A 288358-nucleotide genomic window follows, 5' to 3' on the forward strand; every position below is an offset into this window, starting at 1 on the left:
TACTGTGATTAATCTTAGGCAGACAGTTTTTACAATTCTCATTTAGGGGTAAATATCTATATTTCTTCAAAGCAAATAAATAAGTCCTTGCACCACCTCACTTGTGACACAAATGAAAAATGGTTAGCCCGTGAATTTATAACATTTAGATTTGTTTCACTCCAGATCAGACATTTCAGAAGTCCCATGCCAGGTGAGCTGACCATTCCCACTTTGTATTTTGTTTGTGGTTAAAGCTCATGCACAGGTTAGTTTTCAATGTCTTTTGATCACATTTTAAGCACTAGGCCTAAAGCTGTTTCTGGACATATAGGTCTTGATGTCCAAGGTGTTTGGTTGGTTGGTTTAGTTGTTTGTTTGTTTTTAATAAATATTTTCCTCCAATTAGCTTGTCATTCTCATCTACAAGTACCCTAGAGTAGAAAGCATGAAACTTGACAGAGTCCTACACACTTGCGTATTTTCAATCCTCTCACATGAAATGTCAGGTAAAACAGGGGACTGGAAGGGCACTGCCTAGAGAGAAACTCACTCAGGCCATTGCTTTTTGGCATTCAGAGAACTGCACTGGACAGATCTAGGGACAATGGTTAATGCTGTTGTCTTGTGCCTTACTTCTAACCATGGTCTCTTTCTTCAGAAAGCTGAAATAAAAAATGTCTTTAAACTTCTGGTCCTCTTACTTATCTATTACAATGCATTAATGAAGCATAATATTGCATAGTATTACTCCAGGAGTAAGCCTCACATCTCTCTCTTACCCTAGCTCATGTCACAGCTACGCTGCCTTTCCAAATGAATGTGCCAGATCTATGGGATTCTGTCTGCTGTCTGTAACTCCTGTTCTATTAAGTTGACCTCAGAGCCAAGCAATATGTGTAAGTATCCTGACACCCACTTAAAACAAGCACTTCCAAAGGAGCTCTTTAAGCCACTGACAAAATTACTATCATCAGCATGCCAGCTTCAGGGAACGAATGCAACTTCAGGTCAGGACCATAAGTGAAGCCTGAGATGAAACAGTGAAGAGCAGTAACTGAGAAGCGTGTGTGATGATATGCAGGCACCAAGGTGAAAGAGAGGAGGAACCTCCCCTGAAGTCACTCTTAGGAGTGCAGCACATCCTCTGGAGGGAGGTCTAAGAGGCTCTCCTGCATCTCCTAGCTGTCTCAAACAGTGGTACACAGGAATAATGCTACTGATCCAGCTTCAACCCTACTGGGGAGCAATTAGGATATGTTCTGATGTTTGTATGGTGGCACAACATAGGAGACCACATGAGAGTTGTTTCCTTGCCATCTTCAAATTTATGGTGCAAAATGTGGTGTGGAGTCTTCCTGGGAAAATTCAAAGAGGAAGAGAAATGAAGTTGGGAGCTTCTACCCTCTGTCCTTTCCCCTTCCTCTCCTTATCCTGAGAAAGCCCTCTCTGAGCTGAGAATGAGGCATCCTCAGAGCTATCAAAAAAGTTTTCATAATGAAGGACCTTAATGAAGGAGTTTGTCAGCTTATCACACCAGGTGCAATATTTCCTTTAGTAATATCTATAGACATGCCAGCTGGAAACGCCATCAAAACTGCACAACAGTTGGGCAACTTGCCCATGCAAAGGACCAGCCTGAGGCTCTCCTCTGAGCCTTTGTTCTAGCTGACAGGTTTGGGCTTGGGTGTTTTGAAAGACTCTGCTGATACTACCCAAAAAAACCCCAAGAAACAATTGGTGTTCTAGCATGATTTCTGCCTGATGCTAGGTAAGGCACTATCCATAGTACTGTACAGCCTATGAAAATGTTTTCTCTGCGCCACGGTTTCATGTATCTTTTATTAATTTTTTCCAGAAGAGAAGAATAAAGTTATTATTTGCAATGAAAAAATATGAGTAAGAAATGCATCTTGGGGGTTGTTTTCTTATTTCACATTATTATTTTTTCTTTTCTTTTTAACAGCCAGGAGGAACAGTAGCCATGTGAGTTCTGCTCCTCTGCTCTCCTTTGATGTAACTAACCAGCAAAACCATATTTCTAATCAAATATAGACTCCCATCCTTAATCAAGTCAGCTTTAAAATGTAGATCAATGAGATAAGAAAGAGCTGATTTAATTAGCCAAACCTCAGCATTACTACAGCATATTCTCATTTACAGAAATAATGGGGAGCAAGAGGAAAGAGATTCATCATCATGAAAAGACTGAGGAAGGCAGAGGAAAGCAGGGCATTTCCTGCATTAGCAAAGGGTGATTTTCACTCTGGCTAAAGAGTCAGCACATGTTTTATGAGACGTTTAAATAACACTTAGGCCTTGTGCTTTGTCCTTTAGCCTAAGGATGAATTTCTTTCACTAAGTAACAACACCTCTGGAAATCGTCACTCTTGGGTTTAATTGATGAACCAGAGACAGCTCCCACCACCTGGTGAATAAAGAAGAGGAAATATGGCAGGCAAGAGCACAGAAATAATGGACATTTATATAGCTGCCTGGGAAAACTCATCCACATGCACTTTACACATCATAGGTCTGGTCAGACACTCTAAATGGAGAGGTGGTGTGCTTAAAGGAAACACCACAGTCTGTGCTTCCTCACCCTGCTACTGCCTTACCATCTGTCTACAGGAAAGTCACTACTTCCCTTGCATTTTTGACATGGAGGTGATGTTTTATTTTCCATTGCTTTGTTTCTCCATCTCATTAGAATCTGGAATTTTCTGCAGGGTGCAAGTACCCTCCAGACTGAGGGCCCTAGCACAGATGAAACTGAGGTGTTGCTTCACAGCTACTCAAAGAGAAAAAAAACAGTGCAAGTTCTCAGCTTGCACTTCCTCCTTTGTGGCTTCAAAGCAGCAGACCTTACCTTCACCAGACTTACATAATTTGGCTTCTTGTGCTCCTCCTTGGCCCTGTAGCATGGGACTCAGTGGATCGGATTAGCCCAGGTTTGGTCACTGAGAGTGGAGAAATGACACCGCCTCCCTACAGATCACCCAGAATACCTCTGTGGCCACATGAATCTTGTAAATGCCTCCACAAGAGGAATATCAGACCTGTAAATGTCCAACAGGGGTTTTAGACAAGTTCCAGCAGTGGATTTGGGATCAGAGCCTGAGTCTTTGATGTGGCAGGTCTCAACATTTGCACTACTCCAAAATCAGGCCAAATCTACAAAGATAAGTTTATGTCAGATCCTAATTCAAGTGCTAATTCTAGGGATGAAATTCAGCCTCATGCTCATCCATCATTCGGAATGGAGCTAGCTTGTGACATCCACATTTGGCAGTCACTGCCTGGGAGATAATTGCTCATCACTGAGGGGGAACTAGTATCAACTGAGATAACCCCCAGGCCCTTTCTCCTCAGGGGTAGGAGTACCAGAGGCAAAGCAATTAACAGAGTAATTAAGGCACAAGCCAATCATCTCTTTATCTTTGCCTTTTTGTTGTTGCCATTTTGTTTTTTTATTCTTGAGGTTTTTTCCTGTTTTGGTATTCTCACTTTTGCACTTTCCAATGACTCTAAAAACAGTAAGGAGAAGTCTTGCTCTGTGTGCTGTCTAGACATATATTCCTGCAGGTGTTCAGGGCTGAAATCAGGCTCTAACTCCCCTTCCTCTACTTCACAGGGGAGTCCAGGGGTGAATCCCTATGCTGCATGTTACCTTGGGGAGACTTGTTTCTTCTCTTGCTGGGCATCATGATCTTTGTGTCAGAGGTAGTCTTCAAGGTTGTAGACAAGCACCTTCTTGGGGCTGGACATGAGGAAGGGATAAATGCCTGCAACAGCCCCAGGTGGGGAGATGGACTCTAGCACCTTTCCTGCCTGATAAAATGCTTATGTGATCCTTCCCTGGCATGCTTCACTAGCAGTGAAGTAGGTTAGAAAAAGGCCTACTGTTTGGACTGATGGAGTTGGGCAAAGAGCCCAAAATTCACCATCAGCCTGGGCTCAGTGGACATGGCTTGGCTACATTAAGCAGAACCAGTGCCATTTCAGTTCCTGAGAGCCAACAGAAAACAGTGGTAGCTTAGAGCTGTTCTCTTGCCTGCAGTCTTCTCCTCACCTTCACCAAATTTGCCTCCCAGGTAGTAAATAAAACTTCATGCAGGTTAGAACAGCTATCCCAATTCTGTGGTTTCAGAGATCACAGAGAATCACAGACTCATTTGGGCTGGAGGGGACCTTAAAGATCACCTAGTTCCAATCCCCCTGCCTTAGGCAGAGACACCATCCACTAGACCAGGTAGTTCAAGGGCCCATCCAACCTGGCTTTGAACACCCCGAGGCCTACACCCTTCACAACATCTTTGGGCAACCTGTTCCAGTGCCTCACCATCACCATGGGAAATAATCTTCCTAAAGTCTAATTGAAAACCAGCTTCATTGCCCCTCATTCTGTCACTCCATGCATTTGTAAAGCATCCCTCCCCAGCTCTCCCGTAGTCCACTTGAAACATTAGAAGGCTTCTTTAAGGTCTCTGTGGAGCCTTCTCTTCTCCAGGTTGAACAACCCCAGCTCTTTCAGCCTGACTTCCTTTATTTTCTTGTCTCTTCCCTGATGTCTGGGTACTGCAGTAGCCCAGTATTTGGCTGGGAATGTCCCCAGCTTGTTAAGTTTGAAATGCCTCTGCTCTGATTTAAGTAGCTCTGGCTATTTAGAATTAACCCAGTGGAGCACACGGAATCACAGGGGCCCACTCTGATTCCTGCACCTCCCACTGCCCCGCAGCATGATTGGTCTGGGTCCATAGCTGATGGAGTTCATCAACAGGGGATCCCTGCTCCAGGCCTACAGCATCTCCTGCTCTCCTCCTCAAAAAGGGGATAAAATATATCCCAGAGACAGTGGGGAAAACCACTCCAGCAGCCAGGGAAATGGCATAGAGCTTCATGGGGAAACTGGGCTGTGGAACTTGAAGATCTTCAGCAATGCAAAAGGACAAGGCACCTTGCAACTGTGGAGTTTTGCAATAGCACAGACATAAGGTGGTTCCCCCCCTCCTCCCATGTAGCATCTTCATCATGCATTATACAAGCCCAAAGTACATGGGGCCAGCTTGCAAACCTTGCCAGGAGACTCTGCATTTGTTCATCCAGATAGTTTTGCTGCCAGATCTTACATTCAAGACAGCAAATAACATCTTGGACACCTGAAGAAAAATCAGCTTCTCCTTTCAAAGCCTTAAAATGGAGCTCTCCATCAGTGGCACCTCATCATCAAGAATCTACAGAATAACACTTACCCTTATCCTTAGCCCCTGAAGCCTGCACATCCTATTTAGAGGATGCACAATGCTTTTGTTAATTAGAGCCTTAGTTTAATATGAGCTGTCAAAGTTCACTTAACTTCAATTAATTGTTTCTCCTGAGCTTAATTTCTTTAGTTAAGTATTGATTAATCATTGCTTAATTATGCTGGAGTCTCACTGGGTGATACTTCAACTGCACACTGCAGCAATGCATTGCTTTCTAAAAATACTCTGGGAATCTTCAGGTATCTTCTGCATTGCTATTATTTGGATGACTTTTAATATTTATCTTTTCATTCCTTATGTTCCAAAATGGATATTTAACATGTCGTGTTTAATTCCACTGGTTTGCAACTCATTTTTCTCTATGAGGGTAGGTTTCAGACCAGAGTTTTCCGTTGCATAGTATGAGGAAAAATGGCTTAGTGTCTGAGGTCCAGCACCTTGTGCCAGGAGGAGGGAGTTAGGGAACACAAGAGAATGTTCTCTACTATGGCAGAACACTAACACACTTAAAATATCAAAATATTGATGGTATGGTTTGCCTGTTCCACATTGTTCCTTTTAGTTGGCATGCAACAAAGTTGACTCAAAAACTATGTGTATTTCCTCAAAACTACAATGTTAGACCTTGTCTTATGAAAATAAGTTGGCAAGGGATCTCCAGTCTGAAATCTCAGTCTATTCTGAAATATCAGGAAGAGAAGACTGTGAAGTTTTCCACCTCTGCAGCATCTCAATAGCTCTGTAATGTCAGGTTGGATTGCAAGGATCTTGATTTTCACAGATGAGTAAAATAACTATTAATTTTTACCAAGGTATTTCCTGAATGCAGATATTTACACAGAGCAGATATTGAGTTTGATCTGTAGTGAGAAATTAAACAATTACTTTTTCCCCCAGCAATAATTTCCCTGGAATCCATTTAGACATATAATTTTACCTACTCACAGAAACATTTTTAAATCATTTTTCTGAGCAAGAAAGAGTCACTCCCCAGAGGATGATTCCTGGCTTGCCATAGTTTTATCAGAGTCAGGGGTTAAATTTCTCCCTTTGGTACACATTCACTGTTTCAGAGACCTCTAAACCTACTACTACTACTAAAATTTCATTTTGAACATGTACTGTGGTATAGGAGTACTAAGCATTATTTACTACTGTCATCCCAGATGCTCAAATGAGCAACTGGAAGGAATATACCATAAAGACACTCATCAAAATGACATCCTTTTCTACTACATTTCACCTACCTGGGGGTGCAAACATCTGGCACTTTGGGAGTACACATCTTGGCTGTGTGAAAGACAAGATAAACTGGTTAAAACACTGATTATTTTCTAGATCATGAAAAAAACACTGCTGTTCTCTGATGCCAAATGACACAATACAATTAATTTTCCAGAAAGGTATGGATGAATTAGTCCAGGTAACAAAAGTACTGGCAGAAGTATTGGTCAGGACTGGAACAAGTTCCGGTGAAAACAGTTCCAGACTTCATTTAACCTCTTCTTTTTTTATTCACTTCTTATTGTGACTCTGCGTTTTAAAAATTTTGATCTATAGCAGAAACCAGAAGCACATCTTCCACAACACAGATTGCTTCTATTAAATTTATAGCAACACACAACCAAGAAGTTGAAAAGTAAATCTGTTGTTGTGACTTTCATTACAACTTTGTCTAAGCACTGTGTACGAGTCCAGCTCTTTAGCATTATAGGTACAGAACAAACACAGTCCTGCCCAGACATGCTTACTGGAGAAGAATCATAGAATTGTTAGGGTTGGAAGGGACCTCGAGGATCATCTAGTTCCAAACCCCCCGCCATGGACAGGGACACCTCACATTAGGTCACATTACTCAGAGCCACATCCAGCCTGGCCTTAAAAACCTCCAGGGATGAGACTTCCACCACGTTCCTGGGTGTTGTAGTTTGAGCTGGGTGCCCCCCTGGTGCATTCACTTCCTGTGTCCAGAAGTCCAGCCCAGAGGGATGGACACAGGAAATTGTGTATTTCCTACCATAATTCTTTGCACCACTATAAGATCCAGTGCGGAGTCTGGCACTTCCTCTTTCCTTCCCTCTCCGAGACTTGGTAACTGGGGGAGAGATCTCCCGGCCATGGCCTGATTAGGCCCAAGGCCACAGGGGGATGGGCAGTCTCAGGCCTGGCCAGCTGAGACTAGCCCAGCAGAGGGAGGGGGAAGAAGGAGCCCTGGGGGTTTTGCATGCACCCTCAGGTGGGGATGGGATCTTTCTTTGTCACTGCGCTTTGGGTTTTCTGTAACATTCACCGCTTTCTATTTAAACTTTCATCACTTTTGCAATCCGTTTGCCTGAGTCGTTATTTCTGCCTGTGGTGGGGAGGGGATCTGCCCCAACCCATTACACTGGGCAACCTGTTCCAGCATCTCACCACCCTCATGGTGAAGAAGAAGAAACACAAAAATGGAAAAAGGAAGTTTTACTCTCCCTGCATTCTGTAAAGGAAACTGAACCACTGAGACACAAAGTGCAAAATTTATCAGTGTGATTTGGGGCCATATTTATTAAAATGATCAGGCAGTGATCTTAATTCCCAGGATTCTGCCACGTGGAACCTAAGCTCTGTTTCTGTAAATCTTGTACAGTAACTGGATGCACATCCCCAACTTTCTCATCCTAATGTCTAAATACAAAACCCTTCCAATTTCATCAGCTTTCTTGGCTTCAGCCACATCCTCATTGCTCACCGTTATTTACTTATATTGTAACAGGCTTAGCAGACACAGTCATCAACCACTGCTAAATCCAAGCATGAAGTTGGAAGTATGAGTTTATTAGGGCAATCGGTCAGGCCAGAAGGGATCAGAACTCTTTCAGTTCCCTCCTGTAGACTAAGCCTACCCTGATAAAGGTAAGGAAAGATATCTCTTAGTATGCAAATCATACACTCAAGGTTCACAGTAGCTTTTCTATCTGTCACATCCATATTACAAAATGGAGGACAGTACTATGCACTGGACTGTACCAAATTGCCTGCTGGAGTTTAGAAGTTTTATCTCCCGTTGTGTTAATACTGTCACATGTCCCCATTTAAACAATACCTTTAAATATATAACTACAATAACTTTAAATAAATAAAAATGAGGAGAGCTATGACTTTCTGCATATCTTCAAGAGACTAGAATCACATGACTCTCCAAATTGAGTTGTCTTGTCTTCTTTCTGCTCAGGTGTCTGGACCACTTTTTTCACCTTTTCAGCTCACCTGAGAAAAGGGCAAAAAGGTAAAAATTCCCTGCGATTGTCTGTGAACACATACACCAAGAGTGGCACATGGGAAGTCTGCAGCTCTGCTAGGGATTTCTGGTCTCTTGAGACCTGAGGTCTGCAAGGCTGGCTGAATTCAGGATATGACATCTTGCAGAGGAAGTACTGTGATTTGTTGGAGAAAAATGTTCAGGCATGAGAACAGAGAAAGAAGTTGTGAAAGTCAAAGAAAGGTCCTTGAAGGACATCAGCAGTGCCAATATATACTGGAACAATATGTAGCCTCCTTTATCAGCACGTTTGCTTTGGACAAAGCCATAATAGCAGCTTCTCAGATTAGACAGGCAAATGTATCTATTTGAATATTTATCCTAAGATGCTTTTGTTATTAATAAAGAATCCAATAGAAGACTCAGGTCACCATAACTTCGTTACACTTCCCACCCCAACATTTTTTTCCTTTATGAACGACATTGTGGAAATGACTACAGGACAATTTGCTTCCTTGCTTTTCAACAAAATAATTGCTTCACATGGATTTTGCAGATTGTTGATAACTAAATTAGTGGCTCTTTTGTAATTGTTTCCCTTTCTATTTCTCTGTCTTTTACTTTAGATAGGATACAGTTTTGGATCCCACTTTCCTGGTAACAGCAACATTTTTCTGTGGGCTGAAGCAGAGTGCTGGTTTATGGATGTTCTAATAAAGCTTTGTCAAGCAGACTAAAAGAAGAAAAAAATGCAGATAAATTCTGAGGGATTGAATTCTGCCTAACTCAAACATATTATGTAAGTCTTCATCCTTTGTGTAGTCTTGTTGATATTAGTGGAAGTTGTTATTGCAGACTGTGAATAAGATGTCAGGATTTTGCCCTAAATATTTCACTTAGCAAAGAAAGCAATGCTGCAAAAGATAGCAGACCCCTGAGCTGCAGCAGGATGCAAAATTTGCAGTGACAATAAGAACAGGGCAGCCTTTTGCTTCTTTGTGATGGTGCCATCTTATTGAAAGCATTTAATAAACAGCAGTAGCTGTGTATGAATTAAATGAAAGACCCTGTTGTACAAACTGGGAGCCTTCTAATCCTTACAGCACCACAAATATTTCAAAGAAGTCTTGAAGTACCATGATAATGGCACAAGATGATGTATTATTTGTGTTGTGTACCTCAAAGAATGCTCTAAAGGAAAAAATAATGTTGCATTAAAAAACAAAACCACATTTCTTTCAAAAAAAGGAGACAATTTAAATTATCCAGAAGTTGAGGAAAATATGAGTTTAAGACATTTTGCAGTGTTTGCCTTTGAAAGCCTACACTGCCCTTAAAAGAATTTTATGGTATATATTGTGGGCTCTAGATTAACATAAGTGAATCAATCAAAAAATCTGAAAACCTTTATAAGGATGTTAAGATTAAGGACACAGCTCTTAAGTTCTACAAACGCAAAACCGATTTCAAAGGAATAAAGTGATGAGAAAGGATGTCCATGAAATGAAAAATAATATATTCATAAAGCCCTTTTTCAACAGTCAAGACAAAGTGGCAATCACTGAACTTGTCATCTGGGTTTAAAATTGTTTAAATTAAAGATTATGGGGAAAACTGAATAAAGAAAGAAAGAACTACAAGTCAGCTGTACCTTTGGTGTCATTACACTCTCTTCAGTACAGACAAGGAACTGGTTGGTTGACTTTTAGGATGTAATTTTGGATGTACGTGAAGTAAAGGGAATGAACAACTGGAAAGTGTACAGGGGAAAATCTGATTTGGTAGCAGCAAATCTTGGGGAAGAATAAAAGGGAAGGAGAACATGTTATTCTGTATCATTTTATAGAAGAAATAATCAAAAATGGACATTTTCCAAACCAGTGGAAGCACAAAACAGTGGGCACAACTATCCTCTGATACTCTCATGTATCCCAGAATAATTTTATACCTTTCCTAGGCATAAAAATTCAAGCTCCTGACAAGACAGGGCCTTCTGATGCTTTGCATGGTCCCAGAAGCACTCAGAATGGAGGTGTGGTGGGACTGCTTGGCACGCATTTCTCCAACAACCAAACTGCTGGAGACAGCATGGGCAATATCCAAATGTTTTGTGCTGCCTTTGATTCAGGCATAGAGCTGTCTGTTTGCCTTTGTCCCTTACACTCATGGAGACATACCCCTATATACATACTAGGGCAGAAACATCAGCTACAAAGTATGATGTGCTTTACTCCACATAGGCAGTGAAGTATAGCACCCATTTATTTGCTGTCATACCTTTAAATCAAGGCTAAACGAGGTGAAAAGCAAATAGATTTTAAGCCCTTGTAAACTCATAGGGCAAGCTGAATGGATAAACTAAGATGATTCACCATCGTATATTATCCTGGTGTGTTAGAGTTAGCTATATAACAAGTTCATGGCCATCTTGAAATGAGTGGAAAGGTGAATGCTTCCATTGTGATTACTTGGCTAAAAAGTGATCTCTCTTCTTCCCTTCCTCACCATTTAATTGCAATATTTTAAGGTTAACAATGAGGAAAAGGCTATGTACTTTTCAGGGAAAGCTGACCAGTTTTGGTTTTTTGTTTTTTTTTTTTTCAGAGATAAATTACTTAGAGTGAAAACAGTATTCTTACTGAAAGTGACTCTCTAATGTAGATGTCCCTGTTGGGCCAGGTTGAAGGATGGGTAGGCACACTTGCACATTAAGATGCAGTTCCTGCAATCCTGAGACTGGAGGAGAATCTCAGCCTCCCTCTGTCAAGCTGAAAGATCCAGTAGGAAATTTCAGTTCACCTGCTTGGTTGGGAAGAAAAGTTTCAGGAATATAACCTGAGTGTACCTCCTAATGTACTTGAATGGATAGCCAAATTGAGGTAGCAGCTCTGGTGAGTGCCTCCTGGCATATTAATTTCTATGTGGCCCTTATTATAGATGCAGCTGTCCTGAAGGGCCTTTAAAGACCTAATTGTTATCTTTCCTAACAAATGACTGCACAACAGGAGTAAGGAGGAGAAAGGACGAGGGAAACAATTCTTTTGATTCTGAGAATTTCTTAGCTGCAACTTCTCTGTTCTCTGAAGTATAAAAAGTCTCTCCTATCCCATCTTTGTGGTGAGTGTGAAGAGCAGGACCACTTCAGAAAGAAAGCATAGCAAGCACCCAAAAAGAAGGTGCTGGCTTCAAAGTCTAGATCAAAAGCACTGTTTGGGAGTGGGTTGAACTACTTATGAAGCTATATCCAAGTCACACCTTGCTGGCCAGCTTTGTTATTTGGTTTCTGGAGCACCTTTTGCACTCATCTCTTGGTGATCCAGACGGTGTTTCTGGGTGGGAAATCACAGATGTAGCCTGAGCATTACAGTATATGCAGGGAAGAAATGTGCTTTGTGGCTAGACAGCATTGCTCACTTACCTTGCCTTTTGACTGATCTGGGCTACCTCTTGATCTATTGTATGGTCATAAGCAGTCCAGTCTTGAGCTTGGTTACAGAAAGAGGGTGCTGATGGGCATCTATCACCCCTTATACCCATGATTTGGTGGGCTGAATGGAGTTGTACACTGTAAGAGCACAGCAGAGAGAAATTGTCAAAAAGTATCTGAAAGCACTTGTATGCACAGCAGAGTCAGCAGAATTGTAGGGACTGCTAATGAGGCTGAAGTTTGTAGCTGAGGAGCTTAGTGTCCATGGAAGAGGAGCTGGGCAGTGGTCCACCCATTCCCAGTTTGACTATGCAGCTGAACGAACTGCTGCGGTATACCCAAGGAACATTTTCCACTGTTAATGGATCTAGAATAGCAACCATAGATTCATTATAAAAGTTACCATTTCATTCCTGGTTGTCACAGATTAAAACAAAACAAAGCAAAACAAAACAAAAAACCCCAAACAAACAAGAGAAGAAATGTCAAAGCACTTTGGAAGACAATCTGTTTCTATGTTATTTCTATGGTTTAGGAGAATCAGAAAAACCTTCTGCCTTTTCCATTCTCCTCTAGTACCAAATTACAATGTGTGGGGCTTTTTCTTTTTGCCTGTCACATTTTGACCAGCCTGAGACAGATTAAAATTGTTTCACTTATTTACAGCAGTTGCAGTAAATTTTTTGAGTAAATCAGGGGGCTATTGGACAAGGGTATGCTGTTTCTTTCCCTCCTTGAGTTAGGGCTGTGGAACATGGGAAGATGATATCAGGTTCTGGCAATTTAAATCTGTTTAGCAAGGTTCTTAATAATCTTTGCATGTATATCACAGAGAACCTTTCGCATATTGCTTTAAATAATTCAGAACTGCTCCAATATTGTATTAAATAATTCAAGAATAGGACAGGCTTTGTGATTAATGATGTGTACCTGAAATTTCTGCAAATACAGCAAGGAGTCAAAGTATGCTCTAGATACAAGTGTCCTGGCACCATATCCCATTTGCACTTTGCCAAGGCAAGAGTGTGTATTAGAAACTTGGAAAAGCGCCTGCTTCTCAATGGAAAACTGACTTAGGCCAGTGGTTAATGTGGTGACTGCTGAAAGAGTCTGTTCTTTCTGATAGACAATACTAACTTGGCTCAGAACCTTTATTGTCTTCTGATTCCTATTTTTAATCTTTGTTGATAACATTTGTGCCTTATATGAAAATTAAATCGAGGTATAAATATTTCTGCAGAAGCTGGGAGGTTGTCCTGGTATTTTACCAGCCCTGATCTGAGAGCATGAAAATTGTGTGCTTTGTAAAGCAAAGCACATAAGCTTATTTTGCATGTTAACTTAATCCTAAAGGGCTCAGAGGTTGCTGTTCTTCCCAGCTGTGCTTAGGTCTGTGATCATGAAAAGCACCTGGAGAGCCTGTTGACTTTGCATTTGTTTTTGTAGGAAGATGGGAGTGGTGCAGCATTATTAAGGCAAAAACCTAAATACTAGTATTTCTGCATTTTCACCCTATTAACACAGCAACCATTTTTACATCTTAGTAAAGCTGAAATGATCCCTGGTTTAGAGAGTAGTATCAACAATTTTTGTCTCTGAAGTGAACAAAATTGTGTAAGCTCTTTTTTATGTTTTGTTTGGGGTTTTTTGGTTCGGTTTTGTTTTTTTGTTCAGGTATTTAAGAGACAAGGTGAATCAATGCTGCATTGAAGTAGGAATAGAGAGAACAAACCATCCTAACTATTGCTTCTTTTTTTTTAAAAAAAAAAAGAAAGGAGTGCTGATTTTGGCTAGGATAGCGTTAATGATCTTCATGGTAGCTAGTGTGGGCTGTATTTTGGATTTGTGCTGCAAACAATATGGCTAGGTATGTAAACGTGGATGTTCTGTCTACTGCTGAGCAGTGCTTACACAGTGTCAAGGCCTTTTGTCCTCCTTGCATCAACCCATCAGCACGTGAGCTGTGGGTGCACAAGAAGGTGGCAGAGGACACAGCCAGGACCCCAACTGACCAGAGAGACATCCCAGATCATATGACATCATGTTCAGCATATAAAGCTGCAGGGAAAAGAAGGAAGAGGGGATGTTGGGAAAGGTGATTTCTTGCTTTCCCAAGTAACTGTTATATGTGATGGAGCCCTGGTGAATGAGTTCCTTGGTTAACTATGCCTGCATGCATATCTTTTACTTCACCTATTAAACTGTCTTTATTTCAACCCACAAGTTTTCTTACTTTTACTCTTCCAGTTCTCTCTCCCATCCCACCCAGGGGAAGAGAGTGAGGGCTCTTTGATGCCTAGATGCTGGCTGCAGTTAAACATGAAAACAGCATATGCTAGTAAGCAAAATCGAACAGCTAGCAAGGAGATTCAAGATATCAGCACTATTGGAAATGCTCTGTAGATATCTTTATAAGAGTCTGATATTAGACTCACAGACCAGTTGCCTCAGTGAGCAGCCACTTTACAAACATCAAAAAGACCAGCTAATTTTATTGGATTTTGGATGTTTTCAATAGAAAGGCTCCACAGGGGATGCACTGAGAAGTGTCCAGCTTTAATATTTAAACACATTCAAGATTCCTAGAGGAAGAAGGAATAAAAGAGGCCTGCTGCTGTGGCAACTGTATTTGGTATGCAATGACCAGCACATTTCACTACACACACCTCTCTTTCCCAGCACTAGATGGTAGCCTCAGGGCCATATGGGTAAGGTGAGGGATTAGCCTGGGTAAAATACGTTTTTACAGATGCTGATGTGCACAGGTGATCTTGACCTTAGATGTACAAGCTAGGGTTTGGGTTTTTTTGTATGTTTCTTGGTGGGGGGTGGTGTCTGTGGTTTCTTTTAAAGGAAGGTACATCTTAGAAGGAATGTCAGGCATTTAAAGTCAGGGAAAAAAAGCCAGAACATATTAATGACTGGCATCTAAAACAGTATCTATATACACATTTGCATTTAAATAGAAGCAGCCATTGAAAATCACCTGCACAATCTTCATTTCAGTGATTTGGAGATCCAGGCTACAATAAACTTCAGCATCTTTTTGCTTAGGCTGAATGCAAGATGCTTCTCACCGTTTCTTATTAAAATCAAAGCTCTGAAAGATGACCAATTAGTGTCTCTGGGAATGTCTCAGGGGTGAAGCATCTTTCTTAAAAAGAAGAGGAAAATGTTAATTTCCCATTCCTGCAGATTAGCTGAAGGACCCATACCACTCTTTCAATGTTGCAGGGCACCAAAGGTGGGAATGTCAGCCACTCTGGGGTTTTTATGGAGAATTTGCCTTCTGTAAAGAGCTAATAATTCAGCCACCCACTGCCCATAACTATTTAAATTATAATCTTCCTGTTATTATAAAGTGATCTCTCAAAGGAATAAATAAAATTGACAAAAACAGTCAGGGTTGACACTGATTACACTAGATTGAACTCCCTCATGCATGGGGCTCGTCCACCTTTAAATGTCATCATGAGATGACACCTGTCTATCCTGCTGTCATTCCCAAAACAGAGTAAGTCTCTGTTCCCAGTGGCTTCTTTTCCTAGCAAAATGAATTCTAAGTCATAAAGCACAGGATGACAAGTCTTAAGCCAGTGAAAACTGAATAGATTCTTGTTATTCACTCTGTCTCATAGCAGGAGCGGGAGGAAAACCACTGAAGAGGGGAAGTGAGGGCAAATATCATGGGATTCATGGCAGATAAATTTAACACAAATAAAATGCTGGATACTGGTTCTGTAAAATTTATTTCTGCAAAGGCCTGTGTAGAACAATGATGTGACAGAAAGCATTGTCACCAGTAATGACATAGATTAATCAGCAGTGGTAATTCACTAGCCAGAGATTTCTGCTGCGTATCAAGGACAACTGACCATGTGGTTCTGTGCTTCACAAGACTGATCTGCTGGCACATATTGTCTCATTCTTATTGATTGTCCATCTTTCAGAGTATCAGGCTCAGAATACAGTAGGTATTGCCATATTGAGCGAAATCAAAGGCCTAACTAGCCCTGAAGCCACTGTGGTAAGTATAAAAAAGTCTGTGAAAAGGAATCAGCCTATTGAGAAACAAATTGTGGCTGGCCTGTGACATGGCTCATCTGAAACAGAGATAAGAATGATATTCAGATTTTCTGAACTAGCTATAATCCTTCCTCCTTAATCACAAAATAATTTATTATTTCCTGATGACTTCCAGTCATTTTATTAAATTTCCCCTGCTGGAAAACTATATTCCAAAATGTGATTGTTTACTGAAACAGATTTAGTTTGCCTTTTTTCCCCCTTATTTTTGCTGTGGTTCATATTTCATTGCATTACAATAAATTGATATAGTGCCCTCATGCCTCTTTCTATTAGTGAGTGCCTCGGATATTAACAGTTCATCTGCCACAGAGCAGCTTAACTGGCCTCCCCTGCCCAACAGCACAAAAGTGAATGGTTATGGATACTCTGTGATACAAACTGACATACCCTCAGGGCAGCATATACATTTATAATTTCATTCCCTGTGAGTTATTTCATAGCACTAGAATGGTTTTCTGAGCTGGCAAGAAATCCTATTTCTGCTTCCAGATGGATAGCTCAGATAAAGTGCCTGCCTGCCTATATACCTTTTGTCCTGTGCACAGCAAGTTGTGTAGGACAACCTTCTGCCACTGCACAGGATCGCTACTTTGGACAAGAAGCTGAGAGGTAAAGAAACACACTTCAAGGGTCTCACTTTATAGATGCTGCCAGGCACACTTCTGGTGGATAGTGCAGTCCTGATGCAGTAAACAACCATATGTGCATACACGTTTATACACGTACACATGGAATATTGCACTCATTAGCTCACAGGAGACTTCAGAGGTATATGATTGCAGATTTTTGCCATTCTCTCATTCCCTTTTCTGTCTGCCATTTTACTTCGAAGCATTGAAAGTGTACTGCAATTCAGACTGGCCTATTCACATAACTGTATAAACAAAAGAAAGAACTAGTTCCTTTGAGCTATCTCCAAATGCAAATTAAGCTGCGCTTACTGAAGAACATGTTCAGCAGCAGCAGGAGTACCTTGTTCATATTTTGCATTTTGTTCTAATACCCTGCTAGTCAAGAACTTCAGGCAAGGTCTACAATGGATTAAAATGGTTTTACAGCTCTCTCAGCTACTCAAACAGCAGAGCTGTTCTGTAGCTGTACATATTACTCAACGAAGGTATAGCAGCAGGTAACACTGCAATTACTGGACAATGGCATACTACAGTACTCAGCTGGTTTGCTTTTTAGAGGAGAAGCTAAGTCCTTCACAGCAACAAGAAACAAAAAAACCCCAACCCCCTATTTTAATAAACAAACACATTTGTCAATAGGATTATCTGAGTTTTCTGGGTTAGTGTCATGCCTTTCTCAGAAAGACACTAAGCATACCTCTGACACCTAATTAACACTAAAAAAACCTAAACATATTGGTGTGGTACTAAGATTCTGTTTGCTGGCTGCATTGTCATGACTAAATAAAAAGAACAGATGTCTGCCTTTAAAAAAGGAGGAGGGTGAGCAGGTATGGTGAGAGAAAGGAATTACCTGCTGATTTATTCTTTTAGTTAACAGCAAAGGGGAACAAGCAATTTAAGGTCAGCAGCATGTTGCTCTGCTGGCCTCAGATCCTGCAAAATTACCAGCATTGTGTGTTGCAATAAATTGCCTACTTCTGTCATCCTTGTTTGTTTGAAATATGTGTGAAATGAAGAGGGAAATAGCTAAGACCAGCACTAAGGACTGCACTGATCTGCTTAGGAGGTGAACAGGAGACAAAACAGTCTGTTTTGTTGTACCTGATGATACGAGTGCCCTTGCAGCACAGAAACAGTTCCACTGCTGTTGTAACTGCTTCCTTGCAGTGACCCTGCAGCCCCAGTACAGGCTACATACACAGCCAGGTTGGTCAAGCACGGGTGTTGGCAATCCCAGCAAAGCTACTCACCCCAATTCTCTTCCTCTGTAACCCACTGGCTCACCCAAAATCTGCACAGAGTTTCCATATTGTCATGGTACACATTGGTCCTGCAGCCTGCTCAGTCATCATGCTTACAGATGCATTTAAGATAACATACCCTAAAAATCTCATCCTATGCAAAGGTATAAATTATGCACTGAGGTGTGGCTCAGCCAAAGCACTGCCTCACACAGTAAGCAGGTTACTGACAGTTCAAGTAACTTTTCAGACTAATGACTCTCTCATCAGTCCAGGAAAACAGATCTTGCTGCTCCAGAAGGTCAAACTGGCCTTTATTTTGCTCCTGGCAATGCAAGTGCTGATTATAGTGCAGTATCCAAGACAGGTAATTCATGTCAAAAGGTGGAGAAAGTGGCTTTGCTTATTGATGTGTTGTCATCGCAACATTCAGCCTTTCTGTTCATAGCTATTCATGTGAGTTACAGCAAACAATGCCCGCTCCTGGCATTAACTTGCTCCCCAAGCAGCTATTACTCAAAATGCACAATGGCCTACGGGACACCAAAAGATTTGCTATTGGTCTATTGACCAGAGGCAGCCTTGTATTGCACTGTATAATGAAGTAGCATCAAAAGACATTTTTTCCAGAGAAAGTTACCAGGCTGGTGGCCCACAAGTATAAAATTCTTCTCTTTACTCACCAGTAAGGCTGCTTTTGACATCCTCCAGTGCTGAAATGACCCCAGGAACGAGGAAGCAAGCAGGTATAGTCAACATCAAAGGCATTGTGGCAGAAGCATTCAGTGGAGCATCTCATCAAAGAAAGAAGGGCTGTTTCACCATGTCTCCATTTTCATCAAGCATTGTCACAAAGAATAACATAATAGGTTGCTAAAGCATCTCTACAAAACACAAGGCAAATAGCATCCTGGTCACCTGAACACCAGCTGAGAGAAAGAGCTGCTAGAGATTTGCTGTGTGTTACTACGAACCCTGCAGTTCTGAAATGTTTCCTGAAATCCCAGCCCAGGAAAGACTGAGATTAAGTCCCTGTCTGGCTTGATAAAAGTGATCCACTTGAGGTGATTAATTAAATCCTCAGTAAAATCTCCAATAGTCACTCATATTGATCTTATCTCAGGCTGTGGATTTCAATGATCCTGATCCTAGATTTGAACCCATCTGACTACTAACTCTGAATGTGGAAGGTAATAATGAATTTCTTTGCAGACATCTAAAGGCTTGAGTTGGCAAGGCAAGCAGCTCAAGTGTCAGCATGATCAGCAACAGAGCACTCTAGTGTCATGCATGGGGAGGTTTCTTGAACCAGGAAACCTCAGGTAAGCAGAGAGGCCCTCCAGCAGCTCACACAAAAGCAGTTGAGGAGACCTGAGTGAGGCTAAGAGCAACAATGGCCAAGCCCTCACATCTACAAAAAAAAGTCCCTTGGAAGCACTGGTGACCAAGGTGGCCAAACAGGTCATGGCATAGCAGTTTGCACAGAAGGGCACACAGTAAGGGCATGTAAATCTGCCAGCTCAACCAGGGAGCTATGGTATCTACACAGACAAAGGCCCTGTCCTCTCAAACTCTGCAACTGTCACAACTGATGCATCTGCCCAGACAGGGCTTGTGTTGGGTGATAGGTTGGACATGATGATCTTGAAGATCTTTTCCAATGGTTAATTCTATTCTGTTCTTGCAGCCACCCAGGTGGAGGGTGCAGGATGTGCTTTATTCTTACACCAGTACCAGATGGCAGCAGTGAGCACATCTGTGGGAGCTGTGTCCTCTTCCACTAGTGACAGAGCTCCAGGAGGTGGTAAGTAGGTTGAAGAATGTTAGGGAGTCTGAGAAGTAGATGGGACAGCTGGAACCGCACTTATCTTCTCCAGGACAGGCTTGTCAGGCAAACAAGACATGATATAGAGAACTCTTTATCCTCTCTCTACCTGGCAGAATGCAGTGACTTAAGGAACAGGGGCCAATAATCACAAGTTCCTGCACAGTGCAGCAAGTACTTCTCCACTGTGACTCTCTCACCTTCCTTGGTGCTCTTCTAAAATAGATATGAGGCTCTGCAGGGGGAACCGAACAATGAAGACAACGGTTTTAGATTGGCAGGAGGTGTTACCAAGGTTAAGTCAGTCTATGCCTTGTATGACTTCCTACCCTAGTACAGCACTTGGTTTATTACCCATTACTGCTTTTTCACGTAAGAAGTGAAGTTGCAATAAGAAGTCCCAGGGTAGTTAAGAGACACTTCAAGGCCTTGGGACAACTGGTTAACGGGTCAAGAGCACAAGCAGAGCTTTCATTTACTCTTTCAGTTGCAGGAAATGATGAAGAAAGAAACAAGATGACCTAGCAGATTAATACGTGATTCCGAGCCTAGCGTCACCGGCAAAATTTTGATTTTCTTGATCATGGATCAGTCTACACAGCAGGCCTGAGGACAGCAGATGGCACACACCTTTCTTGAAGGAGAAAAAAGATATTGGCACAGTATAACTCCTGCAAGTTATGGATTAGTTGTGTCAGGCCTTGCACTTAGGTCACAACAACCCTATGCAATGCTACAGGTTTAGGGCTGAGTAGCTGGAAAATTGCCTGGTAGAAAAAAATCCGGGGGTGTTGTAAATAGCTGGTTGAATATCATCCAATAGTGTGTCCAGGTAGCCAAGAAGGCCAACAGCATGCTTGTGTGTATCAGAAATAGTGTAACCAAGAAATAGTGTGGGAAGAAATTGTCCCCCTGTGCTTTACACTGGTGAGGCTGCCTCTCAAGTACTGCAGTCAGTTTTGAGCCTCTCACTACAAGGAAGACAACGAGGCACTGGAGATTCCAAAGAAGGATAATAATGCTGGTGAAGAGTGTAGAGCACATGTCTTATGAGGAGTGGATGAAGGAACTGGGAATATTTAGCTTGGAAAAAAGGAGACTGGGGGAAGACCTTATTGCTCGAGTACTGTGTCCAGTTCTGGGCCCCTCAGTTTAGGAAGATGATGAGTTGCTGGAACGTGTCCAGAGAAGGGCAACAAAGCTTGTGAGGAGTTTGGAGCATAAGCCCTATGAGGAGAGGCTGAGAGAGTTGGGGTTGCTTAGCCTGGAGAGGAGGAGGCTCAGAGGAGACCTTATTGCTGTCTACAACTACCTGAAGGGAGGTTGTAGCCGGGTGGGGGTTGTTCTCTTCTCCCAGGCAACCGTCACTGGAGCAAGAGAACACAGTCTCAAGCTGTGCAAGGGGAGGTTTAGGCTGGATGTTAGGAAGAAGTTCTTCATAGAAAGAGTGATTTGCCATTGGAATGGGCTGCCCAGGGAGGTGGTGGAGTCACCATCACTGGAGGTGTTTGGGAAGAGACCAAATGAGGTGCTTGGTGCCATGGTTTAGTTGATTAGATGGTGTTGCATGATAGGTTGGACTCGATGATCTTGAAGTCTTTTCCAACCTGGGCTATGCTATGCTATGCTATGCTATGCTATGCTATGCTATGCTATGCTATTCTAACTACCTGAAAGGAGATTGCAGCAAGATGGGTGTTGGTCTCTTCTCCAAAGTAACAGGAAATAGAATAAGACAAAATTGCCTCAAGTTGAATCAGAGGAGATTTAGATTGATATTAGGGAAAATATCTTCATGGAAAGGGTTGTCAGACATTGGAACAGGCTGCTCAGGGAAGTGGTTGAGCCACCATCTTTTGGAGATATTTAAAAGACCAGTAGATGCAGTGCTTAACAACATGTTTTAGTGGTGGATATGGCTGTACTATGTTAACTGTTGGACTCAATGATCTTAAAAGTCTTTTCCAACCTAAACAATCCTATGATTCTAAGATTCTATGAATATGTCTGTCATATATGATAACTACACATGCAAATACATGGTGCTTCAGGGAAGCTTCGTGTAAAAACTTGCTCCCCGGCATCACCCACAATTTTTATTTTTAAGGTCTGGAGGGAGCTCTTCTACTGCTACACAAAATATTTAGTACAGCCTCATACACCCAAAATGCCTCTTGTGTAACTGATAGACCTCTGGAAGCAGCATTTAATTTATTGCAACAACACAATTTTTCAAAGTCTCCAAGATTTCTGTACATTTTATTGTGAAAGGACATTTATTGCAACTTTTATGTGTAAGCTGCCTACAGCTCCATAGTACTTGGGGTATAAAGCAGATGAGCAAAAGGCCTTTAAACTAGCATTGTTGCACCTCTGATCTTGATTGATGTTGACACCAATTAGCAGAAAAGGAATCTTCCAGATAAAGGAAAAGAAGATTTTATTAAGCCCTAAATGCCAAGAGTCAGAATTCAATGCAAAATTCATTAGTGTTTATGGCAGGAATCCTACCAGCTATTGCCAAAGGGTTAAAGGGAAATAAAAATTACATAAATAAGATTTTCTAGACTTTTAAATCCTAGCTTGGACAGTAAATGCATTTGGGTGATTTTAACTTGCTGTTCTATACTCCTGCTTTTAAAGGCTGTTCTGTTACACTCGTCATTTTAACTTCTACTGACATCAGTTGCATTCCTTTGAGTAGCAAAGAGAAAAACAGAGGTGATATTTTTTAATTCAGTTCTAAAACCAGCTTTGTAAATATAACATCATGAGGTAGAGGAAGAAGTCTCCACCTGGTACAAATATCAATGTTAATGTTTAAATGTAAAACCATATATACTTCCATATATACACAAGATCAAAATCGGATTTTAAATTTCTGGCTCATGTACAGGCAGTGACATGAAAACAATGACATGTCTTTGAAGACCTTTATCCATAAACAACAACTGCTCAGAAAAATAAAGGAGCTTTGCAAATTTCCTTCTGTTGTGTCACTAATAAATCCCAGTTTAACAAAGCTCTGAAACGGTATCTGAAAGCTTTGCAAAAATAAAGATTAAATATGTTTTTTATGAACCAGAAATGAGATTGTGACAGTTAGCAGTCTGGAGAACTTTGAGCACCTGCTGTGTAAGAGAAGTGCCACAGCTGCCTGTTATTCTAATATAATTCACAGCTCTTAGAGGAACTATGCTTTGGGTATGGCACAAATATATGGGCAAGTTGAGGCAGTTTCTTCCTATGGCTTGTGCTTACAGCACTCAGGGACCTTGCATATGCATGTCTCTCCATGTTCACTAGAATGTGTTTTGCTTTCTAATCCTAAGCGCTCCAGTTTTGTAAGGAATATTACAGGTCCCAGTTCCCCAAAACCAAGACTTGCCTGCCCAGAAATACACACACAGATTTTCATTCCTCACAGGGTGTCTGCTCTTTCAGTTCAAAGGACTGCACACATGAATGTTAATTTCTTGTAACTTAATTTATTTAATGATAATTTAATTTCAACGTGTCCTAGGACATGTTCTTCCAATGGCAGAGGATCCTGATGACCAGCAGTGTACATCTACTTGTCAGAAGACCTGGGGCAAATGTTGACTCTGAATTTACCTTCCAATCTCATTTACTGCATCAAATGTCATCAGAGGTTTTGACAGCAGCACCATAGACATGTAGCCAGAAATTTATTTCCTCTTCTTGCTTGCTGTGAATGTCAGGGATTTGGTTTATACATCCCTCATCTTCCAGGGCTAAGCACTTCAGTTCACTGTTTCACTTTACTGGTGTAGTACTATTCTCCTGAAAAGACTTAATTCTAGATTTATTTTCAAAATTAAAGCATCCTGTTGCCATCTTTGCACTGTTTGTTCCTCCCCTCCAACCAACCATTCTCTCTAATACATCTCTCTTGTCTCTCTGCTGCTTATAGCACCAGTTTGTTTTCTTGCTATAGATTTGCACAACCCACCACAGAGTGAGAGCTTTGCTTTCTGACTGGAGCTAAACACTGGGTTTACTTTTTTAAAAATCCTTGTAGATTGCTTATAAAAGAACTTGAAATCACTGTGTTCTGTTGTTAAATCACACATTCTGAAAACTGGTGAGCCTGGAAAGTCTAACTGGAGAAAGAACAGTTCTAGAAATGGAGATGAGGGATTTCAAGGAATATGTTATATAGACTCCTTCTCCTCTCTTGTCTATCTTGTTTCTCCCCAGTCTGTTCCAGCCATGTTATGCTCTCACAGTGTTTCTGTGTTCTGTAAATGAAGATGAATGTCTGCTCATTGATGTTGATTGTCTAAGCTGCTTTTTATTTTTGATCTTGATCATACCTCCTAACATAACATTTCATAATAGCAAACATTTTTCAACTAAGCATTTGAATGTGTAAAGAAGGTTTCTGTTCTGAGTGCAAAATTTGTTCAGCAAAATCTCAGCACTGGCACTAGAATCCCATGCCATGGGTCTTCATCGCTCTTTCAGCAGCAAGAACCTGTTCTCTTCTCTAAAGGACCTTAGCAACAAAGTATTGAGGCATTTCTGACCAAGAGTTATGTTACATATGTACAAAAACATTGAAAAACCCCCAACATCTATCCAGAGAAATATTATGCATGTTTTCAACCTTTGCATCTCTATAAGGATCTCTCCTTCAGTGTTCATAGAATAGAATAGAATAGAATAGAATAGAATAGAATAGAATAGAATAGAATAGACTAGACCAGGTTGGAAGAGACCTTCAAGATCATTGTGTCCAACCCATCATCCAACACCACCTAATCAACTAAACCATGCAACCAAGCACCCCATCAAGTCTCCTCCTAAACACCTCCAATGATGGTGACTCCACCACCTCCCCAGGCAGCCCATTCCAATGGCAAATCACTCTGTCTATGAAGAATTTCTTCCTAACCTCCAGCTTAAACCTCCCCTGGTGCAGCTTGAGACTGTGTCCTCTTGTTCTGGTGCTGGTTGCTTGGGAGAAAAGACCAGCCCCCGCCTGTCTACAACCATCCTTCAGATAGTTGTAGACAGCAATAAGGTCTCCCCTGAGCCTCCTCTTCTCCAGGCTAAGCAACCCCAGCTCCCTCACAGCCTCTCCTCATAGGCTGTGGAGGAATGTTTGGGAAACCAGCAGATGACATGTATTTTTGTTTTCTTTCTCTGGCTTCTTGATGAGGAAAAAATACAAAAAAACCCTTGCAGTGGAATTAGAGCTTGTGAATCTGTCTCTTCTAACTATGCTGAAAAACTCCTCAGAGAACCAGAGTGGGACATTTACAATACTGAACTAACAGGGCATTGAGACAATCACGCAAAAGATACATTCTCAGTTGGTTACAAAATAAGAAAGAATTCTTGGTTAAATATCTGCTTGCAGGGAATCAGATCTATTTCAATGTTATGTGCAGATTCTGTTAGTTCTTCCCTCATTACAAACAAAGAAGAGAAGACTTTATGGGATTTGAAATTTACAGTATATCAACAAGAATATTTTAGAACTTTCTGTTGCAGAGACATTCAAAATTTATAATCCTGACCCTTTTCTCACTCTGGATTTACCTGTGAGCATTCAAGCGGAGAATAGAAAATTAAAATTGAGTGTTTCGTAATAGAAATTCATATGTAACAGGACCCCAGCAGAAATGTTTGTATTGCCATTCCTTTAAGATCATCAAATCCTGCTAAATACCTAATATCACCACTAAAGATGTGCTTAGTTGAGCAAGCTGTCAGTTATTCATAAAAGGCCTCTTATCAGGACCAGCACTGACAATAATATCTGCAAATATTGAAAGGCCCTCAATTGTCAAATAAGAAATCATCCTCCAGCTGTGTGACAAGTGTAACTGCCAAGTACTAAGTCTACAAGCAAAACATAAGGGGATAAACAACAGCTACCACCAGGACACCAAGAAAGAACCTGGCTAGAGGCAGAAACATGAGCAAGAGAGCAGGGTTATTGTTGAGCCTGATCCTGTTATCATTGCAGCTCCCACTGTTGAAAGAGAACATCAGGAGTCTACCTAGAGGTGTTAGAGGCAGTTCTGTTACTTCTTTCTATACATCATCAGACAGAATGGTCAGGTTTAACAGTGGGAAAATGTTGAGTCATTGTTAGTAATATTAGCAGCTACCATTTCAATTGATGCTCAGCACAAGTCATGATGGATGGAAAGAGCAGAAGCAGGGCTGTGCATATTTTTAATCTAGTTCATGATCCAAACTGTCTTCAGTCATGACTGGCAAAAATAAATACAACAATCTATATCAGGCATCTGTCATCAGCACCATTGTTTAGACAGAGAGAAGACATTATGATAGGTTCCATTAACTTGTATAATGTCTCTTAAAACCATATAAACTTTTAGTATCCACATTATCTTGTGGCAGGGAGCTCCACAGTTTAGCTGAAAGTTGTGAATTATCACATGCGGGAAATAAACCCAGGATTTTCTTGACCTCTGAAGTAACTTACTGAGGATTTTTTATTAATTTTTTTTCTGAACTGATAGAAGATAGAACTCATGCTTCAGAGAAGATGCAGACATAATCCATGACAGCAGAAAATGATCAACAATTAGTCAGAATCCCTCTATTGACTGACAAAAGGTCATATATTATCAGTGCAGGCCAATCTCTTGAGTACCCAAAGTGTGTAAATTAGACACAATGTGTAAATTACACAGTAAGTGACAAGAATTCCAGAACATTGATCATTTTGAGTTAGTTATTTGGGGAATGGATTCTTTCAAGGATGATAAAACTTCTGGTTTTGATGATATCTGACAGCTGAGTAGATAAAATACCTTGGTTGTATTACAAGTATCTGAATACTCCAGCCATTTATTGTGCATTATTGTCAGTGTGTTAGTGTGTGTATGTCATGGCACTCCAAAACCAGAGAAGGATGCTTCAGAGCCAAAGAACATTAGGCCTGAGTCCATACGGCATCATCCTCACAAATGGCATTAACATCTGATCTTAATTAAATTAGTTATCACCATTTGCTAAATGGCTCCTAATATCAGAGCAAGCTGGACTGCTCCCAGAAAGTCCCTGCTGTTTAAATGCTTAACACCACCAAGCAGTTCCAAGAGAGCCTTGGGAGGGCAAGGACAGAGACTGTGCCTGTAGATCCACCAGCAGCTGCTCATGACACTGGAAAAATCTGTAGTATGTAATTATTTGTAATTATTAAATTACACAAATTGATCATCACTCCAGAGGGATCCATAGGATGAAAAGTTTACATAAAACCACGTGAGAAGTAGAACCAATGGTGCAGACAGCAATATGAAGTAGCAGAAAAAGGTATTTACACCAAACTTTTTAGCATCTGTCAAAATAATCAATCAACCTATGATCATAGGGAAACTTATTTCTTGCAGTACAAAATTAGGACTTAATTTGTAAGGACTTCTTGTAAAATCAAAGCCATGTTGACCTGAGCAACTTTCCTGGATATCTGATTTGCACATCCAAAGCCAACTGCATATATATTCAGATGAAGCATAGAAGCCTCCTTTAGGATCAATAACCTACCAAACTATTTTGCATATCCAAGAATGAGGGTGTTTCACCCACAACTAGCACCTGGTCTGTTTGGGTATTATGCCAATTTGCACACTTTTCTCAAGGCCAGAGAAATCAAAATGCAAAGTTAGTGCCTGTAAAAGACCAGTTTCCAAATGGAGGTGAGGGGGAGACTAAGAGATTGATGGCAACCAGATAATGCTGTGAATTGCTGAACTTTCACAATACTACTCAGCACCTGTACATGTGCTCTGTATGGGGAAAATCAGGTTCTGCAGAGTTAGATAGGCTGAAATGAATCAGAACTGCATTGTCTTGCTGGATACCTCAAGTAAGCCAGAATCAGTATGTCTTTCTGGAGATCATCCTCTCTAATATCTTAAAAGCACTAGCTATTACCAGAGAATGCACACTGCATATTTATGGTGCCAAAAAGTTTTCTCGCTACAGTAGAAATACAAAAGCTGGGGTAACTTAAAAAAACAATAATAATAATTAAAAAATTACCTTACCTCATAACCTGAGAATGGATTGGATGACTTGGAGATCTTCTCACACGAATCAGCTGGAAGAACAAGAATATGCAGAAATGTGATTACTATAAATGCACAGAAATGTGTGAGCACACAGACTAGTTGAAGAGTATAGCAACACTGTGGTGGCAGCATCATGAAAGAGTTGAAAGATACTAAGGATTTAGCCCATGCAACTCATTGGTCCATCTCTTGTGTACACTTTATGAAACTATCAGAAAGCAAGAAAAGAACATATAATAGGAAAAAGGAAGCACAGAAGTAGATGTGCAGACATGGAAGGATAAAAGACTTCTTTCTCCCCTTTCTGCAAATCAGAACAAAGGCAAAAGACTGAAAAGCCTTTTTCAAACCCTAACAGTCCTTGAGAGGAAAGGGGAAATAATGCTCTAATTGCCAAAAATGGCAAGGAGAGGAAAGAGGGCAGAATGTCATGGTTACAATTTGTTTCCAATTCATTCTCTTTCTTCAAGGTTCCTTCTGCCCTTTAAGAAATCTGTACTTAAAAAATAATGGACTAGACAATTTCCAAACCAGAGGCCTGGTATAATTCATTTTAATGCCACTCCAGTTGGCTGGGCAATACAATAGATCATCACATTGCAAGAGAACCCTTTGGTCCAGACTATGTATCAGAGTGAACTTCTAGATGTATAGCTTATTTATCATGACTACGCTGTCACATAAGGTTATCATGCTGGTATGCAATATTTCTCCATCTCTCCCTTAGTGAACTTGATTCTTCTAGCCAAAATTGAGCTGATCAACATTAAAAAGCAAAACAAAAACAACTACACCGACTTTTTCAGAGTAAAATGCCTACCGTGACACACTCAGAAAAGGTATCAGCAGACAGCATGGCTTTGCATAATCTTCAAGACTATTTTTCTTAATATGAGCTAATGTCTAATCTAGGTGCTGTTTTATACTTAGTTTCAGCTATACCAGATATTCCTCACTGATTTTTCTGTTTAGAATGAGCTTTAAGAATAAACAGAGGAATTTTTTATTATTATTATTAGCCCAGAAAAAAAACATTCTCTATAGTACTGGGCCACTTTTTTCCAGGTGTAGTGACAAATCACTTGGAACACTCCAGGTTTAGGGTCACTTATTCATGCTTTGCTAAGAAGCCAAGCTGAAAGGTCCAAGACATCACAGGGAACAGAAAAAAGTATCACAATAATTAAAACTTTGTTTTGGAAGACACTCAGTTAGTGCTCTGAACTTCTGACAAACCCATTCATTTATTCAAACTCCTTACTGTGAATGAAGGACTCTGAACTTAGCTCTGACTGCTACTGTGAACTTTGATGCTGGAGGTTTAAAATACACTTGAGTAACAACCACAAAAAAAATAAAATCCACTTTTGCTCAAAGGTCATTGTCAATAATGTTTACTTTTTTCTGGTCTTGTTTTCTCTTTCAGCATACATACATTTTTGTCTGTAAGTGACAAGTTTGACCAGACCAGAATTGATTAAACCAAACTCACAGACTCACTCAATATTTCAGTGACTGAGGCTTGCTGGAGGAAAAGAAATATCTATTTTTTGTTTCACCTTCTATTTCCAGATAGGAGTGAAGCCAGCAGCGGGAAACATCTGCTGTGTGAAGGCCTTCCTATGCTATTTCCATTCAGAAAGCCTCATGAATCCCCCAAGAAAGTCTGCTCTCAGGAGCATCCCACCTTGTTCCAATGAGTTTACGAGATCTGAAGAACTGAGTGGAAGTCCCTTCTGGCTAATTCTCTGCACCTACTTTCCTTCTCAGCATACACAGCACTGCAGGTAAAATCCTTATTCATTACCATTCAGACTGTGTATCTATATTTTGACAGTCCTTAACCCTTTTCACTATATCTCTAATTCTATCCTTAAGGTCTTCTGTTGCTCTTTCTTGCCCATATTTAATGCTCTTGTATTTATCATTTCCCTCTTGTTCTGCCCTCACATGGCTTTCTTCAAGCCCATTCTTTCTTCTGTTCCATCAGGGCTCTATCACAAGGGTTCTTGATCAGTCTCTCTCATTTTCTGTCTTCTGAACAGATTTCTCTCTCTACTCTTTGCAAGAACCAGAGATACAGTCTTGGAGTGGAGTCCTGCAGGCCACTTCCCCCGAGTTATATTTGGGTAGGGCTTCACAGCACATCAGCCACATTGTGATAACTGATCATTTTCACACTCCCACCTCCTAACAGCTGTGAGGTGGAGTATACTTCCGAGAGGGAGCTGTTACTCTAGTTTAAGATTCTAATGAATCTCTAAGAAGAAGAGAACAAAGCTTAGATGGAGTAAAGGAAAAACAGGAAAGAGGCAAGGATAAAGGCAAGCTGTGTGGCTGGAATAACCCATGATTTGTTGCTGCTACTAAGAAGCAACAGCAACAGCAGCAACAATACTGCGCTCTTATTACTTTTTCATAAGCAAATAGATGTTTTCAGCACAGAGGAAAAAATTAAACTCTGGCCACCAACATGTGATAAGAATCTCTCCAGTGGGCTACAGCTTCTTCAGTGCTGCTGCTGGGCCGTAGTGAAATGGCATCAAGATGTTCTGCCCTGGCATGGAGTTACTGCAAGTGTTACCCTACAAATGCCTCATGGCTGCTGCCATAAAAGGAAAGACTTTGGGACAGAGAATGAGAGGCAAAGGTGAGATTTAGCAGCACCTTCACCTGTACATAACCAAGGAGCAAGTCTCTTTCATGGTGATCCAGCCTCCCAGACCAGCCTCAAACCCACCCAAAAAGTGGCTTGATTTCACCTAAGCCTTTTCCCTGGAATACCAGCTTGAAGAATACAAGTCTGGAAAGAGCAAAACCAGAGGTGACAGGACACTCAACTACTATATTCTTCATCACAGCAAGTTTAGTTATTTAGTTCAGGGAAAGCAGACTTTGGCCTAAATCAAGCAAAGCCCTGTTTCTTGGGTCGCATTGCTATGCACAGGATGGAAAGCCTAACCAGATAAATTTCATATGATATTGGCATTAGAAAGGTGATCCTAAGGCAGTGTTTCTCAAATGGAGGTTCTTTTAAGAAGCAGTGGTCCCTGCCTGACTTCTGACTCTTGGCTATACCACACCCAGGAAGCCATGGACCAAGTAAATAGGCTGAAGTTTTTTGAAATTATTTGACTACTGCATGTCACCATGTGAGGTGCAGCAATGAGGGACAATGCAGGTCAGATGGTCTCAGCAGACCACTGGGATCCAAGAGTTCTTGTATTGGTACATTATCCTCAAACACTGGCATAAGGCAATTGGCATTTCTGTGCTTTGCTCAACATGAATGTAGTAAGCATTACTTAAAATAATAAACAGCACATCATCTGAGAAAAGCTTTAAAGTTGTGAAAATGTTAGGTATCACAGAACAGCAGAAGAGGATCCCCAGTCTGTTTGTATTGATATGAAAATCAGGGCTCCTGCTGTCTCACATATTCAGGGTAATTGCTAAAAGAGAAAATTATCTATTTGTCAAGTTAACTCATTAAACAAATTGAGACTTTGAACTACTTGATTTGGGTGCAAATTTAATTAGAGAGTGAAGGGGTGAATTGACACATAACACACTTCCTATCTTCTGCCCTAGGGCCATTTTAGATATCTCAGTAACACAATATTCTTATTGTTATTTTATAAGCTAGCTGAAAATCAGCATTACTTCTTTTCCACAATGAACAGAGGAAGTGTTTATTCATGCTTCTGTAGTTAAGATGCATTTAAAAAAGTAAACAGAGTTGGGGGGTGAGGGGGTGGGGGCTTAAATGTCTCTTACCTATACTAATTCGAGTGGCAGGAGGACCAGGAGTGTGGTGCAGACATACTGATATAGCCACTTTGGAGATCAGTACCCTTTTGTTGTTCAGGATTTTAACATAAGCGGGTAGAAGTGCAAAGTACCCATACCTCTCTGGCTTCCTCATGTTTTGCTGCTGGTAGTGCTTGTGATCCTGCACATCATAAAGTGCTCCCTGGTTCCATAAGTGCACATCAACAAACTTTCATCAGGCCTCCCAGCTGAAGCTTGAACTTTTCCAAAGATTCATTTCCATATTTGAACAAAATCAATCCTACTCATTCCAATTAGGCAGCCAGTAAACAAACCTTTGGGTCTGTCATTGCAGGTTTTTCTGTTGTGTTGCAGACTGCTTAGAAATTTTCCCAGAGCACCTGCACTGTTCCAATTGTTTCTTTTCAACAGTTACAACTTTTTACTTTGGTGTAACCACCGAGTGTTTGCTCAAGGCACGCTTGTGTGCTGAGCAGAATCTGTGCTGTATTTACAAAGTAAAAGCCAATACTGAGAGCGCTCGCTGTAATGAACAGTGTTTGGAACGAAAAGTCTAATGAGTATAGATGCTATCAAAGCTGTTCTCTTGCTCAGAACTGAATGTTAATGCCAATTACTCATGTTTCTTGATTAAACTCTCTCCGAACGTTAAGTACTGCAGAAAGGAAAATCCTCCATCACAAAATATGCACATTCGAGTTGAGTCAGAAGCTGGAACCAAGATTCCAGGGACAAAACGTACTGTGTTGTAGTCCTTTAAAGGAATACTGCCATGAACGTGCCTTGGATGTGATTTATGCACGATGTCTGTGTTGGGTACTTCACTGGATCACAGTCAAATAAGTGGACAGCAGACAACGTACTTCCAGGGCAAGGGAAGCACTTGTATGAGTAAATGAATGACATGGACAAATAGGAGGTTCCACTAAAGATGTGTCAGTTTTCAAGATCTACAGCTGAGAATCATAAACCCTGAGAGTCAGCTAGTGATCTCTGAGAGTTGTGGCTAAATCCTCTGTATGACTGGATCCATGTCCATTACTGTATTTAATAAACTGTCTGTGGCAATTTTTTCTGTTAATACTTTGATGTGATACCAAAGGGGAAGGTACCTTGCTATGGATCCACACACTTGAGCTTTGAAATACAGGGAAATACATACATACATAGAATAAACCAGGTTGGAAGAGACCTTCAAGATCATCGTGTCCAACCCATCAACCAATCCAACACCACCCAAACAACTAACCCATGGCACCAAGCACCCCATCAAGTCTTCTCCTGAAAACCTCCAATGATGGCGACTCCACCACCTCCCCAGGCAGCCCATTCCAATGTGCAATCACTCTCTCTGTATAGAACTTTTTCCTAACATCCAGCCTGAACCTCCCCTGGTGCAGCCTGAGACTGTGATGCACCAACCAAGAAGAAAAGTCAACATCAAGTTTCTTTTAAAAGGTGAATAGGCTTCTTGTCAAAGCAACAGGAATGCGTGTCTGTTTTCTATTTGTCAGATCAGAGTTTAAAAGCAAAAGGAATGCTTAAATAGTCTATTCCCAGTCATCTTCTCTGTCTCAAGCCATTACATTACCACTTTGCAGCTATCACTGCCTTGAAACAGAAGTTTCCCAGAGCTGTGACACAGTGACACCCTAAAACAGCCCTGGCATACAAAGCTACAGAGATATAAGATGGGGAGCAGACAATAACAGGAAAGCTTAGTGCTGAAATAAAACTGAAGGTATCTAGTGGTAGAGATGATTTTCCTTTTCATCCTTGGATTCAGATGGGGATGAAATCTTCTATCCAAAGCCTTAAAGGCTTCATGAGCATCCAGGATGTACTGTATCTGCCTTGCACCCAGCACCTATCAAATTGCTGCTCACCAGAAGAGTTTACAGCTAAACAGATGCACTACATAGAAATTGTGGGGGAGAGGAGTGGCAGGAATGGAGAAGTGTCTTGTCCAAGGACAGACAGGAAGCCATTAGCAGTGCTGGAAAAGGCCACAGATGTCCCAATTCCAAAGACTTTGCTTTAAATATTTAACGACCCAAGGTTTATCCCATTTGTTATTGACAGATCACAGCATCTGGCATAAATAATGCTTTACACTTTGAAAATATCACTTCATAAATCTTCATGACAGGCACTTGTGGTGGCTGGGTAACCAGCATTATCCTCACTTTACCAAACTGGGATGCTCATGCATCACAGCAGGTAGAGAGAACACTGCTGAAAGATGGACCTGCATGGATCAGGTTAACAAGAGCCTGAAGGCCAAAAGTGCCCACGGAAATTTTTCCATGAACCTCACAAATAGCAGAACATTGTGACTTAAATCTAAATCTACTGTGGCTACTTGAGGATAATTTGCAAGAAATACAAGAGTGACTCCGGCTGAGCAGACAATTTGCTAAGCACAGTTTAGCTAAACAACCTCCAACAGGAGAAGGTGATCAGCAAGGCATCTGGGCTGTGCTAAGACTGGGGAGCAATGTCCCAGCACGTTGGGGAGGCCTGGATGTCATCCCTGCCCATGCTGCGCCTCCAACCAGCACAATTGTTTCTGGCAGCACTGCAATTCTCACACAAATTCAAGTTAGCCAGAGAAAAAGGAAGAGATTTGAAGTAATGGAGGACACATGAATTACATCTGCAAGTCCTCATGTAACTTAGTTTTGAAATTTAAGATTTGAACTAATGTATTCCTTGCCCCAAAGTTATTCTAGCTTCTCTAGGCAGGTAGTAATAGAAAGAAATGTGATCTTTTTGATTAAGCCAGAACATTTACTGCCACTGGGAAGTACCGCACATAATGTACCATGGGGACATGGTGCTTTCTGCAATTTCTGCTACAACTGCAATATCTTACAGTAAACCCTCAGAAGTACAGTACATAGGAAGTCTCAAATCATCCTCATTAACTGCATTTATACAACAGAGCACCTATCTATTAAGGTGTTAGAGGCGCTTTCAGTAAAATAAATTAAGTATCAGTTCTGCTTCCTAATACTGAGTATAAATCTAGACAATTTGCCCTACTTCTGTAGCATTATTCCAGATTTAAATCTACTCAACCAGGTGCTTAAATATATGCCTTACTTGACCACTTGAGTGTATCTACCATCAGGGCCATCAGGGCTGTTCTCATAAGCTTTAAATTCTCCAGTTTCTTTGAAATATGGGACTTAAAACTGACCACCAAGTCTAAAAACAACAGATTGGCAGAAAGCTGAAAGCTAATATAAAACCATGAATGAAAATCAAAAGGCAGAAGAGCTTTAGGAAAAAGAAAAATACAAGAGAATTTACACAATGTTTAGCAAAAGAATGAAGTCCTGGAAGGAAAAAGGAGAGCTGAAGCCTGTGAACATGCACCTTCATCTCAATTACTCCAGTGTTAATTCCTTCCTCGGGATCCCTTCCTCTGTAGCTACATCCTATATATTCCACGAATATCTGCAATCAACTATTAGGGAAAGTAAGGTGCAGAAAAGATAAATACCTAAGACAATATGACACACTCAAACACTAGGAAATGAGACCTGGCTATCCATTTATTGTACTGCCATGAATGAGGAAAAATCTAGGTATGTTTGGCAGTAAGATTTTTGAGTTTTGCTTGCCATTCAGGGTCATGCAGGAGATGGAAATTTCCTGCTCTTGTCAACCACAAATACCTCTGAGGTCGCAACTGCTTGGCTGGAAGACAGTAAATACCGCAGTCTCATTTTTTTAATGCACACAAGAAAGAGATAAACTCAGTCTAACCTTACAAGTTTACTTTGGGATCATTTTTATGGTCCAGGTAACTCCCAGCTCTGGCAATGCACAATGTCAAAGTGATATTGTAACATGAATAATAAATCTTTACTTAAGACCAAGTGGAAAGCTATTGAATGCTGACAAATGGTGCTGTAAAAAGTCACTTCAGAGATCTGTGCAAGCACAGGGGAAACATCTACATGGCTGTGGGTATGTTAGGTTGCCCAGAGAGGGTACATGGATACTTACCTTGCTGTCTGCGGGCAGGCCTTTGTCCACCTTCTCCTACATTACACTTTGGACCGCATACCTAATATACACATTGATTTCTTCCCTGAAAAACCATCTCCCTGATTAAGCTGAATGCTGCTTAACTCAGTCAGCTTGTAAACACCAAGTTCATTATTCAGAGTTCTCCAGATCTGAGGGAACTGAAGTGAAACAAAACCAAAGCTCCTCATAGGATTAAATACCAGCCCCTCTGGTCTGCAAATTCCCAATCTGAGGTGCAGTATGGCTACCCCTCAACATTCTTTGTCACATGCACACAGATGTGGGAAGATACAGTTGCCAATTACCTGCCAGGAGGACCAGTCTTTTTTCCCATCTTTTGACTGGCCAGAGACAAGCAACATGGGGACAATGCTTAAATAGGCGCAGGGGAAGAAAAATAGACACACCCCTTCCAAGTGGTTAGTGCTGATTCTCTCACCTCTTTTTCTGAATCACAGCAGATGCTTCCTGTGGAGAAGTTGCCAGCCCCCAGCTGTTGTGCTGTTGAGTTCCAGCATGCCTATGGTGCTCGTATGCTGGAGCACAAGGCTTCGGCTTCATTGTCTTCCAGCTGCCCACTGGCTTGGAGAATTGGAAGCAAATATACTCTCTCTCCTACCTGCTTGTGCATTTGTCACAAGCCAGAGCAGCATCCAAGCCTTTTGTTTGCATTGTCTCACCCCCTAGGGAAGGAAGGGATCCGGTTGAGGCTCACAAGAAAATAGCAAGCCAGCCATTTGGCTAGGCTACACACAAAAATCCCTGCCTTGGCAATGGATTAGAGTGGGCAACTTGACAGGGCTCCATTTTTGTTTTCTTTTCTTTTGGAGATTGCTGAAAAAATACTAACAGGTCAGTTCAAGAATAGAACATGGAAACAGGCAAACAACTATAGAATGGAGTGAGATGGAGGAAAATAGAAGTTTGCAGCTGGACATGCATTTCCAGAGACACTTCCAATTTGATGCAAAAGCATTCAGAAATTCAAATTGAATACAGTGAATCAGAACAAGCCAAAAGCTGAGCTAGTTTCACCTGGAACGGTGATATTTTGCTTCAGTTTTCCTGAGTGTTTTGATTCTTTCCACACTGGACCATGCTAAATAAAAGGAAGTTACTGTGGAGACTTTACAATCTCACCTTCCCTTTGGTTGACCTCTCTACTTCACACACAACAGAGCTCTGCACCTGATTAGCCATTGGAATGGGCTGCACAGGGAGGTGGTGGAGTCACCATCACTGGAGGTATTTAAGAGGGGACTGGATGAGGCACTAGGTGCCATGGTTGAGTTGATTAGATGGTGTTGGGCGATGAGTTGGACTTGATAATCTTGACGGTCTTTTCCAACCTGGTTAATTCTATTCTGTTATATTTTCCTCCTCCAGAGGAATTTCTTACACCCAACTGTGGGTTCTTCAGTGCAGCTCTCTGCATCTTGGCACTCTGCTTCTCAGCTCTTAACAGAGTACTTGCTGGAAGAAAGCCAATAGGAAAACTTTCACCCAGTGATGAGGCCACTTACCAAAGTGAACTGACTTGCATCATTTCCTCTGTAACCTACACTTTAAGCTGATTTTAAATTTCTTTGATCTTGTACAGAAAAGATCTGAAGGCAGCTGCCTCAGATCACCTCAAGCTTCATATGTTTCTACCTCTTGGCTTTTGTGGATCTAGGTTTCCTCTTTTTTATTTTTTTTTTACCTCCAAGCAAAATGATCTGCTTCAGATCGAGCAGTTGAACAAAACACACATTAAAACATAAATGAAAGGTTTGAACATGCATTAAAAAAGAAAACAGCTTATTTTAGGTAGACCCCCCCAAAAAAAATATTGCTCTATCCTAATCAGGTCAATGTAAAGGCCCTGTCAAGATTTTTCACTGGAGTACCTAAGCACTGTAAACAGACAGCAAAATTTCTGATTGTACAAACATGACTTCCCTGTGCCTTCCCAAATTTTCACTCAATCACTTTTTTCTCTCCATAGACATTCATTAATGGGATTTTTAGCAGTATCTTTCACTGTTTTTTTTTTTTTTAATAAGTGTGACTATGTGCAGAAATTTTCACATGCTCAACATATGCTCTCTTACAGTCATCCATGCACTTGTTTTTTAAAAGAACTTACTAAATGGTTCTAGACAAAATCCCAAATTCAGAGCTGTTTTGAAACAGCTCATATTTGTTTTATCCATGATGGAGCTATTCAACACTGTTCTCTGTGATTTGACTGTAGCAGTGTCTTCTTTTCATATGGAGACATAACAAATATTAAATACCCCAAAACTCAGGTACCACTATTCAGCCAGTTAACTATTCATGTGGACTAAGTGGAGGTCTGATTTTCATGAATAACTCACAGTAGTCTTTGCATTTGCAAGCCCTATAATAAGATCCCATAAATACTACTAAATACAATTTACACTTCAGAATCTGAAATTCATGTTAGGCTTTCCAACAGCATGACTCTCTCCTCAGCAGTTTGGCTTCAGTTGCTGATAGTTATGTTGTATAGGAGACAGAGTATCAGCAGTGTGATCATCAGGCATACCATTTACACTATTCACATGTGTAAAAATCCACTTTCCTTTATATGAGATTTGTCAAACTGAACATTATGTCTATAGATCAGCTTCATTCATCTCTTGAAGAGTATTGCAAAATGATGGCAGATCTTAGCAAACCCCCAGTTACAAAGATCATGAAATTTCCAGATGGTTTCCTGTATTAGAGGAATAGAGGTAGGTTGACGCTGCAGACAGAGCGTGTTGCAAAGATGGTACAAACAGATGAGCAACTTAAAGCAATATGAGGGCATCTGAGTATAATGTGTATTTACATGGAGGGAAGTAAACTGATAGAAAAGATAGTGCAGCTCTCAGCACAGAGAGATAAACTCAGAGGGATACCAAAGCCAGACAGACACAGTAAAGCAAGGAAAACTAACAGCAAGTGTGAAGAAACAGAGTCCTTCAGGCTACACAATGAACTGTGAAAAAACATACCAAGTTCCCATTTTGGAAGCACATAAGCTACTTAGTCTGTGTCCTTTGCAAAAGTAAGAGAAGCAGTTGGACAGGTTTGTGAAGGTGCAAAAAAATATAGGAAAGGACTGAAACAGGGCACAGTAATGGAGGTACCTATATCCCCAAGACATGATGCACCAGCATTGATCATATGCAACATTAGTGACAAATGCTGTTTCTTTTTTCAATAGCATCGAGGAATCAAATTTATAGGAACATTAGGTTTATCTTTTTCACCCTTAAGTTCCAGAACTAGAAGCACTGCGGTTTTCACAGTGAAACACTCAAATGTTTTAGCAGGGACACTAGACGGACAGTACTGGGGACATCTCTCTCCACAGTAAGTGGCAGGAGTTAATCATCTCCCTTCACTCAGTCTTTGTGTTTGCAAAAGGCTCCTACCTCACAGTGCTATTAGGAAGAGACAAGTAGTACAAGGAGGAGACACAACTGTTTTCTTTACCGTGGGGCAGCAGAATATGCTTTCTGTCCCAGCTGCCAAAGGACTTCTGCACATTCTACTGTGCATAAAGAAAAACATCTCTAGTATGTGATCAGGATCTCCTGGATTTTCCTACAAATTATGCTCCTGTATTAATATCCAAATTAAAAAACAAAACAAAACAAAACTACTTACAGAATGCAAGCATTCAGCTGCAAACATGCAAACAGCAGAATTTTTATCTTTTTCCCCCCTGTTCCTAAGCAGGTCACTAAGCACAGAATGTATTACAAACTGGTCTCCACTTTACCCATGGCCCTCCAGGTCTCTTTTCATGAAGGCAGAGTATAACACAAATAACATGGCTCTGCCACGGCTGTCTTCAGCCCCTCAGGGGACTTAACAGCCCTAAGTGCTGTGTCACGTGTAGTGAATCAAATTGTTTCTAGGGGAAAATTGTTTCAAGGATGCCTAAATACAACTTGTCTGTTAGACTGCAAATTCTTTGGGGGTGGGGGGTGGGGGGTGGAAGGAGGAGGGGCAGCGAATAAAAAGAGTCATACTGTTGAAGGGCTTGGAAGACATCTTGTATATACAGATGCTCCTGTGAATACATGACAGGCTCCTTCAGCCTGAGTGACTTGCAGATTCCTCCTGCCCAGGTGGCACCTGAGCTAATGATGTTGAGCTAGAGGCCTGTGTACCCCATTACCCATCTGCAGAGCCAGCTGCTCCCCACATCTGAAAAATATGGGCAGAAAACAGTTCCCTTACAGATTTCATCTCTGACTGGGATGACTCCTGCTTCTTTTGCCCTAAAGGAAACTATACTTGACAGGAACAGAACCTTTGAATCAAGTAGGATTTCCAGCACTGTGAAATGGCTTTTTTTTTTTACCTCAAAAGTTAAACTTTGCACAGTTTGAAAACAGCTCTTGGAGAAGATGGCAGCAGTTGAAGAAGTCTGGCTAGAAATTGTGTTACCTCTTGATCCATCACCACTGCACAGCAGCTCTGTGTGCAGACTCTCAGGTCGTTTGAAGGTGGTTGGGATGGCTTCAGGCTTTTGGCTTTTTATACAAGCTGATTTTCATGCTTTGATATCTTCTCTGACATGACTTTTGATCCAGCAGAGGGGATGCTGACACTTTTTTCACTGGGAATATTTTATTTGTGTATAGTACTGCTAGAGCATGGCAGCTGCCTGAGTTATTTTTTGGAGGAGTTCTTTCACAAAGGTACAGCTAATAAATGTGAAGAAAAGTGAGAGCTCCACTAACTGCAGTTAGGGCACCTGCCCTGGTCCAGACCAAGGCATTGTGGGTTGGAAGCACAAAGGGACCATCAGATGTGATCCAGAAGAGGTAGGAGAGAAGGGGGAGTACAGCACAGACTCTTTTGGGGGTCTGTGCAGTGAGAAGGACACTTTGGAGTAGCCAGATTATTCCCTCCAGAAAAGGCAATGATGTTTAAAGCTGGCACACTGGTAAATTTGGGGAAAAGGAAAGAAACCCTGATGGAAATACGCACTTTGCTATCTCTGGCAGAGTAAAATGGTGCAGCAAAGAAGGGTCACCAGCCAAAGAATACTATGTGCCTCAGGGAACCCCATGCTGAAGGACTTTCTGCTAACTGAGAAAGTCAAAACATCCATATTCCTGCTTAACACAAAAGAAAGAAAGAAAGAAAGAAAAGGGCTGCATTACCTTCATCAAGCATTTTAGCTACAAAGGGAATTGTTCATAAAGGCAGAAGGAATTAAAGGATGTACTATTTAATGGGCCAGATTGATGTGCACACTGATGAGGTATGCTTCAAATTGACTAAATGTCTGTTTTGGCTGAAATAGTCTGTCTTTGGGTTTTTTTTTTCCTTCACTTAGCCCACGTTATCTGTGATTTTTGTTGTTTGTAAGCCATGTCCTTTGCTGTGACCCCAGCCAGAACTGACACTAGCCAAATATAAGGTGTTAAAAAAAAAAAAAAGGTAAAAAAAAAGTCAAAAGACTGTATGCCCTAATTTATAACATTCTAAGGCCCACTGAAGCAAATTAATTTTGTGTTAATGTAAGTCTCATCCCACCTAAAATAAATCCCAGCCCAATTGCAGCCTGCCTGCCTACAGTATAAGGACTCACTAGGGCACAATGCAAATTATACCAACTACTTACCAACACAGCTGACCTCTGCACTAACTCAAGGAGAGAGATGAGACTGCACACTATCATTTCCTCTTTCCTTTCCTAAACTGATGAGGCAGTCTCTGTTTTGTGTTTGTGCAATGGTATGAAAGTGCAGTAGCTTGGAGCTAGTAGATGTTACAAAGAGCTAAACTAGCCTGGATTTATATTCATGCAACTTTTCTAGCAGATATAGTTAACTAAGTGCAAGCCTGTGTAGTGTGACTTCCACCAGAGTAAGTCTTGCACATATTTACTTCATGAGAGAAATCTATCCAAGCAAGCTAAATCGTTTCAGTGTGGAGTACTGAAAACCTAGTGTAAAATCTATGTGTACAATGCAGCATAAAAGCTTGTTTACATGAAGCTGCTCAGAAAGGTTGATCTGAATTTTTAACTGGATTGGTAAAGTGCAATAATTAAGGCCCTTTGTGGGAACTGTCAGTATTTAAGTGTCTTTGATTTGATTTGGTTTACTTCTCTCTTCCAAAGCTAAGTCATATTGAGATGACTTTTATTGTGAAACAGGAGGTTTAATGCAGTTTAGCTAAATTCACTTTAAAATCCTGCCTTTAGTTAATTTAAATCATTTTTTTCTGATTGTCCCTGCATAGATGTGACCAAAGAAAAGCAAAGACCACTTTAAACAGAAACACCTAAAAGTAAAGTTGAAAAAAATCACTAGCACTTCCAGGATGTTACTATTTTTGTCACCAACAAGCTTTGAAAATTGCAGGTAACAATGCCAAGGTCCAAGGAGACACCAAGAAACAGTGCTGAACTACAGCTACTCATCAGGGATAGGACGGTCAGTCCTGCACAAAATCTTAACTCAAAGTTAAGAAAATTCCTACGAGAGCTCAGAAAAAGAGGTCTTGGGCCATGAGCTGTGGAGGGGGAAGAAGAAAGCTGCCTGAATATGTGAAAGAAAAAAAAATATTCAAAGCTCTGGTGAGAATTTCTACATCCTTTCTCCTAATTCAGAAGGCATAAAAAATATCAGTGAAATACAATGGAAGAGACCTGGTCTTCTCTGCCCTGCAAGCATCATGCAGACTTGTTTCAGAAACTAGTAATAGGCCATGCACCCACGCAGAAGCCTGAACTCGGTGATTTGAATGTTGTAGTGTGTCCGAAAGGGGCAAGGAAGCTGGTGAAGGATGTAGACAATAAGTCTTATGAAGAGCAGCTGAGGAAACTGAGATTGTTTAGTTTGGAGAAAAGAAGGCTGAAAGCAGACCTTATTGCTCTCCACAACTACTTGAAAGGAGATTGCAATGAGGTGGGTGTTGGTCTCTTCTCCCAAGTAACAAGCAATAGGACAAGAGGAAAAAACTTTGTGTTGCTTTAAAACCATAGAATCATCCAGGCCAGACAGGACCTCTGAGATCATCAAGTCCAGCTCCACTCCAGCGAGTCTGTCTAGTTGGATATTAGGAAAAATGTCTTCAGAGAAACGGTGGTCAAGCATTAGAACAGGCTGGCCAGGGAAGTGGTCGGGTCACCATCCCTGGAGGTATTTAAAAGGCGGATAGATGTGATGCCGAAGGATGCAGTTTAGTGGTAGACTTGGCAGGGCTGGGTTAATGGGTGGACTTGATGATCCTAAAAGTCTTTCTCAATCTAAATGATTCTATGATTCTGTGATTTGGGATGTGGTGGTGTACAGGTGGTTTTGCATAGTGTCAGTCCCAGCACTGCAGGACCAACAGAGAGAGTTGATCTACCAGCCCATTCCAAATTTAAGAATTAAAGGTGAATCTTTGACAACTGTTTATTTCTAAAGGTGCAGGTTGCTTTCATAAGACCATTCAATGTCTATGAAAATCTACATATTTTTTGCATCATATTTTTAAAGACTGGCCTTATGCAACAGCACAGCAGTCACTGCTGTAGTAAAGCAGTCTTTGTAATGACTGGGTTATTGCACCAGACAAATTATTAGAGTAAGGAGCTGCCACATTAAATGAGAGGGAGTATAAGACAGGCTTCTTGTGTTGCCAATATCCATTGTAATATAGAATCATATTCCAAATGGCAGCCTAAGTGAGAGCAGAGGTGGTGATTAGTAGGACTGTGTCTATTTGGAGATGGCTGTATGCATGACTGAGCGTGAATGGCCTGATTATGAGTGGGTGTAACTCCACTCAGGGGGACTGAGCAGGCAGAGCTGAGGTAGCAATGATTAGCTGCCATGCAAGGTAAGTTACTGTCTCCTGGGATGCCAAAGATATACTGCACTTAATAGTTCACTGGCTAAATGCATCCAAGTGGTTGATATTGCCACAGCCGGAAACAGTCATTCAGGTAATTAGTTTACCTTCCTAGTTTAAGCCAAATAGAAAATCCCTCTGTAAAGCACTCTTAAGCTGGCTGTTGCACTGGTTTTGATCAGCGCAGTCCCTTTGACTTTGCAAAGGTACCCAGTTTTCCCCAGGAGCATGAGAGGTCCTTTAATCCCTTACTTTATCACAGCCATTGTAGGGCTGCTCTGGAATCTTCTCTGGATAATCTGGCCCCAAGATTTGTAATGGCAGCTGCTGAAATCAATGGAAAACGAGCTGTTGTGTGACAGGGTTGTTACCTGTCAGCGATCTTAATTCCAGGTGTGTGACAGGGAGGACAGGAGATGACTCATTCCTTGTCAGAAATCCTCTGTGTCACAGATGTGAAGCTATACTTTTTTCCAGAGGAATCTCAGCTACTTGCCTGTAATAAATGATCTTCAGGTGACTTTTCCCTTCTCTGGGAGTCATGAATATTTGACTTAACAAATTAATCTTTTCACTCCCTTTGTAGGAAGACAGAAGCTTTTATACACAGAGTACATGAGACACAGATATTCAAAATTAGCCTGGATGCGGTCCTGTGTAATCTGGTGTAGGTGATCCTGCTCTGGCAGGGGAGTTGGAGTAGATGATCTTTCAAGGTCCCTTCCAGCCCCTGAAATTCTGTGATTGTGTGGTTCTGTGAAGAAAAATGCTTCTCAACTTGACTGAAGGGCTTATTTCACATCTTTGGAATTAAAGGCATGTCTGGTGCCAAACCCTGAAAACTCAGGTGGCTGACAGTGCTGAGCATGGTTCAGCATGAACTGCAAGACTCACAATTCTCTTTCTCTGGAGCAAACCAAAGATTTTGCTGTGAACTGTCCTGTGCTACATACTTCAGTTGGACACCAGAATGAAATACATGAATTAGCTTCCATCTGCTTGTTTCACTGCAGGCTATTACATACAAGCTCTTTAACTGTCAGGACCACAGGCAATGGGCACAAAGTCAAACACAGGAGGTTTGCTCTGAACACTTTTTACTGTGAGGGTACTGAAGCACTGGCACAGGTTATCGAGGGAAGTTGTGGAGTTTCCATCCCCAGAGATATTCCAAAGCCACTGGACATGGTCCTGGGCAACTGGCTCTAAATGGCTCTGCCTGAGCAGGGAACTTGGACAAGATGACCTCCAGAGGTCCTGTCCAACCTCAACCATTCTGTGATTGTGTGATTCAGGCACATTGAGACTTTCTGCAAATCAACTGACACACAGTAACTGGTTCAGGTCCATTAACCTTCTTTCAAGTTTGGCCCAGTAACTGACTGATACAATCCATTTGAGTGATGCCACATCTTAGTGGGCTCACGATGAACAGTCACGAACCACAACCTCTGTGTGCAAACTGTGACCAACAAAATGGCAGGTAATATAAATTATCAGATTGTCAGTTCATAATTTTCTGGGAAGCAGACCTGTTAGCTGTGTAGTCTTCAGATGGGAAAACTTAAAATCCCCAAAGGCTCACTAGTCCTATATATTTTTCACTTAAAACAAAAAAGTTGTCTAAGGTTGCTCATCTGTTACCTGCAGTAGCCATACTGCCCTTGAGGGAAGCAAGTGCTTTCAATTTCTGCAGAGGTAAATGGTTACATGGGGTGCAAAGCAGTGACAACTCAAGCCTGCAGTGTTTTCAGATGAGATGAGCAACACCAGCACCTGAGAGACCTCATGAGAGTTCCTGTTTTGCAGGCACTAGGAGGACACACACTTTAGCTAAGCTGGACTTTGTGATGCTCTTCTGAATCCAGCAGAATTCTGATCCGTTTACAGCTTTTGTTCACTCATCGTTTCTCATTTTCTTTTTTTAAACCTAGAAATCTTAATCCTATTGAGAAGATAACTGTTCAAAATATCTCAGCATCTAAACACATACCACGTAAGTAAAGGAGTAAGTGCACCTTGGACAGGTTTACAAGCTGCAGGAGGTGCTGCTGCATAGAGATGACAGCATAAGTCAATAGTAAATAAATCCTGATGGAATGTTTTCTGCTCACCTGTTTCTCTTGCAATGGATCTTTTGGAAATCTGGCATAGCTGGGACTTGAGTAAGGGGCTCTTTGGCTCTGAGTTTAGCTGCTCCATCACAAAATGTAGTGATAGTCAGAAAAGTAACTGCATAAAAATGGCACCTAGATGCTGTAAATATGTGTTCTCTGTGGGTCTCCTGAGACATATGTGCGGAGTTTAAGAACCATTTGAGTTTTTTACCTCTCTCTCTTTCCTGTAGCTAGGGATGTGCTAGCCATGCCATGCTCAGCAATCCTGCCTCTCCTACAGTACTGCCAGTTAATGTCTGATTCCAGAAGCTTTGCAGTTGGCAATGTTTTAATAAGCAGAAAGAACACAGCTTGATTCTCAGGTAACAGGCTGAGCTGGCTGTGCTGGCAGTCAGAGAAAAAAACATGGTATTGACTTGAAGACTGAGTGAATTTGGAATAGAAATTGTGGAGGAGGAATAAATATGGCATACCAGGATGTCACTTACATTTTCCAGATGATAACTGCACTTTAAAGTGGAGAATCTCTGACAGTGACATCCTCTTTCAAGCATCCAATGTCTATACCCGTACGTGGTCCTCCTGCAAACCCCCAGCTTTTCCAGCTCTCTCTGACTCACGTTGTGTATTCTTCACAGAATGCACTGCACAGGCTCTGTTTATGAGAGTTACTCAAGTTTGTTTCCAAGTTAGAATTACTGTTTTATGAGGAGGTGGCTGGGTTAAGAGGAGAAGTTTGCATTTGTGGAGAAGACTGTTCAAAATCACTCACTGGGAATAAAAGTTGCAAGCTAAATAGCACACACATCTGACTGTGCTGCATAAAAAAAAGGGCCTAGAAATTCTTCTCTTGCCCCTCACTGCAAAGCACCCATGAAATAAGCATCCAAGAGAAGTTTATTTTATCACCTTCTGCTACACCATTTACCAGGGAATTTACCTTATCCCTAGGAATTTAGTAGATCAGCTAGCATCTGTCAGTTGCCTGAGATAGCCGGGATGCCACCAGGATGGAACAGATGCCTTTTGCAGGGCAAGGCTACACCTGAGTGTGTGACATCAGCATGTCCACAGTGCCCACACTGCCCTGGAACAGAAGGAAAGGGGAGCTGTGGCAAAAGGGTAAGCTGAAAGCTTTGAGTAGCTAGTGTTCTTTTGAGTGGCAGGATCAGTCCTTGCTGGCAGACCTTGAGGCACTGAAATATCTAATTTATTTTCAGGAAAGGGTGAAAAAAGGATTAAAAGCAAGAAATCAGGCTTTTTATTTTTCTGGAAGACAGAGGCAGTCTGATAATAAGCTGCTTTCCCATCAGCAGCTCAGGGCGATGCACTTCCAAGAGCCACATCCCTCAGGACAGCACTCGGTGAGCATGGTTGACCCTCCAGAAATCTTGTTAGAGCGTGAAAGCAAATGTCTGTGTGCGAAGGATGCTAAAGCATCTTCCAGAGGGTGAGAAGCTGACCCTGCAGGGCGGGATGTTTCACAAACTGACCTGCACCAGGTTGCCTCTACCCCACCCCCAGGAGACAAACACACTCCTTTCAGTCCACTGCATCTGCTCCCAGAGACAACTCCTCTCTTCCAGGACTCCAAAGGCATTTTAAAACAAGTCTCTCTAAAAGACATTACAGCACGAGTTTGTCAGGACCAATTTGGTACCAAAGATCAAAATCAAGCCTACATAAAAATCATTAGCAATATGTGATTCAGGGACAAGTCAAAAGCACAGTGAAAACAGTGGGTTTGCTTTGTTTGCTTGCCTCTAATAAGTATGTTTGCAGCCTGACTATAATAGTCCTGCAGAACCAGAATATGAAAACAGCTGGAAAGAAAGCTCTGAATATCACAGTCCTCTACCTAGACCTTGCATAAAGTAAATAGTTAAGAAATGTTCCTAATGGGAGAAAAAAAAAATTAAAAAAAGGTAAACCAGTTATTTTTAAATTTTATTTTAATGGTGACTGTGTTAATAATATATTTAGAGAATTATTTTTAGCTATGTCCCTAGATCCAGTGAAATTATTTCATGCTCTAGGACAGCAGTAAAAAGATGAGGAACTGCATGTATCTTAGTGACCAGTTCCATAAATATGTCTCAAGAGAGACTTGTTAACTAATTATAGATTAAGATGTGCATTAAAATTAAAGCCATGTGCAAGATATAACAGCAAATTTAATGCTCCCAAGAGATCATAGAGGGACAATCTTGGAACCTCAAGTGGCTGTGCAGTCTCTGTAACCTCATCACCACAAAACCAAGTTTTCATAAATTATGCCCCTGTCATACCTCAAAACAGACTAGATAGAAATGCTGGTAGGACAGGTCATTACTTGGCCAAAGAGTTTGTGCCCTCTCATCACCAGCTGAGGTGAACATGTGTCTGGCAAGGTCTGGTCTGAGATCACACCATGCCCTGCAGCAACCACCAGGACATTTTTCACATTTTAACAGCCCTGGACTAGCTGCCAGATTGAAAAAGCTCTAGGCATCTTTTTCAGCCAGTCCTGTTTGGGGCCTTGCTCAAGAGTAACCCATTCAATTTCTTGATCCGAAGACCCTGTAGAAGATGTACTAACTACAACACAAATTGTACAGTATTTTGATATTGTAAGACTTTGGCCATGACTGCCTGGTGTTTTGTTTCACAGTACTTCACGTGATGGAATCTTGGTCCATGATTAGCTGCTTGCCATAATATGCACCACACAGAATAATACAGAGGCACTATGCTTCTCAAAGCTGTATTTCAAGGACATGAAGTCTATTTCCTGATTTAATGCTGCTACAGTCAAGCAGATTTGGTGCATTACATGGGCCTAATAATAAGACTTCATAAGTATTTAAAAATTATGAATAACTTGAGAAGGAGAAGAAAGTGTACTGGCAAGTAAATAATACCTCCTTGTAAATCATACACAGAATCCTGGAAAAAAGCCTGGAGCTGAGTGGCTGACAAAGGCTAAACCCCAGTGAGCACACACAGGGAAACTTCATAGAATAATAGAGTCATAGAATCACAGACTGATAGAGGTTGCAAGGGCCCTCTGGAGGTCATCTAGTCCAACACTCCTGCTAACACAGGTACACCTAGATCAAGTTGCACAGGAACTTGTCCAGGCACTTCTGGAAAGTCTTCAGAGAAGGAGACTCCACAACATCTTGAGGCAGCCTGCTCCATCACCCTCAAAGTAGAGAATCTTGTGCCTCTGTTCAAAGTGAAACCTCCTGTGTTCTAGTTTGTACCTATTGCCACTGACCACCACTAAGAAAAGACCACTCCCATCCTCATGACCTCCACCCTTTAGATATTTATAAATATTTATATATATTTATAAGATCTCCTCTCAGTCTCCACTTTTCCAGGCTAAACAGTCCCAGGTCTCTCAGCCTCTTCTTGTAAAAGAGTTGCTCTAGTCCCCTAATCATCCCCATGGCACTCCATTGGAGTCTCTCTAGTAGTTCGCTGTCCCTTTTGATCTAGGAAGCCCAGAACTGGAAACAATACTCCAGCTGTATCCTCATCAGGGCAGAGCAGATGGAGAGGAGAACCTTGCTTGACCTGCTGGCCACACTCTTCTTAATGCACCACAGAATATCATTGGCCATGCGGGCATATTGCTGTTTCATGGTGAACTTGGTGTCCACCAGCACTCCCAGGTCATTCTCTGTAGACCTTTCTATTTTAGTGTATCACCTGCTGCATACTTTTCTGGAGAAACCCCTCTAAGAACAAATCCCATGCAATACCAAGGTAAACAAGAGACAACACTGTGAAAAAAAGTGAGAAAATTATGGACTCAAGCCAAGTCTTTTTTTTTTCTTTTTTTAAATTGGGATTAAACTTTCCATTTGTCTCTAGAGAATAGAGCATCCAGTTGCAAAGAAGCTGGTAGGTGGACTGCAACATTCAATTACAAGTAATCCGTATCACTAGGTATTTTTAATGTGCCTGAAAACTATTTTGACCCCACGCTAATTGGTTTACTGAGTGCATTTACAGCGACATGAAGAAAATAAAAATTGTGACTGAGCTAAAATTCAGCTCATTATTTGCTATTGTGGCATTAATTATTGACCAGATTCTCATGTTACTGCGCAACTGAAATCTGCCACTAGCAGTAGTCATTCTTCTGAACACCACGTTGGAAGCTGGTAGGAGAAATGAAACCCTAAAATGTAGAGTAATAGCACAACCCAGTGGCTTTGCAAAGAATAAACCATCACTTAAGAGATCCAGGGATTTGGGCAATTTCATGTACTTTATTAAAAAGTCTGGAAAATGTAAAGATGGAAAATTATCCTAGAGACAGCAAGGGATCTTTATTCGAAGTCCTTTTCTTTACCCTAAATCAGTCTGAAAAACTGCTTTCAGCTATGCTGGCTGTCAAGCCCAGCTGTGATTCTCATGCCATTTTGTGTTTTAAAATGATATTTTGAATATTATTTTTATTTACAACTATTTATGTCCTGTATTATGTTATTATAATTGTAGTGTTATAAAATATTATTCTATACCTCATTATTCCTTGATATACTTGCTTGGATGTGCTTTTACTCTGTTTTACAATTTGCATATACCCCAGCAGTCATCTGAAATCTATCTATACTGGCTTATGTACACCTATTTATTCCAGAAAACAGGTGGTATCTGACAAAAAACATATATTCTACCACCCCCCCCCCACACACACACCTAAATTCATCCTGGGTGTCTTACATCTGGGGGTGTTATAGCAACAGGTTAGAGGAACAGGAGTGGCTTGTTGTGCATAGGCACCAGCTTCTGTGCTGGGAGCTTCAAAAATACCCACAGACTGATACAGGGTACATAGTGAGGAAGTATCTTGTAGCACCAGTTGCAGCTCTGGTCCTCAACTGTGCAACCTGAGGGTCTTCTTGGTGCCTTTCTGGCCCACCCATGTAGGTTTTCTTCCATAAGCAGGCAGGGTGGTGGGGTGGGAGGTTGTTGTCTCATCCCATTAGGAAAACAGGATGCATTTGACAGTGTTCTGGGACACAGGCCAAGGAAGGCCTCTTCATTTCCTCACAAACAGTCCCTGTCTGGGTATGGAACCATTCTTCATGGGAGAAGAGTCCGAACAGGGCTGCTGGACACCTGAAAATGGAGCCTGTTGCATTTTAGCACACAGGGAAGGCAAATACCTGGTCACGTCTCCAGGAAATACAGTGGAAAGTGTTGTGCCTTAGGTCTTGCTCCCCTTAAGCAAACACAACTACTTTAATTTAAGAACCACTGCTCTTTCTCCTGAAGTGCCGACCCCATCACTTCACAAGTGACACAGCTTGTTGCAAAACCTGCACAGAATCTTGAGCTGGAGTATGGAGTATGCCAACTGGGAGGAAGGGGATGGGAAATCCTATTGGTAGTGAAAACATCAGAAAGCAAAAATAAAAAATTGTATAGTGATCAAACAAGATTAAAACCCCTGCCAGAGAAGTGGGAAATGAAAAATGATGGAAAGAAAGAGCCTATGAGGTATTGCCTCTTGAACCAGAAGTCAGGTCGAAGAGCCTGTATTGGTAGTATAGCAAACACAGGTCCCCAGAATCTAGATAGGCATAGACTTCCCTCTATTGACTAGAGGACACAATGCACCTGTCCCAGGTAATTCCCTAAATGAATTGTACCAGAAGATGCTACAGATAAGAGGTGACCTTGGGCACTGAGTCAGTTTATTAGGCAAGCTACAGCTGACAGAGCTAAGTTCTGCAAACCACAATCCTGTGAATCTGAATTTTGGCATTGTGTGTGGTTTAGACACCTAAATTCAAGATTGCAAAGAATGGATTCAAAATAATAGGAGTTACTAATAAAGAAAGGAAGAAAAAAAAGAGTCAGACCCTGAGCTGTATTTAGTGTTTTCAGATTTCTATGCAGACTCTAAGAAATGTAATTTGCTGCCATCTTGTTCAGAAAAAAAACCCAAAACATAACAAAACCCAAAAAGGTAGATGTTGCTATTAAGAAAGTCCCTGAGGATTTAAGGAAGCTTGAAGAGACTCAAAGGAAAAGCTTGGCAGCCCTCTGGGCTCTAAGTACTGACAATTGCAAACAGTACTGATTTCACAAGATGTAACCTAAAGGCCACATGACACCATAACCATGAGAGTGAGATCATCTCTAAGCTGTGATATGGTGTTAACAAAGAGAGTCCTCAGCTGGCCATTATGTATGAAAGAGTCACAGGCAGTGACTTTGCAGCTGTAGAAATGAGTACATCAGAAACTATAACATCTCTGATGAGAGAGAGCTTCAGAGAGAGGGAAATATCAGAGATCAGTTGGATGGTTTCCAGCTCATAAGAAGGATGCGGCGTCCTGTTTTGAAGGTGTGTGTGGTTGTTTTTCTATATTAGTGCTGCCATGACACTTGCCTTCAGGACCAAGTATGGTCTCTGAATGGTTTTAGTTGTTAGGATAAAGGTAGCAGACAGCCATGAAGCAGTAACTCAGTGTTGTAGTTTGAGCCCACCCAAATGGTGACAAAGCACCATGCAGCTGCTCCTTCAGTCCTACTCCTCTTTGGTGGGATAGGGAGGAGAAAATACATAAAAGGGCTTGAAAGTTGAGACAAGGGACGAGGAGGGGTCACTTCCCCAGACCCAGGGTGACTTATGAGAGCACCCTTCCAATCTATTAGGTGCTGACAGAGGATCTCTTGCATGCATGCTCCCTGGACGACAGAGAAGAGACCTCAAAAATGGGGGAAAGTCCACAACTGTGGAGCCTAGCTCCATCAAGATGCTTCCCAGCTCATCCTCATGTGGCACTGTCTGCGGTGATGGAGGATGTGCCCTATCCTAAATATTCTCCTGTTGATCAGTTGTGGGCAAAAGCACACTGAGTAAAATATTTTTTTCTGGCTCCCTGTTCAGCACTTCTCTTTTTTCTTCTGTACCCCTCCTCTAAGTCTCAATCTCTGATTAGGGTTGATGCTGTCCCTTCTCTTTTGGCAGGGCAGTGTTCTTTCCTGATGTTCAGGTTTTATCCTTCAACCTTTCAGGCAAAAAGTGTTTGTCTATCCAAGTCTTCCTCTTTGACTGAACTTTACATTCATGTAGTCAGTCCTCCAGAGTAGCTCTGTCCTCAGCCCTGCCTCTGCTGTTCAGCAGGAGTCTGCAAATTATGAGTTGTCTGTACAGCCTTCCCTCATTCTTGAATCCATCTCTGGACCCTGTGTTTTTTCCACTTGCTTCTGTGTCATGTTTTCCATGAGTTCTCTCAATCCTCCTTAGCAAAGAAAACCTCCACGAGGAACTTCACCAAAAATCATGTCCACAATTTGAGCACCCGGAAACTGATCACAATCAAAGCGTAAATCCACCAAACCAGTCACCAGATGACAAGAAAAACAGTATTTCACTTCCCTTTCCTGGAGTTACGGATGTCCTTTCATCAACACCACAAACTACCCTGTATATTTTTTTCCTGTTGAGTGGCTATGGGATGTGAGGATCTTTTTGATCCAAGATCTAAAGGGATTAACTTAAGCATTCACATTACAGCTTATAAATTAATTGTTCTTGATGAAACATAGGATAAAGCACCAGTATTTTTACGTGTAAATTTGGAACTATTATAATACCATCCCTTCTCAGAGACTTCAAGAATATGCAGAATATTTTTGCTTATTGTTGGTGCTTTATTATGTTATTGTAGACTATTTCCATTCTCTTTTTTATGATTAACTCAGTCTAAGTTGTCACTACAGGACTGCCAGATTTTGTCCTCTGTCTTGAGAGGACTGTTACCTGAAGGTCTTATTTTAAAAAGTAATATAATATTTGTGATTCTCCTGGTTAATTTTAGCATTTGATTTATTTTCTTGAAGAATGTCATGATTTCTAATGGTAAGCACATGGTTCTGAAAGCTGCAGAGCCTAGAAACCTTTTTTTACCTAGGAAAAACAGCAGGATGCCCTTCAAAATACAGTTCAGCTTCTCAGAGATCTAATCCCAGGACTTGGGTTCTGTTCCTTTTCCCTTTGCCCAATCACATTGAGCAGGAAGGAGGATTGTTTCATTCTATTCCTTGCCTCAATCCTCATGAACTTTGCCTTTTCCATGCATATATTATGTTTGGTTTTTGCCTTCTTCTCCTAGAATTTATACAATTTATGGCTTGCAATGGTTTCAGATGGATAAAATCTATCACTCAGGAATGGCTTGGACTGTGCTTGATGTGTTTCCGTTCCTCATTCAGAAGGTGAAGTGTTTCAATAAAACAATGTCCTTTTTGTCTAATTTTCTGCTTTGACTTGATCTTTTCACTCTCCTTGAAAGCAAAGTGAGTAAGTACTTGGGGACTATGTAATTCACTTATAATTGAAACAATAGACCATAAAGGCTCCTCGAGAGCAATTACATCTATCGAGCCAATGAGTCAGTTGTGCATTTGCACCAAGTCCAAGTAGTAAGATTACTTTTTTTTTTTAATGAAAATTCCTGCTCACTCAGTCTTTAGAGACAGCACAATGCAATGTGAGACAGGGAGGCTTAAATGTGAATCTACATGAGCAGTGTGCGTGACTTGTCATGAAAAAAGGGCACAATATGCTTTGTCTGGGCATGCTGCATCTAACCAAAGAGTTAGCATGTGTGTGATTAGAATCAGCCTGAGACATAATGGTTAACCTATAAAAATCAAAGTGAATTTGAGAGTGTGTTGCTCAAGATTAGATAGTGAGAAGGGAATAAACTGCATATTACTAAAATTAGAAGTGCCTCAGTTCTTTTGTTTGCTTTTATCCTCAACTACATCATAGGCTGACTCTGCTGACAAGCTTAGTTGAGGAGAGAAAAAAGCAATTAGACTGTATTAAGCCATCCGTCCAAGAGGGATTCTGGACAAATCACATCCTGTGCAAGGCACCGGACTACAAATGAAGGAGACAGGGATCAGGTACTAACTGAGTCAGAAACATGGTTGTCTGTTTGATCTGTGCCACATAATCCTCTGTGACTCTGGGCAAGCCACTTAGTAGGTACCAATATCCAAATGATAGTCTCCATAAAAGGGGACAGCACAGTTCTCTTTTATTTGCCCTCTGTCTTTTTGAGGCTACCAATAAGATATATGTGCCTTCATGAGGCAGTACAGACACTGTAAACTCCATGGGGGTTTTGGGCAGGTGTAGCAGACCAACACAACTCAACAGCAATATGCAGGCATTAACCCTTAGGCTGAAGGAGTACATCCTCCATGTGCAAGACAGAGACAAGTCAAAAACATTCAGGGCCTCACTCAGTTGAGGCTTAGCAGCTGTATGGTCTCACCAGCTCAGAAGTCTACCCAAGGTAGCTGCAGATTAGTGCAGTAAGAGTTCTGCACTAAAATAGCTGTGCTGCTTCCAGCATCAGAACCAATACTCTGTGTCTACAGAACCATGTAAACACAGCAACACATCTGCAGGCTGCTCAGATAGCTCTGTTACACCTTTCAGTGTGATTTGCACGAAATATGTGCTTATTATGCTTTGTGCGACGAGGCTTGTTCTCTACTCCACAAACATGCTCTTTTCCACGGTGAGTGTGTCAGCTCCCATATAAAAGTAAGTGTGCATTAAAGTGCTGTTCACAAAGGAGATAATTGAGTACGTCCCTGGAGGCTTTTAAGGCTAGGCTGGATGTGGCTCTGAGCAACCTGATCCAGTGTGAGGTGTCCCTGCCCATGGCAGGGGGGTTGGAACTACATGATCCTTGAGGTCCCTTCCAACCCTAACAATTCTATGATTCTGTGTACAACATCTATCACAGTAAAAGCCAAATCTCAAATACTAGGGCACTATGTATAAAGAAAACAAACAAACAAACAACAACCACCATAAAAAACCAACCAAACAAAAAAACCCCACCCAAACAAAAAAAACCAACAAACCCAAACCATAAGATTTTCATCCCAATGCTTTGTCAGCACTAAATCCATTTAAAAAAAGAAACCAAGTGGCTATACAACACCTAATTCTATAGAGTATGTGGGCACTAGTGCAATACAAATAAAACTTATAGCTATTGCTACTAAAATAATTAACAGTGTTGTCTTTTGTAGATTCTTACAAGACTTTCTTTTTTTGCTTTCTAAAACCTTTCATATTGTTCTGTTTTAAAAATTGTTAAATCATTAAATAGAAAATTGAATGTTTTTATAACAAATGCCAAGTAACTGCAAATGTGCACATCCAGGTTATAAAGATGAGGTTTATAATAGCAATGCTGACAGATCATTCCTGTTACCACATTAGCAGGGCACCACCAGAACATAGTGCTCTACAAAAGTGACATACTGAGCAATAGTGAAAATAAAAACAAATTTCTCAGTAGGTCTGATTATTTATTTTTTTTTCTTTACTGTTACATCAATGAACCAGCAACTCTGGTTTTCTTAGTTTGCTTTCTTGGGGATTTTTCAGAGATAGTGAGGTCATTACAAGAAAATGCAGGTGCTTTTATCTGCCCTGTTTTAATTTTTACATTCCCCCTGAATTTTCAGGGAGAAAATGCTATTTAAATACCACTTTTACAACACTGGCAACAAAGAGTGGCTATAGCTTTCCTTTTATGAGGTCAGAGATTCTTCAGGAAAAATAGGCTTTTCCAGCTTTTTACAGTTTCTTTCTGCTTCTTCACAGAATAATAGCAAATTTCTGAAAGGACAGACCACCTGCAACTGCAGCTTCATTGAAAAAGGGGTGGAGGTATTTAGTAATTCCTCAAATTCAGTCCAGATTCTGTATCTACTTTGACACTTATTTAAAACTGATTAATGAGTTTGTGCTGACAGAGCTAATGCTCAGAAAGAAAACCACCTGTCACTAAGCTAGGTACCTCATCCAAGCTTGTGTGCCAGGTGGTCAGCCTCATTGACCATCAGTTTCTGAATCCTCTAAGCCATTACTTCTATGAATATCCCTGGCATGAGCACATCTAGCTCCTCCAAGCTTCAGCACCCCTTCCTGGCTGATGCTTTGCAGGCATTCCCAGAAAGTTTATGCACTTTTTCCTAAGACACAGATCTGTTGAATTTTTAAAATAGTAATAAGCCCCCTCAGAACTCAAAATTTCCTAATTTGGAGTGTGCACAAGGGCTCCCTCTTAGCTTCTGAATTATGCAAAGCTTAAGGTATCTCATGTAGTTTTAGGATAATTGTCTCAAAGACATGCAAAGGTCTCCCCCTTTGCTTCTGAAGAGCACATTCATTAATAAGCTAAAGTGTACAAAGCATCCTGGCTGCAAAAACAGAGTGCAGCACAATACAATACCTCATCCAGTGTGGAAAGGAAAACACGGGTAAAATAATTTTCCTCAGCCTTTAAAATGAGACCAATCTGGGGTGCATTGCAATGAGCAAGAGTCTTGTATAGCTTGAGTTTATGTTGACTTGCTTTTCAATCCATACCGTAACAAAAAGGCACAAGTGAAATTTGCTAGTGTAATACATCTGTCACATACCACTTACACACATGCACAGACTGCACAATGTGCTATGACTGAACAACAGTTGAGACTAGGGCAACTGATGCAAAGTTTAAAGCCAACTGCAAGATGCCACAAATGACTTGCAAAGGTCACATTCCCTTCTCTTCAGGCTTACAGAAAGCTCAGGTTGGGAAGGTCAGTGTTGGTTGACCCCACAGCCTCACCTGTAGTCTCCTTCAGGGCACAGAGGACAAAAAACCCATACAGGTACAATTTGAGACAGCTCAGAAAACAGCATAAATTTGGCATAAGTTGGTAGGATTTACCTTTTTTTTTTATTTAAACCCATAATTTCAAAACATACCATGCCCAAAATGGCTGTGCCAACAAATTTGAGACGTGAAGGAGAAAAATAACCAAAGTAGGAGGGTGGAGGAGCTGAGAGATCTTTAAGAAAAATATCCCAAAGGAATACATTGCTGCCCTTTCTTCTGGATACTGCTGTGATTGCTTTCTTGTTGCTTAACACTGCTTTGATGAAAGATGTCAAAACAGGCAAATCCTGAAAATACCATGTAGAATTAGGGAGAGAGAGGCTATGCATTCACTTCTTATTGCCTTTCCTTTAGGATAGGGAAATGACGTAAGCTGCATCTGTCCTTCAGGCCTTCTCCTGATTCTCCAGCCATCCATATCTTCCTCATCAAACTGCTTTGTGTTTATAAGCCCTCAGAGAAACTGTTGCTGACTAGGCAGCTCCTACCTGAGAGTGCAACACTGTAGAGAAAACATTGTTTTTGTGTTCCTTCACCCTATCTGGAAGCTGGCCAGATCCACATCTGAAGGCCAAGGGCAACAAATGTGGTGATAAGGCAAGGCAGAAATTATTTGGAAGGCAAGGGTATAGTGTTACACTGGGCACCAGCAGGAAAGTAATGTTATTACTGTGATGCTGGCATGTGATACAACAGGCCAACATAGCAGGACCTCAAGCATACAGTCACAATTTAACCCAGCTCTTAGAAATTATTGTGTTAAATATTCAGGGGTAAAAAAAGGAAAAAGAAAAAAAAAAGTTTAATAATGTCCTAAGGGATAGGAACAGAGAACAGACATCAAAAGAACAAAGCTAACTTCTGTCTGATGCCATTGGAAATGTCTTCTGCCCTGCTGTTGCGGCTGACAGAGGGGAAATGGACAGGCTCCTTCCTTGAGAACCACAGTGCAAGAGTGGAACTCAAACCACACCAACTCCTCACTCCAAAGTGTGATGAAAGGTACCTACACCCTCTAGAGACGCCTGCCAACCCCGTTGTTGACTTTCACAACCTTCCCAGCAACATGTCCCAGTATGCAATTATCCTCCTAATTCCTAAGTATTTCCTAATACTTCATCAAGATTGCTCTTAGTGTTTAACACTTCTTTAGTCCTGTTCTGGAGCTGGGGAACAAACAGTGCTCCTCTTTGGAGCACTGCTCTCTCTTTGAAACCAGTTTCCACATTCATATTTGATGCTTTTTAAAATTAAACAGCCTCGCTCTGGTCACCTTTTCTTGATTGGTCATGCTGTCTAAATCTCTAAGCACTTCTGTGGCTCTTGCTGAGCTCTCCCCTATATACAGAGATGTATGCAATGCACATGCACACACACTAATTCTGAAAGTATTTGTGCCCTGCTAAATAGAGTGGAATAACAGCCTTTCATCTCTTACATGTGGCATACAGAGAATGGTTCAACAGCTTCTTATCTGATAGTTTATATTCTGGTCTAATATAGCCCTGTACTCTTTTTTTCACTATGCAGGAGTACAAACCAATCTTCATCATTTTGTTGGTTGGCTGGGTTTGGTTTTTTTGCATTTCATTTTTCTTTCAAAGGTGAAACACTTTACAGTCACTGTTATTGAATTTTACTTTACCATTTGTAGGCTGTTTCTCAAAGTTTTCACAATTATTTAAATTCTAACAGTCTTCCAAAACACTTGCATCTCTTCCCAGAATGTTATCTTCTGCAAATAGTGTAAGAGTATGCTCTTTATCACCAGGAAACTTGGCAACAAGAACATCCAACCATTTCAGAAGTGTGGCAGACCTGTAAGTCCCAAATTACTTCTGCGGTGGAAAGTGAGTAATTTATTAAGTTCTCTTCGAGCATGACTTTTTCAGGCAGTTGTCCTCACCACCTGGTAGCAATTTTCTCTGAACAAGGATGTTCCTTCTTCTCAAACATTTTTATCATGCCTTCCTCTAGCCACTGGAGGCTTCTTCATGCCTTGTCATAGACATTAGCTTCAGAGACTTCATGTGCTGGTCTTTGTCTGCTGCTGTGGGGTATCACTTGGGTTAAGCAATGCACATCTAGAAGAATTTTCTTGATCTGTCAGTGAGGACATTTCACAGAGTTATGCCAAGAGTTTTACTACAGCCAAGACAAAACTGGTTTGTCTTTATGCACTGGGTTAAAGAACTAAAGCAAAGTCATGTGTTATGCTTTATTTTTAATAGATCTATGTTGGCTGCATCTCATAGGCATCTAATTCTCTAGGGATGAGCAAATAATTTGTTTCTGTATCTTTCCATGTATCAGAGCTGCAAAGTTTGATTTACAGTAGTGGGTCCTCCTTACCCCTGTTTTGCAAAGATATAATTTACTTTAACATAAATCAGTAGAGCTGCCATGCAGGTTACACCCATATAAATGAATGGAACATTCAGGGAAACTTACTGGGCACTGGGACTGGAATCTTCCCTATCTTACACTGAGAGAAGAGTGATAGTTTTAGCTTAGCCAGCTAGTGTTTTCCCAAACAATTCTGCATAGCATGCAAGGGCTGGTACAGTCTGGATGAGGCCATCCCGTTTTGGATAGTAAAAGTTTAAACATACAGCTGTAGTCAACCATAGCAATCAGCTCTGAGAAAGATAATGGCCCCAGTAATGTTTCTTTTGTAGATTTTGTTTCACTGATCACTGTAGGGAAGAAAAAAAAAACCAAAACACAATAACAACACCACCACCACCCCCCAAACAAAACAAAACAAAAAGGCAAAATCCACAAAACACCAAAACAACAACAAAAAAAACCTCACCACAAACCCAAAAGAACAGTTTTAGCTATCTGAAATAATTAAGCACATAGGTAAATGAAGGAGTATGATTCACTTTCTACAAAAGAAAGAGACTCTGGGGAAATGGCTGACACCATTTGTGTGACCATTTGTGTATTTGATACATGCCCATCAGCAGAGTCTGCCACAATGAAACAGCATCACGCATCAACCTTCAGGACTGCAGCTCAGTTGCTGGGGCTGGATCACTCCCTCTGCTCTCCATCTAATCTGGTCCATCAACTGAGGTTTTTCAGAACAAACTTTAGATAGGGAAGAGTTAGACATAATAATTAATTCACAGCCTGTCTCTGGAGTGACATTAAGCAATGCTTCTAATAATGTTTCCAATTAATTTGTAGGTAATAGCGGTGTATGGCATTCTGTAAGGGATGCTGAAGGTTGGAAGAGGTCTATTCATTAAAAAGTGATGGGAACCATGGCCTCCGTGGTGTACACAGATGTTGTTCTGATCTAAAGAAACATTAGAGAGAAAAGCTAACACAGCAAGACAAAAGATATACACAGTAAAATATTTCTAGCCTTATAATTAAAAAGATAAGCTAGAACCATATCTATTCAGCATAGAGAATAATAACTAGAGATAATCTAATTATGGTCTAAAACCAGAAACATGTATCTGTTTATTTTAAGTTTCTGGTGAGACAGATGACTCTGTATTGTGGATGGGACTCAGAAGTGAGCAAAGACTATAATGATTTCCAGTAAAAGCCTTCTTGCATGTGTTGTCAGAAAACAGAGGTGTTGCAGGGGTCAGATGTGATGGCAGGTCTGATGCTCTGTGATGGGACCAGAGCAGCACTAAAGCTTTAGTGCAAATCCTCTTGCAAATTGTTCTCAAAATGAGCAAACTAAATCACAAAAAAAAAAAAAAAAGGAAAAAAAAAAAAAAGAGTTGACTATGAAGAGCTTGTTTTCAGTAGGTTGGAACAATCCATTTTTAAAATAGAGAAATTTGTTAAGTTCAAGGTGAGAGACTTCAGTGCTGAAGATTTTCTAAGCTACCCTCCATGTGCTCTCCATTATGGTGGACTGACTTCATCTCAGCCTACAATTTCCTCGAGGGGTGCAGTGGAAGGATAGGTGCTGGTCTATCTTTGGAAAATGCCAACAGGACACAAGGAAATGGAATGAATGGGAAGTTCAGATTGGATGCTAGAAAAAGGTTCTTCACTGACAGGGTGGTTGGTCACTGAACAATCTCCCCAGGAAAATGGTCAGAGTTCAAGTTGGTCAGAGTTCAAGTTTGTCAGAGTTCAAGTTTGGCAGAGTTCAAGTTGCACCTGGATGATGCTTACTCATATGGTTTAGGTATTCCTGCACTCACCTAGGAGCTGAGAAAGCCAAAGCTCAACAGACAGAAAGAAACTGAGCTGGAGAACTGCTCAGGTCTCTTACATGACTCCAACCAATGCCTGAATATCTGGCTGCAAGCTGGCAAGGAAGGAGTACACTCTTGGTCAACACAGGGCTCAAAACAAACTCATGCCTTCTCTGCCTGCCACTGCCACATCAAGAAGGATGCTGAGGAACCAAGGAGGGTCCAGGCCTGGGCTTCAAGGGGGTTGAGACCTCAAGGCTAAGGGAGAAGGGCCTGTTCTCTCAGGGGGCAGGGGAAGACCAGGGACCATCTAAGAACTGCCTACCTCTACCAAGTTGGGAACACTAAAGACAGTTGAGACAAACTCTGTCAGCACTAGCAGACAGGATAAGAAGGAGCAACAGCCACAAAAGTCAGCATGGAAAATTCAGGTTGGACATGATGATAAAAATCTTTTCTGTTTGAGAGTGGTAAAGCTTACAATAGGCTTCCCAGAGTGGATTCTCTGTCCTTTGAGATCTTCATGGCTTACAAGGACAAAGCAATGGCTGATCCCAGCAAGTACTAGATAGAGCCCTGCTTTGAGCAAGTGGTTGGACCAAGGACCTCTAACAGTCTCTTCTGATGAGTACTTCAGTGATTCTATGATTAAAGTGTAAAACAAAAATGTGGTAGGCTAGTTTTGAAAAGGGAAGTAATTTAAGTGAAGAAGAATATTTGCAGTCGCTGCAAAAGAGCTGCTATGCTTGGAATAAAGAGTTTGAAGGTTAAGTCCTCCTGAGGAAAAATTGCAATAAAGTTAGCATGCAGAAAGTTGGTGAGATTAAAAAGACAGATAACCCGGAGGACCACGTGTTCTTTAACATTTATTTTGTTTTGCTCTCCTTCTTAGAAATAAAAGTGCTGGTAGTTTTTCAAGGGAAGCATATCAAGGAATGTTTCTTGCAGTAGGGGAATAGCTGAGCAAACACTGCTATGGTCCTGCAATTGCTGGAGAGCTGGTGGGCCTGGGATCTCTCTCAGAGCCCTGACAGCTCTGCTCAGCTATGTGACAGCATCTTTTCCTTGTGCACTCCAAGTGTTTGGGGCTTGGACACAGATGGAAGATCCAAAACTAAGGAGGAGCTGAAAGCTATCTTAAATATAGGTATGAATCCAACTCAGCTTGTGCAAAGGGTTTCTGCACTTCTAGCAGAGAGGAGTCAAGAAGGCAAAGTGTCACCACCCAAAGGATGTGCAGGCAGGACTGTCAGGTCATGAGGTCTGTGGTAACAGGTTGGACTCGATGATCCTTGAGGTCTCTTCCAACCTTAGTGATACTGTGATACTGTGATACTGTGATGTGTAATGACTGGCAAGGCTGAAAGCAGGTCTTGGAGACCTGTGGTGTGCAGCTATGGTCCTAAGAAAACACTGCTGTCCCTCCAGCCTTCCTGAAAAACTGTGAGCACATCTGACTGACCAATTTCAAAAAATACATTCAATGTAGACTAGGTAAAAGTTAGGGCTCTATGAAGGACCATGAGAATGGAGAGCCTATTTTACAATGTCCTGTTTCATAATGAGTCTTGTTTAGACTGGCAGAAAAGTGGCTGCAAGGGGACATGACTGCTTTCTATAAATACAGCAGGAAGGGAAACACTGGGGAGAACTATTTAAGTGAAAAGCCAGTTCTGGTGCAAAAATAAGTTGTATGAATTGGCTCAGAAAAAAAAATGAGCCCAGATTTCTAATAGGCCAACTAGGGATGTCTTAAAATTGCCTAATAGATACAGTGTGTGGAAGAGGGGCACCTAAACTATTTTTCTGACAGAGTTTGACAGGAGCTGCTCTACCTATGGCCCTACAGGGTTGGTGTGTTGTAGGGCAGAGAGGTGGCACCCCTCATGCTGTTCTGCCATCAGGATAAAATTTTTCTGCTCTTTAGACTATTTCAGTAAACACAGACTAAATGTTTTCTTTTGCCTTCACAAATATCTTGTTAAATTTGTTCCCCTGGTGTCTTGGGGAGATACTGCAGTCCAGCCAAAGAACCACCACTTTCTTCTATATCTACTTTTTCCCAGCATCATCTGACACTGCCTCTCAAGCCACATACCTACTATTCCCTGTTCTCCTTTATCTCCATGTTCTCACATCCATCTCATTCTTCCTCCTTATTCCTTTTCTTCTGATCTGTGCTACACCTGCTTGATCTTCCCTGTCATCCTGGATATCTGACTTCACCTCACCACTCTTCTTGTACTACCATTCACTGCTTGTCTCCCACATCTTCCTGAAGTGGGGTTGATAGTACTTATCTGCAAACTGTTATTACATGAGAATCTCTACCTACCAGATTCTCTGTGGAGTGTCATACAATAGAGAAAATAAATTAAACAAGAGCAGATGTACAATGATACAGAGTGTGGCTTGAGGGACTACAACTCCTTATTTCCATGAATGAACAATCAAAGATTCCAGCAAATTGCAGGACATGTTGGAGAACACAGAAGCAGCAGAGGTGGGTCAAGGGGCACTTTTTGCTTGGGAATTTGATTTGCTTTTTGAGGTGTATGCCTTCTAGCTGGAAAGAGTCCCAGGCTCCCAGTTCTTTGCTACATGGCTCTTTCTGTGTGTGACTGTTGCTAGTGTGCAGAGTGTTTAATTAGATACCAGCATGCTCACTAAAGAGTAAAATACAAGCTGCTCTGAAAAGCGTGTCATCTGAAAATCAAGCAAAAGAGCATAATGATTACACACCCTAAAGTGGCCACAATAGGGTCTAGTCAAATGGATGCTCTTTAGGTTCTGCTGTTATCTCTGTGTACTCTAGTGAGAATGTAGATGCCCACACACAGCTACTTACATTTAACCAATTGATATGCAAATGTCAAGCGTCATTGGAGATGCCAAAGGGTATCTCAGATGTTCCTACAGGACTAGTAGACACTACACAGGATCCAATGTGGACTTCAGACCTACTGAAACAGGAACTGGAGGTTAGGCAGAGGCCTCTAGGAGATTTTTAATGGCACTGAGGTTCTGTGTGCAGGCAACAGAATCACGGTCTGTGTTTTAAAAGGGAGCTGGACTATCCCTGAGAAGGCTTACAGCTCAATAAATACCTTTATGTGTGGCTGAAGAAACCAAAGAAGATGCTTTTGCAATCTCCAGAGTTCCAGTGCAACACTTGCAACTCGGTATTGATTACCCTCTAAGAACAACACATACCTAGAAAAAAAGGAAACACTCATATCTCCCAAGAGAAGCAAAAGCAAAGCCTCAGTGAAAAATGGTAAAACCAGGCAACTGTTAATTGATTTATATCACAGGATACAGTAGCTTAAGAGTTTCATACTGTAAATAAGAAAACAGTGTCAGAAATGGCCTAAACTGAAATAAGACCAACTCTGAATGAAAACAAAGTGTTCACTGTCTCAGGGATGTGAGATTAATTTAGCTGCTGATTCAATGGATCAAAAATTGCATTGATCTAATACCCTGACTTTCCACATTATGTCCAGAAAATGTAACCTAAGTACAGCTACCCTGTAAGATTGGTGCCTTACAAATGTTTTTTTAACTCTTGATGGAAAATTTCAGTGCCATTTTTTCCAGTGGTCCAAAACACCCTCTGCTTCCCACACTGTGAGATGACAAGTGTTCAGCTGTCTTTGGCCTGAATCATGGTGCCATGCCAGAAAGTATCTTAAGTTGTGAAAAGGCTTAAATCAACACATTCTACCACTGTAGAGTGAGGAAAAACAATTTCTAAACCATATGAAACATTCATGTCTAGCATCTTGTGAGATACCATCTGCTTAGATCAAACCAAAGCAGAGCCGATAGTGACACAGAAACACAATGGATGGAAAGCAGGATGATGTGACTTGAAAATTCACTGTTTCATGACCTACAAAAGACCAGTACAAAACCAGCAAGCTTTATTTCAGGAACAATTAACTTTTAAAACAAAGAAAAATCTGAAAGAGAAACATTGATACTTTGGGTCTGTTATTAAGAAAACGATAATGTACTTCAGAAAAAACCATGCCTCTTGTGAAGGCACTGACAATTTAATTGCAATCTACTATTTGCCTAAAAAATAAAGTATCTTAAAAAAAAACACCCAGACCAATCACAAAACTAACAAACAAGCAGTTCTACAGCCAGAAGAATAAACAAAGGGCAAATCCTGCTACAGTACTGTGATCTCTCACCATTTTATATTTACATTCCCAGAAATAAAAATGTCTTTTTTTCCTAAAAGCCACTGTTCACAGGGCATATTACAGAGACTTGGGAGACCTGATTTTTTCCTCCTGCCAGAGCTGCATTTCTGATATATGACCTTGAAACAAACATTTTGCTTCTGTTACTGCTTCCCCTCCCATTTCCAGTTTCTTCCAGACAGAGACGGTTTTAGTGTGCCTTATACAATGGGGCCTCTAGGTGCTATTGCAATGTAAATAGTGGCAGCACAGGTGCAATTGCCAGCGGAATATGGCTTTTATTATCCAGTTACAAGGTCATCGTTGGGTGAAAGGAATGCTGCATAAAACATTACTGAGCCATCAGCCTATGGCTGCCTCCCAATTATATAATAATGTTATTTCAAACGCAGGGAAAGTACCTGGGGCTCTCTCAAGCTTGCCAGGTTTGCGGCACTGCGGAGCATCGAGGTAAAACGGCCACATGCAGGTGAGTATGAACAGAGATGCTCAAACTGCCAGGGCCTTCCCCATGCTGTCCCCGTTGTTTGCAGTTTACCCATTCCTTTTCTCAAGGTTAAGCTTCATGACACATTGGAAGATAAGGAAATATTTCACACTGCTCTGTGGAGGGGAAAGATGAAGCAGGCAGAAATGAAATGGCTGCCTTGAAGTGGCAGAGCTGCAAACAAGACCAGAGTAATCTCCATTCCCTCACCGTGCTGTGTATCTTGTTTTAAAAACTAAAATGCTGCCACTTTAACAGCAGCCTCAATCACACAGAATGGGCTCTGCATAGGCTTGGAAAACAAGGGAAGAGAGCATCAAATGTTCCGGCCCACTTAATTTGAAATCTGCCTATACTAAACCCTTGGGAACATGTAAAACAGACAGGTCAAATTACATGGTTACACAAATATCACTGGATTTCTGGCATTTAGAAATAGAAGGCTTTGATCTGTTCAATTTAAAAGTGCCTAAAACATGCATACACTATGCTAAAATCTAACATTAACTGCTTTTCTTTTTGTGTTTTCCAAAAGCTTAGCTAGAGACAATTTTTATGCAGCATGACAAAACTTGGCCTTAATAACACAAACAGCTATGCACAAGTAATCTGGTGCAAAATATTTTATATTCAGCAAAACGATAGTTCTTATCTAGTTCTTACATACAAAACCCCTTAAAGAAACAATCTATTGCCCTTTAAAAGCTCCTCTCTATTCCTCTTTCCCATCTGTCTTATTTATAGCTCTCTCCTTTTGTAAAGCCTTTCAAGACCCATGAATGAAGAGTACTCATAAAAACTGTGTGAGACACGATTTGAAATCAGCAGCACTTATGGACGTTATGCATATGAAGGAAAGACTTTGGTGCAGTGCTCCAGTGTTCACAATCAACCCTACATCAGTGTCCTTGTCAACAGTTTTGCTTTAAACCACTCTATGTCTGTATATATTCACCAAAATATTCCTTATCCCTCCTCCCACTTATTTTAGCAGGCATTTCACTGTGTCCATGATCAGGGATCCTCTATTTTCCCTCATTGCACAACTGTCTTTCTATGGGCCTCTTCAGCAGCGCCAGCCCTTTTGGAAAGCAGAGTTTATTCCTCCTCTTTGAGCCTCCATTGAAGAGAAGGTCTGTGGCAGGGACTCCATGCCACAGAATGTCAATGTCAGAAGTGGCCTTTCTCATGGAAATCAGGCGCGGAGTCCGGCATTGTCTGTGCAAGAAGGAGAGACATTGCTCGGTTTTCCCTCTCTCTTTCTGGGAGATTATATTTGAACCAACAAGCTCTGGCTCTCACATGCCTCATGAGCGCCAGATCCTTCCTCAGGACTGATTTCTCCATCTCCTCCCTCACCTACATTGTTGCACCATCTCCTCTTCATGATGTCCCTATAGTTGTTGTCGAATTATCTTGGCATTTTTAAGATTTCATGGATAAAAATGCCAAATAAGTGGATCTGACATGAATTTACTCATGCTGAGGTCTGCATTTATCTATCTTACATAATCTGCAGCACACAAGCACTGATTACACCATTTGACCACCTGGGAGAAAAGGAAGTGCTCTCCTTGCTGAACTGAGGGACAACAGGAGCTATGAAGGAAATACCTTCCCTGCAGACATGCTACTCATGATATTGATATACCTTTGCTAGCATATTTATTTATGTCTTTCCCAAGAATTTGCTGTTCAAAGTCTCCCTGATAATATGACTTGAGGGATTTTGTGGACAGATCAATAACACAGGCATTGAAAATTTCCAGCATTACGAATATGAAGGCCCAAGTCCTGGTATCTCAATATGCTGCTCAGTGTGGCTGACAGTCACATCAGCCCCAGATACTCACCCCAGAGCTCCTGCTCTGAGTATCAGCAAACTTGTGTGTTTTGCTGACACTCGGTTACACAGCAACCCCTATCATATGAGGAAAGGCTGTGAGAGCTGGGCCTGTTTGGGTTGGAAGAGGATGATGGAGAGATCTTATTAATGCTTACAAATATCTGAGGGGTGCCAGGAAGATGGAGCCAGACTCTTCTCAGTGGTCCCCAGTGACAGGACAAGATGTAATGGACATAAACTTCGGCGTAAACTTCAACACAGGAAGTTCCATCCTCCATGAGAAGGAACTTCTATTTTGAGGGTGGCACAGCACTGGAACAGGCTGTGTGAAGTCTCTTGAGACTTTCAAGGCTCACCTGGACAGGTTCCTACATGACCTGCTTTAGGTGATCCTGCTCTGGTGGGGGGTGGATGGGGGTGGGTGGACTTGATGATTTTCAAAGGTCCCTTTCAACCCCTACCATTTTGTGATTCTGTGATAGGAAATAAGCCATGCCACAAATTCAGTGACAGATAAAAAGCGCTCTTTAATTCCTTATTAAATCTCTGCCTCAAAATGAGCAAGACCCAGCCCATATATAAATTCACACTGCCATGAAAGGATTTAAACTTGTTTGTTAATACCCAGGAAGAAAGGTATCGTGCATTTCAAAGGCAGGGAAACTGTATCCACTGCCTTTTTATCCACCTTCAAGAAGGGTTTGGTGAATATATCTCAGTAGCTACTTGTGATGAATATTGCATTGTATTTCAGAATGAGTATTTCTTATAAAAATCCTTTGAAACTATGGTTTTGGATCTCCGACAGATATGTAGCACATATAAAGTACACACAGCGTTCTGCATGTAGGGTAGATGAAAGACTGCTAATTGATAGTGTATTTAAATAGCATGCCTGCCTTCTTATCTCAGTTTAGAACATACAATTTGTAAAGTGCTGTTAACACATGCACACCTTTTATGAAACAAGGTACAAACCCAAAGAATAATACACTGACCGTGCACAAATTGTGTGCTGTGTGCACAGAACCTTTTCACAGCTCCAGCATTTACACATACACAAAAAATGTATGCACATTGTGCACTGAGGTATGCACCCTTCCATATGTCATACATATTACATATATGATATCCATGCCAAATACTTTAGAGAAAATTAATGCAACTGCCCATATGATCCCCAAACAATGCAGGCATGCTGTTAAGTTGTGGGACTGAGGAGGCAGCTTGACCTTCAGAGAGTACTGAAGCACCAGGGCATAAGAACACTGGAGGTGGAAAGGAGCAGGCAAACTGATGGCACTAGCTTGGCCTGTGTATGCATACAGAGCAAAAAGGCAGTATTTAAGGTGCTAAGCTCTCCTTTCTCCCTCTGAAGAGAAGGGAAGGACTCATACCTTTGAGTGTGTAAGAACACATCCTCCTCCTTTGCCATTCTCTTTCATCCACAGGATTAGAGGCTTTTGCTTTAACACAGCTGTTTTGCCCCAGGCTCCACTGCAGCCATGACCAGCACCTTTTCCATTCATGCTTCTTCTGTTTCTGCTCCCACTGCCAACATTTTAATTACAAGATAATAGAATGGGTTGGTTTGGAAGAGACCTCCAAGATTATCTAATTCAAACGTCCTTGTCATGGGCAGGCCACTTTCCACTAGGCCAGGCTACTCAAAGCCCCATCCAACCTGCCTATGAACACTTCCAGGGATGGGGCAGCCAAAACTTCTCTGTGGAACCTGTTTCAGTGCCTCACCACTCTCATAGTGAAGAACTTATTTCTTACATCTAATTTAAATCTATCCTTTTCCAGTTAAAGCCATTACTCCTTGTCCTATCACCACATGATCCTATCCCTGAGGTTTCACCCATTTTGCATGCCCATCTGCCTGTCCCATGCTGGTGAACAGCCGTGTCCTGCCACCCCTCAGCTGCGTTGCCGTGTCCTGGAAGCGACCTCCAAAGGGGACAGAAACAGAAGTCCAGTTTTCCCTCAGCTCTTCCACATGCTCCACCACCATCCTCCCTTCTACACTGTTCCCAAGTATCTTTCAGGGCTTGCAGAACGCAAGCGGTGACCTCCACACTGGTGGCAGCTACGGCCGGGTACAGTACTGAGTACGATGGTCCCGGTATGCGGAGCTCCCCCTGCGTACACACACCGCACCCGGCAGCCCACACAGGGCACACTCAAAGCGCACGGCGCACCACGCGCGCCCTGCGCGACCAGCGCGTGCACAGTCCAGAAGCTGCCCGGAAGCGCCCCGGAGAGCACGCTCATTGGCCACGAGAGAGACAGTCCAATCTCTCCCGGTGGCGCTGCTTGCGTGCTTGCGTACATGCATGCGTGAGGCAGGTTGGGGGGGACAGCGGGGGCCGAGGGTGGCCAGCGCGCGCGCGAGAGGGAAGGGGGCCGGGATTTGTTGCCATGGGAGTGACGTCAAAGTGTGTCGGGGACAGGGAGCCGGAGACACGGAAAAGGTCAAACTAAAGGCGAGGTGGGAGACGCGGCCGGTAGCGGCCGGGCCCGAGCCTGAGCTGGGCCGGGCCGGGGGGCTTGGTGGGACCCGCAGGTCGAGCGAGGGCGGTGGCTGCAAGCGAGGTCCGCGATCAGGCCGGGGCCGGACGAAGCAGCCCTGGTGAGGAAGCTCCTGAGGTCCCCGCAGCGGATCTAGCCGCCCCCAGTCGCCTCCCCTCACAGGTTCGGGGGAACGGCGCCCCGACGGGGCCGCCTAGCTATGCGGGCCGGCTGGGACTGGGAACAGGCCGCGGCGTCGGCTGGCGATCGCAGCGCGGGGAAGTGGACAGGGCCCTGTCCGTGGATCTAGGGCGGTAGGACGGGGGTAGGGGAGCGCCCTTCCTGTGCCGAGGGGCGGAGGGGTGCCCTGGGCATCGGGTTGTGGGATAGGTTTGCAGCTCACCGTTCCCCAGCGACGGTCAGTGAGCCTGGGGAGGGAGCCTTGCACTTTGCGGAGTGGGACGGGGCTCTTAAGGCGAGAAAGAGCAGTTCGGCACCGTTCACCGCGTTTCCCCTTCCCGTGTCCGGGGTCCGTTTCATAGCATAGAGCCCCTGGGGGCTGTGCACCGTTCGCCAGTGTGCTTTGACCTCTGTGACCTGGGAACAGAAGTTGTCCTTTTATTTTACTTTTTTTCCCCCTTCCTTCTTCTTGTGGGCTATAGGGACTTCTACCCCCGCCCCGGCCCCCAGCTTTGCATAACTTGTCTCCCGAGTTGACTGTCCCTTCATCCCTGCACTTTGCCCTTGCCCGGTGGTCTGTAACATGAGGGTGTAAAACTATTCAAGGACTTTTTTTGTTTCTCTAGTAAGAGAACTGGAGATATATATATTCCGGGTTTTGCCACAGCAGCCCAGTGCTGAAGTATCATTCCTTTATAGTATGGAACAAGGCCCTTGGGTCTGTTTTTTGGGGGTTTTGGGTTTTTTGTTTTTTTCTTTTCTTTTTCTTTAAACCCTGGAGTGAAGTTGCTATTAGCATGCAGTTTGAATACCACTGGCAGCCTGTTGTCTTTTCGTGTTTAAGGAATAATTTATAGGAGCAGCAATGACTCATTAATAGAAAGTATTAGTTGCATGAAGGCAAAACCGGGTGAAGTTTCTTACTTAACCACAGACTTATTCTGTGACCTTGGATCAGTCTTTCTGCCTCAGTCCTCAATTTGCTTGCGAATCGGGAATAACACTGCTTTCCAAATGCGTACTCTGGATAAATACACTAATGACTGTGACATGCTTACCTGCTGTGGTAATAACAGGTAGATAGCAACGTTATTTTGACTATGGAAGGGTAGAGGCTCTAGCCAGGATGCAGTTGTTTAGCTTGCAGAATTTTCCTGTAGTAGCTGCTCTTGGGTGAAAATAGGCACTGTTTAATAACCCGTGATATTTTATGATCTGAAAGGGTCATCTTACACTTCACAATTTTACAGAGAGCGTGCACTGATACACTTCGAAAAAGCTGCCATTCCACAGTGCACGTAGTTTGTAGGTGTGTTTCCTTTCTGTTTGTCTAGAGAAAAGCTGGTGTCCTCTTCCACTGCTAAGGAAACCTTGTGAATTTCTAACGTGGTTGGTTATCTCTGATAGTTACTCTGAGCTGTATGGTCTTATATTTGGTGTTTTGGTAGGGAACTGGAAGAGAGGTGTTCTAATACAGTTGATGTGACTTGCTGTGCTACCCTTCAGTTGTACTTGCTGGGGTTGGGTAGTTGCATTAACTATTTGGAAGAAAATACTAAAGGGAGTGACAGTAAAGTTCATGACATGTAACGAAAAGTAAACCAGGTTTCCTTTACTTTTCCTCAGTTTAAGGAATGGCATTTTCCCTCTCACCTTATACTCTCTATAGAAAACCAAATGTTTAAGTATGCTGTAGGCAAAAGCCCCAGGACTGGAATCCTAAAATTGTGAAGGAGTTACCTGTTGTGGTTTGTTCACTGCTCTGAAGTGGCGTGCAACCACTGCTCTAACAGGTGAAAGCAGCCAGGCACAGAGCTGAGAGCTGTTGCCACTGTGAATACTGGCCTCAGTGAATTAAGTTTTGTCTTTACAGTTTTGCTTTATACTAACTTGTGCAGCTAGATTACTTGTGTGTGTCTCTCTCTCCTTTTGTAGAAGGAGTCACCTGGAAGAAGTACGGACTGTTGTAGGGATTTTTTAAAAGTAACTTGATCTGTGCTTTCTCACTTAAGTGTACTCAAGTTAATATGAAACTTCCATATGCTGTTTTAACATGAAATAGGAAAGCTTGTATGTGTTGAGAAGGAGGTATGCACAACACAGTTGGGGCTGGGTTGGTTTGTTTGTTTTTCCCCTCAACAAAACTGAAAGCTGCTCTGGTAAAATGGCACTTCAATGTTAAGTCATAATAACTAGGTGCCCTGGAAAAACTAAATGCCCGGTTTCATACCTACCCTTGGGCACCTTTAATTTATTCAAGCAGGGCTTACTGAGTAACTAAGTCTCATTGACCTTAGTAGGTTTGCAGAGTTCATATTTTAAAACAGATAAGTTGTGCCTGAACTATTTTTTCAGTAAGTACATAATTACATGCTTTTTCCACTTCTCCATTACATTTTCTGTTTTTCTTTAGATTCTTGCTCGCAAGTACTACAGCAAATCTAAAATCTTCTTGGATTCCTTTGTAATCTCTCATCTTAATATTAGGAAAAAACTTGGGTCTTAAAAAACAAGTTATTTTTTAAGATCTCAGTAAAACAGAGCAAACTGAGGTTTTGCTAACAGCTAGAAATGCCAGTTTTAGGATCAGAGAAACTTGGCCAGTGCAGCGCAAACATACATAAGTGACATCAGTGTTTTCCTGAGCCATTTCTGCTATTCTTTTCTGTTCCCAGCAGTGCCTTGTGTCTCATGTGAGCTTGCACTGTACATCCTGTCCTGCTGTTCTCATGCATGAAAATTCATTGGCGTTATCTTACTGTAGGTTTTAAGAGCTGGATAGTTACTGGATGCTTGTTGTCTCAAATATCTACATGCAAATTTCTTACAAGCATGCCAAAGAGATCTATGCCAGGAGCATAATACTGTCCTTCTAGGAGACATCAGAGGAATAATTTGGGAGTAAGACAGAACTTGTTCTACTTCTTTTGGTAATGGGAACTGTAACTGGAGTAATGTGGCTATGGAGATGATTGTGGGAGAGGTTTTACTGGACAGAGGCTTTATCTGTATCTCTTCCATAGATGGAACACTAATGCAGTTTTGATGACTGGTGATAAAACAGCTGTAAAAAACAAAGGACTAAAGTTTCAGCAGAAGCTTCAATGACACTAAGACCAGAAAATAAAGGCTTTTATATACCATTACTCTGTACTTGTTGTTACAAGGTCTTGGAGAAGAATTGTGCCTTTAAATTCTTCTTGTAGTTAGCATTTAGTCATACATAACAAAGATACTGTCAATTGGTGGGTGAAATTGAAGTAAACCCTCCATTATAAACTCTCAAACCCAAACATTCCTTCTGTTTTTCTTGCTAAGTCTAGCTGAAACTTGCTGGCATAAAAACCTGCAGTGATACAGTGTAGTTTTATTCTAAGTAAGTTGGACACCATCTTTGAATAGTATGTAATGTTTCATTAAAAAAAAAAAAAAAAGTGATTCTTAGATGTACTCTTTTAATGCTCTAGTGGTAAGAGGGAGCCAAATTCTTGCTTGCATGTCTTGGTGAACGTAGTTGTCCTTGTCTGGCTCCATGGCTTCTTTTGAACAGCTGGAAAGTTTCCTTACACAGTCATGTACGTGACTATAGATGTATAGCTCTGCAGTGGAACCATATACAGAAGGGAAGAAGAGCTGATGTGGAGAAGTGCACCTGGAGAGGGGTGCTCCTGTGGTCTGTGGAAGTAGAGAAGTAATTTTCCCCATGACTTTCCACAAATTATCTGTTCCATACTGCAAGAAACAACTTCTCATTGTAATGGAGAAACAAGTGGAATATAAGACTTGACAAGGAGACTGGTTATCTGAAAAGGAACAGGTGCAGTGCTTTGACATGTGAAAGTTAAACAAATTCCTGTAAGTGAGCTGTTGTTGCAGAGTTAAGGAAATTTATTGGTAAAACATCTAAGAGCAGCTTGAACTTTAATTTTGAGTAAGGAATTGAATTATTATTATTGCTTTTATCACATAGATCTAGGAATGCATGTGCTTTTGTTATTTTTGGAGGATATGCAAATCTGTTTTTAAACCATATGCAGGAAAATGGACAGCAGAGCAGTTGGTTTAGAGACTTGTAACAGCTCTAAGAGTAAATCTTGCTAAAAAATTACTTCAAAGCACCTACTGGTCATACGTTTAGGATTCCATTAAGTTACATCTTACTGCTTTACAGATACGTATATGAAGGCTAATTTATGTTGTCATATAAGCCTTTCATCATCATGATCAATAGCCCTTTCATTCTGTAGATGTAAGCAAATAAAATGTAGTCTGGATGCTTAAATCTGCTAAAATATTTGTAAGAAGTTTGGCTTTTTGAAAAAGTTTCCTACATGATGCAGTTGGTATCAGGTCTAAAGGTCAGTGGCAGAAAGTGAAGTTAAGGCTGTTTTGGATTTATTTGGCTAAAAAAAACCCAAACAAAACAAACAAACAAAACATGAAATTGTTCTTAGGTAAAGAAGCATGGAATCCCTTTGTTATTTCCTAAATTTTCAAATTATAATAGGCATTTGCAGGTTCATTTGTACTTAAGTGTTTTGTTAAAAAGACCTTTTGTACTTTTTTTTCCCTTTAGCTGAGCAAAGGAAGAAAAACCAAAACAGTGCAGTTAATATATTCATGAACTCTTAGCACAGAAGTTCCTGGTGTAAATCAAAAAAGCCAGATGGAGTTTGAAGCAACTGTCATGAGCAACTTAGGAGATGAACATTCCTGATACTAATAAAAGGGCCAGATTGGAACTACATAATTAATCCTGGTGTCCTTTTCAACACATGATAAGATTTGGCTTATACCAGACTTGGAGTTAATGGAGACAACTGTCAACTTCTATGAAGCAGTGGATTGTTTGCTTAAAATAAAAATACCTGCATGTGTACTCTCGTGCTTGTCTTCTGGGGATTACTGCTCATGCTACAGTTCGAATGGGAAAATAAGTGTGGATAGTGGCTGACTTAGTCGTGAATCTGTTTCCTATGCCTGTAAATATATTCATTTACATATTTAATAATTAATCTGCATACATATATAAAAATATTTTTAAAACCAGGAAGTGAGTATATAAGTATACATTTTAAGTGTTACGTGGCAAAATCTTATCTTCATTTGAATGTAAGACTGGGGAGCCTCAGGAAGCATCTTGCAATTAAGTTTATCCACTGTGTGTATCAGTGACCTGAAAGAGCTGTGCAGGAACGTGCTAAAAAAAAAAAAAAAAAAGGCAGAGAGTCTGTGTCAGAGACAGACAGGAGGAGGAGTGGGCAGATGGCAGTCAGTACAAAACAGGTATTGGAATAATCAGATTGAGAACAAGCTGAATAGACTGCAAGTGAGTATGTGTTTGCATGCTGCTTGCATTTTTGGTTTAGTTAACACGACAGGGGATTTTTGCTGTTGTGATCTATGAAACAAAGGTAAAAATCTTGTATCTGGAAGCATGTGTGGTGAAAGTATGCTTGCCTTTGTCAGAGGGACTTTCTGGGGGTGGGTAGAAGGATCAATGCTTTCAGAACTATTTGGCCTAGAAAAGAATTAAAAATACACACACACACACAAGAAACAACAGCAAAAAAACCCTGTTCAGTTTCATGGACTTCACCTACAAGTGTATTCAGATCTATCTGGTGTGCATAACAGGGAATAATACCAAAATGATCCAAAAATGTTAGTGCCTGAGTAATGCAAATGTGCTGCATGATGATTTTATTTTTTTTAAATTATTCTGAATGATCTAGAAGGTAGCAAGACATATTTGAGATAATTCGTTTCCATACTTTATTTTATCTGGTTTGTTTGAAAACTTTTTTGGTAGGTGTTTAGTGTAACTGTCCATTGCCTGGCTTGATGATCTTTTCCAGATTGTTGCTTAGAGGCGCTGTTGGGAGTGACGAAGGTACAGAACAAAGGGATGGTTGTACTGATGAATGATTGATCCCATAACACCTAGTACAATGTGAAGGATTATTAAAAAAATAAAAATTAAAAAAAGAAAATCCAGAAATGGAAATCTCTTCCTCCCCTGATTCTTGATTCAAAAATGTCATAGTAATAATTATGCATATGGTTAGAAGAGAGTGTAAGGAAATTGTTTTGACCAGTCTGTCAGGGGGTATGTCAACACAATACAACCTCAGTCTTTCCTGTTTATATTTGTTTCAAAATTTTCCTTTTTTTTTTTTTTTTTGCAGAGAGTTTGGTGAGTTTAAACAGCAGTGAACTGGTTTAATTGGAGAATGCCCTACTACCCGTTAAAAAGGCATTGCTTTGTCTGAGCTGACACTTAATGAGAAAAAAACACAACCCACGCTGCAATTTAAAATTTGGTTAGTACAGATAAGTTTCCTATGCCTAAAGTTAACCTTTCATAACACCAATTTGCTTCTTGTATACATTTGTTTTAGGATGCCTTGGTCTGAACACCGGCAAGACTTTTAACAGCACAAGAAGGTTGAGGGAATTAGGTCTATATTTCTTCAGAAATGAAGGTTAGAAAGATAGAGGATGAAAGATTAAAATATTCACAAGAAGTGCCCTAGATAAGATTGTTTCATGTCTGAGGGCATGTTGAATCCTGGGGGAGTGAGGAAACTAAGCCACTAAAAGGCTGTTTAATTCTCATGTTTCGCACTGAATCAACACAGTGTTAGATATCAAAGTGGTATTAGTGGAATTTGTAAGAATGTGGCAGTTTACATAAAGAATATAGAACTAAAATAAGTTAATCCAAAACAAATCTTTTGCTGTGTCAGAGCAGCATGGAGAAAGAACATTGGAGGCTTAATAAATCAAATATTGGTGTAATAAATCAAAATGCCAGATGAGCCTCAGAGGACTTTCTTTGTTGACTTCATTGTTTTCTCTGCAGATACAGCACAGTTCTGTCAAATGCAGGGTCATCATTCTTCAGCAGTTCAAAGTGTTTCCAAGTGTTTTGAGGACTGAGTGCTTTTCTATGTGTTACCTTAAGCTGCTCAGTTCGGTGCACTGAGTACTTTTATATGCAGAAATCACAGTGTGAGTTCACAGTTTGGGGTGAGTGGTGAGGTATGTTGTGTATTATTGATAACCTGCACAGAAAGGTTTGAATCTGTACCTTCTAAAAAGTCCCATTTCCCAAAGCTGATGCTTGGCAACAGAAGATGCCTTGCTGACCCTCTGCAGGTTGGCAGAAGATTCTTGCTGCATGAGCTTCCTAAGCATGTATCTCAGGATACAAACTCCTTGGGGCTGCTGGCCCAGAGTAATTTTTTTTAAATTTCTTTAACCTTCACCACTGGAAACAAAAGGTTAAAAGTATAACAGGCTGGGAACTGTTCTGGTTTAAGCAGATGGTGACCTGTAGCTCTTTAGCTGCTGTTACCCAGAATTTCTGAGGCATGTCTCAGCTGTTGGACCTGGACAGCAAGTACTCTTGGCAATAGTCTTGCAGCAGTGTTACCTTTGATTAGATATTTAAGGTCAAAGCTGTGTTTTCAAGAGTGTTTTTCTTGATGATGATTCTATGAGCCTAAGTCTCAGATCTCCTTGTAGGTCAAGGACATCTGGATTTTCACATAGCCCTTTTCTGTGGGGTAACTAAGCTGTCTCCTGACAGGATCAGGCACTTTCAGGTCACTGGAACACTGGGTGTCAGGGAAGCTAGTTCTTCTGCAACCTGTCCCTCATCAGTCCTGAATATATCAAGGGATTATTTCCAGGAGATACGAATGAAAGCTAAGGTGACACTAAAGCTTTATGGCGGTTGGTGTGCTGTATCTCTGGCCTTTATTGCAGAAAACCATAACACCAAACGACTTGTCATGTTCAGAACATGGATCAGCTGTGATATAAGACAGATTCTTTAGCAAGGAATCTTGTGATATCTCTATAAAATACATACTGTCTATTGTGATTCTTCCATCCTGCTTTTTATTTCAATTAGTCTGTAACTTGAAAAATTAGTTGCCACATCTGATCCAATGCTTCTAATATTATTAATTACAAAACAAATGTAGTAGTTGGTATCCTCAGATATTATGTGATGAGACATGATTGTCTGCTTTCATATTTTTAATTTGATTTCAGCCTCTATGACTGGTTTGAGTGTAAAAGCCTAGTTGAAACTTTACAGTGCTTTTTTTTTGTTTGTTTCATTGAATATGGTGACAAAATTAGTTGTCTTCATAAACACACTAGTTGGATCAGGAACTGCTAAGCTGGTGGTTCAGTTAAAAGTCAGTTATGACAAATAGTAACTAGAAGCAGTAAAATCTCAGGGAAGTAAAATGAATCTAGGTATTTAAACATTCATTTGCTCTAACAGAATCAGAGTTTCAGTCAGTTTGTTAATATGAAGCTGTGTACTACAGCGTTGGGAAGAAGTACTGGTTGATTTGTTGCTCCTTCTTGCACAACAGAAATTTCAGTGCTATGTTCCTTATTGTTGTAGTTAATGATATCTGACCGCTTGCTTATATGTAAATTAAGAAATACGACCTTTTTTTACACAGCTTGAATTGCTGCTATGTGCAGTATTACTTTCAAATTTCTCCTAAAAATACCAGGCACCCCAGTAAAACCAAACCTCTGTTGCAGTTCTTAAAGACTGTTAATCAGTAATTGTTTTTTCTTTTTGTAAAAAGAAGAGTGTTCTCTTAAGTCACCTCATGAATGCTGTTTTTCTGTCAATTTATTAGTGCTCTGCAGACCTACCTGGTTTAGACAGTTTATAATGTGTTATTAATGTGAACTATGTGGCTATCTGCTTCAGTCACTTCTTCACCCCTTTTACCAAGAAGTTATTTTAGCTGTCTATGTAATCTTTGCACAGATAGAACTTTCAGATTATTGGAGGCTGAAGCACTGTAGTGTACAAGTTGTTGGTAACTCTGTAATGTTTCCTGCTGCTTTAAGTTGGAGAGTATAATTAGTTTGAGGCATTCTTCATTCAAATAGTGTTGTAGTTAAGTTGGAATTGCAAAAGATTTAATGTGGGATTTCATTTGAGCTTGAAAAATACTGCCAGTTATGGTACCCTCTTTCTTGCACTTAAGTAGAGTCTAAGACAGCTGACCTTTCTTGTGGCTTTGTGGAGGGGCAGTAAGTTTTGGTCTGTGATTGGTGCTTGAATTTATTTACTGCAAAGCCCTTATTTGCAACATTCCTTAGGTACACCTTTATTGGTCCCATTAACCTCTGTTTAGCTATTTTCACAGAACATGTTCTAGAAATGCTATTGTTGATGCTTATTACACTAATAGCAGTTATGTTTTAATTCTTAACATTGAAAGAAGATTACAAACTCCACATGAAATTGATTTTATTCTTTAAAAAAGAACTGATTCCTTAGAGGAATTTCCTGATGTTTTTGGAGCACTTCTGTTGAGCTAATATGGTCTTCACTGTATTTGAGATACAACAGATCCAAAAACACTCTGAGAGTTTTCAGCTGGTCACTCAGATAGACAAACAGAAGTATCACAGAGTCACAGAACAGTAGGGTTTGGAAGGGACCACAGAAGATCATCTAGTCCAACCCCATTGCTAGAGCAAGACCACTTAGAATAAATCACATAGGAGCATGTCCAGACAGAAAAAGTGATGATAGCTGTTGTGGAAAGCCAAATGAAGATACCTTTCACCAGGTGAAACAAGTCTTAAGGGTTGTAGCATACTTGCTCTTCAAACCACTTTTAGGGAACATCATGAATGTTATGAACAGACTGTGGCAGAATTCCTGTAAAGAGCCACACATTTACTTATTTTTATTTCTGTAAACACATTACACTTCATATGTAAATGTGATGACTTCAATTTTTAAACATTTTTGGTTGTTTGTTTTGGGGACATACCTGGCTTTAATGAGGTTTTTATGTGGGGCTCACTTTAAAATCCTGATAAAATCAAATTTATAATGTAGAAACTTCAGATTTAATGATTTTGTGTGGGAGCTCGACTTTTGGCCTTGGCTTGCATCTCTCCTGCAAGCTTTTTTGCGGAGCTGTACCCTTGACCTAATGAAGTAACTAATGTGATCACGTGTGAGCAGCTGGCCAGCCAGCAAAGGAGGACTGAACCACAAGCTTGGTTAGAGGTTTTCACAAATATTTTTCAGTTATATTATTATTCAGGAGAGTATTATACTGCCAAGTTCTTTAGGGGAGGTTTTGCCTAAGTTGTTTGAGATGCTTCTGACTAGTCAGAAACATTTCTGTTTATTCTTGCATTCTTTTGGTTTGTCTTTGCCTCTCCAAGGTCAAGATGCTTTGTGGACTAATCTGTACTGTCCACATACCAGCAGGTGGAGCATTAGTAACACACCAGAGACTTCTAAGTCCCTCCAGCATTTAGGAAAAGTGACTACCATGTTAAGTCTTGCTCAGTTGACTTCTGTAGAGGTGGAGTCTGATGGTGGTTTGGCACAGAAGTCTGTGGGAAGAGCTCCATGTTAACTTGCACTGTTAACAAAAAAGGTAAAGGACAGTTTTCAGATTTGCAGTTGGGATCCACTTTAATGCAGAGAGTGAAAGGCAACTTCTTGTTCCTCTGCTGTTTTTTTAAATGTCAGTTTCCTTTTGCAAGGCATGGAAATATTGAAGCTATGTCTAAATGGTTTTAAAGTTGAGAAAACCTGTAAGGGAGTGTGATTTTGCCAAATTAAATTTTTGTTGTTGTTTACTGTCTCTTTATGTACACCTCATTACTCTGAGTCAAAATGTTGGTACCAGAGGCTATCTTCTTTTTCTGGGATGGTTGTGGGAACAGGTTTCTGTTGTGGTTAAACAATTCCCTTGTATTAATTTAACACTATATTGCCACCAAAACATGCACCAAAACCTTCCTGTTGGTGCTAAGGATTGTTCTGCCATCCAGTAACTGATATGACCTACCTGGTATAGCAGAGAACTGATCTTTTTTGCTTTCCTTTTCCAGCATTGGTTTGAGGCTAATATAGTGCTTGTCCAAATAACTTGCATCATGAAATTATAACATTCCTGTAACAGCAGAGGAAGCAGAAATCCCTTAGCTGGAAGATAGAGATCAGGACTACACTTTTCCCACAGTGCTCTTACCATCTTCAATTTAAGTCATCCTGAAATAGCACCAGTAGTCAGGCGCTGCAGTGTGAGTATTCACTTCATGTTTTCAGAATGGTCATTGTGCAATAGCCTCCCTTGTTAAGATAATTATAAAGCAATACTAAATTACACCGAAAGATGTTCTTACTGTGTAGTTGTTTTCTGTTTGAGGTGTGACAAAGATCTCAGCTGCATGTATTGCTGCATTCATGCATGACTGTATATTTTGAAAGCATGCATAAAATTTAAGTGTTTTGCTTCTGTAGCTTAAAATGCAGCTAATAAAAGTGGCTTCAGGATTAACTTTGGAAAAACTGCATTATCTCCAGAATGCCTATCACTGTGGGCTGTCTTTGCTGCTGATCCTTCCAAACATGCAGATCAACTTCTTTTGGATGAAACAAAATTGAAAAGTGTACTTGTAGACTTGGCTAATGTATTTGGTTTATGGCTGTTTAGACCATAGGTAGGACTAGATCTCATTCTGCAGTGAGGTCCCCTGCGATATATGTGGTTTGAGTATTGTCTTCAGGACAAATGGTTCTGTTTTGCAGATCTCTTTTAGCAGATGTGTCTGTAGGTTGGGGTTTTGTTGGTTTTTTGTTATTTGGGTTTTTGTTCACCTTTGTTTTGTTTGTTTGTTTTTTTGTGTGTGGTGGGGATTTTGTGTACGTTTTGGTTTTGTTTTGTTGTTGTTGTTGGTTTTTTCCAGATAAATACATCTGTTAAACAGGGGGTGTGAAAAACACCAGTCAGTACAAGGAAGAGTTCATTTTTAGCTACTACACTTACTGATGAAATTGAGTACTTCTCATTTTTAGTTTGAAACTTGGTGACAGCATGAGATAATTTAAGGTTTGCTGAAACAGGAATACCCAAAAAGCAGGATTTTAATGTCAGCTAATAGTCTAGCTTCTTCCTTCATTAAGCTGTTCTGTCTATTGCACTGAATTATTGCTTCATCTGTGCAGTCCTAGGAATGACTTGTAGGAACCAGTACTCCTAAGTTGGTCCTGAACTGGTTGGTTACTGCAATTGGTTTAATTCTGATTATCATTAAAGCTCTGCATTTGTAGTATAACACAAGAACAGTTTGCTGTGTCATACTGTCTATCTTCTGTATTTAATTGTGCTTTCAAAACCAAAATGAGACTTGCTAGGGAGAAATAAGACACTTAAAATGTGTAGCCTATTCTTAACTGTAAGGCATCCTTATGTGTTGCTTAAGTGACGCTTCTAAAACTTCATGTTCATTATGTCTTCTGGGAAACATTCTACTGGCATTTTTAAATTAAAGGGATATTTTACAAGCTAAATGAAAATATCTTTCATATTGCCTTTTTTAAAGATACTGGCATAAAATTACAATCTTGAAGGTTTTTTTTTTATTTTTTTTTTCTTCTGGAATAACACTGAGTGATCTATAGAGGTGACTGTGGGATAGTACTTGGCAGCATCTTGAAATTCAGTAGGCTTGGATATGCAATTTCTATTTTCACTGTAGTTTATTTTTTAAATTATTTGGTCCAAGCTGACCAAAATAGTTTTAACATTAAGTATTTATGATTTCAGCACTGTTGGAGCTGCTAGCACTGTAGTCTATTGATAACACCTGGCTATTTATAGGAAAGTCTGTACTGATGTCATCTATGGATAATTCTTTTTCCAAAGGCATATTGACTTCATCATGTCTGAGGATAATTATATAAACAAGGCTATAATTGCTGGAAGCATATCACAGGAACTAATGAGATCATTGAGTTGCAATTACAGTAGTCAGAAGAGATGTCTGGAGGTCTTTGGTCCAACCACTTGTTCAAAGCACAGCTCTAGCTAGGATTTGGTGGAATCAGCCACTACTTTCTCCTACTAAGCTGTGAAGACCCCAAAGGACAGAGAATCCATAGCCTCTCTGGGAAGCCTGTTCCTGGGCTTCACCACTGTCTTAGTGGAAAGGTTTTATCATCATGTACAACCTGAATGCTGCCTTTTCTGGCCATTGCTGCTTCTTACCCTGTCTGAACTGTCTAGAGTTCCAAGCTTTGATGCTGTAGGCAGCTCTTAAGGGTCTCCAGCCTTTATCTGCAGAGAAAACAGGCCTATCTCCCTCAGTCTCTCCCTGTGGGTGATGCCCTTGAAGTCCCAGCCACCTTGGTAGCCAGGGCTAGACGTTCCTTTCCTACAATCCACTCTGGGGTTTGCCTTCTCTGCAGTGAGATGTTAGCTCACATTTCAGCTGGCTTTTGCCCCAGCACCTGGTCCTTTTCCAGCTGGGCTCTTACTCAGCCAGCTCTCCCAGCCTGCACATGGGGTTGTTCTCTCGGTGCACAGCTTTGAGCATTTTTCTTCTTGAACCTGGTGATTTTTCTTTTGTCCCCATCTTCAGGTTTATCCTGGCCTATCTGTGTTGGTAGAAGTGCTGCCATTCACTGTGTCATCCCTGTTTTCGTTGCCCCCCTCCACTTTCCCACTACCTGCCTGTTTGCTGAGGGTGCACTCGGTGTTATCTTTGTGGTTGCTGATGAGTTTGTTTGGAGCCCTGTGGTGACTCCAAGGGTCCTCCCTTGCCAGCTTGCAGCAGGATATTTAGGCATTGGTTGCAGCCATGTGAGGCAGAGACCTGACCGGTTTTCCAGCGCAGCTTCTTTCTATCCATTGAGCTTGGGCTTCCTGTCACGTCCCACTCGACCCAAGAGGGAGGAGGGAAAAGGGAGTGACTCAGATTTGATGATTCGCTTGGGTTGAATTAAGGAGGCTTACACCATACAGAAAGAGATTTAATTAACTGCCTGACTAAAGTTATATGTGTGTATGTATGAGTCTAAAAGAAAGGGTTACCTGATGTGTTTGTTGGGTCTTTGCTGGTGGGTGCATGTCTGCCAGTGTGTTCAAGTCCTTTATTTCCCTGTCAAGAGTGGCGGTGTTTGCTCCATGAGGTATTCCTTAATTTACTGAGAAGTACTGGAAGGCAGCATGTCCCAATGTGCATATGTGCTAAGGGGAAAGGGCAGCTTTAATTCTTTCCACCAGTTGAGTTGGGGGTTATAGAGACCCTTTATTTTCCTGCCCTTTGCACAGTGAGCAGCAAACTTCCTTACCTCAGTGGAACAAATGCTATTTTGGCAAGGAGGTAAGGCCATCCATCCTCCAATGTGTTCCAGATTCTCCTGAGCTGGCTTATTTCTTTCCTTGTCTTAACTACAAAGCACATACTTGCATTAACTGCAAGGCTATTGCCTCATGTAGTGATTGAGATACTAATTCATTTGGATAAGTCTGACTCTTCCACGGCTCCCATCTGAGACTGGTGGGAGGATGTCTCCAAAGCTCTCCTAAAGTTAAAGTGTGTTACATGATCATTCAGTTTTCATATGAGGTTGGTCTTTGCTAAATCTTTAACTGTTCATGATCATCTTCATTTCAAAAGTGAATTCCGAATTGATTTGTTCCATGTGCATTCTGGAATTTGGTGAGGATTTCTACCTCTGTTTTTGAGTGTGGTACTTTATGTGATTGTCAGGAAACTTCTGTGAATGCCATGACGTTAGTATCTTACAGCAAAAACTAAGTCTGTCTAGAATTCAGCAAAGGAAGGCTAATGCATTTGGTACTTGGCAAGCAAAACTTTTTAAGTCAATATGAAAGTCAAAGATAATTTTCAGTATTTAGAAACCATTTTTCTGCCAAAAGCCACTTCTGTCCTCTCAAAAAAACCCAAAACCTGAGTACCTCCTCTTCTTATTGTAGTTCAATAATTAACTATTAAATGTTACCTTGCTCCCAATAGGGAAACATGACTCAAATTTGTCATATTGGCATATCTGCTGACTGGAAAAGTAATTTTTGATTCTCACTGCATTACAAACTATTGAAGGAGGTGGCTTGATTCAGGAGTTTTTTTTGAGAGAGAGACTATAAAAGTAGTAATTTTCTAATTGTATTTGTCGGATCCTATCTAGGATTGATTTGACAACATGAAATGGCATTTTCAAAATAGTTAACTGTTTTGCCAGCACATTTTGTCCTTCAGTAAATCCTGAAAATTATTTTCTGGTGAGAATTTGGTGAAATCTACATGTTAAGAAGAGAGAATCATTCTTGAAGTTGAAGGGTGCTTTGTGTTACTTTTTTATGTTGTATGGTTTTTGAGATGGTTCATCCTGAAGTGGATACCATGATGATATGCAGTTTCTTTTGTGGAAGTAGGCTGTATATGTGTACTTGAAAGAATGGATCACTTGGATATTGCTGCAAAACAAATAATTAACTTTTGATTCTTTTAACTTGTGCATAAGGAAAAAGATGCTTTGTAAAACCAGGTGCTACACACTTACCTGACATTCATGACTTTTATGTTTGCTAGATTGATTTTATTTTCTTTGAAGTAAATAAAAAAATGGTATATGCTCTAGGAGCAAGGATAGGATTATACTGGTGTAGAGATCACTTCTCTGTCAGATATCCTCAGGATTTAATGGCAGTGGAGGAGTTGAGCTCATGTTTTACAGCAGGGGAAATACGTTGTTGGGATACTGTTCTCCCCAAAGGCTACTGCAGTAACAGTCTCCAGACTCTGCTTACCAAAATTAAGTGAGAATGACAAATTTTGTCATGTTTGCAGCTGTACTTGCTTGCAAGGATTGGAGTATATTCACACAGGATTACCCTTAAAATAGGAATATTTGTTTTGGTATTGCCCACAGACCTCTTGGTGCTCTGACCCTTCACAACTTTTCCAGCAATCTTGTAGTAAGGTGTAGATTTAACTGTTGGACTGCTTATGTTAGCAGACTACCCACGTGTCCTTGTTGAGCAAAGGTGAGCAAAGGGACTTTGCAGTATGAATGTCTCCTTGAAATTCTCAACTTGTTTCCATTACAGAGAACTATTGTTGGCAGCTGATATCACTAAAGAATTATACATGCAAATGTGAGTGTAAAGTCATTAAGTGACTGACTGTGTTGAATGTGTTATTGATTTGAGTCCGCTAAACCAGACTAAATTGATATCCACTCAACTCCAAAACAAAATAAAGCCACCAAACACCTAGCCTAACAAATGGTATATCCATGTAGCTTTTCTGGTCTCCATCTCTTTAGGGAAGTTTTCCATTCATGCTTGGCCATATTTGAGTTAACAGGCATGGAGGGCTTCAAGATTTTAGGAAACCTGCTACTGAAAATAGTAAAGACTGAAATGTTTAGCTGCCTTTTTTTTGGTGTGTGTGCGGGTAGAGCTCTTCTGATACTACTGATCCATTTAATATATTCTTTGTTACTCTTCCATGTCACATGTTAGGGTTTTTTTGGGCCTCTTGCTTTTATCTTCCATGCTCCTAATGAAACAGTGATCATATCAGTTAATGTAAATTCAGTAGAACTTTCTTTGTATATTTCAGATGGGAGGATCTTCTGAATCTTAAAGATGCCTTTACAAACAGAGATCATCTTCTGTGGACAGCTTTGTTGTCTTGGACCAGAAATACTGGTAACCTTGAAAGAGGAAAAGGCAGACTATGGGCCCAAATCAGGAACTGGAAGACTCTTCAGGAAAATGCGGAGACATGCCATGTAGAGGTAGCTGTGAATTATTTACAGTGATGTCTTTTACTAGTTTATAATTAAGTATATCCAAGAATGTACTTGAGTTTCAACAGCCTACTTTTAGTGTAGCTCTTCACTAGGAATGAAGCAAAAATTTCTTTCCTGTAAGAGATAAAAAGAGAAAGGTAGATACCCAGAACGATGAAATATGAACTTACGCTGTGGACAGCAGTTTTGAGTTATGGTAAATATGTTGAGTTTGTAACAATCAAAATTTCTTGGTAAATGTGAGAAAGAAATACTTCTATGAGAGCATAAGGGCTGACTCATTCTGTGAAATCTGATCAAATGCAGTCAGAGTATCCAAGTTTCTCCAAAGTTTGCAGTTCTAGTTCAGATTTCTCTTATGGTCCTTGGATTGCCAGGTGGTTGTCCTGCTAGAAAAGCTGAAAATCTAACACAAAATAGCAGTGCAAGTTGAAATATAACATAGGGCAGTATAACATCTGTGCTCCAAGGAAAGGAAGTACAAGTAAGGATAGTAGTATTTTTCTTCTTTTTTTTTTCTGTTCTTGTCTGCAGATAACCTATTTGGGATTTTTATGGGAGTCATACTTTATGACAAGTTCTTACTGTGGTAGATGGATTTAAAATTTTTTAGCTCACTTTTAAAGCAAAATGGTCTTTGACTAGCTACTTCCTGCTTCCTGTGGTGACTGCAGTGATAGCTGATTACTGCAGAACTTTTTGAGTTATGTCAAATAAAGATGTAATACAGCTGAGTAAGTGTGTTATTCCACCTAATGGAGAGCCAGGATAGCAGGATAGTATCCTGTAAATAAAAACACGGTTTCTTCAGGCTGAGCTGTGTTGCTCAGCCCAAGGAATACAAGACTTTGGTGGAGCCACAGGAGGTGTCTAATTTTTGCTGTTATTTTTGGCCATAGCAAACTAAATCTGTGATTTTGTTCTTTGCCCCACATCTGAGACTGAGCAGTTTTGAATCAGGATCTGAACTTTATTTGGGTTCACCCTGTCACGCTTTTTATGTAGTTTACCCTCCTTACATCTCTTTTTTGTTAGGTAAGAATATTATTTTACAACACAGACTTGTAATGTTTGCTTTTCTCAATTTCATGCATCCATCCCTCATTTTAATTCAGTCTCAGCTATGTTAGTAGCACTCTGATATGATGCTTTCCTATACATTTTGAAAACATCAAGACGTTGTTTTTTTCTTTCTTTTTTACAATTGGTAATACTCAGTTCAATCTTTAATCATTTTAGAATGCACAGCCCAAATTAAAAGAATCCTTCTACCTCTTGGACCAAAATTGCTAGTTGTGCTGTGTATGTATTAGCGATGAAAAGAACCAGAGTGTATGCTTCCCTGAAAATGCACAGGGAAAATGCATGCTTCCTAATTCAATAACATTCATCATGCACTGTTAACTTCTAGGGCTACAGTGAATCCACTGTGGGTGTTATAAGGACACTACAACATACAATCAATATGCAAGTCAGTTACACACGTGTCAATCCCTGTATAAGTGCTCTTGGAGATGATGTGATTTGCATTATCCATGGTTTGCAAGCTACAGTTCTTAAAATGTGATGCTGATTCAGAGGCACTATTTGACCCAGGGTAAATACCTTAATTTTTTCTTTGTGATCCCTGAAAAAATGGAATAAAAATGCTTGTGAACGATAAGGCTAGTTAAAAATGTATTTAAAATGGTGAATACTTAATAACTTAGTCACAGTTTAGGTTGGAAAGGACCTTAAACATCAGCTAGTTCCAAACCCCTGGACAGGGTGATTGGATAGGGACACCTTCCAGTAGAACAAATTGCTCAAAGCCTCATCCAACCTGGCCTTTGCATAGGGACACCTTCCAGTAGAACAAATTGCTCAAAGCCTCATCCAGCCTGGCCTTTGGATAGGGACACCTTCCAGTAGAACAAATTGCTCAAAGCCTCATCCAACCTGGCCTTTAGCACCCCCCCCAGGGGTGGGGGCAGCATTCACAGCTTCTCTGTACAGCTTGTCCCAGTGTCTCCCCCTGTACTATAGTATACTATCCAGATTTAACTAGAATTTTTAAAAAAATTTGTGTGCAGATCAAGAATCCCTTTTATATTTAGGATGTAATGTTTAATTCTCATTTCTTTTCTAGTTAATGTGCCTGACAAAAAAATTCATATCAGTAGTGAGCATTTCTCTCCCTCTGTCACTTGTAGTCACAGTTCGCTTGCATCAGTCATCTGTGGCTAAGCTGCTTTGACTGATAGACAGACTGCTTGACAAGACCTTGACTGCAGAACACACACCTAGCATGCCTACATGGACAGACTCCTTTTGACTCCTTTCACCTATTTCTGTGTCACAACTGAAGCTTCAAATTTAGTGAGTTATAGTGGTCATGCTGATTATAGAGTAAGGCTATTTTAAGATAGAGGGAGAAAAGAAGGAAGAAGCTTTCTTTAGCTGCTCCCTTCTGTGTCCTTTTTCTTTCCCTTCCTCCCGCCCTTCCGTCTCACTGAATTCTTTGCTCAAGGTGCTCATGTAAGGTGCAGTAACATTCAGTGTGACTAGTAAATTAATGCTTGTGGATTGGGAAAATTACAGTAAATTTGTAACCTGCATGTCTTTGACTTGAAAATTTTTCATGAGTGCAAACTTTAGGTAACATAATGGTTTTCCTTTTTCAGTAGTAAATATTTTTTTGTTATTCTGGACTGGTGACAGCTGAAGGAAGATCCTAGCTGTTGGAAAATGACAAGTGGTAAACTTCCTGTGTAAGAAGGACTTTTATGTAGTCTTTAAGATTTGCATCCTTCTGTGTGTTCTCTATAGGTGGAGTTAGGATGGGATTTCACATGTTAAAGAATTAAATCTTTATTGCTGTTCTTAAGAAAAACAGTTAAGGGCATCAGCAGAAGCCAGCAGTCAATATTCTTCAGTTTGTGATTACATTAGAATGAATCCTGTTTGTTTTCAGTGCTTTTGCACCTTACACAAATGAGGGGACAATGACTTTAATGAAAGCTGGAGTATGGTGTCTACTTAACTTTTAATTTTAAAAACTAAAGTGTTTGGGAGAATAGCTAGAGATGATTCTTAAACACACAACTTTCCACATTTGGAAATGAAAATTTCAACTCCTCTTATATAAATACAGTCACTGTAAGGTGCTGTAAAACATATGTTGTAAACAGTGAGTTTGATAAACAGCAAGAGATTTCACTGTCATGTATATTGGCTAGTTTGTGATGATTTACATGTCAAAACAGAGGTTTTAAGGAGTGTGTACTCTTTCAGTAGGTGACTTTGTAGTAACCTTCATTACTCCTTAAAAAATAAATGTAAAAGCAAAGCAGTATAAGAAATGGTTCACTGCAGCTTAGTACTCAGCAGCCTAATTAGTCAAATACCGTGTGCCTACCTCTGCATGAAATAGCCTATTTCTTTTCAATGTAAAATAGGAATTTTCAGTTTTGGAACAGCCTGAAGAGGCCTTTGTTGCAAATGACCACTGGCTTTTAAAGTATTTATTCTTAAAAATAATGAAGGTCAGCATGGTATCCATAGTGACTGCATGCAGCTTCCTCATTAATCTTGGCATACTGCTGTAATAATGAAATTCACTTACTACTAGCAAGTTTTCATGTTTCAGGAGGAAATCTTTGAGACCTGGGTTTAATTGGTTTCTGCAATAGAGAAATCTTGAATATTGTTGGTTTCCTTCTCTTCTGAATGCCTATTTGTGAGTTGCTATGGAGGCCTAAACAGCAAACCCCTAGAACAAGCAATCTTAAGTTGCTTAAGTCTACATATAATCGAGCCGTAGAAAACTTTTTACTGGCAAAATTACTTCTTTCTGAAGGGGAAAATACTGCTTAGTGGGAACATAGCAATCCGATTTCAACTCTGTTAGTAAAAAGAAAAGTTTGCTTTGTAAGCCGCAAAATTAACATGTGTAAGTATTATTTGAATATGATCAAGCCAAAATTAAGACTGCAAAAAAATAATCTGTTGATAGCAGTATCAGACCCTCCATGTCTATTGCAAAGATGGGGAAAACTTTTGCAATAGCAGGTGCATCACAGGAGTGATTGGGAATTTGACTTTCTGATTACTTCTGTGCACATCTGTGGAATTGGAGAAGGAGGAGAATATGCAAGAGCTAACTCAGTGCAATGCACCTAATAAATTATTTTATTTGAATAGTTTTCTTTTTAAGAGTTAGGCATTGCAAAATGATAATTTTTAATATTATGAAGGCTCTGTTAAGGGAAATTTTATTGTTGCAGAACAGAACAGTCTTGTGGAAGTTTTGATGGGAACTTGTTGAAGATGGGAAGTGAAATGGTTCAATCTCGAGGGTGTTCTTTATTAATGTCATACCTTGTCCCTCTCTATTAATGCTTGCCCAAAGATAAGTGGGTTTGGGTTGGTCTGGTTTTGTTGGGTTTTGTTGTGTTTTAAAATTAGTTGGTTGTGATAGTTTCAAACTGATCAACTGGTATTTTGATACTGAAAGTAAATCTTTTCAGAATTCTGTCAAGTTCCTGATATTTGCTTATGAAGATGATCTGTTTTGCTATTATCTTTACCTTTGTATATAGCTTTATGTAACTATTCTTTCAGAATCACTTATATTTTTACCCTCAACTTTCATAGGATGTTCAAAATGAAAGTCCATTTATTTCTGAGAGCTCCAGAAATGAGGGTGTAAGAAAGTAAAGTCAAGGGAACTTAAAAAAATGTTTTATTTGTATGTATTTCAAATGTACAAATAAAAATACATATTTATAAATGGAAAATATATAAAGACACTGGAACACAAACCCAATATTTGTATTCAAATATCTTGCATTTAGGAACTTTATTAATTTAATGTAAGTTTTGAATCTAGAGCTTTATTTTCCAATGCGAAAATAAGGATTTCTTCAGAACTAGCTGGACAGTTATAGGTTGGAATATTACAGAAGCATGTCTTAAGTATTTTTTCTTTTATTTCTTTTATTTTCTTTTTTATTTCCCTTTCTCCAAAGGTGACCTGCTGCTTGGAACTGGTGGACAGTTGCAGTGATGTTTAGTAGTAGTCTGTTGCTGTAAACATCCCCGACTGGAAGCTGTATCGGTTCTAGCTTTCAGTCAGATGTTTGCTGCACCTGGCTATTCTTGGGCAACATCAGAAGGAAAAGCTGTCATGAGTACATCTGCACTCATCTATATATTTTAACACTGTCTCAGTAGACACAGTTTGATTTGCTTCAAATGGATTAACCTGATTGTTATGAATAGTGTAGGTATGATTTCTTGAACTGCAATGTGAAATGGAGAAGGAAACCTGTTGCGGGTATATCTCAGCACAGCAGAATTCTTTGCTGCATTGTGGTATGAGTTACGTGTTCTGCTTCACTGAAACATAACAGCAAGTGGTGGTTAGTTTCATGGGCAGTTATCCGTAAGTCAGACTTGGTTTATGAATTGCCTTTTTGAGCAGCTCCTGTTGCCTAAAGCTCTTAGTAAAAATTATTCTAAATGCTGTCAAATACCTAGCAGGCATTTTATCTGATGTGCCTTACTTTTTGTTTTTTCCTGAAATTCTGTGTTCCAAGTCTCCTATGAGTGGGTGGTGTTCTTATTGTTTGTAAGCTGGATATAACCCAAGGCCAAAATAAAGGTTAGAAAAATAAAGACACGGGATGTATTTTTGCACTAACAATGCAGAGTGTATACACTTACTCACGGTATGATCATCTTGGTTTGTGCTACCCCCCACAATGGCACTACACTGATTTATTTTTCATGTAAATAACAGCTTTTGAAAGTGCTTCTTCAGAATTAACTCTTCACTAGTTCAGTGCCAGAACAAAGCATCATGACAACAGGAATAGCTATCTGCAAAACTGCTACAGCCCTTTCCACTTTTCTTGGAATGGGATCTGTACATGTTGTTTCCTGGATCTTATCTGGGATTTTTCTCCTTTGTTTCTATTTTTAAAAGAGTGGCCTATGTGAGTATTTACTGCTGCTGCTAAGAAAGAAATAGTTTTGAAGTTTTGTCTCTCTATTCTTTTTCCTCCCCAAATGTCTTTTTATTCCCTAACAGAAAAAATGTTTAATTTATCTGACTTATCTTACAGTACAGGAGTATTTGTTCAGCTTTGCTATATTGATTCTGTAGAAGATCTTTCACTTAAAGATTTTCCCTTTAATTTATCAGCATTAAAACTGCTAGGATTTCTTGGTTCTGAGAAAGTAAACATGTTAACTCATAATTAATCTAGTAGATGTTTTGGTTAGTACTGTCTTAACTTTTCCACATACCATATAACAGCAGTGCTTTTTCTGTTTATGGTGTTTTTTTATAAGCTCAGTTCATGTGCAGTTTGTTAGTCCAGTCTTGTGGCATTTTATTTGTGTATACATTTCTATTGTTCTAGTATCTAATACTTGTACTCCAATACAGCTGTCATATGTTTGCACATGAGAACAATCTGAAGTGACTTGTTACTGCAGGAAATAAATACGTTTTAAAAATACACTGCATTTGGTTTCTTTTGTTTGGTTCCCCCCCCAGTTTTTGAAATACAAGGATCTCCTTTTTTTCTATACATGAAATACAAAGTACTGAACATCTTAACCAGTCTGAAACATGGCTTGCACCTGAAGAAGTTGGCATCTCATAAATTGTCCAAATGCATATTTATGACATGACACTAGGTCAGCTCACAGTGCTGGGATATTTGGAAGGGATGATGGAAATTTGGCCTGCTAGGTGTGCAGTTCTGCTGGTGGGGAGGAGGAGCTGAGGCAACTATTACAGAATTAGGCAGCACAGAGCCACAGCTATAACAATGGATTTGGAGAATGCAGGAGGTGGATTTGACATGTCAGCCTGGTGACCAACAAGCAAGTTAACCTATTTTGTTAACATGAAGCTTGTTCCTATTGCTTTTATTTATAAAAGGTCATGGATCAGTTTCTGTTATTTTGCAGTGCATTAATTTTGAAGCAAAGGAAGAATATCTGAACGAAAGTCAGGTTGGTGGTCCAGATGTCAATAGTGGAATTTGGGTGGCTGTCACATGCTATATATGCAGGTGCAATGTACAGTTACCTTTGGAGATGGGAGCTAGGGAGGAATACAAAGGTCCTCATTTGTTGAGGAAGCAAAGTGCCTGTGAAGATTAGTGCTTGGGGTATGGATTAATTGCCTGTGGTTTTCCTCTAAGTGTTTTTTATGACTGCTTCAAAGTCCTCAGTAACTCTAGACTGGCCTCCATGAAGCACTGTCATCCCTTGCTGTGAACTCACAGCTGCATTCAGCAGAAATGCTTTTTCTTCATACAAAGAGCCACTGTTAAGCATTTGGAGGGCTTCCCTCCCTTTCTCCTCTGTGTATGAAATAATCTGTATCTGTGGTTCCTTGCCCCACTAAATCTCCACCTGTTCAGAGATGAGCTTTGAGGAGGTTGAGGCCTGGTTTCTTGGCTGATTTGGTAGTCTTTTCCTGGACTACAGAGATTTGTTTGTTTGGGGCTAGATATCACATTAAAAAACTGTAAAATATAAAATATTAAGGCTAAAGTAATAGTATTCTGCTCTCTTGCTGTTACAATGACTTCTGTTTCTCAGTAGCTAAAGCCATGTGGAGGAAAATAAGAATGAGAAAGATTTAGATGAGAGTACCTTCAGAAATTTCTGGAGGAGGACTGGTAATAAGTTTAAGAAAATACAACACATTTGAGAAGATGCACAAATGTAGTAACAAAAGCTGTAAAGTTTAGCACACTAAGGGAACTGTTAGAATGTTCAACAGTTCTATAAACAGTTTGAGCTGGACCTCTTTGAGGACCGTTGCCCAGTTGTTACCACTCTATTAATCTCCCATGTGTATTTTCATGCTGAGTTTCAGTTTTAAAAGTTACTTCAGGATTTTGTAGAAGGTATCTGTGCTGAGCATCAAGGGCCTTGGCAGGTAAGTTCAACAGAATGCTGATCTCCACAGGCTCTGTGATACTTCTGATGCAGCATCAGGGACTGTACCTGTGTATTACTGTGTCCATATACATAGATTAAATGTTTAAAAGTCTTCCATCTTCATAATGCTGGGTTAGCTTAAATGTTGCACATGCCTTATGAGTTGCACAAGTTGTAGCTCACACAGTATTTTGAATTACTTCTGTGTGGATTCATTTGTTGGATATCTTGAAAGCCAGTGCTGTATTTATATTGTTAAGCTAATTTTTAGTTCCTGTAAACATCCTACACTCAGCTATAACAAGTGGTAGGGCTGGGGGGTGGATGTTTACTTCAACTGACTTGTAAAGGCAGCTTTCCTCAATGATCAAGTGACATATTGGCAAGAACAGAATACTATGTTTTTCAGTAGTATTCAAATAAGATTGTTGTAATAATTCCTGTGGTAGTGTGTATTTCTATAAATGTCTTAATACTCAAATTATGATTTATATTGGCTGTATAAAGGTGTACATTTTTTGCAAAGCAGTCTTTAACTGATGAAATTGTAACCAATTCTAATTGCAAATAAACTGTGACATATCTTTGCTTGAAAAGTAACTTCTGATACCCTGATAACAGAAAAATAATCTACAATCCTACAGTGAATGTTCATTTCTCAACTGCAGCAGTGATTTATTGATCTACTTGTTCATTGTCAAGGGAAGGCAGTGTGGGGAAAAACACCCTACTAGTTAGTAGTCTTTTACATATAACAAAGTAAGAAACATCTAGTTTTGACAGGGGAAATCTAAATAGGAGAACAAGGAAGGAGACAAACATCTTTTACTTTCCTTGTAACTCTGAATTTTTACACTATTGTAACTCTTGGAATCCCATTCCAACTAGTGATTGATGTGTTGTAAGGCCTGTCATTTGGAGAATATTAAGTACCAAATTTAGCCATTCAGAAATGACTCAAATATTTTTATTCAAATGGAATAATGAATGACATGGGATTTGTTGTCATCATGAAGTATAACCGGATTTCTTGAGGATCATTTTTACCATTTTCTATCCCTGTTAATATTTGTAAGGCTTTCTTGCTTACAAGGCAAAGACCATAAGGTCTTATATCCTAAGATACAAGGATAATCAAGATAATAGGATCCTAAGATATCATAAGATTTTTTCTGCATTTAAATTTGCATACATTAACATCTTCTTGTTAAGCTTTTTGTCATGCTCTTTATTTTTTGCTTCCAAACTAAGAGAGGTCTTTAACTTGCAGAAGTCCACGTGGGCAGGTTATAGGCAATACTTGGTACTGCAAACAACTGCATGCAAGAAAATGCAGCAGATCCTGTATTTACACAGAATGCTGGTGTCTGAATGTTGCAGCACAATCGTGTTTCCTGTGTGCGTGTCTGCATATAAAAATCTCTAGTGGGTTTTGATTTAATGCATCTGTTTAATGTATTGACTTTTCCAGTTGGGGTGAACTAAGGCAATGTGAGGGATGCTAATTGTCCTCCTTAGGGGAGAGATCATGTAGTTAAGAAGCCTACCTCCCAAAAAGCATCAACATGTTTTGTGGATTCTGTTTCCCCAATTTAGATGCTTTATGGCATCTTGGTTTCAAATCTGAACTTCACTGGAGATTGCTGATGTATTTCTTCTCTCCATGCTCAAAATGCACCCTAAAGTTGCCATGCTCTGGGAGTATCGTATTTTGACAGGCACAGAATGCAGAGAGAGGCAAGAAGCATATACTTGTGATGCTGCAACACAGTGCAGTTCTGTGGTTGTGAATGACATGGTGATTAATGTTGATAATGCTTTTGACCTGTTTCACTAATGACTTCTACCTTTGCTCATGTAAAGGAGCAAGCAATGTATACATACCTGTGCATTTGCTGTTCTTTCTCAGGCTGGATCAGCTCCCTTGCTTGGTGTATTTTGCAGTGCCACATGCTGATGTAGCCATGGGATAGTGCATTGACAAAAAAATAAAGGCTTGTTGGCAAGATAGAATGCTCAGATTAACATTACTGCCAACCAGAAGATGTAAAGATCCATCTTTTCAGCAAGTGCCTCTACCAGGAATTAACTGGTAGCATGGAGAGTGAGCAAATTGAGCAGATGTAGAGTGTATTTGGTGTTTCAGCCGGTTTTAAATGCATTTGAGGTCTAGAATTCATAAATGTGTCTAAAACAAGAGCCTCACTGTTTTTCAGGTTTTGGTTTTGGTTATAATAGAACAGTTGTGACTGCTTTTGATGGGATACTTAAGTAGGAGTAATAAAAATGAAAAGCCTATTGAAGCTTGGAATGTAGTTGACATTTTGAAAGTAGTTTGAGTTCTAGAATGTTTTCAGATTTAGGATGTTAAGTTTTTCTCCTAAGGGACATTCACGGAGAAGTGACAGAACCAGTGTCATGAGATGAAATTCCTAAAGATAAGCCAAACAGTTGGGAGTTTGGGTGGAATGTTTTTTTTTGTGGTGTGTGATATTTGAGGTTTCCTTGGATTTTGTTGTCTCTTTTGATTGTTGTGGTTGTGGGTTTTGTTTTGGTTTTGTTGTTTGGTTTTTTTGGCTTGTTTGGTTGGTTTTGGTTGGTTGGTTTTTTTGGTTGGTTGGTTGGTTGGTTTGTTTTCTTGTGTTTGTTTTGGTTTTTTTCTTGTTTGGTTTTGTGTTGTTTAGGGTTTTTGGTTAATTGGGAGGGTTTAATTTTATTTTAGGATTTGATAAGAGCATTAGTTTTGTGTCTGTACACGTCCTTCCATGTGCTTGGCTGCACGTGCAGGCATTGTAAGAGTGTAAGCTGCTAACTTGTTTTCCTTTCTGTGAAAATCTTAATTTGAGAATTAAATACAGTAACTCTGGTACTACTGCTCACCCATATTTTTTGGTTGATGTTTGTCATTCTAGTTTGTGCTAATGTAAAAGAATTAAACCTCTAACCTACATATAATTCATTTTTTTTTTTATTCTATTTTTAAGCAGATAAGCTGTAATCCCATGGTGCCAGTGATGGCATAAAACAAAATTGGATGCATAGCTGGGAAAAGGATACAGTGAGCATGATTTATGCAGATATTGCTGCAATGGTAAGTCACTTAATGTTAGCTGAAAATGAAATTTCTATTGAAAAACACATAGGTGCAATTAATGCTGGGGGTTTAATGGCAATATTGAAAATATGCATTTACTTGTCTGGGTAATCCTTCCTGGCTTTGTCTTTATAAAATCCAAATGCATAAATAAAGGTACAATGATACCCACCTTTCTCGTCTATTGTTCTTCCTGTAATTGGAATGCACTCCTCCTTAAGCAGCTATGCCAGTTCTAACCACTTCAGGTTTTGTAGTGGTTCTGTGTCTCTGGTGAATAAGGGCGTAACTGAAAATACTTAAATCTTCAACATTTATCTATAGTAGTTGAGTATGAGTAATAAGTGTCTTAGCTCTGATGCTGAAGTCTGTTCAGACAGTCCTGGAAAGCTCTTAAGTTATTTGTTTGGTTTTTTTTCTCCTCTGTTGGGGAGCAGCAGACCCCTAATGTGCATCTTTGAAAGGAAAGCCTAACCCATGAAACCATGCTCAGGCCCTGTAATCACAGTGAGAGAGATGTAGCTTATGTCAGTCTGGATCATTTGTCATCTGATAACATCACTTTCTCTGCAGAGAAATAATTTCCTGTAAACATGACTTTATCTTAAAAATTGCTATTTTAGTAAAGTGAAATATTTATTTTTCCAAACTTTACACAAATCCTATTTTTGACATGAAAAAAGGGAGGTGACAGGAATGAAAGAAGCTCTGTGAACTGAATTCTCTTAAGAGAGAAAACATGCTGAAAACATACAAGAACATAGCTCAATGCATTTTTTTAATAAGCACATTTTCCCAGATATTAATAAATTGATCTGTCTTCCAACTAGCAGAAAACACAATCTGTCAATATTTTTTGGAGATGTTTCCAATTTAAATGAATTTATAAACTAGCAAATCTGTCCTTAACCTGGATTCCAACTAAGTGTTAATATTCAACAAAACATTACAGCTGAGTGTGATTTCATGAAAGAGGATATCTTACTAGTGCACACTGCATGTGAAGTCTGGCTGCTGTAGCTACTGTAGGTGGCTTCCTGTCTCCTGTCTGCAATGGAGACAAAATATTCCCAATATTTCCACTTCTGCAGCTGCTCTGGTTCCCCAGGAATAGGCACTGGCTTTCCAGATAGCTAAGGAAATCTTTTTCACTGCTACTTATCTCCTTAGAAGTAAAGGAAGAGTTCTTGCTCCTAAGGAAAGAGATCTGAGAAGCACATAGCACTAAGGCAGAATCGGAGATCCTGTCTTTGGTGGCTTTAGTATGAGGATACCATGACAGGCTGGAGAGGTGAGCCCATGACAACCTCATGAGGTTCAACAAGACCAAATGCAAGGTCCTGCATCTGGGTGGGGCAATCCCAAGCACCAATGTAGGCTGGGCAGCGACTGACTTGAGCGGAGCCCTGAAGACAATGACTTGGGGGTGCTGGTGGATGAGAAGCTCAATGTGAGCCAGCAGTGTGCACTTGCAGCCCAGAAAGCCAATCACATGCTGGGCTGCATCTAGAGAAGCATAGCCAGCAGGCTGAGGGAGGCAATTCTCCCCCTCTACTCTGCTGTGGGGAAACCCCACCTGGAGTACTGCAGCCAGTTCTGGAGCCCCTATTGCAGGAAGGATCTGGAAGTACTGGAATGTGTCCAAAGAAGGTCATGAGGATAATTAGAGGGCTGGAGCACCTCTCCTATGAGGACAGGCTGAGAGAGTTGGGGCTATTCAGTCTGGAGAAGAGAAGGCTCCAGGGAGACCTTACTGTGGCCTTCCAGTATCTGAAGGAGGCCTACAAGAAAGCTGGGGAGGGACTTTTTAGGGCCTCAGGTAATGATAGGACTAGGGGGAATGGTAAAAAAAATAGAAATGGGTAGATTCAGATTGCATGTAGGGAGAAGTTCTTCATCATGAGGGTGGTGAGACACTGGAACAGGTTGCCCAGGGAGGTGGTAGAAGCCACATCCCTGGAGGTTTTTAAGGCCTGGCTGGATGTGGCTCTGAGCAACCTGATCTAGTGTGAGGTGTCCCTGCCCATGGCAGGGGGGGTTGGAACTAGATGATCCTTGAGGTCCCTTTCAACCCTAACAATTCTATGATACTATGATACAGAAAAGGGAGGAATGAATCCTCAGTGATGGAGATGAGAAGCTTTCCTGACCTCTGAGGGGTCAGGAGAGGACTGAAATGTGCATTTCTGTGACAATGAGTATGTGGGAGTTTGCACTGTGCCAAGCTCTGATGTATCACTGACAGTTGAGGTATTGAAGCTCTTACAGACATGGCCTGTGTGCATGAGAATTGCATGGTATGTGAAGGTTCTGCTGGTCCTCAGATGAAATTTCTCCAGTGCATCGAGATGGGATTTTGGGACATTCAGGAGCACTGAACGTTCCTGAATTTTTGTTTCAGATGCAGTATATCTGCTAGAAAAATAGGTAAGTGAGGTCACACTAAACTAATGGCTCCCAATGCCTTGATCTCAGTCACAGCCCACACCTATTAATGAGATTTGATGGTTGTTTTTATAGCAGAATAGTAGTGCTGACATGAGAGTACTTAACTCAATCTATAGTTGCAACTGAAGGCCAGATTCCAGCTCTGTTAAATTCCATTACATCTGGATGACTTTCCTGATATTTAAGGTATTTTCTTCTGACTTTTCATTAATATGAATGAGACTATAATCAGGCTACAGTTAAGGTTTGGAATGTATCAGGAGATACTAAATCTGAGCAAAAGTAAACACTTGTGTAAAGCATGTGAAGTGTACACAATACCTAAGTGAGTTTAGCTAAACAAGTTTTGCAGAATTGACAGCTAAAATGACAGGGGTGATTAATTTATTAACGTCGTTTCCCTCTGCAAACATGAAAACCAAACTCATGAATTTTGATTAGATGTTTAAGTAATGGTGTCTGTGTTACAAAAATAAACCCCAGAACCTGTCATGTGATGTACTAATGAAAGCAGACTGAGCAGATGGTTTTTAGGGACTGTAGTTCATGTGTTATGCAACTGTGCTGTTCTCTCAGAGAAAGAGAAGTGAGATAAAAAGAAATAATAGCTAAATCTTTACAGCTTCATTTTTCAGACATTGTTAAAATAACACAGAAAATTACCTGAAGAACACTCCATTAAGAGAGGAAATATTCAGGTATGCAACCACCACAACTCATTTTATTTTACTCCCCAATTTGAGCAAATATGTTATAAGAGCATTTGAGTTGCAAATTAAAGATACTTAACACATTTTTATCATGGAGGAGCTGGGGTGGGGAATAATTCTTGGTCCAAGAAAATTCTGGTAGCAAGGCCAAGAGAACAATCCCAGACAGAGCATACAGTTGATTTGGTTTTGAGATACTGCACAATGAAACCTGAAGGTGCAAGCTTAAACTGAAGGAGTAATGTTCAAGGAAATTCAAATGGCTTATGCCAATTAAAGTGTTTAACTGGAGCCTCTGTCACCTTTAGTAGATGGAACTTAGGTAGATGAAGTCTTTTTCTCCTGCACAGACTTCCTGAAGACTAACCACTTCAGTGTTGTTACCATTGTATTTTAGTAGCTGAAGTATTCAAAAGATGAACACTATTTGTGACTTTTAGGAAAACTGTGAAACTGCAAATTTTCCTTTGAAAAATTTTGTGCTGTAATCTCTAGATGACCTTCAAAATTCATCAGAAAGAGAGATGGGAGGGTACATCGTTAGAACTTCCACAGCCACTGTGCAGTGCATGTGCTTCCTTCCTCATAAGGAGCAAAACCAAGAGGTGATAGGATGTTTTGCCAGTCAAGCAAGAGTACTGAAAAAGGACCTATTTACAGTTTTTCTCTTTTTAAGGCTATCTTTCTGTTATTGATATTTATGTCAGAGTGATTTATTGGGCTGTGATAATTGTGAAAGTTATAATATGCAAAGACTAATGGGCAATTAATACTACGTAAGTTAGATTCTTTACCTTGTTTCATACACAGGTATATGCTCCTTTTAAAGTGTTCAGATGGTCACAACAGTCCCATCAGTCTCCTTCTGCGGTTGGTGGGAAAGTCTGGATGCTTCTGAAGATCTCCAGAAGCTGTAGGCAGACAGGCTCTGAAGAACTTAGCTGCAGATTTTTTCCACATATTGTTTATTCATACAGTGCCAGGAGAGCCTGTCTCAGACACTACTGCTCCAAGCTCAGCCTTTTGATTTCAAATACTAGTGGAAGTGGCTTGAGAGTTGTCTGTGAGATGAAGATTCTGAAAGGTGTCACTTGCAATCCCTCAAAATGAGAAATTCTTTGATTATTGTCTGCTGTGAAAAATACAGTGAAGTGAATAGGGATAGTGAATGCTACTCTTGCAGGCTGCCTGAATTCTGTGGTGATGTATGAGAAGGCACTGCTGTCTTTGATTTAAAAACATTCAGTTGTATGTATCTGACGGAAAACTGTCAGAGTATAACTAGCAGTGGTTATTTTGTACTGCAGTTTGGTAACTAATAGGTATTGGTTTGGGTTTTTTTTACCAGAAAAGGAAAACTTCCAATAAGCAAGTTACCTTTTATTTGCTTATAAGGAAATCCCCATTACTTTTCCTTTCTCCTTCTCCAGGTGAAAGTCCTGGGCATATATTAATGTATGGATAATTTCTTGTAATTTTAAAACAGTTTTAGTAATGAATCAACAAGTGCTGAAAAAACTTACAGTTCCCTTATGCACTGAGCTTGATGGATGAAGGCATTTCATATTCTATTTAAGCTTATTGGAGGAGGGTGTGGTGTGGTGGGGAGGAGGTGGGGAGGAGAGAGAAAGCACTAGCAGTAAATAAAGTACAAAACATGCATTTCAGTAGCACAGTGTATGTGGACTGTATGTAAAATACAGATAGCTATATTATTTAAATGGAAGAACTAAAATTATTTAGGTAGGTAGTGGTGGTGGTTCTCACCTTCCTAGAAGAGAAGTTGAAGTACTTAATGTGCAAATCTTGCAGAAATTTGTTCAAGATTAAGAATAGAGAAGTCGTCTGAAGCCCAACGTATGATGCAATGTCTAATCAAATGAATATCATACAATTCATGTAGGAAGTGTCAGATTTGTATCATTTGCAGTTAGGGTATATCATGATTGTCAAATCCGTTCTGTAGAGGTAATAAATCAAAATCAGCATGATTGATGCTGCTTTTCTTCTCTGCTCTACTGTCCTATAAATAGCTTGCTGTTCAGTGAGAGCTGTGGCAACTTTCCCAGCAGGAATACTGTAACAAGATGGCTCTCTTCTACACCTGTCTTTGTTGCCTTTTCCAGTACCACTCTCACTTTGTGGTAGTGCCAATATGTTATTTGCACTATGAAATTACTTTTCCTGTTTGGCCCAGGCAGATTTCCTCTTTTCCTGAATTACAGTAGAGGTGAAGAGAATGAAAGCAGGGAACTGTTTGGAATAGAATAGAATTAACCATGTTGGAAGAGACCTCTGAGATCATCGAGTCCAACCTATCATCCAACACTATCATCCAACACTATCTAATCAACTAAACCATGGCAACAAGCACCCCATCCAGTCTCTTCCTAAACACCTCCAGTGATGGTGAGGTTTAGACTCTGAGCTGGGGGGTGTGGGGAGGTGGTTGGTTGTTTCTGGTTTTGGTTTTGTGTTGTGTAGTGGTTGTTTTTTCAGGCTGTTGGGGTTTTTTGTTTGGTTGGGGTTTTTTGGCAAGGGGGAGGGGTGTGTGTTTTGTTTAGAGTTTGTTGATTGGTGGGTTTTCTTTTTAATACACACATAAATAATCTATTTTGACAATGTTACATTTTGAAAAGCTTCTGGTAACATTTGTGTTCTCACATACATTTCTATCTCAATCTGGTTGCATGGTGTTGATTTTGTACTTAACTGAAGAAATTGCACACAATTCTTAATTTCCATTTTTTAAACCATATTTTTCTTGTCTCATAGCAGCCTGTGTAAGAAAGCAACCCCCAATCAAAAGTCTTTTAAGTAACAAAGAAAACCACCACTTATATCTGCACAGTGTTCCAGCTGTGCTGCTGTCTCCAGACAGCCTGACATCACCTAGCAAAGGAAAAACATGCTGTACAGTTGTAATAGGATTAAACAGTATAAACCTGCAAGCAGAAATGTGATTAATATGGGGCATTTCTAGGTTCTGCAGTGATTATATTGCTACACTGAGAAAATGAAAATCTGTATTATTAAAAGCGTTTTCAGTATGGTGGTGGTGCTTTTTTCCCCCCTGAAGTTATTTATAATTGTTGCCATTCTCCCAGGCCTGCAGGAGATAATTTTTAAATTAACTCTGCAGTGTAATCAGTATCAGTAGACTATACAATCCTGAGATGACAAGAATTATGATAAGCCTCATACTAAGCGCTGGAGAGATTTGTAAATGTGCAGTTTGCACTGCCCCATTTTTATTAGCATTTTCATTATAAAGTTGTTACTGGAAGCATAAAGTTAATGTTCTGTATCAAGAAAACAGCAATTATACAGTCCTAAACACAGAACTCCACATTAAACATTGCAGATAAAAATGACAAACAGATACAGTTACTTCTGACAGCTAGTGGGGACAAAAAAATGAGGCATTTACAGTAAAGCAATGACAACTTTTCTTTCTTAAGCATAAAATTAGTTGCAAAACAACCTCCTATAATTTCTGAGTATTCATCTTATTTGCATTTTCAAGAAAGTATTCCAAAAGTGCACATCTTCAGATGGAGCTGTTTTCCCTTTGAAATCAATGGGAAAACAAGGGTGAGGTAAAATAGATAAATGGGTTTGAAAATTCTTCTTGCACTTCTGCAGTGGTTGAATGACTTTTGCCACACAGATGGCCAAACAATGGAACAAAGATGAAGGGCAATATTATTCACACAAAGGTGAAGGTAAATTAAATACCTCATATTTTTGTTTAATTTAGTCTCTTGAGTTCTTTGAAAGAACCTCATAGATTATTTTTTTAGAGCACTGTGTTTCTTTTTCATTTGCCCTTTTTTTTTAAACTTAAATACCTTATATACCCTAAATTATATATTCAAAATACTTTGACAAGTGCTCCTTTATGTTCTCTTCCAATTATTTTGTGTCTTCTTCCAGAATCTATCTTAAACAGAGACTACTGAATACCTCCAAAGCTGTAAATAGGACTAGAGTTTTACATTAGTGAAAAACCAGTTTACAAAACCCAGGAGGAACTGCTTCATTAGCCAACACACTTTAGGTTATTTCTCTCATCTAATGAAACATTCCTTATGTGGTAATGTATGTTTGCCCAGGTCTCTGAGTTGGAGTTGAAGGTGATGGACTGTATCTACAGCATAAATTGAAAGCTGATAGTTGCACTAATTGGTTTAAAACCTCTTAAAATGACTAAAGAGGAAAAGTGGATCAAAATGGTGGTACAACTCCCATTCCCGCTCTGTCTGCTCAGTTGTCTCAGTACAAGTGTCTGTGGGCTGGTTGAGCATGCTAATTCAGGTTACAAAGAACTCTTTTTAAAGAAGTTCTGTTTGTAGATTGTTTTGCAAATTGAGCATAGAGAATTTGGCTGCACAGGTTTTAAGATGTATATAGTTAGACAGCAGTAAATTTACTGGCAAGGACTTAACAGCTCAGGGAAAAAGGAGTGGGAAGATCATTGAATTGTTTTGTCACCAGGAAACTGTAACAGCCTGTGTTGAAGAAGTTGGGCCTGGAATTAAGTATCTGTATTCTACATGACTGGGCTTGTGACTGAGGAACTGTTATGTCTAATTTCAGGATGGTTAAGTGGGCATTAATGTCAAGTGTGTTTTGAGAGCATAGTTTGAGCATTTGTTTCAGTGGCAGTGCTGCTGGTTGCTGGGCCATTTGCCGGCTAATGAGGTTTGCTGCCCGCTTCCAATGCACAGCCACTGAAACAGGTGTGGTGTAACTTCACAGGCCAAGTTTTGCCTCTGCCCAAAATTCTGTCATGTCTGCAAGGACTATTGTGGCCTCAAAATGACCCTAAGAATTGCAGCCACATGGGGACTGCAAAATAGTAAATACTAGGAAATATTCTGGTAAATATTTGTATCATTTTGTTCCAGTCATTCAGTGTTGGGGAGGAGAACACTTTTGCTCTACCAACTAACAAAATTATAAATCTGGAAGCTTTTTTGGTTGTGTGTGGTTTTGGGGTTTGGGGTGGGTTTTGTTGGTGGTGGTGGTGTTGGTTGTTTTGTTTTGTTCTGAAGTTCAGTAACAGTAAAGATACATCTCAAAGTGGGAGTATACAAAGGGGTCTCCAAGGAGTAAACAATTAGTATTAACACATTAGCTTGAAAGTCAACGATGAGTTATACTAAAACAATTTAACTGCCTGAAAGGAAAAAATAAAGAATAAAACCTTAATAAAATAATTTATCCCTGGAGAAGAATCGTCGCTCCTGATGTGCTACTCAAAAGGGGAAAAATTGTATGAAGGCAGTGCTGCTCATAGGACTGATTTATCTGACTGAGATCACAACTGTCCCATGCTGCATTGCCCTTTGCCATGAAAGAAGTGGGAAAATTTTCATGTGAGTTTGTAAAGTGATCTAACCTGTATTAAGAATGTACCTTCCATGTTTGTCTAAAACTGCTTTTTGGTTAAACTGCTCATCTTAAAAATTATGAAACTGGAGAACAATGTGAGTTCAGTGGGATTTATTTTACTTCCCCCTCCAAATTGTTTGTAGTCAAGTGAAGTAAACTCATGTGCAGTGACGTGCATTTCTACTGTAGGATTCGTTACTAATGAAGAACCCCAACCAATGTTTTTGGATTGGTTTCTTCAGTTCTGCAGCAAGCATACACAAAGCTGAAGATTATTTTTCTTATTATTACTATATTTTACAGTATTTCTTAAACATTCAGCTTGTCATACTTGAGCTGTGCGCTTCTGTTTGAATGCTTTATGCATTCTACTTCATAAAATGCTAAAGGATTTTCATCTTTCCAATAAGGTTGGAACATCAAGCACTGGAAGCTCCTTAAGTGTCAGTCATGACTGCTGGCTTCTGTTCTTACCCTCTTGCTGATATTTCTGTAGCAGATCCTTAGGTCTGTGATCAGGTAACTTACTGTTTTCTTCACTGTTGTATTTATGCAATGAAATGGCCCTGCATCCTCCCAATAGCATACTTACTTTTTTTGTGGGTGCTTATGGGGCATTTATATTGATTGGCTGCTTCAAAAGAAATTGCTTTATTCTCACAAGATACTTGTGAGGGAAAAAATGAGAAAGCAAAGCACTGAAGTAAAATGCTTCCTTAACTTTAGATGCTCAAATTATGACATCTAGGTTTTAAAGCACTTACCACACTTAAGCACAAACGCTTAAATTTTCAGCTATAGAAGTATGTGACTTTTCAAAGCACACTGCAAGATGTCATGGTAAGCAACCACAGAAGGAAGGCACAATTGATGGACATTGTTTCTATATCATAAATGAACTCTTTGACAAAAGTATTATCCTCCTGAAAAATCTATTCACAATTCCCTTTGTGAAACCTTATGTTTACTTCTCAGTATTTTGCAGCTACTGTAACAAATGAGGCAGAGCCTTGTTTTGCTGACAACCCCCTTTGCTATGTAGCCCTAATTCTTATCTTGGCCACACATGTCAGCAACACTACGTGAGTCAGAGATCCTACACAAAGGCAGTGCACGACTGCGATGTGGAGGGTTTCCAGAAATGCCTTGTGCAAAACCAAATGGCAATAAGAGCTGTACAAGGCAGAACTAATTCTCACTTTTTATTGACTAAACTTTGATTCTGTGGGACCACGCTTATGGAACAGCCAAGCAAGGTGCACTCTGCTTTCACACTCATGAATACAAACATTCAGTAAAGTGTTTTTCCTGTTGCTGGTAAATAAAGCCAAGCCATGGAGCTGTGGGGTATCAGTGCTGCTGTGCCTTCAGTTAGGCATTTCCACTCTCTTCACAGATTCTAGCTCCAGATGCAGTCTGAAGCCCTAAGCAACAGTTGCCTTGCTCGGTATGTGAAGTTTGTATTCTCTAGCACTCTGTAGGGGTTTTTGTTATTATATGACAATTGGTTTAGAAGTAAGTGGCACTGACTGGACATGGAAGCTAGAACAAGGAACTACTCAGTGGACTACAGAGAGGGAACGGGTAGCTGTGTTTGATGAACACTTGTGCATGCAGGAGCTTATCTGTAACTGGCTAAACAGAAGCTGCAGTGAGAGAGTAAGCACAGAAAGTACCTTGAAAGAGCTTTTGAGGAAATAGCCACGATATTCCTGTGAATCAAAACTGAGACTGGGAGCTGAAAGGCAGCAAAAAAGGGCAAAGAAGATGCAGGAGAAACAGAATGCATGGGTAGGGCGAAGCTTGAATTTGGTCAATATGGAAATAAGAACAGAATGAGATGATACATGGATCAGACATGGATCAGTTTTCTACTGTGAGATGGCACCTACAGTTGATGGTAGTTATCCTGTTAGCGGGATCAGCTGTTGTGTGCAGTGCATCTGAACTCATGCTGGTGGTGAGTTTATGTGGGTTTTAATATGACAGCACATGGTGGAATTTCTGGAAGAACTTGAAGGTGGTTTTGTTTAAGCTGTGGAAACTATGATTCAGAGTTCCAAAGACTTTGATTTAATATGGCTCTGTGACCTGGCCAGCCACCACAGCAGTTACAGCTTTTCTCCTTCTCTTTTGGCCTCTAACAGACAGAGCTCTGAGAACATTTTGACTGGGCCAGGCACCAAAGCTCAGAGACTCCAGCTCTGATTTTTCATCTTTGGTAAAGAACAAACCTTAATTAATGTGGCCCAGTCTCCTGATTGTGCAAAGCAGAACTGTATACAATAACTGCATAGAAGAAGTAATTAATTACATGTCATATTGGTGCTCAATCAGTGGTTCTAACTACATGAAAGATTTAGGACAAGCACTTTTCTTGGCAGGAGAATCCACCCTACTTAATGTAGCAAGGCTCAGTGACTCAAAGAACAGAGAATGTTCTTTCAATGCCAAGGTAAGGATGGGCATTATTCATGTCCTAAAAAGACCATGATCCCTTCCTTTCATGGGTGGTGAATGCCTGAGCATGAATGTTCTGTCATCTTTATTGCTCCTAGTAGAAAACATTTTCCAGAAGGTAGGTGCGGTAGTGAGCAGGGATGGGAAGAGGGGTAAAAAGAGGGAATAGGAGTCCATAAGGTGAAGAGCAGCAAGTCAAAGGAGCACACTAAAGACAAAAGCAGACTCCTAAATGTTGCTGCTCATGAGGTCAGAATATCTGTGAAAGACTCTGCTATGAAATTCCTCCATCATTCAGGCCAGCAGGCCAGAAGTAATTTAGATCACAATCATCTCCCCTGGAAAGGACTTCCCTTCTGCCTTTAGCTTGGGTCTCTGATAGAAATTCTAAAGAACACATTTCCGTATGAGCTGTCTCATGCAAGTCCTGATCAAGGATTATTGGTGGGGTGAACAGCAGTAGAGTACAGCTGCTCAGTTAAAAGTCTTTCTGCTGGGACCTAAGGCTTGGTACTCCTGCATCTCTAGCAATTAACGTAGCAAAAATAGTAGAAGACTGGTTAATGCTGCTTGTAGTTAATAGGTGACACCAGCTAGGAGAAGTGACTTAGTTTTACACACAAGTGGTTTTACTTCCTTGGGCTTGCCTTTTCCTAAGCACCAAAGATGCTTGTTCAGGTAGTCTGACCAGAATTATATGTGGTGACAAAGAGAACACGGGACTCAGGCCACTAAGTCCCCATTGCCATGTCTCCTGGTTGTTCCTCAATCGACAAACTTTGTACTTGGATGAGTCTTTTGTGCTATTTAGGAGCTGCCAGTAATTTTCTTCCTTAATGCATCTTGTCCCACCCTGTGAGTCACTTCTGATTTACTATCTTGAATCCTCTCCGGGTGCTGTCTGCCCTCTTTGTCTCTGGGTGTCTTGAGGCATGCTGTGGTATCAGTGACCTGCTGAGCACGTGCCCTTCTTCAGTTCTTTCTGCTTCCATTTGTACCAATAACGTTTCTGTTAGAAATCTCTGTGCTCCCACGCTTGCTAGATTTTTGAGTGCTGCTTCCCCTAGATACTGGTGAGTTAGGTATCAGGGACTTGCCTTCCTACTGGCTTACAGGGCTGTAGTTCTGATCTAAGGACATTTGGTTCATTAAACAGTATGATGGATTTTTCTGCCCAGACCAAAAGGACTCTTCCAAGAATAAAGTATGGGGTAAAACTGTGAGGCTGGATGTTAGGATAAAGATTCTATTTCAGCATGTGGCGGAGAAGGCTTGGGGGAGGGTGGGTGAGAAGAGGAAAGTTGCAAACATTATCCTCCACTGTTGTTTTGTTGTTGTTGGTTGGTTGTTTTTTGTTTGTTTTGGGTTTTGGGTTTTTTTGAGATGGGGTAGTGGTAGAGAGGCTGCTTCTGCAGGAAGATCAACAAGATTGCACTGGTAATGCTACAGTGCAATAGAGCAGAGATGGTCAGAAAATGCCCAAGTTACAGAAGAGATGGCTTAGCTCCAGAGCTCTGGTGAATCGTGTTTGGGGCTCTGACGTCAATACTGGTGCTGTAATCCATCATACAGATCTTTTCTAGATTAAAAACTGTTTTGTTGCACTAAGAAATATGTAAGTTTTCTGGTCTTCTGCCTGTGGCTGAACTTTAATTGCCACAATGAGATATAAGCAGTGATGTGTAAAAAAACTATTTTTGTAAGTTATTTCTCAGTTAATAGTATGCATTTCTCCTACACCAGGAAATTATTTAAGTTTATTACTGTAATTAATGCTGCAATGAATTCTTATTTGCACAATTTTTACTCTTTACACCTAATTGAGTACATCTGCAGTATGACAAAAAAAAAAAAACACAACTGCTATTAATGTTTAGGAAGGGTAATGAGATTCCTGTACAGTCATTTGTACTGAAATTAACTACTGTAACAGACACTATGGAATTTAACACTGAATTTGTTAATATTGAATGCATGCATATATATGATAATTTAAGAGTTTAAGTGATAAAACTAGTGTAGTGTAGAAACAAAACAGAAAACCAACAAAACAGGAAAATGAGGCAGAAGTGGGTCTTCCAGTGGCAGTCTGTTGTGGTCATGAAGTAGCTGTCTTCATGCTGCTAATAAGAAAACAAGCTTGGAGAATTCAATATCCAAATTCATAACTTAGGAAGGGAGCACTTTAAAGAATTGGGGTGATCCACTAGACCACTGCTGTTTTCTGTCTATGGCTTGCTGAGGCCAACGTGAAACTTCTGAACTGCACTCAGATAAAATTTTAACAGTTATGGTCTGAGGAATGAGGCCAAGTGTCGACCTGGACGACATCACTGATGCTTGTTTATGGACTTGTTCTAGGTAGTGGAAATTATACTTTCCTCCAAACTTGTCAAGTTATCTTGTAAACACGCAGTTGTACCAGGCTTATTAAGACGTTGGTAATCAGCGGTGGTGAATTAAAACGCCTCCAAGTCCCACCCTGAATGCTCGGGTCCAGGCGCAGAGAAGAGGCTGCTCCGGAGCCAGGCGGTGGAGCACGCAGATTTCACCCCTGCAGGCAGAGGCTCGGATCAGCCACAGCTCGGGTGGTCACAGGAGAAGCCTCCCCCTTGCCCGCCTAGCCCCCAGCCCACACTGCCCTAGCACAGGCAAGCCGCGAGGCAGCCTAGACACCGTGCCCAGGCAAGCGCCGCCCTAAGAACGCGTACCAGCCGCGGGGTGGCGCCTGAGCTGCCTCGGGGCCCGCCCCCTTCCCCGCCCTGCCCTCGCGCTCTCTGCGCGACATCGCGTAGCAGGAAGAAGTCGCCGTATCGGACGCGGCAGATTCGCCATGACCAGCCACCCGGCCACGATCAACCCTCGCCGCCCCTACCCATTAAAATATTATTTCCTTTACTGACAGGAGAAGCCCGCGGGCGCTCGGCGCGGCCTGCGGGAATCCGGCCCGCTGGCACAGAAGTTTTTTTTGTTTTGTTTTTTTTTTTCCCCCCCCTCGTTTCCTTTTCAAGCTAGGCCGCACCGCTTGGCTTTCGGTCAATTCCCCCGCAGCCCCCCGCTCCTTCCCCGCCGCGGTCATGGAGGCTGCGGCTGCAGGTGAGCGGGGTGGCGCGAGGCCGGCCACGAGCAGCAGGCCGGGGAGGGCTGGGCAGCGCGCACGGATCTTCTTATGACAAGGCCGGCGCTGAGGGAGGGGGGCGAAAGTAGTTCCGTCTGACGTCAGTCGTCATGCTTCGGCCGCACGGGAAGTAGTTCCCTGACGCGCGCGCAGGATGCTGCTGCTATCCCTACGTTAACGAGCATCGCACCTCTGCTGGGATCAGAGTGGGCGGGAGCAGCGGCCGCCGGGCACTCTGGGGGTTGTGGATCCGCTTTATCGGGGGGCCGCGGCCTAGGCTGCGATCCGCGCGTGTGTGGAGGCGCCGAGGGTACCCTAACGTGGTGTCCTCGCGGACGTGGCAGTCATGGGACAGCTTGGGTCGCTCCGCGGTTAGGTAGCTCGGGATGATGCCTGGGACAGCGCCGGTGGTCAGGGGTATCCCAAGCTCGGGAGCCCTGATGTATCCCCTCTGCGTGTCTGGTCGTTCGCGTTCGGGATCGTGTCGGGGAACACCTGGAAAAAAGCGGCTGCCAGGCTGCCTGCTGCTTGATTCAAAACACTCATGCTTTCCTTTGACAGCTTGTTCAGCTCAAGATCCTTCACGTTCAGCTCCAGAAGGGAGATAACCAGTTATAGATGCCTCCACTGCTTCGTTATGTCAGTCTTCTGTCTTGTGTTGACTTTCGTGGAGGTTGCAAGTGTAAACAAAGTCATGCAGAGGCTATAGCCATAGCCATTTTCGAGGGTGCGCTTGGCATTTCACAATCCCGATGTGTTCCTTGCAGCACACGTTTGTGAAGTGATGTTGCAACAGCTGAACACTAGTTAATCACCCTGTATACTCAAATTTGGCTTTTGGCTGTCATTCCTTGAGATGACATTTAACTTTTTATAATTCTAAATATTTACAGACAATTAGTTTACAACTCAAAGAGTATGTCAGAGAACAGCGCTATCACAAGGATCACTTGTATCTGAATAGCGGAATATTGAGCAGGTGCTGAGTTGCTTACGCAGTAATTGTGAAGGCATTCCAGCACTGCTTTATAGTCTCTCATCCAATTTTAGCTGAGAAATTAATTCTTTTATTGCTACTAATAAATGCATGTTTATTCTATCACATTCCTCTTAACAAAAAGTGTGTTGAGGGAGAGAGTCATTAGCTACTGGAATGGGCTGCCCAGGGAGGTGGTGGAGTCACCATCCCTGGAGGTGTTCAAGAGGGGACTGGACATGGCACTTGGTGCCATGGTCCAGTCATGAGGTCTGTGGTGACAGGTTGGACTTGATGATCTTTGAGGTCCCTTCCAAACTTGGTGATTCTGTGAACTGCCACGGATGTTTGATACATTCGATACTGCTACTGCTGAACTGTATCTGAATTCACATGGTGTTCTGTTATGCGTGCTTATAAAAGTCACGTTCAAAGCATTTTAGCCAGGGTATCCTGAAGTTGGTGGCAGATTACATGATTCGTGCTTGGTTTTTTTTAGACATCTGAGTTTTTTCCGAGTATCTGGTAGTGTGGCTTAAGGTACCATACTGTACGGTAGTGTATTTTGGGGGGAGCTTCAGCAGTGCTGCCTTTAGCCACATGAGGGCGATCTTAGAACATTAATAAAGAGAAAATCTTGACGTAACACATCACCTTTTTTTTTTTTTCTTGTTTTGGTTTGGGGTTTTGTTTTGTTTTTATTTGCTTGTTTAATGATGGAAAAGCTATCTTGTTTCTATGTGTGATAAATTGACTTTTGTAAACTGCTGTAAAGGATCTTTTCCTAGTTATTAGAACATCCTTTTTAAATCCAGGTCTGAATTTGCGTATTCTAGGCAACATAAATGTGTGTAGGCAGTTATCTCATTTTGAAGAACTTTATGTAACTTTTTCAAGGAGCCTTTGTAAAACTGTAAGACTGATGTGTGTAAAGGAAAACAATACCTAACACTTTTGTCATGAGTTAAGTAGTTTCACACACAAATTTCTTATGACAAATCTAGTAGCAGACTAGCTAAATGCAGTATGTTTGTTATGGTGAGTGTGTGAGGGCATACTTCAGACAAAGGAGTGAGATAAGAGCTTTGTGTCCCTATCCTGTTGGGATGGCTGTTTCATCATGCAGCATGAGGCAGGTTCTGGTTTCTGGGAATAGAATAGAATAGAATAGAATAGAATAGAATAGAATAGAATAGAATAGAATAGAATAGAATAGATTGGCCAAATCTGGAGCCAGTCAATGTAACCTGGGTACTTAGTCTTCTGATAACTCCAGTGAAGCATCTAAAATTGATCTACCAAATGGCAGAGCTCTCACCCATTTCTAGCCTATTTCTGTACCTTTGTATTAGAGGTAATGATGTTTTTATGTCAATTGTTTGGACATTTTCAGAGCTATTACGTTATGTTGATGAAATATTATAGTATGTGAATGTTTGAGTGAACTGTGCTAAAGTCTACATTGTGTAGTGCTTTTACTGCCTGGTTAAAAAAAAATGCAGGAAAGTATTAATGATCTGGATCTGAAATGTCTGACACATCATAGAATTATAGAATCATAGATTATTTGGTTGGAAAAGACCTTAAGATCATTGAGTCTAACCATAACCTAACATCTCCCTGTACACAACTTAGACTATGCGTCTAACAGTGATTGGTGATGGAGTTCTAAGTAGACAAGTGTAAGAACAGTGCAACAGTGATATTTGTCTGTAATGCTCTTGTAGTGCCTTCTTATAGCCTTGCTGAACTTCAACTAGTGTTTTTCTAAAGGTGTAAACCCAATATGGACTTCTGCAGCAATAATTCTTTTTTCTGGTTTTTAGAAAACCTACATGTTACAGGACCATCTGTTTTGTAGGACCATCTATTATAACTAAGGTTTTGTTCTTGAGTAGTGTAGTTAGCCTTATTTTGAGACTGGCTTTAAAATGTTTGCCATAATTGAGAGATCTTTAATAGAAAACCTCACCAAACTCTTCTGGAGTGGCAACAAATTACAAAGCCTGTTTTGCTACAGGCTCAGTCCTTTAAGAGTCATGTCATACACAAATTATTTTCTGCTACACAGGCTCTCAGGGAGTGCTGGTACTGTTGAGATACTTACAAAAAATGCTGCATTCTGCTTTTTATTTTTCAGGTTGATAAAATTATCCTTATTGACCTGCCTTATTGTGGTTTTACATTTAATTTGACACAACAATTTTTTTTGTGTGTGTGTTCCTTGTTTGGCAGAACTAACTTTCACTGCTGTTTAGCTCTGCTAGATTATTTCCTTCTCCTTTCTAAAATCTTCTTTGATGATTAGCATCAAATATGATGCTTTTAAATAGCCTTCCTGGTGCTTTTAAGGATTTAGCTGTTCTTGGAAGCTTTTTAGTCCTTTTTGTGATTTGTTTTTGCTTTGTTGAAGGTGCTTTTTATCTTCCATAGTTCACATTGTAGAGGTTAAACACAAATATTTGCCTCTTTATCACTCTTTTAAAGGATTTTTTTGAGTACTACTTTAATCACAGTTACGGAGTCATTTTCAGGTAGCATCACTTCAAAACGGGTCTTGTGTTTTATTTCTGACAAAGATCAGAACTGTTCTTCCTGAGTGCCTGCTGGGTGAAACATTCGTTAATGGTGTATAAACATTTAATCTTGGTATCCTGCCCCTGAGCTGACATTTAACCAATCTGCATAAGTGTAATTGAAGCCTGCAATATATTGTTGATTCTGTCTTTGTAACCTCTTTTACCCATTCAGTGTATCACAGTCATTCTTACCATTGTGGTCAGACTGTTGCTCATGCAGTGGTAACACTGCTTTTCTGTATCATGCCAGCATTTCCTTCCTCAGGGATTCTGTTAGTTGTTAAGATAGCCTGTTAATCAGATTGGACCCTAAGCTGCATCTAACAGATGGCACTGCTTCACAAACAATACATCTTACTTTCTGTCCTCAGTATTTCCATGTAGCCATTACTTACATTTTATTGAAACTGTGAAATAGTACTCATTACTTGTAGGCATTACACTCACATAATCATGCATTTCACAGTATTTAAAAAAAAAAAAATATTTTTTTTTTTAAGAACAGATTAAAATAGATTTCAAGTAGAAGACTCAACAGCAACAGTGTCCCTCCAGTGAAGCAGTAAAAGTCAGAGATACATTATAACATATTTCTGAAATGTTGTGTGTTTGAAATAAATTTAAACCAAATCTTAACAAGCACAGATGAGCAAGATCTGATATCTAAGAAAACTATTTTAATGTGTTTGACATTAAAATACCATAATTCATTCATAATTCATTGTACTGCATGTGCCTGTTCTTTTATGTTCACTTCAAGCCATTTTTTTAACTGAGAAATCATGTTGCTTTTATTAAACACTAATTATTACAAGCTTTTTTTTTTTTTTAACATTTTGCTTTTATGTTAACTGTTAGCTCACAATTTCAGTACTTCTTCCTAGAGAAACCATCAAGGAAAAGTCTTGCTCGTTGTTACTCGACACCTTAACATCTTACATACTCAGCATTTGTGTTTGAGGAGTTCTTTAATAAAAACAATAGTTTTCTTGGAAGAATTGTGCCCAGTTTTCATTAAACTTGAGATTTGAACAGAAAGCCTTGTATTTTCTCAGTAATTCTTCCACTAGTGTATTAGTATCAGGTTTGTTATTATGATAGGAGATTTAACGTCTTTGAATAAAGACAGCTTGTAGTTAATAGAGCTGTGATTGAATAATGCAGATTTCAGGATAACAGTGCAGGGGGAGAGCAATGGCAAGGCAGTGAGGAAGGCAGGAACTGAAATAACATAAAATACCTCTTCTGTGGTAAGCTTGTTCAACAGCAGTACAGTGCTGTGCTTTCCTTGTGGATGAACTCTGTAGAGTAGGGTTATTGGTTGGACTTGCTGATCCTGAGAGTCTTTTCCAACCTGAATGTTTCTGTGATTCTGTGAAACAATAATTTATTTCAGACTGCATTGTAAACATTTGTGTTAGCCAGTTGTAGACATTGTTAAGGTGTTAGATACTGGGAGGTTCCGTAAGAATCAATAATTAGTTTAGGAATATTTGAAATTAGTGCTGGATTTTAGGTGGTTATCTTTGACTATAGTCCTGTGCTGAGAGATACTTAGGTGAGACTGTAGAGTTTGCTTTTGCTTGTTTCACAAACACAGCTGTTTTTGTAGGTATGGGCTTGAAGATTTGACAATATCACACCTGAAGGAAAGCAAACTTGTTGGGAGAAGAATCAGAAACAACATTGTGGGGGCATCCTGGGGGAGTCCCTGTTGCAGGCTGATGGACTGATGTGGCTGCTGCTTTGCTGTTTGCGTGTTCCTTCCATGGCAGAGCTGTGCATCCCAAAGACATGCCCTACACACACAAGACATTGATGTGCTGCCTTCAACACCACCTACATACAGGACTTGCATAAAATATAGTCCTCCTCTTCAGCTGATAGAGACTGAAGTTCACTAATGAGAGCACACACACAGCACTCTGGATTCATAAGCACATGCATGTTTGCAGATCTCCCAGGTACCTCTCAGGTACTGGCATGGCTCCTCTGTCCATCCAGTTATGACACCACACGCACCAGCTTTGGGAAAAATCCAATCACTTGCCCCCTCCACCCAGCAGTTGACACCAGTCATGCAGACTATGACCATTGATTCCACTTCAGCTACTGCTGCTGAGCCCCTTAGTCACTTTCCCAGTTCCCCCACTAGCTGTGCCTGGGACATGCAATAGTTCCATGCCAGTGGCTGGAGGTGGGGACAATGAATGGGAGTTGTGGTCATACCACGTGGTCGCTGCTACTCCTTCCTCCTCACTCTTTTCCATTGCTTCAGCATGAGATCCCCCCTGTTCTTTACAAACTGTTCCAAGTGTGGGTCCTTCCTACAGCAGTCCTTCAGGACTGGACTGCTCCAGTATAGGTTCCCCACAGGTCTTGCCAGAAAACTTGCTCCAGTGTGGGCTCCCTTCCATAGGTTGTGGCTTCTGCTAGGAGCCTGCTCCTTCATGGGCTCCTCTCCAGATGTTGAGGCTTCCTTCAGGGCACATCCACTCACTCCAATGTGAAGTCAGGTACCTCCATGGGCTGCGGGTGGATGTCTGTTCCACCACTAACCTCCATGGGCTACTGGGCATCAAGAAGCTTTACCATGGTCTCCAAGGGGATCTCTGCTCCAGTGTCTGGAGCATCTCACAGAATGGTAGGAAGAGACCTCTGGAGATTGAGTCCAACCCCCCGACAATGACAGTTTATCTAGAGAAGGTCACATAGGAGCACATCCACATGGGTTTTTAATAGAATAGAATAGCATTAGAATAGAATAGCATAGAATAGCATAGAGTAGCGTAGCATAGCATAGCATAGCATAGAATAGAATGGAATAGAATAGAATAAACCAGGTTGGAAGAGACCTTTAAGATCATCGAGTCCAACCTATCATCCAACACTATCTAATCAACTAAACCATGGCATGGCACCAAGCACCCAATCAAGTCTCTAAATGTCTCCAGAGATAGAGACTCCACCATCTCTCTGGGCAGTTCCAGAGAAAAAAATATGCTGAGGTTTTTGCAAGAGTTAAAAAAAAATAAATATTGAAATGGCTTCACTGACATAGCTTAATTTTCCACTTCACCATTTAAGAAGAAAATAACTGGTATTGTTTATGTCAGTGTACACATAGCACAGTTTATATGGGCAAAGTGAAGATAATGAATTAATACAAAGCACATTTAGTGAAGAGAATGTTCCAAATTGGTTTTGGCTGAAATTCCTGTTGTTTGTTTACCTGCATATTTGATTACTCTTCCTTTCTGTCTCTGCATATTTAATTGCTAATTAATTGCTCTGTTAATTTCCTGTGTAATTAATTATTCGCTAATTAATCATTGATTCCCTGCATAGTTCATTAACTTATTGCTTATTTGATTTGTACACTTAATTGACTATAATTTATTGCTCTATTGCTATACCACCTAATTAACAACTGGTTAATCAATTATTGTTTGCTTACTCATAATCTTGTTGGTTAGGCGTATGATCAGCACAGTTTATCCTCTGCTGTCTGACCTCCTTTTCCAGTCATTCTTACTAAAATAATTTTTACTCAGCTGTTTCCATTTCATCTCTGGGCAAAGCACATAAATATTTTGCATGTCCTAATGCGTTTTGGACCTTCACTAGCACTGTTCTCTGTTCACTTCTAGTTTTGTTACAGTTTTACTTCTGTTTGATGTTGTGTGTAATTGGGCACTTTAAACAACCCAGAGACTTTGCAGGATTCTTTTTGCTCTTGTACCTATCTCAAAGTCCTCCATGGGAGGAGTGAGAGGTAAAATGTTATGTGAGTACTGGTTACAGCTACTGAAGAAAGAGACAGCACTTTATCCTGAGCTTTCAGGGAAAACAACTAGCAGGTTGGGAAGCAGAAACAGTGGTTAATAAAACCTCAAAATAGAGATGTCACCTAAATGTTGGTGTTCTCTGTTAGTTAAACCCTCAGGTAAATAAATGCTCATAGGTTTTGTGGTATGCAACTTAAATCTGCATTTACACTTACATTTCATAAAAATGAATAATGCTAACTAGAGCAGCATTGGTTCAAAGCAACCAATTCAAAGGAACATTTCCATTATAAACATACTTCAATCAAAATAGAAGTGTGTGTGCCTGTGTGTGCTCAAGACATCTGAATACCTAAGAAGGAATCCTGCCGAGATCTTAAGACCACGTTGAGAGTATTACACAGTTTACACAGCTACTTGTGTATGTAATACATAGTTCAGAAAACAGAAACAGTATTGGAGTTACCTTTGAGAGATGTCCGCCTTATACTTTTGAGGGAGTTGTATTATTTCTGAAGTAAGAATGTTTTTTCTTTTCAGCTGCAAATAACTGTAAAAGAGAGCCAACTCTGCTGTTGTTAACACTCAGGAAACCTTAAACATGGATTTTTCTGGAGTGAGGTGAACTGTATACTTAGTGTGCCATGAAGGGAGAGGAATAATTTGGAATAGACATAGTGATCTTTGCTTGGGATTGTTTCAAAAACAGCCTCCAAAACACAGCTTCCTTATTCTCTTCCCCTGAAATTCATTGCAGAGTTCAAAAAACAAACAAAACAACCACCAAATAAACAAAAAAATCCCCAAACGACACTAGTTCTGTACTTAGCCAGTTTAATTTGTGGTTTGATTTGTACCTCAAATAGCACTGGGTGTTCCACTTTGATTTCAGTGAGCTTATGTCCCTGATTTTCTTTAGGGAGACAGGGAGAGAGAAGCAATTGAAACCTGTTTCTGGGCCAGGAGTTTCTATGTGTAGCTGAAAAACGAGTGTGCTGTTAAAATCGGCTCCCAGTTGCTGGGTTTCATTGTACACTGAAGAGAGCAGGGACTCTGAAAAATCAAGCTATTAAAGCAAATGATAGTGATTGTAGAAAACAAAAGTTCTCTGAATTCACTGTCAAAAGTTAGTGTGCTCTTTTTTCAGATGGGGTTTTCCAAATTGTTAACTTTATATTAGCCCTTCTTTATTTTTATTTGCTGTCTTGTGGCTTTGCATTCACTTCATAAGCCAATGGCTTAATGTCTTCTATAATTTTACCATACATTAAAAAAAAGCAAAATTGCGACGTCAGAGTCCTGGGAAGCTCAGAGGCTCTGTTAGAGAATTTCCAAGATTTGAGCCAGGCAAATTTTTTGTTGTCCTGTGATGATCTGGGTAGAAGTTTGGCTATTTCTTAATTAATTTGGCGATTTGTTATGAAAATCTTAATTTAACAGTGTAACACTTAATTTCATCTTGTTACTGTCTGTTAACTGTGTTAAGTGAACTGACAATTACTGTGTTAGCTGAACTGAAATCTTAGTACTAATAGTAACATAAATAAACAAATTTGGAAATATTAACACCTTGTTTTCAAATGTGTTTTTCAGGGATCAATGCCATCTTCATGTGTAAACTTTGTAATTTATTTTCACCTAATGAGTCCGAATTATTGTCTCATGTCTCCGAGAAGCATACAGAAGAAGGGAGTAATGTGGATGACATCATTATTCCGCTCCAGCCTCTAACAGTACCCAGAAGTATAAACAAAGATGGAGAAGGTACATTCATAAATTGGGAGGAATGTGATTTTCAAAGTTTCCATAGTTTTTATAATGGTCACTGTACAGCTGCCATCCTGGATTTCATTCAGTGCAGAATAGATTGGAAGACATATATGGATAAACTTAGCATGTGTCAAGTATAGCAAAATCTGTTTTCTGCAGCTCTGAGCTGTGTAACAGCAGTGGAAAACAACCAGGACACCCTGGATGGGGGTGTGTGCTTTTAGGCTTAGGAGTGGTGATGTGCTTTTTGAGTAGTCTAACTTGTTTGTTGTGATTCAGATAATATTAATAGTTCTGTTCCAAAATGGAAGCAGCATGATTCATAATTGATGACTGTCTTTTGATCTGGTCACTGGTAAATAAAGCAATCTGATAGTCAAAGGTTGAATTAGTTATACAGAACAATTTTACTCTGCAGTGGAAGAAATTGTATTCATTCCATTTTAGGCTGATTATAATTGCAATCCCTGGTAATATTAGCAATGGGTTGAAAATAATGCAGACTTTGTAATTGTTTCTTCTTTTAGACCCATACTGAGCAATGGATTCCTGTTCTTGGCAGACCTCTTGCTTAACCCAACTACTTAAATTTTCCAGTTGTTATGATTTCTGTTTTAAAGACTCTGTGCTTATGAATAAAAAACACTCTAATATCATACTTAAAAATTATTAACATATGCATGTGATACTTCTTTTATTTACCATCAGTAATTCAGTAGTTATATTCATTCTATCAACATAAGGAAATATTTTTAATAATGGTCATATAGTGTTCCACTATAGCTGCTATATCCTCAGATGGTTGGTGAGGAAAAATTGCACCAGACTATTATTTCAATGCTTAGAATTAAGAGTGTGTCAGAAGATGACAAATAAATATTAGATCTACATCAAGATTCAAAATACCATTCTGATTTTATTTTAATCATATAGAACTAATTTCTCAGATGTGTGGAATGCATCTTCCTGTTTTAAAACCTTGTTTCCTGTTAATAGCTTCACTAAACTGTATTTCTGAGCACAGTGAGACTGGTACTTTGCAACACAGTCCTTTTAGTAAAAAGGTTCTTTTGTAAACCTTGCGTTTGTGTCAGGGACTATCTTGCACTTTCTGTGTTGTATGGTGTTAATCATACATTGCACGTTTATGAGATTAGTATGGAAGTACCATTCTGATCTGAAACAACAGAAATTAGACCTATACAGCATTTAAGAAAATAACTTTGCAATTCTAATGATGTAAAATATAGCATTCATATGTTAAGCTACATATTCATAAGTTTCCTTTTTCATATTCATAAGTTACATTTCTCATTATTCTCGGTGAATGCTTTTCATCATCTGAAATGATCATACGGTGCCACCATTTTCAGATTATGTGGCCCAACTCTTTGCCATCTGCTGTCAGTAAGAATGTCAAGGTAAATTATTTTCACACAGATTTCAGCTCTTATTCTAGACATACATTAATATTTCTTCTTTCTCACCACAGAGACTGATCAGGGAATTCCGTTCTAAAGGCTCTGTTTTAAAAAACAGAGTATTTCACAGATGAATACAGGAATTTGGAGAGTTCTTGTTTCAAAGCATCAATTTTATTCTTCCCATTATGGAATCTATGATAGATAAAACTTTACATAATCTACAATTCTTTCTCAGGAGACCCTATTTTGTAGGAATGCAATATTGTCACTAAAAGGTGAATTGAATCCTGAATGACAGTCTTACAAATTACATTTTCCTTTTAGCACTCTTTGACTGATAGGTGAAGATCTTTTTGTTCTTTGAAAGCCTGGTTTCCCTTCAGGTATTGGTAAACATTGTAGCGACTCCAGAGCTGGTATAGATGAGTCAATGCTGAGCTGTTAATGGAGCTGTTTGTTCTGCCTGGGTAATAAATTAATGATTTTATAAGTGCTGTGAACAAGCAAAATGCTAGGCAAGTAATGTGTGTTTATTACCCTAATATCATGTTATTGGGAGCGCTATCTACTAAATTTTATTTAGTTAGGCTGCATTCCCATAGTTAGGTTGTGATCTGTTTAGACTTGATTTGTCCTGACCATTTTAGTTGGATGATGTTAAAGCTTTTTTTTTTTTTTTTTTTCTATCAAGTGGAACCAAAGGCAGCAGGCAGTCAATGCTGCTACACAGATTTTGCATAACTCACATTTTGTCTAGCACAGGAGTGTGACAGCTGGAATTACAGCCATATGCATCATTAAACATTTAATTCTGGCATTGTTAATTCAAAGTAGTTTAAGATATGTTTTGTCATGGAAAGAGGGAAACAAGGAGTAAAGAAGCAGGCCTCAGAAGTTCTGGTGAGGTATCAGTTGCCCCTGAGTCCTCCTGTTCTGGTGCACATTGCTGCCCAGCCCTTGCACTAAGCATTTTTAACTCTCAAATGAGAAGTGCTCTAAATTCTCTCACCGGTAGAGTCACTTACAAATATTTGTAGAAGTTACAGATTCTTTATGTGTTTGCCACACCCTTCATACTGACAGTGGTAAGAACTACAGTTTTGTAGACCATGGAAGAGAATCTACCATCAACCTTCTAAATCAGCAGTTTTCACATTTCCACTTGCATACAAGATTCTGTTTCAATTTTTGTCTTAATGTGAAACTGCTGTTTGTTTCTTATTAAGTTTACATTAAAACAGTCAAGAAGAAGCATACTTCTTTTACCTGATACTGCTTCATTTCTTTCTGCTGGGTACTCTGACGAGTGCATTTTAAAAGCTTGAAAAGAGCATCATACACAGAGAATGTGGTGGTTGCATACACTCTTCAAATCCTGGGATTTAATTATCTTAAAGTAAGCTGAGCAGTATCCACATGTCTATTCATTATGTAATGTTTGACACATTGACAAACTGTGACCTTTATACAGGTTGACATGAAGATAAATAATGTTTGCTTGTTTTAATTGCATGTTTAAATTGCACCAAATACTGATTGCTGCAATTGATAAATATGAAAAAGAACATGAATGGTAGCAAAAAGAAGTTTTGAGAGCACTGAACTTACCCCTCACTTTTTTGGCTGATAATTGACAAAACTACTTTCACTAGATTGCAGTAGCACAGAAATTCTGAACACTGCTGATGGAGGTTCCAAAAATGTGAGAGGGTTGCTGTTTTCCTATGCATAATGAGACTTTTAGTGTTCTATATTAAGCAGACAGGTACTCTGTCACTCCTGTGATAAGACAGAATGCTTTATTTTTTAGCCCAATGTCAATTACATGATTAATTCAAAGCTATGGTCTCTGTGTGTGGGTTTTTGTTTGTCTGGTATACTTGCAGGAAATGTGGAACTTATTTTGAATGAGACTCTGCCACCACCTTCTGTTCTCACCTCTTAAAATTCCTTGAGGTCATTTGTTTTTATGTATACTCTAAGCCAACAAGTTTAGTAAGGTCTTTTGACATAAGTATGTGAAAATTATTCAAGATATGTTTGGTTTTATTAATAGTCTTTCCTTTCATGATTTTTCAGACTTGTACATTGTCAGTCTCAATTTATTATCCAGGAAGTATGCTATTGATAATTGATAAAAAGCTTTAGAGAACTTTTTACTCTTTGTTCTTGACATATTTACTGGTTTTGGTGAAAATTTCTGGAAAAGGACCAAGAGAAATGTTTCTCAAAAGAAGCATAATTTATGTATGGTACTGTCAAACTCTTGTAGCTTGAATAATCCCAAGGTACTTTCAAACCTTTGGAACCACAACATTTGCTTAATTACTGGGCATTTCAATTATAACACAGAAGATGTATTTCATACTTCTCCCACCTGTGTTGTCTAAACAACCCAATAACAATAATAAATCCAATCCACGTTAAAAAGCCCCTTGAACTAACAATAAAAGTATGAAATTCTGAGGAGAAAGGAGTTTGTTGGGTTTTTTAAAAATATTTTATTTTGCTGTAACTACTGTAAGCTGAAATTGAAGAATGTTTTATGTTTGCCTGGATTTTTTTTTTCTGGGCGTTTAAAAACAGAGCTCTTGGCAAAGTTTTAGTATGTGCTATTCATTTGTCCGTCTCTGATATTGCAAAGAAGGTGGCTGACAAGCACTTCATACCTGTTCTATTTCACTTAGCACATTTTAGTGCACATTATACTCTGGGGTTTTTTTGCAATTATGACCATATTGAGCTCTTTTACCATTTAATTCTCAGAGCTGGAATTCACGGAACATAAATGAAGGTTCTTAAACTGAGATCTTAGTCACCCTGGGATCTAGAGATGATTCGGGCATTATATCATCTGAACTGCACTCTGAAGAGCAGTTTCTCTGTTCCTTCAATATAGAAGACAAATATTAACTAACTTGAGAGCTCAAGTGTCTAACATTAGATAAAATGAATCCTAAAAGCCTGGAAGAAGCCTGATGCTGCCCTGTTTATCCATACACCATCAGCCAAGCTCTTTTCAATGTGCACTTCTTTTTCTTTTATGCAAAGAAGATATGGCACTTTACTAGATATCTTCTCACACTCAAAAAAATAATTCAAATCTATGCTTTTGCTATTTGTGAGCTGACAGTTTCTTGCAGAAAAGCAAGTTCAAAGTAAATAACTAAAATCTATACAACAGCAATCAGATAATTCCTCAGGAAGCACAGTATAAAGGAGTAAAAAAACCAAGCAAGCAACCTCTGAGATTAACAAGGACAGACTGATCGAGAGTGATTCTTTTCATCACGTTAGATGGAAGTAATTTAGAGCTAGGATGAAATCTCCATAATAACTTAATCACTGTCCAGAATTTCCCCCCACTCCTCAACCTCCAACTTACTGTGTATCTGCTTTTGTTGATGAGGTTTTCTTCAGATCCAATTGGTTTGGTCACTGAAGTGAAGTTACGTCTATGAGCAGAGGATAGCAAGTTGCCTTTTGAAGTATCTCCAGTAGTGATGAGGGAAATACTAAGCAGGAAATACAAGTATAGAGTTTTCTATGTTGTCATCCATTTCTATGTTTGCTACATCTTGCTCATTTTATCAGTTTTCCCTACAGAAATATGGAAATATAAAAGTATGTTGTTATTATTGTGGATGACTGCTGATTTTAATTATTTGAAATACTTGTTAAGGAAACTTTTTTCCTCCTCCAAGACTCCTGTAATTTATTTGTTGCCAACAATTTCATATACCAACTTTTGGCTAGAAAGTGCTAGCAACAAGAAACCACAGGAAATAATTATATCATTACATTTTTAAAAAGAACAATGAACTTCTGGTTTTAAAAAGAGAAACTATTTTCTTCTGAATACATCTCAATCCTTATGCAGTTTCTCTGAGAGTGATTTAAAAAGGCTTTCTTTGGAATGTCAGAACACAGCAGTGCAGCTTGGTAGAATGTGCATGCTGGTAAAGTTCTACAGCAATCAAAAAGAGGGCTTGCAGTGTAATTCCTGTAAAACTGGTACTTTGACATCTGCTGATCTCAGTAACACAAATGTGACTTCTTTGCAGCCACAAGGAATGCCAGCAAATAACACTGGTTAAAAATAAATCTCTATGAAGCTAACTCATTTTTTTAAGCTGTGGGGATAAAGACTGTCAAAGTTCATGTAATATTCCTGTTTTTCAAAGATTAGAATGATATTAGCTAATCAGCTGGTGAATTTAATTACAGCTTTTTCTCATCTTTGTTTTCTAGAGCTTCTTGTAGTGAAGAGGAAAAGGGGCAGACCTAAAGGGTCTACTAAGAAGTTTTGTGTGGATGAAGATGTGGCAGAAAACAACCCTGTTCCAAGTGAAGAAATTCCACCTGGGACTGAAGAAGGACCAGAACTGTCTGAAGTCTCACCAGGCAACTTGGAATGTAGGAAATGCAATCGGAAGTTCTCTAACACACGTCAGCTGAGGAAACATATCTGCATTATTGTTTTAAATGAAGGAGAGGAAGAAGGAGATGGAGGTAAGAAAATATCCAATAAAAATACCTGAAGCATGTTGTGAAACAGTGTGTATCCGTCCTACGATGTGATTGATACCAACTCATAATAACCTCGGTGTAAATTTTAAGTGGAATGAAATTGTCTGTTTGTTTAACACAGAAAGAATGTTGAAGCAAAGCTGAGTATAAAGTCAGACAAGATATTCTAATTATTTTTTAAAAGTCAAAAATGCTTCTTTTCATAAGCAACTGTTTTGAGTCTTTATGCGAGTTTTGTATTTGCATTAAAATTAGGTTTCTGCCTTTGCTATAGTTGATTAGCATGATATCCTGTTGTTTCTTCTTGTAAACAAAATTTGCCATTGATTTTTCTCCAGTTTTCTATTACCCTTTTGTGTCCAGTCTGTCATTATGATACACAACTAGCACGGTTATTTTACTCTTAGTGAGATGTAGAGCTTAACTTCTGCAGGAGAGACTAATTAAAATGAGCTTAGAATATATTAGCAGAGCACAGAAACTCTTGCTTTAATAAAGTACCTAGTTATTTTTTTAGCATCATCAGTTGTATTTTTCAACTGCACATAGTGACCTTTCCTCCAGCTGTCTCACATCTGGCATCACAAATGTTCATGTCTTTTGCTGTTTGTATGTGCTGGGTACTATGTCATTATTTGCAGTATTGCAGCAATGTTGCCTTTTCTAATGTACTTGTAAAAATAATCTCAGATCAGTATAAACTCCAAGTAGCTCTTCTTGACCTGTGAGCTCATTAGAGCTTCTGAATCTTGCCTTCATCTGTTTTGCTACAAAACACACTGGCAGATTTTTCAAAGTAAATTGATTATCCTTTCCCTTCTTCAACAAGAAAAGAAAAGCCTCAATTTTGGGCAGATTAAACTTTTTTTATTTATTCACTGTCAAAAGCAAACCACTCAAACGAAGTGATTCTTGAGCAGCAAATAACAGAGGCTTCCAGTTTTTGGTGACTAGTGCAGCTAGTATGTCTCCAGCCTGAAGCTTCATATCTTGATTACAAACTGTGAAAGTACTGGGGGCTGGGTATTTCAGTCTTCAGACCAGTCTTCAATTACAGGAAAACTTACCACTTCAGGCTTTACCATATTAATGACTATGAATACATAGATGAAAGTAGCATGTACATTAATATTATATTTTAAGAAAATGTGATTACACTATCTCAAAACATTCTGAACCGTGCACAAGAATAGCATGTTCTAGGCATAAAACTGTTTGTTATACTTGAGTTGTTTTACTGAGTCTTTAACATTTGAGCTCTTAAGAATGGAATTGTTGTCAGACTCAGTTTTCATTATGAAGAAAGTTTTGAGAACTATGGGTTAACCTTCTAAATCTGAAGAAAAAAGTTCTTAAGAAAGGTTTCTGAAGAAAATACTTCACATAGCCCTAATTTTCATATTCAGTGCTTAACATCCACGTCCAAGGTTGAAATAGCAATGTTATTTCTGTGGTAATAGTTGTTCACTTCTTGGGTTCACTAACAAATGCATTGTGGTTTGTTCTTTTTTATTTTTCATTAGAATTCCAATATTCAAAAGTTAATAGTGTTACAGGTTAACATGAAGTAGTTTCCCCCTAATTCTTTCTTATAGTGTTGGTGACTGTTTTAACATAATTTCTTTTGTACATAGTTACATTTTTTTTGATGTTTGCTCTTTAGGTAATGATTCTGACGTTGACCTTGACAGGAAGGAAGATGAGCGAGAAAAAACTCCAAAGAGGCCTCGAGTTCAGAAAATAGAGAAGACTCCATCAACTAAGGAGAGTGAACAGATCTCGGGAGCTAAAAATCCTATTATAAGTGTGGTTTTGACAGCTCATGAAGCTATTCCAGGTAATCAGAATCACTGACTATATAACCAAACCTAACTTTATCCATGCAGTCACTTTGGTCTAAGACTTAGGATATTTATTATTTAAAAAATATTTACTATGGTTTCATTATCTCAATACAAAATCTCTGCATCTAGCAGTTACATAACTTTAGAACTACCATCACATTTTTTCATAGGTATGGAAAATGCTGGGTCTAAGCATAGTTGTATGCATTAACATCAAATCATAGAATCATAGAATCAATAAGGTTGGAAAAGATCTCAAAGATCATCAAGTCCAACCTGTCACCCAACATCTCATGACTACTAAACTATGGCTTCAAGTGCCACATCCAGTCCCTTTTTGAACACCTCCAGGGACGGTGACTCCACCACCTCCCTGGGCAGCACATTCCAATGGCCAACAACTCTTTCTGTGAAGAACTTTCTCCTCACCTTGAGCCTAAACATGTAACAAAGAACAGGAAAGTATTTTCCCCCTGAAATATGTTTATTACAACACTTGATTGGTGTGTATATTCATGATAAATATAAATTCACATATAAACCCACAAACAGCTTATAAATATATATACATACACATATATAGATTATATATGTATGTATACACACATATTTATATATATACACTAAGCAAGTGTATATATAGAAATCTTAATATTTATGTATACAAATTGTTTGACAGAAAATATGTATATATAACTGGAAGTCAAGTAACATCCCTATATAATGATTAAATTATTCTTCCTCAGTAAATTTCTATAGTGCCTTTTCAGCAAAGTATTTTGGAATTATTTCGATTTATTTTAAAACTAGACTTGCATTTACCTGTTTATATAAACCATTCCCTCACCTGACAGAATCCGTTTTTCATAGATTTGTGCATATTTTCATCTCTGTGGCTTTATTGTTTTCCTTTTCGTTATTGCCAACATCTCTGACTATTTGTTTTGCTTATAGCTCTCAGAACAAGAGGAACGCATTTATTTATGTTATTGTTGTGGGTTGGAAGCTAGCTGGTTTTTCTATGTTGTTTTTTAATAGCCTTTGATATTGAGATCTGTGATTTTCTTAGACTTTGTTTGCTAAAAGGCGTTTCTAATTGTGATGGTAGAAGAACCGGGATGAGCTTATCTATGAATATTCGGAATATCTTCCTATAGGAAAAAAAAACACAATACTTACTATGTAAAGCCTTCCAGACTTTGACATTCAGGGAGCTGGGGATTGTATATGGATTGTCTTATTTAATACATATCTACATATTTCTCTAAATCCCTTTCTTAATACATTTATATTTTCAGTTTCTGTAACATTACACAGTAATCGTTCTGTAAGATAATTACACAGAGGGTGAAAGTGTACATTCTTTTGTTTTAAGCCTACTGATTGCTTAGTTCTTCAAACTCTTCTTTGTTCATCATTTATGAAATAGAGAATGCTTATGCACACTTTTTTCACAGCATTGCTAATTTTAGAGGTCTCTCCTATATTCCTCTTTCAATCCTCTTTCTTCCCAGCTGGAAGTCTCTGAGATATGTATCCCTTTTCGAACAAAATACTTTGGATTTTGTCTGTGTTGCTGTTCTCTAGTTCTTCTAGACCCTTTTTGTTGTCCATACTTGAAGTTGTAGGAAGGTCACAGAATTTACTTGGATTTTAATACAAATTTGTTTGATAATGTTTCCTGTTGTTTCTAATCTATTTCTAATAATTCCTTCCATTGTGATTATCTTTTTGATTGTTGATAAGTACTGGAGAGCTTTATAGTGAAAGGCAAGCTACTTTCTAAGGGATGGACTGTAAGAGATTAGAGGCCATCACCGAGTTTGAGCCAGAGATAGGGCACACTGAGTAATGCTTGTCTATAGAAGTTGCTGTCAGAATGTTGTGAGGAACTCAAACCTTATTAGTCTTAAAGCTGATTGACTTAGAACAGATGGTATTAACTGAAAAGAGGAAAATGAAAGGCATAAATAAACTAGTAAACTAAAGTCCATTCTGCATTTAAAATAGAGATACAATAGTTCTGAAGGAAGGATTTTTGTGAAGGAAATTATCGGTACAGTTAACTTCTTTTTTTCCTCCTGGTATTTGTGTATTCTGTGTTCTTGAAATGATTGCCCAGGGAAAACAGTTAGGAAAACTTTTATCTTCATTATTGAACATAAAATATTCTTAATGGAAAACGAGTCCTTGTATGTATTTGTCTTGTTTCACATTTTCCCTTGGCCTATGTCTCCTTTTAAAGACACAAATACTGAGGACATTCTTTTGGGGTGTGGGACAGGGTTCACTAACTGCTAAGTTGGGTGCAGCCAAAAAAACATGTTTCTCACTGTAATCATTAGTTCATGATACAGCAGTGATTGCTGTGGCTACTGTCAGTTAGTAGGTCATACTTAGTATCCCAAGTGATCCCAAGATCCCAACATTTAATGTTTCTTAATGCTTCTGTGTCTTCTAAGAGTAGCAAGTGAATACCTAACATGAGGGAATGTGATTACTTCTAGCAAGTACTCTATCAGTATGTTTGAAGAACTGCATCACTCTAGGTTTTTAGAGGTACTTGTCTTTCTGTAGGCTATAGTGCTAGGATTACCTGGAGCATTCTGTCCACTCTAGTATGCAAAATACTACTTACCTAGTCCATCTAATTTAGGTGTTTAAAATTTAATACTGATAACATAAAAGCCTATTAAACAGTTTAACAATCTTTTCAGGAAATGCTTAAAACATCCTGAAAGGCAGAAGGGCAACAGAGGAGGTTCAGTGCAGAGCATTTAATGAGGATCTTTGTCTCACATTCAGGAAATGGGAGGCCCAAAAGAGGTAACCATGCATGTAGAGCAGTTCAAGATCTATTTTCTTTTACCTGGTCATTCAAAATAAAGGGGATCTTGCTTCTATTTTTAAAATATTTGATTATGGGAGCACTGGTCTGGTGTCTAATGTCTGTTGTATCATCTTTACACTGAACCCACTGATTGAACCACATCTCCTGTTCTGTAGTGACAAGCTCCTGTCTCCCTGGAATACTGCAAGGCAATTTTGGGCATGCAGTCCTGCTAAGAACCTGGCAGTTGTGGGAGAGTGAGTGACAGGAAGAATAGAAATTACAGCACTCTGTTAACATTTAGGTTGAAAACGTGGAAGATCAATTCTGATCAGCTAAAAGTAGTATTAAAAAGCAGTAGTCAAAACGTGCCATATTTAATCCAGCCAGTTAAGCGAACAACAGAGCTATTACAATCTGTTTATTTACAGAGTTGGCTAATGTCCCATCTGACAATAAAAAAAAAAGGCTTTAATAGCCTTACATACTTGTCAATGGCCTCTTCTCAAAATATCTCTATTTGCTACTTTAAATCACTCTGAAGAGGCAAATGGATCTCCCATCTTTCTCCCTTGTCTCCAGCACTGCTTTCCTCAGCTTAATGTTCTGAAGTCTTTCACACATGTCACTGGGTAACTGTTGCTTATCACTGATTTGTCCCAAATACTCCACCTGCCTTTTCCATGATGCTTTTGACAGTCTGCAGGCTAAAAGAGTTTAGGGAAGCTAGTCAGTAATTTGCTAACCAGTGAGTTTTCTTTGGACTGTGTAACTCTTTGTGATTTAGTTTTGTTGTACTTAGAATTGTTGTTTCAGAGACTTCATGTTAATACTGCATATATTTTGTAAATAATACCTTCAGGAATGTGCTCTTTGAGTAGAACAAGAATTAATTTCATCCTGTTGTTAAAGGAATAGCTCATACATAATGCTTTGAACTTCTTTCTATTCAGGCGTTTCTTTTTATATGTACTTATATATGAATAACTATGAGAATCTATTAAAAATATTGACTGTCTCTTACTTTCCAGGCCCTTTATAGGCTCTTATGTCTCAGATTTTTTATATTCTTATTGTAAATTCCCATTGAACATGTGAGTAGGTGAGTTGCAAGTTAAAAAGGAGAGGATCAATTGATAACGGGTTCTTGGTTTGATACACATGAGGTTTGAGGTTTGTTTTTTTCAGGGCAAATTAATATTTAAATGGATTCTCATTACCATCAGTGATAATTATTGGTGCCCAGCATTAAACTTTTCCTTCCATTGTTTAGAAAATAAAGAACACACAGCTAAGTTATCTCAATTGAATCACATCTTATTTATGCTTATTTATGCTTCAACCACTCATAGAGCTCTGCAGGATATGATCTGATCCTGTTGCATTCAGAAGTGCCCTTTTACTCCTGCTTCTAATGGAGACTGAGAAGTGCATATGGAACACACTCTTTTATTCTGAGGGGTGGCAGCATGCCCCAATATGTAAGCAGTTAGAGATCTGTTTAAAGTAAAGAAGTGACAACTTCTAAATGTAGACTAAACAGTGTCGCTTCCTCAGCCTTATTTGTGGAGCTGATTAAGCAGCTTGGATGAAGTTTTCAAAGGATATAGTATTAGGCAGAAACAGAAAAAGATAAAAAGGTTGAAGTATTTGGTTATAGGATCTCATAAAAGTAGCATCAAGCACCAGTAATAAACCTCAGAACCAGCAGCCCTGGCATGTTACTGAAGCACATCTGTGGTATAAGTACTGACATTTTCTGGAAGTATAGCCATTGTTTTATGCACATGAATTTAACAACAGAAACTAAAATAGTTGAACTGATGATTACAGAGTTGTTTCTATTTGTATATTATAGACAGTGAGCATTTTAATATGAAATTTTTAACAGGCATTTTTTGTTCTTACTTTTAGGAGCCACAAAAATTGTTCCTGTTGAGGCTGCTCCACAGGAAAGTGAACCCACAACTCTAGAGGCAACAGTTCAAGACCCATCACATCGGAGAGGATATCAAGAATATGCCATTCAGCAAACCCCATATGAACAGGCAATGAAATCAAGCAGGTGATTTTCAAGTACTTATATTTGTGCTCATACAAAATATGAACAAAATATATTCTGAGCCTTTTGAATATAGAAATGGCTGAAAACAATCGGTACATGAGCTGTAGCATTTAAAAAGCCTTTGGAGAATATCTTACTTTAAAATAAACATTTCTGTCTGTTATGAGTACCTGGGAAAATGTTGCCACTTCGTGTCAACAAGCTTCAGTGTTGTTAATATAACTGGTTTGGTTTCGTTTTAGGTTGGGTCCGACTCAGCTGAAGATTTTTACATGTGAATACTGTAACAAGGTGTTCAAATTTAAACACTCCCTCCAAGCACATTTGAGGATTCATACCAATGAAAAACCTTACAAGTGTTCTTACTGCAGCTACGCCAGTGCAATCAAAGCCAACCTTAATGTTCACATGCGGAAACACACAGGGGAGAAGTTTAGCTGTGATTATTGCACGTTCACTTGTCTCAGCAAAGGCCATCTCAAAGTCCATATTGAAAGAGTTCATAAGAAAATTAAACAGCATTGTCGCTTCTGTAAAAAGAAGTACTCTGATGTTAAAAACTTGATCAAACACATCAAGGAAACACATGACCTTCAAGATAAAAAGGTGAAAGATGTTTTTGATGAGCTTCGCTTGATGACACGAGAAGGCAAAAGACAACTTCTTTATGACTGCCACATTTGTGAACGCAAATTCAAAAATGAGCTCGATCGAGACCGTCACATGCTCGTACATGGTGATGAAAGGCCTTTTGCATGTGAGCTCTGTGGTCATGGAGCCACTAAATACCAAGCCCTTGAGCTTCACGTTCGAAAGCACCCATTTGTATACGTGTGTTCTGTGTGCCTGAAGAAATTTGTCAGTTCTATAAGACTCCGTGCGCACATCAAAGATGCACATGCAGATTTACAGGAGACTTCTGTTTTTAACAGTTCCATCAATCAGAGTTTCTGCCTTCTTGAACCAGGAGGTGATATCCAGCCAGAAGCCCTTGGTGAACAGCTAACACAAAGTGCAGCTGAGCTGACTGTCATGAATACTGATGCTATTAACATAACACAATCATCTGATAATAAAGGTGGATCAACAGCTGTAGATGTAAATGGTCAACATAATGGTGACTTGAAAAGCGTTACTGTCTCTTCCTCAGAATTTGAAAATCCTCTGGTGGGCAATGCAGCAGAGACACTGTGCAGGACAGCAGATGTAGCAGTCCCAAACATTCAGTCCAGTGTGGCATCAGACTGCTTTCTGCTGAAGAACAGTATGTCTGCTCCTAATGAGTTAAAAGTTTCTCCGGCAAATGAAGAGGAAGATAATCACTGCAGTCCTGTAAATGGGCAGGGTGAAGAAATTCGGCTTTTGCTGTCTGAGGTCAAAAGTTTAAATCCGAGTCAGAACAATACAATGACTGAGAACCTTTCAGTCTGTGAGGAGAGAAATCAATCTGTTCCATCTAGTGACTCAGAAACAAGCAATCTGCCAATTCAAAATTCAGCAGAAACCACAAACCCTTTGCCAGCACCAGAAGTTAATGCAGCCACCAGTCCACAGGCAGCCTCTTCTAATACGTCAGATAGTGGGACTGGAACTCTTGCCTTTACGCAGATCTTGAATAGCTTACAGAAGAGGCAGATGAACACAGAGTTGTGTGAAAAAATAAGGAAGGTTTATGGAGACTTAGAATGCGAATATTGTGGTAAGGAGCAGTAGAATTATGTTTGTTTGGGCTTTTAAAAATGTTTTATTGTGGGTCATCTTTTTCCTTCTCCTCTGGTTTACAGAATTTGATGTATCTGTGTATCTTTGTAACAGTATTAATGTTGTGCTTCTGTATGCATTCTGGAATTCAATGAGGTTTACTTTTTGCCTTCTCCAAAGAACACTAGTGGGATAATAGCAAAGCAATGCTTTGCTAGACTCAATTTTTTGTTGCTGTGAAACTGGATAGAATTAGATTATTTCTGTCTGTGTGCCTCTCCCCACCTCATAAGTTTCACTGGGGCCAAGCACAGCAGATTTAGGCATGTGATCAGAATTTGTCAGTCCATGCTTTAATGCTTAAGCTTTGTTACTAGCTTAGTATAAAATTCAGAGGTTTTTCCATATACTGTGAGAGGATTATAGTAATACACATCTTATACAAGAGATATAGATATACACTTGCATAGTTTTTACCTTTTTTAATCTTTTTTCCAGTATCAGATCAAGACTGTTCTGATTATAGTTTTTATTTTTTAACCTTATGAAAGTGGGAGTTATGCACCATTCCCATTTGAAAATTTTCATTTACACAAGTGGAAAGGGAACAAGTTGGAATTTAAGTTGTACTCTTCACTCTTGAGAACAGAAAAGAAAATGTGAGGAAATCAGGTGTTTAGAACACCATAACATTGTACATTAAATGAATTGCTATGCACTTTTTAATGTCAATGTGGAAGAAAGGCTTTTTAGGAAGGAACAACATGAAAGGAAGTAACAAAAAAGATTTTTACTATTTCTTTCAGTGTACAGTTGCATTCAGATTCTTTGTGTAGAAGAACAGATTTAAAGGATATTCTCATTAGGAAAAAGACCATTGATTTGTATTAAAGCTGCCTTTGTTAGGCAGTTTCAAGACATACAATACAATCTTTTTAGACAAAAATGTGTTTTAAGTAGTGGAGAGTCTTTAGGACAAGTTTTTGTTGACGTCAAAAGGGACAGGGTTCAAACAGTGTGCTTTGCCCTGAGAGAAGATGGGTATGCATTGGAATTTTCCCTAAAATTTGTTTAGAGGTTTCTTTCCTCACGTTTGATTTTTATTTTCAGGCAAGTTGTTTTGGTACCAAGTGCATTATGACATGCATGTCCGTACTCATACTCGAGAACATTTATATTACTGCTCCCAGTGCAATTATTCTTCCATCACCAAAAACTGTCTGAAGCGTCACGTCATTCAGAAGCACAGCAATATTCTGCTGAAATGTCCCACGGAACATTGTGATTACTCTACTCCAGATAAATACAAGCTCCAGGCGCATCTTAAAGTTCACACAGAACTGGTAAGTAGCAAACCAAATAGTGTATTTATCTGAATTCAGTGTTATCATCATAGTGTTTCAAATCACCTGGCAATATTTGAAGACATAGATAAGAGTACTTACCCAAGTGCTCTCTAGATGCTTCTATGCAGGGAGATACATGAGCTACAGCAATTAGAAACTTGGTTCATCTTGTAGTAATTTCAAGTAGAGTATGTTGGTATCCATTTTTGCCCTTTGATTTTCCCATTATTCTCAGATTCTTTGGGTTTAAATAAAGCGAGGTCTGTTACTATTGTTACTTAACTACATTCCATGGACTTTGTAAATAGATGACTGGTGTAAAACGCAAGTATATTCCCCTCTTAATTACTATAGATGGAAGTCATTGAGAGTCATGTGTCCAGTTCTGGGCCCCTCAGTTTAAGAAGGACATTGAGACACTTGGACGTGTCCAGAGAAGGGCAATGAGGCTGGGGAGAGGCCTTGAGCACAGCCCTGTGAGGAGAGGCTGAGGGAGCTGGGATTGTTTAGCCTGGAGAAGAAGAGGCTTAGAGGAGACCTTATTGCTCTCTACAACTACCTGAAGGGTGGTTGTAGCCAGGAGGGGGTTGGTCTCTTCTCCCAGGCAACCAGCACCAGAACAAGAGGACACAGTCTTATGCTCCGCCAGGGGAAGTTTAGGCTGGAGGTAAGGAGAAAGTTCTTCACCAAGAGAGTTGTTAGCCATTGGAATGTGCTGCCCAGGAAGGTGGTGGAGTCACCTTCCCTGGAGGTGTTCAAGAGGGGATTGGACGTGGCACTTGGTGCCATGGTCTAGTCATGAGGTCTGTGGTAACAGGTTGGACTTGATCTTTGAGGTCTCTTCCAATCTTGGTGATTCTGTGATTCTGTGGAAAGATATATTTATTGGGTTTTTTTAAACTAATGGCTTGACCTAGTTGCGACCAATCTCTTTGAAGATCTATAATTTTATGTTGTGGGTATGAAGATGAGGAGATGACATATTAAAGGCTCCTGTTGTATTCAGTAAGCCATCCAGCCATGAATGCCACTGTGTTACCAAGAAGTCTACCCTACTTCTCCAATGTGCCTTTTAACACGTTTTCTTTGAGAAAAGAAATGCAAACGGTGCATGCCTCACTAGAGGACCTCCATGCAAGACACTGCTTTGTGATCTTTCTCTGATCCAACAGTCTTTTGAGGAAAACCACATTGTTTGGATTTGGTTTTAAAATTTAAATATATATATATATATATTGTTATATTCAGAATAAGAACTGTCTTAGAACGAAGGAGTGAAATTTGTATTCTTCATTGTTGATTAAAATAGTTTTTTTAAGAAGTGGGATTATTTACATACTTTTCCTGGAAGATTAAGAAAAGTAATTATTTTCTTTGTATCAGTGTTGCCCAGCTTTTTCTTCTTCTTGCGTTATTGTTTTGCATGAGTGCCCCAGATAGATTAAGCTATTGTCAGAAAAAGTCTGCATTACCATCAGTGACTTTTCCCACCACATGGCAAGATCATTTCTGCTTGCAAGGTGTAAGCGATCTAGGACATTCTAGATTTGTGCATACCCAGAGAGAGTATGGTATGCATACACTGACAAAGTGTGTGAGCACAGGGGAATTCTTTCCCATTCCAGACTGACCTCCTAGAAAGGCATGTTTGGCAAGTGCTTGCTCTCTGAGCATAATAAATTTAGTCCAGTTTTGATTGGAATCTTTCTTGAAGACCTTCTGCAGTGCTGAGGTGGAACATCATACCATTATATGTGAAGGTACTGGTATTGAACAAAATAAAATTTGGAATTTCAAAAAACATTTGACAAGCATGTTATTTGTAATTAAACTTGCTTGACTGATACTGCCAGGAAAAGGGCATGAACTACATTTTTGGGTGTTAAAAATTTATGCAGTACAGTACTTCCAAAAGACAATCCTTCTATCTCCTGAATTTGAGTCTTACTTCACCAGAGGAGAAAATACCAGTTGTTTAATTTCAAGGCTCACTCTTCTATCCTTTAAGACTGATGACATAGTCACACAGATGGGCGTCTCCTCATTCTTTAGACAACATTATGGTTTTTGATGGCATTGTTTTGTAAAGAGTCTTACACATCCTTGATAGAATGCACCACATATAGCAAATTCATCTCAAGCACATGAGAGAGCTATATCACAACTGTTTACATACTGTGATAAATGATGTTACATTTTTATAGTGAAATGTGATGCCTGAGTTAAGGATTCATGCTAGTTTTCCCCAGACATGAGCAATTTCTGTGTAGCAACTTAATAAATTTGTTAACTTACAGTGCCTAGTGGTTTCAGGTCATCTGTAGTCAGCAGGTAGGCTCTTAGACAGTATTTCCAAAACTGGTAAGAGTCCAGGACCTTTGTTATGTTGCCTCCAAATGCCTCTTTCGTAACGAACGAGTCTGTTTCTTTTTGATACAGTAATCTTTCTTTCATGTTCTTAAAATTTTCTGTCCTGAAATAACTAGTGAAATGTCTGTTCTATCACATTTTACAGTGATTTCTTGGTGGTCTGACAGGTATGCATCTCCACCAGGTGATGTGTTATCTGGTTGTCTGCCTAGTTGTCAGGACTAACTAGACTTCACTCTATCTGTTGTTTTGATAACCCATTCAAATGTTATCTGGTCAGTGCAGAGGTGATTAGATGCCCCAATCCTTTGGTTGAGTGTCCAGTGTGGTGTCAGCAGGTGCTTCTGGAAAGAACATCCTCTTCAATTTATGTAATAACTGGCAAAGATTATTTTGAGTACTTTTCCAATTAATGGACAAAAGTCCTACATTTTAATGTGGAACTAGATCCATTTGTTAAAAACATTAAAAATACACTTACAGTAAAATTACATATAGGACAAAATTGCATCAAAACTCTCCAGTTCAGCTTCTGTGATAGTGTTATGTCTATTATCATATTAGTGACACTGATAAAAGCCAGAGTAATCTGTAAATTTTTAAATCAAAATAGTAGAATAATACTGTATTGGTAATACATAAAGTGCTGCATATTTATAAAGTAGATAGAAATGTAGACACTGAATAAATAAGGGCATCTGTTCCTGTTACCTCTTCTGTTCCATTTCAGGCCACGAAGCAGTGCTATAAATACTCATAGTGGTGGATGTCTTTAGAATAATGAGATCTGATTCTTTGGTTTCAGAAGGGTGAACTTGTGGGAAAAAAATGGAAAAAAAAAAGTGAATATTATTGCTTATATGAAATACATTTTCTTCTATTATGTGATTTGATCTTTCGACTTGATTCTGTAAAGAGTCAGTCAGAAGATAATACTTACATTTATTGTGTATTTTCTCATTCTGTAAGTTGGAGCCCCTCATTCATGAGGATTAATGATGTGCTTAGAATACTTTAATATTTCTCCTTCACTTATTTCACTATAAATGTCTTCATTTTTTTCCTTAAAAGCTCAGCCTTCAATTATAACTTTGTGGAGGACCATGTATTACTGCATAATGACTATAGTGATTATACCAGTGGACTGATAATGCAGTCTTTTTCTTCTCTTTCTTGTTTAAGGATAAAAAGACTTATTCCTGTCCAGTGTGTGAGAAGTCATTTTCTGAAGATCGACTTATAAAATCTCACATCAAGACAAATCACCCTGGTAAGAAAAAAAGCAAGAAAAATTTCTCAGTATATTGCAATAAATGGATAAAGGTTTAGAATGAGCAGTGCACTGTGATTTCATTCCAAAGAAATAGTCTGTGTCTAATTTAACTGGTTTAGAGTAAGAATTTTATTGAGTTTGCAGATGTTAGAATTTAGGATCTGAAAAGTTACTCGTGTGTTGTGGAGTACATTAAGTAGCTGTGCTAAGAAATCTGTCTTCATTTGGTAAAGGACTAATTTCTAGCAGAGGACCTAGGTGAACTCAGATTAAGCATTTGGAGGTTTCAATTAGGCATATAGACATCCTGTAACAACCCATGAGATATAAAATTCCCATTGGCTGTACATAAACTGACATAAATGTGTTAATTGCACCTTATTTTGTCTGTGGGTAATTACTATGAATGCAGAGGCCCTGGAGCTGGCTATACATATCCGCAGTTAGTGTGTGGCAGGGCTTTGCCTTCAGGGCCAGCTGAGCTCTGCAGCAGTGCTCTTGCTAGAATCAGCTGTGATGTAGCATGTATTAAGCTGGATCTAGCAGGCCTCGCTGGATCTAATCTAGCCAGTGCAGTCCATTCAAACTGTGTTTATACCTTGTGTTGTAGTGACCTGATTTTATAGAATCAATAAGGTTGTAAAAGACCTCAGAGATCATCAAGTCCAACCTATCACCCAACACCTCATGACTAAGTAAACCATGGCTTCAAGCGCTGCGTCCAATCCTTTTTTGAACACTTCCAGGGATGGTGACTCCACTACGTCCCTGGGCAATCCATTCCAATAGCTAGTAACTCTTTCTGTGAAGAACTTTCTCCTCACCTTGAGCCTAAACTTCCCCTGGTGTAGCTTGAGACTGCACAGCATAAAATGAATGTGATAAGTCAGTGTGCTGTGCCTGATTGAACAGCCCTTTCTCAGGTCTTGGGAATTTAGTGCCAGAGTGCTCAAGTGACTGGTGCAGGGACTAATTTAAATCTGACTGATACACACTGATGTATCCGTGCTTTCCTCCTCAGTATCTGTGTTGCATTGGATAGAAAAGCTCACTGCTATTGAAGATAGAGGAGAGTTGACTTCATTGGCTCATATACATCAGCTCATCTATTGTGTTACTTACTATCTGATATAATTTGATGTTAAAAAATAAAATACTGTCCATGCTCAAACTGAGTTTGGGGAAAAAATACAATGTAATAGCTAAAGCAGCAGCTTATTTTCCTGTTGTCACTAGATAGTGCTAGACCCGTGCTTTAAACTATTTCCTTCACTTCAATTTTAGACTTAGCTCCCACTTTAGCCCTTTAGTTACCAAACATCTTTACTTGCAGACCACTCCACAACAATGTGGTTGAAGGGCTTGTTACACATCAGGGGACATGTCTGATGCAGCAAATTGAGATGAGGAAAGGCTTCTGTGCTATACTGTAGTCAGGAAGTATGTCACCCAGAAGGCATAGGGAGTTGAATCTTAAGAGCTGTTTTGTAGAGCCTTTGGGCTGTCTCAGCTAGGCAGTATTGGAGGCCTCCTATAATTGTGATCTGTGAAGTAGTAGTGAGTAACATGCTGTGCTCTTACAGGCTGCCATTGGTTTACACTGGTCCATTGACAGCTGAATTACTCGTTTATGCTGTGTCTGGGGTTCCAGAAATACCAATTAACTCTGGAGCCCTGGCATGCTAAATTCATGCATTTAAATACTTTACAACAATTCATTTGGTATCTGAATCCCTCTAAATGTATGGTGTAAATTTTTTGATCCAGGAAAATGGATTCTGTTAAACTCTGGGTTCTAATAGAGGTAAGGTTAGAAGGAAAATCCGCACAGCCTATTATTTTTGTGTCTTCATTTTTACTTCATCTATCACAGGGGAATAGAACTTAGATGTGAAATACCAGATATATTAAATATATCTCCGTGGTACTAAAGAAATACTACATTGAAGTTAGGCCTATGCTGTAGTTATGCAATAGCACTGTTTTAATATATGGAGAATTAATGCACAAATCTTTTTCCTGTGCATGTTGTCCTTGTAATCAGGAGGAAATCCTTTATTTGTACAACATACTTAATTACAGGCCAAATAAATGTGAGGAGTCTGATGATTTAAGCTATCGAGTACTGCAGTGCAATTGTTTTTTAGAATTTAAATGGAAAAGAATAAGGATTTAGGAAAAATGGATACTGTTAAAAAGAATTGAATTTTAAAATGACATATCAAAAATTAATTTAAGCTGAATCCCTTTCATATTTATCATTAAATTACTATTTCTGGAGCTCCTCTTTCCTTCCTTTTTTAATATCATTCAGCATGACCCCTCTCTTGTATCTTCTATTACATCAAGTAGAAAGTATAAAGTAAGACAGTATTCCTTTTGCATCTAGGTTTGCAGAGAATAGGAGTTGAATTCCAGTCCCATTAAGGGACAGAAATCCCTGTAGGTAGAGCAGTATTTCAAACCCAACAGATAAGATCTTGAATTTATTGCCAAATGATTGGGTTACTCAGCAGTGAGTCTTGGATTCTGGTCTCAACACTCGGAATTATCTACCTTTTCATCCAGTGTCTGATTTAATACAATATTTATTAATAGTCCTGGGACATGAGAGGCATCAGCTTTCGTAGATCCCTACTGAGCAGAAATACTAGCCTTAAGTCATGAATGAAGGATCTAAGCCATAGAAGGCAGATGAGGGTTTAGACTTGTGTCTGTATTTTTCTTTTCTGGGGTACTTTAGAACATAGCTCTGCTCAGCTCATAAGCTTTTATACCTCCCCTTTGAGGTTGTTTTCCTTGTGTATATGATTTCAAGCAGGATTTTTGATTCCATTCTGATACCAGTCATGAGGGCACTAGCTATGACAGTTCATATTCAGTAAAAATCTAAGTTTAAACAGTAAATTTCAAATGTTATCAGATTTTGGACATAACAAGTCATCAACTTTCATGTCTAAATATCTAGGCTGTATGAGTCCTGTACTTTCACAGTCAAGACGTTTAGCATTTTATTCATCTGAAATATATTAAGTAGTAGAATTTATTGTTAAAAATTATTAAACAAGTTTTTTTCTTTAGGCTTCTTTGGGATGTTCAAACTTCATTATTTAGACCTTTTTCACTGTATCAATCTAAACATTAGATCATATGAAAGAAAAAAGAGAGTTCAGTCTGCTTAGCATGAATAAGTGAAGACTGGGGGAGAAATCTTGTTTCCTTCAGCAATCTAATACAAGATTAAAAAAAATACAGCACTAGTGTCTTCTTGAAACTGTACAGTGAAGGGACATGAGTTGGAGCAAGGAGATTCTGATTAGAACTAAGGAAAATAATTTTGTCTGTAAAAGGTGGTTATTTACCCATGGATATGTTCAGAACAGGACTGGATATGGCCCTGAGAAACTACTGAAAATATTGAAGAAAAAGAAAGTGCCAGGTTAGCTTATTTGGATAGTTCTTAGTTGGAAAATTATTTGGTTTTTCTGCTGACTTAGAAGACTGTTTTATTTAAAGTTTTTGGGTTTTTAACCAGGCAGTGGGGGCACTGAGTACACAGATCAGGAGGGAAAGGTCAGAACATGCTAGAAGCCCTAAATGAAAAAAGGTCCTTACATTCTTTGCTCAGGTCTTATCTGAATGGCAATAGGGGAAGTAGAGCGTAAATCAGGATCTAGCTCTTCAATATTACTTACAGAATAAATCCCCTCATGTCCTTCTGGGTTTTATTACCTTTTATATTTCTCTCAGAGGTTTCAATGACTACTATTTCTGAGATTCTTGGCAGAAGAGTTCAGCTGAAAGGCCTTATTGGAAAACGAGCTGTGAAATGTCCCTATTGTGATTTTTACTTTATGAAGAATGGATCAGACCTTCAACGTCACATTTGGGCTCATGAAGGTAAAATTCTGATTTCAAGCTTTTGGGCATGTAATCGTTCTCCTAGCCTACACAAGCTTTGCTGACATAAAAAACAATTCAAATATATTGCTATACCTGGATCAAACACTTTGAGCTGCAGCAGAGGTTCAATAATTAGTTTAATAGATTCTGGATCACGTGTGGAACTGTATGTCACAACATGAATAGACAGCTTAAATGTATTCTAAAATTAGCAAGTTTGTGATTCAATTCTTTTTCCAACAGTCAATCTATAAAGTATTCTATAATAACTGTGAATAAGAAGAAAATAATTAAATACATGTTCAATTTCTAAAACCAAGTAATAAACTGTGTCGTCTCATGATTAACTGCTACTGCCTTCACGTTTGTCCAAAAATGCTTGGTCTGGAGGTGTATTACTAAAACAACTGAAATCCATTTGCTTTGATGTATATATATAAATTCTGTGTGTATTTCAATTAAATCATGCCGAGCATGGCAGCTAGCTGACACAGGCATAGGCAGTGATGAAAACCCATAAGTTAATGCTGATCATATCTATGCAATGTGAGGGAGAAATTCCGGTACCTTGAACTTAAAATCTATGCCAAATAAAATCTCGTGTCTACCCAGTCTGCCTGTTTTTACAACAAGTGGAAGACCAATCACCTATTCTTCAGTCAGTTAATAACCTATGCAATTGATTGCCTATTGGAAGACATTTTTTGACAATGAGGGTGGTGAAACGCTGTTAGTAGGTTGTCCAGAGAGGTGGTAGATGCCTCATCCCTGGAGACATTAAAGGTCAGGTTGGGCAGGGCTCTGAGCATCTTGGTCTAATGAAGATGTCCCTGCTCACTTCAGAGGGGTTGGACTACATGACCTTTAAAGATCCTTTCCAACCCATACCATTCTATGATTCTATGCTGTTTGAGCATTATTTTGGATTCTTTAGCCATGCCTCTGTGTAAAGGGGATAATGGAATTCTGTACTCAGGAACTGGCATTTTAGTTCCAAAGTGTTTGTGCCCATGCAGATAATTTGGACATTTAATCCTAGTGTTGCATATTTGTTTGAATGCTTTAACTATGAGCTTACCTACTTGTGTACTACATTAGCACTAGGTCCTCTCCAGCAGCCTTTACTCCGTTAAGAAGTTCAGGTAATGCAAAATTGTAGGCATAAAGCAATTACTTCTGCATTCCATAGATACAGTTTTTTATTCTGCTAAGAAAGCTTGGAACCCATCTTATGTAACCAGCATGAGAAAGAGGTGAATAGATATGTATTCCCAAATAAAAGTTTTCAATCAAATCTGATTACAGTAGGCTATAGTTCCCTATGCTTGTAAATCTGGTTTTAAGGTCATGAATATCAATATAAAACTGCCAGAGCCTCATGAAACAGTTCAAATTTATTCAACATTTCTTTGAAGGATTCAATTTGTCCTTGTAGACCTTCTGCTAGATGTCATACTGTGCGTCTCTCTGCAGGTTTGAGACACTGTAAGTGCTTGCATCTTACCAAGGTGGAAAAATAAATAAAAGTACTGCTGTGTAAACCGTTGGCAAAACTGATACTAATTAACAATAAAACACAGTTCTTTGCACATTTAAGTCCTGCTTACATATTAAGTACCTAATGCACCAGACCTCCTTAAAACAGACATTTTCATTCTTTATTGTCGTAAATAGGCCATTTATAGTTATCTGAAGACTTCTAAAGGGATATTTGGTATGTACACCAGGTAGGCATCCACTTAGACAGTCTGGATTCTACTTTTAAATGAAGGATGGACACACCAAGACCAAAGTATTAGTATTTTCTTGATTAAACACAATACCTGACTTCAGTGGCTTAGTAAGATGCTGTCAGCAGCTTGGTATGATTTGCCTGGATCCTAGAGATGAAATTTCTTAAATATAGATATTAATATTTTTAAGTGTTGACTTTGTTGTCCATATTGCTCACATGACCTGATTTTTTTTTTCCTAGTAAATGTCCACCCTCTCATCAAAAGTTACAGTTTGCTTGTTACATCTTTTTAGGTGTCAAACCCTTCAAATGTTCTCTCTGCGAGTATGCCACTCGGAGCAAGAGTAACTTGAAAGCCCACATGAATCGTCACAGCACTGAGAAGACACACCTTTGTGATATGTGTGGGAAGAAGTTCAAATCAAAAGGCACATTGAAGAGCCATAAAGTCCTTCATACTGCTGATGGTAAGTGCATATTCATTAAATCCATGTTTATTTTAGGGCAATAAATGCTGGCTGTGCTATAGAATCTTATTAACAACAACTTTTCCGTTGAACACTTAAGTGCTCCTTACAAATATCGTTTATCCCCAGGAGGCACAGTTTGTGACATACTAAAAAACTTTGCAAAATAAATTTCTGTGGAAGACAGCTGTGTCTGGAATACCTGATTATTCTGAAATTTTGTGTTGCTTTATATCCCTTTCTATTGTTACGGAGAATTTTTTTATCTCAATAGGAATTTGAAGCTAGAAATAGTTCCATGGTTAAGGCTCTTGTGCATATTCAGTAGCATTCACAGAGAGCTAACATTACTCTATACCATCCTAAGAATATCTGTGCAGGTTGTGTCAGATGAATATATTTATATCTGCTCATATCTGTATGGATGAGTGAAGAAGATTAAAATTTTTAGAGTGAGAATTAACCAGGTTGGAAAAGACCTTTGAGATCATCGACTCCAACCTATCATCCAACATCATATAATCAACTAAACCATGGCACCAAGCACCCCATCCAGTCTCTAAAAACACCTCCAGTGATGGTGACTCCACCACCTCCCTGGGCAGCCCACGCCAATGGCCAATCACTCTTTCTATGAAGAACTTCTTCCTAACATCCAGCCTGAACCTCCTCTGGCGCAGCTTGAAATTGTGTCCTCTTGTTCTGGTGCTGGTTGCCTGGGAGAAGAGACCAACCCCCACCTGGCTACAGCCTCCCTTCAGGTAGTTGTAGACGGCAATAAGGTCTCCCCTGAGTCAACATCTTTCCTAAACTGAGGGGCCCAGAACTGGATGCAGTCCTCAAGGTGCGGCCTAACCAGTGCTGAGTACAGGGGCACAATGACCTCCCTGCTCCTGCTGGCCACACTGTTCCTGATACAGCCCAGGATGCCATTGTCTTTCTTGGCTGCCTGGGCACACTGCTGGCTCATGTTCAGCCTACTATCAACCAGTACCCCCAGGTCCCTTTTTGCCTGGCAGCTCTCCAGCCACTGACCCCAGCCTGTAGCACTGCATGGGGTTGTTGAGGCCAGTGTGTAGAATCCAGCACTTAGATGTGTTAAATCTCATGCCCTTGGACTCTGCCTATCTGTCCAGCCTGTCAAGGTCCCTCTGCAGAGCTCTCGTACCCTCTAACAGCGCAACATCTGGCCCCAGCTTGGTGTTGTCTGCAAACTTACTGCTGATGGACTCACTGCCCTCATTGATAAAGATATTAAGGAGCATGGGACCCAGCACTGATCCCTGGGGGACACCACTAGTGACTGGCTGCCAGCTGGATGTGGCACCATTCACCACCACTCTCTGGGCTCGGCCCTCCTGCCAGTTCCTAACTCAGTGCAGAGTGCTGCTGTCCAAGCCATGGGCTGACAGCTTGGTGAGCCCATCATTGATATGATACATGTTATAGGAAACATATTACTGAGTGTTGCTGATGTTGCTCTAGTATTGCCAAGACCTAGTCAATCACTTATTACTTTCCAATATTCTGAAATAACTTGGTCAGTAACAGTCAAGTGCTGCACATACATCTAAACTTCATATGCAAAAATCAAGATTTTATTTATCAAATGCAATCCTCATCTGATTCCTGGCTGGGAGGAAAAAGCAGGTTCCATTTGAATTAGAAGGAAATTTGGGGCATGATCAGAATATAAAGAAGAAAGGTCCCTTTCTTTGGTGCCATAAAAAAGTCCCTGCATGATGTTTCATTTCACAGCCTTTCTCTTTTGTTTTCACCATCTGGAATATCCTAATGTCTTTACCTGTGAGTTCTATTTTTTTAACAAAATGTGCATGTGTGTACATAATTACTGCTATTCACCTGAGGCTGCTTTGAAATTTGGCACTGTTAAGAATACCACTATAGTCATTCAGGAGCTAGCCTTGTCTGGATCTGGTTTAAAGATGTGAAGTTAAATTTAAACATTTAATTGCATGCAAGGAACTGTATTCTTTTACTGCTGGGTCAGGCTGAAACCTTGACTCTAGAAGCAATCATATTACCAGCAGCAACCTTTTTCATCTGACTTCAGACTGCCTTCATCTCCTGCAGTAACTGAGGTGACTGCTTGCTCCTTTTTCATGCACATCTCTTTTTAATGGACACAAATAAATCCAAAGCATGCTCTTTTGCCTTGTTTTTTACACCTCCAGAAGTGTTCCAGGAAGTTCCCCGTACCTTGTCATTGGCTCTAGTGGAAACAAAATTTCACTGTCTGTGGAATCTTATGTAATTTCCCTCACTAAGGCTACCCAACTAAACTCTTCATGAATTTCAAAAACTTGTGAAAAATGAGATAACATTGTCACAAGGAAGGTAGTGTATGATTTGTCAAAGGAATTTGAGCCTCTGGAATGCTGACAATTTATCTTTGCCTGGAGACTTTCTATAGCGCAGCACTTCAGCAGTTCTTATCAGTGCACATCTAGTGTTCTTCAGTTCTTTCCCAAATAAATGAATTTGAAAGATGTTTTGCTCTTTATGAATCTTATCTTCTTGACTTATGAGTCCAGGCAATTTTTGTTCAAATATCAGCCCTGCAAGGTCAATAAATATAAAGTATCTTTCTGTCTGTTTTATTCTCTTGGTGACAGACTTCTCAAGAATGCCATGACAGAAAACAATTATGTAGTCCAGCCTTGTTGATGTTTGTGATTAGAAGTAAGCTAGAAAAAAACTGGTTTGTTATTTTAATTAGATATCAAAAATTGTCTTAAGGGTTTTCTTACCTGTGTTTTATGGAAACTTTCACACTCAGTATAAAATGCTTTTAATTTTTTATTAGGATCCAGAATTTAAAGAAAACTTATTTCTTCAGGATAATGCAGAAAATTCTGTGTTGTACTCCTCCATCCTCCCTTTTAGTTCTTTCACTTTTGGAGTAGTCTTCAGTACACACTTAGTCTGTGTCAGTCAAATACAGTTTGCTAGCCAAACACATTTAATACAAGAATTAAAACTTTTTATAATTAATATACCTTGTAATTTGACTGAATGTAGCAGGACTTAACTTAAAGGAGAGATATAGAGAAAGGGAGTGTGAAACCCAGAGAATTGGAGGAAGGAAACCATGTTATTTTAAATAATGAAAGATAAGATTTGGAGAGAGAATACCTTGAAGAGTAAGTAAGAGAAACCTACAGATCGTTAATATGTTTGGGAACTTATCTCTTTGCAGAGCTGCAAACATCAAGAAGTGTTTCTCAAAAATGTCAGAGAGAATTCATTCCTGTTAGAGAATCCTAGAAATGTATCATGACATAATCTGACCATTTTGCCTTAAGAAGGACTCAGATTAATGATTTCAGGGCCCAAAGCATCACAAAGTATCACATAGTCTGATCTTTTGCAGAGAACAAGCCATAACTTAATCTAATAATTTTGCATCACACTACACTGCATTGTAGTATATCATTTTAGGAAGGGCTAAACAGACTTGATTTATAGACATCATATGACAGGGCATCCATCTGATTTCTAAGTAAATTGTCATAGTCATTAATCATACTGTCTGTTAGAAATATTGCCTGTATTTTAGACTGAATGTTTTGAGTGTCAGCTTTCTTTAATTGAAAATCCAGTTCTTGTTCTTAATTTCTTTTGGTGCTATTTCAGATTGGAGGGCTAATACCTTCAGTACTGATGCCTGACTAGAAAGCTCACAGGCATGTAAAGAAGTTTCATGTCTGTGGAACTCAAAGTAACGCTTTGATTTGTGTTATGCTTCTGAAGTAATTTCTATTTATATATATAAATACATAAACAAATAAATTGTCTCTATTTAATTGCATTATGTTCCATATAAGACCTACTTAACAACACAGACTTACAGTCTGACAAGTAATCAAGTGCTAGACTTTCTCAAATATTTCAATGATTGGTATCTGAAGGAGCAATGTTTGTGCAAACATGCACTCAGTATCTTTGCTCCTCTTCTGGTCTACTCTGAGATTTTTGTAACAATGTATGTAGACAAATAGTTGGATTATCTCCATACATTAAGAGTTAATTTGTGCCCAAATAAACAAATACAAATCAACACTCTCCAAGAACAAGTCACAGAACCTACCCATGATCCCCAGTGTTTGATAGCCACCAGTGTGTAAGTTACCACGTATAAAATGTGAACTAGTCACGGTATATGCTTTCTCTTGCCTTCTGTAACTGTATGTGAAACTTAGGGTTACTAGATGAAACTAGATGTTACTAAGGTATCTAGGTAAGAAAGGACTAACTCACGCTGTGTTTATAGCAGGGAAGCAGGCGTCACTCAATATGATTGATGAAGCAACTTGTGCCCATTGTTTTAGAACTGTAAACAGAAGTGAAAGGTCAGAACACAAAACCTCTGTATTTACCATTCTAAGCTTATCTTTGTCTGTAGCATATTTTATTTCTCCCTGTATCTAGGGTTAAGGCAGTGTAGAAGACCCTTTTACAATGGTTTGAATCATCGTTTAGCATTTACACTAAACACATAGCCAAATCTTGTGGTAAAAAGAATAGGTCATGTCATACCCTACCAGAAACACATCAAGAAGATTTACACTGGAAAGCCCAATAAAATTTAAATGTCTTTGAATCATAATAATTCAGTGCTTGGGACAGAGGTAGGTAAAAACATGTGAACATGACCAGATGTCTGTGTTCTAAGGATTTCACATCTGCTTTACAAATAGCAAAGTAACCGTGCCTGCATTTGTAAATAATTTATTTTCTTGTTTCAGTTAGGCTGCACTATAGTGATTCTTTTTATTCATTCCCAAGTGACTCTCCCAGGAGCATCTGGACTATTTATAGTGTCTATAATTTAAAGATGACACTTGAGCCAGTCCTCTTACTTATTCGACTCTTACCTCTAACCAAAACTTTCATGAAGCGAGTGCTACACTTTTAGTATTGTTCATTGTTCATTCTTAGCTTTTTGGAAATCATCTCTATAAGGAACTACAATCAAGAGTTTTCTGAAGTTGAATAGAAAAAAGTTACTCCATTTTCTGTTCTCATTTCAGGAAAGCAGTTTAAATGTACAGTGTGTGACTATACAGCTGCCCAAAAACCACAACTCCTAAGGCATATGGAACAACACGTCTCTTTCAAAGTAAGAAAATATATAAATCATGCTTCTAAATGATTTAAGTAATTTAAAAATATATGGTACTCCATGCAAGAATTTCAAAAGTGGCACGTTTTCCTATTTGGAGACAATTATAGCATCTCAACATTTTAGTATTTTGGGAATTTTGATTTTATATTCAGAATTTTGAGATAGAGTTATTCTGTTCATGAACAACTTGTAATTAGTGTCTTTACTTGCCAAAAGTATATGTATGTTGAAATATAAAACAAACATTCTTGGGTTATTTGCCTGTCAGTCCTTGAGAGAACTGATACAATATGTACCTTAAAATATCCCAGGGAAGTAGAAAAGTGAATCCCATACATTAGTGTTCATTGCCTACCTTAATTTTCTCTGAAAGTTTGCCAGTCTAATGTACTGTAGATGAGTTTCTATGCTTGAAGAAGATTGAAGGGAATTAATTCTAAAACACCTCATTTATCTGAAACATGTCTTGGAAAGGGTTTTGAAGACTGTTAATGTTTCTATGAAGTGTTTAGATTAGAGATATGGTTTATGTTAATAAACTTGAGTATCATTTTATGCCTAAATCTCACATTGCTTCTCAGCATGATCGGTCTTGATGTAATGAATTGTGAAGTGTTATATTCAGGAAATAGAAATGATGCTAGTTTCTTTTCTGGAAAAATCCGGTATTTTGTATGTATGAAAAAATTCCTCTTAATGTAACACTTTATCTTGGCAATGAGCATTATGTCTTATTGTCATACTTTTTTCATTTGCAACATTTTTCATTACCTAACAAATCATTTTGCTTCCATGAAAAGTATGCTTCAACCATTCTTAATAAGTACCAATGCTGTGTAACTCCATGAAGCAGAAAGGAGTGCAACCTTTTGATTAATGATTTAATCTGAACATCAGGACATGAAAGAAAATGAAGCACGTCATCTAAAGAGGCAATGCATTTTGAGGAAATAACTTTTCTTTCTTAACCATGTTAGTTTTGCTGTGAACTTATGTTTTCAAAGAGGATTTTTTTGTACATTTGTAATTTTATCTTTTTTTTTTTTTTAACATCTAACAGGATGAATGTACTAGAAATAGAGCAGTTCCAGAAATATAGCTGGTTCTGACCTTGGGATCGGCTTCAGAACTGTTGACTCAGCACCACTTTTCAGTCGTATGTCAGCCTGCATATAATGGTGGCTGTTCAATGCATTATCAAGAGAACTGCAAAGCACTGAAATAGGTCAATCCAGGAGTATTTGTCAAAAGGATTGTGACAAAAATCTCCTGTCTGTTAGTAGCGCACAGCCTCTGTCTGGGACAGTTTGCATGCATGTCAAACTCAGAGGACTGTCACTAGTTATGTGACTTAGTGATAATTTAATCTATCATATTTCCAAGATCCATGAATTTGCAGTGTTGCTATCTGATAGCAGATAACATGCAAGACATGCAAGAGAGTAGTAGGTGGCAGGACGTGTATAGAGTGGTACGCAATAGTTTATTTTCTTAGGGGAAAAAATAGCTTCAGCAGTTAAAAAGGAGAGTGACACATTCTGACAAGCTGAATAGTTGAATGTTACAGTACCCTCTGAATTGTAAGGTTAATGGAATCTGAACTTCACTTTGCTTCCTTATTTTTGCTGTTTGGAGCCTGAAGAAACAGTAAGAGCAACAAACTTAGGGTAATGTTCTGGTCAATGGATCCTGGGTGCAGGCACCTTCAATCATTTTAGCTCTCTTACTTCCCCTATTCAGTGCAAAACTCATGACAAGTCATTTCCTTGTAGTGGAAAGTCTCCATGTGGTTAAACCTGTGATCATTAATTATGAGAACACACAGTTTACTGAGTTATGGAAAGTAGATAGTAATCTTACAATGCTGAGAATATTTGGTGTCTTGCACATAAGAAGTGCTAAACTTTAGTTAATGTAGTTACAACTTCTATTTGTATTGAATTTAGGAAGTCTCCTTAGAAGATGCCTAAACCAGGAATGAGCATGGTTTCTCAGGATCAAAACACTGCAGCATAGACCTGTGTCCTGGCAAGGACAGGAATTATGTTCTAACATTCTCCTTTTTCCTGCCAGCCTTTCCGTTGTGCACACTGCCACTATTCTTGCAACATATCAGGTTCCCTGAAGAGGCATTACAACAGAAAGCATCCTCATGAGGAGTATGTAAATGTAGGGTCTGGAGAGCCTGCAGCAGAGGCCCTTATCCAACAAGGTACATCTCTACCAAATTGTTATTTTGTTTTTCTGAAGTAAACTTGGTGTAAAAATACATTTTTCTGCCAAAGGCACATTTATGATGCATTCCTCTCTTTATTGGATGTTGTATGATAAATCCTTACTGCTTTCTAGTAATTCTGAAATGGCCACCTTTTACCCTTCATTGTGTCATTTGTTCTTGGGTTCTAATGGTAGATGAGCCAAGGTTTTGATTGACCTTCCCTGTACTATTCATCGTTACATACATTTCATTTGTTTGGTTTGGTAAGTGAAGCATCACTTCTGTTGAAATGAATGATAAATTTCTATCATTCTACTGATAAATTTTGATGACAATTTTGCAAGGTTGAACTCAAGGTAATACTGAGCAAATACAAAGGAAGAGGCTGAAAAGCCAGTGGCAGCAAATTATTCCTACACTAGAAAAAAATGGGGAGAAAAAGAGTACAAGTGAAACAAGTTACAAATTGTTATGTTCAGAATCTTGTTTATGGGCAAAGAAAGCACACCTCATCTGTGTAAGACAAGAATTTCCCATTAGTATAGTGGAAATCTTAACAGTCTAATTCTAGAATCACCATTAATCTAGATAATTTTTTATAAACAAAATAAACCAAAAATTATAGTTAGAATACTTATATACAGGAGAAGCCTGTATACCAATTAAAATGGCAGCATACACTTAATTTTTACTCTTTCTTGGTGTTGTATTCACCTTTCCCTTTTGCTGAAATGGGTGGTTTTCCTGTGGTGTTTTTTTATTGGGGTAGGGGCTTCATTAACTTGTGAGCATCTGAAGTGGGAGGAGTATGATATTCATCTTGATGGTTTCATCTTCCTTTCCTCTTCTGCTGGGTGCCCTTGTTACACATTTGCTTACATGCATTTAGGCTTTTCTTTTTCATTAGTCTGTAGCTCCAGATTAAATCCAAAGTTCCTGCATACGCTGCCCTTCATGAGTATGAATTACTTTGTTGTGTTGTCCCTAAACCCGGATCTATCCAGCTACAAATTTGCATATTTTTAACTGATCATTTCTGAGACATTTGTAGCTGTGGGTCTTCAGTGCCAAGCTTGTGCCTTCCTTCTTACTGCTCCATGCCTGCCCACCTCTGTGACACATCCTGTGTCTTTACTTTTCAGGGCCATCATACCAGACCTGCATTACTCTACATCACACCTCAGTGTTAGTCATAAATATTTTATCCTGCCTAGAACAACTGCTTGTTACTGCTGTCTGTGTGAAACTAGAGTTGTACCACGCAAAGACAAATAAAGCTAATTAGAGCTAGACACCTACTCAGAGAAATAACTGTCAGAGATAAACCAAGTAAAGGCAACAAAGATGTGGGGGAGAATTAAAAATTCAAGGTATGTTATAAGATGTAATGAAATAGAAACATAGGATCATTTAGGTTGGAAAAAAACCTAAGATCATCAAGTCCAACTGTAAACCTAGGACTACCATGTCCACTGGAGAAAAGAGGAAGAGAAAATCAGATTGAAGTAGTTTGTGCCACATTTACATAGTGGCATAAAAAGTTAAATCCCTGGCTGTTACTGGTTTTATTTATAAATTTCATTCCAGCTGAAGTCTTTCATCTTTCAGAGAAGACAATAGGTGCCACTAGTTGCTTTATTTCTGCAAAATGTAACTCCTTGCACTGTCTGGGTGCTAGCAAAAGAAATGTATTTGAGTTGCATCATACTTACTGTCCCATAATAGTTTTGTTATTGAACACTGAGCAGGTGAGCCCAAGCAAACAATTGACCTTGTAGTCAGGTGCCTTTTTGGATGTAAAGCCTCTTCAGTTCTACTGCCTGGTGTGGGGGAAAGTGTTGAAGGAGTAAGACAAACTAAATACTAATTAGTGTTGAAAATAATTTAATGCTTGGTAGGCTGAGTTTCTGAGTTCATTTCTGATCATTTTAGAAAGTGTATTTCCTGTTAGTTTAACAGAAACTCCTTGCCTTTTTAAAATACCTTCTTGTTTTTTTTCAAACAAACTTCCTAGAGAGTGTGGTCAATGCTCCAAGCCTATCAGTGCCTAAGACAATGCCCCTAACAATATGCTTTAAGTTTCAGTCAGCACTAAAGTGCTCAGGTAGTTGGCCTAGATGATCATTACAAGTCCCTTCCAACTGAAATACATTATTCCCTTCACCTCTGACTGCATCCTTTTTTCTCTTCCCTTCCTCACACAGCATTTGTATTTCTTGTGCTACCTCTACTGCTGTGCCTGTTTTCCACATATTCACCTCCTGTGTGGAATTTTGAGCAGTAGAGTCGTAGCTATGAAGTCAGTGCATCTTGTCAGGACTCTGCCATGAAGAGAGCTGCATTAACAGGTGCACTTTTCTCACATGCAACCTCCTTTGCCAGCTTTGTTTCCTGCTGTATGCCACATCACCTGGATCTTGCATGTGGGCTCAAAGTAAAACCAGGAGATCTGCAGGTTTCTTTTTACACTGTAGCAATACCAGTTTTTCTCAGTGCTGTGCTATCTATCCTTGTGGGAGACTTTAGTAAATTAGGATTTACATTTGGCATTGATGAACATGAGTCCTACTGGCCTTAATTAATTTTTTCCTTATTTTGGAATCAGAAGACCTTTATCTGGGTTACACAGCACAAACAGATTATTGTGAACATACTATGCAGTATGACAAGATATGTGTGTGTGAGCTGCTTGGGCCAGTGGTTGCAACTTGCTGTCTGACTAGCCTCCATCAAGTTTCAATTTACCATATTCATAAATCTGAAAAGCTATTTTGGAAAATTATTCATATATTCATATAAGGGAAGAAGCCCCTTCAGTCCTAATATTAAACAAGTCCTTTGTGATAACAGGACTGTAGATGAAAAGGAAAAGGCAGGAGAAACCAGCAAGCAAAAGGGTTTGGAAAAAAAGTAAGAAGGGCAACTAACAAAGATTAATAAAAGCTATACTATAATACTATTTGTATTGTGTTCTGCTTGTTCCAAGTTACCCACTGAGCCCAGAGTGAATTGCCTCATACTTGCTCATCTTTTCTTCTCTACTCTCAATTGTTTTTTGACTGCATTGCAGACATTGCAAATAATCTTAATTGGAAATATTTACATGAATGTAGACTGTTGGACTCTGCTCAAGATTCCTAGAATGAGTTTATAAATAAATGAATGATTCATACAATAGAAGAGGGAACATTTTCATTTGAGCAACTGCATTGCCAGGGATAGACAGCACTATTTAATTTCTGAGTTTGTATTGGAAATAAGGATCAGCCAGGATCAGAGAAATGCTTGCAAGTTTGGATTGGTTTTTTTATCATTTGGTTGTTTTGTTGTCATTTAAATAGAAGTCTGTGATCTGACATTTATTTTAGTACTTTAAAATAATAAGGGGAAATAAATACTGTAAGAATTTGATGTATTCTGCATAGGAGATAAAAGTATTACATATGTACTAACCACTAGATTTTTTGTGAGACCCTGCCTACTTGCTCGTTTGATAGCTTTCTTTTTTAGTTTCCTTTGCTTTATGCTGGGCAGGTCACATAAAATTTCTCCTGAAACTTTCTTTTCTCTTCATTGATACTCCCTACCATCAGTTATTTTGTTTACATATCTTTGCACTCTCTGGGAGACAGGTAGTCTATTCATATTCATGCAGTAACTTGTGCAATATATGCATTGTGGTCTCTGTGTTCTCTTGTATTGCTATCATCACATACTTTCTTTTAGCATCAAACAACAATTGTCCAATTGAGATTTTAGACCAATAAACAGTTTGGAAAGCACGTATCAATGCTATGATGGAAAAAAGTTGTGGAACTGGGTAAGATGAGTATGCATTATTTTGTTGCAAACACCAGTTTTGGTATTAAAAGCAGTATAATTTGTGTGTAATTTGCTGACTTTCTCTGTAGGTTACCCATTACTTTAAATAATTGGCTAGAAATCAATTTCCCTGACATATCAAGTCACTGACATGGAGTTAGGATAGAATAGAAATGGAATGGAATGGAATGGAATGGAATGGAATGGAATGGAATGGAATGGAATGGAATGGAATGGAATGGAATGGAATAGAATAGAATAGACCAGGTTTGGAAGAGACCCTCAAGATCATTGCGTCCAACCTATCATCCAACACCACCTAATCAACTAAACCGTGCAACCAAGAACCCTATCAAGTCTCCCTAAACACTTCCAATGATGGTGGCTCCACCACCTCCCTGGGCAGCCCATTCCAATGGGCAATCACTCTCTGTGAAGAATTTCTTCTTAACATCCAGCATACAGCTTCCCTGGTTTGAGATACCACCTCTAATAGGTACCAGCTCTCTCTGCCTTGAGCATAACAAGCAACAAATGGTTTTGCAGCTTGTGTCTTACAGTTCTATGCATCCATTATTTGTTCTTAACTAAAGTCATAATGACAGAAGTTACAATTTAAATTTATCTGGTGTACTAATAGTTTCAATATCAAAGTAGTGCAGAAAAGTGTGCTCTCTTTCACAACAGCAAGTTCTTTCCTAATGCTCGAGATTAGTGTGAAATTAATAGTTAATTTAATTTTCTGTAACTCATAATCTTTGTCCTAATCTGCAAAAAAGTTGTTTCACTTATGTGAACTTCTGAGTTTCCCTTAGTAGGGAAAATATTTCAGTTTGGTCAAGAGATGCAGCGTTGAGCATCTGCTTTAAACAGTGAAGTTTGGTGGAAAATTATCAGAATAAAAAATGTATTTCTTTTCAACCTGGTAGAATACCATATGGTAGGTTTCCCTTACCGTAAGACCAAATGCTTTTTCTAATGACCGTAGTCATAAAAGACTACGTGTAATGAGGACTTGGCTTATAACCACCTTATGAGAGTATATTTGAAGCATTTGGACATGATGGGCAAGAGTCATCATTTGCCGTGATAATGTGGAGTCAGCCATCTGGTGGTATATTTCCTAAAGTGGCATAACACACTTCCCCAGCCATTAGATTTCTCAGAGCAAGTTCTGGTCACCTGCTGCAACAATTTTTCACATGCAGATTATTTTTGTTCTGCTTTAGCCAAAATGGGGGGGAAAAAAGAGAAATACTCATTTGCATAATTGCAAGCAGCTGAGTTCTGACATTTGACCAAATTACTTCCATAAGAAAAAGAAGTAAAAACTGTTCAATCCACTGCAGAAAATTGGATGCTTACAATTTCACCATGCTCAGTTTTTCACCTGTAATGCTACATTCTGAGACAGTAAACATTGTGCTAAATGCATGCTATGCATCACTTTGTAGATAGACAGAAAGCTTAGCTTTACAGTTTTCTGCATTAGCATAAACAGTAGAAACTTGAAAAGCAAAGACACTATTACATTGTTAACTCTTCCTAGTTTGCTTTGATAGCGTGCCAAAAAACTTAATGATTGCTTGAAACCTGTGAAAACTAGAACTGCTGTCTTAGCAAAGATACATTTTAAAGAAAATATTTCAGTATGCTACTACCACATATGTTAAATATTAAGACCTCAGTGTTATGTATAAGCACTTAAAAATATCAACCCTTACCAAATGAGTACAATGCATTATGATTTTGTGGTTTGTCATGGAGGTCAGCACACCAGAGCTTCGCAAGACAACAATATTTAAAGCTGAAGGCCCCAGTCTGGTAGATTTTTGGACAATATACAAAATTTACATTTGAACCTGCAATGATATGTAATGGAGTAAGCATTAAAAACTGTCTCTAAGAAACTCTGTTATTTGAAATAAAAATATTTAAAGAACAGTAGCTTTGGTTCAGAAGCTTTTTGGTGGGCCTAAAGCAGAACATAAATCACAGATACCCTCAGATTTGAAAGAAATTTCACTAGGACCAGTTTCCATTGGTGCTGCTAAACTCAAATTTCAACCAGACACATGCTGTGAAAACAATTTTGCAGATCCAAGCATCCCCTGGGCTTGCAGTATTTTGCGGGGGGGAGCAAAAAAATGGGGTGAGGTTGATCAAAATTACTATGTTGTCATTCCTTGAAACCATTTCTAATGCGTGTGCCTCTTCTAGAGTGGCTTTTCTTAGCCAAGAAAGCAGAAGTTTTCTCCCAGTAGATAAGTTATTGTTTACTTTGTGAGTTGTGTTCTCTGTGTTACAGTTTGGCCATCTCCCTTACCATCTATCTTCTGAGAGATTAAACCAGTGCCTCTTACATGCACCTAATTATGGAAATGATGCTGTGCCTGAGACTAATGCAAACAGTTCTGTTCTTGCTTTTTCTTTCTAATTGATCTGTGGTAGGAGTTCTCCAGTGAGAGAGATGGAGGTGCAGGGGGACAGATGGGAACAGCCTTCTTGCAGTTTGACATCCACTGAAGGAGAGAGGCATGCAGGCAGGGAAGCAGAATTGTTGTGGTTTCCCAGATACGCCGTTACCCAAAATTGCCCTTTAAGCATTATAAGAGTTCAACTACTTTTTCCCCCCATTTTTTTCATGTTGGACAAGGGCTAAAGGAAACCCTTTTACATTATAGTTACATGGCTCAATTGAGATGGAGTCAAATTAAATAAGAACGTACATGAAAATAACTCATGGAATTTGTGTTTGCTTGCAGGTGGTATTAAGTGTCCTGTTTGCAGCTTTGTGTATGGTACAAAATGGGAGTTCAACAGGCATCTTAAAAACAAGCATGGAATGAAGCTAGTGGAACATGATGGGGAGACCAAGTGGGAGGTAAAGCAAAGTTGCCATGGCTTTGTCCCTAAGGTTTTAAGGGTAAGAGTAAGAAGTATTAAAACATATCTTCCTGCCTTTTTAAAGGATCAGGAAGTGATATGATCTCATTTCCATTTTGAATGTTAAGCTTGACTGCTTTAATACCTGGTGGGATTAACAACCTCGTAAGTGCTTATTTCTGCAGTTTAGGGCTTTAGTCTTCTGCTTCCAGCAAAAGGGGTGAGAGTTTTAGAAAAAAACCCCATGACATTGAAAAACTAACTGCTTTTGTTACATGCCAAATATTTGCTGGTGTTAACTGCAAGGTGCACAAAGCTGCAGACTTACGTTGAAAAAAGCTTTTGTCTTTCTACAGAAAAGTTTATAATCAGAAAACTGACTTCATAAATTGATCACCTAAAAAGATGGTACACAGAGTATACCAATGGTTATACAGAGTATGTCATCTATCACGTGTTTCTGAGGAAATCACAGTATAACTGAGGCTGGCCCTTAAAAAAAATGAAATTAGACCTAAGAAGCTGGGTGAGAAAAAAACAAACACCAAACCAACAATCTGAATTTTCTCACGGTGGGGTGGAGTTGGGTCAGGCACATGCCATGAGAGAGTTTACCCTTGAAAGGTTTTTTCTGCTGTTACTTGTATAGTGATGTGTTCTATAATGAAAACTCTTACTCTTTCAGGGCAGAGTTGACTGTAAATGCAAAAGCTATGCGAAGACCACAGAATTATGGAGACACTTTTATTTAAATCATTACAGTTGGCAAGCTAAATCTTTTCCACTGCCTGTGTATGCTATTGTTAGTGTCCACTGAGAGGAAAGAGCCAAAAGTCAACTGCAGTTGGATGACCTGCACAGTTTAAAATCGGTTGGGCTACCTTTCAGGCAGTCTAACCTCTGTCATAAATCTAAAGTCTCATTTGGAAGAATTGTGCAGCTCTTGTTTAAAAAAATATTGAAGTAGGTCCTATATGGATAAGGGCAAGCATTTTAAAATGTAGTCCTTCAAAGTTTCATAAACAATTCTCTCTATGCTCACCTGAAAAAATATGAGGACATCCAGGATTGAAAGATGTCTTTCCTCCTGATAAGGCTATAAATAAAGTCCTATCAGAGCACAAATGCATATTTACAGCTTGTCTTGAAAAAATATAGTTATGAAAGGGATAATTTTTCTGAAATAAACAGTCATTTTCAGACTTGAGAGCCATTTCACTAGATCTGCCAGAGCATCCATTATAAACTAATTTTGTCCAAAAGGTCTTTACTAGACCCTTACACAATAAAAGTCTGTTGTTAGTTTTAAAAGAAATGTGCAACAAAAACAAAGTCAAGATAATTTAGCATGCTTAAAGCAACTTCTTAAGTAGCATCTAGAAAAAAACTATGGGCTGATATCCTGACTTCATGTAATATTTTTATTGAGTTCTTTTTCACCCACTATTTCTGTAACTCTTGCTACAATATTTGTGGTCCAAAATTCATTCCTTCAGGCTTAGAACTGTCACTGTTCTCTAAATTGCTAAAATGAGAGACATTACTCATATCTTGGTTTTGATTTTGTTTTCAAGTTAACTGCTGAAGTTTCTGAAGAAGCATCCACTCAGTATCTTCATATCACAGAGGCTGGAGAAGATGTTCAAGGCACTCAAGCTGCTGTGGCTGCATTACAGAACCTTCGCTATACTTCTGAGAATGGTAAACTACCTTTTAGAGCCCGGAACACAAAATATATCTGTTTTTCTCAAAAATATCTAATTCTTTTGAGTATATTGGGCAATGTATGATCTCCTGTGAAACTATTAAAAATTATGAAATTTGTCACCCAGAAGTTACTTCTTGGGGGTTATATATTTCTTTGCAGGTAAATAATGAGAAATGACCATTCCTTATGAATCTCTGTATTCTTAAGTCATTAATGCTTCCCACACTCCATTTTGTGCTTTGTTATTAGGTGTGTGGAATTTCCTGCCTCTGTTATTAAATGCACTGTGAAATCAGCTCTCTTGGCAGAGTAGATGGTGTGTATCTAATAACAATTCTCTAGCTATTATTTTTCTTCCTGCTTAACTCAGCCAGACTACAGAAGTAACATGGTGGAATAGCTCATTTACCATGTTCCCAAGATGGTTCTAACAAAATTAATTCTGATGATACACAAAACTGTGTAAACTGTTCTCTGTCAGATTGAAGAAGAACAAGAGTGAGATTAGGTAATGATTTCTAAGTGGGAAATAACAACAAAAAATGGAAGAAAGGAAGAAATGTCCAGGTTTCTGAGTGTGTTAAAGTATCAGAGACTAGATTCATGTGTTTTGTTTGTATATATAAGTAGATGTGCTGGTTATCAGAAGACAGCACTTTGTAGTTGTTTACTATCAAGGGTTTTATAGTTCATATTCTAAATACATTTCAAAACCTCCCACTTTTAATGGATTTTCAAGGCATGTTGCAAGTAGGTTATGTTTCTGACAATTTCTATATCTTACTTTAGTGACTTTGAATTCTGAAAAATATCTTGAACTTTCCTTAAGCTTTTATAAAGGTATTTAAAATAAATATAATGGAACATCCTGTATATAACAATTTTGATTTTAAGCATGATGCTGTAGTTTTCAGAATGGAATGACATCCTTTTTTAGAGTGCCTGACTTCAGGTACTCTTCCAAATTATTCCCTCTACATATGAAAAGCAGAAGTAAAGAGTCCAAAGAAAGTTGTGCAGAAAAAGAAGTTAATCAAATTTTTTTTTTAGTACTCAGATAAACTTGTTTCATAGATAATAAAATATAACTATTTTCTTTTGACATTAAATTATCAGACCTAGATCCCCATCACAGCATCAGCCCCACTTTGAAAGGGTTTGGGACTAAGAGATAGTTTTTATTCTATTTGCTGTCTCTTTCTTAGTTCCAACAGTCATTACAGCCCATGTGAGGCAGATTTAACATGACCCAGAACATTTCTTTCCCTTTCTGACATAGATCTCTTTCTGCCACTGGACATGTAGGAATGGTGAGCCACAGGAGGAGGGAATTCATACTCCTGCATAGAAAGGAAAAAAAAAAAGAAAAAGAAAAATCAAAACTCACCAAACAACCAAAAAACAAACACCCTTTTCCAGCATCGAAATCTTTCCTTTCCACCCTTTGGTAAAAGTGAAAGTACAATTGTGTAAGGGTTTTTTTGGTAAATTTGCCTTTCTTTGGCAGGGCTACACACATCAAAAGGATATTTTTTATTTTTTTTTTTCCAAAAAGGACAAATGTTCTGATCCCATGCTTATAAAATGATAAGCATATGATAAGTTTTCTCAAGGCATTAACTTTTCATCACATTAATGACAGCAATACTTCTTTTAGGTTGAGGGTATTGCAGATGGCCGGACAGCTGGTAAACACAAGTTTGTAATATACCAGATAGCTGGTTTGAGTATAGGTTTATTGGGTTCAGGTTCTGTTTAAGGTGAATGTCTAGAAAATACACATTTGGATTTGTAGTGTTGCAGCTTCCTAATTTACAGTTACTGCTGTGACTTGTACCTGTTGTTTGTTTATCTAATGTATTCTTTTAGCTCTCTTTCAGATAGGCATAAAAATGATCAGTGTGTCTTTGCTTACTGATTCGTGCATTCCTCAGGCAAATGTGTTTCGTGGATACTTTTCTGCCATAGATCTATTATTAAACTGTCATGTTATTGAGCTATTGGAGATTTATAAACAGTGCTGTGAGTCAGGGTTAGGGCAGGAGGGGAAAGAGTGCCCGTAACACTTAGATTTACATGCCCTGTGAGCTATTTTACTGTAATGGTCTTACGGTTTCTGTCTTTCTGATAAGGTGAAAGGCTTGATCCAGCAGCTGTGAACATCCTGCAGCAAATCATTGAGTTGGGTTCAGAAACCCATGATGCCACTGCAGTTGCTTCTGTAGTTACCATGGCCCCAGGCACTGTGACAGTGGTAAAGCAGGTAAGAAGTCTTTCTTTCTTACTTTGAAACAGCTGTATTAAATTTTCACATACTAATTTATTTATTGTAAAATGAGTATGATTTTGCAGGGGCTAAACTTTGAATGCAAGGCACACAGAGAATTTTTCAGAAACAAGTTTTTGCTGTATGTTGTGTGTATGTGTGTTTCCATACCCACACACACGTTTGGAATCATGGAATTGTTACAGTTGGAAAAGACCTCTAAGATCATCAAATCACAGAATCACCAAGGTTGGAAGAGACCTCAAAGTTCATCAAGTCCATGTCACCCATGACTAAACCATGGCACCAAGTGCCATGTCCAGTCCCCTCTTGAACACCTCCAGGGATGGTGACTCCACCACCTCCCTGGAAAGCCCATTCCAATGGTGAATGACTCTCTCAGTGAAGAACTTTCTCCTCACCTGCAGCCTAAACTTCTCCTTGCGCAGCTTGAGACTGTGTCCTCCCTTCCTGGCTACGACCACCCTTCAGGTTTTTGTAGACAGCAGTAAGGTCTCCCCTCTGGCTACCAAATCTGGTGCTAAACCATGGCCCTTATTTTTCTGAATGCTAGAACTAACTTTTGAGTTCAGTATTATTTGTAGAGTTGTGAATGTTTAATGCATGAGAGCTCCACAGAAGTGGGAAGTCCCTAGCCTGTGTAGGCAGCATGTGGATAATTCCTAAACTGACTGCCTTAATGTCAGGCAGAAAAGACAGAATTTCAAGGCAGAGCATTTTGAGGTACATTTTGACCAGAAGCCATGTAAGAGTTCTTGGGCATTTAAAGGATGACATCCAAATTTGAGAACCAAATTCAGCAATTAAAGAGGAGACATTTTAGTTCTAATATATGCAAGTTTCAAACCAATTTTAATAGTAGAGTAACTGCCACATGCACATTGTGTTACACATCACCTGTTTAAGGGTTGAATGCAGTATTAGCCACTGGCATTTGTCTGTGCTGTCTGTCAATATTACTGAAACCTGTTCTTCTATTAAAAATACATCTTTTGAGGCCCTTCTACTAAAAGTGTAAGAAAAATGACTGTTGAAATAGAAGCTACCAAGAAGAAAAAACATTGCAATACTTGAATTTTAAAACTGAAAATACATAATTTAAAAAAATCAGCAATTCTTCCTCCTCCCAAATATTAGATCTGATCAGTGTCTCATTCATCTTAAAATCTCTCATCTTCCTTGTTAGACAATCTGAATTTGCTGATAGTTTTGCATAAGTAAAAGTTTATATTATAAATTAATTCCCCCCCCTCATTTTTAAATCCATATTTCTAGCCTTTTGAATTTACAATCTGCTAAGCATTGATCACTTTTTTTCCCTTGCCTTGTACATCAATACCTCTCACTAGTCTGATGTTAAACTGTTACAAGCTTCACTCCTATATCAAATCAAATATTGAATTCACGGAGCACAGAATTTCTTTGCTGCTTTTCTCTCTTTTTTCTTCCTCTCTCCCTGCCACCTTTAGAGTCTTGTTAATTTAAAACACTGTTATTTTCTCCTAATTTCAAGATGCACAGAAGAAAAATTGGTGAAGAATTTAAATTGCATCTCCATCCAAGTGATGTGCTACATCTGTTTATGCTGGATTTTACTAATGCCTTACTTGGATACTCAAAGCACAGTTCCGATGTTAACATGTTTCTTGCATGCACTGGAATGCTTATTCACTCCCTTCTCTGGTGGCCTCAGTGTCTTTTCACATTGTGTGTGCAGAATTGTACAGATCTCTGCTTCCCCAGAGAGGATCAGGTGATAGTGCACCTACTGGAAGTTGTGTGCCTGCTTGGCTACCTTTAGTGGGCTTTATGGAAGTAGAGTAAGGACCAGGGGAGGTCTGCAGATAATGATCAAGTTTTCTCTGTAAAATTTTTCTCTTTTAATTTTCTATATAGGTCAATGTTTTATCAAACTTTGTTTGATCTGTTATCCAGCTTTACCTAGTTTCCAGGCCTTTTCTTCTCACCAGAAGATAGCTTCAGAATTACAGCCACAACCATTTTTAATTTGAGGGAAATCAGTGTTTGAATGTTATTAACATGATTGTAATCCTCTCCTATTCATAACTGTCATCTTTTCTTTTGACTTTAGTACCGAGTTGTTTTCTGTGGGATATCATTCCTTTGCACCTGTGACTTTTGCCAGGTTCTAATTATGCTGAGTTCCTAATTGTTAACCTTGAAGTGATCTTAAGATGTTAGTATTTCACCTCCCTACTGGAAAAATTTATTCCACACTTCCTTCTGTGACCTTCAGATTGTGAGACAAAAAACTCATTCAGGATGTCAGCAATATATCAGCATCATCTGTCACTGAATTTCCACTCTTGTTCTTTAATGGCCTCCCTGAGTCCACGCTTAGCAGCTTGGTTCTATTTTTCTTCTTTAACAACATTTATTGTAGCTGGTTTGATTTTTTTATGCTGTTATGTTGTTTTTTTCTCTTTCTCTAAGGACACACATTTTTTTCATCAGTTCTTACCTTCATATCTTATTTTTAGCTAGTCCTGTCAAGTTACTTTCATATATCTGTATTTACACCTGGAAATTTCTTCTAAACCCTAACTTAGTAAAAAGTTTTATTTTTTTAAAAAGTTTATTTTATTTTTCCCTTTAAAGGTTATACTATATATGGTCAATATCTTTGTCTCCTGTTTCCTCCCTTGACTTTTATCCTACAGCTGCCCTCTTCCTTAATTTTCTACTATAAAAATGCCGTTTATACTTGATCCTTAAAATCCAGAGGTATCTCCTAGTAATTCAGCCATCTTCATATTTTAGCATTTCCTTTAAGATCAGATTGTCTGTTCATAGCCCCCAACTCCTGAACTGGGTGTTGAGAAGAGAAAAAGAACATTTCCCTCAGAAGTGAGCACTAGATGAGAACATCAGAAGAGCTATCCCTTCTTGGTCTGTGTCCATCAGATACAGTTTTTGTAATTGCTGTTACTTTTCCATTTCCAGTGCTTGCTAGCAGGAATGTGTAATGATAGCAAGATACTTTCTGGTGTAATTAATCTATTTTTTCCATAAATGCAGTGTATTACTTGTACCAAACAAAGGTGGTTCTTTGTCCATATTTGGATTTTTAGTTTTGTTTCAAATTGCTTAGCTAAAGAAGTACACTTTTTGGATTCTAAACAGAGTTTAAAATCAGTGTACTACAGTAACCAGTCACCTTCAGTTGCATGTTACCTGTTTTTCAAGTGTTTTTCATTTAGATTCTGATAGACAAATGTGATGCTAGTTTGTTTAGGCCTGTAATATATTTTATGTCTCAGAGTAGACATCATTGGTTGTGGTGTGAGAAACTCCTTGGCAGGTTTTATGCTTTAAATCTTTCTATGATATGTTTTTTCATGTCTGAACAAGCCACTGAGTTTCCTTTTCATTCAGAGCAAATCCTGACTGCCTCATATACAGAGAACTGATAGAGAGGAGATCAGTAGGCTTTATTCTATCAAAACAACATCCAAAAAACCCCAACTAACCTATGCCCATGGTCTTGTTCACTGCGTGAACTCCCTGTTCTTTTCTTTAATTTCTAGTTATTCTGAACAATATATCTGGATGAGCACTATAAACATATTTTTATGCCATTTACTTGCAGCACACCACCATGTAAAGCTTTTGTCAAAAATCTAGATCTTCACATGCTAAGTGATACACACCTGCACTGTCTTTGTTTGCAAAGTTACATTGCCACTCTAGACAATATTTTTCTGCCCCAAGTAAAGATTGCATTTATCCTCTGGAGTTTTCCTCCTGTTGATCTGGAGCCATCACTACAAGCTCACTCTGAAGCTGGCTAAGAAGATTGTATTAATGACTAATCATTGTTACTACTAATAACTAAGTTGTGGTTATATCAATCTTTCTGCATAACTGTTCATCAGCAGTTTTGTTTCTTTTCCAACCCTGTGGGATGTCTTTCCTGTTATTCAAGACAGAAAGCTGTTTTCTTCTTCAGGTAGGATTCCTTGGGCCTTGCATGCAGGTGATTAGCTAAACAGTGCTTGTTTCTTCTGCATGATGGCTTTTATATGATCTCTTATTTCAGCCACTTAGCTAGAATGGTTGTCCAAACCATCATTATTTTATGCTACAGTTAACTCTGATAGGCTTTTTTCTCACACACAGAGATTGTTTTGCTCCTTCTGTATTCTTCCAGAAAAATTGAAAGATTACTTTTCTCTGCTTCTCTTGACTTCACCCTCTCTTACTCTGTTCACTCAGTGTTCCTTTTTCACACAACAAACAAAATCTTGTTTTAATTTCCAAGGCTTTTTTCTCCTTTCTAACTTAGTGTCCCATTTCTCATTAGCTGTACAGATTTCAACTCATGCCTTTGCTCAGTCTAAGAAGATTTAATTGCTAATTACTTTCTTCAAACAAGTTATTTAATGCCTTCTTCCATATTTTTTTTTAGTTATGTGGATTTTTAATGAAGAGCAATTTGTACCTTGCTGTCTTCTCTCAACTACTCTTCAAAAATATGACAGTAATTATCTGTGGTTAAGCTATTGGTACACTAATGCATGCCACACAAAACTACCACTGTCTGATTTACATTGTATTCCCTCACCTTTCTTTTTCTGTGTGTCCTTACTGTCTTTTGGTTTATATTGAAATTGAAAAGACTTTGGGATGTGAAATACTTTTTGCATGTCCAGATCCTGGCCCAAATAGCTACAGTAATATTAACAGCAAAGAGAGTAATTGGGCTTCTGAGTTTTCTCCCCCTTCTGTTCAGAAATAAGAGACAGGACTAAAGTAGCTTGGAGTGTAGGGTTAACTGTTCCTGAAGGGCAGAGTAACCAATTTTCAACCTAGAGTTCTACATAATTTGCTCTGTTGAGTAAGTGTAGCAACCATTTCATTAACTAAGCAGATCTTAATAAAGCTTAAGAAAACACTGGGTTTCCATGCATTTCACCTTTTATTTTAACTCATTTTATCCTTTTATTCTGTGATCTCTCCAGCCCAGTAAAATCCTACCATGGTAACAGTCACTTTCTTTAAAGTGACAACAACAGCACAGCAAAGAGTATACATCAGCTTGAAGGTGATCATAGAACAGAATTTTACAGTGTAAAACATCTAAAAAAAATGTATACTAGTATTTGCATGGCTGTCCTCTCAAAGGCACATTGTACTTCAGCAACACAACTTCTTTCAGTCTGGTTCTGATTTGTACCTACATGATGCTTGGTGCTGGCATTCATTTAGAAAATTTGGCAATATGTGGGGTTATATAATAGGTTGATGGTTATGTTTGCAGTTCCTTTAGGACATGAAGCAGTTTGATGCTTAACATGACAGTGCCAGCACAGGAAAGTTTTAACTAGGGCAGATGGGCCTGTTTTCTCAGGAGTCATCAACTCTTGGAGTACCTGTCATCTCTGTAATGTACAAATAAAATCTCCTATCAAGGTTACTGTCCTGTTAGAGCTCTTGAAATGATGGCAGTGCATACTCCTCCAAAGGAGACCTAGTTTTGGCAGATGAGTGAAGTTGCCTGTCACAATCTCTCTCTCAGGATATATTCAACCAGCCAATTACTAAATTGTTGAAAAATCTCCATCACAAGTGTGAAGGTTTGTTTGCCACCTTGTAGTTTTTTTCACTTCATGCTTCCATTTGCAAGTATCTTATTATTCTGAAAGTATTTTGCACCAGATTGCCTTTCTTTTCTAGCTTATTATAGAGGCTGATATGATCAAATTGCAGTTTTACAAGTGTGTCTGTGTGTTGCACGCAGTGTATCTGTGTAAACTATAAAACTGAGAGAGAGTTCAAATTATTCAAGCACTAAACAAAATGGTAGAGGCAATCCTGTAGGCATCAACATAAGCTGGCACATCTCATGTCCAGGTGTTTTCTGTGATCTAAGGTGATCATATTCACTTTTCCTTTCAATCCTTTTGTAGGTATTTTGTATATTTCCTTTCTGTGGTCTCTTATGTTAATTCTATTCTATTCTATTCTATTCTATTCTATTCTATTCTATTCTATTCTATTCTATTCTAAATAGGAGTATCAGTAACTTAGTGTAAGGTTTTGACATCCTGCAAGATTACTGTGATTAATAGCTTTTCTTCATGGTAAACTGAAAGGCAACATTCAATCTCAAATTGAGGGAGAAGCTCTGTAGGGGATTTTGAGTCAAGCCTAGAAAATACTTTCAAAACACTGTGGACTATGCAACTCCTGGTGACTTCAAATAAAATTGAAGAGATTCATTATTTCTCAGGATGAGCTCCAGAATAAGAAAGCAACTGTAGCATCTTAGTGCAGATAGACTTACTCCCTTTCATGAAAGGGACAAAGTCTATTTTCCTTATTGGCTTGAATTATTTTTCTGAAATTTAAAAGGACTTGTTTGATTTGAGAGGAAGAGATTCCTCTAAGAGATACCCATTTTTAATGTCACTTACATGTGTTTGAATAGTCCTTGGATACTTAAACTGAAAACTTTCATAATTTAGAAATGTTAAGCTTCCTATGAAGACACAGGGGTGAAAATCCTATTGACTTGTGCAAGAGACATCTAGCTAGTAAAGAATGGGGGCATCCAGAGCAGGAGCAGCCTGCCAGCATCTGCAGATCCTGGAATACCAAACGGCCACATGGAAACAGCACTGCTGGGGAGTGCTTTCGTTACAGGAAAGCACACCCAGAGCAGGGCTCATATCTGAGAAGAACCCAAGGTGCTTGTGTCCCTGGAAGTGGTCAAGACCAGGCTGGATGAGGCCTTGAGAAACCTGGGCTAGTGGAAGGTGTCCCTTCCCACAGCAGGGATGTTGGAACTGAATGATGGTTGAGGTCCCTTCCAACCCAAACTATTCTGATTCAGTGAATATTTATGGAGATACTGAATGGATTTAATATGCCAGCTGTACATGGCTTCAGCTTCTTGCTGTCATTCTTTAGCAAAGGGTAAGCAGTCAGATGGTTTTCAGCTGGCTCTCAAACAGAAAAGAGGTCTTGGATGCTACTTTTCAAAAGATTTCAGATGGCTATAAAAAGAATTGAGTGTAGTGAGTTCATTCATTGTGATGGCAGCTGTCCCACTGTTTCATCAATATGAGGGATGTAAATTAATGTTGTGAGATTATTCCCTGTGGAACAATCTAATAGGAACCAAACAGAAGCATGTAAACATTCAACTGATTTGAAATGTAAATATCCAAAATAATGTGGTGATTTGTTAAAGTAAAAGGATTACAGATAGCTGTCCAAAAAGGATAGGGGAAGCTAGAAACTCCAGAAATAAGGGCATTAGTCTTTACCTTGCATGACAAGGGTAATAAAATCACATTGATAAGGTCAGATAGGGAGGTTAAATTAACTTTTCTTTATTGGCCATTCTCATTTCAAAAGCATATAAAACTGAACAAGTATTAGATTGCTGCTACCAAATTGAATGAGATCCTGGTTTCATTTCATTTTCATGTCAACTGTGTTTTATTTATTTTCTTTCCTTCATTATTTATGTACACTCACAAAACTATATTTAAAATTATTTATGGATTTTGATTTAAAATGACTAAAGTGTGACTGTAGAAGATCCTTCACAGACTGAGTTGTGCATTCTTGCAGCTTTTAGCAAATGTGTAATTTTTCTAGCCTGAGACATGTCAGAGGACAATGTATAGTGCACTAGCATAGAAGTTAGTTTATATCACATAATTAAAGGGCCAAATTTTAAACACCCCTTACATATTTCTTTGAGGAGCTCCAACATCAAGGACTGCAGTTGTGGGCTGATTCATAACAAGCTGTGAGATTTTAATTATCTCCCATTTTTAGCTGCAGCTTCCTATCTGAATTCACTAGTGATTAGACTTTTGTCTGCCTATTATGATCTTCATTAGTAGATCTTCCATATGTCCTTTTCTTTCTCATGGGTGGTGACAGGTAGCCTCAGGAAAGGAGAGGAGAGAGATGAAAGTGTATCCTGTGCATGAATTCATTAAATTGCTATTGCTTTAAGTAGGATTTAGGGTTTCTCTCTCTTTTTTGTTTTTAAGGGGTGCATGGGGGAGAAGAAGAGAAGAAACTTGACAGTGTTTCTTTTCATGATTTAGCTCCTTGTTTTCAAAGAAAGGCTCAAGTTTCCATTAGTAAAGAGTGCTTTGGTTATCCCCATATTTTGTGACAACATAAATTAGCTTTTCTGAAAATGGTTGCAGATTTTATTGTGCCAAGACACGTACATTTGTAGGGTGTTGAGCCTAAACTTCAGCGGGACCTATTTAAAATAACTTTCAATTAAAACGTTCAGATATGCTTGGTAAAAGAAACAGAATGGGGAAAGGACTTCAGCCCATTCATGAAGTTTCATCCCTGCAATGTGTGCAGCAAAGCCAGAGTCAGCATCAGTAGGTAGGATTGTGCCATTGCATTAAGGTCAATGAAAATGGCAAGGTTCTCTTCAGACGTTAAGTCTTTTACCATACAAAATCCACATGCATTTCATCACTGTATTACAGGCATACTGACTCTGGGACCTCTGAATAATTTAACACCTGAGCATACTTGTTTAAGGAAAAGCTTTGTATGGCTTGATGAATTGAGTGAAAGTTTGAACTGATATAAAGGCCTAAGGGGTTAACCATCTCTGAAACCTTCTTCATCCAACTGATATTTTAAACACAGATTAAAAATGTTATAAGTCAGTGTACAATAATGGTACTTAGGGGAAAAAAATTTAAGAGCTTCAGGAAACAAACACAGAACTTCTTTTCCTCCTTGCTGGTTTCTAAGGAGACAAACACATGTTTGGAATCTTGACTGTAGTTTTTCCCTTCTGCTCCCACTCCTCTCTTAAGCAACAATAGTGACCTTATTCTGCTACTACTGTTTACAAAACCGTGTCATATAAGTGAGAATTGAAGAGCTTTTGAACTGGCTTCTAATTAAAAATCATAGCCCCTTTTTAACTTGCATAATTTAGATTCCACACTTTGTTTCTCCTATTCTTTTTAAAATCACTTGGAGGTTTGGTGATGTGATATGCTCTGAGATACAAGAGTGTGCTGAGATCCAGTAAATTGATATCTATCAATCCTTTGTTGTCTGCTTATTACTCTTTGTATGGTTGTTGGAAGTACCATGGAGTTTTGCTTTCCATCATGAGATGTAGGTGAGCCAGCAGCTCTGTCTTCGTTCCCTGCTGTGTAAGTGGACACTTTATAGATGCACTTGTTAATGTGAAAAAAGCATTTGTTGTAGAGACTGTGACTTCCTACAAATTCAATCAGCTACTTTATTACAACAAGAAGTAAACATGATTTATCTCTGGAAGCTTACTGCTAAGCCTAAATGAAAGAGAAATAGGCCTTAATAAAACCAACCCATTTTCTGAAGAGAGAAAAAAGAGAGGATTTGATTAACTGCATGTTGCATTTGCAGGTGGATTGGCATTTATAATCCAGCAATAAAACACCTCTCCTCTATGAACACAGGGAGTGGTATTGGACTGAAAATATCTAACACATGCATTTGCATACAATTAGACATTGGAATGAATTCTCAAGAGGAGCAGTGGATTCCCCTACATTGGTCAGTTTTAAGACACAGCTTGACAGGGTGCTGGGCCACTATCACCTAGAAAAGTTGGACCAGATGATCTTTGGAGTCCCTTCCAACCTGGCATTCTATGATATATCACAGAATCACCAATGTTGGAAGAGATCTCAAAGATCATCAAGTCCAACCTGTCCCACAGACCTCATGACTAAACCATATCTTGCATTTACTTCTCAAAAGTAATACTTGAGACAATATGACTTACAGTTTTTACTGGTCTGGAGTACTTTGCATAGGAGCTTTTATGGATCCAGTAAAGAATTAAGATTTGTTCTTCAGTTCCAGTAAGTACTGCATTTTAATAGTTGTCAGACAGCTGTTTGAACTCCTTGAAATTCAATACCAAGTTGTGTTGTTTGTGTTAATTTTTAACAAGAAGCAAAATATGAGGAGTAAAAATTCTTTTCTTTTCAGTTGCTCCTGTCACTATCCTTTAAATAATGTAAAAATTGCTGCCTCAAACACTGTGGGTCTTAGGATTCTATTTCAATATTTACATTTCAGTTTTCTAATAGAAGTCCATTAAGGTTTACAATGAAATGTTTACATCTGTGATCAATCAGTTGGCTAGGGAAAAAGAAGAAGATTTTAGAAGAAAGAAATGGGTACAATAGATGGGGGTTTTGTGTGGCTTTCACTGAATTCTCATTTCAGGAGTTGTTTGACTTCTGACCTATTTAAACAAGAATGGTTTTGTATGTACAACTGCTGAGAGATTAAAGTTGTCTCCAAAGACCTATGTTCCTGGAACTTTGCTCCTTTCTGTACTGTGTTGCCACTTGCAGTATTCTGTCTACCTACACACTCATTAATCAAAAGTGACCACAACATATTTCCTTGAAAACTGCCATTTCCCTTCAAAATTTCTAATGTCTCTGCTGTATTTCCATTAATTATCAGAATAGCAGGTGCTTATTGGAAAGGTGAAAATTCTGTAACCTCTTCAATTTCTTCTTAGGTAAAAGAAGAGGAGCAATCAGCCAATCACACTTTGATGATTCAAGAGACACTGCAGCAGGCTTCAGTGGAGCTGTCTGAGCAGCATCACTTGGTAGTCTCATCAGATGAAGTAGAGGGAATTGAGACAGTGACTGTCTATACACAGGGTGGAGAGGCTTCAGAATTCATAGTTTATGTTCAAGAAGCTGTGCAACCTGTGGAAGAACAAACTGTGGAACAATCAGTGCAGGAGCTCTAGAGAAATGTGTTCAAAGGAGATGACTAATTCATTTGCAAAGCTTTGGGGCTTTTTCCTAGCCAAAAGTAAGCAAGCTGACAAATTTTGAGTTAATTTGTGAAGTGAGGTCTTGTTTACTAGGTAGTGGTCTGACTGCTTGGATTGTGTCATAACTTGGACATATTATGTATGCAGCCTCCTGACTTAAAAAAACAATAATTACTTTTTGAGGAAAAAGTATTCTTCCCCTTCTTAGAAGATGTCTTGCTTGATTCCTGTGAATCTCCACAGATATTGTCTGTTCAAAATCATGTTATCTTGCAGTAATAAAACATCTATACAAGTTAGCTAGAATGTCTAGAAAAGTGCATACATCCCATTGTATACATATTTAATATGTGCTTGACTTGACTGGAAGGAGACTGGGTTTTCTTTAAGTTAGAAGGTACTCTTATTCCTGAGTACATGCTTAAGATGTGTTTGACAAGTTATGGATTTAACCCAAACAGAAGCTCAAGACTTCCATAGCTACAGGTGGGCTGTAGTTTGCACTGGTGAGATAATCCTTTGAATTCAGGAGGTATTTAAAGCCATATATGATAATTCTGGGTACCAGTAGGTTGATTGTTATTTAGATAAATGAATAGTGATAACTCTTTCTATCCCACTGGATAAATACTTGTTCAGTACCATATGTTGGAACCAAATCTGTCAAATTAATGAAATACTCTTCTGTTTGTAAGAAAAAAAAAATCTATTCAAATGATTTGTAAATACTATAAAAGATATATGTTTCTATGTTTTGAACATACGCTTGTAAATATGATTGTGTGAAAGAACTTGTACAAAAAACTTAAGTAAATATTGACAGGAATCCAGATATTCTTAATTATGCATGTATATAGGTCCAGAGTTTTCTTCATGAATCTTGAATTGTTGCTGCTTTAATATTTTTCAATTTGAGCTATAAAAGTTATTAATTAATAAAAAAGCTGTCATATTTTCTTCTGATGTTCTAATTCCTTAAGCGTTGGCTTGCCTTTCACAGCTAAGTGAAAAATGCTGGGTTACACTGACTGACAAATTATTTCTCCAGTTAGTAGTCTCTAATCAAGAAAGTAACATAAGAAGACCTTTTTATGTGATTGGACTCATTTGTGCATGTTCGGTACAGAAAAGTGGAAAAAAAGTTTCTAAGTTGATGTAATGTAGCGAGCTGGTTGTCTGCCTCTTCTAAGGCTACTGGGTTCTGTTAATGCTAGCCAAAGTCAGTGTAAACATTTAGTGGTAACTTCTGCCTTAACTCCCTATGACTTCAGCAAGGCTCCCAAACATCCTCATATGTAAGCTCAGGAAGTGTGGGTTAGATGAGTGGACAGTGAGCTGGAAAGAGAACTGGCTGAACAGCAGGACTCAGAGTATTGTGATCAGCAGTGCAAAGTCTAGTTGGAAGCCTGTAACTAGTGGTGTTCAGGGGTCAGTACTGGGTCCAACCTTGTTCACCATTAGAATTTTATTTAATGAAGGTAAGATTATGATGCATGAAGCTGACTTCACTGAAAGATCTTAAATAGGGGCGTACCTCCTGTAAGTTAAGGCTTGATTTATAATTCACAAGTTACATCTCAGTTTCTAACACTATAGCATAATGATTTTTTGTGAGTTTTCTGTCTTTTTTTTTTTTTATTTTTTAATACTTTTCAATTCAGTTCTTTCCCTAAGCTCCAGGGTTTTTTCCACCTCTAAATGGAAAGGCAATTGTTTGAAATATACAAGGTGTGGGTCAGGAAGGACTATCAGCTGTGCTGAGTACTGCACATTGATTTCTTGCCTCCATAGCTGATACATTTTCTTCTTTCTAGAATATGCAGACCTGTAATGCTATGAGGAGATTAATTACTTCCTGTCTAATGTAAGCCATTGTACTTCACAAAGTGAAGGTCCAAAGATCTCCAGTTTTTCAGAAAGAAAACACAGCTTGGTTTATAACTGACATTTATTTTCAGAGGCCGTGGCTGCTCCAATTGCCTTTCTTGATTTGGAGTGCCTAAAAGGTAGGAATTAAATCTCCTCTGCTTCTGTTACACCTACACATCACAGATTGTTTTCAGTGCAGATTCCTGTTGTCCAGTTAATCTTTCCCAAGGGTTAAGTGACCTTTCCAGTTTCAGGGGTGACAAGTTTTAGTCAAGTAGCTTCTGTTTCTGAAGATACGTTCTTCCCTCACACTGGTAATTTTCATTGGCATATACTACACTATGTGATCTGTTTTTTTCTCTCTCTTTGATACCTGAGGAGTGTCCTGGCTACAGGCTAGCACTTGGCAAATTCTTCTCTTTAAAAGCCTATGCATGCATATAAGCCAAGTTCCTGATGGGCTAACTGATCTGCACAGCTAAGAACACATCAAATGTTTCTGGGAATGAGTTGAACACAGAGAGGAGATAGGGCTTGGAATCATGCAGAGGTTTTAAAAATGGAAAAAGGAAACCACAAATAATTTTAGCGGCAGCAAGAGTCTTGAAAGGTAAGATTATGATGCTTGAAGCTGACTTCTTTGAAAGGTCCTACAAAATTTAACTAGGTACACAAGTTCTGGGAGGGACCTCATGTTACGGAGTGGTATAAGCATCTGTACACAAAGGGGGAAATTTGGACCTCACAGTGCAAAACGGCACAGGAGAGGGTATGGGAAATGGAGGTTTCAGAATTCTTTACATCCTTAAATCATTATATCCACAAAGGCTATTTTTTTCTATCTTGAGCAGAGAAGAAGATGAGATCTGCTTTTCTTTCTGGTTTCTGTGGTTGGTTATGGTTCCTCTTGATAGTAGTGGTTTTAACTGTCTTTTAACCAGTAGCATACTAACATATGCAAGGCTGCATCGGTAGAGGCTGTGTACTGATCAGTATCATCTGCAAAATCCATGGGACAAAAGGAGAAAGGAAATGCACATACACCCTTTGTTGTTTTACCTCAGCTAGAGATAAGTACTGTCTACAGCTACCTGAAGGGAGGTTGTAGCCAGGTGGGGGTTGGTCTCTTCTCCCAGGCAACCACCAACAGAACAAGAGGACACAGACTCAAACTGCACTAGGGGAGGTTTAGGTTGGATGTTAGGAAGAGGTTCTTCATAGAAAGAGTGATTGGCCATTGGAATGGGCTGCCCAGGGAGGTGGTGGAGTCACCATCTCTGGAAGTGTATAAGAAGAGACTGGATGAGGCACTTAGTGCCATGGTTTAGTTGATTAGATGGTATTGGGTGATAGGTTGGACTTGATGATCTTGAAGGTCTTTTCCAAGCTGGTTAATTCTATTCTATTCTATTCTATTCTATTCTATTCTATTCTATTCTATAGCAATGATGTTAGACCAGTTCCTGCTATGCTAAGAAATTGCACTCTTTGAGCAGATGTATTTGAAATGAATGCATTTAATGGCATGTTTTCAAACAAGATGACAGGAGTGACATTGCTGCAAGTTTGAGGTTTTCAAAATGTTTTAATAAATGTCTTCTTAAGTTACAAAGCTCTGAGTCCACACAGCATCGTCTCACTGCCATATAGAACACGGCACTTAATCTATTCAGTCTTAACCCAGGATAAGAAAAATGTTTTCGCTTTCCAATAAATTTGCTGACAGAATGGATGTGTTTTTTGCAAACTTACAAGAAGCAAACCAAAAGAAAAACACATAGAAAAACTGCTGTGTCTCAAGCATAAGCAAGTGCTGTTAATAGAGAATGGAAGAAAGCAGACATAATACTGCAGGATATTCAGGTGTTCACATAAATGTTTCAAGATGCAAGTGGACAGAGAGTTTGGCATGTGAGGGAACCTTTTGGAGCTGTGTTCAACTGCAGGATCAGGACTTGATTTTTGGCCTGAACTCTCAGTGCCTGCCTGTGGATGAGGTTTACCATTAGTGTTTCAGACTGCTAAAGCTTCAGTAAAGTCAATGAAGATGTGAAAATTCACCCAGTGAGGCAGTTTTAAGTACGAGGCCCTTCTGAAAATCAAACTCCTGGGATAAAAGCATACTGAATACTTGAGACTGACCACTTCAAGAGGGCTTTTTTCCAGAGCTGCACCAAATCCTTCATGGAGGTAAGAGAATTATCAACCTCTCTTACACCTTAAAGACTGTCTTGTCGTGCTATTATTTTTCATGTCAAAAGAATTAAAAAGTAAAAATCAATGTTATTTTCCATTCAATACAAGTTGCACTATTTCAGCTTTTGATCTAAAAATAATGACTGTTATCAGTGCACATAGCAGAGCTGAGTGAAACAGATGGTGTACAAAAAACCATAATATATTGATTGTTATAGTTGGTGTTGTGGTTTGTGAGGGATTTTTATTACACCAGATTTCAGCTTCTGCTTTTTGTAGGTGTGTTTGAGCTGTGTCTGAAACTTTGAATGGGGAGAGATGAGCTTATTTGCAGGCTGCATCATTAGCAGAAATGTGGTTTCTTTAGGTCTTGCCAATAATACAGTCTTTGTTCATATCAGGAGAAACTTGCAGATGTTAATTTCTTTCTTGCAATATAAGGACAGGTAGGTTACTGAGTTTTACTGTATGCACATGGCTTGACAGCTTCTCGACTTACATTTCCAGCCATTCCATTATTAGCAGACATCATTTCCATCTGTAGAAAGCACTACTCTGTTTGGTGGGGTTTTTTCTTTCTTAAAATGAGGACAACTTTTCACCTTGAAGTCTTTCATATCCACTCAGTCACAGAGATGTCTTTTGGCACATCCTGAGATTATAAAGCTTGATACTAGGGCACAGCATTGCAGTATCATGTTCATCTCTTCTGTAATTCCACAAGGTAGAGGTAATTGGTTACAAGATCTTTTATGTGTCCCTGTTCTCAACTTGCCTGTACTAGGCGACAAGTGAATAAAAGCAGTGCCACACACTTCAAAGGACAGTGCAAAGAGCAGAGCTCTTGCTGTATATTCCTAACAAAAAAATCTGTGCAAGTCTGTTGTGTTCTCCACTACCTGCTTTACTCTCTCTGTGCTCTAAATGAAGTTTAAAGTGCCTGAGAAATCTTTAATTTGCTCCCACACTCCCCACTTTTCTATCTGAAGGAGAACAGGGTTGGGGATTGGGGTTTCAGTCAGTCCATCACAGTCCCTTTTGCATGGATCTCTCACATTTCCCTTCTTCAGTGCTGGCCCTTCTTTGGGCTGCAGCCCTCCAGGAACATCCTGCTCCTGCCTGAGCTCTCCATGGTCACAGTTTCTTCGGGGAAGACTATATATAGCAGAATCATAGAATCAATAAGGTTGGAAAAGACCTCAAAGATCATCAAGTCCAGCCGGTCACCCCACATCTCATGACTAACCATGGCACTAAGTGCCACGTCCAATCCCCTCTTGAACACCTCCAGGGAAGGTGACTCCACCACCTCCCTGAGCAGCCCATTCCAATGGTTAACAACTCTCTCTGTGAAGAACTTTCTCCTCACCTCAAGCCTAAACTTCTCCTGGTGCAGCTTGAGACTGTGTCCTCTTGTTCTGGTGCTGGTTGCCTGGGGGAAGAGACCAACCCCCTCATGTCTACAACCTCCCTTCAGGGAGTTGTAGACAGCAATAAGGTCTCCCCTGAGCCTCCTCTTCTCCAGGCTAAGCAACCCCAGCTCCCTCAGCCTCTCCTCATAAGGCTTGTGCTTGAGGCCTCTCACCAACCTTGTTGCCCTTCTCTGGACATGTTCAAGAGTCCTTCTTAAATTGAGGGTCCCAGAACTGGACACAGTACTCAAGGTGTTGTCTAACCAGTGCAGAGTACAGGGGCAAAATGACCTCCCTGCTTCTGCTGGCCACACTATTCTTGATGCAGGCCAGGAGCCTGATGAAAACGAATTGGCCCTTTTTATTACTTTTTCCCCCTTTAATTTACTATATTCAACTTACCTGAATTCAACTGACTCCATACCAGCTTACAACTCCTCAGAAGCCAAGAAATGAAAAAGCTGAATTACTGAAAACTTAATTTTCCTCCCCTCCTTCTCTCTATACTTAGGTTTACATCAGTTGGCCAGATGATTGGCACCAAGTGGATGTATATATCCTGATTAACAATATTTTAAGGATTTCACCAGAGGTGAAAAACAAAAGCATGGAATGATGAAATTGTCATCAAGGAAAATAAATATTAGGCCAAATAACAGGATGAATGTCCTGTTGGGGAGATTAGCTTGGAAAGTAGTAACTGAAATAATAGAACCTTCCCTTTTTGAGTTGCTCTATTATTGTGCTGAATAAAATACAACCATATACTGGGGATGAGCCTAATGGGAAGAGCAGGGCAGCTGACCTCAAAGGTTTTTCTCACACCTCAGAATTCTGGGCATTTAATGACAGCAAAGGAGAACAAAAGGACATAAGGGCTTTTTTGTATTCAGATCCACACCTAACAAGGATGCTTGTCAGAGCCAGCTGTCACCGAATTGATGGGATGTTAAATAGGAGCAAAATTGTCACTTACATTTTCTTATTCTTATGTCACTTATTCTTCATGAAAAGTCCAGAGCAAAACGTGAGGTGAGTAGCAGTTGCCAGTAAAATACAAAAACCACAAAATAAATGTATCTGACAGTGCTATAAATGACCTTTTTGTGCTCTATAAAAATATTTTTTCACAGCCCTGTTTGCTAAGAGTGGTTGAACAGATGATTACAGTCCATACATTGCACAGACCTCTGGATGTTGGGGGTTTTTGTTTGTTTGTTTGTTTGTTTGTTTGTTTGTATGCTGTAAATGGTTTTTGAGAAGCTGGAAATAACTTTATCAGCCAAGGCAAATTAAATGGGGTCAAAAGGTCTCCTGTGGTTTGGAATGAAATCAAAGGATTACTGGGAATTTGTAGAACAAGTTTTGTTATGTGTTTTTCTTCAGTTCAAGAAAAGTTATCTTCTGGAAAATAAAGGACAATTTTGTGTTATGCACCCAAATGAAATACACTCTAAGTATGTTTTACAGGAGTATGTGAGATATATGAGAATGAGACAGTAGGAGCTGCCTCATCTGTAATAGTCTTTATGGGCCAGCAATGAAATAAAGGACAAAAGGTCACAGAGGATTTCAGAACTAGTCAGTGTTTTTACAATTTGTTGCAGAAATGGTTCCCTTTTTGATTAGCCTTGATAGCATTTATTTTGCTACTATTATTAGGGGTGAAAATACTTACTGGGTGCTTCTTATGTAGAATAAATTGTTTTCCATTTGCCTGAACAGAATCCTTTTTTTCCTGCAAAAGGTCTTTGCTATCATAACGGCATCCAACTGCAGGGTGAGTTGAGGTGGGAACTGGGTTATCATTTCTGCGTCTGGGGGCTCTTGCAATATATGGAATAGGAGATTAAGCTGCTGTAAAAATGGATGCAGAGGAGTTACTCAAGGCTTGTTGAAAAGCTGCACCACCAGTTTCCAAAGGTCAAGTTTTATTTGCCTAAACCAGAACATTGCCACAACTCTTCATGCAGGTAGCAGCCTGCAAAGGTCCCACCACCCTTGGGCCATGCATTTCATGACATGGTTTTCTTCTTCAGCATGTAGACCGTATTGCCATTAATTTCTGGTAGTGTTTCCTTGCTTTGGCTGACACAGCATCTCTGGGAGTATATCAACTTTTTTGCATCTGCTCCATGAGTTACATTTCTGTCTTGGCACGATGCGTTCTGTGCTGCTTAATTTGTCTTTTGGCTGAATTCATCTGCTTTATCAGCTTGATTTAATTGACCATCTAGTGAATCTGAGCTGCAAGCCATTTACTCTGACTGGGGGGCAATGTGTTATAGTGTGTAGAGCCACTTTATGGTGGTGATGCAGGAAACATTTTTATGTGGCAGAGATCCCTCTTAAAAGGTTGAAATTCCATTCTACCGTAGGGTTATATAGACCACAGAATGCAGTAAATCACTTCCTTGTGGATTTGAGATTTGGATTCTCTCATTTATTCCTTATCTCTTTTGCAAAATTCATTTCCAATTCAGAGCTCATTGAGCCAGAGCCTTTCTTCTGTGGCCATCATTAACACAATGATGATAATCACTCTTCCATGAATGTTGCAATTATCTTGCCTGGTTTTCAGAAGTGTTAAGAGAAAGCAGCAAAGACATCACTTAATGGCAAACAAATATATTTGGATGACATTCAGCTGAACTGAACAACTTGCAGAACTGTGCCTGTTTCTAGCAAGTGGCCCAGAATAACTGAAGTTATCATTACAATAGTCCTGTAGCTTTTCTTCGGTGACAGTTTATTTCAGTCATTCTACATAGCTAAACGAGAAGAAAACACACAGCTCTGTAAGAAAGGGCAATTTTACAACTTTTCAGACTTCACAGGTGATTAAGAGGTTAGTCCAACCACATTTTTTCTTATGTTACTATGTTATTTTGTATAATCCTGCTTTCTTGTTAGTCTTTCAAGTACAGGTAATTACAACTGTTTGAACTGATGTGAAATCTCAGCCATGTTGAGACTGGTGGGAATCCACCATTAGCTAAGAAAGATGAGCAAGATGGGGTTTATTGCAACTCCTGTATTTAGAAGTGTGCATATTATTAACAAACACACTGCATTTTATTATACAGAATAAAATTACAGAGCAATAATAATCATTTACTTACCATTAGTAAGTATTTCTGTGGCTGTAGCAATCAAAACCTCAGTTGGATTCCTTCACAGTTACCCAAGAAATTGCAATCCCTGACCAACCAGTCTGCAAGGTTATTGACTTGTAATGTGTTCTGCCAAACCCAGCAAAACTGTTAGTGCACTTCAAATAAAGGACCCACTTGGCAACTTGGGAAGGATGCAGAGATAATAATCCTCAGCTTTCACATCGTTTCACGCTCTCCCCATAGTTTTTGCCTTGTAAAGTAGCTGCTGCATTTCTCCTGATTTGCATTCTGATAATACAAGGTAATATCAGCTCATATTATTATCATCATGTGATGGATTCAGTACTTGCTTCAGAAGTAGCTGAGCTGTTGGTGCAGCAAGAGAAGGAACCCTTAAAGGAGGGCAGTCAGCAGCTGCTGCAGTCATCTAGGCACATCATGTCTTCACCAGTCAGAGCCCTATGGGTATGAAAATGAAAATTTGTCCCCAAGTTTACAAGGTGAAAGGAAATTTTGATCTCCTAACACTATCACCGTTGGATCAGTTCATTACTCCCTGAGCTCAAGCAGAGTTTTGTTAATAATTTCAGAGGCAAAATTCAGTTCACTTTCCCACCGTGGGACTGGAAGACAGAGCAGTATAGATGAATATGGAAAAATGTAACATAAAATCAAATTTTCAAACACTCAAGCAATAGGCTTCACCCTGTATAAAGGAGAGACCCATCTGCTCACTGCTGATGATTTAAAATGTCAAAAATTACATATTAATTGACTCTGTCCAGGAGGTGCTTATTTCCTTTCAGTAAGAGCTGTTTGCAAAATGAATTGAGCTTTGAGAAACCTGTGGAACAGCCATGAAAGTCCTCTAATGGGAAAAAATATCATGTGCAAAGGACATCAAAAGTGTGCCCCTGTTTGCTGTTCTGCCTCATTATTTCTCGCTTTCTAGGTTCTAATAGGTCCAGCCCCACTGTGCAGCATTTACATTATCTTTTCTTATCTTGTAAAAATGCTGCCCCAACCTCCTGTCACTGGATGTGTAGATTGGAAAAAATGGTTTCTAGTCACAAACATGAGAGAGAGAAGTAACAAAGGAATGAAAACAAACCAAACCAAAACAAAACAAAAACCACCCTGCTTTCTAAACCATCAAGCCCCTCTGAGTCTGATCCAAAATCCAGTGAAAGAAAGGAGATCCATTTTCCATTGGCTTCAGTAGGCTTTGGAGAGAGCACTCTGTTCAAACAAGTGCCAGCTGCTCTTCTTTAGTGATACTAATTGGAACAGTGCTGCTGTAGCTAAGGATAAAGGAAACAGCTTTCAGGGTCTCCATGGGAAAACAAATGTCCTTGTAACATCTTGTCCTGTGCTTATAATAGCAACATATAGTGAACATTTGCTGAGGGTGTGTTGGTGAATGTTGGATGTGCCCCTTCATGGCACATTCATGGCAGGCATTGCAGCCTGCTCCATGGGCATACTGGATTCAATAGACTGGTGTTGGCATCTCTGGCTATGGTAACTTAATCCTTGTTTTGTACTTGCCTGCATCCATTTACCTGGGATGATCAAAGTGCTGGAAATGAGGAAACTCACAAAGGCTTCCAGCCCCTTCCTGGAATGAGCAACACCAACAGGTGCTTAGATACTCTGAAAAGGATATTGCCCATGGTGTGACTGGAGCTATTTTGTCTGAATGCATCAGACATTGTGCCCCTCCTGTCACATGCGAGGAGGGAGGAAGTGAGCAGGACTGCAAGTTTCTGTCAGAGTGAGTCCCAGAACACTGTCAAAAACAAACCCACTACTTCCAAGCATCTGGGAAAGAAAGCCAAGTGGTTTTCTTTGCAGACCTCTGCAGAGCAGTTTATGATGGAAGGATGTGAAGGAAGCTATGTGGTGCATCCTGCATGCACTATCCTGCACAGGTTTTGGGAAGCCTCCTGCAGCACAGGGGGTTACACCATGCCCTGACAGATGAGGCTCAAAGCTCCTCAACACTGTCAGGAAATGTAAAGCTCTTCCTGTGGTCTTTTACTATCATCCCTAAACTGTATCTGGCATAGTCTCCTATCACTTTTGCTAAAGAAGAGAGCCTTTTCCCGCCTCAACTCCCTGAAGTCACCATTATCATACAGGCTTTAGCTACTCAGCCACTCTGCACTTGCAGATCTCAAAGCAGTATTTAACGTCTGCACTTTCTGAAGCACGGTCAATCCAAATATGTAATCAGAGGAGAAGCAGCCAGCAGAACCAGACTTGCACATCACCAGGCATCATTAACATACAGCTTCTTCTTTGGGGGACAAGAGTGCAGAACACCCATTGAAAAGCAGCAGATTTCTGTTATCAGAGGGTGAGGGGAATGACAGGGTATGCCAGAATTTGTCACAGCTGTGTTAGGGATTGAATGACAAAGGAAGGACAGCAATGTGTCTCTGCCAGCAGATAGTCAAAGATAGTAGCCTGGAGTCAGAGCTGCCGTTGTCACTCAGCCATTGTGAAATGCGACAAAGAGACAGTGTCTGCCCTGCATTTAGGAGCAGCATGAATTATTGATGGAGCACTTGTAAAAGTTACTGGAAAAGAGAAAAAAAAAAAAAGTCTGTATGCTGTGCTGCAAATACAGTGATAACAATTCCCTCCTCTCTTCTCTTTTTAATTGGAAGATAGAACATTCTGGATTGATTGCTTCTATTTCCGTTTAATAACCAAGCCAGGTTGAAGTGGCACAGCCCGTGTTCTGAACAGATTCTAAACAGATTTTCCTCAGTAAATGTTTCAGATCTCTTTCTCCCTCTATAGAAAACCCTGAATGCCGATGGTGAAGTTTCTCTTCCCCTTGGCACCTTGCAAACTGGTAAAAGCAGGTCTGGTCTGTTGTTAAATTTTAAGTGGAAGAACAATTTTACTCTTTGCAGAGTACAGGTGATTTTGGAGTCAAAGTTGTGAACTGGATTTTAAAGTTTAATCACTGCTGGTTTGTAACATGCCTAGAGAAATATCTCCTTGAGTGCTCGCACTGAGAGGCAGCTGTGCAGACAATCCATAAATAACAAACTTGAGATGATTTGCATTCGTTTTTTTTTTAAATAATTGAGGATTTATAACCTATTACTTTGTACTATTGCTCTTCTAGGTCACAGCTGCATAACTATTACTATTTTTTTTAATTAGTGATGTGCTTGTGCTAGCCTTTGATTTTTTTCTCAAGTGCCTTTTGGTCCCTTCCTTCTATTTCACAAGGATGCACAACTTGGGTCTGACAGCCTAAACCCATTCTTGATAGGTTAGAATTAGCCCATTTTTTCACCTCCTACCTGTCTGAGGAGCACTTGGAGTGCTGGAGATTATTTGTAACCCTGCTGCCAGCAAAGCACAGGGAAGTGGAAGTTCTGAGTCATTATTTCCATAGTGTGGTTTGTAGGACACTGTGAGGGCCCTTTGGGGGGTGAATGGTTTCCTGCTCTATAAGTTCAAGGGAAACACTCCGTGTGTCTGTCTTCCACTTCATGCTGGGTTTGTGCCAAGCATTTTTTTTTCTCCTAGCCCTCTCTAATCCTCAGTTTACAAAATAACTCACATATTCCACCTCCTCCTAACTGTCACACTGAGCAGCTGCAGAAAGGCAGCTGACCCATCCACATTGTAACAAATGCGAGAGAGCAGAAAAAGACAACGACAGCAATATCAGAGATCACAATGAATCCCTGGATATTTTGTTATGAAATTCATCCTCAGTAGTCATTCTGAGAAGTTGTTTTACTGGGCTCTGAATACTTTCCCTTAGGAGCAGCAAGAATGAGCTTCACACCAGTTAAAGGAAAGACTGTGATAAATCTGAGTGAGGTTAAACGTGATAAAAATGTCTGTGTTAACAAAAGAGCAACTGGCAGTGACTGTATCTCACAGCATGAGATAGAGATGTTGGTCTAGGGGCAGCATGGACTCTTTGTGTGGGAGATTATATCCTACATCCCATTCACCACTGGTGCCCAAGACCAGTCAGGAGGTTTAGTCCCTCGGGTATGGGGCACTGCCTGAGCTGGTTTATGGACAGATGAATAGAATAGAATGTCATTATCTGGCATCTCCCAACAGCATTATGTACAAACACATTTTAAAAGGGAAAATAAAATCCTTACCTCCCACAGGAAGTGGCTAGAACTACATCTTCTGCTAGTGCCATGCTGCCTATAACATAAATAGAGCTTCTCACTCCCCCCAAAGCTCGTTCACAGCCATTTAAATGGACGTGCTAAACTATTCTTGGTAGTGAATAATAATAAAGTTCTCTCCATGTGATTCTGGCTGACAAACAAGCAGAAATGAACGAACACTGCAGCCAGCAATGGAAAAAACTTTTTCCAGTTTTATGGTTTAGTTTCATTGCACTGAATTTTTAGACAGAATTAGTTTTTCTTCAAAATTAAATAAGTCCTCCTCAACCTGAAGAAGGTGGCCAGAAATATCATCCTCCTTTTCTTAGTCCTGCCCTGTGCCAATGTAGTCCCTGGGTCCCTTGATCATGACAGATCATGGATCTGACCTGTGTAGGACTAGAAATGCAGAGAAGACTTCAGTCCACGTGTTTCCTGAGACCTCAGTAACTGCCCTGCTTTGACAGCCTGAGGAATTGCATTTTCTCATTGTAAAGGATGCTTTATGCATGAAATACTGTGAGGAACAGAAAGCAATTTTCCTTTCAAAATGTTGGCGCTATTACATCCAGCTGAGATGTGGCTGCACAGGAATGCATGAAAATGAAAACTTACTTAGGAAGAAGGGAAACAGCCCAAATGTCCATGGTCATTCCAAAGATGCAGCATGGCTTTGGAAATACAGGTAGTTTTCCAAATACTGCCTCACTCACCTCCTCCTCTGGACCACACGCCAGGACGTTGGTGTAACTAGAGAGACCAGCTTCTTCATAGCTGGGTTTAACCATAGAGCTTTGAAACAGTGTAATAAGTAAAAGTCTCTATCTATGGTAAAGATGAAGAGCTGATTCACTTACCTTGTTTTATAGCGGTGTCTTCCAACAATAATTTCCTTACAATTTACCCTGTTGGAAAGATATTGTGCACAGGGCAGTCTTGAATCTATTTACCTCTGGCATAAAAAAAAAGAAAGCAGGGGGGAAAAATCCTCTAATAGCAAATCTTTTTCTCAAAATGACTTTCATGAGCAGCGTGCAGAGAGAGAGGTGTCTCTACAGTATAACATTGTACTTCATCAGTTTGACTTGGTGTATTGATAGCAGGACAGAAACAGACCAGCCTTGGAACTGAACAGACTGCCCTCCACCTTTGGGACTGGAAATGTTTGCTCACTTGCACTTAAATCAGAAGATGTAAATTAGATTTTTACATGAACCAGATCAAAACTTTATATTATTGAAATACTTAGCTCTCAATCTTGAATGCCATAGATTGGAAAGCTCTCCTACGTTCTGTCTCCAACTCCTCAGCCTTGATATTCAGAATATGAATAAATATATACATGGATGAATGCCATGAGTTGTTGTTTCTTTCCCTTCCCCAAGGCACTTAGTCCCTGCATGATGAATGTAGAAGAAAAATCAAATGTTAACGTTCCTGCCTGAGACAGCATCATTGAGATTCAGAGCAATGAGAAGAACTTTGTTTTCTATTACCTAGTCATGGCTGCTTCTATTTCAAATGAACCAGAAATACTTTTGAGTTTCATCCTTCTAAATTACACTTTCCCCTGCTGGGCTGAATGTGGCAAAAACTCAGTTTGTCAAAAGACTGGAGAAACCTCGACATGAAGCTTTTAAAGAGAATGCTTAAGAAGATGTCGATCATGAATATACACATCAGAGGCACCCAAGGCTGCCTCCTTCTTGGCTTTATTCCTGAAGGTGATTTATCTGTGATTTCTGAACAAGTTTCCAGTCTTTCTTTCGTGAAGTGACTGGGATATTCTGATTTTATGCCTGAGTAAAGACCAGTAGTTTTAGTGTGAGGGTACTTGGTGCTTTCTGAAAAACAGCACAAGCCAGCTGTTAGAACTGGACACTAAATTGGGCTCTTGCAATAACCCACTATTTTGGAAAAACAAGTGGATGAATATCACTTTCCTGGTGCTGCCAAGTGTATTTCTGTGTGAAATCACACAGCTTCTCAGCCTTAAAAAGTTATTTTTCTGAAATTCAAATTACATTCTTGTAACATAAGGAAATGTGTTTATCAGGTCGAATTTTCCACTCAAGCTTCCCTGAAGTTCTGCCTGCTTTTGCCAGCAGTGTATTTGACCCCTTGCCCTTAGTTTAAAGAAGATGTTTTGCTTATAGAGACATTTATCTAACAGGAACCTGTAAGGTAAGAAAAAATTTGGTTTACAGATGACTTGATTCCCTCAAGGTATGTGAATCAATCACATAAATTGCAGAGTTTTCTGCACTTTAGCTTCAATCAATAGGGGATTAAAATTCTAGTTTCAGTGTAAGGAAAATAAATGCCCATACTGATGCTATTAATAACACTTGGGATTACAAAAAGTGTACTGATGTTTTAAAAGTCTCACCTCTTAGCACTTGTGTGTCATGTTTGGTGTTTCCACTGTTCCTCTCTGCTGTGAGAGTGAGAACAGAGGGGGAACTTTGACTTATCCTAACTTGTTCCCAGGCACTGCTAAAAAGCCTTGTTTCCTGAAACTTGGTACCTGTGTGTTGTGTCTGGCTTTGCCTGGCTGCAGCAGAAAATTAGCATGAAAGTAACTCGTGTGCAAAATTAAGGACATAGTTTAACACAAATTTTAAGGAGTGTCTCTACCCTGGCACAACTTGAGAGCATTTCCTCTTGTCCTATCACTTACTAACGTAGAAGCAGAAACTGGAAACCGTCTCACTAACTTTCAGATAGAGTGATAAGGTCTCCCCTCAGCCTCCTTTTCTTCAGGCTAAACAACCCCAGTTCCCTCAGCCACTTCTCATAAGATTTGTGCTCCTTTCATTTGCTTCATTTACTGTCAAACACAAAGTTTCTGTCAATTGTTTTTATCTCTGTCTAATCTGTTCTAGGGCTTCTGTGATGAAAAATAGTAGCATTAAGAGAATTTGCATTTTCAGTCCAGTACATCTGATACACAACACAGTGCTGTGGGGCAGATATAAATCAGAAATGAAATGTTGAAGATTATCAGCATGTAGCTGTTTAGAATTTACTAAAATTGTTTCATCATTAAGGCATATCTAGTACTTCCAATAATTAAACCAAACCAAGTTGTCTGCTTACACCTATTAGGTAATGCCAAATGCAAACTGTTTTTTTGTTGTATTCCCAAAAGAAAGCACATTCTCCATAAAAAAATACTTTGTTAAACCTGGCTTTGCACTTCATCATAAGTAATAACTATGTTGGCTGTAGACCTGTGGCCAGGAAAGTAGTATCTTGTTGAAAATCTACGCTTCTTTCAAGCTTCTCTTTTGATGATCAGCACACTGGCTCCATTACTAATTCCTTAGGTTACTGGAGTGTGTGCTTTGAGAATGGAAAGAATCAACGTCCAGCTCCTAACGTGCTGTGATTTCCTGTGTAAATACATCCAACAATTTCACTTTTCTTTTTCCTTTTTATTTCTCTTTGGTAAGCTGTTTCCAACAGAAAGCCTTGATGATCCTAGTTCTACCAACATCATGGATATTTATGACTTTTAAAAGGCTAGTGCTCAGGTACTGGTCAAAGCTTCCTTCCTCTGTGTTAATAGCACAGCATTTCAACAATATGGAAATAGCACACATCTTTAAATAAGATAAATTGAAAAGCAGAGAATAACACAAAATCAATGCAACTTTGAACCAGGGTAAGCACATAGGACATGATATACTCTGACTATTTTTAAGTTTCACATTTGTCTGATATAAAACCTGTTTCTCTGTTAGTTGGAAGAAGCCTCCACTAACTTTCTGCTATAAACTCAGAAATCGATACTGCAGTATTTAAGCTATAATTTTCATCTTAAATTCAGTTTATTTTATGCTGTGTTTTGACTTTGCTTTATGATTATTCCTTTTTTTTCTATTAACAGTGCAATGTTGCATCTTGAAAATTAGTTCTTATTAATTAAATACATTACTCTGCAGTCCTTCTTAGAGCTCTAATTCAGTCCAATAGTTCAACAGATACTTAATTCCTGTGTATTTTTTAGGTCAGCCACAAAAAGAGGACAATTTCCTGAGTCATAGGTTGCTATTCTTTGGTACCTTGAAAGATCAGGCTTTGCTATTTTACTGTACATGGAATACGAGTCTAGAAGGATCATCAGACACTGCCTCCTGCTGTTATAAGTACACACAGTTTCTTATTCATGTGTACTGATGATCAGGATCTGTCTCAAAACTTTATTCCTGTTATTGGTATTTACTGAGGATATTCCAGGCTTTCAGTGCCTGAAGAGCTGGAAAATTTCTCATGCTTTCTGTCTAAATGTATTCATGCCCAAATTATTTGTCCTGCATTTGCCTAGTTCTCCCTCTTTGGAAGTGAATAAATGGAGAGAAGGGACTAATTTTTAATAAAACCTTTCCTAATTTTATCATAACAGATTGAGCGAGCCCTGGGTGCCAAATTTCCTTGTGTGGAAGTCCAGCCACATTACTGGCTTTTCCTTCACTATGCCCATTTCGGGTTTTTGAATGTAGGACCCCACACTCCTAGAGTATTGCAGGTAGGGTTTCTCCAGGAATAAGGACATCAAAGTGCTGTGAGGTAAGGAGACATTTCCCCCCTCTATTCTGCTCTTACAAGTGCTGGAATACTGTGTTCAGTGCTGAAGTCTCCAGCAGTAGAAGGAGAGACCTTATAGCAGCCTTCCAGTACTTGAAGGGGGCCTATAGGAACAGCGGGGAGTGACTCTTTACCAGGGAATATAGCAACAGGGTGAGGGCTAATGGCTTTAAACTGAAAGAGAGACGATTTAGATTAGATATAAGGAATGAATTCTTCACTGAAGGTGGTGAGGCACTGGAACAGGTAGCCTAGAGAAGCTGGAAGTCTTCAAGACCAGGTTGGGCAGGGCCTTGAGAAACATTGTCTAGTGGAAGCTGTCCCTGCGCATGTCAGGGGTATTGGAAGTAAACGCTCTTTAAGATCCTTTCCAACTCAAACCATTCTGTGATTGCATGATTCTAGGACTCTATGCACCTATGACTTATGTATCTCTGTATATACTAGAAAAATATAATCTCATAAGTCCTAGGAACACCTTTACCTTTCTCACAGATGCAGCAGTAATGGGCAAGTACAAACCAGACTTTGTCCTCAGGTACTTCAAGTTATTACTACCCTATATAAATTATTCCACCAAGTAATTGACCTGACAACTAAATGTCACTGATCACTTCCAAATAGTGTACTTAAATTTCCTCTTTTCCTGACAGTATTTTAGCACATTCTCTAAACATTGTTTATCACTGTATCTGTTAGGTAGTTGTTCTCTACACTGTATGTCATAAATTCTTTTGAAATTCTATTGTCCTTGAGGCCCTTGTCTGGCATTATTCCACTTCATCTCAGACTTTTGGATGCCAATGCAGATCCTATTTCTGAATTGTTAAAGCATTGCAAGGGCCAGCAGGAAATCCACAGAATCCTACTCTCTAGGAAGAGTATCCATTACGCAAGAGAAACAGGAGAAATTTTTACTGCTTGGCTTAACATCTCCCAAAACCCAAACCAACCAACCAACCAAAACCCAACATACCAAGAACTTCTTCATGTTCATTTGGGACATCCCATGAAAGAACCTGAATTTAACAGCACATCTAGAAACCATTGTATCATTCAAGCAAACTGTGGCTCCTCTGAATGGCTCCTAGCTAATGTGCTGTTTTTCTGAAACCCAACATTTTTATGTGTAACCATATAGCCAGGAGGGAAATGTGTACATTAATTCATGTGTACGCATAAACCAAAACCAAGCAAATAGTAAAACAGTCACAATTATGTGTTGTGTTTTTGAGGGCTATTAAGAATATACTATGAAGGTAAAATAGGTGCTGTACTCACTCATGTCTCTGTGAAATATTGTACGCTTTCAAATCAATTATCCTTTTACAGATGTGATTCTATAAAGGGATAATTAGTTCATGTCTAGAATTACATCAACAAAACCAATCTATTTTAATTGTTTCTATATCAGTGAACTGCTGCACTATTTTTTTTCCTAGCTATGAAACAAATTTAATCAAGTGTGTCAAATAAGAAGTCATTTGTCACTTGAAAGATGAAATTGTTTATCTTTACTGTCATCCAAAAGAGAAAAAAAGTGCCATATAGGTGCATGCATACGTTGTTTGCATCTATAAATGCAACTATTTCATCCTCTTGTGAAAATCCACTTGCACTGGGGGATGATGTAGGTGATTCTCCTTTTCTTCCATTACCTTTCATTGAAGCTGCTCTTGAGTATACAAGTACTGTACACAGCAGAGGCCTCAGTGACTCCTTTTTAAAGGTTTATTTAGCTGGGTAAAATTAAAAATATCTGCCTGCAAGGTCATTTTTAAAAATCACATGTGATACATGATTGATTAAACATTTCCTTTTGTTTTTCTCAGAATAAATGTATTAGCGCCAGGAGAAGTTTAAGCTCGAGGTGAGGAGAAAGTTCTTCACTGAGAGAGTCATTCGTCATTGGAATGTGCTGCCCAGGGAGGTGGTGGAGTCACCGTCCCTGGAGTTGTTCAAGAGGGGATTGGACGTGGCACTTGGTGCCATGGTTTAGTCATGAGGTCTGTGGTGACAGGTTGGACTTGATGATCTTTGTGGCCTCTTCTAACCTTGGTGATTCTGTGATTCTGTGAAATAGACTAAATTAATACCAGAGTAAGGAAGCTCAGTGGATAAATAGCACATTTTGTGTGAAGTTCAATGAAAAAAAAAGTAGATATTTCCCCATATACTTGAATACAGGAGGTGACCTCAAAGACTTTGCTCCAGCAGAGTGGGGGTCTGTGGATGTACAGACCCGTGCAGGATGCACTTTGCAAACCTCAAGCTTCAAAGGCAGTGAACTCACCTAGTGTTTTACAGCCAGCAAGCACCAAGCAGCACTCTGCAACCAGCACTGGGAGCTATGTGTCTGCCCCATTTAGTCTGGATGTGACAGCACTGAGGAAGGCACATCACCAGTCCATATTTTCTTGTGTTATCTTTCCTGTGAATTATCTATTACATGATGGACTGAGTGCTCCAATTTTGGTGTGTAGCATAGCCAATCCTATTGATGTCTTTCTTTAGCCATATCATAGAATCAATAAGATTGGAAAAGATACATAATGAGGTTTGGATGCTAACAAGCCCTCCCACAGGATTTCCCTGCCAGTGAAGTGCCAGCTCTCCACCATTTCCGTACCAGGATTGCCTCTGCTGTTACTAGCATCATCCTGGGCACAGGAATGTGGCTCCTTGTGCTGGTAAATTACTAGACTGTTCCTTGTCAAGAATTTGTCCTGTTCCAATTTGTGCACTTCCCAGCAGTTCCTGAATGCAATTCAACAGCTAGAATGGTCCGTGGATCATCCCCCAAAGTACTTCTTGTGCAGTCACCTTGTTTTGACAACTACTATAGTTTACTAGTGTGGATGCAGGCTGATGTGTTGCACTTGGCTTCAAAGTCCAAGAGCATCTATTTATCACTGCAGGCAGTCAGCATGTCCCACCACGTCCTTTTCTCTATGCCTGTTAGCTGCCCTATGGCACCTGTCGTTTCAAGACTCAGCTACTGCAATGGACCCTTATTCACTCTCAGCCCAAACCATTTTCAAAAGCCTCCTGCATGTCAAGATCGTGTCTGTGCTCAGATGTGAGCTAATCCCATCACTCAGCAGCAGGCACAGAGCTCTGTGCTCATACTGAGGCTTATTCCACGAGGCATAGTCTAATTGTAGATCAACAGCTCTTACATCTGTCAGCCTGTCATTGATGTAGCTGCCAACTGAAACATTAACTGTAACAACAAATAGTCAGAATGTTCACAAGATTATGAACAGTGGGCATCTATTTTCTGGAGTATTTCTTTCCTAGGCCTTGGAATACAATAATCTGATAAATTTTGAGTTATTATTATTAATGATTGGTCACTGTTTGATGAGACAATTGGAATAGCTGATATCTATGTATTACATTATCAACCATGTCTCATCTGATAAGACTTAGACCTCTGGAGCAGAGGGTAGAGATTTGCAGCATGACTCTCATGACTTTTTGTGCATTGATAGCTGGATGATTGGGAAAACAAAAACTCACATTGTATTTACTTGCTGTGGCTGAAGAGGTTACCAGCCTGGAAGATAAACTCTTCAAGTTGTAGCTAAATCAAAGATGATTGTGAATCTGAGATGTCAACCTGCAGTTTACAGTTTAATGTTCTAATGTAAACTGAGATTGATAGCAGTTTACATTTACTGGCAATAGCAAAATCAGCACCACACCTAATCAGTAACCTGGCAGGGGCATTTCAGGATGGCAGGATTCTTAATCACCCAGGCCCAAAGTGCCAAATCTTGTGAAAAAGGTGGCGTTAAGGGCAGGGCTGTAATATCTGACTCTGAATTCACAAGCCCATGTTCATCAGCCCTGTGGATTTCAGTGGACTAATGAAAAATAGCTGACCTGTGGTATTGTGATTAGTATGTTTCCCACACACTTTTTCTTTGCATATCTTTTGATCTCATCAGAGATCTTGTCAAATCAGATAACTGCAGTAGATTCATTGAAGTGGGTGAAAAGAACTGGATAATTAAAGCCCAATTAGTGCAATCCCAATTATATCTATGTATTTGGGGGAAACCTTCAAAGAAAATATATTGATATAAATATAAAGATATATATTGGTATGGTATCTTTAAGGAAATTAATTGATATACTGGAAGACTGTCAAAAAACAAGTCCCCCAGAATAATCTGAAGTCTTCTTTGGTATGATATAAGATTCTCTAATTTAGCCAACATTGTGAGAAATTACTGCTTAAGAGGAATAAATCAGATATCAGTGAAGAATTGTGAACTAAGTAGGGACGAAATGAAAAGAAATTGTACAGTAGAGTGTGGTGAGGAGCAAATTACTACAGGGGAATAGACATCTCTGGCTTTGGAAACTAATATTCCAAAGCACATTAACAGACTGTACAGCAAAAGTGTGGGAAAACTTAAGAAAACTGTTTATGAGAAAAATTAAGAAGCACTTTTATCTCAGAGCAGATTGGGGATATAATTTAGGAAGTTAGATGGCTAGAGGGTGAAGATGGCCTAAGGTATATCAGAGGGATGTGATCACCTGGATTTATTTTGGTTGAAGACTGTCTTGTACATTTTCTGGCCCGTGCAACCTTCTGCAGATTATCCTAGGTGTAGCTTGACTGCCAGCAGGTCCAGGAAGCCCTTGCAGTAGCAGTTTACTGACACCTCCATGACAACATGGGCAGATCAGAGAAAGACCACAGTACTCTGCCCCAGTTTGTGCAGTGTCTGCACTCTGCTGCACTCTCTGCAATGTGCTGAACTAACACTGAGTAAAATTCACAGGCTCTGGAGTCCAGACCCAGGTTTGCAAGGGAAGCTTGAAACTTTCTGTCAGAGTTTAATGTGAAAAGAAGAATTTAACTAATGGACAAACAAGCCTTGGGTTCTTCATAGATCTTGAATGACAGACTAGCATCGATATTTTTATTAAACAGATGTAACAGACATTACCTGCTTCAAAGAAGATTCATAAGATACAGCAATCAATAAATACTTGTGAAGACCTTTGATGCTTGAAATGGAAAATGCTATTTTCATTAAATCTATCCAACTACCCAATTACTGTTTTGGAGGACCAGAGGGAGAAGACCAAAAAGATTTAATCAAAACCGAGGTTCTTGGCTATGATTAAACTGAGACTCAAATATAAAAAATAACAACAGACTAAGAAAGAATGTATTCAAATAGCTATCCTCCAAACTTAAAATGATCTACAAATGTTTAAAAAAGTATTTCAGAGAAGATAGGCAAGGGCCTTTCTGTGAGATAAAACTGTTTCTGTGTCAGGACTAATGGAAGCAGTGCATCAGGTTAGGAAAGCAGTCACCAAACTAATGGAAAATACAGGGGAATGATAAATGCATTTTGATACCATCCAAAGGCCTAGGTGTCCCTGAAGAGCTTACTGCAGAGGTAAGTGTAGGACATAATTCAACTCCATGTAATTGTAGTGAAGGCAAGATTGAAGTCACCTAAATTAAGACTGAATTTGGACGAACGTTCTGCAGAATTTGAATACCAGCAGCTGAGACCACTGCTTCAAAACAACAAGGTTCTTGTTATCCTCCTGATTGTCAATTGTCTATGTGTCTGTTTGGTCAGCCCCAAACTTCCTTATCCATATAAATGTGAACACTGCACATTTCCATTGTCAACCATTAAGATAATGTTGAGGTCAATGTTTGCCTTTAAGATCCCTTGATATTCAGATTTGAGCATTGGTACCTAATTCTATCTAAGAGCCTGGAGAACTTCGGGCATATAGTGCTATGCTTGCAGGAGCACTTTGCAATGGATATATCCATGTGGCTGACAGATGTGGCAGATGTTCAAGACCATGAAGACAGTACCTAGAGAGCAGGAATTTAACCTTCCCTAATGTGAGGAGTTTCACGTCTCTTGTGTCTCATGTTGCTAGCCATCATGCTCCAAGGACATGCACTCCAACCCTCTAGATGCACAACTAGGAGTTTAAAATCTCTGAGTCCAGGATGACTCCCTCTTTAGAAAATCAGGTGAGATTTCTGTCTGAACTAATAAGCCTTGTTGAAGGAGAAAGCAAAAGTAGGTTTTGTTAGCGCTGAGCACTACTGTACTAAGAGTTCAACAGTTAGAAAGTTCTGTGCTGCACACCTATTTGTGAGAAGGACCTGCCAGACTGACCTCCCTTGTCATTAAAGTTTGCTTCCATTGTGCAGTCTTATTTAAAAAATGCCTCTCTCCATGCATTTGCTATGTGCTTTTCCATCTGTCTCCTAGAAAAGGAAAAAGAAATGTGCATTTGAATACAATGGAAAACCTACTTGCGTGATTAAAGGCAATGAAGAAATCATTGAATACAATGATTTTCTAGCAGGAGACTCACAGATCTTTAAATCAATAGAGTTGCATTTGCTTGCTGTGATGAGAAAACAGGCCACCTATGGCTGGCAGAGGCTGGATCAGCTGGCTGGCTGCAGAATTCTTGAAGCATGTATCATAAAAAAGAACAAATCTGTCTTGTCAGCTGTTTCAACAATAAATCCGGTGCTGGGCAGTAGATGGGTATTGCACCACAATCAATGTCCTACCTAACATCTCAGCCTGAAACAATGAGGAGAGATGCCGTGCTAGACCTTGTTCTCACCAACAGGGAGGGGAATGCAAAGCTCCTGCACAGCCTTGGCTGCAGTGAACATGAGATGGTGGAGACTGAGATCCTCAGGGTGTCGAAGAAGAGGGTGTTCATCAAGCTTGCAACCCTTGACTTCAGAAGAGCTGAATGGCTGGATGAGGCACTTAGTGCCTTGGTCTAGGTGATTAGATAGGGCTGGGTGATAGGTTGGACTGGATGATCTTGGAGGTCTCTTCCAACCTGGTTAATGCTATGATTCTGTGATTCTAAGGTCAACATGAGCTGGTGTGCTTATGCAGCCCAGAAGGCAAATTGTATCCTAAGCTGCACTTCTCTGAAGTTTCTCCTTGCTTTATTCAGGAAAATCCCACAAACAGCTATGAAATATCTCTGTTATGATTCTCCCCTGAAATCCCTCCCTAAAACACCTGTTTGCTGTGTGAGCAGAGCTTAGGTCCTCCCTCTGCTGAAACTGGTGGCATTATCTCTTTGACCTTGCATTTCCTTGCCTGCCTGTTGCCTCTCCTCTTACATTTACCCTGTGAGCTCTGCAAGACAGAGAGCTGCCCTTCATCCTGTTTGTGGAGCATTTAACTCCAAGAAGAGGACTAGTACAGAGGTACTGTCCAGCTAAACTAATAGCCTTCAGGCAGCCATTTCCTTGTTACTTCAGGATCCATTTTCTTCTTTTGCTACTCCTTTCTATTTTTACGTTCACCCCTGTGAGCAGAAAATGTAATACTATATGGCATGCACTTTTCCTCACACCAGCCCATAAAAGAAGTCTCCATTTTTACACCAACTCTCTTAGACTCCTGGCTCTCCAGGCTTGGCACTTCTTTTGATGTGTGTATTTTATTTTTAAGCCCCAAAAGGATCGCTGTTAGCCTCAACTTTGGTGCAACCCACACCAACATAGTAATATCACATCCTGCTACGCTGAACATCGAGGCCACTTCACAGTTGGGAAACAAAATCAGATTGGTTCAAAATGCCCAGAGAGAGAGTTATCAACTATTTCTCTTGGCTTCAGAAGAAATTTCTCAGGGGCTAAAACAAAAATAACAATAATTCCAGGCTGGATTTTTAAGTTTTAGCTCTCAGTCCTCTTATCCTAGTTATGTCTTCACCAGGTACATGAAAGAACTCCTTAGAACCCAATATATTCTCCAGTGTGGTCACTTTTCATCCACATCATGTGCCTTCATGAGTATGTTAAAGACCATAATAAAAGTAACAACTAGTAATGGTGACACAATCCAAAACACACAAAGCACAAATCATATAGAACCAAAAGTGAAGGCTTGAGCACAGCCTGAGACATTTCATAGGCTGGGACATCATTGCTCTTGATCATTTTTATCTCAGACAAGACAGATGATGAACTGCCAAGTGATTTATCATAAGCCATTTGTACATGGTTTCCCTCCCTTCCTCCTCCTATTAATGCCCTCTTCCTTTGCCTTTGGATTCTATTCTTTTGATATTTGTAAGTTTACACAGTTTGGAAAGGCCAAAAAATGCAGAGCACAAGTCTTTTACCCTCTGCAGCCAGCTATCCTCCCTACAACTTATACACTACAGTTGCACTCAGGAAACTTGGTCATCTTTGATTTTAGACAAACCCTAAAAAGATTTGCACTGACTAAATGAAACATCTAAGAGAGATAACAAGTTGGTGGGCAGGCAAAGTGCAAGCCTGGGAAGGAATTTATGTCTCAGTGATGCCTTGGTCATGGCTTTTCCCATCAGCTAGTGGTCAAAGAATATTGTGGCTAAGAAATTGAATGTTTCTCTAACCTGTCAATGGCCAGCCAGTCCATAAAGGATGACTGGGGTGGTCCAATGCAGTGTAATAATCTTTCAATGTACCTGTATATTTGCAGAGAACAACTGCAGTTTTTAAGCTGATGGTCAGATCTAGGTTTCCTGGGTTCAAAAAAGGGAGATTTCAGCATCCTTTCATTCTGCCATTTGAGTAGACCCCACTGTTTTTCTTCTATCACATCACTCAGACCTTGAGCACTGTGGATGTTGGGGCCTTGGCACACTCCACCTTTTGATCCTGATTGCTGGTTGTAGGCACCTGGAGGCAGCTTGCAATGCTATCAGCATCAGGGTGTATATTTTTCATCCTCCCTGTGATAGAAAATGAAGTGAGGAGTTCAGCACTCTCCTTTACCTCCACTGACACCAGTGCCTCATCAGCCTTAATGGTATTAGCACAATCTTTTAAAACTAGTTCATCTTATTACCATGGTGTGCATTCTCTGAAGGCCATGGACAAGTGTTAAAGTCTGGAAATGCATGTGACTTCACAGAAGAAATATAAAAACAGAAGCTAAACTGTTAGCTGCCACAAGGGCAAATTTTGGTTAATGTTTCCTATTAACTCCTAGCTCCTTGCTGTCATCTTGCTGTCGTGGAGGGGAGATGCTAAAGGAAACATCTCTTTCATCTTCTGCTCCAAATTGTCATTTGCCAGGGATTTACTAGAGGACTAATTAAAGCAGAATAAATGTATTTTGCATTTTTTTTTCACCCAAGAGAGTAGTTTAGATGATAATCACTGGAATGACTACAGCAAGTTTCTGACTGAATTTTCAGTGCTAATGAAAAGGGATACTCTGAATGATGAAGACAAATGCTCTTTAAATGAGGAATTAATACTGCTCATAACAGCACAAATATGAAAATCCATATTCTTAGAACAAATGTTTTGGTACTATTAGGCATTTATGTGTCTAAATCTCTGTAAGAATCTACAGCTGGAATACAGAAATGTTTGTATTGGTATTTAGTAGTAATGTGTAATTTATATTCACTTGTAATCATCTCAGAATGCCACTTTGTGCGCTTTGTGCTGTGCCTTTTCCACTTCTGATTTTAATGTCCCTGGAGAAGCTTTTCATGGGGAAATCCATTCTCCTAGCCAAAGAACAACTGTTCTCAAATCTCTGTGGTGTTCTCTGAAATACAAATAATAACACTAATGAGGCCCAGACACTTCTACATTGAACAATATGCAACTATCTCGTGAGAAATGTTTCCTCACATGGGACCTTATGTTCTCAGACAAGACGCATCAAATGACTTTTGTAAACAAGGGGTTATGGAAGGAAACCATAGCTAGCCAAGATATGGTTATGAAGGCTATCCATAAAATGAATTGCAAGAATCTTATTTTCACAGACAGAATCAAACAGAAAAACATTCATGACATCATGGTTCTTACTGAGCAACAGCCTCACTTGTTCCTGCTCTGGGATCACTCAGAGCTACATGTCCTGTTGCCAGCCTCTGCTGTGAGTTCACCTACTTGATAGATGCAAGCTTACATCTGCAGGGGTTCTTAATGATGGATGAGATGTTTAACCAGATTGCTCTCTCCCATACTGTTTCTTGGAGATCCCACAGATTTCCCTTTATCAAGCGCTTGGAAGCACATCCTTGACACCTTCAGCTCATTCTCTTTGCTTCTAACAGACTAAACAGGCAAGAAAAGCACATACCTCCAGCAACCCCACCTGGAGTACTGTGTCCAGTTCTGGAGCCCCTATTACAAGAGGGATATGAACATGCTGGAACGTGTCCAGAGAAGGGCCACGAGGACGATCAGAGTGCTGGAGCACCTCTCCTATGAGGACAGACTGAAGGAGTTGGGGCTGTTCAGTCTGGAGAAGAGAAGGCTTCGAGGTGACCTAATTGTGGCCTTCCAGTATCTGAAGGGGGCCTACAAGAAGGCTGGGGAGGGACTTCTTAGGATATCAGGTAGTGATAGGACTAGGGGGAATGGAATGAAGCTGGAGGTGGAGAGATTCAGACTGGACGTGAGGAAGAAGTTCTTCACCATGAGAGTGGTGAAGCCCTGGAATGGGTTGTCCAGGGAGGTGGTTGAGGCCCCATCCCTGGAGGTGTTGAAGACCAGGCTGGATGAGGCTCTGGCCAGCCCAGTCTAGTGTGGGGTGTCCCTGCCCATGGCAGGGGGGTTGGAACTAGATGATCCTTGTGATCCCTTCCAACCCTGACTGATTCTATGCGTCTATGATTCTATAACATGAAGGAGCATGTCTCATCCCCTACTGGGAAAGCATGAGTCTGGTCTCATAAAGCTTTCCCACAAAAGTAAACTGAAATCCAATTTCCAATACTTAACATATGTTCCTGAAGGCTTTGTTAGAAAAGTGGTGCAAACTGTTAAATGTGGCAGTTAGTGGAGGATTAAGACTGAGATCAGAACCACGTTGCAAAATCTAGGATATATTTTCTTGCTGGGTCTTGCACTTGCATGGTGATCTGCTGTCAATGTTTTGCAGTGAGATTTTGTGAATGGTAGATGGGCAGCTGGTTGGAGTGTAACCTGGAAGACTTCCTCTATTCAAATATTATTTTGTTGACACCACTTGAACAGGATGTAGATGTGCAGAAGTCTTTAAGTTGCCTTCTGCCTCACGGCTGCATTTGATGATAAATCACCTTGATGGACTCTATACCATAATTTGTTTTAATCACTCCAATCACTTCTTAGAAACAAAGATAACAATCAGCTTTGCAGAACCATTATGCCACCCTACAGAAGACAGTATTTTAACCACTGCTATTAATACCTTAAATGTACTACTTAGGGCTTTGGCCCACCCTTGTCTTACAAACTGTAGCTGTCTGACAAACTACCTCCATCTGCTCTCATGTAACAGTGTTGTAATAGTTTCTCCAAGTACATTTCTCCCCACAGATTTTCAATGAACCATTGCTGTTTACTCATAATAAAAGTTATTCCTTGTATCTTGATTCCTTGCAATAATGAAGAAATTGGCTTACACAGTGAATAGCTGTTCCTTTGCTATCAAGTTCATATTAACATTCACAGTATCAATTAAACAACATTTGAGGAGCAAATATGTGACAGTAACCAGAGGGGATGAAACAACTGCAAAGTTTCGGTCACAATTCTCATGCTTCCAAATGCATTTTACAGGCTGCTGATGTGAAGTCTGTAGGTAGGTTATTTCTTCTTCCTTCAGGTGTCAGAACTCATTTAGGCTTTAGACAGTGCCATAAAAGGCAATCAGATCTTCCTTTCCAATCTCCAGAATAATTTTAACACAAGTAATATCAACAGAGTCACATCATTTAAAGCCTTCTCCTACCACTGTACAGCTGCTCAGGCAGTTAATTACAATATGTTCCCAGGATGAGAAGCTGAATAGGCAGTCACATTTCTGTGGTTCATTAAAATAAGCTTAGCAAAATTAGGCTGATAGGATAATAGGGATACCTTGTGCAGTTTCCACTATTCCCAGCAGCAAGGATTGTGCCAGATGTTGTTCTCTTTGTGTGAATTATATACCTTGTATTTGTTGACTAGGAATAAGTAACGGGCACATGTTTTCATCTCACATCAAGCTGCTAAACAGAATTATTTAAAAGCCTTATAAATAAATGCAGCTACTTATGCCAAAAAATAGTGTATCTACTACCAAGCTTATGATTTAGTGCTAAGGAGAGATAGGAGCTTGATATATTTTTGTTAGGAATATACAGGAAATGAGGCACTCCACAAGAGCAGGTGCCTTACATGAAACAAGTTGGTTTTTCAGCTTCATCAGTTCAAGTAGAAATGTTCTTTCCAAGTTTGTGCAGCTCTTGGCTCTCGCCTTCAAGAGTTATTAAGACTGGAAATTCAAATTATCTAAATAGTGCTGATTTCTCCATTGCTCCTGCATTTGCAAATGGGTCAGGGTCCCAAAGATGGAAGTCATCTCATCTGTCTCCCTCTGGAAAGCTGTCATCAAGCTAGCTACATTTGGTATACAGTCATTAGGGAAACAAACTGCCCTTCAGGGAAATCCATCTTAGGAGAGGGAGCACCTTGATTACTGAAAGAGCTCCAAAACCAGCTTGACACAAGTCAGTCAAATGTGAGGCAGTTGATATCAGGGTGAATTTTTTTCAGCCTATCCAGTAATAAATTTTGTTTGCTTAACAGAAAGATGTAAGATTCAGATAGAAAAATTTGTTGCTGTTTGGGTTTGGGGGGTTTTTTTTGGGGTGGTGGTGGTTGTGTCTTGGTTTGTTTTTCAAGCTAAATCTCTTAGTTTCTGGTTTTCCTTTTCATAGTAACACATGAAGGACATTGACATTCCTTAGCATCCTCCTCTTGGCTTAGTACAGAGCAGAATTAATAGAGGAGTGCAGGTTGTGCTTTACCAAGATGCTTTACCAGATAATGAGGGGTCAGAGTGTGTGGATCTCATGGAAATGAAAAGTGATACATTCTGTTGCAGAAGCTAGTTTGGATCTTCTTCCTTGGGACATCTGCAACAGGCTAAGTAGAATCTATTTTGAAGACTCCCAGGAGCCAAACAATGAGCAAGGAAGGCTATTAAGTGTGATGTTAGGTGTCAGTAGCCCACTGGATACTGCAGATCAGGTTGCTTTGTAGAGGGAGCCTATGAGGCATATTCTGCTGGATACATCAAACATTACACCTCCAATTTTGGAGTTTCATGGTCAAATGCCAAGTCAGAAACAAGCCTTCACTATGACTTCCTTTACTAACCCCATTGCAATGAAAATGACAAATAGTGTGAAGCTATTACTTTTAAATGACCATGAGGGAGGTATGTGTCACTTTCTTTACTGTTAGCCAGAGCTGTATTCTAAAGATAAGTGAGTGAAGCAATTGTTGAGCAAAGTAAGGTGTTATTCTATATACTATCCATCACATATAGGCATATTATTTATGATATATGGATAAAAAAGGAGTTTTAATTTTTTTTAAAATCTCTATTGTTCTATATCAGTGGAGTGTTTGTTTTTATGAACAGTCATATGTGCAATTCCAGTGTGTGCAGTTTCATTATATTCAGAATTACTGAAAATAATTATCCACAACACCAATTTCCCTTCTGGAGCTTAAGCAGCACATTGAGAAAGCAATGGTGTTATTAAGAATGATTTCAGAGCAGTAAATATCGCTATCTAATCATCTGTAATAGCAGGCTAGACATCTGCATTTGACTGAAATAAGGAAATATATCACTGCACATTCTATTTCAGGGAAAATATACATACATCTAGCCTATATGCAGCAAATGGGATGTATAGAAAGAATATTTCTCAAAACTCAAAATTTCTTCTACGATCACCTCCTAACTATTGCTCTTTTCTCCAAAGTACTGAAACAAAAACACTGCTTATAATATTGCATCTGTGCTGTTATAATCTGCTAAAAAGCTGGAATATTTAAAATACATTCTGTATAGATACCAAAAGCAGTCTGGATCAAACCCTACATCCTGGGAGACAATGAGACTGTCGCTGATGGTTCCAGTTGTTAAACTGATAAGGTCCTGGAGATCTTGTTGATATTCAGTACTGGGTCCACATCAAAAATACAAGCCTTGGAGCTGCATTAGCGATGGGACATTTGTTGTGACTGAGCATTCATGCCCCCTGACAGTAAAGCATATGGTCTAATAATCATAAATGAGGGTCAGCATTTAACTCCCTGCTCTTGAGGTATTTAGTATTCACCTAATGCCCTTCTGACAGAAAGCCCTATGGAGCATACGTGGATAGCACTTCCCGTAAGTATGGCCATTGATATTCTGCTTGGCACATGCTATTTATACTTCATATGATTGTTTGTGAAGTCAGGAGCATTGAACAACTTGAGCTGCTACATTTAGAGATGAGGTCAGTAATACAGTGATGGCTCTGAGGCTGAGCTTGACAAAGATTTTGCAAATTTTGTTGTCTCAGGGGAATCTCAGGGATACAGACTATGACCATAATCTGGACTCCACTTGTTCAGTGCCGTTCACTAGCAGACATCTCATGGCGCAGGCACTGCAAGATGGAGCTGGCCTGCGTGGGAAGAGAAATGGGTGGACTGAGTCTGCAAACTACAGCTGGTTTAGCTAAAGTATTTTAATAAAGTCTTATACTTTTATAAGAAAAATCAAACTATCAATCATGTTAAACAGTTTGAGTTCTGCAGTGAACACCAGTGTTAGACAAAATGCCCCTGTGCTGGTTTCTTGTTTACAGGTGAGATCGTCTCTCTTCTTGCAATTGCTGGTTGTCTCCCACAGGTTAATTTTGACTCAGCAGGGCTTGTGGCTATTTAGTCTTTCCCAGTCTATTCCTGGGGTATGGCTTGTGTTAGATACTTCCATGTGTTTTCTCAGATGGGCCTGTTTTATTAAGTGGAGCAGGTGACTCTGTGACTGATACTGTTCATCAATATCTGGTATTTTGTTGGCATGGATATGATTTACAGACTTCATCAAGGTCATTGCAGGTGCTTTTACTGATGAACATCAGCAGGATACCAGATGGCTGAAAAAGATGTCTTCTGGGGATCAGATAGTTCAGGTAGTTCTAGAGTATGTTAATAATTTCTACTTCTTTACTTTTCTAACAGTCATATGACAGTAAGTTATAACTCAAAGGACCTTCATTACACAGGGTATCTAGTGAAAAACCTGAACAGTGAACAGCTTAGGCTTATTTCATACTTTACCCTCCCAGATGACATTTAACACTGTCTCCATTTGAAAATAGACCAAGGGTGTTAGTTCGTATCTCTATGGCTTTTCTGAGTTCAGAGAGCCTTTGTGTATTACCTTCCATCTAATAAGGAACAGAGGTGAGAAAACATTTCTCTATTCAGAAAACCAGCACCAGGAACAGCTTTTCAGTATGGTAGGGTTTTTTTTAATCATTTTTAGAACTGTAGAGATTGTATCCCCAGACATGACAAATAGTACATTTTCTTTGAGAAGGTATTTAGCAAAGAGAATATTATTATCATTGCTGCTGCTAATTTATGGGAAAAAAACCACAACAACATAGCAAAACACCCAACAAAAACCTCATCCTCCAATGATTAGAGCTATTTTCTTATGTAATTAAACCAAGCAGCTCATTAGCATTAACTATACGACACATTCTAATGACCCAATTTATTTTATGCTACATACCCAAGCAGATCTGATAAGGCCACAGTATCCTCATTTTAAAATAATTCCTAATTTAAAGCAGCCTTCTAGGCATCGGCTGCCACATCAAACCATCTCCCATTGCAATTGGGCTTACTCAGTAGACCAATCCAGTTCAACCTGAAGGAACCGAGAGTGAGAACTTTCAAGCTTTTGACACAAGATGTTTTTTATGGAAAATGGCTGAATTTATTTTAGTTTAAATGTATCTAAGGACTAAAAAGCAAAACTGTTATGGAAAATGAACTCTTTCCTTTGTGCTACAGATTCTTCTCTCTCCCAAGGGCAGCATCTGGCAGATGGTATGATATGTCATGCTGGAATGTGTTTAAGGAGCATACTGTAATTACAAAGGCAACATTTAGATGATAATTTCTTTTGACACAACATTTCAGCCCCAATCATTAACCAGATTTCTTGGCCCTCTTTGGCATTAGCACTCCAGGTAAGGAACTATAAGATGTACTCCCAGTAGTTTTAGAATGCATCCAGAAAGTGACTGTATAGGCATGACGGTGATTACATCAGAGCAATAAATTTCTTGTGTTCTGAGCCTCCAAGATTCAGCCCCGCTGCCATGTAGAAACTCTGTGAATCCAAATACTGGGCCTGGCCTTCTACTTGGTGCCGTGGTCAAGGGTTTTGGTCAGCTCAAAGCACAGGTAGAGCTTGTTCATATCTTCATGAAAGAAAAGAGGTTATCAAGAGTAGCCAGCATGCACTCACCAAGGGGTAATCTTGCTTGACTAATCTGATAGCATTCTATAAAGGCATGACCAAATGGAGCAGTTGGTATCATGTATCTTGACTTCATCAAGGTTTTTGATGCTGCCTCCCATAACATCTTGTAGGTAAACTCAAGAAAAGTGGGTTAGATGATTGGTCCATGAGGTGGATTAGTAACTGGCTCAACAACAGTTCAGACAGTTGTAATCACTGGCACATAGTCCACTTGGAAGCCTGTTACCCAGGGACCAGAACTGGGTCAAGTTTTGTTCAATATCTTTATCAATGACCTGGATGAGGAGATTGACTGTACCCTCAGAAAGCTTGTTGATGATAAGAAATTGTGGGGCTGGCTGAGAACCCATTAGGCTGTGCTGCCATCCAATGAGATCTGGACAGGCTGGAGAGGTGGGTGAAGGTGAATCTCATGAAGTTCAATAAGAACAAGTGCAGAGCCCTGCATCTTGGGGGAATATCACTGAGCACCAGTACAGACTAGGGGTTGTCCTGTTGGAAAGCAGCATCATGGCGAGAGACCTTGGAGTCCTAGTGGGTAGCAAGTTATCCATAAGACAGCCAACAGCATCTTGAGATTCATTAAGGAAAGCGTGTCCAGCAGACCTAGGGAGGTTCTCCTCCCCCTCTATTCTGCCCTGGTGAGACCACACCTGGAATGCCATGTCCAGTTTTGGCCTCCCCAGTTCAAGAGAGACATGGAGCTGTTGGAGTAGAGTCTGAGGGAGAGATGCAAGGATGATTGGGGGACTTTAACATCTCTCCTATGAAGAAAGACTGAGAGAACTGGGGCTGTTTAATCTTGAGGAAAGAAGGCTGAGAGGGGATCTTATCAACATCTAGAAATATCTGAGGAGTGGGTGTCAGGATGGAGATTCCAGTCTCTGTTTGGTGGCACCAAGTGATAGGACAAGGAACAACAGATACAAGCTAGAACACAGGAGGCTACACCTCAGCACAAGGAGACACTGATACATTGAGTGGAGTCATTGGCTGCCACACTGGAGTGTTGCCTTGCAGATAACTTCAGTGTTTATTAGTGATCCTTGTTAGAAAAGAATTTTGAGTTCAGATCCAATGAAGTTATCTTCAAAGAGGAAGGTCATTTGCTGTGATCAGATGAGATGGCAGACACTTGCTTTTCAGAAGACCTCCGCTAGATGGAAAAACAAACCTCTCATTAGTGAGGAATTTAGCTCAAAAGGTTAAAAGTCTGCATCCCAGTACTGATTCTCAACATATTTAGTAGAAAGATTAATTTAAGTGTTTACTGTATCTAATTTTTCATTACGTGCATCTTGTTGTTTCATAAAGCAATTTACCCAAGGTATGGAAAGATGCAAACTATATATAACTTTTATGCAAGAGCATCAGAACATGACATTAATCTCCTTTCCAGTTTCCTACACTCCCATTTTTGTCATACAAGGTGACATCCCTCACAGCAACAGGGTGATTTATACTGTGGAGGGTAATTATTCTTAACTATCTTTAATATTTGTACAATAGCTCATCCATCTTAAAGGAAACAATATATGTAAGATTATTTGTTCAGGACGGGCATTGAATTATTAAAACAACCAATCTCATTCCTGAATAAATGCAGCATATCAGTGTTTGTGTCTCAAGTATGAAGCAAATTGCATGTGTCCATTCCTAGAATATGCAACCTGCCCCAAGTAGAGGGATGCTGAAGTCTCACAGTGAAATACCTCTATGAAACAGGGACTGTTTCAGAGACAGAAAAAGGACTTGAAGAAGAAAAATAAAGGGAACCTATCCTCTTATTTCTGCAATGAAAAAAAAAAGATATAAGTACCATGACATGATGTCAGAATTAACAAAATAATTGTCTGAGGTCTATTCTAGACTAATAGTGTCAAGGACTTTTATGTGGACTAAATGAAGAGCAGCATATGGGTTTATCCATATCCATGTATTAACATCTTCATGGGAATAACCTCCTCAATAACATTGGGTTCCTGACAGAATCACAGAATGTTAGGGGTTGGAAGGGACGTCAAGAGATCATCCAGTCCAACCCCCTCTGCCAGAGCAGGATCACCTAGAGCAGATCACACAGGAACGCATCTGTAGACTTGAAACTTATTTCTCCCCAAAGCCATAAAGGTAGTCAGCTCTAATTAACTTTCTGCGTGCTTTTGTCTGGGAATGAATGAGGATGGACTCTTTTACTAGAATTTGATGACCAGAAGTTTTGCAGGATCTGTCTGAGTTGATCTGCTTTCCATTGAGAAAATGTGACAAATCTAATGTCCTAGGGCTCACATTATGTGTAGAGAGGGGAAATATGATGGAAGCCTCCTATTTCTTGTCTTTAATTTGCCAAATACCCTCTTTTACTAACCAGAAACACCCTGTAACACAGGAATATGAGAGGAAAATGAGGGGATTCCAATGAAAGGCATGGGATGGTGAGAACAAGACACTTTCTTGTTGAATATTGATCTACTGCTTAATGGTGATTGGGTAGCTCTTCTGAGTCCCACAATAGCAGAGATGTCTTGGGTAGCTCTTTGAGTCCCACAACAGGAGAGCTGACTCAAGACCATGCTTCCATAACTTATGAGGGTATTCTGCAAAGCAGCACAGTAAAATGCTCATATTCAAGTATCTGCCTCATATTAAAAACACATCCATTGAGAGATGGTGGTCTCTTCCTTTTTAAGTACATTTGTCTACCTCATGCTGAAATCTAAGAAACCAGAAACCAGCAATACTAGAAGCCAAGCAAGTGTCATCTTTGCCTGATCCAAAACTCATGGAAATCAATGTCCTGGTCTTTAGTTAAGTGTCAAATGTAGAAAAATTAATTACTGCAAATTTTTCTTCCATGGGAACTCCCCAGGTAACTTCTTGCTTTGAAAAGTTTGGGTTCATGCTTTGTGGAATCACTTTTCTTTCTTTCACAGGATTTACCTCAAATATAAAACTCATGTATGGAGAAGGCAAATCAATCAAAGCATAATAGCTTATTCAATGTTATAGACTGGTACTGCCAGTGAAAATTGATAAAGGAATAATCAGAGTGCATTCAACCCCATCCTTTCCTGAATTACATGGATGCAGCTCTTGATATAACAGAGGCAGTTTTGATGCTTCAGAATCTATACAAAAAGCATGGGCCCAAATCTCCTCACATATTAATTTTATGCCAGGGTAATTTCATGCATTTTAATGTGATCACTTCGCATTTACACCAGTGAGAGAGACACAAGAAAAAGCTTCTACAAATTCTTTTCTTTTCTTCTTTTTTTTTTAATATAGGTGCCAAAGCCTATAATTTGGACATAGCAATTTCCAGAAACATAATTCTTTTCCTTTGTGGTAGGATCTTCTACAATGCCAGAAATACAAATAATAGCCATTGAGAAAGGTTCATACTATCAACAAAACCCAAAGACTGAAAAAGAAAACAAACAAAACCAAAACCAACCTCTGCAAAAAACCTAATTAAAAAAAAAAAAAAGACTCTAACATGGAAATAAACCCTAATAAAACCCTAATAAAAATATTGATTCTAATATGGGGTCAAGTAAATTCACTTTTTTTTTATAACAGCAGCCATCTAAAAAGCAAAATTTCTGAAACTGATCTATTTAGCTTTGTTTTGTTGTCATTTTCTTTCAACCTTCATTCAGACTGCATCCTGAAGAACTCTCTGCTAATGAGGTTACTTGTTCAGCCTTTCTCACCTCCTGTAATTTGCCTAAATTATAGAAGGCAAATTAAGCTAGCTCAAAACAATATTAACAGGCTGGTGCTACCATTATAATTAAATCACAGCATATGCAAGAGGATGGTGGAGACTTGGTTGTGAATATATGAAATGGTTCTGATCACAGTAATGCATTTTATTAGGGAAAACGATCATCATTCTAATGATCTAATGCACATTTACCCTTTTCTTGCCCTTCAGTTACCAGGTAGGACATAAGGTAAACTGGCTTTCTGTATGTTAATGCATTTTTTCCTAGTTAACTGATATTAATATTGTATTCCATATTGTCTAGGGGTTGCTCTTGCAGCTACACTTGGTGCTGTAAATAGAGAAGAATCATTCTTTTTTTGGAGAGGGTTTAGTGTCCTGTACTGGTATCTTAACAAGAACCTCGTACAAGAGACTCATCAACAGACACATTCATCTCTGCCTGTTCTTCCTCTGAGCTGCCACAAGCCTCAGTGTCCTGAGCTGGATCCAAGAAGTAGCTGCAAAAAGACTGTGGTGGAGAAAAGACAGAACTGTGAGGAGTATAGGACAGGATTCCTCATCTAGGAGGAGGTATGATCCCAAATTTGCAGTCTCTGAAATTAATTGCTTGGTTAACAGCAGGCCCTTTTGCACCTTCAGCCATAATCTAAAAGCCTGCAATAGATTATTTGACAAAATCACTGTTGTGATTTAACCCCATCTGACAACTAAGCCCCACACAGCTGCTTGCTTACTTCTCCCAGGTGAGATGGGGGAGAGAATCAGAAGGATAGAAGATGCATAGTTGGAGCTGAAATTCAAGGAGGAAGGAATGTGTCACCTCAAAAGCTCAAATGTCATTATAGTTTCTCCTGTGCAAATGAGGTTAACAACAACAGAAAATGCATGGACCTAGATAGCTCAGATTCCCAGACCACAGAGAAATATCATCACTTGATGACTCTTAGTGCTCTCTTGTTCGGGGATTTGCTTCAAGGCACCCTCTTTTCATGCTGGTTACAGGGTAGGTGTCTCAGGATTAGAATGGGACATGAGCACTGTGGTGCTCCAAATGCTGACCAGAAGGTTTTTACACACAATATAGTTTTTATACCTGCAACATAGTACAACGTTGTCACACATAGCCCATCTCTTTGGGTATTTATCATGCCATCTGTGTGGCTAGCCTTGGAGACATTGATGCTTTTCTCCTCACAGAACTCTGGGATGTATTCAGTTCTGATATGCTTAATTCATTTTAACTTGTTGGCTTCCTGTGCGACCAGCTCTACACATCTCTGCTTTTTTATGCTTGAGAAAAAAAATCAGCTTAGGGTAAAAACCAACAACAACAAAAACCCAAAGCTCTTTTCCTTAGCTTGGAGCATCAATCAAACCAAGCAAGGGGAAATGAAGTGGAAATGGAGTGTGACATCTGGGGAAAAGCCTGCCTTTGATCTTTCTTGATATTGTTGTTTACAGCTACAGGGGAAAACACAATTCCTTCATTACTCTCTGGTATGTGAAGTAATTGCTTCGGATAAGGGTAGTGGCTTAAAATCTTCATCCTGCAGCCTGCACTGGGGAGCAATGTTGTGATGTTAACATAGTGCAAACCACAGAGGACAGCTTATCTGATGGGAAAACCTCATTAATAGACTTGTGTTCATCCAGACCTAACATTACCTAAAAATTGTTCCACAAAATGTAATTATGTCAGGGAGGCTGAAAGATAAAGGCACAACTGGAATAGTGTAGACACCTTCCACAACCCAAGTTGCCTGACTGTAGTGTGGTATGTGGTTGCTAACTTGCCTGCATATCATATTACTGAATTAAATATGAAATATCTTTTACCCTGATAATGACCCCTTTACTGCTATCCATGGAGAAAGACAGCCCTACTGTTCTCTCAGATTTAATCTGCTGAAATGAATGTCTGATGGCATGTGGCTGTAGATACATGAAGACATTCAGCTTTCCAGAATATGACAATCCGTGCTTTATATGATGGATCCCTGTATGAAAACCAGGCTCAGTTGGTAGCACGTAAGACCCTTAATGGGAACGTCATGAGTTCAAGCCTGCAGTGGGCAGTAGTGTCCTCCCTACTCTAGTCATCAGGTCTAGGTCTGTGGTGATAGCTTGGACTCTATGATCTTGGAGGTCTCTTCCAACCTTAGTAATACTGAATACTGAAACAACAGCAAAAGGCAGCTACACGTTTGGAGGAGCATATTACACCTTGCAGAGTATGTTGCACTCTGGACAATCACTGATCTTAGTTTTGATAGCATCTTAGAATCATAGAATCAGATAGGTTAGACAAGACCTTTAAGATAATCAAGTCCAACAGTTAGCCCAGCACTGCCAAGTCTATCACTAAACCATGTCCCTAAGCACCACATATATTCACTTTTCAAATACCTTCAGGAATGGTGACTCAACCACTTAAACAGGCAGCCTCTTCCAGTGCTTGACAGCCCTTTCAGTGAAGAAATTGTTCCTCCCTTGGCACATCTTGAGGCTATTTCCTTTTGTTACCTGGAAGCAGAGATCGATCCCCACCTGCCTGCAACCTCCTTCCAGGTCTCCGCTCAGCCTACAGGCTAAGCAACGCCAGTTCCCTCAGTTGCTCCTCCTGACATCTGTGCTTTAGACCCTTCACCAGCTTCACTGGCCTTGTTTGGACATTCTCCAGCACCTCAATGTCTTTCTTGTGGTGAAGAGCCCGAAACTGAACAGAGTATTCAGAGTGTGGCCACACCAGTGCTGAGTACAAACCGACAATAACTTCCCTACTCCTACTGGTCACACTATTTTAGTACAAGTCAGGATGCTGCTGACTTGTCAGCATTCTTGGTCACCTGGCTCATATTCAACTGGCTGTTGACCAATACCACTAAGCAGCAAGATGGGTGTCACATTTGCTAACCTCCAATCCACCGAGATCTCTCTGGTTCCTCAGGACCGCAAGAGATTTAAACATGCTGTAACATAAACCAAGTCATTTTCCAAGGGTAACTGCTCCAGAATGGGCCTAGTGCTCTTACTTGGGTGGCTAGAAGACTCCATTCCTTTTTAGCATAAAATGATCTGAAATCAGTCAACCCCACTTACATTACTTTTCACTTAGATGGCCACTGCCTGCTTGCTAACCTGTAGAAGTTCCTGTTAGTGCAGAACATCACAGCAGCCCCTGAGGTATGGTGGGCTACCTTGACAACCTGAGACTTGTTCTGGCTGCTCTGACTCCTTAGTCTTGGTCTTCATCATCAAAGAACACAGTAGCATGGCATAAGCATTTTTGAGTGGTGCCCTTACAGCTTTAAATCATTCCCATTCTAGAAATGTGATCAACAGCCAGGTCTCTTAACAGAGTTAGCTTCAAAGCAGCTAATTTCCCCAAGACTCAAGGGGACATTTCCAGCACTTATTTCTTCTGTTTTTTTAACTTCCTCCATTTTCATAGAAGAGAGTGTCTCTGGGACTCTCGGAGACTCTCACACTGACTTTCTCTGGAAAAAAAGAGAAAAATGAGCAATGCTGGCAAGGACTAGGCACATCAGTGCAGTGCCAAGAAGTGAGGAGATGCTTGATAGTATGGGCAGAATAAAGCACTTCTGCAGAAGAGAGCAAAATTGAAATTCCTTTAACAGCTCACTGTTACAGCTTTAATTAATTAAACCAGAAAAACTTTCACACCTAGCAGCTTGTGAGGTCCTGTTGTCCTGATTGAGCAGGCAAAGGCTGGTAACTGCACAGTCCCAGTTAGTGGGATTTTTCACAGTATCACAGTATCACCAAGGTTGGAAGAGACCTCAAAGATCATCAAGTCCAACCTGTCACCACAGACCTCATGACTAGACCATGGCACCAAGTGCCACATCCAATCCCCTCTTGAACACCTCCAGGGACGGTGACTCCACCACCTCCCTGGGCAGCCCATTCCAATGACGAATGACTCAGTGAAGAACTTTCTCCTCACCTCCAGCCTAAACTTTTCATTATACATGCAATAATATCTCCAGCAAGTTTCTTTTTCTGTGGCTTAATCATTGTAAATGAAAAGCCCAAAACATAGCAAAATGCAATGGAGTACAGTAGAGCAACAATCTCTGTTCATAGGTCTTTTCTCCTCTCAGATGAGGCTTTTTTTATTTATTACTGAATTAAAGCAAAATTCACTAGTCCCTTGAGTGCCCTGAAAAACTGAGAAGAAAATAGATTATTATGAATTTCTGTACAATAGCAAATTGCTTCTGTTTTAAATATTTCCTGGAAGAATACTTTTCCCCAGGTCCCTCCAATAAAGCCAACAATTCCAGAGAGGTTGGCAGTACTTAGATTTATAATCTAACAAATATTATATAGCAAAAGATTACATCTCTCTATATTTTTTGGCTGTTTCGTGGGAGCTGATGCCATCAGAAATGAAATAACTAACTTCTGAGAAGACTTCCTTTTGGTTTATTGTCTCATTTTGTTTTATGAATGCAGCTTCCATAGCCTGTTTTTTTTTTTTATTCTGGCTTTCCATGTTGCTGTGTCTGCTATTCTAGCTAGTTGTGTCATCACTTACACTATAAAACCAGCAGCTCTCCTGCACATAAAAATAACCTCATGAAATTTCTGTACCTCCACAATAGTGAATTTGAAATAACAACAATAATAAAAAGCTTCATGCATTTAAAAGCAAACTAGTTTGTCTTTTTTGTAACATTAAAGAAAAATCTCTAAAAGGATAAAGTCCAGCCTTTGCCTCACTTACAAGCCCACTCTGTAAACAGCCAAAAGAACCAATTCCTCCAGCAGAGAAAGTCCATACAGAGAATATAGATGGAAGCTTCTCCTCCAACTGAAAACACCTTTTTAATATAAGGAGAATACTGCAAGAGAAAAGACCTGAGGAACTGACCTTTTAAGCCAGTTCCTATTCAATATATAATCTCAAAAAAATGGGGGAATGAATGCATATGAGGTTGAAAAAAATAATCATAGAATCATGGAATCATAGAGTCATAGAATGGTCTGGGTTGGAAGGGACCTCCAAAGGTCATAAAGTCCAGCCCCCTCTGCAGTAAGCAGGGGCATCCTCAACTAGATCAGGTTGTCCAAAGCCCTATACAGCCTGGGCTGCCCAAGGAGGTGGTGGAGTCACCATCACTGGAGGTACTTAAGAGGGGACTGGATGAGGCACTTGGTGCCATGGTTTAGTTGATTAGACAGTGTTGGGTGATAGGTTAGACTTGATGATCTTGAGGTCTTTTCCAGACTGGTCTATTCTATTCTATTCTATTCTATTCTATTCTATTCTATTCTATTCTATTCTATTCTATTCTATTCTCCTTTAATATTTCCAGGGATGGGGCCTCAACCACCTCCCTGGGCAACCTGTTCCAGTGTTCCACTACCCTCATGGTAAAAAGCCTGCTCCTAAGATCTATTCTAAATCTGTTCTCTAGTTTGAAGCACTGCCCCGAGTCCTATCACTACAGGCCTTTGTAAACAATCTCTCTCTGTCCTTCTTGTAGGTCCTCTTCAGGTGCTGGAAGGTTGTTATTAGGTCTCCCTGGAGCCTTCTCTTCTCCAGGCTGAACAATCCCAATTCCCTTAGCCTGTCCTCATAGCAGAGGTGTTCCAACCCCTTGATCATTCTCGTGGCCCTCCTCTGGACCCACTCCATCAGGTCCATGTCTTTCCTATATTGAGGGCTCCAGACAGGGATGCAATATTCCAGGTAAAGTCTTACCAGAGCAAAGAGGGATGAAGGAGAAAAAAAATAAATTTCCCTTAATAAAATCCAAGTTTCCTTAATATACCTCTGCCTCTCCTCCCAAGAGCATAAATTTCTATCAGTTCTTTCCTAAACATCATTTGATTCCCAGCATCCTCCATGCATTTTCCTCTGGAGGCCTTGCATGTATGCACATATTCCAGTTTTCATTTTCAGTGTCTCTGCCTTCTATTTTTCAAAGCTAATATATGAGTCTGATATTTTCTACTGTTTTATATTCTGGAGCAGTTTTCCAGCAAAAGCCTTGTGAAAAAATTCAGCATGCAGCTTTAACTCACAGGTTAACTCATGGAAGTAAAGCCCCGAGATTTTCTTCATTTGCCCAAGCATAATACATTCCATGTAGGGCAGAGATGTCAAATGCTCTCAGAGAAAAAGGACAATTACAACTTTTAGCCATGGTCTGTAGTCTTTGTCAGCAAAGTTTCAGCCTCATATTAAACTCGATAAACAGCCTCTCATTAAATTAAATACAGACCACTTGCTCATGCAAATTGCATTATCCCAAGTGGAGCACACCATTACAGTAATTGCATTTACAAATGATGTGAGCATGGCCAAGCCTTTTGGGAAAAGTTTTTTTCAGTACCTACATTAATCTTAAGATTCAAGGCTCCATTGAAGGGCTTGTTCACACCTCAGGCTCCCTGTGACAGCCCTCCATCAATTCAGCTTGGAAAGCTGCTTTGGGAAGCAGGAGGAGGAGTGTGCATTTGCCCACAATTCTCCAGAAACTGCTCCTGGTGTAGCCATTCACATCTGAGTGGTAAGTGAATATATAAAATGCCCTCAAGTGAGATGGAAACATTTTATACCTTCTGTGTTCTGAAAGTAATTGTAGAAGAAGAATGAAAACATCAATATGAAGCTATACTTTAAAGAAAAATAAATTTACAAAAGCTTTTTTTTTGAAGGAGTTGTTATTCTTAGGAAGGAGATATGTAAGGAGGTGAACAAGGATACAAAGCAAGCTGAGATTATGGCTTTTCCCCACCACCTTTCTACTAATATTTATTTTTGAGAATTAAAACTGTCTTTGCAAATGCAAGCAGTTACATAGAAAAAAAAAATCACCTCATACACCACTTTACAGCTTTCTGGTGTGGCAACCAGTGCTCAGTTAGTAAAAGAGAAGATGAGAGCTGAGATTTAGAGAAGGAAAATACTACATCAACATGAAGGTATTTTTTGTGCCTAGGATCTAATGTGATATATGGAATTTAAGCATGGTTTCAGCACTTAGACTTCACAGCTTATTCCAGAGCTATCAAGAAGATATGATTGCCCAAAATAGGAAGATCTAGGAGGAACTGTTACATCTTAGAGCTAAAACTGCAATTCCAGTAAAAGGTGTCTTAGAAGAGAAACTCAGGAAAAAAACATTGGGAAGAAACTCAGGCAGTTGAATAACATATACCTGACTGGTTGTCAAGGATTAGGGCTGGACCAGCCACTAAGTAAGTGACAGGCACTCTATTAAGCCCTCTCCATTCCCAAAGAGGAAGTGAAAGAGAATAAGGGAGAGGCTTAAGGACTGGAAAAGAAAACTAAAACAATTTTAAGGAAAGTTGTAAAAAACCCCCACCCACCCAACCAGCCAACCAAAGTATAAAGAAATGGATACAAATATATCCAAACCAAACATTGAATCCAAACCTCCTAATGGTAATGATGTCACCCTCACCACTGCCACTGCGGGAAGGCATTGAAGTCTCAGACTGGATTCAGTGGAAGACAGGAGTTGAATTCAGGGACTGGATTCAGAAATACATGGCTCAGGATTGAACCTGGAATAGACAGAGTCCTCCTCAGACACCAGTCACTGAAAAAGAGAGCTTGAACTTTATGAGCTTTATACTGAATATAATGTATATGAAGTGGAATCCCTTGTTGGTCAGTTAAGTGTCACCTGTTTTGTCTGCTCCGTGTTGCAGGTGCACTCTTTTACTCTGTACCCCTAATGCAGTACACAAGATTTAGCAGCGATCTGCACACCAGTCCATGGTACTAACTATAAACATGGAGCAGATACCATCTGTGCAAGCATGCCCTTAACTTCAGAAAGCGCAGCCACTTAGAGGAGACTGAGATGAAAAGCAAAATCACTCAACACTGATTTAACAACATATTTCAGAGAGGGTCTACTAAGGTGTTTTCAGCAGAAATATGAGCAGTTGGATCTAATAGGAATTTCCTTGTCCCCATATGAAATGTGAAACTTCTGAAAAGGGGAACTTGACTGTATCTAAGCAGGTCTGCAGCCTCCTCTGCTACTACTGCCGAGTCAAAAGGTGCGCAGGCAGTTGCTGGGTGGAGGAAAACATCAGGAGGTACTAGGGCAAAAAACAAACTTGCAGATGTTTGAAAGGATTAAATAAAAGTGTGCCTGTGATTGCAAGGAAAGCCAAACAAGATCTTAGGCAGTCTGCAGCTTGACAGCACATTTCTTGAGTGACATGAGATACTTGTGGATCTTGCAGAAGGTTAAGGACAGAAGGAAGAGATGTTTGCAGCAAGTAAATCTCTCTGTGGGGGGCAGATGAGCAAATCAGATCTAGTGTGAAGCTCTGTGGCAACAAATGCTCACAGGTAGTGGATGGAATAGTAAGCAGGGAAGAAAACTCCCAGGTGAGTGCGATGAGCCCTTCTCTGGTCTGTCACAGCAGCATCAGTCTGGCTATGACTTCACTAGTAACTGCAAAGGATGAGAGAAGAGGTGTGTCCTCTGCCGGGTCCGTGGGGCCAGCCAGGACACCAGGGATGGGGTGTTTCTAGCCTCTGGTTGGCATTATGGATTTACAGCTCTTCTGCTTATGACAGTTAGATAAGGTGTTAGGACAGCTGCTGTAGCATCATAGCAAATCAACATCAAGAGCTGTCAAGAGGACACTGTTATTAATGTAAAGTTGCTCTTAATCATTTCATGGAAGCTGTAAAATTATCCTCCCCTAGGAGAGAAGCTGAACAAATGTGGCACAGAGAACAAAAAGGGGACTATTTGGTCAAGTCAGAATGGGAAGCTTGGGCTAGAAACCCTGTGATTTCAACACCAAAAAGGAAAGCTATAAATTCAAATATATTTCTATTTGCTTTCCACTCCTAGTCCTTGTGCTTCTGCTTCCTCGCAATCTTTTATTAGCAAGTACAACCCTGTTGTGCTCATAGCAGAGACCCTTGCCATGGTTTTCAAGGGCAGAAGGGTCAAACTATACTTCCCTGTATGCTATCCACATGGCCAGAGCCAAGAAAGGGTCCTTCTGCTTCCCAGACTGCATGGACACCAGCAAGGCACAGGGATAAAGATGCCAACAGCAGGGAGGGAAAAGGTACAGCAAAGATAAGGATGGCCATTGGGAATACTCGTTTACAAGTATCAAACAGAGATGAGGAAGAATAAGTAGGGGGTCTGCTGCTGGATGCAGTGTGATTTGCTTCCAAGGCAGAGAGAGGGAGGGATGGATTTGCTGATGTAAAGAAACATTGCAAGGACAAGTGAATTTCAACTGGATGGAGCCTTCGGGGAAAGCGTGAGTGCAGTAGCAAACATCCCACTTAGCCTCATTAAAGGAAAAGCTCCAAGCTCTGTGGCACAGGTGTGCTGTTACATTGATGTTTATAGCTCTGGGATGGCTTTTTACTGGAGTAAGATGGAAACGCTTGTCCCAGGCTAGCTCATCTCCCAGAGCAGCTGCTCAGCATGCCTCACTCCATGGCCTCTCAGGACCTGGGGACCAAGAGCACCTCACCAGATGCTCACATCAGACATCTATAAGCAGTATCCTAGGGCTGTGAGGGTGCAATGCACTTGAGAACTGGTGCCCCAGGTGGAACTCTGACCTGGTACATTGAAACACATGACTGCCCTATGTCAGACATGCTGTGAGCCCTCTGTACATTGATTTGTCTACAAAGACCCATGTATCCCAGACTGAGCCCTTTTTGTGCAGCCAGACCAGCAAAAAGAGTCTATAAAGGTACTGGTTATAAACTCAGGTCAGACTGTGCCAGTACCCAAACAGTTTCAGAGTGAGTTGTAGGTGCACAACATAGAGATTCAAACATATCACCTATTTAATTTCAAGGAACTTTCCAGGACTTAAAGCACTAAATAAAAACTGCTGTAATGCCTGGGGTATTCAGTTTCTCTAACAGTATAAAGCAGAACCAGCCTCTTAGAGATTTTTCTAATTGATGGAAGGTGATTAAATGGAGAGCAGTGAGACAGGAAGTGCCCCAGGTGTTAAATACTTAAAGCTGGTTTTTGCCATTGTGAGTAAATGGAATCAATACTCTGTGTCATTATTTAAACACTATAATTAAATTTGGAAATTCAGGTGCTTAATCTTCTCTCTGGTCCCCAGCCAGAAAAAATTACGGTCAAAGGAAAGGGGTCCAGTAAACCATCAAGACAACTCAGGGGTGTTGGAGATCAGAGAAGAAATTAGTTCCAGGGTACTAATTGAAATCAGTGGACTTAAAGTGAAGCCTAATCGATCTCAAGGAGCTGAGTGAAGTTTACTCTTATTTTGTGCTGGTTCAGAGAGCTGTTTTCTGTCACTCTGTGCATCCATATTGAGTTGCTTCTCCATCATCTCTGTTGAAGTGATTGTGGCACTACCTTGGGGAGGATTTTGCAGTGATACTTCCCTCTAAAGGCTGCTGTTCTCCATAGCATCGGCTAAAGCACAGCTATCTTTGAACTATCAGAAGCAGGAGAGGGACCACTGTTTCTAATGATGGAGCCCCAATATCCAGAAAAAGGGCTTCTCTCTGTGAACAGATTCTTGCTGCTTTTAGGTAGGCTTTGAGCAGATTGCTTCATAATGCCCAGCAGTGGATGTTGATGTTCTCTGGCACTTCTGCACTTCAGTGTTTGTGCCGCTCTGAGCAGATTAAATGTTTATGTAAGGGTCACAAAAAATGCCTGACATGATCTCAGCCCAATACTTACAAAATAAAAATGAGCAGACATGGTTTATATTAGGCTATGAGGACTGAAACAATTTTTGTTTGTTTTTAGGTGTATGTACCTGTAACAATAAGCTGAATAGGAAGCACTACCTCACCTTCTCTGTATACTAGTCTCCTAGGTAAGACATCTTCCTACACAATAGAAATGTTTGGTGCGTATTCCCATTTTTTAATGTGACAGGTGGAGGCATGATGGTAATACTTCTGCTTCCATCATCTACAGAGGGTAATTTAATTTTTGTTCCCCTCAGGTAGCCTTATAGCTGGGAAATAATGTTAAGGAAATATGCAGTGAAAATAAACTTGATTGCAAAGCTTGCTGGCCACTAGAGCAGATTGCAAAGATTTTACAGCTGCAATGTCTTCAAATTAAGAATGGGAAATTTCCTGGAAGATACAAATTTAAGCAAATTACTGAGCTCAGCAGAGAAGTAAAATACTGAAAGGTGTATGTTAGTAGGATAAGGTCAAGCTAACTAATCAGACCGTCCTATCCAGTCCTCATCTGTAACAATCTCTGAATCATCGGTGCAAAAGTTTTTGCAGCCACTAAATTTGTGCTGCAATGCTGGATTTACTTTTTAATTTTAACAGCCAAACATAATTCATTTAACAAACTCCACAAACTTAACATTGCGTGTAACCCCAGAGCAAAAAACGATCCTATCACATTTATGCTACCTGTGGCAAAACTGTGCCTCCCATTGCTTGAAAAAATAATATTGTGGAACAAGTTTTGTGAGGGAGTTTCTTATTTTCATCTAACAAATGTTAAGGTCAAGCTGAGTAGTTTGTCAGTGACAAGGCTCGTAGTCATTTTGAAGAACTGTGAGAACAGGGCAATCAGTGGTTTTCAAAGCATTGTCTCAACAATGTTACATTTAGAGACATAAGTGTCCTCATTCGAGTTGCATTTTTCTCAGCAGATTTTAACAGATATATCTGTCTCTGACAATCTGCTCTAGGGAAAAAGAAAATAAATATCAAGGAAAATTACAATGTCAATTGCAGAAAGATACCTTAGAGCCATTTCTATAAAGACAAGATTGCCTACTAGAGATTATCTTTAGAGCAGTTTCCGTGGTACGTTCAAACAACCTTAATGCAAAATTGCGCCCAAGTCTCTCTCAGACATTCCTTTATCTAAAAACAAGCAGCATAAGCAGCTCATTCACACCACCACCTCACTTTACAAACAGTGCCACTGAAATCAGCAACAAGGATGGCAAAATCAGGCCCTTGGTAATCATGCTCTCTAAAAGGGTTTCAGTTCTGCAAGATACTCCGCAGATCCTTCAAGAACAGACATGGATTTGGGCATGATTAAGATTTTGGAGAAACAAAATGATAATTATTGGCCTCTGATTGCTGTTACCTTCTGGATATGAAGCCTGTATTTCGAGTTCAGATCTCATAGGTAATTAACTTTTCTCCTTGCAGCATCTTGAAATAAAGTCATCAAATATCTTTAGCATAGAGATAGATTAATGCCTCACAGTGGAGGTGGTACTAATGCTTTTTGGGGCATATTAATTAACCCAGTGATTCTTAAACCCCCACAATTTTCAGATAAATTCTCCTATTTGACTAAAAATATGTGTATATGCAAATGCATTTCTTTACATATAAGCACAAATGCAGACATTTTTACATAGTGAGATGATAATTCTTGTGTACACCATAAGCAACCACATTCTTTAGATGTATATCTCTCAGAGATACCACTCTTAGATCTCAGTTGTGATGCTTAGACAGTAAATTCCTTGGGGCAAGCAACAGCCATACTCTTGCTATGTAGTAGAAAAACACCCTTTCGAGCCATTTTGTGCTAGTGTTTGTATGAAAGAGGAATAAAATTAGGGTTTTTTGTCTTTTAGAGTAACAATTGCATGGGTGACTGGCTAGATGAAGAGGTTAACACTTTTGATGTAGGATAAGCTGAGGTGTCTAATTCTCAAGAAATATGGTGGTTGCATGTGAATGCAGAGGCCTGGCAAGTGTCCATCGAGGACCAGTGCTTCTGGTGCTAGAGGTTTCCAGTAGTGGTGGCTGTGATGAGAGCTTCACAACCTGCTTCATGAAACAATAATGACTACAAAGCATCTGCAGTTAAAAATTTGTTGATGTGCACATTGATGTGCCAGACATTAGAGACTTCAGATGTTTTGGTCTGAAGCTTTTGGGACCACAAACCTGTGAGTTAGATCATTCATCTGGGAGGGAAGAGATCTAATTTCTTCAAAAGGAAGAAACTTTTAGGAAATAATGTGGATGGGAATTGGCAGACTTGAGAATTAGCAGACTTGTGAATTAGAAGACTCTGGACTGTTGCTGTCAGTTTTCTCCCGCATTTGCATACAAAGGCAGTAGTACATATACATGGCAGCTCAAATCATGGCTGCTCTTCTGAAAAGGGCTTTAAGATGACCAGACTTTATTTTTAGGAGAGGTTCCTAAAATGAATAAATTCTTTTTTGGCAAGGGCCATGCTGGGGGAAGGCTAAACAACTGTCCTAGCTTGGCACAGACACACATGGGGTGGTATTTGCTCTGCAAAAGGAGAGCTTCTGTCTCCAGCCCCTGCTGTCTGGCACATTTCACATGTATTAATTATACCAAAAAAACCCACAACATGAATTTTCGTGGTTTTAAAGCAGATGTCTAATTAGCTACTGGCTGCTATTTTTCTCTTAGACATGCTTTTTGGGAGATTAATGATAATGAAAAAATTGCTGAATCCCCTTCATCCCAAAGAACATTCATTCCAACACTCTAGATCCAACATCATAACCCACAACATAATGCTGGATGCTCTGCTGCTTTCAAGTCGAATCCCCACCTCTGTTCTAGGAGAGGCTTTGTTTGTTATTGTGCATCCACATCTGCTTTGATTCGTATGTAATTTATGGTGCACTTTCAACTGTTCGGTTAACTTGCCTTCTGTGAGTATTCCACAAAGCAAATGGAATCTATGAGTCAGTTATAGAAGCTTTGAAGAGTTTTACTTTTTTGAATTCTTTGATGGATTACATGCATTTATGTAATAAGATGTGGTGCACACATTGTTGCAGACCATGCTTAATGGATTCGAAGTAGGAAGCTTATAATACCACTGTGAACATAAGTATCCTCTGTGTTTGTAGGCTACTAGTCAGAAAAATCATCTGAAGCAAAAACATATCCTGCCAAAAAGGGAAGCTGTCTGCTGACAGTCAGCCCTAAGGAGAAAGGAGACACCCTCTCAGTGCGATAGAGGCAGACAGCCTAAAGATCCCTGTCTCTAGAAATTTCCTTGAGCTGAACTGCCTTCCTGCAGAGCTCCAGTTCAGTCTCTTTCTCAGTTGCTTTCATTCAGTCCTTTTCTGCCTCTGCAAGGGACCTTTTTCCTCCTGAAAACCCAGGGGTGAAAAATCACTCTTCGTTGTAACCAGACAGTTAAAGGAGACAGCCCAAGGGTGGCTTCTCACCTCCATTTCAGCTGTTTTAGCTGCAATCTTCACATCAATTTTTATCATAATTTAAAGAAAAACCATACAGCCCTGACCTCCTAGCCTTCCAGAATGTGGGTAAAAGCTCTTCATTTCACACTATATAACATTTTTATGTAATTGAAGTGTACTGTTGAAATAGAAACTCTGATGTTAATTGCACTGAGATATCTGGAAGAATATTCTTTTTCTTAGAAGTTCTGGCTATTTGATCTCTGCAAGACAAGTGATGGAACCCCACTGTCACAGTGGTGATGCTCCACCAAAAGAGCATCTCTTCAGTAGAATTATTTTTACGAACACTTTTGACTGTTGTCCCATATGTTGAGGACACCTGTGAAAGGCTTGGCTGTGCAATGGGGCTTTTCATGCCAGATGAAATGGCAGATCTCTTAGGACTGAATTATTCATGGTGATGTCATGACCTTTCATTAATATGCTCAGTTTCAAAAATAAATTTTATCCTTTTTAATAAGCCTCCCTTGCTTTTTCTGCACATCTTTTTCTTCTAACTCAGGAACAGACAGATCCTAAAAATTGAATGCATATTCTTGAGAAAAGTATCTTTTTGAAAATCATTCTTTGAACTTTTTATTAATAACCTGAAGAAATTAAGAAAAGTTCCTATTTCCCTTCCACAAAACACAGCAGTAATTTCACCTTCCATTGAAGAAAGCTGCTATAGATTTATATGATTAAAGTTCCTACCATATCCTACTAATTATATGCCACTTCCTTTAGGGAAATGATTTCCCAGTTCCTGTATCATATCACAAGAAATGTAAGGTATAATGATACTGATTTACAGATATTTTCCCTCTCATGCAACTAAGATCTATTTCATTCCCAGAATTCTCTCAGCTCCTTCATATTCAAGAGCTCTTATATTCTTATTAGTAAATAATAGATCTTTAAATTGTAGCCTCTTCTAAGAGCATTGCATTTTTCAAATATAAGGATTATCTCAGTATCATGACTTCTAATCCAAATTTAGATTACTTGCCTTGTTTAAATTTCCAAATGAGTGCAAAGCCTTGCTTACATGCCTTTCTTTTTCCTGCATTTGCATTTGCAAATGATGGGTCTGTAAATCATCTCCTCATCCCCCAGTGTGCAGAGTATCTTTTAAATGATTACCAATACATCTTGGATTTCATCTAATTAAACTATACCCAACTGATGCATGTGCTTCTGTTTTATCTTTCCTTGTACAATGATATTCTTTTCTTCAATAGTTAAAGCATGGGCAGGGGCCAAAAGAAATTTAGACTCTTTAGGTGACTGCTACAGAAGAGAGAACTTTCAGTGAGGCAAGAAAGAGGAAGAGAAAACTACATAAGTCAGAGATAAGGAATTGGAGACTGCTTCTCTCCCACTGCAAATACAACCTACGCTTTTCCATAAAACCCACACTCAAATCTTTCTTGACTTGAGAACCAACAGCTGGATTTGCTCACACCTTCTTTCTGGATATTGCTATATCATAAATCAGGTGAAACAAAGACTTTCCTACCCGCTTGAGAGGTGAATGCACACACATCCCAGCCCTCAAGACTTTTTGACACAAAGTCTGTGAGCAAGAGCAATTATTCTACCTCTTTCTTACTTTTATAAATGAAAGTAGTTAAATGTATATGGCTTTCTGCTCAACATCACAGCTTTCATTTAAATACAGATTTTGTGGCTGCCTGGGAAGAAAACAACATCATTTCTTAGGGACCTATTCCAGTCACAACAGTTATTTTATTTTATTGAAGAGAGCAGTAAAAAGGAATAGTTCTTGGCTCTGGCTAAGATGAAGGAATAGGTGACTGGGTTCAGAAAAAATAACTTGATTACCACAGTGCTGAATTTTTGAGTAACTGCCTAGAAGGCACTTTCCTTCTTAGTGTATTTCTTGGTGTTCAGGCTTCATATAAGTCTTGGGTATTGTTAGACATCCAGGAAAAGGAGTCACAGAGGTCCATGTGCTGTGTAGAAAACTCTTAGCCAAAAGGATTCTTTAAGAGAAGGCTTAAACTCTTTGCCCTTGTAGCAATCCTCCACAGAATTTCTTCCTTGAATTTATGCCTTGCAGTGCTCCCAAGTCTCTCAGTCAGAATTCATGCACAAAACTATTATTGGGGAAAAAGTGAAGCAAAAAAGCTGAACAATGGAAAGGAAAAAAGCTGCACCTCATGTTAAAGGCAAACAGTCCCTGGAGCAGGTGACAGGACCAGTGGAGTAAAAGCACTTTTCCCAGAAGTTAAGTATGCAAATTCTTCCAGACCCTAGTCTTCTTGATCCTTGGTTTGCTACTACATATAACACTTAGATGGGAGGCATAACACTGCCTCTTATAGCAATCTTCTGTGAAAACATTCTTTCACTGTTGGGTAGACATGGTCCAAGCATACTTATGGGACTACCTAAGCCTCTGGGTCTGGAGGCACTCCTTTCTGCCTGCCAGAACCTCAGTGGAGGGCAGAACTATGCCCCTAGACAATCTGTTTGTTGAAGGCCATTTTAGGCAGTGGTTCAAACAGAAACAGAACTGAGATTTTTTTCTTAGGGATCTGCAGGAGAGTTGAACATGGCAACACTAAGCAGCTTTTCCTAGTTCATACACTTGAATTTCACGGGGTATGAGGCCCATGTGATGTTCACATGTTCAGATTCTGGCTCTGGGCTTTGAGCCTCCTTCTACATAGCCCCAGAACTGAAGTCCCAGAAGCTTTTACTTGGTAGAATTGCTTTTAAGTATATTCAGTGTGTACTTTTACATCTGACTGCTTATATACCTGTGCAAAAACTCATGAGCCTTCAGTCTCCAGTTTGAAAATCCTGTAAAATTTACACGACTCAAAACCTCCCATTTCAGTGATTTAGAAAAGAAAGAGAAAGACCTCGAAAAATGCTTAAAGCAGAATTGTTCCTGGTGTTAAGATGCTGTGAAATCTAAATTTCAGCACAAGGATTTGCTTCATTTATAAGCATATTTCAACTAGACATGGAAATACTCTTGTAGGAGTCTGTGATACTTGTACCAGCTGCAGAGCCTCTGAGTTTTCATGGACTATTCTTACTGGCACTTGATCTTTTTGAATCAATATTCACTTCATTTTTTGTTTGTTTGGTTTTAGTGAATATACAACTAGTGCACTAATTTTTATTTTATCATAATTTGACTTATCAGGTAGTAATAAGCAAACCTCAGAAGTTTCATCTGCAGTCTATTCTCTATACCCCACATGCATTCCTTTTTCACTAGGGAGCTAACATAGCCAACCACATAAAACATAGGTAAAAAGAATAAACAAAAAAAATTTGCAATGCTTCATCTTCTCAGAGTTGACTCATTCAGATCTCAGTGCTACTATTTGAGCTTCTTTACTTCAGTGAAACCTAATTAACAAGCCAACTAAAAAAAACCACTTGATTAAATAAAACCACCTTGCATCCTGCTCTGAAGATAAGCAACTTCATTCACCAATGATTGCTTTATAAATGAGTATATGAATATTAATGTTCATGTGATTTGTTGATGAAGCTATTCACACCTTTCCAGAATTCTGCATTTTGAAAAATGTACTCCCTTCTGTACCTTCTTTGGAGTCTATCACCTTAATAAAGAGCAAATTTAGAGCCTGGTCCTTCAATGTGCTCTACTTAAGTCCTGAGTGGCCTTGGTTCCATGAGCTCAGGGACATTTTGTGGAGCATTTTTTTTGTGCTCAGCACAAGAACAGAACACCCAGTTTCTTTGCTCTGATCCTTTGGTGCTTCTGTTACTTAAATAGTTCATTTATTTTAGCTTAGACCACACTGCTTCAAATAATTCACCTTTCATGAATTTTATCCTCCCTCTCAAGTCTATAGAGACATGGCATCTGATGTGGAGATGTTAGAAAATTCATCCTCAGCTTAGCAGGAGTGGCCCAAACTCCCATCTGCCACAGAGCCTGTTAAGAGAAGAGTATGGCAGAATTTCCTGGAAGACATTTTTACAGTTTAATCAAAGGACAAAGTTAAGAGGCTGCATTGTTAGGAACAGTGACCGAAACACATCTCCTGTTTAATTTCCCCAAAAGACTGCAGACTTGGCAGCAAATGTGGCTTATATTTTCTCTTGGGGTCTGGCCTTGAAGTTACATGTGTGATGCCCAGAGCTACAGTAATGAATGAGAGTCTCATCTTTGGAAGTCTTGGAAACACAAAACATACTCACAGATCTCTGTCCTGAGAGGATGCAGTATGTTACAAGGTTCCTGTTACAGATTTACACCTTTAATGACAGCATTAGGATAATACAGACTCAAAGCAGTGCTGGGATGTGCATGCAAGGGTCCCTTCAGGTCCTATGGGTCAGCAGCACAGAACTTTGACTGTGGGAACCATTATCCTTTTCTACCATGCCATACCATAGTGTTTCTCAGTTATCTGCATTCTCTGGAGTACTGCAAAGAAGATGCAGTCCTTATCCTGAGGCTGTAACAGGGAAATACTTGGAAGAGGAGAACTGAAGGTTCTTGCCTCCACACAGCCTGTCCCTGAGTTCCTGACAGAAGGAATGCAGACTGTAGAAAGACTCCATAAAAATAATTGCTTGTTTTTTCTCCATCTGCAGGTTTTATCCTTGGCTGCTCTATTCCAGTTTCTAGGAGAAACTGTTATTCTCAAGCAAGAGGGTTGAACAGTGGCATCAGTTCTTCCAGATTTCTCGAGCGTTGAGTTCAAGCTCCCAAGTTTGTCCTGTTCCCTGGATCATGTCCTGTTTTCACATTTTTTTTGTCATCTTACCTTGAGCTTGCTTGAGTTTCTAATAAGAAAGAGGCTATCAGCATCTTTAATGCTTTAGTTCAAAAAAGAAAAGAAAAAAAAAAGGAAACTCAAGCCTCCACAGCTTCAGATGAGCATCCACGGGAAATACAACATTTTCCCAATTGACCAGCTGCAGTTTTAATTTAATTTTACAACTTTGGTAGCCTGTGAAATCATCTCTCAGGAAAAATTCTCAGGAAGACAAACAAACAGGACACAACACTAGCCAAATGTACAATAATGAAGAGTAATCCTGTCCTGGCAATGAGAAGAAACAGATGACCAACATGTTTGTGGTTGTGCTTTTTTTTTTCCCATCTCAGACTATGTTGGCTCAGTAATGGCACCCTGTCAATAGCTGGCTTCATCCAAAGACTGATCTCAAATTTCTGAGCAAATCCAAAGACTATGAAACAACTTCTTTGCAGGCAAAATACTGGATTACATGATTTTACCATTAAGGATGAAGACTTAACTCCAACATATCTATTCAATATTTTTATTGATGACTTGAATAAGGGGATCAAGTCTACTGTTAGCAAATTCATGGATGACACCAAGCTGGGGGGCGAGCATCGATCTATTTGAAGGTAGGAAGACAGTTCAGAGAGACCTGGACAGGCTGGGTCAGTGGTCTGAGGCCAACTGAGGAAAAGTGATGAGGAGAGGCAGAGGGACCTGTGGCTCTTTAGCCTGGAGGAGACTCAGGGGGGACCTTATCACACTCTACAACTACTTGAAGGGAAGTTCTAGTGAGGTGGGGGTTAGGCTCTTCTTCCAGGCAACTTGTGACCAGATGAGAGGGCATGGCCTGAAGCTGTGCCAGAGGAGGTTTAGGTTGGATGCTAGGAAGCACTTCCTCATGGAAAGGGTAATTAGATACCGGAATGGACTGCCCTGGAGGTGTTTAAGGAAGTTTGGATGTGGTGCTTAGTTACAGGGTGACAGGGTCTAGAGGTGTGGTGGTGTTAGGTCATAGGCTGGACTTGATCATCTCAGAGGTCTATTCCAGCTTCAATAACTCCATGATTCTGAGATCATCACTTCTCTTCTTTGGTGCAGCTTACAGATATAATTTCATATATGAAAGAAGCATGAAACATATAATTCAATATCAGAGTGCTCCACATAGATAATCAGGAGAGTTTAAGCTTTTAGCCAGCTCTAGATAGTACAACTTGAGTAAAAGGAATTCCTGGTGCAAGAGAAAGTGCATATCTTGTAGGTGGGATAACCATTAGTAGGATCTTGCATTTGTCCACACACTGTCCTGGTTTGAGTTAGAACAGAACAAATTTTGCATTCAATGATTTTACCTTTCATCTAAATCTCTTTTTACTAACTGCTTTCTGAAGTTAACAACATTTTTTTTCAGGCAGCGTCTGCTTCCAGAAGTGATAATGTTCCATGTTTATAGTTAATATCAATGATTTGTGTGCAGAAGACACTTCCCTAAAATTGCTACTATAGAAACCAAAGTCACTGCTAAATCTTGTGTGTAGAATGGTTGCACTTGCAGGGAGGAGTGGACAGCACAGGTGACCCAAACCTGACCAACAAAGTATTCCATTCCATATATGTCATACTCATTATAATGCTGAGGGATCATCAGGGTTAAGCTGCCACCTTCTGTGGCTGGTGTCTGAGAAGGACTCTGCGCATTCTTCTGCCTTTGATCCCAACCTATGACTTCCTGAATCCAGTTCCTGAATCTAGTTCCCTTTTGCCACTGACTCCAGCACGGAGTCTCTGGGAGTTCATTATTTGGTTTGCATATATTTGTATGTATTACATTAAATTTTTATTGAGTAAAACAAAGGAAAAAACATTGCTCTTTAATTAAGGCCCCCCTCCTCCCGCCAATTTTCTTTTCAAGTCCATAAGTCTTTCTCTCTTATTCCTTTTCTATTCCTCTTCTGGAAAGGTAGAGAGGTTAATAGAGAGCATCTGTCATTCATTTAGTAGCCAGCTCAGGCTTCACCCTTGACACACAGAAATAAGAGGCGTGAAGTTTCTTCTAATTTGTTCCTTGAAGCGGATAGAGTGGGTGTGAGGTGAAGTGACTGGGGAATGGGTGTAACTTGTGTCTCTTTCCTGAATGTTTACCAGTGTCTAGGTTTTGGACTGAAAAGAGGGAATGAAATATTCCACATACAAACAATCTTTTATTCATTACCAGAAGTTGGAGTGAAAAAATATCCGGGTACTAGAAAACATGTAAAAAAATGTAATTCCAACTGTCCCTGTACAGAGGTGCATGTGGCAAACATACATACATTGAAGTGTCCCTCCTTGTGCAAAACTAGGTGCAGTATTTGCAATATATGAGATTCAGAAGGTGAGAACAAATGACCATTGCTATCACAATGAAGTCCATGTTGCATGCCTGGGATATGCTCAATTTGTCTCTACCAGCAAAGGAGTCTTTCCTCTCACCTCATAGCAGGTTGCCAAAATCTCCCTACTTCTATTACTGGATTTGGTGCTCCTAATTTACCCCAGCTCTGGGAAATCATGTACCTTAGGTAGTTAATTCTGGGAACCAGGAACAAACCAAATAAAAACAGGGTGCCTTGAGATCTGAAATTGTGGCATGGTGGTCATGAGCATCACCAGGAGAAGTTTAGGCTTGAGGTGAGGAGAAAATTCTTCACAGAAAGAGTTGTTGGCCATTGGAATGGGCTGCCCAGGGAGGTGGTAGAGTCACCGTCCCTGGAGGTGTTCAAAAAGGGATGGGGCGTGGCACTTGAAATTATGAGGTATTGGGTGACAGGTTGGACTTGATGATCTCTGAGGTATTGTCCAACCTTATTGATTCTATGATTCTATGTATCTTTTCTCACACAGGTCTTTTATGCTATTAAAAGCCAAGCAGTGCCTTCATACTTCCCAAGGGGGTCCGCCAGCATTTTCCAAAGTTAGGCTAAACCAAAATGGGATAAAATCACCACACCACAGCCTGTGTCAGAAGGACACTAAGGTACACATGTCCACAACACTAGAGTTACTGTTTGCGTATAGTACAAAATCTATAGTAGCTTGGACATTTGAATCTTCAATCATTTACAGTCATGGCTCCCAGCTTCTCTATGGCCAAACACTGTCATTTGTTTACAGGGTGTTTAGAAAAACAGGAGAAACTGTAAGATTTTTTAAAAATTTATTTTGGAATAAATTCCTGAATATTATTTATTCCAAATATTCCCTCCCCTTCATCTGTGCTACCCCAAAGTTTACATACTTCTGAGCACTTGCTTTCTCAGTCTGGAATACTGACAACTGTATAAATCCAAAACTACAGATGGCACAATTAGAACACAAAGGATGTGTTGACAGGCTGATAAATGGACAAACTGAGCAAATGTGCTCTAGAAAGGCTTAGGGAAGCATCTCTTAAAGAAACAGGAGTTTTTTGGTTTTGTTTATTTGTTCGGGTTTTTTTTTTTTGCCTCCACATACATGTATTTGCTTTCTTACGGCATTAAAAAGGAGCTCTATCATGAGGAAAGGTTAACAAATTGTGTCTTCAAAGACAGGAAAAGTAGATTTCTATAAAAAAAATGAATAATATACTCAAGCGATTTTTATTTCTGAAATAATTTCAATAATTTTTGGCTATGACTTAAGATTGCAATTATGATTGAGAGAGGGTGAGTAGGCAGCAATGAGATCTTCTTATTCAGCAGGTTTTTTCCCTCTGTGTACATGCAGTCCCGTTTGCCTAATGCCAGACAACTGATCTTTTCACTCTGTTGTGCCAGCAATCATGGGAGCTGGAAATGGTTTTCATTTTGGCTTGTGTATCATTGACTGAAGTCTTAATTAATATATGAGATCTGATAACTTTAAAATATGAGTCACCAAGATAGAGAGTGATGAGTTTGAAGATGAAATTGCAAGTCAACTGATGAAAGGGAAAGGAAAAAGCAGTGTCTGAGCAATTTTGTCCCAAATCTGATGAAGAATCAAAGGAAACAGCAACTCCAAAACATAGCACACCTGCCTCAGAGACAGTCCATATATATCCAGCTGATAAACCTCCCTTGTGTGTCAAGTCCTGATTTGCAAATCTTTGCAGGAACCACTGATTTCTAAGTAAGAAAGGTGCATATATTTAGGAGGCATCCCTAGTAGAGGAGAATTAAACCTACCATGGACATAATGGACTTCAACACCTAGAAGCCAGCTCTAGCAGAAAAAATATGGCAAGTCAGGTCTTCATGAGGGAAGAAAACCTCTTTCAGCAAGTTATTCTTGGAATCCAAATGGAAAAGGTAAAAAAAAAAATATAAAGATTTCTGAAACACAAGGGATGGAGCTTTAGTGGGAGTTTTAATGAAAGCAAATTCTGACTTGCAATTTGGCAAAACTTCAGAAAAGCCTTAATTGAAGCGTCCATCAGCTGCACTAACGTTTTAAGCATAGCCCACATTTTTGTAGTGGCATGTTACTGAAGGGCAAAAGGGGCTCATGAACATCAGGTCCCATCTGTGTGAGCGGAAAGGAAACATATGCCTGGTGATTCCCCTCTTTCATTCTACATGGGAAGAATTTTATTCCTTCCAGTTTATTGGTGACATTGAAAAATCCTATTGAAAACCTGATTCTGCTCAAATGAAAGCTACATTATATATACTTTTAAAAGTTTCTATGAATTTGAATGCTCATGAAATTTTATTTGACTTTAAGTATAATTTTTCATTTTAATTTGGGATTGTAAAACCAGCTTTAGAATTTATATATGTCTCTTCCTCTCTCTTTCCTTTTGAGTGACAGTTATTTGTATACAAAGATGCTGCTCTAAACAAAATACAAAAAAAAAAGTAAATATCAGAGCTGATGGATCACACAAAACCTTCAGCACTGAGATGGGGATTTCCTTTCAGCTTATTATTTTAATAAGCCACCAGCAATGGATCTACCTATTCTGGAGATTTAGTCAATAAGTGTCAAGGGCTGGGATTTATTCACTCCTTGCTTGTGAAAACATGTTTTTCTGCAAGCCAAAGGTTTGCAGAAGACAGCACAGGAGCTGACTTTCCTCCTCTCCACATTCAAATGTTTCCCAACGAACCAGAAAGACTAGCAGCAAAGCAGTGACTTATGTAGAGCACAGTCAGGGGCAACATTAAACCTGGTTGCATCTTCCATTAAAGAAACCTGTAATCAATGGAATAGTAATTTTCAACTATGCTGATTATGTACAAAACCAGCATAAGATAAATCCTTACCTCATCTAGGTTAGAGAGAGCTAAATTGTGTTATTCTTCAATATAAACAGAGGCTGATAGAGATAAATGTGTACATTTTCCAGTGCAGTGTGTTAAACATACTCCTCCGACTTCCACAATCTCCTTGAGTGTGATGAAGCACCAGCCTCCAGGTTCTAATTAACTTGCAGTGATCTGGAGGTAAGGCTTTAGGAAACCTTATCTCAGGCCAGTAACCACTAGCCACACTCAGCCTCAGAAGGAATGGCAACCTATTCTTGCCTTATGGAGCAAAATTGATGCTATTTTCATTTGTTGTTCTCCTGATTATGTTAAACTGCATCACCACAATTTGGGACAATGACCACAAGCTATAATGGGCATATAGAGAAAATTAAACTCTGCATGGAAGCCAATTAAATTCTATTTCTAATCTCAGTTGCTTCTGTCAGAGACATAAATATTAAATATTTCCCATTCTCTGCTTAATGAAGGAATCTCTTAAAAAATACAAAACTAAGTAGGAAATCAATAATAAACTATTATTTTATTATTTGAAAGAGTATAAAGAGTTTTTCTTTAAGTTTCCCTCAGCAAGTGGAGGTGGAAAGCTTCCTTGTGCCTCTGACTAGCCTGATCCAGGCCTAGGGAAAGGCAGTGACAGGACACAGATAGGATGCCATGATATCAGGGGATGGAGAGTGGAAACACTTCAGTATCACTCACTATAAGAAAAGACCTCAAACTCTGCTGTTCTTAATTACATCAGGACTGAGTATCTCTGTGTAGCAATGCATAAAGGTTCATAGGACTGTAAAATAATCCAAGTTGGAAGGGACCTCAAGAGCTCTCTTGTCTAACCTCATCCTCAAAGTGGGGTCAGTAATAGCTTGGATCAAGTTGCCTGGATCTTTATCTGGCCCAGTCTTCAAAAACCTTCTAGGATGGACAATAATATGTGAATTAACATACATTTAAGTGCAGGACTTAAGCTGACATGGCTTTAAGACAGAATTTTTCTTATACACAGACAGATGTGTAGTAGTGTGATGTGAGCCACCCAGTTGCTAGCCTTTCTGCCAACACTTGCTTTGCTTCACAGATTTTGAGGGGTGAGCACTAATCTGGTCTGTCATTTTGTGCAGAAGTGGTCCAGAGACAAATGTTGGTAACTGCATACACACTATACAGTTTACAGATGGTACATTGGTGTAACACCTTGCTTTTTTTGGACCACTGACAGAATTACAGAGTAACACATATTCTGAGTAAAATACAAAGGTATGGAAAGTATGAAAGATGAGTAAGCGTTGCTTGTTCCTCTTTGAAGTGTCCACATCTGGCTTTCAGAGCAGCTATTCAGGTATTTATGTGTTAAAATAAAAGTCCGTCTGGTCGCACAGAGGTCTGGCCCATCTGGATGGTATATATGTGGAATAGTTTCCATGCTCCCATGGCATCATCCCTCTTTTTCATATTTTTCAGTGCCCAAGAACTTTCTGTTTGGATATTAAAATGCAGAGAAATGAAAGGGGCAGGATCACAATGCCTCAGTGCTTCAGCCATTTTCTTCTCCGATATGAAATGTGGGTATTAACTAGGAACACATCCACTTAACATTAAGGTAGCAACCAAAACAATATTGCAGTTGTTATGAATGTTAACATCAGGATTTTGTTTCTGTAAAAAGTCAAAAACGTGTTACAATTGTCCTACCACACTGTACTTTGTTGGAAGTGCTTGCACTTCAACGTGGATCATGTATTAGATGCAGATCATGTAATACCTGGCAATGAAACAAGGAAAAGGAAAATGAAGGGGAATATAAACAACTATTGAATACTGATTTAAAGAGAAACAGGATATTAAAGATCAGGCCTTATTGCTATGACTTTATTTACTGACATGGTCTTACTGACATTGATGCAACGACTAACAAATTTGTTTTAAACCAAAGTGTGATTCCTGCATCTATGAGGAAGGACCACATGAAAGCGTCACAGAAAGTGTTTCTCTAACAATTGAATCCAACAATGTAGAGCAGCTCCACATATATCCACATGCTTTGTGCACAATTAATGTCATGCCTTCCTATAAGGAATTTACAATAAACAGAAATGGGCATGGTAAAGAGGAAATAACATCTTCTGTCATTGAATAGTGACTCTCATGTCAAAAGACATGCCTGAGTTTTCATAAGATGTCTGTAGCACAGCCAAGAATTGCTCTGTGTTTATCTCAGAGACAACCCAACCTTTTCAGAGCTGAATAAATACAGACATTTGAATGAGAAACAAGTGCAGCATGTTGACTCAGTAGCTTTGGTTAGAGATTTTTCATTTCTTTGTTTGCTTTTCCTTTACTTCATTAAGACCATCCTAAGGATGGGAAAAAAAAAACATTACAGAAAGCATTTATTGCATTTCAAGGCATAAAAAACCCCATTGGTAATACTCTCATTGTCTAGATACAAAATGAGTCTCAAAGCAATTAGAGGACAATAACAATCTCAAATTAAAATGTGTACAGTGTACAAATTGATTTTGCTAAAGGCAAGTGTAATGGCAAAATGACTGCCAGTGTCAAGGTAGCTTTGAATATTTAGATTGAGTTTATTTCTTGATAAAACATCCTAGAAACGCCTCAAATTCCTGGATTCTCTGGTTTGGGGGGGGGGGGGGGGGGGTTTGTGGTTTGGTTTTTGTTTTGTTTGTTTGTGGTTTTGTTTTGGGGTGGTTTGGGGTTTTTGGGCTTTTTTTTTGTATGCTTGTTTTTTACAATTATTTCTTAGTCTGAATATCCTTAAGTGAAGATGCAACATCTTAATTTTATGCATCCATTTGTTACTTTTTCTCTTCCTCTTAAGGTTTGAAGTGGGAGGTTGAGAAGAGGAACAGTGGGGAAGATGTTATCTGATGTTTTTACACTGAGGCACATTAATCAATCTTCTGTTCCAGAAACAGTTTTTCAGCATTGACTACAGCTAATGTATGAAGCAGATCGATAGCTTTTCATGCACAGTAAGGCCCTTGGACATTGCAATTAGAAGCTTAAACACCTTCTGCTGTCTGCTGCAGGAAACTTCTAGCAAATAGGAAGAATATGCCCACAACAGCCACAGCTTTTGACCAGTTTTTCTGAGACTCCACAGGGCATAGAGCATCCACGTGGGCTCTCATACTGAAGATTGAATTATATTATTGGCTGGCAGAAGAAACCCTGGAGAGCTCCAACAAGGCAGCCTCTCTGCCAAATAACAACAGTTTAGCTACTTTGCATCACTGAGAAATGTCCTATTAGGTACTGAATTCCATGTTGGATTTAATCTCACAGTAGTTTTGGAGTTCACCTTGCTTTTCGTGCTGTTGTACTGTTATTTACCTTTCTTTTATCTCACACACCTGATTAAAAGTGTGCTGAGAACCAACAAGTTTATCAGACCATCTAGTTTTGACAGTACTTTCTTTGGTACCTGATATATCTAAGAAATCAGTATGGAGACTTGAGTGAGATGTGTTATAGGACTCCACTGTCAGACATTTAAGAATGAATAGAGCAGTCTCTAAGTACCAGTTATACACTGCTTTGTGGAGGCATGGAAAATTGAGTTAAAAGAAATCTTTTATTTTTAGCATGGTGGTGCCATGAGACCAGTCTTTGTGCAAAGAAAATCTCTGATCTCATCAAGGAAAATCCTCTTTCTTTAGAAATGCAGAACATGTGACAATCTGAAGGCAAAGAAAAGTACCAGTTCCAAATTTACTTTCCCCATACATCACTATTAAATTAATGTAACACTTAATTGTGTATCTTTTTAAGTACATTTGAACACAACAGTCCCCCAAAACCTCTACTGAAACTATACCTACAGAGACAACTCTTCACCTAAATTGCTGGGTTCTAGTGCAGGAGGTGTTTTTTTACATTCAACTAAATATATAGTGAAAATAAAAGGAGAATGGCCACATCTCCAAGGAAGGTAGGTTTGATAACCACAATTTTTCATGGCTATTGTTATCCTTTAGTCCTTATGTGAACTGCACTGTGGAAGAAGAATGAGAAAAAAGGGTTTATTTAAGCAGAGTTAGGACTTCCCTAGCTCAGGAAAACAGTGGGAACTTGCTGCATGGGTATCTATTGGGCATTATAATTCTGACAACAAGGTAAAATCTAAACAATTGCATGTTAATTTGGAGGACATGTTAATCAAGAGAAAACCCTCTGGACAAGCAGTGTTCTGGTGAAAATGTTGACTCTCCTTGATATCTCTGAGTCTGTGGATGTTGGAAGCTTTTGACAGAGAAGGCATATTTCATTTTTATATTAAAACTCATTCACTATATAGATTACAGAATCTTTCATTTCAAGGAGTAACATACATGAGCAATTATTTTTTTTCTATCAGGTGGATCAGATTTCACAGCAAATAACCATAAAATACATAAATACACATTAACAGTTAGTAATTAACTAGCTACATGTCCTGTAACTTGCAGTTTTAATCAATACCCAGCACCTGACAGCAGCTATTACACATTTTGAAAGTTTTACACTTGACATCTTACTAAAACAACAGACACACCTATACACAGATCATGATTTATTTTTTTTTTCATGATCTTTCTTCCAGAACTGTCTGTGTTTGTGTCTCTGCAGCCGTGAAGTCTCAAACTCACTGTTACGAGGTTAAACAAGGTCTCACAGCTGCCAAGTGCCAAAGTAGCAGGTAGCTCAATACCTCTCATTATCCCTTCTTGTTCTTGCTGGGGAGAAGGATGCTTTTCATCCTAGTTGCTGTGAAATACTGATTTTGTTTTGAAAGGGGATGTTTCCTCTACTGAAAAGTATATCTTTTCCTCACATTTGGCCCTTTGTTTCATGTAACGTAATACATGAAACCCTTCCCTCCCTTGCCACTGCCAGACATGCTGCTGCTGCCTGTGACAAGTTTTTCTTCTGCTTTTTTCCTTCATCCTCCACTTCTTTATTTCTTTGTTCTGCTCACAAAATTGTGGGAATAAACCGACATTTCAGAAAATTATGTGAGAGTTGGGGTTACATACTCGGTGTAAATCATGACAGCTTACTGATTCTACATCAAAAGGAAACCTCATTTTGGGGTTTCTCACACAACATTTCATGTTTCTGTACATGGATCATATATGGTAGAGTTAATCAATCTGAACCACAATGCAAACAGGGGGAAAAAATATGACACCTGTTAACATTTTTCCACCTCACATCCATGTGCACTGTGTTCAAGACTACCAGATCCAAACTCTCTGTTAATTTACCCTGATTATAGCACTTTATGTTGTCTCCATGTAGGTAAAGAAAGCCCTCAAGGGGTAAAAGAAGCCAGTTTAGAAAATGAAGTTTTTAATGCCTCCATTAGTGTAGCAGCAGTGTATTCAAACAGCAATGATTATGGGTTAATATTAAAGAGCATTCCACCCTGTGAGGACAATGCATCTTATCTTACATTTTGGAAATTAATATGAAAAATACGCTTACATTTTATAGCAAACACTTGTAACTGCATTTTAAATTTGTGACTTTTTCTGTGTAAATGGATGTTAATTGGCATTTTCTAGGACTTGATGCAGCCTGGTAAAATTGTAACTAAAAGATTATTATACTAGCAGAAAACAGGTAGATGTGTTGTAAAATTGCTCTAACCAGTTATCCCACTGTGATCAGAGCTGCAAATCACCCTTTAAAAGCTCTGGGATGTTGTAGTGTACCACTAGGAACAAGGCATAATCCTAGCAGTCTGCCACTCTGTGAACATAATTTAGTATTAATGTTCTTTTTATCTACTATGAAAGGTCCCTCCCTGAGTAGGGTTGTGAGTCCTTTTAGCAGAAATGGATACCACTACAAAACCACCCGTCCCTGAGGACATCTCTGTAGCACTGATAAAGAAATGGCACTGTTTACCCAGCTGTTTTTGAGCTGTGATGCTGAATAAAAGCAAATGTAATATGGGTGGTGCCTAGAGAGAGGTTCTCTCATGAACAGGAGAATAAATAGAAATGTTTCCCTTTAGAACACACAAATCTCGTATTTCAAATGCTCGTGTACCCCCCACAGCTCCCTAGAGTCATTGTGTCTTTATGCTCTAGCATTAAGAAATTTAGTGAGAAGACAGATGAGATTTAATCTGGAAAATGCTTGGCAGAGGGAGATGAAACAATAAGACTAAGAGTGATACTGATCTCACCCTGAGGTCATTGTATGAGCTGCTGTATACAGAGTGAATCCAGCTTTCCCTGCTGGAACATCAAACTCATCATTAAATATTTACTTTGTTATTTTTAGTAGGACAGACACTCCCTAATCACTTCAGGTTTGGTACCACTGTGTACTGCAGTAGCTCATCTGCTGTGGAGGCAGGTTTTGCCTTAGGGAAATGTAATGTACAGAGTCCTAGGACCTGTTTCAACAGTGGGTGAACAACATGGTATAGAAATCATATAGAGAAAATGAATTACTGTTCTGCCTTGCTCAGGTCTACCAACACATTATCTCTCTAAGGCTGCCCAGAGATTCTCTGCATTTTTCAGGCCATTTTCACCACAGTTAAGTAGACGAAATTACCAGTGTGCTGAGGGAAGCCCAGACACTGATCTGGGTCCAGTCAAAGATGACTTCCTTGGACGTCCTTTGTTATTTCCAGAAATGTATGCAGATCCTCACCTCAGAACCCTCATTAGTAGATGCTCACTAAATCCAACTGCTACATTTTCCCCTAGGAAAACACAGGCTAATTCTGTGCTCCCAGAGTTCATCAGTAGGCACAGAGAGGACTGATGAACCTACATTTCAAAATGCAGAAAGTGGCAGTGATCTAATTCCTGTCCAGGGCACCAGTCTTCAAAATGTGTTTAGAAAGGTGTTCCTTTTAAATAGCTGGGGAGACAAATATGAAAACACTTCTGAGGACCAGCTGCTTTTTCTCAAGCATCCAGGGAAATGAAAGATTCCTCATCTTGCAGTGCATAGGTGTCTGCAGCTGCATGCTGTGTTGAGGAATAACCTGTTAAAAGCATTTTCTTTCAACTCAAGCTGCACTTGCAAGCAATGGAGGGTGCTGAATGCAAAGACCACTGAGAGGTAAATGCATATATATCTTTCTGCAGCATGAGCTTTATGTGTCTATGCATTCATTCAACAGCAGCACTCCCCTGGTTTCAGTGGTGCGAGAACACATTCTTACACCTCTTCCCTTGAGATGTGAAAGGACAACTATGGATGTGCTTATTTTTCATGCAGGAAAGAATAGTCTTAGGTGCAAAAGGGAATAAATGAGGATGATTAAAGTTAAAAGCATAAAAGAAATACTGAAAAGACATCATAACCCATACCTGTACACACGGAATAATACTTGAGATGGCATCAAACTGTGCAGCAAATCTTGTCCTGTAGCTCATTAGTGCAACTTGGTGTCAACTTCAGAGACTTCTTTACATATGTTATTTAATGTAATATTGATTTGTCCTATGTGAGTTTCATTATTTCTGAACTCTCCTAAGATGAGGAAGTGTGATGGAGAAATTGAGTTTTTCTTTTTGCTGGCATTAACGCTTTCCTTTCCTTCACACTGCTGTGTATATAGCACAGAGCTGCGCTAAAATGTAGCCAGCACCTTACTGACAGGCGTGGTTGTGTCCCGTGCAACATTTCACGTCTCCCTGAGGCTGCACAGGTATGCCCAGCCCCAGGGAAAGAAGGAAGATCTGTGCACACTTCACAGGTTGAGGAAAGTGAATTGACACACAAAAAGCAAGATGAAATTAACTGGTGTCAGAGCTGGGTCCAAAGTACAGGGTTTTCTGACTGAGCTTTAAATACTACTTTGCTCCAAAGATATGAACTGGGCCAAGAAGGAGCAAATATTACTAAAAAACAAGAGAAAGAGTCTTTAAAATACAAGCTTGTAACATGGCATTCCTTGGACAGAGCCCAGGGCCCCATTGCTGGAAGGGGAGGGATTCACCTGTCAGTTACAGATTCTCCTTCATCTGAGTCTAGTTTTTATTCTCTGGCTTCTTACTAAGTTTAGCTGTGAGTATGCCAGGATAGGAAAGCGTAAATCTGACTTGCACTAGTGCTAGCAGGTACAAGTCTTTTCATTCTTTGACATGCCAGCTTTCTTCCATCTTCATGGTAGAAATAGTGCTAAAGATAAAGTGCTGGCAGCTCAGATATTGCATTCTTATATTATCTACACTAAACTTATATTTATTAAACCTGATCCTGGAAAAAAAAAAAGCTACCAAAAAGGATGTGGTTCTATTGAAAATAAAGGGGAGGAAAGTTCATTTAAGAAATGAAACTTAGCAGTCTTATTAGGTGTACTAGGTGTTAGCAAAGCTATCTGAGGTGTCCGCCTTGCAAAGATGTTCTTGCAGTCTTAATTTTACATGTACAACCTGCTGCAAGCAACAGCCTACTTCTTCTTCTGTAGACAATTGCCTCACAGCCATGTGGGAAAGCAGCTACGAGGTTCTTGCATGACTGACTGGATTTCCTGTGTCCCTAGACCCAACAAGGATTCAAGTGTGGGGGTGACCGCTCTGGGAACATGCTTAGACTGTTTTTCTGATCATATCTTTCACTGGCTGCTCAGGAAAGCTTCAATAGAATCTGCTGGGCAAGATGATTTTCTTTGAATTTTAATGAATTCAATGACTGTAATGTTTCTCAGTCCAACAGAAATCAGTTGTGTGGGTTTATGATTCCTTTTGTAATTTATTGTGGTTTTTTTTTTTAATCAAGTAGTGATTAAGAACATGGGATAAAAAAGGGGAATTAGGGTCAGGTGAAAGTAGTTTTCAAATTCTGAGTGAAGACAGATGTAATGCCATTACTTTTTGTGAGGAATTTCCATGGCTAGAAATTGGATGGCTTTTAATTTTGTTTTTCTGTACTTCCTTCAGTGTTAAGTTAATTAACTGGAAGGTGGCCAGGTAACTTGGAGTCCTTACAATGTTTGGGAGCTTTTGCATAAAGAGAGACAAGCCCACTACTTGGTGAAATAATTAGATTAGCCTGAATGATTTAAAGCCTTTGGAGGAGAAGGAGGAGGAGGTGTATAAACTTTAAATATATAATGCTAAAGCTTTTCTTGATTTCTTACAAAGACTTACTGAGGCCCTGGAAAAAAGACTTTGCCTTTCAGGCATTGGTCTGAGAAGTTCATGACCAAAACAAAGCAGAAAAGGAAACAAACCACTGCAAGTGGCTACCCAGAAGCAGGGTAGATCCCAGTGGTGAGCAGAACTCAGATCTCTGGGTGCCCATGCATTATGATACTCTTTTTCACCCACACAGATAAACAGACCAGCAGAGAAGAAATGAGGAACAGCCCTAGTGCTGTGTTTGAAGTTATGGTGCTGCTCAGGTCATACCTGTCATGGAAGGTACTCTCAGATGTCAACCTCCCTGGGACACATCCTGCTGAGCTCTTAATCTAGATGAACAAGAGCTGTTCAAATGTTACCTAATAGAAAGCCCAGACAATGAGGCTGGTGAGAGGTGTTGAACATAAGCCCTGTGAGGAGAGGCTGAGGGAGCTGGGATTGTTTAGCCTGGAGGAGGCTCAGGGGAGACCTTATTGCTGTCTACAACTACCTGAAAGGTGGTTGCAGCCAGGAGGAGGTTGGTCTCTTCTCCCAGGCAACCAGCACCAGAACAAGAGGACACAGTCTCAAGCTGCACCAGGGGAAGTTTAGGCTGGAGGTGAGGAGAAAGTTCTTCACAGAGAGTTGTTAGCCATTGGAATGGGCTGCCCAGGGAGATGGTGGAGTCACTGTCCCTGGAGGTGTTCAAGAGGGGATTGGACATGGCACTTGGTGCCATGGTTTAGTAGTCATGAGGTCTTGATTGACAGGTTGGACTTTGAGGTCTTTTCTAACCTTATTGATTCCATGAATCTATGATTCTATGATTCTGTGATTCTATGATTCTATGACTATGGCAGACTGACACAAGAGGTAGGGCTTTGGCACATGGATGCTTACATTCCTCATGGAAGAGTAACTCTTCAGATGGTGATTTCCTCTCAGAATAAATTGAACCTTCTCTGAAAACCCAGGGTGTGGGCCTAAATTTATGGTAGCCAACATAGGATATTAGATACCAGTGAAATATTGAATGGATCTATTCGTGTAGACAGTGTTATCAAATGCTGGCTATCAAAGGTTCTTCCAGGAAGGAGTCCCTCCATGATCTCCTTGGTAAGTGGGGCTTCCAGCTGATATCCCAAGCTATGGCCTTGTTTTACCAGAGGGACCAGTGATCAGAAGCAGGAATCTGTGCATGTAACACACCCCCTACCCCCCATATCAAGGAAATACTTGGAAAAAAGGACACTGCTGAATCTAAAAAGCTTTGGAAATAACAATGTGGAGGGTGACAAACAACCAACCCAAACACATTCTATATTGAATATCAGTGACACGCCAGCAGACTTCCTGTCAATACTGTACCTTGTCTTACATGTTATTACAAGGGTTTTAGTCAATTGGATTTGCTAATGAAACAAGCCCTAAACCATGCCTTTTGGGTTTGTTTTTTCACAATACAGCAAGATCTTCATTTTACAGGAGTGTAACCTTGATGCAATTAGCAGGATAATAAATGTAGGCAACACTACCACTGTAGCATAGCATAAGCCTAGGTCACACACTCGACCCCAACATATTGACCTGAGTATCTGGAATTTCCTTAATTCTTCTCTAAATGACTGCCTGAAATGCAGCTGAAATCAAGAGGAAAGCAGGCTCATTTTCCTTCAGAATTTCATTTAAACTCTATTCCTAATTAGTGTTTCCTGTAACTGTTAGCAGCTGAACCTGGCAGTCTGTCTCTCTTTTTGTAGACAAGATATCTCTACATAGATACCTACAAAGATAGTACTTTTCTGCAAGGATTCATTATTCTTATACTCTTCCATATTAGACACAAATTCAATCCCTCAGTCTTTTCTCAGCATATCTCATTTTCCCCCATCTGCCTTTTTAACATATAATTCTATGCATATACCGATATACCTTATTTATAACCTTCACACATTGGATTAGCTTTATTTATAAGGCTGAAGTTATTAGATTCATTAACATTCTCATGGTAACGACCAAGTACATGATACATATGACTCAGGCACTATAGAGCAATACTTATTAATTTAGCACCTTCAAAATGATCCCAAATCATGCAGGAACATAACTTTTGCTGTTTCTGTACCACCTGCATCTCATGCTCCCTTTCAATTAAAAGCCCACCCTCTGCCACTCTGTCATTTCATTACAAAGTCAAACTAGTTTGCCAGTATAGGATGTTTACAGAAGGTTGGTTCCCCAGTAGATATATTTCAAAAGTTTGACTGCCAACTTCTACTCTATGTTTTTGGTAAAGCTTCACTTGCTTTATTTAAGTGCTTTAATCTATTTTCCCTCCTCCTGGAATATTCTTGTACACCAGAGCTTAAATGACCCCTAAGAGAGCTTTCCCTGAGCATTTGTGTTCCCACTCTGAGTTTCCTGTTTCTGGGTGATTGTTCACAGTCTTGAAGAGCAAGTTTGAGTTATTTGGTCTGTGTTTATGACAGTATATGTCTGTGTAACCCCCTCCCAGGGGTTGCAGTACTTTTTTTACACCACTCTGTGAGCCCTTCGGGCACGTTCAGATCAAATGATGCCCAGTCTTTCTGAACTCTGTACACCTTTGCGATACATCTCCATCTAGCTCCTCTGACAGGCTGAGCTCTACCTCCATATCTCCTGTATGTAGATAGTCCTCCAGTCAGGGCCCTGGACAGCAGAGGTGCCGTACCTCAGGAGCAAAGAGGCAACCTTGGACACCAGACAGCTACCTGATATAGCCATGAAATCACCACACTGAAGCATAATAGCTAGAAACAAGTGGCATTTCTACCTGATGCATCAGTGTTTAAAACACAGCTGTAGATGAAAGTGCTTTCTTTAAGAATGTTTAAAAGCCTGTAAAGCTTGTATTAATGAAAGTGCTTCTCCTTCTTTAAAGTATGAATTCTCATATGTGTATTTCCATCATTACTCATATTTTACATCCCTATGATGCTTAGCTTTCACATTGATGTCATGCACATACTCCCCTGCCTTGTACTTATCAAAGGCTAAATGTCACTGAGGATTTTGAGAGGTTGTACCTAGGTGGCTTGCCTGGGTTGACTTTTTGTACTTGACATCATTTACAATCACAGTGTGCAATGATGTTATCTTTTCCAGGAAAATGCAATAAAATAAGAACCCCAGTCATTCCTGACCCCATCTCAAGCAAGAGCATAATTTTAACACAAAGCAAAAACTGTAATTTTTTTTACTTGGGGAAATGGAAAGGATCATGACATAAAATGAGAAGGTTATTGGTGGTAATTGTGAAATCACACAGGGATGATTAAGAGAATTCAGACAAGTACAATTCCTAGTTTTGGATGTCTTCTGTAATGTTCAATTGATTTATGTAGTTTGAGCAGTAAATTACAATGAAAACTAATTTGGAAAAGGAATGTTAAACATATGATTCAGGCATGGTTTTCCATTTAAGAAACATGGTGATATAAATTGGACTCAGTCAGTTGTTCCAAGGTGATTACTCACAAGGCAAACAATCAGAGAGAAGATAGACTCCAGGAAAAGTGGAAAACTCATCAATCGTAATCTCACTTCTCCCCATGTTGAGTACACTCAGTCCAACTTCATTTGATTTCTCAGCTGGAGTACAATAATGTACTGAGGAGTACAGGTTTCTCAGTTACTCCCAGTGTGGTAGATTTCATATGTGATGAGTGTAAAGTGTATGTAATTAATGGGTCTTAGGCACTTGCACATCCTAAGGATACTTTCACCTGGAAGGAGGGATCAGTGCAGGATGTTTTGATGCATCTAAATCTGACCTTTCCCCCAAGATTCATCCCCACCTACTCATCTGCCTCCCATTGTCCTCCTTCTGTGCATTTTACTTGCAATGTTCAGACTTTCAGACACAAAGAAGACATTCAGAAGAGTAAACTTCAAGTCCCAGTTTGTTTTAACTTCATCTACTCCAAGCAGGGGTTTGTAGCAGATGATATCCAGGTTCTTTTCAACTTCATTTACTCTGTGATTCTGATAGCCTCTGTAAAACCCAGAAAGGCTTTGGTAGTCCCACATGTTGGATATTCAGACTCCAAATCAGGAATATAGATGGATAATTTATATTCCTTACTCTACCACTAGAATGGGGACTTCAGTATTTTTTTCTCCCGCTATTTCCTGTTCTTCCCTTTCTCAATCTGTTGCATTAAATGTAAGTTTTTCAGGATAGAGTCAGCATTCACAAGCCACTCAAAGGTTGGGCTAATGTCTCTGCCATGCAACAAAAGGGAAAGATTTGCTATGACATTTAACCTGACAAATACACTCATAGAGAGAGATGTGTATATTGGAGTAAGTGCACTGGCTGCTTTTGTTTCCTTCACTATTTTCTGTTTTGGAAGTACCCCAAGACATTTCAGGTCTTTCTATATTTGAGATAGTAATTGGGAGAACAATTGGAAAGGATTGAGCACATAATGAAGGAAAAGCAGTGGGAGGCAAAGATTTCTTCAGAAGAAAATATAACACATTTCAGAAATTGAGTGCTCTGCGTTTAATAAGACAAGGAAATAGACAAGAGGAAACCAAAGAAAAGGCACAATGGAGACAATGTCTTATGACAAGAAACTCAGGGTTGCAAAATATGTCTGGTGATAAACTATTACAGTATTATTAATGCTGTCTCCTGAAGAATGGAAATTGAGTGACTAGAGACTTAGCCCCACACAGAGATAAAGAAAACTGCATGCAGCTGTGTTTCCAAAAGGACAAGAAGATCAGAAAAAAAATGCGAGTGGGGAGACAGGGGAGTTGATTATCATTGTAAAGTCACTAGCACCATAAAAAAACACATTAAAAAGGAACAAAATAACAAAACCTGGAGTAAAACTGACCAACATATCAAGCCTAACTTATGCTGATGTAAAGATTAGCCAGACCTCACACTACGTGTTGCTGATTTGATTTTAATTGACATTTTGTGTTCTGTTAATCAAATTTCACAAATGCAAATGGATTCAACCATCTGGGGGCCCTGAGAAATATTTGTCAGTCAGGTGGGTGTCCATAGAGGGCCTGAAAACTTGCAAAAGCAATCAACAAAAATGGAGTGAAACTGGCATGGGGCTGGGAATGATACCAATGAACTCAAATAAGTTACCTTATGTGCAATCACAGGTTGTGTACACCTTTAGGGAAGAGAACAAAGCAGTGTTTTCTTCATGTATTGTACCTTATATTCAAGTAATTTCATGGGACATCCATGCAGAGTTACAGACGTCATGGCCAGGTGTTTTTAAGAGCACACTCAAAGACAGTAGAAGGGATCCACTGTACATGGGAAGGCTGCCGTGCTCTGCCTGGGAGAGTGGAAGTGTATTTCCTGTTCTTTAAGCAATCAAGGGAGCTGCATGATGGTCACTCATTGCAATTTTAGTTTCATCATGGAGACTGTGATTTCTTGCACACCATGTTCATCTCAAACTACATTTAAGCCTTTCATATCTGGCAAAGCATTGCAGCTTCAAAGGTCTTATTTTCATTTACCACATGTAGGAAAACAAAAAGTAATCACACTTCAAGTAATTTTATGGGTGTTGTGTATATTTACTCCCACAAACACAGACTTAAAATGCAATTATTTGTGTTGCAGAAGGCCCCCATGGTTGTCAGGAGGCTTACCCCACCAGTGCCAAGAGAGATGTCAAATCCCTCCTGGGCACAGAAGCAGATTATTCACACATATTAAAAACTGCAACGACCATGTGCAGGATTGCTTTGACAGGAGCCCTGTGTAAAATGTGTCCTGTGCAAAATATGTCCCTCCCATGTGTTAACAATAACTGCAGACCCCAGCTGGAACTGCAGCTCAAAGCTGCAACACAAAGCTATACAGTCCTCGTGGTTTGGAATACTTTGTTTCACCTCTTTACACAGGTCGCACCATGATTACATTGGATTGTACTCAAAGAAATGTGCTTTTTTAGGTCTTCTTAAGTTGACTCCTTATCTAAGCAGTTCATAAATTCTTTCCTCAGGTCCCTTTTGGTCCTCCTCTTAAGAAAATGTTTGGGTTTGTTTTTAAAAGCCTGCAGCTGACCCAGAGGCTCAAGGCTTTCAGGATAATGCTGTTTTTCTAAATTTAGAGATTACTCCTGGAGAATCAGAAGAAGCAGAAATTTGATGAATTAACTTGACTGCACATAATTAGGATGAGGAGGGAAGGAGAGATCACACCTTTTGGGAATCAAGGAAATTAAACCATAGATAAGTGGATTTTCGTCTACCCACGTAACTTAATTGTATTATCTCTGCTGTTTAGTGCTCATCTGACCTTTCTTGAGACACTTCACTTTCATACCCTTTCTTTGACTAAGCCAAGCAGCTTGACATGGAATGAATTACCAGAGTCTAAAGAAAGGCTTCATCTGCCAACTCAGAAGCAATTGGATATGCCTTCTTAGGTATACCATTACCATCTTATTCACCACAGATACACAAACATACATTCTGCCTGTGTTTAATCCATTGGTGTAGCTCACTATTGTTCTGGATAATCACCTTCTGCAAACTCAGTCATATGTTTGAGAATTCTCTACACTCTGCTCACCAAGTAGCTGTGAAAAAATGCAGGTCTCTTGAGATTTTTTTTTTCCTTTCCTTAGGCACACTTCTTAAAAAGACAAGGTTGGGAAGCACGAACTGGGGTTACTGTGCTTTCCATCCTTAGCCTGCTGGTTTTAAATTAGAGGTTGTATTTCAGGAAAGCAGCTAAGTACGTGTTTAGCTTCCACTGCATTTTATGTACCCTGCCTGACATTAATACTCATAAGACTAAGCACATTTTCAGGTGTGTGATTGCACCAGGGGCTTCATAGTGCACAAAGTGAAATATTTGGACTCTTGCTGTTGTTCTGGATGGACAGAGTCATTGAAAAACAAACTCCTCCTTTATTGTCCTTGGAATATATATATGCAAGTTGCTAAGTATGTTTATCATCATACATTCCTGAGCATCCACTTATGCTCTTTCAATTTATGGAGACTGAACAAGATGGTTTATGCTCCTTTAGTGTCATAGGCTAAATGAGACAAATATAATATTAGAGACAATGAACAAAGAGGAGTTAAGGAGGGATAATAAAGCACAGAGAAATAACTTGGGTCATACTGCTCTCAGAATGAGCTCTGTTTGTAAAAACTGAAAAGAATATATTTGATTTCAAAAAAATATTTTAAATTATACCTTTACATTTATATACCTATAGGTTTTTCTCTGTGTGTATTGTATCCAATGGCAATTGTCATGACAAACATATTGCAGATGAATATTTGCAGGATTTTTCCAATGACAATCACATTTTGTAGGATTTTTTTCAATGGCAATCCTATTTTCCCACCCTTTAGAAAACATGTCAATCCAAGTTGACAGATTAACTTAAATGCTTCCAATTTTCAATAACAATGAGAAGAGGTAAACAGGTAAACAGCTGGATGGGAGTGGAGGTGCAACAATAGTCTTCAAAATATTGTTGATTTCTTTCTTTCTTTCTCTTTCTTTCTTTCTTTCTTTCTTTCTCTCTCTCTCTTTCTTTCTTTCTTTTCTTTCTTTCTTTCTTTCTTTCTTTCTTTCTTTCTTTCTTTCTTTCTTTCTTTCTCTTTCTTTCTTTCTTTCTTTCTTTCTTTCTTTCTTTCTTTCTTTCTTTCTTTCTTTCTTTCTTTCTTTCTTTCTTTCTTTCTTTCTTTCTTTCTTTCTTTCTTTCTTTCTTTCTTTCTTTCAGTAAAGACTTTTTATTCCTCTATATATTCTATTTTTCCAGAACAAAGCTGTTTCCTGAAGACCAGAATCAATTTTTATCTGAGTGAAGGCCAGGGAGAAGAGCAGTGGTTAGTGTAAGCCTGAAAATGAGGAGGTGAAGGAAGGGGTGAGGAGATGAGAGGAGACTTGAAAGAGGAGAATAGGTGTTTGAAATGATGATACTATTATAGTGCAAGGGAATGGCAAGAAAAGTGCTAGGAAAAAGAGGAAGAAAAAAAAAAAAAAAGCAGAGAAAATTGAAGGAGGAAGAGGAAAAGGAAAGACCAGAATAGAATGGTTTAGGGGGTATGGTTGAGAGATCTCATAAAAGGAGGACAGAGAGCTGAGCAAGGTACTAAAGGCACAGCCAGAACAGTGGGAAAATACTGTATTGTAGCTGCCAAAACCTGAAAGGATGAAGAAGAGACAATGAGAGTGCTGGGAGGAGGACACAGTAGCACAGACGAGACACAGCCATCATAGAAACCAATAATTTAATAGATTTTCTGCCTAAAAAAGAAGGTGGATTTTGAGGCATGCTGTTTCAGCTCACTGGGAGCAGGGAAACTCATGACTGAGGTAAAGGCTCTCTTCCATTACAATGAAGCAGAGGTGGAGCAGGGCCAGGGACATCAAGCAAGACACAGGCTGCAGCAGAAAATCCTCTGACTCTGGCTGTGCTGAAGTATGGCGCAGGAATTCCCTTTTCCTGAGCCTGATGTCAGCCTCTCCCCAGGGTGTGCTGAAGGTGTGATTTGCTGCTATGCTAAGGATGCTTGTGGCTTGCACACAGGCATAGTGTGGACAATTAAATTACTGCTAACCTTGCTCTGCAGTCTTTAGAGACCTTCTGTGGACCCAGATGAGGTAAGAAAAACTCAAAAAGAAAAAAAAAAAAAGAGCTACTGCTCACAGAATGTTCAGTCTTGCCTGGGAAGGCACTGCTAGGGCCAGTGTACCTACTCTGAATTTCTTAATGACATGTTACCAACCCAAAATTGTCTTCACTTATTTGTTTGGAGACAAGGAACAATAATTTAATCTCAGCCTCTTCATCCTATTCAGATAAATTGCTAGTTGAAGATCTGGAGAAGACAGTCAAAAGACTTCAAAATTTGAGCTGGACTGGTTCTAGTCTGTGAAGACAAACCCTTTCATGTCAAAGAAGACATATCAATTATTGAGGTATATCTGAAAGCAGACATTTTGTAGATCCTGATCTAGATTTTGCACCTCTGCTTTATTTCTTAAAGGAAATGATCTGAATGGATCAAAATATCATCATCAACAAAGAACGCAAACATTCTTAGTCATGGAGGGATTTTACACATACAGTAGTGCCATATGAAATTATGTAGGTCACAACTCCCCTGTAACCTGCAGGAGAAAGCTACTTTCCTGAGACAGGCAGAGGGTCAAAAGCAGAGTCTAAGCTCTCAGACACCAACTGACCATGTTGCACTGACAATATTCTTCCAGGTTCTTGGAACTGCCAGAAAGAAGATGGTGAACTGAAAAGAGCAGACCAAGTGCTTGAACTGGACCAGGTTCCTCTAGGGAAAACAGTAATAAAAGTCTCCATTTTATCTGAAAAATGATCTAGACTTTAGTGTCTAGAAAAATGATCTAGACTTTAGAGCAATTACTAACACAGCTTCAGCTCCAGTTCTAACATATTTTCTCAGAAACATAATATCAATCATATTTCCACATCTGGCTATGCCAGCAAGCACATAAATTTTATACTTGCTTAACAGAATGTATAATGCAGAGAGATGGCTGTGTATATTTCAAATGCTTTCACCCTGACAAGACCCAGTAAACATGTCTCCTTGCCAAAGGAAGCTGCAGATTTATCACAGCAAATTGTACTGAACACGCTGCACAGCTGAAACCCACTGAACCAAGGCATGTCAGCTCTAATCTCTGGCCACTCACAGAGCAGAGAGAAGGAATTGCTTCCTGACTACATTCCATTCACAGAAAAATGCTTTTCAGCTTTGTCCCCGAAAGACCAGTGATCCTCTCCACTGAGACTGATGCTCTCTCCCACATCCTGCATGGTGTCTCTGCTGCTCACTGGCTCCTGTCAGGAAGGTGCACAAAGAGGCTAGATTTAAGTTTTTCCAATCTAGAAGATGGCAGGAGACAAAATCTGGTGACAGCAGAGTTGTGGATAAAAGTATTTAGCAACAGGATGTTTATTTACCTCTGAGGAACCTGAAGAGGGGATTCATAAGAAAGCTTCATATGTGGGAGACGTTATTGGAGGAAGCAAGAATTTCAAAAGCATGCATGCAATTGAAAAAAATGTGGAGGTTTTTGCTTTTGATTTATCTTTCATACTTTGGCTTTATACTGGCTAGAATGAATTTTCTTCATCATAGCTAGTATGAGGCCATGTTTTGAATTTGTGCTGAAAACAGTGTTGATAACACAGAGATGTTTTAGTTACTTAGTAACCATTACTCATGATGGAGTTCTACTTTCCTGAAGATGGCTGAACATCTTCCTGCTGATGGGAAATAATGAATGAGTTCCTTGATTTGCTTTGCTTGGGTGTGCAGCTTTTGCATCACTTGTGAAATTGTCTTGATGTCAGCCCACAAGTTTTCTCACTTTTACTGTTCCAGTTCTCTCACTGAGGGCAAGTGAGTAAGCTCATGTGTGGGGCTTAGTTGCCATCTAGGCTTAAACCATGACAGGCTTACTAAAACTTCCAGCTGTTCTGAATTGCTTGTAAAACCCTGAATCAGACAAGCCAGAAGCTCTGAAAAATTTTGAAACCATCAGAAAGAGTAATCACTTGTGTTGCTACTGCCATGAGTTCTAGTGCAGCAGATTTTAAGAGCTTGTTAGAAACTGCAGACGTGCCAGGAAGAATTTTTTTTTCCCTCTTTGGTAATAAAGTATGAAAGGAAGGAAGTGAATCTGAAACACAAATGCATCAGAGATACAGTCTGAAGTGTCTATCAAAAGTCATTAAATATTTGTCTTCTAGGTCTCTTCCAACCTGGTCTATTCTATTCTATTCTATTCTATTCTATTCTATTCTATTCTATTCTATTCTATTCTATTCTATTCTATTCTATTCTATAGTGGAATAATTGTCACATTGGGACATCATGAGGAACTGAGTGAAGGCTTGTTCCTCTGGGAGGTCTGCAGGCTTTTTCACACAGTGTCCCATGATGACTTGAATCAAATGCCTGATCTTACAGCAGCAATGCAAGAACAGCTATGCACTGTGTACCTACTGTGCAAGGCAAAACAGCTGTGAAGCAACGACAAACCTTTTTGAGAATGACTCGCTAACCTTCATTTACAAACCCCAAATCCCTTGTCCCCAGACTGCCCTTTCTAAGGTGTGGAAGCACTTGAAATTTATTTCTCTCAATGGTCCATGGTTACTTTCAGCTTAACCAAGGCTTCACTGCTGCTGAGGTCCCATTCTCATCAGCTCCACTCTTTGGGTTCATGAGCCCGAGTAGACAGTTAGACTTGTGTTTTTCTAGTACCTCCCTAGCCACCTTATTTCATGGACAGAAAATGCCGATATTGGGAAAACCTAGGCATTATTCATCACATAGAAGTGGTATCTCTACAAACAGTCACACAGTAAGCTGAAGTCATCACTTCTGGAGCTGAGGTACAGGTGACACATTTCTTCTGGCTGGGTGACATGATTTTGCATTCATGAGCAATACTGACAGCAATTTTGGTAAAAAAAATATTTATAAATATATAATAGAAGATAATATAGATATGCAATGTGTACTATAGAGAGAGAAGTGTTTGTCTTTCTGCAACAGTGTACACACTAAGGCATCCTGAAGGCTTCTCTTGAGTCAGTTGGGGAAATGAGGATAGCTAGAGAAATTTTGGGGGAAATGGGAGCTATCACACAGTCCTGGGTTTTCTGAAGAGAACATCTGAATTATTTGTCACAGACAGATTCTTGAGGTCCCTCCATGTGGTTGGAATTCCTTTATAGAAATAAATCAAGATGAAGGAAAATGCACAAATATTTCTGATTATTCTATACTTTGCTTTACCGTATCAATGTTGGGTCATTTTCTTAGCTGAGTGACCTCTTTCAAATGGAACCAGACCAGGAGATAATGAGGAAAAAAGCAGCAAAATAGCTGCTATTCCCCTTTTACTGCATGTGTTGGCCTAAGATACTGAGTCTTCCCAAGAAGGTCTTAGAGTAGTAATTTTGATAATGCACAGCTGGCTATCTTTAGATAAGGGTAATGCTAAGGTAATGCATATAAAAGCCTCATAATTATGTACTTTCCCTGTCTGAGGTGTCAGGATGTGTAAAGGTAATAACATCACATTAAAAAAAATGCATTAAAACCTACCAACACCATAAAATAGATTATAAATTTATATTAAGACTGCTATGTGCTCCTGTTCTTGCTTCCAAGCATTCAGTACCTGCCCAGCCAACAGATTTACCAGCTACAGTGAAAGAATAATGGTCTGAATCACTCCTCATTTCCAAGTAAGGTTTGCTGAAGTCAGTCAATCCACTCTGGCATAAATGACATGTTAATTACTCCTACAAGGTTAGAAATATAAAACTTCCTTAGGCAAACTACCATTGTATATAGGACATGTGTCTTTATGGCATATATATGTGCATGCAGCTACACTGGTCTAGGTCTATCAACCAGGGGCTCTCATGAGCATCATCTCAGACACAGAGATGCCAAACTTCTTGGTAAATTACAGTCAGGTTATGACAATAGAGATTGAAGCTCCAAAGCAAGATTTATCTATCACACCATCACAATCCTATGCTGAAATGCAAACTGGGGGCAGGAAAACCTGTGTCCAGCACTTGGTCTTTGAACTCATAATTTCTTAAGCAGGTCCTGGATGCTTCATACTGAACAATGAAGGCATAAATACCCACCAAGAGAGACAGAAAGTGCAAAGTACATGGACTTCCTGTGTTTGAATTGATTCATAAGGCTTGCCTTTATCTTGTAGTATAGATATAAACTCAAGTCTAGGTAGCATGAACCAGCCTGCTCTAGTCACAGCATCCAGTTTTTGAATGCTGTGTTGCTAGAAATAGGTAATTACAAGTCTGGGAATTTAGCAAAGAGACAAAGTCATTTAGTGATTATAACCAGTCTTTAGCAAAGGAATAAAAACCTGCACCTGAGCAATAATTAAAGGGAAATGTGATGTTTTATAGTAAAATATAGGGAACAAAAACCATTTTATACATGTCAGATTTTGCACTAATCTTTATCTATACAGCTTCTTTATACTACCTGTGTATTAAACACAGCAAAGGAAAATAGTTAAGTATTCATCGTGACAAAAAGTTCCCCCAAGAAATGGGTGGAACAACAATTGTTATCCAGTTCAGGTAGAGGCTGTTAATGTTCATTGACAAAATCTACCTGGACACCCCAGAGCTAGGTTCAGGGTTCTTCCTTGGAGACTTAAGTAATTAAACTGTGAATCCAGTAAAGGAAACAATGGCTTTAAACACTTGAGAAAACCAACTTGCAAAAAGTAATACAAAGGATGATTCAATTTCAGTTCTCACTATTAGTACATAATCACTAAATATAGCTGCTTGGTGTTATGTGAAGTGTCCAAGACATCACCAAGGCCTGGCAGACACATCACAGGACCAATGGAAGACCTGCATATTTGTCACGGGTGTCTGGAGGCCAAGTGGGATGATCCATTTCAGGTGTCTGTATGTATGCAAATAAAATAAGTACTTGGTCTACAAAAGCATTGGTGCCTAGTGAGATATTCAGCAAGCCAACCAGCACATACCTACTGCAGCAGGAACTGAACTGTTGCCCTGCATCCACCAACTTTCATCCCTAAGGCTTGTTTCCGTTGTATGTACAAAGATATAAGGTACTATTCAAGATGCCTTCAGGCATCACCTGGCCTCCAGCTGCAGTTTCAGAAAGGCAGGTTTCTACCATGTGTCCTGTGTCATATTAGCCCTGTGTGGATGGTTTGGATATGTGATCCATGGAGTTGCCATGTTGCTGGTTGTATTTTATTGCAGCATAGCACATATACTGCTTAAGAGAGCTCCAGCCTTTTCTGTAGGTGCTCTGGGACTCCACACCACTGAAAATGGTACCCAGCCCTTTTGGAAAGTTTGGGTCTTAATGTACATGTTGCTTAGACATATACAGCAATTACCTCTAAATTCTTGTTGGAATGACTTTTGTGCTGGAAGTGCCCAGTGCTAAAGGACCTGGTGGGCATACCATATGAAATTGGTCCAAAGACTTCTCACACTCAGATCTTTGGGCTACCCTTACAAAAAAACCCCAAACCAAACCAAGAAACAAACCAACAAAAAAACCACAACGAAACAAACCCCAAAAACCCCAAAAGAACAACAACCCCCCCAACCAACCAACTACCCAAAAAACCACACACACAAAAGGCAACAACATCAAAAACCCAAACCAAAACACACACCCCCCCCCAACCATCAAAGAAACCCCAACAAAAAACCCACCCCCAAAACAGAGGAAGGTACTACATCCTTCTCACTCAAAAGATGCTTAAAGCAAGAAACAACAGACACAGAAAGAGCCTAAAAGTGTATAGGTTAATGAATACTCCATACCAAGATTCCTGGCTACTACAAGTTGACACAGACCTATTAACTTCCACACAATAGTGTCACTTTAGGAAGAAATGACATTTAAGAGTATATTTAGCCCCACAAGATATAGACAGTGAAGACATTACACATTTCCTCACTGCAGAATTGCAGCATGCTGCTCACACATACTAATTCACAGCACTTTACAAAGTGTAAAGCCATTTCAGTGATCAATAGATCACAGGAAAATAGAGAAAATAGTGAACTCAAGACAAAAGAAACACTGTGCAGAGCAAATTGATAAGAAATCTGTAAAATGTTTAGCAGTCTTGCAGACAATCAAGAACAACTCACCTGTGACCAGAGATTGTTTGGAAATGGCCCTTGTGTGTCAGAAAATGAGTGCACAGAGAGGGTGTATTCACAGAGGGATTTATTCCTGCTGCTTTGGGGCATATGTCCAAAACAAGTACTCAAAAACCATTACTAGTTCCTGAGCAACCTTAATTCCTCATGGCACTTAAGCGTCTTACAGTAAAAGGTTTTGATCATATAATTTTCTGCATATGGCATGCATACAGCTGAGCAGGTCCTGGTGATACCATTATGTTTGATGATCTTCCCAGAAGCCTTTTGAAACCTTGTGATAGGATGTTCTGATACTTTATATTGCTGTTGTGATTGTCCCTACATGATGAATGGTTTTGAGCCTCCCTCTTCCATCCAAAGCCTACTGTAAACCAATCTATAGCCTAAACCCAATGTTTTCTTGTATGTTATTGTTCTTTGGTTTTAAAACATCTTTCTCAACCTTTTTTGTAGTTACTCCTTTTCTGCATTCACAGGAAACAACCATGGCAGTTAGAGCAAAACCCTATGGATTCTGGTTGCTTTGTGGCTTAACTGGGTATGCTAAATTCAGCACACTAGGATCATGGTGAGACTTGGACTTTTGTAGCTAATTAGTGTAATTAGCAATCTGGAGACTTGGAGAAGCATCCAAACATCTTGTAGGTAAATATTTTGAAAGTATACAATATCTACTACTACCTTGTTCTCTGCCACTTACTTTGGCTATAAGTCCAATATTTATGAGTACTCAAAGTTTTTGGGCTATATCTCTCTAAAATCAATGAAGAAAGTCCCAAAGCAAGATTTAACCTTTAAAAATTCATTGACATTTTCTCAAGCAAGCCACAAATGCAATTCTTACTTTCTGTGGTTTAAATCATTTGAGCCACAAAGCCTATGACAACCAGCTCTGCTGTATGAGAAGCCGCATCTTGATTGTAAAACAATTCATATGGAAGACACAAAAGTTGCACCCAGAGAAGCTTTATTTTTAAATATATAAACCAAGGTAACATTTAAACATGCTAATTAAAAATTATTTTAAAAAGAGAGATAAGCTAAAATAAGCAGCTTCACCTCCAATGAAAAGCTGCACTGGTTTCATACAAATGCTTTTGTGCCTTTGCTTCCATGATGCTGTAAGACAGCACTACTAAGGCTAGCAAGCTTTGAGAAAGTGTCTATCCTGTGCTTTGTTTTCTCCTCACCTACAGCAAATTCCAGTTAAGGTAAGCCATAGTGCAGTTCAATGTACATTTAAAGCTGCCATCAGTAGTAACAGAGTAAGTGCTACCTTTCCCCATTTTTGCACTGACCATATCCAAACCGCACAGGAGCTTAGAGGAAAAATAAAGCTGAAAATGAGCCACTCTTCAGGATAGCGACAACTACTACAACAATAATTTGTTTTCCAGCTAGATCAATTCCCTAATTTGCTTTACTACATAGATTTATAGATATTTCCACCAGTCAAGAATCGGGAATGTGGAGACTAAATAGCAGTGGGAAGAGTGAAGGACAGTTTCTTTCAGCATTACCTGGTGTTGTTTTGTAGTAACAACCCAAGTACCAATGCAGTAAACATAATTTTAGTACAGGCTACATGAAATGTAATTCTCATACTGTTGCAACGGGATAAGAGTACACATAAGTGCAGCTACTGCAGCTCCACTAATGCTTGGTAACTCCTTAAACTGAGCTAATTTAATGGTGGGTCTTCAGACTTGAGAAAACCATCTGAAAAGAATCAGTCTTAATTATCACAATAGCACCAAGTGTAGAGCACTTCACATTTTCATAGTGGTTTAGCATTGCTAGCCAAATCATTAATTCAGTTCCAATGTCAGACTGAGATTATGAGCAATTTCAATGTCTTTTGCTTAAGGCTGGTGAAAAAATGCTATTAAATCTTCACTCAACTCACAGAAACCTTTCTGTAATCAGAAGTATAAATGTGTCTGACCTATCCAAATGCTAACTGTCTCTCAGTGTGCTACTTGCTGGGCAAGGCAGGCTGTGCTCTTCCCAGGGGAAGATGACAAGGTTCTTTAAAGGCCAAGGACTGCAGAAATAAAGGTATTGCAAGAATATTGAGGGGTATGTTAAGTGCCAACATGTTGAGGAAACTATGGGCTATGAAACAAACATGTATGAAAGCCATTTTGGTTTGTTTCTGAACCACTTCTCTTGATTGCTAAATGTATGTGGGGCTAGTACAAGTGGAAATAGATGCATCAGGACAGGATACAAGTGCTGAAGCACCAGGCAGAGCAAAGTCTAATTGTATGATTATAAAATCTTCAGAGCAGAATAGGTTTGAAGAGCTATGGCTTCTGGGCACAGAAACATGTCTATAAGTAAAAAGATAAGGTGTTACAGAAGGAACACAGTGAGCTTGCCTGGAATCAGGGAGTCCAGCAGCAACTGTAAATGGTCTGATCCTTCCTTGATTTTATGGCTAGAGGCTAATTTAGAACTGGGTAGATACACACTGCAGAAAAAGAACCCCAAAACAAAAACAAACAAACCAACTAACCTAAAATACCCAACAGAACCCCCCCAAACCTAAAACAACAACAACAAACCCAAAAAACTCAGTGAAACACCCCACCCAAACAATAACAACAACATAAACAAAGCAAACCAAACCCACAACCAACCAAACAACCCCACAAAACAAAACCAACTGAACTAGGTCTCTAACTACCATGCTAAAGAATTTAATTAGATTCCTCTGAATTCTGTTTTGAGTGACTACAATGTGGAGCACAGGGAGTCCAGAAGACACACAGGGTCCTATACAAGGTGAGGTTTAAATTGTTAATGCTTATGTGGTCAGGTTTAAACAGGTGAAACTTAGGTGGTAGTCTGAGTTTGCTCTTCTGGTAACATTTAAAAAATGGTTTCCCCCCCCTTTTTATAACTGAATTATATTAGCAAACAAATTGTAATGGAAATGAGAACAAACCTTTTCTCTGCAGCAGTGTCAATATGTTGCACTGAAAAATAATTTATGTCCTGCATGAGCTTTAGTTATTTGCTAATATTTCATCCCATCCCTTCATTAGTGTAGCAATCTCTTCTTCCATTAATCTCCCATGTAGGAAAGGGAATGTGCAAGGAGAAAGTGAGGTAATGTTTTATTTTGCCTGAATATATTTGTTACTGATAGCACTCAATATGAGAGGAACTTAAACTTTTTGGTACATTGCCCGCAAGCATTCCACTGTAGTAGTTTACATTGATACTTCCTTTCCCAATATGGCACTGGGGGGAAAATTTCCTTTATTCTGGTACATGTAATATGGTTAAACCAACTTTCCATGCTGAACAGACTTTGCTGGTGAGAATTTGGAGCAGAGACAGGTCCATTAGCAATACCAGAGTGTAAAATACCTCATTGTATTGAGGCAGAGGAAAAAGGGAAAGATGGATCAATTTAGTTGCATTTATCTATTTACTTATTATATGTATGGTAATATTGTGATGTATGAAAGATAGAGAAGGGACAGCTGCAAAAACATTGAACTTCCAAGCAATTTGTATAATATCAGATATGTAAGAATGTAGCTGGAAAAACTAAAGAAGAGTTTTTCAGAACCGGCCCAGATTAGATGTCTTGCTTTCTTCACATACAATAATTTTGCACAGGAAAAAGCTGTGCTGTCTGTCCACCAACTTTAACAAAGTTATTCTTGATTTAATAATTCCAGACACAGGAGACAACTCAAGCTCTTGGGGTAAATTATGGATCAAAGCTTGGTTGAAGATGGCATAAATCTATGCATTAAAGCCAAAAGCTTCACAATTACAGAATGAATGACACACAAGGAAATGAAACTATAACTTTGACTTGTCAATTCCAAGAACAAAGGCCTTTATGTCCTGGATAAAAGCAGATACCTTATAACTATTTTTGGCAACTGGTCCCTTCTCATCATTATAGGTCAGTCACTGGAAGGGGGATGCTTTACCTCCAGAGCTAGTATTTTACAGCAACTGATTCACCCAGGGATCAGTTTGAAAAAAACAAAGCACTTTCTTCTGCTGTTCATGAGTGACTTCATGAGAAAGAGAGAAATTGTGTGTGATACTGAAAGTCAGAGGGAGGACAGAAGGCTTGAGAGGAAAAGAAATTAAAAAATAAGACTTTGGAATACCACAGGAAAACTTGTTCAAAAAGCTATTCTTGTGAGCTTTCAGTAGAATTCAGATCAGACAAGGGCTGATCAAGCGCTATATGTCGCCATATCAACATGTCTCAACTCGGATGAGGTGCTGGAGTTTTTCTTGCAGGTGATAGACCAGCTGTTAGCACTGGTGTCTCCTGAGACTCCCAGAAAAGATACCTGTTAGCACCAAATATGCTTGAAATAATAAAACAAAACTACAAGTTTTGGCATTCTTTTTAAAGAAGGCATCAGTATCAAGCTGTGATAGTCAATTTCATGACAATTATGTCCCCCAAATCTAATGCTCTTCCTTTATTATATTTTGGAAATAGCTCTTGCTTTCATTAATGAACATCTTATTTTCCAAGACAAAATATTTCATCAGATCCCATTTAGTTGCTGTTATCTAGTGAACATGACTTCTTTGTCTCATAGAAAAGGTTAACATTCAGAAAGATTAATTTCTTCTTTCCCAGAAAAACATTGTAATTAAGTTCTTACTGAAACAGATGGACAGTACCATCCACAAAATAGAGGTATTTATGCAAATATCACTGAACTAATTGATACTCAGTTGCATTGAAGCAGCAGCACATAAGATGCTTTCATGGTGTCAACATTTCTGACTATGATTTACTACGCTAATGATTTCTCATAGTGAGCCATTATCCTAAGGGAGAACAGAACCTGCTTCTCTTGGACTCAATTTATTCTCCTGATCAATGCAGCTGCATGAAAAGAAAATGCATTATGTAGCCTAACAGTAAATAATGTATCCATAGAAAAGTGTAGATCATTTGCTTGGGCTTTGTTCCATAAAGAAGTGACATTAAAAAATGTACATTTTCTCAGGATCCTCTGTGTTGCATCATTTTAGGAATAATATGCATTTAAATATTATCTACTCATAATCAATTACCATTTAGGTAATTTATAGCTTCTGAAGAAAGAGGCAAACTTGAACACCTCATTAACTTCAGTTAATCAACTGTAAAACATTCAGCAAGATCACATGCTTTAAGCCATTCTTTATTAGGGGTCTTTACAAGCTACCATGTACAAAATGCCCTCAAACTGTGGGACACTTCACATTTTCCATGACTGCTAAGGCCAGAACCCTTAAAACCAACTGTAAAAGGGAAAATTCACATTTTGCAAACAACTTCCATTAATATGTTTAATTCCCTTTCAAGTGTAGAAATCCTATAAAGCTTCAAAATATAAAGTGTCAGGGGGCTAATTCAGAAATCTCTAACTGGAAATGAACTCTATTACCTTAACTGTTCAGCTGGAATTGACAAGATCATGGCTTGGAGATATGCTTGGGGGTTTCACTGTTTGTGAAGTAGAGAGGGAGGACACCATCTCTGTCTGAAAGGTAGCTTATAGGCAATTGATTCATCTGATCAGAATATAAATATCAGACATTAAACTGAATAGATACTGTATACATTAGAACGGAAGAGAGTCTCCAGGAAAAAAAAGTGATGCTTTTGTAGGCCTGTGTTGGTGCTGAAGGTGCATCACAAAGAACATACCTGAAAAGGAGGTGCAAGAAAAAGTGCATGCATTTGCAGAAAAGTATGAGACAAAATAGGAAGTGTCAAATTGATCCTTGAGGTAATGGGAAGTTGGTGCATTATCAGCAAGTCAAAGAGCACCACAGGAAACATACAGGCTCTGATTTGCTCAGGTTATCTTTAAGTCCAGTATAATAAAAAAAAAAAAATCTGTCTAGATAATCAGAAGGTGCTTTTTCTGTCTTTATTTTTTTTTGGCCAAGATAAAACTAAATGCCTCAAAACTGAATTCAAGTCAGCGCTACTCAGTTAACTCAGTTGCAATGTTGACCATTTTATTGTGAATTTTTGGTTGTGATTTCTTTCTAATATTTTCATCTAGCACATTTGCCTGTAAATCACAGATATTTTGCTGGTTGGTTCGCTGTGTTTTTTCCCCCCCCTTGTTTGGAATAATTTCTCATATCACTTAGAGGTGCTACATTCCCTTTCTACTCTTGCCTGTATGTAAGAAAATTATGAATATGGTTTTCTTCTGCCTCCTGGGAGAGGTTAACAGTAAGTACATCTAATTCCTTTACTCCCAGCAACGTGATTGCAACTTCCATCTTTACTGAAACAGATGGACAATTGCACCCAATAAATAAAATATTACTGTAAATATCACTGAGATAATTGATGATCAGCTGAACCAAAAGAGGGAAAACAAGACACTTACATGTTGCTAACATCTGTGAACATAATTTACAGCATTAATGGATCTTTATACTAAGTCATTATCATGGGCCCAAAGATTCTGAAATCTAATTTATTTTCTTGATCAGTGGAGCAAAATGTAAAGACGACACATAGGGCTTGTTGTATAGTAAATTACACATCTGTGGCAATAAAATATAGACATCCTCAAATATATATATATACACACACACACACACACACACATATATACATATGTATATATAATTTTTTTTTCCCTGAGATTACATCAGGGCTTTAATTTTTCATCTGCTTTTAGTTATCTGAGAATATTTTTCTTTAAAGATTTTTGTTAGACATTTCTTCCTCTAGAGAAAAGTACATGATTCTATTATCCATCCATAAAACCTGACAAGACTGTGAAATTTCCCAGAAGATTTACCTCATTACCACTGAGAATAGGATTTATGCTCCTCAGTGAAAGTATGCAACAGTTTCACTGAGTCCACGATTATGAGCACAAATTTCCTGGTTGAAGCTGAATACCAAGTATGTAACATTTTACATCTAGTGAAAAAAACATAAAAACTGGATACTCTCTTTGCATGCCCTAATTTTATCTGTATAAACCTACTGAAGTGAGACCAGTATCTCTCAAATCTGTGTAAAGAAATTAAAGAATTGTTTTGGTTTAGAATTGCAGAGCATGTAATGCTACATCTCCCAGCACAGGAAAATGTCCAAATTCACTAAATCAGAAGTCAACAAGGTGATTTTTTTCCCTGAATTTTACTGTCACCAGCTGCACTGGTAGCCAGTACCACTGCTTGCTTTTTCAGCAGGAGATTGAGGTGTATGAGTCTGGCACAGGGGCTAAGTAATTGTAATCACACATCTTGTATCTAGCTCAGAGCATGGAAAACAGCATCATATCTCTTTTTGCAAAATACTGTTTAGACATACTAGCAGGTGCCACTATTCAACATGGGGAATACAAGGCAAGCTAAAATGACAGCTGGCAGTATATACATCTGGGATCTACAATAGGGGCATCTTGCATAACGGGAGCTCCTAGGAATTACCTTAGTAATTAATTAACAAATAAGAACGTTTCACTTGAGATTTATTCTAGTACTGGTTCCTAAAATTCTGTGAGAATATTACTTTACTTTGAGCATAAAGTCATTTTGTAGGTTTTACCTCATTAGGTTAAGGGCTTGAAAAGATGCATGTGTCAAATTTTAACAGTCTGGAAAGAATTAATCCAGAAAAATCTCTGGGCACTGTATAGTAGGAATCCAAGTTACAAAACATTTTGCTTATTTCAAATGGACACTCTTACATTTCTTTCTCCAATCCAAACTTCAAAATTCTTTTTCTCTCATTTTTCATAATCTGCTGAGTTAAAAACAAACAAACAAACAAAAACCCCACAAACCAAACCAGTGCCAGACACAAAGAGCTGCTGGTGAATGCAGTGCTGACTCAAGTTCTCTGCTCTACCGGATAACACATCTTGCTACGCTGCACAGTCACATTCAGACAGATAATATGCAATTGTAATTCAAAAAGTATTGGAAAATAATGTTTCTGTCTTGCTGCCTGATCTTTCAACTGATGTTTCTTAGAGGGGCTAATTCTTCTATCATAGTCCATTGACTCTTTTAAAAAAAAAAGTCTTTGTTAGAGAACTTTCTTTGTCATAACTTTTTTTTCCCCAACACTGCTTCATCACTTAAAAAAATAAAACCCAACAAACCAACCAATCAACCAAAAAAAAACCCCTCCTACAAAATCCAACCAAACAAAAACCCCCAAATAATCCCAGAAGAGGAGTATAATATAGGTTTTTTTCCTTCACAATTGAGATTGGTATTTGAAATTTGTCATGCTCAGAATATAGATTGAAAAGCTGGGACAGAAAAATGTTCCAATGACACTGAAAACATTAGGACACAGGTTGCTGTTGAATACTCATGAAAATGGATCAAAGATGCCTGTGAGGAAGACCATCTAAGAATTGCAATAAGAATTCTCTTCTTACATTACTCAAGGCATTTCCTTCAGCTCCCGGAAAAGGCTATAAGTTATACCAGAGAAGTACTCATTTAAAGAAAATGATAGGAGTATTAGTTGGTATAGATGCATGTTAAAACACCTCACCCACAGCCTATGATATGAATAGAATAGAATAGAATAGAACAAGAGTAGAATAAACCACGTTGGAAGAGACCTTCAGGATCATCATGTCCAGCCATCATCCAACACCCTCTAATCAACTAAAGCACTCCATCAAGTCCTTCTAAACACCTCCAGTGATGGTGACTCCACCACGTCCCCAGGCAGCCCATTCCAATGGCCAATCACTCTTTCTATGACAAACTTCTTCTTTCTAAGAAGAATTCTTTCTATGAAGAATTTCCATGTGCTACTGCAAGACTCTACCTAAACAAAAGATGTTCAGTACTTTTCTGTGATTAAGGAAGAAACCTTGCCAGAGAAAGCTGATTCAAAAATCATTCTGGAGAACTATTCCATTTCTGTCCTTAGCATCACTCACTATCTTGAGAAGCTGTTCTAGCTTAAACCAGGACACCTTCCTAAAGGATTGTTTCACTCTCATTCTGAATAACAGGGAGGGGAAAGTACTGAAACAATTATTCATGCCTTCATGTTTTGTTATTCACGAAATGACACTCTATTGTCCATGTCCTACAAGAAAGACGTAATTCCAACTTTGGAATTTTTTACACTGCAGTTACAGAAAGGTAGTAAACAAAGAGAGCTGATGAAGAATGAGGAGGCAAAGAGTAGAATAGCAGCAGTTGGAGGACTAAGAAAATGCAGACTTGGAGAGTGCATTAGTTCAACTACAGATACTAAAGTTGGTCCAGCATACAGCAAAAAAAAAAAAAAAAGGAAAAAAAAAAAGTAATTGGTGAAAGGAATGCAAAATTCTGAGAATGCAGGAGAGGTTAACTACCCTATGACATTTCTTCTGTAGAAGATAAAGACATAGCTGCTTGTTTCATCTAAGAATGGGGAAAAAAGAAAGACTGCACATTTCAAGTTCAAGGAGGGGGTAAAAAAAAGAACAACAACAACAAAAAATCAGTCCCACCAGTATTCCCCAGCTCATTTCAAATGGAATTGGTAGAAAACTGTATTTTTTCTTTCCCAGTTTCTCATCACATCTCAGGATAGCGGCTGCTTAAGGCTAGTATGTAAAAACAGTATAATTTTCCAGGCTTCAACCTTTCCTTTCTGGTAATTAGAAGCACATTTCAAGCTTTTCATCCCATTTTATTTTTTTCAACTTATATTATCTTCAGAATTCATTTCCATGAATTTGTTTATTTCCTTTTTCTGCTTCACATAATGAATCACATCTTTGTTTCAAGAGCTCCTTATCTCCTGATCCCCTTTGGGATCAAAAGCATGAAATCTGATACATTGGCTGTTCTATTCCACTGTATTAATTAGGAATGAGGATCATGTTTTGATAAATTACTTGAACCTTATGAAGCATTTGAAATCACTGCCTCTTAAATATATACAATTACAGAGCACCAAACACAAAAAACCCCAAAGCGCTTAGGAGAAAAACAAAAAGAGAAAGCTAGAAATCAAACTATCATGTCTGGAGCAGACATAATTAGCCTAAAATGATTACCTCCAGTTCTCTCTGTCTCATAGGTAAAAATGCCAAAGGTAAATATCAAAATGCTTCCCTTTTCAACTTGAAAGAGCAGATATAATTTCCAGTAGTTAGAAGGCATGATATGTTATTGGTTTGATTAGAAGTAGTGTCAAATCCAGAGCAAAGGTTGACAAACAGCACATTGTGAAGGCAGTTTTTGATCAAGTTTCCTCTGAGAGAGATTTTTATCCAAATTTTGACAACTCTGTGAACAGAGAAAAAGGACAGCTCTCCTTCCTTTATACCTTCAAAAATTTTAGTTCTTTGTCCTATCCAGTTCAAGATATCAGACCCCAGCCACTGAAAGGAGGAATACAAATCTCGGCAAGAAGCCCTTGACACCATTCTGAGAGGCAAATTAACACCCTGTGTCCCTGCCTTTGAGCCCACTTGTGTCAGTGCAGGGGTGCTTATGTGCTTGCAGAGTTGTGATTTTGTGGTACTGGAATGGAGCCAGGGGCTCAGGGCAATAAGTTTAGGTTTATCCGTATGACACAGGGCACTTCTGTGTGGGAGTTTGACAGAGAGCAAACTGGAGAGGAGGGGAGAAGAGCAGTGTGGGGAGGTGGCAGCCCACCATCCTTTCCTCCTCTCCTGTTGGACAATAAATCATAGAATCACAGAATACTCCAGGCTGAGCAACCTGTCCCAGTGTTCCACCACCCTAATAGCGAAGAACTTCTTCCTGATATCCAATCTAAATCTGCCCTTCTCTAGTTTGAAGCCATTGCCCCTTGTCCTGTCACTTCAGGCCCTTGTAAACATTCTCTCCCCATCCTTCTTGTAGGTATCCTTCAGCTACTGGAAAGCTGCTATTAGGTCTCCCCAGATCCTCGTCTTCTCCAGGCTCAACAACCTCAGCTCCCTCAGCCTATCCTTGTAGCAGAGGTGCTCCAACCCCCTGATAATTTTCATGGCCCTCCTCTAAACCCTCTCCATCAGGTCCATGACCTTCCTATATTGAGGGCTCTAGACCTGTACACAGCACTACAGGTATGGTCTCATCAGAGCAAAGTGGCAGAATCGCCTATCTGGATCTGCTGGCAACGCTTCTTTCGATGCAGCCAAAAATGTGATTTGCCTTCTGGGCTGCAGAAGCACGCTGCCTGCTCATGTCTAGGTTCTCATCCATCTGTTGGATCCAGCAGTTTCAGAGCAACATCAGAACAAGGAAAGTTGTGTGAAATTCCCATTTTCTACCTGCTCCAGTAACACAGTCAAGACTTTGGAGTCTGGATCTCATGGCAATTCTGAAATCCAGTGAAGTTTTAGTAGGTACTCCAGTCTACGGCAGTTCAGCTCTCTAAGGATGTGTTTAAATGCAGTTGAAAATAATGAGCTTTGATGAGTAGAAGTAGCTTATGTATGAGCTTTAGTTCAAAGACAGAAATACAGGTTTTGCTGAGTCTGAGATTCAGAACACTCTCTGTTTGGCATTGTAGGATAACATATCCAGCTATGAATGATCAGATATGTACCTTCAGTTTTCCCTGCTGTGAAAGCGTTTCTGTGCTCTTGGCATTATTTCTAAAGAGGGAGAATAACATCTCCCTTTATTCAAGGGATTTCTAAAAGCCTGTAAAGATTATTCATCCTCCCTGCGAAGAGCAGAGCAATCTGTCCAGAAGTCCTCTATGAGCTGTTTTGTTCTATACCTTCTGGAGTGGTATGCTCCTCCTAGAAATACCACAGAGAGGCAAAACCTAGGAGCCAAAGCAGACATGAAGTTTACAAAAAATATCTCCTAAATGCAAACCCTTCACTGTGAGAGTGGTGAAGCCCTGGAATGGGTTGTCCAGGGAGGTGGTTGAGGCCCCATCCCAGGAGGTGTTTAAGAATAGGCTGGATGAGGCTCTGGTCAGCCTGATCTAGTATGAGGTGTCCCTGCCCATGGCAGGGGGGTTAGAACTAGATGATCCTTGTGGTCCCTTCCAACCCTGACTGATTCTATGATTCTATGATTCTCAGCCTTGCCCCCATCTGAGCTCTTAAGTCCCAGTTAAGGCTCAAACCAACACAACTTCATACCATTTTCCTTACCCTTTTGCCTATATTGTTCATTTGTTTTCATTCTTTGCTTTGGTAATTTTGTCTTCCAAGATAGCAGTGATAGGCATATTTATGCAGTTCACTTTCTAGGCAAATGTCTTCCTGCTTGTGCTCTAATATGTTTCCTGTCATGTTGTTCATTATTCCTTCAGACTTTAATAATGTTCTCAGCATGATATGGTTAAGAATAATGAAGCATTCATTCCTATTCAAGAAGCTAATTAAAAGACTCAGTTTTATTTCTCTTAGGTGGGTTGATGGCTAAATTATAGATGTAGCATATAAAAAAAACCTAAAATAATTTTATGTTGGGTGACCCTATGAAACTACACAATGCCTCTGTTTCCATTTTCTCCATGACATTGCATATTACAGTTCCATGAAAAAGGAACAATATAATGAAGTTTGAAAGAAAAAGCTACTGCTAACGAGCTGCAAATTTATGATGAGTAATTACTATGTGAAACTTAAAGTGAATGGTATTTGAAGCTGGGAAGGAGATTTCTATTATATGTCTGAAAGCAAAATAGGGCCTGACTATTGTCTCCACTTGCCACCTCCAACTTAGCTCATAAGTAATGGTGCATAAGTGATACATGGCTACATGCCCATCCCAGATTTAATCGTTCAAAGCGGAAAAGTCTGTGGAAAGTCTGAGACATACAGTGCCTCATGGGGTTTTGTCTTTGTTATACTCTGTTTTAGGAGTGATTTAGAGCTACACTGTGATGCCTTCCAAACAGTCTTTCAGACTTATATTTGACATGTATTGTCTTCTTGTTATAGCTTTCTTTGTTAAAGACCATAAATTATGAAATACAGAATGAAGACATAAAAAACCCTCTGAGTCAGACTATCAGAAGGATAGCAGAAACAGAAATAACTCTAAGCATTCCATTCCATAAGCTCCCCAGTTCCACAGAGCTTCAGAGTCCACAAGAAAAGCAGAAGGTCCCCTAGAGAGTAAGTCACATTGAAAGCATAGGTTCACTTGTGTGGGGTACTTCAGCCAGGACACGGAGGCTGTGGAACAAAAAGAAAATCTTGGATGAGAACCAGCCACTGTTACATGCCCAGCAGGGATCTGTGGGAGCAGTGGTCCTGGGAAGCTCTGGAGGGGATCTGGTATCCTGCAGTAAAATCTGCCTTGACTTCTACCTGGAATCCTAATGGAAATTGGCCCCTGCCAAACCATTTATTTGAGTAGAGAAAAGGGAGAGAAGAGGCAGATGCCCTGTTGTATTCAACAGTTTTGCATCACATGTCTTGAGAGGATCATAAGGGGTGCACTACTTAAGAACCCCTGTAAACACAGGGGAATAGAAACAACAAGGGTAAAATTACTTCATTCCTGTCCCTCTGAACATCAAAGCCTTCATCTGTAAAACACAGGTGCATTTATGCAGGGTGACATTTTGGCTGACTTGTATTGAAACTTGATGGGACATGGAGATCTGCCCATCCTGGGATTCAACAACATGACCTGGCCTGGGATTTGGAGGCTTCTACGTGCACTTACTTGCAGGGGCTTTGTCTTTGAAAAATAAACATCTCTAGATGTTTTGTACTGGAAACTTCATCCTTTTTTTGCTGTTTGGAGGCAATGCCACCCCTGCTAATCATGGGTAGCAGGGAATCATCTGATGACAGTGACCTTTCTAGCCAGGATCTCCTACATCTACTTCCATGAGTTACAGACTGTGGAGGAGTATTTCCTGCTGCGGAGCATAGTAACTACAGCTTCTGTTCACACTATTCCCTGATTATTAAGTCTGACATCAGAGAGTAGTTATTTCTGTCTATTTTATTATTCATTTCAGATATTAATTTATCTTCTCTTTCTCTTTTTCCTTCTTATTTTTCTCTTTATTTTGTTTTCAGTAATGTTAGACTGCAACTTTGAAAGCTTGTAACAAGGCTAAGAAAAAGTTTAACTGCATAGCTACAGTAATGGAGCTGCACTAATAGGTTGGCTTCTTTCCTAGAACGTAGGTTTATCACCTGTAGAGGCTTTTGATAATTTTCAGAGAGGAAATCTCAGAGGCTCAGAGTAGAGAGAGCTGAAAAGTCATACAAAGATGAAGCAAATAATTTACTAATGAAGGTAGGAGGAAGGTTTTCATCTCCTTAAGATGAAATAAGACTCAGTAATAAAAGCCTGATGAGGGGAAAGAATTTAGTGTACATGAACACAGGCTTCAGGGAAGGAGTGGACTTGAGGAAGAGGTATTAAAGTAAGAACATTTGGTGATTTTGTATGGTGTGTACTTTACTTTTAATGAATAATAATGATGTTCTTAAACCACCAGTTTAGAGACAAACAGCTCAGGTCTCTGAGACCCAACATCTGAAGATGGAAAGTTCAAAGAGATACATCACTTAATAAACCTCAACTAGTGGATACGGGAAAATATTTTTATTTTAACTGAACTCTTTTACAAAGTGTTTGTCGGATTTGGGTACAGTCTGAAGCCATTATTTGACCAAGAATATATCAAGTAAACATCAATACATACTTCATTACTTGCAAAATCCACAGCTCAATTTCACCGAGATTTCCATAGCAACAACTTCTAATGTAGAATCCAGGATTACCATTTAAATACGGATGTCCTGTATGACATAAAGTAAATATTTGTCTCCATCTCTGCTGGCAATTAGGTATAAAAGATCTCTGCTAAAATGTAAGAACTGGCACTGTCTAAGCTTGAATGCCCAACATGTAAATAACAACCTAAAGGCTTTTTAGCAGAACTTACTGCAAGATGCAGTGGGATCATCAGGGCTCCTAAGGTTTAGCCTGTGATGCTTAATTAATGAAGAAATATTTTCTAATTATATCTTGGGAATCAATGTCATTAAGAACTGTGAAGCTGTGAGCAGCGACAGAAGGCATATGGGCTTCCTGAAGAAAGCTTGAAAAAAAGTTGAAAATACAAATCTAAAAGCTTGGAAAAGCTCGAAAATACAAATTGAAACTTCTGTTAGAACTTTTTACTAGATGTGAAATGCACCAATACTTCCTGTAAAGGCTGGATGAAGAAGGAGCAAAATATGGTTCCATATCATATTCTTTCATCATTCAGTTTTTGAAAAAGACCACTTCAGGATACGCTTGTTAGGGTCTGAAAGTTTCTTGTCCTTGTATATGTCAAGCCTTTGCTGTTGGTGGTGGTTTACTCGCAGAAAAAGCTCTTCAGAAAAAGTAGGACCAATTTCACTGGCTTAATATAGTGTTTAAGGGATGGGTTTTACATAGTCAAGAAAATAAACCTTATCTGTTGGTTTTTTTTCTGTAAGGTAACAAGCAAATTTCCTAGGTGTTAACCACCTGTTCCTCTCCGACACAGAAGTGAGAGAAAGTAACTTAAAAAACTCTCAGGGCTGAGATAAAGAGATTTAATGAGATAACATAATGTACAAGTACCTTGGCCTATTTGCACAAAAGAAGAAGAAAAAAAAAGCTTCGCAAAATGAAGAAAGCAGCTACAGCAGAAGCCAGCAAACAACCCCCCCATTCCTCCCTCTCCTGCTGCCATCCCAGCAGTGATTGCACCAGGACTAAAAACATCCTTACTTGAACAAGAGAAAACACAAGTACCTCCTTGGGGTCTAGGTGATCATGTTCTTTACATTCTGAATGATGCATCCTTGTACAGAGCTTTTGGGGCTTCAGCAACCACTGAATGACAAACATCTCCCTGCATACTTGGCTACAGTAAATTAATAACTCACAGTGGATAAATGTGTCCTCCAGCACATATTGGTCAGAGACACTTTGGAAAGCATCAAAGAATATGGAGAACGTCTTAGGAATATGAAGGGTCATTTCAAACTAGCTATGAAGCACAAGGAGAGAAAAAAGCTTTTCAAGCCGTTAGCTGATCTTCGAAAGAGTGATTCTTTAGGACCTGTAAGCACTTGAGTGTATAGCTTTTACTGACTTCAGGAGTTTCTTTTACTCACTAAGTAGTCTTTATAAATGCAAAAAGTATATTCTCTTATATAAAACCAAAACAGTAAATATAATTCAATTGCACGTTATTTCACTGTGGAAGTACAAGTAGTATTTTGTGCTTTACTTGCCTTCAGTTTAAGTGACAGTTTTTCATTGTGAGCAGTTCAGAGCCCAGAGAAGATTAAGATAAAGCTTGTCTTTAAAACACAGGAGTTTATATGTACTCCTAGGCCATAACTTTCTCTTTTTATGATTCAAAATTGTTGAGAGCTTCTGATTCCTGGGACAACCATGACGCAGAGTCCTCACTGTGCAATCTTTGTCAAAAGAAGTGCATGTTTTGTGCCAGCTTTTCACCATTTCTGTAGGAAAGGAAGGCAGCCTTTTAACAAGGATAGCAGGACAGACAAACAGTGCATGCAGCCAGACTATGAAAATTCATTAGAATACTGCTTGTCCTTCTTGTCTTTATGCACTTTCTGTTGGCAAGCTTTTCTTTGGGCAAACATTGCCTGCTGCTTAGGTGTATACAGAATAACTCTGATCCTCATTATTTATGATAGCAAAGCTAAAATAATACAAATTACCTCCTCCTGGTACCTTTTTAAAACTTTTTAATTATTTTTTTTTAAATGTTGAGATTTCAAATGCCTTTTTCTAAACCTGCAAAAAAGATGTCACTGATTTGACTCAAATGTTGTTGAAATCCATATTTTTCTTTCTTTTTCTCCATATTCTCTCAGTTTCAGGTAACCACAATACCACAGATCCCCAAACTCCTTATCTTATATATCCTGCAAACCATGAAACAATCCAGACCCAAGGTCCCACACTCATTTCCAGACATGGAACAGAAATTCCCTGTTTTTCCCTCAATACTTCACCAGCTTGATTCACTGCTCTCAGAAGCCTGTGCGTACCCACAGGCATCATAAACCTCCTTTTGTCTCTTTTTAAAACCACAATATTAGGTGGTGGGCTAAACATCTTTTCTGTGCCAATTTTTAGTAATTTAATATTGTTTCATCATTTTATAAGGATCCCCAGCAATCAGAATTACAGGCAAGAAACAAACAACAGAAGTAAATCTATATAGAATATCAATGGGGATATCTAAAGAAAATGTAAATTATATTTCAATTTATTTTCTTAAGGTTTTAAAAACAAGTTTTCACCATCATGAAAATGCATAAACTAGATGCAGAGATAAATGCAATGGAACACCTGGGCAAGCTGATCTCCTCATCACTTATTTATAGACTTTAGAACCCTCCCAGGAGACTGTTTCTTGCTGCATTCATTATGAGGTCATTTTCTGCCTTTATTTTTGCAGACACGTCTATAATTACAACTGCCCTTTGAAGAACTGCTGCAACTCAGATCACTTCTAATAACTAATTAGCAGTTGTCAAAATAAATGAGCATCAGAAGTGAGGCAGATTCATTGTTCTATTTTGTTTGTTTAGATTCTCAGTAACCTGAGAAAATAAGTATAATGGCCAAAAAAATGGAAAAACAGAGACCTTAATTTGCCTAATTTGCTGAAGTTACTCCAGCATTCAGAGGGCTTCTATAAAGTCTGTGCATAATTTCAGCTACATATAGGACTACTTTTCAGATTTCAGTGCTGCATATTCGTTTCTTAGGCACCTCACTGGGGTCAGAGGTGATTTCCATCTTGCTGAAGTAATTTGAGACACAGTAAATCTTAAGCTAAATGCTCTAGTTTTCATAAATGAAATGTTTCTAGAATTCAGTCCCTTTGCATAACTCCTTCTTTTACTAGTGTTGAAAGTCAATACATTAATTACTGTCAAGATAGGCAAAAAATTTGGTCCTAGCACGATCTCATTCAGACTGATGCTTAAAACTACAATTACCATTTGATTTTTATTCGCTGCCTTACCTACAATTAATGGCCACTGTCCAGAGCATAATAGACTAAGGACCACACTGCAAAACCAAGCTTACAAATAGACATAGCTGCAGACAAATAAGAAAAAGTAGTTAGAATATACTTCTCAATTTGTTCCTGCAACAAGGACACATTACAGGACAAGTATTTTAGAACTCCAGGAAAATTCCAGATGAACTCAAGTAAGCAGCTATAATTTATATGCAACACTAATGCCAGTTAAGATGACAATGAGACAGTAGTTTTGTAATTATAATTGGCAGTGACAATCTTATTAAATTGCAATTTATATATAGACATTATGAGTTTAAGGTGTGTAAAAAGAAACATGATCATTTCCTTGAGTCATACAAGAACTGTTTTGAAATTGATTTCATTAAACTAAAAGTATGAGTGATAAACAGCCTCCATTTCATTGACAATCTGCAATATTTGCTATATATTAATTTAAGATAAATATGTAACCTAGTGCTAGCTGGAGGAAAGAGGCACAATCATCTGGCAACCTAAATTTCTACTAAGTCTGGATCCTGCCATGCCAAGATCCAGATTCTCAAAAATCTGTGCCACTTCAAAGGGTTCTAGGAGTTGAATTCTCCTGTTAAGACAAGTGTTAGGAGTTGAAAAATTCTATTGGGTATTGGTATTGGATTTTTATATTTGTTTCAGCAAAACTTATTTCCTTTGCAGCCCAGATCACCATGGCAGCTTCAATTCTTAATTGTAGTGAGCAACTGAGCATAAAAAATGAAGTGGATACATGCTATCAGATCTTAAAGTAACTGATCCGCTAAGCATGCCCTGAAAAAAGGTTTTTAAGCAAAATCCTTTGTCTCACCCAGGCAGATGTGCACAGATGCTACATGAAGAAACATGAGCTCCCTGGCTTTATTGTGGTCAGCATGCTTAACACAGAGATGCTCAGGGAAAGCTCTGGGTGTCAAAGGGATGTGTATCAATATTGGAGGCCTGATACAAGACCAGGGAAATCAACATACGCCTTTCAGATTCTTTCTAGATTAAGTCACACCAAGACAAGAAGGATTTGCTAAAGTACAAGCTCTGGGCATCCTATTACAACCCCACAGAAATCCTAAGACCACTTTTCCAGGCTGGTGTACAAGGAGAATGAAGGACTGCTTTCTGGTCAGAAGATGAAGATGATGATGATTTGAGCTGTGCTGCTTATGAGGTGCTTTGATTCCAGAGCACCACTCTGTGATTTACTGACATCTAGATCAGAAACAATTTTAGACCCACGGAGGCCTCATGCAGTGGCTAAACCACTGAGAGGTAGGATCCCCTGAGAGGTAGGATATCCAACCCACCCAGTACCCAGCATTATCTTCCTTTGTATAATAGGTCTTCATAATCTTTCCTGGGTCACCAACAACTGTCCTTGTTTCTATTTCAGAGAAACACCCTTGTTTTCAGTCAGGGACCACCCAAGAAGATGCCAGTTTTGATATTACACTAGTACAACATCATCACAAAGGATGGCTTCACTTATCCATTTATCAACAGAAAACAAGCATCCTGCCAGGAATTGTCAGAGATTAACAGAAAGGTACGGCAAGAGGACAGCATGAGGCACAAGACAGATCCAAAATAGACAACAAAGGAAGAGACATCCAAGTTGAAGAGAATTATTAGCTGGGAAATGTGCAGAAAGAAGACTTTGGGTGCAAGCTGCCCCTTATCTAGCTTGATGATTCAGTCTGGATAATGAGTTATTTGTTGTTTGTTGACTTCAAAGGAATTGCTTGACAGATTGTGCTGCAGATGTCATTGTCTAAGGGATTATTTTTTTCATCGACTTTGCTTTTGGGGAAGAAAAATGAAGTGGCAAACAACATTTATTGTTAGCAGTTACCAGAGTTATTTCTGAAAGCAAAAAGTGTTTTGAAATTACGAGCTGGGTAACAGAACGAGGTACATTTTTAATGCGGTGTTATTTCATTTCATGGAGTAATAGATCTGCAAATGGGAATAAGAGGGCATTGCAGTCAGAAGCTTTAAAACATATTTAATTGGAAAATGCTGAAATTATATATTGTTTTTGTGAGCTTTTCTTGGGAAAACCAGCTATTATTGCTAATTTTTTGAAGTGCAGAGAAAGTCAGAGAATAAACAAAATAATGGGATTTAAAGGAATCCACAATGGAATGAAACTTTCTCACATTTGAATAGACATAATTGGCAAAAACATGTGTTTTTATGGAGTTTAAAGCAAAGCCACGCTGCATAAACCAGATACAGGATTTTTTAGTAATGGAGGGCTTCATTCTGCACATACTGAGCTCGGCTGTAGAACTGCTAACTTTGGTAGAAGTAGGATCGTGTACTTTGCCAGAAGTCGGATTCTGAGAAGGCAGAATAAAATTTGTTCTTTGTTGGATGAAATTATTAATGACTGGTGACCCAGTGAAGAGGAATAAAATGACAAACAGAATCTGGTAAAAGATAGCGAAAAAAAAAATGCAAGTGGAAATTTCTCAGAGTTGCTTGGAATTGAAAACATGAAAAAACTTTCAAGTCCCTTCCTTCATTCCTTCCTTCCTGCTTGCCTGCCTGCCTGCCTGCCTTCACCGAATCATAGAATCACCTGGTTGGAAAATTCCAGCTATAACCAGGCATTTCCTTGTATACAGCTGCTAGATCCTGCAGCTGGTGATCACACCCATCTAGAGAAAAATCTCTGAGACAAGTGCTGTAGCCTTGCTAATAAAAGGTATTGCTAAATGCTGCCCAATCATTCCTGCAGCCTTCCCCTAAAAAAAAAAAATCAAAACAACAACAATCATTCTGAAAGTCTAGAACATGTCCAAGCTCTGCAGAGACAGAAAAGATAGCAAGAGCTGAGCATCCTGGCTGGTAATTTGCTTGTGCATCTCCTCTCAGCAGGTCTCAGGAGGTTAAGGTGGAGTTGGTTTGATTTTCATGCCTTCTCTCTCCAAGTGTTTGTTCTTGTCATTCAGAAAAAAAAAGTAATTCTCCATCAAGTGCCATTCATGAATATCAGATGAAGAGACTAAAACTGTTTTGACTTTTTATTTTGTTGGGGTTTTTCTTGTTTGTTTTTGTGTGGTTAGTTTCCCAGCGCAAGTACTAAAGGATAAGAATAAAGAATAAGAATTGTCAAGCTTCATGGCATGAGATGGTGTCCTGAAAGGAGCAGAAACCTTTTCCTCACAGCAGTGTGCTGTTGACAGGTAGCTTTTTTCTGCTATGTATCCTGTCTGTGCATAACATGTTCCAGGTGAAGTCTAACCTGGTTTTCAGGCTGTTCAGAGGGTGACTTCACTCACAACAGAAGGCAGTGCCAGAGCAGGCAACTTTATGAATTGATTTTCATTCCAGCTAGGATGGTTTACAATTGTTAATCCTATGGCCTCATCCCTTTGCAAACAAGAACAGAAATGCAATTTTGAGTTGGTGACTTTGCTTGCTAATGGAGTATTAGCCAAGTGGTATTGAGCTCTGAGCAACTTGGCAGCACTCACTGGCTATGATTTTCAACTGGCTCATATGGGAGGCCAGATAAGTTCACACAATCATTTCCATCATATCTTAAAGGCTATTTTTGCAGTGGCTTCTTGGTTTTCCATTATTCTATCACTTCTTGGTTTGTTTATGAGAAATTTTAGGTAACAAATTTCAGGGAGGTGACTTGCACTTTGTATAAATGCTCACTAGATAATTGTCTCATCAAACTCTAGCCTGAAGCACTAATGTGTACAAACAAAAAGACATACTCTACATATTTAATTTACCTATTCAACCCACCTGCTCAAAATATGGCAAAACAATAAGCTCACATTTTGAATGAATAACTGGACTGTTTAACTTTATACTGGCAAGTATTTTTTCTTGGGGTTTTTGAAAGTGCATATGGTGTTTTCATAATTTATAACAAAGTACTTCATATGCATTACAAAACTTTCCACAGAGAATATATCTCTGTAATTAAATTATTCTAAGAATTAGCTTAATAAATGATATTTCACAGTTTCATATTTAAAGCAGTTTGTGTTTAAGTCATAATCACTCTTTGAAACAAACCAGAGCAAAACTGCAAATTACTAACATATGAAAGTACCTAATAAAGCCCAAATGTCAGTATTAATACATTTTCTGTAAATATCTCTGATTAAACTTGGTATTTAATCACAGAAGACAGCAAAATGTTTTAAAATTCATATTTTTCTTTGAGGAGCATATTTGGAATTGTCCGAAGAAAGATATTCATTGCTAACTAAGGAAAACTATTCAATCAATTACAATTTTCTCTACAGTATAATTGTATCTTCACTTGTTTTACAAATATAAAGAATTATTCAGAGGTTGTCATCTTTTTAGATTAAGGAAGGGTCACTGTGGTTCATAGTACCTTAAATATCCATGTGACACATATCTGAGCTGAATGGTGTGTAGGTGACTGTAACAGCATAGTGTTTTCCAGCCTGGACAGCAAGATTTCCTCAATTCATTAATGTCTCCTCTGCTTCCAAAGGAACTGCAGTCAATTCTTGTTTAATAAGCAAGCCTGAAACTGTCTAATACTCAAGTACTTTGTTAATTCAACTCTGTACAGATCTCAGCTGAATCATATTCTCTTTCTAGTGAAAATCACCTACTACATGTGTGACACTAATAAATGTTCTTGTTATCTGTGTTTGACACAATAAAAAGCTGTGTCTGTATAGCTTGCCTCAGAGATTATCAGAGAACTTCTGACCAAAGTGTACCTCAATGATCTTTCCTGCATTTCTTTCCTGTGTATTATCAAGGTCTGTGCTACATCTTTCACATCACACTATCACTGAGTCTTTGCTTTGCATTTCCTTGGGCATGAACCTGGACAGCCTATTTGAGCTGATTGTGCTTGAACGAGGCATTTGGACTGGATGATGTCAAGAAAATTCCTTCCAGCATCAGTGATTCTGTGATTTGGTACCAGGCAGTGTTAATACTGAAAAAACCTGTATTTTTCTCAGTGGTATCCCATTCCACAGGTACATCATGATTCAGAGCTCCTCATCAAACTAGGGTTGTATAGTCTTGAGAAGAGAAGGATGAGAGGGGATCTTATTAACATCTGTAAATATCTGAGGGGTGGGTGTCTAGATGAAGGTGCCAGTCTCTTTTCAGTGGTGCCCAGTGATAAGACAAGGAAAAATGGATACAAGCCAGAACACAGGAGGTTCCATCTCAGCATGAGGAGACACTTCTTTATGGCGAGGGGGATGGAGCACTGAAACAGGCTGCCCAGAGAGGTTGTGGAGTCTCCTTCTCTGAAGGTTTTCAAAACCTGTGCAGATGCATTCCTGTGTAGCCTGCCTTAGGTGACCCTTCTTTGGAAGGGGGTTTGGACTTGATGATCTCTGGAGGTGCCTTCCAACCCTAAACATTCTGTGAGTCTGTGATCACAATGCTGATAGCTTCACTGGGGTTACAGGAGATGAGATTTCACTAACCAGTTTGTTATTTACTCTTCTTCCTGTTCACATTGTTATGGTAGACATTGAATTCCAAGGTAATAGCTGCAGCAGTAAAATTTATTTTGCAGGTGCAGCCTCATGGTACTGATCTTCCTAAGAGCTACAATCATCACCATTTAAAGCTCTGACTCAGCCATTTCTGCAGAACCTGCAAATATATCTGTAGTTCTGTTTGTGCTGGAGTGTTTGTTATGGAGTCCAGCTTTAGATTACCTGGGTCAGCAGTGATAACAAGGCTGCCACTGAGGTATGGAATTAAGCACAGGTCCCAATAACCAGAATTTTTCTGATGACAGACATTGTACTTGAAATAATCATCCAGCTGAGCAACCAACTACATATCTGGACCAAATGCCTGGTTTGAGTATTGTAGGATGAATTTGAGTTTCAATAATATCAGAGGAATAACTCCTAGGAAAGCAACAATAAAAATACAGGTCATAAAATATGTTGCTTTGTGTAAAGGGGGAGAATTGATGGACTTTTTACAACCATAGATGTAATTTTGCAAGGATGGGAAAAGACTCAAGAATATTTAATAAGCCTAGGTTGTTTTGGGTTTTCTTTTGATTGGCTAGATGATCTGAATGGTGGTGATAACTGTAGATAGAGCTGAGCCTGAAAATTGGTCTTGCATGCAGAAAATACTGCAGTGGTTTACAGAAATAAAATAAGTGAACAAAGTAGAATCAATACATGGAAGCACAAGAGATACTTCAGATTTAGTAGCATTGATTAAAGCATGATTGTTCAATATCACACACAGGGGAATCATAACTGTTTTCAGGAAGAATAACATATTCTATGCAATATCTGAGAAACCAGACAGAAAAAAACAAAACTATTAAAACAAATGCTAGGAATTAAGCAGAGCTTTTTACAACCAAAGCATATGAAAGTACAGAAGATGAGAGTGAGGCTCATTAAAGTGTGTTTCTCAGAATATCATACAAGTTGCAGTAGTAGCCACTGTCATGAGGCTGGGAGTCTTGTTCTTGAGTTCAAAACAAAGACAGTTACAGACTCTGTGTTCTGCTCATGAATCTGACTAACTTCAGTAACTTAGGTGTGGATTTATTCTAAATAAACCCCAATTCAAAACCTGTTGTCTTTGATTCCTCCTGCAGTTAATTGGGAAAGATAGACCGAGATATAAACTGCCAACTGGTTGTCACCCCTCCTGGAGCCCATATTTTCCAGTTTCTTATTTTTCTCCTCACTCTTGTTAGTTTGTTCATTTTGTTTTATGATTTTTTCCTTTCTAGTTCTCTGATTTTGGCACAAAGACTTATATTTCGTCATGGACTCTACTGGGACAGCTGAGGATGTTTTAATTCACAGTTGTCTCTTGTGCTCTTCTTGAAGAGGTCGATGGGCTCATAGCTGAAAACAGCTTTAGTAATGAGTAAGAAGTTTCTGAATAACATGTTTTACAGCAAGATGTACAAAACCAAACCAAAATCCCACTAACCCTCTTTTCTATAGTTTGTGGTATTTCCTCAGTCAACTCAGGAGTTGTCATCTCTCCCAAGGAGCAGTGACCTCTATCTTGCAAAGGGTGGGCAGGCATGGAGTTATACTTCCTAGATACATTATGTGAGTCTAATATCTTTTGGATCCTTCAATAAATGAATCTATGGAGTAAAATGAGTTCAGGCTTCCTTCACAGATGCACTTCTTTTAAGAAGCATGACTGTGTCCTTCTAAGCCCCTATGTACATCTGTCCTGGCACAAAGCTCAAGCTTTGGGCATGTGGTCTCACAGCAGAGTTCACAGTGCTGGAAGAGACTTGAAAATTTCATGAGAATGATATACTCTAAACATCCATTTCCAGCCTCTAACTTGCATCAACCTTTTGTAAGTGCTTCTTTTTGTTTTTGTCAACCATACAGGGAACTTAGTTATCCCACTCTATTCCCTGAACACAGATGATAAAATGGTGAAGCAGATGGGAGGAATAAACACCTCCTTAATATGTTGAAGAGGAAAGGTAACCTGCAGAGCAGACCTACACAAATAAACAGCCTAATGAAGCAGTGCTGTGTTAAGGATGACTAGGAGACTTTTTTTCTCTTTCTCTCTCTCTCTGGTCTCTCATACCCCTAAAGATGTAATTCGCCACACAGCCTTTCTGTATAAGAGGAAATAAAACAGCAAGGAGGAGTTGCTCCTCAAAAATCACAGAATCACAGAACTGCCTATATTGGAAAAGACCTCTAAGATCATAGAGTCCAATAATTAACCTAATATTGACAAGTCCTCATCTAAACCATATTCCTAAGCACTATGTCTACATGATTCTTCAATACCTCCTGCGATGGGGACTCCACCATTGCCCTGGGCAAGCCATTCCAATGCCTGATAACCTTCTTGGTAAAGAAATTCTTCCTAATACGCAACCTAAGCTTTCCTTCTTGCAACTTGAGGCCACTTCCTCTTGTTTCACTCATTTCTTGGTTGAACAGAACAATCGCCACCTCTCTATAACCTCCTTTAAGGTTGTTGCAGAGAGTGATAAGTTCTCCCTTGAGCCTCCTGTTCTCCAGAAATGAACCACTGAAAATCCTTCACAAAATCTCATTTGGTGCCAGCATTTTGTTACTTCATCAAAAGTAACAAGCAATCTCAGGTAATACTATCATAATATTCTCCTAAGTGCCGTGTGTTGTATTAGAAAATCAACACTGGACATATCTTGGTATTTATGCTTGAGAGCTTAGTTGTGAATCTGTCATATTCTCCTGAAGTATCTTTGCAAGGAAAAATAACAATACTTTACATTTATATAACACAGCACTGCTCACTCCTATAATGCTTTCAAGTTATTACCTAATCAATCCTCACAGCGTCCCTGTGCAGCAGTGATGAATTCCTATCTCCATTAGACAAATTCTCTACACTATAAGAAAATGTGCACCCTTGAGATCTTTAAACAGCTTAGCTACCCACAAAAAGTTTGGATAAACGCATAAGACGAAATTCTTTGCTTAAAGCAGTAAGAGTTTTGAGGTAGATATCAGCAGTGTCAGGCCTTCACAACAGTTTTATGCATCATTCATGTTCAAACATTAGCTGAACTTACAGGTTCCTGCTATTATAAAATACATCTAAATAGCTAATTGAAATAGGGGGTGGGTGTGTGTGGGGGTAGCCTGTGTGGTAGGACTGTTTTGGAGGCAGGGAACTAAATCTTACCAGTGCTTCTGAAGGGGGTGGGTCTCTGAAAAGCAACCCTGCT

The 288358-nt window shown here is 39.4% G+C and overlaps 1 protein-coding gene across 3 annotated transcripts; it reads left to right on the forward strand.

Moving 5' to 3' along the window:
• The first annotated feature begins 70434 nt into the window (after positions 1-70434).
• Positions 70435-176964, forward strand: ZFAT (zinc finger and AT-hook domain containing). Of its 3 annotated transcripts, none has more exons than XM_054167471.1 (16): positions 70435-70516; positions 121475-121645; positions 127327-127587; positions 129269-129442; positions 134194-134344; positions 134587-136043; positions 137156-137388; positions 140944-141031; positions 144785-144934; positions 146966-147139; positions 152194-152282; positions 154362-154500; positions 161094-161212; positions 162789-162915; positions 165055-165185; positions 175762-176964. In XM_054167471.1, the coding sequence occupies exons 2-16, from the start codon at positions 121492-121494 to the stop codon at positions 175999-176001; spliced, it is 3687 nt and encodes a 1228-aa protein (XP_054023446.1). In that variant the 5' UTR covers positions 70435-70516; positions 121475-121491; the 3' UTR covers positions 176002-176964. The 3 variants fall into 3 exon arrangements, with proteins under 3 accessions (XP_054023446.1, XP_054023445.1, XP_054023447.1); XM_054167470.1 differs by lacking the exon at positions 70435-70516 and adding an exon at positions 112419-112516; XM_054167472.1 differs by lacking the exons at positions 70435-70516; positions 121475-121645; positions 127327-127587; positions 129269-129442 and adding an exon at positions 132181-132275.
• The last annotated feature ends 111394 nt before the right edge of the window (positions 176965-288358 follow it).

Source organism: Dryobates pubescens, chromosome 14, assembly GCF_014839835.1.
Source record: "Dryobates pubescens isolate bDryPub1 chromosome 14, bDryPub1.pri, whole genome shotgun sequence".
Lineage (NCBI taxonomy): Eukaryota > Metazoa > Chordata > Aves > Piciformes > Picidae > Dryobates > Dryobates pubescens.

Bases quoted from the DNA above. Each gene is read 5' to 3' on its own strand.
- ZFAT (XM_054167470.1), top strand. The intron at 121,646-127,326 runs GTACATTCATAA...TTTGTTTTCTAG, and splicing joins TATAAACAAAGATGGAGAAG to AGCTTCTTGTAGTGAAGAGG. The intron at 127,588-129,268 runs GTAAGAAAATAT...TTTGCTCTTTAG, and splicing joins AGAGGAAGAAGGAGATGGAG to GTAATGATTCTGACGTTGAC.